Source organism: Erinaceus europaeus, chromosome 13 (genome assembly GCF_950295315.1).
Source record: "Erinaceus europaeus chromosome 13, mEriEur2.1, whole genome shotgun sequence".
NCBI classification, from domain to species: domain Eukaryota; kingdom Metazoa; phylum Chordata; class Mammalia; order Eulipotyphla; family Erinaceidae; genus Erinaceus; species Erinaceus europaeus.
This window is the reverse complement of record NC_080174.1, coordinates 97,063,834-97,352,191: the sequence shown is the minus strand read 5'-3', so window position 1 is coordinate 97,352,191 and position 288,358 is coordinate 97,063,834. Positions and strand designations below refer to the sequence as shown.

At 41.6% G+C, this 288,358-nt stretch overlaps 5 protein-coding genes and 3 long non-coding RNA genes across 9 annotated transcripts in view; 1 reads left to right on the top strand and 7 right to left on the bottom strand.

The window, feature by feature from the left end:
- Window positions 1-60,568: 60,568 nt before the first annotated feature.
- LOC132542434 (FXYD domain-containing ion transport regulator 4-like) lies at window positions 60,569-60,957 on the bottom strand. The gene has a single exon (XM_060205052.1). The coding sequence runs from the start codon at window positions 60,955-60,957 to the stop codon at window positions 60,709-60,711; it is 249 nt and encodes an 82-aa protein (XP_060061035.1). The 3' UTR covers window positions 60,569-60,708.
- A 47-nt stretch (window positions 60,958-61,004) lies between these two features.
- On the bottom strand, window positions 61,005-70,102 carry LOC132542427 (zinc finger protein 709-like). The gene is made up of 4 exons (XM_060205036.1): window positions 69,805-70,102; window positions 65,199-65,325; window positions 63,823-63,880; window positions 61,005-62,118 (listed from the first exon to the last, which is right to left on the bottom strand). The coding sequence occupies exons 1-4, from the start codon at window positions 69,817-69,819 to the stop codon at window positions 61,005-61,007; spliced, it is 1,314 nt and encodes a 437-aa protein (XP_060061019.1). The 5' UTR covers window positions 69,820-70,102.
- Window positions 70,103-97,287: 27,185 nt separating this feature from the next.
- Window positions 97,288-209,534, bottom strand: LOC132542436 (zinc finger protein 709-like). The gene is made up of 5 exons (XM_060205053.1): window positions 209,049-209,534; window positions 152,769-152,895; window positions 151,809-151,866; window positions 148,840-150,027; window positions 97,288-99,234 (listed from the first exon to the last, which is right to left on the bottom strand). Exons 1-5 carry the CDS (start codon window positions 209,061-209,063, stop codon window positions 97,968-97,970), a joined length of 2,655 nt encoding a protein of 884 aa, XP_060061036.1. The 5' UTR covers window positions 209,064-209,534; the 3' UTR covers window positions 97,288-97,967.
- LOC132542445 (uncharacterized) lies at window positions 101,374-120,261 on the bottom strand. Its single transcript, XR_009553456.1, has 3 exons — window positions 120,182-120,261; window positions 106,974-107,148; window positions 101,374-101,431 (listed from the first exon to the last, which is right to left on the bottom strand). It is a non-coding gene; the product is annotated as an uncharacterized LOC132542445 (long non-coding RNA).
- Window positions 166,930-244,096, top strand: LOC132542439 (uncharacterized). 2 transcript variants are annotated; one of them, XR_009553449.1, is made up of 3 exons: window positions 166,930-168,615; window positions 243,183-243,230; window positions 243,851-244,096. It is a non-coding gene; the product is annotated as an uncharacterized LOC132542439 (long non-coding RNA). The 2 variants fall into 2 exon arrangements; XR_009553450.1 differs by having other exon boundaries at window positions 243,150-243,230.
- On the bottom strand, window positions 195,328-198,361 carry LOC103122936 (zinc finger protein 709-like). Its single transcript, XM_060205003.1, has one exon. It carries the CDS (start codon window positions 198,120-198,122, stop codon window positions 196,347-196,349), a length of 1,776 nt encoding a protein of 591 aa, XP_060060986.1. The 5' UTR covers window positions 198,123-198,361; the 3' UTR covers window positions 195,328-196,346.
- Window positions 244,097-266,117: 22,021 nt separating the features above from the next.
- Window positions 266,118-280,574, bottom strand: LOC107523094 (zinc finger protein 709-like). The gene is made up of 4 exons (XM_060205021.1): window positions 280,533-280,574; window positions 271,610-271,736; window positions 270,640-270,697; window positions 266,118-268,961 (listed from the first exon to the last, which is right to left on the bottom strand). The coding sequence occupies exons 1-4, from the start codon at window positions 280,545-280,547 to the stop codon at window positions 267,593-267,595; spliced, it is 1,569 nt and encodes a 522-aa protein (XP_060061004.1). The 5' UTR covers window positions 280,548-280,574; the 3' UTR covers window positions 266,118-267,592.
- A 3,670-nt stretch (window positions 280,575-284,244) lies between these two features.
- The window catches only part of LOC132542444 (uncharacterized), a 21,603-nt gene continuing 17,489 nt past the window's right edge, over window positions 284,245-288,358 (bottom strand). The window contains exons 3-4 of the long non-coding RNA XR_009553455.1: window positions 287,974-288,212; window positions 284,245-284,499 (exon numbers count right to left, since the gene is read on the bottom strand). This is a non-coding gene — a long non-coding RNA (uncharacterized LOC132542444). The remainder of the gene's footprint in view (window positions 284,500-287,973; window positions 288,213-288,358) is intronic.

Below are 288,358 nucleotides of genomic sequence, written 5' to 3'. Positions count from 1 at the left end.
GTAGTGAGAAACCTTATGAATGTAAACAATGTAGTAAAACATTCAGTTGTTCCAGTAATCTTCGCTCACATGAAAGAACTCACAGTGGAGAGAAACCCTATGAATGTAAACAATGTTGTAAAAAAATTCAGTTCTTGCAGTAGTCTTTGGAAACATGAAAGAACTCACATGGTGACAAACCCTATGAATGTAAACAAAGTAGTAAAACATTCAGTTTTTCCAGTAAACTTAAGAAACATGAAAGAATTCACAGTAGAGAGAAACCCTATGAGTGTAAACAATGTACTAAAACATTCAGTTGTTCTAGTAGTCTTAAGCTACATGAAAGAACTCACAGTGGAGAGAAACCCTATGAATGTAAACAATGCTGTAAAACATTCAGTAGGTTCAGTAGTCTTAAGCTACATGAAAGAACTCACAGTGGAGAGAAACCCTATGAATGTAAACTATGTAGTAAAATTCAGTTGTTCCAGTAGTCTTCACTCACATGAAAGAACTCACAGTGGAGAGAAGCCCTATGTATGTAAACAATGTACTAAAACATTCAGTTGTTCTAGTAGTTTTAAGCTACATGAAAGAACTCACAGTGGAGAGAAACCCTATGAATGTAAACAATATAATAAAACATTCAGTTGTTCCAGTAGTCTTCACATACATGAAAGAACTCACAGTGGAGAGAAACCCTATAAATGTAAACAATGTAAAACATTCCGTTTTTCCAGTAGTCTTCGGAGACATGAAAGAAGTCACAGTGGAGAGAAACCCTATGAATGTACACAATGTAGTAAAACAGTCAGTTGTACCAGTAGTCTTCGCTCACATGAAAGAACTCACCATGGAGAGAAACCCTATGAATGTAAACAATGTTGTAAAACATTCAGTATTTCCAGTAGTCTTTGAACACGTGAATGAACTGACGGAGAGAAACCCTATAAATGTAAACAATGTAGTAAAACATTAATTTGTTCTAGTAGTCTTCCCTTACATGAAAGAATATACACAGAAGGGAAACCCTTTGAATGTAAACAATGTAGTAAAACATTTCAACAATCCTGTATTCTATGATAACATGAACAAACTCAGTGGAGAGAACCCATATAAATGTAAAGTAAAACATATAGGCAATCGAAAACTCTGCGGACACATAAAAGAATTCACAGTAGAGAGTAACCCTATGAATGTAACCTATGTAGTAAGACATTCAGGCAATCTGGAAATCTTCGGACACATGAAAGAATTCACAGCAGAATCACAGCCTCAAACCTGCTCTCAGCACCCTATCCTCAGCCTGTACCCTCCCGGCTGTGATGACATAGATTTAATCATTGGACAGCTGCTACTGCTGGCAAGTCTTCCCGTCCTGGAAGCCAGTGATGCCATTGATGAGAGCAGTCCCTTCTACTATGGGAGACCCTGCAGCTGGTAGGAGCCTTCTGCTTGGTCGGCATAGCCTTCGCCCTGAGCAGCAAATGTAAATGCAAAACTAAAAAGAAACAGAGCCAAATACCTGAGAGCATTGTCCTGTTCATTGTGCCAAGGTCTGTCAGGACCTGCTGAGGCAGGAAGCATCCCCTTTAGGGTCTGTGTCCCAGGCAAAGGTTATTCTCTCTAGAAGTTCCAGGATCCCTCTTGATGGAAGACAGGATGAGCTTTCTTTGTGAATAAAAACCCTTCTAAAAAATTCACAATGGAGAGAATCCCTATGAATATAAACTGTAGTAAAACATTCAGTTGTTTCAGTCATCTTCAGACACATGAAACAACTCACAGTGCAGAGAAACCTTATGAATGTAAACAATGAAAGCATTCTTGGGATGTAGTTCTCCTCAGTTACATGATAGAACTTACAGTGGAGAGAAAGAAACCTCATGAATGTAAACAATGTAGTCAAACATTTAATCAGTTTTCTTTGGATACATGAATAATCTCACAGTAGAGAGAAACCTAATGAAAATAAACAGTGAAAAACTGGGAACTTAGATGTCAACAATGCTTAGATGTATTCAAATCGATAACAGTTTTTGCACATATAAAATGACTGGCATTAGAAAAACAATTATCAGTGTAGACCTTGAGGAGTGATTTTACAGACCTAGAAAAGAACTTGTCCTAGAGTGACGAGTGAATGTAAAACAGTGGAGTAATAGTGGATGCTACAATATGTGTATATAAATATTTTAAAAATTAAAAAATTGAAATTGACAAATGTCTGTTCACACTGGCCTGGTCCTTCTCAGCATTTGGAATCAGCTGAGGTGCTGAGCCAGGCCTGAACACCTGTCTGGACTCTGAGGTTGTATGTCTGCCTTGGGCCACCTGCTTCCCAGATTGACCCTGCTTGTGCTTTTCAGTCTTTCACTTTTGAAATAGAGAAAATAAGATGCTGGTGCCCTCCCCAACCTCTGTGTGTTAAAGGCCATCTTCATTTGTGTCAGGCAAACCTAAGCCACTTGAATGACCATGAAAAGGCTGTTTTAAAATTTATATATTATTTAATACAGACAGAAAAATTGAGAGGGAAGGGGACCATAGAGAGAGAGAGACACCTGCAGCACTACTTTACCACCTGAAGGTTTCGCCCTGCAGGAGGGAACCAGGGACTTGAACCGAGCTAGCTCCTTTTGCAGTGTAGTATGTGCATTGGACCAGGTGTGCCATCACACAGCCCCTGAAAGGATGTTTTTTTTAACCAGAGCTCTGTTCAGCTCTGGCTTGTGATGCGGTGGATGGAGCCTGGGACTTTGGAGCCTCAGCCATGAGAATCTGTTTGCATACCCATTATGCTATCTACCCTCCACGAAAAGGCTGTTTTTATGGAGAATGTGGTCATGTAAAATCTGAGCAGATATGACTTGTTATGAACTCTGATTCCACTTGCCCTGGTTTGGGAAGCAGGTGTGTGTACAGGAGATTCTAAGAGAAAATCCTGATGGGGAAAAGCATTCAGGCTGCTGTGGTGAGGCATTATCCAGGGATATTGTGTGTTTTCTCACCTATAAGAGATTGCATTAAAACAGTTGTTGAAGTCAAGCTAGAAAGATAACAGGGTTTAGGAAGATATAGTGATTTGTGAACTAGATTTTCATTCTTGAGACCCTGAAGTCCCAGGTTAAATTCCCAGCACAACCATATGCTAGAGCTGAGCAGACCACCAGTGACAAAAAAAGAAGGAAAGACAGAGTAAAAGTAGGACCAAGAAGCTCCAGTTCCTCATTTTTTCCCATAGGAATTTGAGAAAGCAATCATATTTAAGGCAAAATAGCTTTACAGATATTGTGTAAAGCAGAAGTTCACAAGAGTCCATTAATACCCATTTTCAGAAAAATAGTCTGAAGTGAGTACCTCCCAACACTTCATCTGCACTATTCCACCCTTTAGGTCCATAATTGTTCAACAATTTGTTTGGCTTTGTATGATAAGTCTCTTCAGCCACCAGGTTCCAGATGCCAGCACGATGCCGACCAGGCTTCCCTGGACTAAAGACCCCACCAGTGTGTCCTGGAGCTCTGCTTCCCCAGAGACCCACCCTACTAGAGATATAGAGAGGCAGACTGGGAGTATGGATCAACCAGTTAATGCCCATATTCAGTGGGGAAGCAATTACAAAAGCCAGACCTTCCACCTCTGCAACCCTCAATGACCCTGGGACCATACTCCAAGAGAGGTATAGAATGGGAAAGCTATCAGGGGAGAGTATGGGATGTGGAGATCAGGTGGTGGGTATTGTGTGGAGTTGTACCCCTCCTAGCATATGGTTTTGTCAATGTCTTCTTTCTTAAAAAATAAATACAAATTTATTAAAAATTGGTAAAAAGGGCTGGGCAGTGGCACAACTGGCTGGGGGCACATGCTACAATTCTCAAATCCGAGTTCAAGACCCTGGTCTTCACCTGCAGGAGGAAAGCTTTGCAAGTGCTGAAGTAGGAATGCTGGAGTCTGTCTTTTTCCCTGTCTATCTCCACCTTCCTCTTGATTTCTGGCTGTCTCTATCCAATAAATAAATAAATAAGATAAATTGGTGAAAACAACAAGGGCAACAAAAGGGAAAATTTTTTTTAATTGGTGAAATCTAAATACTTTCATATAAATACATTATGCTAAAACTAATATCTTTACAGGTATTTTGTATGTATGAATTGAACTATTTTTAATAGCAAGGTTTAGGTATGTGTTGAAATTTTTATTGAAAATATTGATATTTTCTACATGGACTACCTCTAAGTATCATAAAAGTACAGATATGCATACATTGAAGATATTCTTATTGTTTCCAAGTGTAGTGTTTTATAAATACTAAGCATCTTTGCCCCCTTTTTAAAATTTCAATTTACTTGTTACATGTGAGAAAGATTTTCCTATGAAGTGGATACAAGACAGAAAGTGTAAAATATCATTATGGTATTTTTGTTGCCAGTGACCCAAAAGAAAAGATTAGTCACAGATCACATACATCTTATTTGAGTCACTTGTACAACTATTCTACAACCTATTCATAAAGTATTTTTGATGAGCTTATTTAAAAATTAATCTATGCTGAAGGGAGGAAAGGACTCCCCAGAGACTCACCAAGTGCAACTCTGAGTCTCCATTGCTACTACCCTCAGAATCTGGAGCAGCAACAGGGAGGGACACCAGGGGACAGAGATCTAACCAGGAAACTCAGGAGAAGACCTATACCTCCGTGGCATAGCTGAGGGGCTGTGAAAGTCTCTTTGCATAACCACTGGATTATCTCTGCCACACCCTGCTTTATCTTTTGGTCAGGAGTCAGTGATTAAGCTAAGAAGCCTATTGACAGTTTAAAAGCCCTCAGGCTCCCATAGCCTACAGGGAAGGAAAAAAAAAGAGGCTTTTACAACACTGAGCTCCAACTCAGGGATTGAAAAAACTGTTAACTTCCACCACGGTAAACCCTTTAATTAACTTACTCAGTCACAAGTCAATCCAGGCAATAGTGATCAATACTTTGAAAAGTACTGATAAAGGGAACTCATAACATAATATATAAAATGGTTAAAACAACAAGAAAAAATATTGGAGACTCGAACCAGGACAAGAGTCCAGCTAAAAGTCCTCCAGAGGGTGAAGCACAAAACAACGAGTTCAACATCCAAACATTAGCTAAGGAAAAAATAACAGGAGTGAGTAAAGAATTTGAAAAAATTGTAATAAGAAATGCAGGAACAACAAATGAGAATATGGAAGAAAATTCTAATTATCTCATGGTTATTAAAGAGCTGAAAGCTGAAATCACTGAGCTAAGAAGGCAACTAGCTGAACAAGCTAAAACAGTATCAGAGCAGGGCAATAAAATAGATGAACTCCAGAAAGCAGTAGAGGGCAGAGAGAATAGAATCTATGAGGCTGAAGACAGAATTAGCAAGATTGAGGATGAATTAGAGACAACTAAAAAAGAAGTAAGAGATCTCAAAAAGAGATTAAGAGATGCTGAAAACAACAACAGAGTCCTATGGGATGACTTCAAAAGAAACAATATACGCATTATTGGCTTACCAGAGGAAGAAAGAGAAGGAGAGGAAGAAATCAATAGATGCAGAGAAAGCCTTTGACAAAATACAACATCCCTTTATGATCAAAACACTACAAAAAAATGGGAATAGATGGAAAATTCCTCAAGATAGTGGAGTCTATATATAGCAAACCTACAGCCAACATCATACTCAATGGTGAAAAACTGGAAGCATTTCCCCTCAGATCAGGTACTAGACAGGGCTCCCCACTATCACCATTACTATTCAACATAGTGTTGGAAGTTCTTGCCATAGCAATCAGGCAGGAGCAAGGAATTAAAGGCATACAGATTGGAAGAGAAGAAGTCAAACTCTCCTTATTTGAAGATGACATGATAGTATACATGGAAAAACCTAAGGAATCCAGCAAGAAGCTTTTGGAAATCATCAGGCAATACAGTAATGTGTCAGGCTATAAAATTAACATTCAAAAGTCAGTGGCATTCCTCTATGCAAACACTAAGTTAGAAGAAATTGAAATCCAGAAATCAGTTCCTTTTTCTATAGCAACAAAACAATAAAATATCTAGGAGTAAACCTAGCCAAAAAGTGAAAGACTTGTATACTGAAAATTATGAATCACTACTCAAAGAAATTGAAAAAGACACAAAGAAGTGGAAAGATATCCCATGTTCATGGGTTGGAAGAATTAACATCATCAAAATGAATATATTACCCAGAGCCATCTACAAATTTAATGCTATCCCCATCAAGATCCCAAGCACATTTTTTAGGAGAATAGAAAAAAATGCTACAAATGTTTATCTGGAACCAGAAAAGACCTAGAATTGCCAAAACAATCTTGATAAAAAAGAACAGAACCGGAGGCATCACACTCCCAGATCTCAAACTGTATTATAGGGCCATTGTCATCAAAACTGCTTGGTACTGGAACATGAATAGACACACTGACCAGTGGAATAGAATTGAGAGCCCATAAATGAGGCCCCACACCTATGGACATCTAATCTTTGACAAAGGGGCCCAGACTATTACATGGGGAAAGCAGAGTCTCTTCAACAAATGGTGTTGGAAACAATGGGTTGAAACATGCAGAAGAATGAAACTGAATCACTGTATTTCAACAAATACAAAAGTAAATTCCTAGTGGATCAAGGACTTGGATGTTAGACCAGAAACTATCAAATACTTAGAGGAAAATATTGGCAGAACTTTTTTCTGCATAAATTTTAAAGACATTTTCAATGAAATGAATCCAATTACAAGGAAGACTAAGGCAAGTATAAACCTATGGGACTACATCAAATTAAAAAGCTTCTTCACAGCAAAAGAAACCACTACCAACACCAACAGACCCCTCACAGAATGGGAGAAGATCTTTACATGCCATACATCAGATAAGAGTTTAATAACCAACATATATAAAGAGCTTACCAGACTCAACAACAAGACAACAAATAACCCCATCCAAAAATGGGGGGAGGACTTGGACAGAATATTCACCACAGAAGAGATCCAAAAGGCTGAGAAACACATGAAAAAATGCTCCAAGTCTCTCATTGTCAGAGAAATGCAAATCAAGACAACAATGAGATATCACTTCACTCCTGTGAGAATGTCACACATCAGAAAAGGTAACAGCAGCAAATGCTGGAGAGGGTGTGGGGTCAAAGGAACCCTCCTGCACTGCTGGTGGGAATGTCAATTGGTCCAACCTCTGTGGAGAACAGTCTGGAGAACTCTCAGAAGGCTAGAAATGGACCTACCCTATGACCCTGCAATTCCCTTCCTGGGGATATATCCTAAGGAACCCAACACATCCATCCAAAAAGATCTGTGTACACATATGTTCTTGGCAGCACAATTTGTAATAGCCAAAACCTGGAAGCAACCCAGGTGTCCAACAACAGATGAGTGGCTGAGCAAGTTGTGGTATATATACACAATGGAATACTACTCAGCTGTAAAAAATGGTGACTTCACTGTTTTCAGCCGATCTTGGATGGACCTTGAAAAAATCATGTTGAGTGAAATAAGTCAGAAACAGAAGGATGAATATGGGATGATCTCACTCTCAGGCCGAAGTTGAAAAACAAGATTAGAAAAGAAAACACAAGTCGAACCTGAAATGGAATTGGAGTATTACACCAAAGTAAAAGACTCTGGGGTGGGTGGGTGGGTGGGGAGAATACAGGTCCATGAAAAATGATGAATGAAATAGTGGGGGTTGTATTGCTAAATGGGAATCTGGGGAATGTTATGCATGTAAAAAAAAAAAAAAGTAGAAACGCAAAGCAGAAATTGAGTTTGGAGTATGGCACCAAAGTAAGAAAGCAGAAGTATACTAGAGTTTGCAGTGAGTACCTCCCTAATACTTCCTCTCCACTTTTCCAAGCTTTGGGTCCATGATTGCTCAACAATTTGTTTGGCTTTGTATGTTAACTCTCTTTTTAGTCACCAGGTTCCAGGTGTCATCAGGATGCCGGCCAGACTTCCCTGGATTGAAGACACCACCAATGTGTCCTGGAGCTCAGCTTCCCCAGAGACCCATCCTACTAGGGAAAGAGAGAGGCAGACTGGGAGTATGGACCGACCAGTCAACGCCCATGTTCAGCGAGGAAGCAATTACAGAAGCCAGACCTTCTACCTTCTGCAACCCTCAATGACCCTGGGTCCATGCTCCCAGAGGGATAGAGAATGGGAAAGCTATCGGGGGAGGGGGTGGGATATGGAGATTGGGCGGTGGGAATTGTGTGGAGTTGTACCCCTCCTAAAATAAAAAAATAAATAAAAAAAATAAAAAAATTTATTTATTTATAAAAAAAATAAAAAATAAAAAATAAATAAACTGGCAGGAGCGGTGAGCATAATGGCAGTTGACAGAGACAATAGAAGTGGAAAATTATAGTCAAAGAGCACAATGTTTCTTTGTGTTAGATGGATAAGTGCTGGAGTCCAACAGATGAGTTTAGTTAATAAAAATTGCATACTTGAGGGAGTCGGGCAGTAGCACAGCGGTTAAGCGCAGGTGGCGCAAAGCACAAGGACCAGAGTAAGGATCCTGGTTCAAGCCCCCAGCTCCCCACCTGCAGGGGAGTCGCTTCACAATCGGTGAAGCAGGTCAGCAGGTGTCTATCTTTCTCTCCCCCTCCTCTCTCTATTTCTCTCTGTCCTATCCAACAACGACGACACCAATAACAACAATAAAAAAAAAAAATGCTCCAAGTCTCTGATTGTCAGAGAAATGCAACTCAAGACAACAGTGAGATATCACTTCACTCCTGTGAGAATGTCATACATCAGAAAAGGTAACAGCAGCAAATTCTGGAAAGGGTGTGAGGTCAAAGGAACCCTCCTGCACTGCTGGTGGGAATGTAACAGTCTGTGGAGAACAGTCTGGAGAACTCTCAGAAGGCTAGAAATGGACCTACTCTATGACCCTGCAATTCCCCTCCTGGGGATATATCCTAAGGAACCCAACACATCCATCCAAAAAGATCTGTGTACACATATGTTCTTTTTTTTTAAAATTTTTTATTTAAGAAAGGATTAGTGAACAAAAGCATAAGTAGGAGGGGTACAACTCCACACAATTCCCAACACCCAATCCCCATAACCCACCCCCTCCCATGGTAGCTTTCCCATTCTCTATCCCTCTGGGAGCATGGACCCAGGGTCGTTGAGGGTTGCAGAAGGTAGAAGGTCTGGCTTCTGTAATTGCTTCCCCGCTGAACATGGGCGTTGACTGGTCGGTCCATACCCCCAGTCTGCCTCTCTCTTTCCCTAGTAGGGTGTGTCTCTGGGGAAGCTGAGCTCCAGGACACATTGGTGGGGTCTTCAATCCAGGGAAGCCTGGCCAGCATCCTGGTGGCATCTGGAACCTGGTGATTGAAAAGAGAGTTAACATATGAAGCCAAACAATTTGTTGAGCAATCATGGATCCCAAGCTTGGAATAGTGGAGAGGAAGTGTTAGGGAGGTACTCACTGCAAACTCTAGTGTAATCCTGCTTTCAGGTATATATTTTGCAGTAGTTTATGGATACATGTGCACATAAGCTCTCTCTCACAGAAACTGGTGTATATCTAGGTTATGGGACTTTGTTAGAAAGTGAACTACCTGAGATGAAATTAGAGTGTACTATTAAAGGAAAGGTCTCACCCGAGTAATGAAGAAGAAGGGTTGTCATTCCACACGTGAAGTCTCTGGATACAGTCTGAGGTGAAGCATGTTGAGGTGGCAATCGTTGCTTTGGTTAGGTTGTGATCGGCGGATGCAATATTATTTGGTTTGGATTGGGAGATACATACGGGAAAGTGGGCCCTATCCAAGGGTTCCAGGACTGGGGGAAGTAGGGGCTCTATAGTGAAGATGTGAGGTTCCTGCTGTCTTAGGGTTCAAAAAGACAATCAATAGTTAATATTATCATCACATTATTTGTTAATTGGGTTAACTTTGAAAAGTCCCTTTGTTATGGTTTGCTGGACAGTACCCAGTATCTTGTATATAGCTGTGCTATTGGAAGCTTCTAATCTACTTGGTCTAGGCTTTTGAGAGAGTCTGCATATCAAATACATAGCCTATATATTAAAAAGATTCAGTTTGTCTTTTGAGAAACTTTGAGACATACAATTGATTTCTGTTGGTATGCATGAGACCCTTTCTGTTTCATTTGGTTTAAATCCCCCCTGCTTAACACTATTCTATTTACATAACCACTTCATTCTATTTATATAACCGCTGTTAACAAGCACCTCCCTCCAGGGCATTGGTTCAATCCCCACTGTTTCATGATATGTTTTTGCTCCACCCCCCTCCTTGTCACACCCTGATCCTCTCCTTGTCACACTCTGATTGTCACCAGTCACTTTTCTCTCCACCCTCTCTATGTCATACCCTGTTTCCACCCTACTTGGCAAGTATATATAAAGACAGCATTGTGAGTTTTAGAGTACTTTACCTTGAGTTTAGCTTAGCTCGTCTTAGATTGTGCTGCGTCCTGCATGAATAAAGAGATACTGCCTACAGCTCAACTGTGAGTCCCTGGTCGTCTGTTACCTGCCCCTGAAGCCAGCCCAGCGAAAACAACCTAACCCGTCGAAAACGACATATGGCGCAACAACGTGGGACCAGACCTGCGCAACTCCCAGATAAGTGAAGACTTTGCCTACCTATGCACTATGGTCTTCTCTTTTACTTACGAAGAGGTTTGCCAAAGCCTCTACTGTTTCATCATGAGACCGTTACTCTGTCTCTGGAACATTTTGCTCTGGGCCAAACTCTGTTTCCCTGACCGGGAACTTTGGTTTCTTATGACCGGGATCATAGAGCTTGGGAGATGCATGGAGATTTCTCCTTGGACTTTCTGGATTCCCTCTCCCATGTTTCCTGAGGAAAAGGACTACATTTTGCTCCGGGCCACAATTTGGTTCTTTATGACCGTAATCATAGACCTTGGGATATGCATGGGGATTTCCACTGGGACTTTCTGGACTTCTTCTCGAATGTTTCCCATGGAGAAGGACTACTCTAATTTGAAGAACATTCTCGAGTACCCTGGCAGTTCCCAAGTATGGAGACATGTGGTTAGTTCTACTCTCCTGATTAGATTCTTTCTTCAATGGGAAGACGCTTTTAAAAGTGGGTGCCTGAAGCAATCCAGCAGGAACAGTCAGAAACACCCTAAATGGAATTTCGAGGACCTTTTTGGACTAGGTCGCCCTCCGGGGATTCTTAATCCTACATGGTGAGATCTTGATAATCTGGTTCAAGTTGCGTTTCATAAGAGAATGATTTGAATGACTGAATTTTTGTTTGACATTGACTTAAAAAAAAAAATGCTGGACGCAGCCATGATTTCTAGAGACATCCAGAAACAATTCAAAAATTGTTTTTTCCCTCCTATGATTTCTCTTTTACGTCTTGACATGAATCTGAAACGTTTAATCCTGAAAACTGTATGAGTTATGGGTGGGGCAGATAGTGCAATGATTATGTTAATTATTCTCATGCCTAAGGCTTTTAACCGTGGTTCTTCTGTTACCTTTCCACATTTTATTGAGTTTAAACTGTTTTAACAACCTTGAAATGATACTAGAAAGGACTTCCAATTATAATGGAGTTATCAATTATAGTAAACTTCTAATCTGCTACAAGTTTTGTTTGACAAGTAAGTGAATTTCAGCTGTCAAGTCTTCACATGAAAAAGCATCTACTCAAATGGAAATCCCGGAAATCCATTTGGACCCCTGTTCTCTGACATCGCCCCCGGAAACCAATGATGTGACCTGGCACGACCTGAAGAAACAAATTCACAGACTCGAAAGCTCACTCTCTACAGAAAAGAAGAATTCTGGTGGCCGACATTCCCCATCGAGACAGACGTGCAGCGTTTCATCCTCCGGCATTTTCTTCTGTGGTCAGCTACTTTGGACTGACACCTCCATCGGACTTACTGGTACACACTGCTGTGTTTCTCAAAGACTAACTTCAGCCAATTGCCTTGAAACTTTATAGACCATGTCCCCTCGCCTGCAGGTTCTGTCCCAGAGGCAGAAAGCTCCCCCTCCTTATTAGGTTATGCCCACAGAGGCACGAAGCGCCCCAAGAGGCAAGAGATGCCCACAGAGGCAGGCAAACGCCCTTTGAGGCAAGAGATGCCCCCAGAGGCATGAAGCATTCCCAGAGGCAAGAAATGCCCTTTGAGGCAAAAGATGCCCCCAGAGGCATGAAGCATTCCCAGAGGCAAGAAATGCCCTTTCGCCTGCTAGGCCTTGCCCTTTGAGGCAAGAAAAGCTCCACTTGGCATCACACTGGTTATTGCTGCTCGCCTATTTTGTTTTCCATGTTATATGCCAGTTCTTTTGAAAACGCCTGTACGATATACGTTTCTGTTCACCCCATAATGGCCATTAGTTAAAAAGAAAGGGGGAATTGTTGGTATGCATGAGACCCTTTCTGTTTCATTTGGTTTAAATCCCCCCTGCTTAACACTATTCTATTTACATAACCACTTCATTCTATTTATATAACCGCTGTTAACAAGCACCTCCCTCCAGGGCATTGGTTCAATCCCCACTGTTTCATGATATGTTTTTGCTCCACCTCCCCTCCTTGTCACACCCTGATCCTCTCCTTGTCACACTCTGATTGTCACCAGTCACTTTTCTCTCCACCCTCTCTATGTCACACCCTGTTTCCACCCTACTTGGCAAGTATATATAAAGACAGCATTGTGAGTTTTAGAGTACTTTACCTTGAGTTTAGCTTAGCTCATCTTAGATTGTGCTGCGTCCTGCATGAATAAAGAGATACTGCCTACAGCTCAACTATGAGTCCCTGGTCGTCTGTTACCTGCCCCTGAAGCCAGCCCAGCGAAAACAACCTAACCCGTCGAAAACGACAGATTTCCCCCTCTCATATTAATTAACTACTGATTTATATGTCTACATTTTGCTAGGAGTGTACATAAACACCATTCCCACCACCAAAGGACTGTGACCCATCCCTCCCGCCCACTCCCACCCCCCACTGACCCAGGAAGCTACATGTCTACCCCTCACCACTGGGTTTTTACTTTGGTGCCCTACTTACAATTTGATCAGGTCCTGCTTTTAGTTTCCCTTTCAGATCTTCTTAGTCAGCTTCTGTTGATGAGTGGGATCATCCCATACTCATCTTTATCTTTCTGACTTAGTTCACTTAACATAATTCCTTCTAGCTCTGTCCAAGATGGGTCAGAGAAGGTGGGTTCATTGTTCTTGATAGCTGCATAGTACACATATGTTCTTGGCAGCACAATTTGTAATAGCCAAAACCTGGAAGCAACCCAGGTGTCCAACAACAGATGAGTGGCTGAGCAAGTTATGGTCTATATGCACAATGGAATACTACTCAGCTGTAAAAAATGGTGACTTCACCGTTTTCAGCCGATCTTGGATGGACCTTGAAAAAATCATGTTGAGTGAAATAAGTCAGAAACAGAAGGATGAATATGGGATGATCTCACTCTCAGGCCGAAGTTGAAAACAAGATCAGAAAAGAAAACACAAGTAGAACCTGAAATGGAATTGGCATATCACACCAAAGTAAAAGACTCTGGGGTGGGTGGGTGGGTGGGGAGAATACAGGTCCATGAAAGATGATGAATGACATAGTGGGGGTTGTATTGTTAAATGGGAATCTGGGGAATGTTATGCATGTACAAACTATTGTATTTACTGTTGAATGTAAAACATTAATTCCCCAATAAAGAAATAATTTTAAAAATAAATTATTTTAATAATAATAATAAATAAAAATTAATCTATTTGTTGTAGTGATGATAAATTTCATTTTCTTAATAAGTTGCATTAAAAGGTGTGCTATGCAATTATTCAATGAGAGCACAGAATATAGAACCCATGAGTCTACTTATACAGGGAAACCATGCAGTCACCAGATATCAGTAAATTACAGAGACAAAATTTTTGAAAACAGCTTTTTAGGTGGTACATCATGCTTCATTGTAAATGTATCTATTTTATCTTTTCTAAAATTACAAAATATAAAAAGCATTAGAAGTTATACACATAGATTACTTTTTGATCCATCATGACTCATGGTCAAACCTTGCTCACTTAACAGTGTCTCCATTTTTAAATTGCTGAACAAAAAGTGATTTGACTTCTGGTTCAAAAATTAAGGTGATTATAGTTAGCTACTGAAACAAAGTTTGTGAAACTTTCACAGATCACATCTCTGTAGAGTTCCTTCTCTGAAGGATTCAATAGTGCCCACTCCTCTTGAGTGAATATCACAGCTACAGCTTCATAGGTCACTGAGCCCTAAAATATGTGCAATGTGTTCATGTGAGAAAATGCGAGTGACAAAAGATTAGCCATTCAGTCTCTACTTTAGGAAGCCTGTGAATGATTCTCTCATCTGCAAACATGTCTTTGGTGACTTGAGAATCAAATACCTCTGAATCACTGTCTACAAGTTGGTACATTGGTTAGAATACTGGATATTCTTTCATGAGGCCCTGAGTACAATCCCTGGCATCTCATGTGACAGTGAGATATACCTATTCTCACTATCACCCTTCTGTAGTTTTGTAATTAGCAAATGATAAAATCTTAGAGCTGTGTGGGAGTACAACTGATAGGATGCTCACATTGCCATATAAAAGAACTTAGATTTTTGGTCCAGGAGGTGGCCTCTATGGATTATTGGTGACCTGTATGGCCACCAGGCCTCAGAGTCACCAGGTAGAGACACATTTGTCCCATACAGTAACAGCTCTCTCTTTTTCTCTCTTTCCATATCTATATATGGATAAAGGCCTGGTGTGTCCATGGGCTGGATAAAGGAGGTGATGATGCATCCTGGCTTCAAATTGGTTGAATTGTGGGAAGAGGAATGACTAGACCTCTACTTACATGATTATTTTTAATTATGTCTTCTGGGCTAGGTGGTGGGACACCTGGTTAAGTGCTCACATTACAATGCTCTGCATTATAAAAGAAACTTCTGCACTGCAAAAGATACCACTACCCAAACCAAGAGACCCCTCACAGAATGGCTGAAGATATTTACATGCCATACATCAGACAATACATAAAGAGCTTGCCAAACTCAACAACGAGAGACACCTACAAACCTGCATCAACACTTGTGAAACTTTACTCCTGCAGGTAGGTACCAGGGGCTGGAACTTGGAATCTACCCTCTGAGCAGAATAGATATTTCTGTTTCTCTCTCTTAGAAAAAGTTGTCCTGAAGCAGTAAAGTCCCACAGTAAGGAGAAAATGAAAGAAGAGTCTAAGTCTCAGCCACTAAGGTTAAGGCTTGAAGGAGCGTGTCATAGCACACCAAACCAGTGGGGAGGAGGTAAGACAGTGTGATTGTCACTGTACCTCCCAAGGAAAGGACTGGAAAAATCAGGTGGGCACATGTGAGAGCTTTAGAAGAGCAAATGTGGATGGGAGACAAGATAGCATAATGGTTATGCAAAGAGAGACTCATGCCTGAAGCTCCAAAGTCCCAGGTTCAATCCCCTACACTACAATAAGCCAGAGCTGTGCTGTGCTCTGGTGTTTCTATCTGTGTCTGTCTCTCTCTGCATCTGTCTCAAAAAATAAAGAAGAGCAAATGTTTGTGTCACCAGGAACTGTCATCATTCATCCTAATAACACCACTTGTTTTTGGACTACCTGCCTCAATGAGTCACTAGTCTGTGTGAACTGAGAAGCTGGGAATGAAGAGAGTTGAGGGGGAGCCGGTAAACCACTGGAATGTGAAATGGTATAAAATAACCAATTTGCCGTCAGCTGGTGGCACACCTGCTTGAGGGCACATGTTAAAATGCACAAGGACCCAGGTTCAATTTCCTGGTCCCCACCTGCAGGAGAAAAATTCTGTGAGTGGTGAAACCTGGCTGCTCTGTCTCTCTCCCTCTCTTCCTTCCCCTTCCCTCTCAATTTCTGGCTGTCTCTATCCAATAAATAAATAGAGATCTATATAATTTTTTATTACAAACAAAGTGACCAATCTGAGATTATAAAGATTGTACTTGCTTGAAGCAAAATGAAGGTGATGCTTCCTGCAGCCCCTGGGAGCTCACCAGGAAGCTTCGAAGGTTAAGTTCTCCAGACCTCAGGAGGGGTCTAAGCTCTAAGGGAGATTCTGGCGCTTTGGAGAGGGCTCAAACTTTGCATGTGGGAGTTCATGCCTTCTCTCACCTCCACTCTCCTATTTCTGTACCACCTAGAGATCTGGTCGGGTCTGTGGCCTGGGAAAGGAACATACGCTTTCCTGTAAATGCACTGTGGTATTTTGTCAGTGATTTTGGTGAACTGAGGATGGAAAAAAAAATGACCCAGTGCTGGGAAATTGTGCAGATGCATTCACATCTGCCATGTTTTCCCCTCACGCTACTAGTTCCCGTGAGAGTTGGGACATTCTGGGAGTGCCTGTTCCACCATGTTATGCCCTCAGGACATTGTGTATATCCCCACGATATTTGGAGTGCTATGGTTACTCCTCCCCCTTCCCATTCTCGTGAAAGCTACTCCTATAAAAGCCCTTCATTTTCCGCACCTCGCTCTCTTGCCAGCGCTCCACTCCGGTGTTCAGACACAGGAAAGGTTACTACATGAGGTGGCCGTTTTTGCTACCTCCACATGGCCCAACCTGCTTCTCTAGCACCCAACTCTGAGGTGCCAGTGCAAATAAAGAATTGTGTTTCCTCTTTTCTCTGGACCTCTCCTCTCTTTCTTCTCCGCGGCCCGCGCTCAACAACATCTGGCGCTCAACATGTCCCACACTCAGGCCCAGCCTGAGGTCCAGAAAAGCTGCCCAGACACAGGTAAATGGCATAAACCCGCCTCTGTGGCCCTGCGTTTCCCTCCACCATGGGATTTTTTCTGTTTTATGAGGTGTCCCAGACATTCTATCCTTCTCTCCTGGGACAGGCTTTCCATCTCAGAGACGCTTTAATTTTCACTACACCATGGGTTCTCATGGCTATATTTACTATTTTCAGGATATGTACAAGGCCTCCTGCCAAAAGGTTAAGTGACCTTGAGGCTGAGATACGGGAGTTAAAGGATATTTGCTTAAGACTTACACACCCTAAGCAATCTGCAATCAGCCCCAAAACTGCTGCCTCCAGAGACACGAGTTCAGTTTCTCCTGCGGCAGCTTCCGCTTCCACGACCCCTCCCCCCACTGCCCCTTGAAACACGTGACTGCTTTCTTCTGCAGCGGCTTCTGCTTCCACGATCCCTCCCCCTACTGCCCCCGCAGACACGTGTTCGGCCGCTCCTTTGACCCCTCCCCCAGCTGTCCCCACAGACACAGGTTCGGTTTCTCTTGCTGCGGCTTCCACTTCTTTGACTCTTCCCCCTACTAATACCTCATCATTAAGAGACCCTGTGGCTTCCTCTCCTTCGACTCCTCTCCCTGCTGACACCTCATCATTAAGAGACCTTGTGGCTGAGATACGAGAGTTAAAGGATATTTTTTCAGCATTTAAGGACCTTAAACCATTTGCAATCCACCCCAAGAGCTCCATCCCTGTAGATACATGTTCAGTTTCCCCTGCCACTACAGCAGTTTCCACAGCACCTTCCACTTCCGTAGATCTCTCCCCAGTGTCATCGAACCAAATCCACACCTTCCCGGTAAACGTGGCCTCTTCTAAACAAAGCCCTCAGCCATGGCAGCCATACTCCTAAAAAGTTCGGAGCGCTCAGGCAAGTGGTCAGGGAGGACAGAATGCACGCTCCATGGACTAAGTCCATTTTAAGGAGTTTTTACCACCATCTTAACACACCCCAGGATTGGAAGGACCTGGCTCGTGCTGCACTCCCAGACCCCCTCTACCTACAGTGAAAGGCATGCTTCCACGATGAGTGCTCTAGGAAGTCGCAGGAAAATAGTAACAAACAGGTAGAATGGGATTCTGATGCTTTGTTTGGAGAAGGAACTTATGAATCTGGAGCTCAGCAGGCAGAAGCCAGGTTTCCAGCCGGTTATTTTGAACAGGTACGCATCTGTGCAACACAAGCATGGGAAAGGGTGACCCCACCCAATGTAGATTCATCAGTTCCCATTAACTCTCTTCGCCAAGGCACTGATGAATCATTAGCGAGCTTCATCTCAAGGGTGAAGACAAGCTTAGAGAGAAAGGTTTATAATCCTGACATCTGCTCACTACTCCTGCACTCTATTGTCTGGAAAGGCATGATACCACAATTTCGTCAGGCATGCCTTAATCTTAAACACCTACACCCAGATAATTGGATTTTAGCGACACAGGAACTTACATCAGGCAATTATGGGGCATCTGCTACAACACAGGTTTATGCAGTTACCCCACGTAATCAAAACGGGGCCTGCTTTTAGTGCGGTCGCCAAGGAATTTGCGTAACCAATGTCCTGATAAGCTGCGACCACGCCTCCAGTCAGGGAAACCCCGCCTCCAGTTAGAGCGACCACGCCTCCAGTCAGAGCAACCCCGCTTTCAGTCAGGGAGCCAGAGGCCACATACTGTTTGTCCAAGATGTCGTAAGGGGTTTCATTGGAAGAGAGATTGTTGGTCCCAATTTCATATAGATGGTTCACCCCTGAATGGTACAAATTCGGGGCCTGAGATTTTTGTGGACCCCTCCTGTTTTAGAACGGGGTCACCCTTCTATGGCAGTAAAGATTGGCAATATTCCTTTTAAATTTTTGATTGACACGGGGGCAGCAAAGACGATTTTAAGGCAAGGAGAGGTTCCCCAAGATTGGGAACTCATCCCTGGACCCAGTATACATGGAGTAGGAGGGGTGACCCAATCCTTTCTCACACGAGATTCGCTCATGTGGGAAGACTCGGAAGGTTCTACCGGACACTTCCACCCTTTGGTAGCTGATATTAGCACCAACCTACTGGGCAGGGATATTCTGCAATGTCTTGATGTTAGGATATCCACAGATGCCTCTGCAGAGCGTAACACTTGTTCCTGCGAGACCAGGTCTAATCAGCACCCCCAATACTAAATGCCACTGTTTGTAGCCAAACACCCCACTTAAGCTGGCTTTCTAATGAGCCTGTTTGTGTGGAACAGTGGCCTTTACATAGGGACAAACTAGAAATATTAAAAGAGCTCGTCTGAGATCAGTTGTCCTTGGGACACATTTGTCATTCTCAAAGCCCATGGAATACTCCTGTCTTTGTTATTAAAAAGCGCAAGGGAAAATGGCACCTCCTTCAAGATCTCCATGCGGTAAATAAAACCATGCAGGTCTAGGGCTCCCCCCAAAGGGATTTGCCTCTTGCTTCTGCAATTCCCACAGGAATTCCAGTCATAGCTATTGATATACAAGATTGTTTTTTCTCTGTTCCCTTGCATCCGCAAGATTGTAAACGTTTTGCCTTCTCTGTTCCTTCTATTAATAACGCCAGCCCTGCTGACAGATTTGAATGGGCGGTGCTGCCCCAGGGTATGGCCAATAGTCCTACAATTTGTCAGGAGGCTGTTAAATCTGCCCTTGTCCCATATATCAATAAGGGCCTTAATGTTTTTCATTATACAGATGATATTTTAATATGGGGAAAATCAGATATAGATCTCTATGCCTTATGTGATTTTCTCATTCCTGCATTAAAGAAAAGTGGCCTTAATGTAGCTCCTGAGAAGATACAGCTAATCCCTCCAATATCTTTCTTAGGTTTAGAGATTTCTTTAACGCAAATTCGTCCCTTAAAAGCTAATGTACACTAGAGTTTGCAGTGAGTACCTCCCTAATACTTCCTCTCCACTTTTCCAAGCTTTGGGTCCATGATTGCTCAACAATTTGTTTGGCTTTGTATGTTAACTCTCTTTTCAGTCACCAGGTTCCAGGTGTCATCAGGATGCCGGCCAGACTTCCCTGGATTGAAGACCCCACCAATATGTCCTGGAGCTCAGCTTCCCCAGAGACCCACCCTACTAGGGAAAGAGAGAGGCAGACTGGGAGTATGGACCGACCAGTCAACGCCCATGTTCAGCGGGGAAGCAATTACAGAAGCCAGACCTTCTACCTTCTGCAACCCACAATGACCCTGGGTCCATGCTCCCAGAGGGATAGAGAATGGGAAAGCTATCGGGGGAGGGGGTGGGATATGGAGATTGGGCGGTGGGAATTGTGTGGAGTTGTACCCCTCCTACCCTATGGTTTTGTTAATTAATCCTTTCTTAAATAAAAAAATTAAAAAAAAACAATAAAACAACAAGGGCAACAAAAGGGAATGAATAAATAAATATTAAAAATAATTCACAAAAAAAAAACGTGTATCTCCATATGTTATCCAGGGTTTTATGCAAAAAAAAAAAAAAAAAGCTAATGTCACCTTTCCTTCTAACCTTACTCTTGCTTCTTTACAAAGTTTTCTAGGAAATTTAAATTGGCTTAGGCAGTATCTCTATCTGCCTACAAGCTGCCTCCAACCACTGTTTGACCTGTTAAAAGGAAACAAACAGCCCTCCTCAAAACGTAAGTTAACTCCCGAGGCCTCCTCGGCACTGGAAAGGGTTAACCAGGCCCTCTAGGACATGCAGCTTGTTTGATTCTCTCCCTCATCTCCAGTAAACCTTCTAATCTTCAACTCCACTCCCACAGTAGTAGGGGCATTGTGGCAAAACCATGGGGTTCTTCAGTGGCTTCACACGCCAGCAGGAGGAACTCCAAGACTCCTCACTGAGATAGACACGTTAGCATTCATGGTTCGCCAAGGCAGACATAGGTCTGTGCAGGTCTTAAGGAAAGAACTGGATTTAATTATTCTGCTCTTTTCTCTCACAGATACAGAGTGGCTCATACGCCATCATTCCCGCTTTGCCATAAGCTTCATGGGGTTTCCAGGACAAATAGATAACCATTTTTCTTCCAATAAATTGATAGCTTCTTTACCTCTTTTGCCTCTAGTAGCACCTAAACTTTTCTCTCGGGATCCCATCCCTTCTGCTCCTACAGTCTTTACTGATGGTGGAAAAAAGGGAGCTGCTGCCCTTATATATTACCCAGACAAACAATCTCCTAAACCTCTCTTTACTGATCTTCCTGAGAATTCCCCTCAGTACAAAGAACTTTATGCTGTTTTCCTTGCATTAAAAGCTGTACCAGAATCCTTCAACCTTTTTTCTGACAGTGTGTATACTGTTAACTTACTTCCATGGCTTGCTCATTCCTATGTGAAAATTGATGACAACCCACTTTCCCCTCTTTTGATTCAAATCGCCCTATGCTCTCTTCTCGAACCCAACCACTATATATTCAGCACCTTCGTTCCCACAGCCCTCTTCCTGGTGCCCTGTCCAAAGGGAATGCTGCAGCTGACCGCCTTGCCTCCACAGGAGCTCTTCTAGTCTCTGTCTCTGATCCTGCTGACTTTCATTCCCTAACCCATGTTAATCTTAAAGGCCTTCGAGCTCGATTTCCTGATGTTCCATTACCACAATTAAAACATATCCTAGCTACATGCTCTTCCTGTGCAAGTCTCATAAAAACACCTGCTGGGAGTCGGGCTGTAGCGCAGCGGGTTAAGCGCAGGTGGCGCAAAGCACAAGGACCGGCATAAGGATCCCGGTTCGAACCCGGCTCCCCACCTGCAGGGGAGTCGCTTCACAGGCGGTGAAGCAGGTCTGCAGGTGTCTATCTTTCTCTCCCCCTGTCTTCCCCTCCTCTCTCCGTTTCTCTCTGTCCTATCCAACAACAACGACAACAGCAATAATAACTACAACAATAAAACAACAAGGGCAACAAAAGGGAATAAATAAATAAAATAAAATATTAAAAAAAAAAAAAAAACACCTGCTATTCAGACTCTTGGTGTTAAGCCCCGAGGCTTAAAAGCTAATGCTATTTGGCAAATTGATGTCACCCACATACCAAACTTTGGCAAACAAAAATATGTGTTTGTCTCAATTGATACCTTTTCTAAATTTATGTAGGCAACAGCTCAGACAGGAGAAAGCTCTAAAAAGCTTAAAAGCCATATGCTCTCCTGTTTTGCTGTGATGGGCTTACCTCTTCAAGTGAAAAGTGACCGTGGACCAGCGTTTACCAGCAAACAATTTAAAGATTTTTGTTCCCTCTCATACCACAGGCATTCCCTATAATCCACAGGGACAAGGCATTGTCGAGAGGCCCCATCAAACCCTTAAGGCTCAATTAAATAAAGATAAAAGGAGGAATGTACCCTCCCAATATCCAGCTAGCCTTAACTATGTTAAATCTCTTTAATATTTGCAATAACTTGGACTTACCTCCTATTACTCTTCACTCCAAACACCATCTACTCTCCCATATATTAAGGTCAAATGGAAAGACCCACTTGATAAAATTTGGAAAGGGCCTGACCCTCTATTGACCATGGGAAGAGGTTTTACATGCATTTTTCCACATAATTACTCTAAACCTGTCTGGGTTCCTGCTCGCCATGTCCGACAATACCCTCATGATGGCACTGTTATCCCTGAAGAACTAGAAATAATACAAGAGGACTAGATGCAGGATACATCCCAGGATCCATAATATGGCATGGCAGAACCTACAAAAGTTGGCTCACAGAGCCCTCTCTCCTACACCTTCTCTGAATGTCTTATGTTATGACTGGCCAGTTGTGTTTTGTGAGTGTGTTGAATGACCAAAAATTTTTGTATGACCCATCTGCTCAGAGTACTCTAAATGTTAAAACCATTGTCACTAACATGCGTTAACTCTCTAAGTAACTTGAGTCTGTTTATAGTCCAAAGTCAATTATAGTAAACCTCTAACTTGTTACAAGTTTTATTGTTTTTCACAAGTAAGTAATTACAACTATCAAGCCTTCATATGAGGAATCATCTGTTCATATGGTAAGGTATTAAACTGTAAGAAGTTCTTCCATATCCAACCTATGTGAATTAACAACATTCATATATTCTTGTACACTTAACTGGTGTATCTTGTCTTGCCACCATAATCCATGCCTTTGTCAGCCAACAATTTAAAGATGTTTCCCTTTATAACATCACCCATGCCACAGACATCCTTTACTACCCCCAAAGACAAATAGCTGTTCCCCTGGACATCACATCCACTGACTGCTTCCCTTAGACTTAAGATATATTCTTTTTTTCAACATTTTAACTTATTTATTAATGAGAAAGAGAGGAGGAAAGAGAAAGAACCAGATATCTTTCTGGTACATGTGCTGCCAGGGATCAAACTTGGGACCTCACGCTTGAGAGTCTAATGCCTTATCCACTGCGACACCTCCCAGACCACGGTTCTATAATTCTTAACAAGCTCATGGCCTTTTGCGGTAACAGATTGATTCCATAAAGATGCAACCTATACAAACTCACTATCATAAGCTGGACATGGCAGAATATTGAGTTGCTGTGGAGGATTTTCCCCCCTCCATCAGAACGTCCACCATGTAGAGGGCTGGCTAGCCAATGACGGGTAAGAGGAAACTAGTATTATCCAGTCAACCTAAGACAGGGCACCTGGTACTACTGGGCAAAAATGACCAGGTGTTCAAATGACGGGTAAGACGGAAGGCTGATCCCCAACCTAAGACAGGGGGAGACAAAACAAAGTCCGCCAAACATCAAAACATGATATAAGACAGGGGGACATGTGGGGAACCACATGTGCCCTCAAGGTTGCTATTGGCATGGCCATAGAGTTTATATTAAAAGATAGTTCCTGGGAATTGGGCGGTGGCACAGCACGTTTAGCGCAGGTGGCGCTAAGTGCAAGAACTGGCTTGAGGATCCCAGTTTGAGCCCCCGGCTCGTCACCTGCAGGGGAATCACTTCACAGGCAGTGAAGTAGGTCTACAGGTGTCTTTCTCTCCCCCTGTTTTCCCCTCCTCTCTCCATTTCTCTCTGTTCTATCCATCGACCACAATATCAGTAATAACAACAATATAATTACAACAATAAAACAACTAGGGCAAGAAAAGGCAAGATACAAAAAAAAGGGATAAGATAGTTCCCGCTTCCCTACACTTTAGAGTCTTTGTTAAAAGATAAGTTCTTTTTCCCCATGAATCACCCAGGACCTTACAGATAACAGCTGACTACCATGACAAATAATATAAAATATAATCATAAATGAATAGGAAAGATACATCCCCCAATACTCAGTTGGTCAAGACACCAAACCTCTTTTTCTATAAAGCATTCAAATCAGATGCCCTGCTAACCACGAGAAGCAGATTGTTTGTGTTTCTTCCACAGGAATCCCAGAAAAAAACATCTGGACCCCTGCACACCCTGACATCACCCACTAGATGGCACGACTACAGTGGCACCCCCCCGAAACCCTAGATGTCACCTGACGCGATCTGAAGAACCTGATTCACAGACTCCAAGGACAGAACCTTTTTACTGCCTGTCTGCCTTTCCTGCTTTTGCTTTGACCTGTCACGTTTTGGCAGTTCCAGCTCACTTTCTACAGAAAAGCAGAATTCCAGAGGCGGACCTTCCTCATGCAGCATTTCATCCCCTGCCATTTCTCCCCCTAGTCGCCTACTTTGGACTGAGACTTTTATCGGACTTGCTGGTATACCCTTTGGACACTTTAGACAATTTTACAGCAGCTTTCTTCCCTTCATGTTGCTGGTTTTTCATAGACTGACCCTGAGTAGTTCAAGACTTTATACACTGTTGCCCTGGGTATTAGATAAAAGGAAAGGGGGAGACGCTGGGAAATTGTGCAGATGCATTCACATCTGCCATGTTTTCCCCTCAGGCTACTAGTTCCCATGAGAGTTGGGACATTCTGGGAGTGCCTGTTCCGCATGTTATGCCCTCAGGGCATTGTCTACCCCACGATATTTGGAGTGCTTTGGTTACTCCTCCCTCCTCCCATTCTCACGAGAGTTATCATCCCATCCTGGAGTACTATGGTTACTACTCCCCCTTCCCATTCTTGTGAAAGCTACTCCTATAAAAGCCCTTCATTTTCCGCACCTCTCTCTCTTGCCAGCGCTCCACTCCGGTGTTCAGACGCAGGAAAGGTTACTACATGAGGTGGCCGTTTTCGCTACCTCCACGTGGCCCAACCTGCTTCTCTAGCACCCAACTCTGAGGTACCAGCGCAAATAAAGATTTGTGTTTCCTCTTCGCTCCGGAACCCTCCACTCTCTCTTCTCCACGGCCCGCGCTCAACAACAACCCAGGTGTTCATAGACGGACAAGCTAGAAATTTAGGTGAATTTATTAAAGAATCAGACACTATATTCAAGACTAGAAGGAACCTGAACCTAGGAACTGCCCTCAGTAGAAACTGGGGTCTTTGGGAGTAGAGGAAGTAGCCAGGAGTCTATTTCAGGTTTCTAGAGGTCCATGACTTTAGTAGTTTTTGCTTGATCCCAATAGCAAATATGAAGGTGAATTAAAAATATTGTCTGGGAAGATGGTGTCAGATCTGAGAATAGGAATAGAAAACTAGATTAGGGCAGACAGTAGCTTCCAAATATGAGGAAAATATATAAATACCATTAACTGGAAACCCTATTGATCTGACCCATGTCTATTCATATTTAGCACAGGAGCCTGTGTGACCTCTGTTTCCTAATTTCATCTGCTCTACTTCTACCTTTGGGTTCCTGTTTATTAATCATTTTTGTCCTGCTTTATATCTTATCACCTTTAGAACCAAGTTACAGATGCTACCATGAGGCCATCCTGACTTCCCTGGGCAGGTAACCTTACCAAATGTGTCCCAGAACCTCACTTTCCCAGATCCATGCCCCACCACGGAAAGACAGAAAGAGGTTAGGGGTGTGGATCCACCTGTTAACACCCATGTCCAGTGGAGAAGCAATTGCATAAGCGAGAACACCCCACCTTCTGCACCCATAAAGATCTTTGGTCCATACTCCCAAAGGGATAAAAAAAATAGGTAAGCAGGAGTCAGGGTGCCAGCACAATGGGTTAAGTGCACGTGGCGCAAAGTGCAATGACAGGCAAAAGGATCCCAGTTTGAGCTCCCGGCTCCCCCCTTGCCGGGGAATTGCTTCATAGGCAGTGAAGCAGGTCTGCAGGTGTCTATCTTTCTCTCCCTCTTTCTGTCTTCCCCTCCTCTCTCCATCTCTATCTGTCCTATCCAACAATGACATCAATAACAACAACAAAAACTACAACAGCAATAAAAAGACAACAAGGGCAACAAAAGGAAAAAATAAATAAGCAAATAAATAAATATAAATAGGAAAGATTCCCATGGAGGGGATGCGACAGGGAACTCTAGTGGTGGGAACTGTCTGGAATTGTACCCCTATGATTTTACAATCTTTTTCATCATTATTTAATTACTAGAAACAAACAACAGTCCTCATAATGTTCTGAGAGATAACTGCTCAAGTCCTGGGTCCCAGTGGAGAGATTTTATACACTGTATGTGGGAGGGGAATCTACAGTGAATATTTTAAACAGTCTACAAAGTGAAGTAAGACAAACATAACATGCCACCTAACTAGCTGTTATCTATAATTGAGGAAACCCAACATCTCTCTTCTCTCTCATCCTTTTTTCCTTTCCCCTTCTTTTTTCTTTCTTTCCTTTTCTTCCTCCCCCTCTTTATCTTTCTATCATTTCTTCCTTCCCTCCCATCCCTATATTTCTCCCTTCCTTTCTTTTTCCCCCTCCTTTCTTTGATCCCTCACTCCCTTCCTTCCTTCCTTGCCACCAGGGTCATTTCTGAGGCTTGGTACCTATATGATTAATCCCCACTCCTGGTAGCCATTTTTTCATTTTCCTTTTTTATTTTTTATTATTTTTCTGAGACCCCTCTGCCATGGGCGATCTTTATCTACCCTGCCAGCTATTAAGGTCAAATTGAAAGACCCGCTCTATAAAATTTGGAAAGGGCCTGACCCCCTATTGACCATGAGAGGGGTTTTGCCTGTGTGTTTCCACAGAATTACTCAAAACCTGTCTGGCTTCCTGTCCACCAATACATGCATGATGGCACTGCTATCCCTGAGGAACAACACTGCAAAAGGACTGATTGCAGGACGCACCTCAGGACCCATAATACGACATGACGGAATCTGAAAAGTCTGGTTCACAGAGCCCTCTCCCCCCTTCTCTGAATATCTTATGCTATGACTGCCCAGTTGTGTTTTGTGAGTGAGTTGAATAACTAAAAAAATTTTTTTTGAGTGACTTAAATGGCCAAAAATTTTTGTATGACCCATTTTGCTCAGAGTACTCTGAAACTTAAATGAATTTATATAAAAATGCTGGATGCAATGCTCACAGAGGGATAGAGAATGGGAAAGCTATCTGGGGAGTGGGTGGGATATGGAGATTGGGTGGTGGGAATTGTGTGGAGTTGTACCCCTCCTACCCTATGGATTTGTTAATTAATCCTTTCTTAAATAAAAAAAAATTGCTTGACACAGACATGGTTTCTGGAGCTGTCCAGAAATAGTCCAAAAAATTGTTTTTTCCTCTTTTGATTTTTTAGCTACTTAAACCAATTATAATAATTGAGTTATCAATTATAGTTAACTTGTAACTCATTAAAAGTTTTTTTGTCTTCACAAGTAATTGACTACAACTTTGTCAAAGCCTTCACATGAAGCATCTGCTCATATGGTAAGATATTAAACTATATAAGAAGTTCCCCCATATACAACTTATGTAAATTAACAACATTCACATATTTTTCTACACTTAACTGGTGTATCCCATTTTGCCACTATAGGCCTGCCTTTGTCAGCCAACAATTTAAAGACTTTTTCCATTTATAACATCACCCATACCACAGACATCCCTTACAACCCCCAAAGACAAACGGTTGTTGAAAAGGCCCACCAAATGCCTAGTCCCAATTAAGTAAAGAAAACGGGGGATACATGCCCCCAACATTCCTCCCATTTTTTTTTAAGCAGAGCACTGCTCAGCTCTGGCTTATGGTGGTGTAGGATTGCTCCTGGGACTTCAGAGCCTCAGGCATGAGTCTCTTTGCATAACCATTGTGCTATCTACTCCCACCCTTCTGTACAACTTTCTATGAATTTTTACAAGCTGCATTGAAAACAGGCAGAAAGAATTAGAAATATTTCTAAGACATTTTACTCTTGTTTAATACTAGTAGTAAATGTGGGAGGTCTGCACAGCTTTGGAAACTGTCGTGAGCATAGACTAAAAAATGACCCTGATATTTATGAATTGAGTAGGGTAAAGAATCTGCCAATGGAGACCTAGGCTGTTATTTTATGTGCTGTAGTACTCATTTATGGACACCAGATGGCGCTTTAACACCACGTTGCACTCTAGTATCACACTCTTAGATTAAAATGAGTTATTGAAATGCAGTTTAAAAATCTTAATATCCTGACGTCAAATTCTTATAATTACAATTATGTATCCCAAATACCTCCTCAGTATAAGACAGGGAGGTGCGTTGGTAAGCTCATGGCAAATGATGTCCTCAGATTGAGGAAGCTGTCTGGGCAGTCCTTGTTCGGATGGGCCCTGTTTCTGGTCCTGGTCCAGATCTGTCCCGGTTATGGTCCTGGTTCTTGTCCTGATCTTGTCCTGTGCTGGTCCAGTTAGCTGGTGCGAGTCCTTTCCTGGGTCTGGTTCAGGAATTTTTTTTTCTTTTTTTTTTTTTTTATTGGGGAATTAATGTTTTACATTCAACAGTAAGTACATTGGTTTGTACATGCATAACATTCCCCAGTTCCCATATAACAATACAACCCCCACTAGGTCCTCTTGGAATCCTTCTTGGACCTGTATTTTCCCCACCCACCTACCCCAGAGTCTTTTACTTTGCTGCGATAGGCCAATTCCATTTCAGGTTCGACTTGTGTTTTCTTTTCTGATCTTGTTTTTCAACTTCGGCCTGAGAGTGAGATCATCCCATATTCATCCTTCTGTTTCTGACTTATTTCACTCAGCATGATTTTTTCAAGGTCCATCCCAGATCGGCTGAAAACAGTGAAGTCACCATTTTTTACAGCTGAGTAGTATTCTATTGTGTTTATATACCACAACTTGCTCAGCCACTTATCTGTTGTTGGACACCTGGATACCTCCAGGTTTTGGCTATTACAAATTGTGCTGCTAAGAACATATGTGTACACAGATCTTTTTGGATGGGTGTGTTGGGTTCCTTAGGATATATCCCCAGGAGTGGAATTGCAGGATCATAGGGTAGGTCCATTTCTAGCCTTCTGAGGGTTCTCCAGACTGTTCTACACAGAGGTTGGACCAATTGACATTCCCACCAGCAGTGTAAGAGAGTTCCTTTGACATATTTGTTCAGGAATCCAAGGTCTCCACCCTTGTGTTGGAGGGGTCGTGATTTCTTCATCTGATATATGTAAGGGACACTTAACTGAATGCTTGAATATTCTTGTTTGTGACATTCCATCCCCTTGGTCCCAAGGGCCTAGAAGGAGCCAGTGGTCTAGGGGGAGCTTGAGAGAAAGCTAAGCTGCCCCATATAGCAGCTCACAGTGCCTGTACTTGCCTGAGGTGCAGTGTTTTCAATTCCCTCCAATAACTCTGAGCTACCCCACAAAGAAACTCCAAGAGATACCATTTCCATTGAAGTACCTTTGCTTCCATGGGCAGGCCAGCCCATGCTTCTGCCAGTGCCTTTACCCAATCTAATATGGGCACGGTAGTTCAGAGGACTACTGGATTATTCCTCAAAATAGAGTGGCACGTTCTCAAAGCTTCAGACTGTCCATACATATTTTTCAAACAAGGAAAATTTGTTCTCTGACCATGGGAATCTTTTACAGTAAAATCCTACGGGAGTTGGCCTACTCTGTTCCCTCATAAATATATTCCAGTTTCCCCAGCTGGGTTTATAGAGTACATCAATGACTACTGTTTGACCTTCCTTAATGTAAGTGAGCTCCTTTTATTCTATATTCTTCACTTTACTGAAGGCCTCTTCTTGTGGTTTTCCCCATTCAGAATCTTCAGCTTTCTTAGTTATGTCATATAAAGGTTTAAGCGCCATGTGTAAGTATGGTATATAATTCCTCAAATACATGAATGTACCTACTATTGCTTGCTAGGCTTGAGACTTATTCTGTAGTGTTGGTAGGGCCTTAATTACAATCCCCACTATGTCATTTATCATCCTTCATGGACCTGTATTCTCCCCACCCACTGACCCCAGAGTCTTTTACTTTGGTGTGATATGCCAATTCCATTTCAGGTTCTATTTGTGTTTTCTTTTCTGATCTTCTTTTTCAACTTCTGCCTGAAAGTGAGATCATTCCCTATTCATCCTTCTGTTTCTGACTTATTTCACTCAACATGATTTTTTCTTCAAGGTCCATCCCAGATCGACTGAAAACGGTGAAGTCACCATTTTTTACAGCTGAGTAGTATTCCATTGTGTATATACACCACAACTTGCTCAGCCACTCATCTGTTGTTGGACACCTGGGTTGCTTCCAGGTTTTGGCTATTAAATTGTGCTGCTAAGAACATACGTGTACACAGATCTTTTTGGATGGATGTGTTGGGTTCCTTAGGATATATACCCAAGAAAGGAATTGCAGGATCATAGGGTAGGTCCATTTCTAGCCTTCTGAGAGTTGTCCAGACTGTTCTCCACAGAGGTTGGACTAATTGACATTCCCACCAGCAGTGCAGGAGGGTTCCTTTGACCCCACACCCTCTCCAGCATTTGCTGCTGTTACCTTTTCTGATGTATGACATTCTCACAGGAGTGAAGTGATATCTCATTGTTGTCTTGATTTGCATTTCTCTGACAATCAGAGACTTGGAGCATTTTTTCATGTGTTTCTCGGCCTTTTGGATCTCTTCTGTGGTGAATATTGTGTCCAAGTCCTCCCCCCATTTTTGGATGGGGTTATGTGTTATCTTCTTGTTGAGTCTGGCAAGCTCTTTATATATGTTGGTTATTAAACTCTTATCTGATGTATGGCATGTAAAGATCTTCTCCCAATCTGTGAGGGGTCTGTTGGTGTTGGTAGTGGTTTCTTTTGCTGTGAAGAAGCTTTTTAATTTGATGTAGTCCCATAGGTTTATACTTGCTTTAGTCTTCTTTGTAATTGGATTTGTTTCATTGAAAATGTCTTTAAAATTTATGCGGAAAAGAGTTCTGCCAATATTTTCCTCTAAGTATTTGATAGTTTGTGGTCTAACATCCAAGTCCTTGATCCACTTGGAATTAACTTTTGTATTTGGTGAAATACAGTGGTTCAGTTTCATTCTTCTGCATGTTTCAACCCATTGTTTCCAACACCATTTGTTGAAGAGACTCTGCTTTCCCCATGTAATAGTCTGGGCCCCTTTGTCAAAGATTAGATGTTCATACGTGTGGGGCCTCATTTATGGGCTCTCAATTCTATTCCACTGGTCAGTGTGTCTATTCATGTTCCAGTACCAAGCAGTTTTGATGACAGTGGCCCTCTAATACAGTTTGAAATCTGGGAGTGTGATGCCTCAGGTTCTGTTCTTTTTTATCAAGATTGTTTTGGCAATTCTAGGTCTTTTCTGGTTCCAGATAAACATTTGTAGCATTTGTTCTATTCTCCTAAAAAATGTGCTTGGGATCTTGATGGTGATAGCATTAAATTTGTAAATGGCTCTGGGTAATATATTCATTTTGATGATGTTAATTCTTCCAACCCATGAACATGGAATATCTTTCTACTTCTTTGTGTCTTTTTCAATTTCTTTGAGTAGTGACTCATAATTTTCAGTATACAAGTCTTTCCCTTCCTTGGTTAGATTTACTCCTTGACATTTTATTGTTTTTGTTGCTATAGTAAAAGGAATCGATTTCTGGATTTCAATTTCTTCTTAATGTTTGCATAGAGGAATGCCACTGACTTTTGAATGTTAATTTTATAGCTTGACACCTTACTGTATTGCCTGATGATTTCCAAAAGCTTCTTGCTGGATTCCTTAGGTTTTTTTTGTTGATGTGGTGGGTCACATTGATTGATTTACGTATATTAAACCAACCTTTCATGCCTGGGATAAACCCCACTTAGTCATGATGAACAATCTTTTTGATATACTGCTGTATCCGGTTGTCTAGAATTTTGTTCAATATTTTCGCATCTATGTTCATCAGAGATATTGGTCTGTAGTTTTCTTTTTTGGTTGTGTCCCTGTCTGCTTTTGGTATCAGGGTGATGTTGTCTTCATAGAAGCAGGCAGGGAGTATTCCAGTGTCTTCAATCTTCTGGAAGACTTTTAAAAGTAGAGGTATTAGTTCTTTGAAGGTTTTGTAGAATTCATTTGTAAAACCATCTGGTCCAGGACTTTTATTTTTGGGGATATTTTTGATAACTGTTTCAATTTCATTAGCTGTGATGGGCCTGTTCATGTTATCCACTTCCTCTTTACTTAGTTTTGGAAGTTGGTAGGTATCTCGGAAATCGTCCATTTCTTCCAGGTTCTCAAGCTTGGTGGCATATAGTTGTTCATAGAAGCCTCGCATGATATGTTGAATTTCTGCAGTGTCTGTTGTGATATCTTCTCTTTCATTTACTATCTGATTTATTTGAGTCTTCTCCCTTTTTTGTTTTGTGAGTCTGGCTAAAGGTTTGTCGATTTTGTTTACTCTTTCGAAGAACCAACATTTACTTTTGTTGACCTTTTGTATGGTTTTCCTATTCTCAATGTAATTTATTTTTGCCCTAACTTTAGTGATTTCTGACCTTCTCGTTGCTTTAGGGTTCCTTTGTTGTTGTTCTTCCAGGTCATTAAGATGTGCAATCAGGCTGTTTATTTGTGCTTTTTCTTGTTTCCTAATGTGTGCTTGTATAGCTATGAACTTCCCTCTTGGGACTACTTTAGCTGTGTCCCAAATATTTTGATAGCTTGTGTCTTCATTTTCATTGAATTCTCGAAACATTTTGATTTCTTCCTTGATTTCCTCTTTGACCCAGAAGTTGTTAAGAAGTGTACTGTTGAGCTTCCACATTTTGGCACTGTTACTAATCTTTTGTTGATTGCTAAGTGTTAGTTTAATTCCACTGTGGTCTGAGAAGATGCTTGGGGTGATTTCAATGCTCTTGAATTGGCTGATGCTGTCTTTGTGGCCTAACATATGGGCTATCCTTGAGAATGACCCATGTGGATTTGAGTAAAATGTGTATTCCAGTTTCTTGGGATGAATGACTCTGAAAATATCCAATAGTTCTAGTTTATCTATCTCTTCATTAGCTCCCTTATGTCTTTATTGATTTTCTGCCTGGATGATCTGTCAAGTTGAGAGAGTGGGGTGTTGAAGTCCCCTACTATGATTGTGTTACTGTTAATATATTGCTGTAACTCTTTCAGTAGAAGTTTGATGTATTTAGATGGCTTCTCATTGGGTGCATAGATGTTAATAATTGTTAAGTCCTCTTCACTGACTGATCCTCTGAGCATTAAGTAGTGTCCATTCCTATCTTTTTTAATCTTATCTATTTTAAAGTCTATCATGTCAGATATGAGAATAGCTGTTCCTGCCCTTTTTGGTGGGCCATTGGCTTGTATGATAGTTTTCCATCCTTTCACTTTAAGTCTGTGTTTTTCTTGTTGAGTTAGGTGGGTTTCCTGTAGACAGCATATTGTTGGATTGTGTTTTCTGATCCGTCTTCCTACTCTGTGTCTTTTAATAGGTGAATTCAGGCCATTGACATTTATTGATATCAAAGACTGAAGATATTTTAATGCCATTCTTGTAGAGTTTTAGAGTGTTTTGATATATGTCCTATTTGTGGTGGTCTGATTGTTTATAGGAGACCTTTCAGAACTTCTTTCAGGGCAGGCTTGGTGATGGTTGCTTCCTTCAACTGTTGCTTGTCTGAGAAGGTTTTGATGCCTCCATCTAGTCTGAATGACAGTCTAGCAGGATATAGTATTCTTGGCTGAAAGCCTTTCTCGTTGAGCACTCGATAGATATCTTGCCATTCTTTTCTGGCCTGTTTTGTTTGTATGGAGAAGTCTTCTGCTAATCTTATGGGTTTTCCTTTGTAAGTGACTCTGTTTTTTTCTTACAGCCTTCAGGATCCTTTCTTTATCCTTATTCCTTTCCATTCTAAGTATGACATGTCTTGGTGTCTTTAGGTCTGGGTTAATTCTGTTTGGGACCCTCTGGGCTTCTTGAATCTTTATGTCTTTGATGTTGTCTAGACTAGAGAAGTTTTCAGCTATTATGGCCTGGAAAATGCTTTCTTCCTCTCCTTCTCTTTCTTCCTCTGGTATGCCAATAATGTGTATATTGTTTGTTTTGAAGTCATCCGACAAGACTCTGTTGTTTTCAGAATCTCTTAATCTCTTTTTGAGATCTCTTCTTTTTTAGTTCTAATTCGTCCTCAATCTTGCTAATTCTGTCTTCAGCCTCAGGTGAAGAAAATTTACTAAGGAAAGTGAGGTAGAAAGTAGAGATATCTCTCTGTGTGTGTCATATGAAATTGTTAGTCATATATGATAAGTGAAATTAATGTTTATTTTCTTTTTCTTCTGCTTATTATATCCTTCCATTAGTATTTTTTATTTAATTTTTACTTTTTATCTATTTATAGATAGGAAACATTGACAAAACCATAGGATAAGAGGTGTGCAACTCCACACAGTTCCCACCACAAGAACTCTGTATCCCATCCCCTCCCCAATAGCTTTCCCATTCTCCATCCCTCTGGGAGTATGGACCCAGGGTCGTGTGGGTTGCAGAAGGTGGATGGTCTGGCTTTTGTAATTGCTTCCCCGATGAACATGGGCGTTGACTGGTTGATCCATACTCCCAGTCTGCCTCTCTCTCCCCCTAGTAAGGTGGGTCTCTGGGGAAGCGGTGCTCCAAGACTCATTGGAGGGGTGGTCTGTCCAGGGAAGCCTGGTCGGCATCATGCTGGCATCTGGAACCTGGTTGCTAAAAAGAGAGTGAACATACAGAGCCAAACAAGTTGTTGACTAATCATGAACCTAAAGGCTGGAGTAGTGCAGATGAAAAGTTGGGGGACGGTGGTGTCTCCATTTTGCATATAGTTAGTAGGCATAATTTATATATTCCAATGGGCCTGTGGCTATACTAGTTTTTTTTTTCCCTTTCCCCTGAGCCTGACATCTGATATGCAGGTGGATCCACGTTACTGTCAGGGGAGATGATGTCATGACTGGAGAAGAACAGAAAGCTGGATCAGGGAAGGAGCTCCCTAATATGGGAAAGGGGTATAAATATTGTTGACTATAGATCACATCTATCTGATGTCGTCTTGGTCCTAGATTCAGCTGAGGAGCCTATGTGACCTGAGCTCACATTCTGAGATCATGTGTAGGAACAACCATAAAGGTCACAAGTTCCTTAGTGAGAGGACACAGGTTCCAGCGTCCAGCCCCCACATGCAGGAGTGAAAGTTTAGTAGTGGTGGAGCAGGCTGCAGGTATGTCTTTCCCTACATTTTATGTTACTCTATCCTAATAATAAATGTTAAAATGGGGGTCAGGCAGTAGCTCAGCAGTTTCAACACACATGGCGGGAAGAGCAAGGATCAAGGTTCAAGTCCCGGGCTCCCCACCTGCAGGGGGTTGCTTCACAGGTAGTGAAGCTGGTATCTGTATTTCTTTCCTTTCCTTCTCTGTCCTATACAATGAGAGCAATGGCAACAACCATAATAATGACAACAAATGTGAGGGCCACTGTTACTTTAGATTGTCCTTGAAGTTCCTGCATACTATAACCCAACAAGTTATAGCTGCAGAGCAGCTGCACCTTATCCTCGAGAAACCAGTCTCAATGTTCTTACTTACAGTTCAGCAGTAGTTCTGTAATGAAGGTCATTACAACCCCAAAACCCAAAATTTGCTTAACAGACAAGACTGCTGGACTGTAGTCAAGAACTGTGGTCAAAGAACTCCTTGACAAGCAAGTCTGAACTTTAGGTGACCCCCTCAAGTCCCCCCTTCTGATGTGCATAAAACTAATCTGCCTGTCTTCGGGGCTCACATTCCACTATTGGGAAATGCATGTAGCCCAGGCTTAAACTTGCTTCAGTAAAGAGTGTTTGCTTTTACATGTGATTCTGGCCTCCACTCTGAGAATGGGGTCTGATCTCTGGGTATAAAACAAGAACAACAACAAAAAAATGGGGGGGGATTGAAAAAAGAAAAAGGAGCGATAAATGGAACACACAGGTGAGACTTTAATTAGTTGTGGTCTATCACAGCTGATCCAGGGACTCAAAGAAAGCTGGTTGGATGGTTGGAAAGCGGTGAGGACACAGTGTGGCTGGAGACTAAGTAAGGGGTGTTGACACTACCCTGGGCTCTGGAGCCACGGAATGTCTGCAGAACCATTATGCTACCTACTCTTTTTTTTCTTTTTCTATTTTTATTTATTTATTATTAGAGACAGAGAGAAATTGAGAGTAGAGGGAGAGAAACAGAGAGAGACCTGCAGCCCTACTTCACCACTAGTGAAGCTTCCCTCTGCAGGTGGGGACCAGGGACTTGAACCTGGATCCTTGCACACTGTGCTATGTGCACTTAACCAGGTGTGCCACTGCCTGCCCCCGTGCTACCTACCCTCTGCATACAACAGTTTTGTATATCAACACTCCCTTGATTAAATGATTTTTTGTTTTGTCATTCATTTACTTATTTACTCATTATTTTAAATTAGTGGTTTAATAATGATGAACAAGATTGTTGATTCCCACTACCAGAGTTCCATGTCCACCAGAGTACCCTCCACTGGAAGCTTCCATATTCTTTATCCTCTTAGAGTGTGTATTTTTAAGGTCTAATTTTTTTTTTTTAGATTTTTATATGTATTTATTCTCTTTCGTTCCCCTTGTTTTATTATTGTTGTCATCATTGTTCTATAGGATGGAGAGAGGGGTAAAGATAGACACTTCTAGGCCTGCATCACCACTTGTGAAGCACTGCCCCATAGGTGAGGAGCTGGGGGCTTGAGCCCGGATCCTTAAGCCCATCCTTGCACGTTTGGCCACCCGGAGTGTGTATTTTATTCCCACCAAGGTTATGGCTGGGGCTCAGTTCCAACACTGTGAATCCACTGCTCCTGCTGGCCATTTTTTCCATTTTTTTTTTCTCTATTTCATAATACGACAGAGAGAAATTGAGAGGGCAGAAGGAGATGGGGACCAGGTAGTGGCATACCTTATTAAGTATACACATTACAGTTTCTTGGGCAGTACGCCAGTTCCCCCCTTAATGCTTATGCTGTGGTCTCTTTACATAATCACTGTTTTACCTGAGACCTGCCCTTCTTGCAGGGCACTGGTTTCATCCCACTGGTTCACACTCTTTCTCCGCCCCCTGTCCTAGTCACACCCTGTTTTCCACCATTTAATCCCCACTGGTTTGCACTCTCTTTTTGCTTCACCCGCTCTCCTAGTCACAAGCTAGCACTTCCTTCTTGGGATGTATAAAGGAATCGTCTTTTCAGATTAAACACATTGGAATGCTATCTGACTCCAAGAGTCCCAGAGTCTCTCCTGCAATGCTAGCCAAGTTCCTGATCCCTCTCCCAAGCAGCAGCCTAGGTTTGCTCCAGTTGAGTTTTCTCCAACCCAGAGAGCACTTGCTCAGGAAGAAGCACCCTCAGGCTATCCCAGCAACAGTGTACAAGGCTCTAGGTTCAAGGCCCTGCAGGGGTAAAGCTTCATAAGGGGTAAAGCAGAGCTGCAGGTATCTCTGTCTCTCACTCTCTAGCTCCTCTACCTTCAATTTCTCCCTGTCTGTGTCCACTAATAAAGATAAAAGAGAGTAATTTTTTATTTATGTAAGAAAGAAGACATTAACAATATCATAGAATAGGGGGGTATGGTTCCACATAATTCCCATATCCTGATCTCCACATCCCACTCTCTCCCCTGATAGCCTTCCCATTCTCTATCTGTCTGGGAGTATGGATCCAGGGTTGTTGTGGGTTGAAAAAAGAGTATTTGTAAATAATGCGAGAGGAATTGAATCGGGGGGTAGTACAGCAGGATCAGCGCAGGTGGTGCAAAGTGCAAGGACAGCATTAGGATCCCAGGTTAAGCTCATGGCTCCTAACCTGCAGTGGAGGCGCTTCACTTGTGGTGAAACATGTCTGCAGGTGTCTGTCTTTCTTTCCCCCTCTCTGTCTTCTCTTCCTCTTTCCATTTCTCTCTGTCCTCTCTAATATAATGACATTACCAATAACAAAAATGGAAAATAAGGGCAACAAAAGGGAAAATAAATAATAAATAAACTTAACAAATAAATAAAAAACTAATGAGAGAGAGAGACAAAAACCTTCAGCCTTGGTTCATCACTCATGAAGTTTTCCCTCCTGCAGTTAGGGAGCAGGGGCTTTAACCTGTTTCCTTTTGCATGGTATCATGTGCACTGCACTAAAGCCCCACCACCCAGCTCCCAATGAAACCATTTTTTAATACTGGGTAAGGTTTTGCATCATCTAAACAAGACCAGAAAACAAAAAGAAAAAGAAAAGTGAAGAAAAAGAAAAGGACTGTTGGGAGTCAGGCTGTAGCGCAGTGGGTTAAGTGCAGGTGGCACAAAGCCCAAGGGCCTGTGTAAGGATAATGGTTGGAGTCCTAGGCTCCTCACCTGCAGGGGGGTTTCTTCACAAGCAGTGAAGCAGGTCTGCAGGTGTCTTATCTTTCCTCCTGTCCGTCATCCCCTCCTCTCCATTTCTCTCTTATCCAACATCGACGACATCAATAACAACAATAATAACTACAACAATCAAGAAGGCCAACAAAAAGTGAATAAATAAATAAATATAAAAAAATTCAAAAAGGAATGTTGTAGCCAGATCTGGAGTCGGTTCACTGAGTGAAATGTCTGTCTTGCAACGTGTGCAGCCAGCTTCTGGCCAGCCCTGGCCATGTCACGGGATAGAACAATTGAAGAGCCCCAGTTTCTTTAGTTGTTGGGACAGTCAGCAAAGAACTGAAGAGTGAAATACAGGAGTTTGAAGCAAAGAAGTTTTCATACAGTATTAGCAAGCAGACATACACTCTGGGGGGACTTCTGTAGTTCTCGAGTTACAAAGTATTTCACGGTTTTTAATCAATATATAGAGAGGGAAACAGTCTTCATCTCTGCTTGAGGTGGAAATGACATGCCTGATTCACAAGCTGGGTGGCAGACACCCTGTATGTGCTCAGTGCCTGTAAACAATGCTTACAGAGAAGCTCTAGTGGGCAGTATGGAGCAAAAACCACAGTGGTTATTTCTATGTTACTTCAAATTTTTTTGTTATTTTTATTTATTTATTGGATAGAGACAGCCAAAGATCGAGAGAGAAGGGGGAGATAGCGAGGGAGAGAGACAGAGTCACCTGCAGCCCTGCTTCACCACTCCTGAAGCTTTCTCCCTGCAGGTGGAGACTGGCGGCTTGAGCCCAGGTCTCTGTGCACTGTAATGGGCAAACACAGTTCTCACCACCAGAGTTCTTCGTTGGAAGAACGAATTCTTTATCCCTCTGAGAGTATGGACCAAAGATCTTTATGGAGTGCAGAAGGGGGGAAGATTTGTCTCCTGTAATTGCTTCTCCACTGGACATGGGTGTTGGCAGGTGGATCCACACCCTCAGCCTGTTTGTTTCTTTCCCAAGTGGGGCAGGGCTCTGGGGAGCTGAGACTGTGGGACACATTGGTGAGGTCGTCTGCCCAGGGAAGTTGGGATAGCATCATGGTAGCAGCACGGTGACTGAAAGGTGCTAAGATATAAAGCAGTGATGTCTGGTTCTTTTTCCTCCTATCTTCTTCATGAATAAAAAAATAAAGAAAAAATATTTTTCCTGTGGAATGGAAAATAAAATTGGACCATGGGGGGGGGGAAGGACAAATATAGACAGTTAGTTTAGGAATAATAATTAACTATATCCTCAACCTTGTGAGAACTGCTGTTGATTCCAATGGAGAGATTGAGACACAGGACTCAGGGAACAATGTGGAATTATACTCTTGTTATCTTATAATTTTATAAATGAATATTAAGTCACCAATAAAATTGAAAAATATTTAAAGATGAAAAAGAGAGGGAAGTTACTGATACATTTCTTGGGAGTGGGAGGAAGGGGGTGTGTGCAAATGAACATTTGTGGGGCTGGGTGTGGTGCACATGTTACAGTGCACAAGGACCCAAGTATGAGCCCCCTGTCCCCACCTGCAGTGGAAAAGTTTCTAAAGCAGTGAAGCAGGTCTGTAACTGTCTCTTTCTCTCTGTCTCTGTATATATATATATATATATATATATATATATATATACATATACATACACATACATATGGGGGGGGAGGGAGAGGGAGTGAGGGATAGACTGAAATAAAACCCGAAAATGTTCCAGAAGCCTTTGGGCCTGGGTTACATCCTTGGAACTCAGCTCATCGATGGGTCAATCCTGCACCTTAGTGGTGATTTCTTCAATTTGCAGGAGGCTTTTGGTTTAGCTGCTTTTTGGTCCGTTTTTATTCTTTCCTTTTTAACCTGAGCACTGTTCAGCTGTGGCTAATGTGCTTATGGTGATGTGGGGGGTTGTATCTGGACTTTGGAACCTCAGGCCTGAGAGTCGTTTTGGGTCTTCTTCAATCCTGGATGGGCCTCCTAAGCTCTCCTGGCTACTTTATTGGGCTTCTCAAGCTCTCCCCTGGCTACTACTAAACTTCCCTTTGCCCACATTCCTGACTCTACATGCACCACTTAGTGTCTCATATTTGTAACAGTTGATGCTAAAACCTATGGAGCTAAAACCCCTCTATTGCCATTCTTGACACACATTACTCTCCAAGAGTATCCCCTAGTATTGAGAAACATACTCAAAAGTTGAAATCATAGTTAAAATACTAAAAGGATAGGGCAGAGGGTATATAGCATAATGGTTATGCAGAGACTCTCATGCCAGAGGCTCCAAAAGCCCCAGGTTCCGTCCTCCCACCACAAGCCAGAGCTGGACAGTGCTCTGCTTTAAAAAAAAAGGGGGGGGGGGGGGTGAGACAGTAGTGTAGGGGGTTAAGTGCATGTGGCGCAAAGCACAAGGACCAATTTAAGCACCCCTGTTCCAACCCCCACGTGCAGCAGAGTCAATTCAATGGTGGTGTAGCAGGTCTGCAGGTGTCTGTCTTTCTCTCGTCTTCCCCTCCTCTCTCCATGTCTCTCTGTCCTATCTAACAACGACAACATCAATAACAACAATAAGTGCAACAACATTAAAAAATGGTAACAAAAGGGAAAATTAATAAGTAAATATTAAAAATATTTTTTAAAATACTGAAAGCTAAGTACTGTCAGCCATTATGGTGAATCCTTAAACAAATACAAATGGAAAAACAAATACATATAATCCAGCAATACCACTACTAGGCATAGACCCAAATGATAGAACAACACTGATTCAAAGGGATATGCATAATTCATTCAGTAGCTGCTTTAATTGTTGTAGATTTGACCATGTTGTAGATTTGACCATGTTGTAGATTTGACAAGGCACACCAAATCAAAGTCCTTTCTCAGATGAAATCACAAGCCTCAGAAAAGACAATACTATCCACAGAAGCAAAGATTAATGCAGTTCAACTAAGACCAGTTAGCCAAGCAACACCTCCACTCCAAAAACAAAAAAAGAACAAAAACAAATCAAAACCGTACAGACAAGGCAAAAATAAACAATTACAGTAATCAACTATAAAATACAAAAGAGAGAATCCACTCTAGTCTAACTTCTTTCACAGGATAATTCACAAACATGCATAAGTGATTACAGAAAAACAATAGCAAAAGGAAAAAGATCTTTCTAATCAGAAAGGAGGAATGAAAGAGAAAAGGAAAGAAAAGCAAACTCCTCCAACAATAGAAAGTACACCCAATCACCAATCAATAGAAAAAGCATATTAACTAATTTTGATCAACCTAGAGAAAAGGAAAAACAGACAAAAGTAAAACAAACAAAGGGAAAAATACAGTGGTCTGGGAGGTGGTGTAGTGGAGCAAGCATTGGATTCTCAACCATGAGGTCCTGAGTTCTATAAAGTTAATAAAAAAAATACAAGGAAGAAAACCTGCAAAAAAAAAAAATCCAGATTAATAAAACCCTAACAATCAGTTTTTAAATTAAACTATTCCAGATTGGTTACACAGTCCCCCCTCCCACTTCCTAAACAAAGCAAAAACAGACAATCACAAGAAGCAACTATCAATTACTGGGTATTACTATCATTATACTCAATAGGTATAATGGAGAAAGAAAAATAGATAAATTAACCTAAGCAAGACCAAAGGACAGCCCCCAGCAGAGACAGAGGTTGGTCAGGTATTCAGCCACTCAGATTGAGCTCCAGCCTTTGTAAAAATAAATTAATTAATTAAATAAAAAACGTTTGTTTGTGAAAAGTATCCCCCTCCTCTGGATGGCTCTAGGTATCTTGATAATGAAGTTACCATTTAAAAAAATATTTTTGTATTCCCTTATGTTTCCCATTTTGTATTTTTGTTGTAGTTATTATTGATGTGTTTGTTGAATAGGACAGAGAGAAATGGAGAGAGGATGGGAAAACAGAGAGGGAGAGAAAGACAGACACCTACAGACCTGCTTCACCGCTTGTGAAGTAGATAAATTATCTTTAGTGATCTCCTGTCTGAAGCTGATTCCTTTACTCTGGTGTGATGGTTTATCTTAGGGTACAGTTTGAAAGAGTCACACTTACAGCCAGTGGGCCAACACCATGTTTCTTTTGTCCTTTTTGCCTCGGTTTGCCAGCTTAAGGGTGGGTTATAGGACTCTTCCTAGGCTCCTTAGAGCTCTTCTACATTCTTCCTCTGCCACTGGCCTGGAAATCCTACCCTCACCTGAAATTCCCAGGATGAAAGCAGCTTCCTTACAGAGCTCATGCCAGGTGTGTCTTCAGTTGCCATCTTGGCTCCATCCACTGCACCCTCTCCCCATGTCACTGTTTTAATACAGATGTCTGAGCAGTATTTAGGTGAGGCTTGAATTAAATAAGAAAAGTAATAGACATTTTACTAGATTTTTTTAAACCTTTTTTCATTTTTTTTTTTCCCTGTTCGTTGTCCTTTTTTAAATTGTAGTTGTAGTTATTGATGTCATTGTTGTTAGATAGAATGGAGAGAGGCGTGGAAGACAGTGGGGGAGAGAAAGATAGCCACCTGCAGACCTGCTTCACTACCTGTGAAGCGGCTCCCCTGCAGGTGGGGAGCCAAGGGCTCAAACCGAATCCTTAGGCTGGTCCCTGAGCTTTGGGCCACATGTGCTTAACACGCTACTACGCTACTTCCTGACTCCCTTTTCACTAGATTATTGTGGATGCTATTGTTGAAGAAAAATTAAAAGGTTGAAAGAGATGTCAGTAGAATTTGTGGGCTTTGTAGTGGTCTTAATAGGCAGGATAACTCCCTAAATGTTCCCATAACCTCTACTGTTCACATTGCACAGCTAGGGTATTGTACCTTGTATTCACTACAGTATCTTCCATCTAGGGGGTCATACTGTCCAGTGAAGAGGCTGTGCTGCTAAATTTAAACAGAGTCTGAAGCTATTGCTGTGATTGATATTCCATTTTCTGGCCTGAAAGACATTCAGGCAAAGAGAAAGAGATGGCAGCTTCTTGGGTAAGTTGACTTGCCCCACATCAGATTCTGTTTATTTTTCCTCTTGAATAAGTTGTATTTTAATTGATACGTGTTTAATTTACTGTTTCTGTCTCTTTCTCTCTTTCTGCTAAGGTCCTGCTCATCTCTAGCTAACGTTGAGTCAGGGAGTAGAACCTGGAACCTGAGAGACGCAGGCAGAAACTTTGTTACCTCCCCCACCCTTGTATTTCTCTTTTCACTTACTCTTTTTTTATTATTTAACTATTTATTTATTTATAAAAGGAAACACTGACAAACCCATAGGAGTACAGAGTCACAATTCCATACAATTCCCACCAGCAGAACGCCATATTCCATCCGCTCCCCTGATAGCTTTCCTATTCTTTATCCTCTGGAACTATAGACCCAGGGTCATTATGGGGTCCAGATCATGGAAGATCTGGCTTCTGTAATTGCTTCCCCACTGAACATGGGCACTGACAGGTCAATCCATACTCCCAGCCTGTCTTAAGCTTTTCCTAGTGAGGCAGAGTTCTGGGGAAGCAGGACTCCCCTAGTTGATTTTTTTGTTATTTTTTCAATGAGAGAGATAGAGATGGATCAGAGCACTGCTCAACTCTGGCTTATGTTGATGCTGGGAATTGAAGCCTCAAATATGGAAATATTTTGCATAAACACTATGCTATATACACAGTCATTTACTCTTAAACTAATTTCCCAATTAGTATTATCACTGGGACTCAGTGTCACCATTCTTTAGTGTCATGTTACATATATACAGACATGAATAGATATAAGAAATGGGGGGTGCTGTGAAGCACGTACAATTGTGAGACTTCCCTCTACAGCTGTTGGAGGGATGATTCTTGAACCCATCTGAGTTCTCACAGGTGATCATTTCTGGTCTCCACTTGGTATTCTACCAGAAAGCACCAGTGAAATAATATTTGAATACCAAGACATAACTCGTGTTGTAAAGTGCTACTTTGTCATACCCAGATATTGAGTTTCAAGCCCTGACAACACAGATAGACACGAAAAGGGGAAATTCATGGGTATTATTGTGGAGTCTTCCCTTATTTTTGTCAAATCTTCTATCTAGAGAAAATAAATAAATAAAATCATTCCACCAAGAATAATGGAATCAGGCACAAATGAGGTTCATTAGAATACATACGTCCTAATATTCAGAGTCTTCATTTTCTGTCTCTTTTTAATTTTATTTTTTAGTTATGAAAAGGAAACACTGAAAAAAAGCCATAGGATAAGAGGGTTCAGCTCCACACAATTCCCACCACTAGAACTCCCTATCCCATCCCCTCCCCTGATAGCTTTCTCCATTCAAAAATGGGCAGAGGATAGGAACAGAATATTCACAATAGAAGATCCTAAAGGCTAATAAACACATGAAAAATTGGTCCAGGTCACTGATTGTCAAAGAAATGCAAATAAAGACAGCATTGAGATAGCACCTCACCCCCGTGAGAATGGCAAACATCAAAAAGGACAGAAGCAACAAGTGTTGGAGAGGCTGTAGGGACAGAGGAACCCTTCTGCACTGCTGGTGGGAATGTAAATTGGTCCAATCACTTGGAAATCCTACTGGAGAACTCTCACAAGGCTAGATATGAACCTTACGTATGACCCAGTAATTTCTCTCGTAGGGATATATCCCAATGACACCATAACACCCAACTAAAAATATATGTATACACTTATGTTCATAGCAGCACAATTCATGAGAGCAGCCCATTTTTCATTAGGATCTGTTCCGGGGGACTTCCGGAGGTGGAGCTACGAGTAGCAGATTGCTTTCTCTCCTCTCCCTTCCTCTCCTCTCCTCTCCCGGATCAACTAGGAATACCAAAGGAGACCACCCGGGACCAAAACAAGACAGGACTACAATGACCACAGGAACCCAGTAAATCACTGGTGAGTACAAACACGTGTGGCTGGTGACAGAGAGGAGAGAGGAGCCTAAGGAGAGATTAAGTGACTGCTAACAGTTCGGCAGTTTATCAGTTGAGACACCATCTCCAGTCTGCTCCACCAACAAGGGGACAGCTGAAAGGAGGAGAGGACTCCCCAGAGACTCACCAAGTGCAACTCTGAGTCTCCATTGCTACTACCCTCAGAATCTGGAGCATCGACAGGGAGGGACACCACGGGACAGAGATCTAACCAGGAAACTCAGAAGAAGACCTATACCTCGGTGGCATAGCTGAGGGGCTGTGAAAGTCTCTTTGCATAACCACTGGATTATCTCTGCCACACCCTGCTTTATCTCTTGGTCAGGAGTCAGTGATTAAGCTAAGAAGCCTATTGATAGTTTAAAAGCCCTCAGGCTCCCATAGCCTACAGGGAAGAAAAAAAAGGCATTTAAACCACTGAGCTCCAACTCAGGGATTGAAACAATTGTTAACTTCCACCACTGTAAACCCTTTAATTAACTTACTTAGACACAAGTCAATCCAGGTAATAGTGATCAATAATTTGAAAAGTACTGATAAAGGGAACTCATAATATAATATATAAAATGGTTATACAAGAAAAAATATTGGAGACTCGAATCAGGACCAAGTGGAGACCAGAAATGATCACCTGTGAGAACTCAGATGGATTCAAGAATCATCTCTCCAACAGCTGTAGAGGGAACTCATAACATAATATATAAAATATATATAAAATGGTTAAAACAACAAGAAGAAATATTGGAGACTCGAACCAGGACAAGAGTCCAGCTAAAAGTCCTCCAGAGGGTGAAGCACGTACAATTGTAAGACTTCCCTCTACAGCTGTTGGAGAGATGATTCTTGAATCCATCTGAGTTCTCACAGGTGATCATTTCTGGTCTCCACTTGGTATTCTACCAGAAAGCACCAGTGAAATAATTTTTGAATACCAAGACATAACTCATGTTGTAAAGTGCTACTTTGTCATACCCAGATATTGAGTTTCAAGCCCTGACAACACAGATAGACACGAAAAGGGGAAATTCATGGGTATTACTGTGGAGTCTTCCCTTATTTTTGTCAAATCTTCTATCTAGAGAAAATAAATAAATAAAATCATTCCACCAAGAATAATGGAATCAGGCACAAATGAGGTTCATTAGAATACATACGTCCTAATATTCAGAGTCTTCATTTTCTGTCTCTTTTTAATTTTATTTTTTAGTTATGAAAAGGAAACACTGAAAAAAAAAAAACCATAGGGTAAGAGGGGTTCAGCTCCACACAATTTCCACCACTAGAACTCCCTATCCCATCCCCTCCCCAGATAGCTTTCCCCATCCAGAAATGGGCAGAGGATAGGAACAGAATATTCACAATAGAAGATCCTAAAGGCTAATAAACACATGAAAAATTGGTCCAGGTCACTGATTGTCAAAGAAATGCAAATAAAGACAGCATTGAGATAGTACCTCACCCCCGTGAGAATGGCAAACATCAAAAAGGACAGCAGCAACAAATGCTGGAGAGGCTGTGGGGACAGAGGAACCCTTCTGCACTGCTGGTGGGAATGTAAATTGGTCCAGCCTCTGTGGAGATCTGTCTGGAGAACTCTCACAAGGCTAGACATGAACCTTATGTATGACCCAGTAATTCCTCTCATTGGAAAATTGGAGTTTTAAGAGTAAATGGATGCGGAGATAGCATAGTAGTTATGCAAAATACTCCCATATTTGAGGATTTTAATTCCCAGCACCAAGACAAGACAGAGCTGAGCAGTACTCTGTTCTGTCTCTCTCATTGAAATAAATAATAAAAACAAACTAAGAGAGTCCTGCTTCCCCAGAACTATGCCCCACTAGGAAAAGCGTGAGACAGGCTGGGAGTATGGATTGACCTGTCAGTGCCCATGTTCAGTGGGGAAGCAATTACAGAAGCCAGACCTTCCACGATCTGGACCCCATAATGACCCTGGGTCTATAGTTCCAGAGGATAAAGAATAGGAAAGCTATCAGGGGAGGGGATGGGATATGGCATTCTGGTAGTGGGAATTGTATGGAATTGTGACTCTCTTCTCCTATGGTTTTGTCAGTGTTCCCATTTTAAAAATGAATAATTAAATAATAAAAAAAGAGTAAGTGAAAAGAGAAATACAAGGGTGGGGGAGGTAACATAAAGTTTCTGCCTGCGGCTCTCAGGTTCCAGGTTCTACTTCCTGACCCAACGTTAGCCAGAGATGAGCAGGACCTTGGCAGAAAGAGAAAGAGACAGAAACAGTAAATTAAACATGTATCAATTAAAATACAACTTATTCTAGAGGAAAAAGATACAGAAACTGATGTGGGGCAAGTCAACTTACCCAAGAATTTGTCATCTCTTCCACTTTCCCTGAATGTCTTTCAGGCCAGAAAATGGAAGATCAATCACAGCAATAGCTTGAGACTCTTGTTTAAGTCTAGCAGCACAAACTCTTCACTGGACAGTATGGGACCTAGACGGAAGATACTGTAGTGAATAAAAGGTACAGTACCTTAGCTGTGCAATGTGAACAGAAGAGGTTATGGGAACATTTAGGGAGTTATCCTGCCTATTAAGACCACTACAAAGCCCACAAATTCTACTGACATCTCTTTCAACCTTTTAATTTTTCTTCAACAAAAGCATTCACAATCTAGTAAAACGAGTTAGGAAGTAGTGTAGTAGCGTATATGGTCCAAAGCTCAGGAACCAGCCTAAGGATCCGGTTTGAGCCCCTGGCTCCCCACCTGCAGGGGAGTCGCTTCACAGGTGGTGAAGCAGGTCTGCAGGTGTCTTTCTCTCTCCCTCTTGGTCTTCCCCTCCTCTCTCCATTTCTCTCTGTCCTATCCAACAGTGACATCAACAACAACAACAACAAGAACTACAACAGCAATGAAAAACAACAAGGGCAACAAAAAGGGAAAATAAATAATTTTTAATTAAGAAAATAATAAAATAAAATAAAATTTTTAATGAAAAATATATCTTGTAAATAGTATTGCAAAGAGAGCTGAGCAGGTCTGCTATCACCATACAGAAATGACCTTAAAGACAAAATATGCAATGGATGGGGGGGATTACATAAGGGTTGTGCAAAGGACATGAATGCCCAAGATTCTAAGGTCCCAGGTGCAATTCCCAGCACCATAATAAATCAGAGCTGACCAGAAACTATCAGATACTTAGAGGAAAATATTGGCAGAACTCTTTCCCACATAAATTTTAAAAATATCTTCAATGAAATGAAACCAATTACAAAGAAGACTAAGGCAAGCATAAAACTATGGGACTGCATCAAATTAAAAGGCTTCTGCACAGAAAAAGCAACCACCACCCAAACAAAGAAACCCCTCACAGAATGGAAGATCTTTTCATGCCATACATCAGACAAGAGTCTAATAACCAAAGTATATAAAAAAAATAGATAATAATAATAATAATAATAATAATAATAATAAACACAGGTTCAAGCCCCTGGTCTGCATCTGCAGAGGGAAAGCTTTGCAAGTGGTGAAGCAGGGCTACAGGTGTCTGTCTTTCTCCCTCTCTACCATCCCTTTCCTTTCAATTTATGGCTATCTCTATCCAATAAACGAAGATAATAAAATTAAGTTTTTAAAAAAGGAGAGAGAATATGGTGGGGAGAGAATCAGAGCATCATTCTGACACACCTGATGTCAGGTGTCAAACTCAGGAGCTCATGCTTGAGAGTTTAACACCTATTCACTGAGTCACCTGTCAGGCCAACATGTATTTACTTGCTTAGTCATCATTCATGCCTCCAGGATGATTTTTTAAAAACAAATTAATTTATTTATTAATGAGAAAGATAGGAGGAAAGAGAAAGAACCAGACATCACTCTGGTACACGTGCTGCTGGGGATTGTACTTGGGACCTCATATTGAGAATCCAATGCTTTATCCACTGCGCCACTTCCCAGACCACCGGATGATTTTATTTTTAAATTGTCTTTATTTATTTATTGGCTAGACACAGTCAGAAATAGAGAGAAGGGGGAGATGGAGGAGAGAGAGAGAGAAGAATAAGAGAAGAGATTACAGCACCAAAATTTCCTTCAGTGAGGTCAAGACCAGGCTCAAACCTGGGTTGTTCACATGGTAAAGCAGCACACCATCCAATGAGCTGTTTTGTCAGACCACTATTAACTTAATTTTATTTATTTATTATTTTATTATAACAGGATTAACACTGTGGCTTAGTGCCTGCACAACAAATCTACTGTTCCCAGTGACCCTTTTCCTTCCTTTTTCTCTTAACCTTTCTCTTTCTTTTAATAAAGACTGAAAGAAATTAAAAGAGATGGGGACAGAGAAAGAGAGAGACACCTACAGCACTGCTTTACTTCTTGTTATACAGGGTGTCTGCCACCCAGCTTGTGAATCAGGCATGTCATTTCCACCTCAAGCAGAGATGCAGACTGTTTCCCTCTATATATATTGATTAAAAACCGTGAAATACTTTGTAACTCGAGAGCCACTCTACAGAAATCCCCCAGACTGTATTTCTGCTTGCTAATACTGTATGAAAACTTCTTTGCTTCAAACTCCTGTGTTTCACTCTTCAGTTCTTTGCTGATTGTCCCAAGAACCAAAGAAACTGGGGCTCTTCAAATGTTCTACCCTGTTACAGGGCCAGGGCTGGCCAGAAGCTGGCTACACACGGAGCAAGGCAGACATTTCACTCAGTGAACCAACTCCAGATCTGGCTACAACATTCCTTTTTGAATTTTTTAATATTTATTTATTTATTCACTTTTTGTTAGCCTTTTTGATTGTTGTAGTTATTATTGTTATTGATGTCCTCGATGTTGGATAGGACAGAGAGAAATGGAGAGGAGGGGAAGACAGACCGGAGGAAAGATAAGACACCTGCAGAACTGCTTCACTGCTTGTGAAGCAACCCCCCTGTAGGTTTGGATCTTGGGGGGATGGGATGCAGAGTTCTGGTGGTGGGAACTTTGTGGAGTAGCACACCTCTTATCCTATGGTTTTGTCAATGTTTCCTTTTTATAAATAGATAAAAAGTAAAATTTAGAATTAAAAATACTCCTGGAAGGATATAATATTATAAGTAGAAGAAAAAGAAAATAAACGTTAATTTCACTTATATGACTAACAATTTCATATGACACACACAGAGATATCTCTACTTTACTTTCTACCTCACTTTCCTTATTAAATTCTCTTCACCTATATAAAACTCAAAAATATAAAGAAAATGAACAGTGGGTTAATGAATTTATAATGAAGCCACAGTGGTAAAAGAAAAAGATGGGATGGTCTGGGAGGTGGCACAGTGGCTAAGGAACTGGACTCTTAAACATGAGGTCATAAGATCAGTCCCCAGCAGCACATGTACCAGAGTGATGGCTGGTTCTTTCCTATCTTCTCAGAAATAAATAATTTTTTAAAAAGGGATTAAAAAAAGAACAAATAATGAAGATTATGTCAGTTTGTTAGAAATGAAACACGTCGGGGAGACGGGCTGTAGCTCAGCGGGTTAAGCACAGGTGGCGCAAAGCACAAGGTCGGCATAAGGATCCCGGTTCAAGCCCCGGCTCCTCCGCTTCTCTCTATAATAGGAAGTAAAATATTATTATCTGCAGGGGAATCACTTCACAGACGGTGAAACAGGTCTGCAGGTGTCTGTCTCTCCCCCTGTCTTACCCTCCTCTATCCATTTCTCTCTGTCCTATCTAACAATGACGACATCACAAACAGTAATAATAACTACAACAATAAAAAAACAAGGGCAACAAAAAAGGAAAAACAAATATGTAAAAAAAGTTAAAAAAAATTTTTCGCATCTATGTTCATCAGAGATATTGGTCTGTAGTTTTCTTTTTTGGTTGTGTCCCCACCACATCAACAAAAGCAAGACCCAAAATCACATGGTCATATCAACAGAGGCAGAGAAAGCCTTTGACAAAATACAACATCCCTTTATGATCAAAACACTACAAAAAATGGGAATAGATGGAAAATTCCTGAAGATAGTGGAGTCTATATATAGCAAACCTACAGCCAACATCATACTCAATGGTGAAAAACTGGAAGCATTTCCACTCAGATCAGGTACTAGACAAGGCTATCACCATTACTATCAACATATCACCATTACTATTCAACATAGTGTTGGAAGTTCTTGCCATAGCAATCAGGCAAGAGCAGGGAATTCAAGGGATACAGATTGGCAGAGAAGAAGTCAAACTCTCCCTATTTGCAGATGACAGGATAGTATACACAGAAAAACCTAAGGAATCCAGCAAGAAGCTTTTGGAAATCATCAGGCAATACAGTAAGGTGTCAGGCTATAAAATTAACATTCAAAAGTCAGTGGCATTCCTCTATGCAAACACTAAGTTAGAAGAAAATGAAATCCAGAAATCAGTTCCTTTTTCTATAGCAACAAAAATAAAATATCTAGGAGTAAACCTAGCCAAAGAAGTGAAAGACTTGTATACTGAAAATTATGAGTCACTACTCAAAGAAATTGAAAAAGACACAAAGAAGTAGAAAGATATTCCATGTTCATGGGTTGGAAGAATTAACATCATCAAAATGAATATATTACCCAGAGCCATCTACAAATTTAATGCTATCCCCATCAAGATCCCAAGCACATTTTTTAGGAGAATAGAAAAAATGCTACAAATGTTTATCTGGAACCAGAAAAGACCTAGAATTGCCAAAACAATCTTGATAAAAAAGAACAGAACCGGAGGCATCACACTCCCAGATCTCAAACTGTATTATAGGGCCATTGTCATCAAAACTGCTTGGTACTGGAACATGAATAGACACACTGACCAGTGGAATAGAATTGAGAGCCCATAAATGAGGCCCCACACGTATGGACATCTAATCTTTGACAAAGGGGCCCAGACTATTACATGGGGAAAGCAGAGTCTCTTCAACAAATGGTGTTGGAAACAATGGGTTGAAACATGCAGAAGAATGAAACTGAACCACTGTATTTCACCAAATACAAAAGTTAATTCCAAGTGGATCAAGGACTTGGATGTTAGACCACAAACTATCAAATACTTAGAGGAAAATATTGGCAGAACTCTTTTCCGCATAAATTTTAAAGACATTTTCAATGAAACAAATCCAATTACAAAGAAGACTAAAGCAAGTATAAACCTATGGGACTACATCAAATTAAAAAGCTTCTTCACAGCAAAAGAAACCACTACCAACACCAACAGACCCCTCACAGAATGGGAGAAGATCTTTACATGCCATACATCAGATAAGAGTTTAATAACCAACATATATAAAGAGCTTGCCAGACTCAACAACAAGACAACAAATAACCCCATCCAAAAATGGGGGGAGGACTTGGACAGAATATTCACCATAGAAGAGATCCAAAAGGCCGAGAAACACATGAAAAAATGCTCCAAGTCTCTGATTGTCAGAGAAATGCAAATCAAGACAACAATGAGATATCACTTCACTCCTGTGAGAATGTCATACATCAGAAAAGGTAACAGCAGCAAATGCTGGAGAGGGTGTGGGGTCAAAGGAACCCTCCTGCACTGCTGGTGGGAATGTCAATTGGTCCAACCTCTGTGGAGAACAGTCTGGACAACTCTCAGAAGGCTAGAAATGGACCTACCCTATGATCCTGCAATTCCTCTCCTGGGGATATATTCTAAGGAACTCAACACATCCATCCAAAAAGATCTGTGTACACATATGTTCTTGGCAGCACAATTTGTAATAGCCAAAACCTGGAAGCAACCCAGGTGTCCAACAACAGATGAGTGGCTAAGCAAGTTGTGGTATATATATACAGTGGAATACTACTCAGCTGTAAAAAATGGTGACTTCACCATTTTCAGCCGATCTTGGATGGACCTTGAAAAAATCATGTTGAGTGAAATAAGTCAGAAACAGAAGGATGAATATGGGATGATCTCACTCTCAGGCCGAAGTTGAAAAACAAGATCAGAAAAGAAAACACAAGTAGAACCTGAAATGGAATTGGCGTATCACACCAAAGTAAGACTCTGGGGTGGGTGGGTGGGGAGAATACAGATCCATGAAGGATGATAAATGACATAATGGGGGTTGTATTGTTAAATGGGAAACTGAGGAATGTTATGCATGTATAAACTATTGTATTTACTGTTGAATGTAAAACATTAATTCCTCAATAAAGAATTTAAAAAAAAGTTAAAAAAGACAATTTAGAGAAAATATGTACTTTTAACTAGACAGATACAATTTATGCAAGAAAAAATTAAGATTTACATATTATAGCATCCATTGTGATTCCAATGTTTTATATTCACTGGACTCTGCAGCACAAGTTACTTACTAGGTCTGCTATGTCATTCTACAATATGTATACTGATAAGAATTGTTTATCTTTTTTCGTTTTTTTTTTTTTTAAGATTTTATTTATATATGAATGAGAAAGATAGAAGGAGATAGAGAAAGAGCCAGACATCACTGTGGTACATGTGCTGCTGGGAATTGAAATCAGGACCTCATGCTTAGAGTCCAGTTCCTTAGCCACTGCGCCACCTCCCGGAGCACTTTTTTTAAAAATATTTTTTATGAAGGTATGTCTTTATAAAAATTCTTTGATTGGGGGGCGGGCGGTAGCAGTGGGTTAAATGCACATGGTGCAAAGCACAAGGAACAGCTTAAGATCCAGGTTCGAGTCCTGGCTCCCCACCTGCAGGGGAGTCACTTCATAGGCGGTATCTTTCTCTCTCCCTGTCTTTCCCCTCTCTCTCCATTTCTCACTGACCTATCTTAACAATGATGACAACAACAACAACAGTAAAAAACAACAAGGGCAACAAAAGGGAAAGAAATATTTTTAAAAAATCAAAAAAGACCTTAAAAATTAAATAACAGGGGGTCGGGCAGTGGCGCAGTGGGTTAAGCGCATGTGGCACAAAGCGCAGGGACGGGTGTAAGGATCCCGGTTCGAGCCCCCGGCTCCCCACCTGCAGGGGAGTCGCTTCACAGGCGGTGAAGCAGGTCTGCAGGTGTCTATCTTTCTCTCCCCTTGTCTGTCTTCCCCTCCTCTCTCCATTTCTCTCTGTCCTATCCAACAACGAATTGTGTCAACAAGGGCAATGATAATAACCACAACAAAGCTACAACAAGGGCAACAAAAAGGGGGGAAAAATGGCCTCCAGGAGCGGTGGATTCATGGTGCAGGCACCGAGCCCAGCAATAACCCTGGAGGAGGAGAAAAAAAAATTAAATAATAATTAAAAAAGACTAAGTGAGAAGAGAAATACAAGGGAGGGTAAGATAACAAAGTTTCTGCCTGAGGGTCTCAGGTTCGAGCTTGTATTCTATGACCATAAGCCAGGCATATAAACCAGGGATGAGCAGTACTCTGGCAGGAAGGCAGAGAAAAAGATAGAGATACAGAAATATAATGGACAAAGCAGAAACAGTAAATTAAATATGTATAAATTAAAATACAACTTACTCAAGAGGAAAAAGAAACAGAATCTGATGTGGGGTAAGTGACTTCCCCAAGAAACTGCCATCTCTTCTGCTTTCCCTGAATGTCTTTCAAGCCAGAAAATGAAAGATCAATCACAGCAATAGCTTGAGACTCTGTTTAAACCTAGCAGCACAGCCTCTTCACTGGACAGTATGGCCCCTAGATGGAAGATACTGTAGTGAATACAAGGTACAATACCCTAGCTGTGCAATGGAAACAGAAGAGGTTCTGGAAACATGTAGTGAGTTATCCTGCCTATTAGGACCATGACAAAGCCCACAAATTCTACTGACATCTCTTTCAACCTCTTAATTTTTCTTCAGCAAATCATCCACAAAAATTGAGTAAAACTGGAGTCGGGCAGTAGTACAGCATGTTAAGCTCACATGGCGCAAAGCTCAGAGACCAGTCTAAGGAGAGATTAAGGCACCCATAGTATATTTAGTAGTTAAGTCATGAGAAGCAATTTAGAGTTAGATTTGCATGTTGTAATGCACCAGAAAACATTTCAAATATAGGAGAAATATGTAAGATATTCCCTAAGTTTTTATGTATGAAGAGAATTGCTAAAGCAATTCCATGTAGCCTAACCACTATAAATATACTTGATAGTAAATGAACACGCACAGAACCTAGCTTCACCAATCAGTACCCAGTTAAGGAATGGGAGAAATTAGTAAAACAATTCAGATCATGCTAAAGGAAGGAATTATAGAACCTACTCAGAGCTTTAACTATAACAGCCCAATATGGCCAGTTCGGAAGCCCAATGGTAAATGGAGGATGACAGTGGACTACAGAAGAGTTTGTGAAAGAACAGGAAAGATGCCAGGACAATTACCAGATGTAGAAGATATATTTCTAAGAATTAGGAAGGCTTCACCTAAATGGCTAGCCACCATAGACTTAACTGACATGTTCTTTGCCATACCTTTAGCACCAGAATCTAGAGAAATTACAACTTTCTCATGGCAGGGAAAGCAATATCAGTTTACTCGAGTCCCACAAGGGTACAGAAATAGTCCTATCATAGCACATAATGCCCTCAGATGGAGCTTAGAGGCATTACAGAGGCTACAAAAGGGATGTGAAAGTTTTTCTTATGTAGATCATCTTTTAATTATAGGGCAGAATAAGGACACTGTGACACAGGCTCTTGATGTCTTTGTTAAACAACTGAGACATCAGGGATGAACTATCAATCAGGATAAAGTCCAAGGCCCTGCTGAAAGTGTAAAGTTCTTTTTTTCTTTTCCTGTTTGGTGCCCTTGTTATTCTTTATTGCTATAGTTATTATTGTTGTTAGATAAGACAGAGACAAATGTAGACAGGAGGGGAAGGCAGAGAGGAGGGGAGAAACACAGACACCTACAGACCTGCTTCACTGCTTGTGATGCAATTACCCTGTGGGTGGGGAGCCAGAGGCTCAAACCCGGATATTTACGCTGGTCCTTACACTTTGCTCCATGTGCACTACCCACTGTACCATTGACCGACTCCCAAAAGTGTAAACTTCTTAGGAGTTCATTGGTCAACCATGGGTATCTAAAATTCCTGGGGCTACAAAAGACATAATTAAGGCTCTACCAACACCACAGTATAAGGCTCAAACCCAGCAAGCTATCGTAGGTACATTCATGTATTGGAAGAACCATATACCATACTTACAAATGGCACTTAAATCTTTATATGACATAACTAAGAAAGCTGAAGATTCTGAATGGGGAAAACCACAAGAGGCCTTTGGTATAGTGAAGTGGATTATAGAATATAAGGAACTCACTTACATTAAGGAAGGTCGAACAGTAGTCATTGATGTACTCTATAAACCCAGCTGAGGAAACTGTGATATATTTGTTAAAGAACAGAGCAGGCTAACTCCCGTAGGATTTAATGTAAAAGATTCCCATGGTCAGAGAACAAATTCTCCTTTTTTGAAAAATATGTATGGACAGTCTGAAGCTTTGAGAACCTGCCACTCTATTTTGAGGAATAATCCGGTAGTCCTCGAACTATTGTGCCCATATTAGATTGGGTAAAGGCACTGGCAGAGGCATGGGCTGGCCTACCCATAGAAGCAAAGGTACTTCAATGGAAATGGGATCTCTCGAATTTCTTCGTGGGGGACGCCTGCTAGCAAAGGGGATGGTACCAATGGTGTCGGAGCAATTGTTACAAGCTCTGGGGGACGGGTATATTCCACCCCCCGACACCTCCCCTTCACAGAAACAGGTACCCATTGGACAGTGGGGACCAGGGAAATACTCCCCCTCTCTGGTTAATGCCTGGTTCACTAATGGTTCCTCTACCACCCAAAATAACATAGTAAGATGGAAAGCCGAGGCATTTCGGCCATCACATAACATGATTGTTTGATCAAGGCACGTCCCACTCTGCACAGCATGCAGAAGTTACAGCAGCTCTTTTAGCTGCCAGACATTCCGTAAAGAAGAGAAAGGATTTACATTTGTTCTCTGACTCACAGTGTGTAGTAAATGGGATAGCCTTATGGTCAAGAAAATGGGGACATACAGATTGGAAAATCAATGGAAAGGCTATTTGGAGTAAGGAAGCATGGAAGGAGCTACACCAGATGGGGAGACAGATCAAAATTCAGGTATATCATGTAGATGCTCATAAGAAAGATGAGTCTTTACAGACTAAATAATAAGGTTGATAAATTAGCAGCTCTTATAGGAAAAATTTAAAATAATTAAAAGAGTCCTGCTTCCCCAGAGCTCTGCCCCACTACAAAAAGAGGTAGACAGGTTGGGAGTATGGCCTGGCCTGTTAATGCCTATGTTCACTGGGGAAGCCAGACCTTCCACCTTTTGGACCCCATAATGACCCTGGGTCCATACTCCCAGAGGGATAAAGAATATAGGAAAGCTATCAGGGGAGGGGATGGGATATGGCATTCTGGTAGTGGAAACTGTAGGGAATTGTACCCTTCATATCCTATGGTCTGGTCAGCATTCCCATTTATTTTTTTAAAGATTTTGTTTATTTTATTAATGAGAAAGTTAGGAGGAGAGATAGAAAGAGCCAGACATCACTCTGATACATGTGCTGCCAGGGGTTGAACCCTGGACCTCATGCTTGAGAGTATAGAGCCTTAACCACTGTGCCACATCCTGGACCACAGCATTATCATTTTATAAATAAAAATTAAATAATAAAGAAATGTGAAAATAAATACAAGGGTGGGGAGATAATGTAAAGTTTCTGCCTAAGCTCTCAGGTTCCAGGTTCTATTCCCTGACCCAACATTAGCCATAGATGAGCAGTGCCCTAGCAGAGAGACAGAAACAGTAAATTAAACATGTATCAATTAAAATACAAACCCAGTGTCCTTTTGTCTCCCTTTTTTTCTCAGACACTCTCTGCCCCAGTGTCCTGAATCTCTTTGCAATATGCACATTGATCTTTAAGGAGCTTCTTTTCTCCCTCCCCGAATGGACCTCTGCTCTTTTCAAATCCTCAGGGAGGATGGGCCTCTCGGCCTTTCCATTGAGGGCATGCTGCGGTAGCTGTCAACAATACCTTAGTGATGTTGTGAGTCTGTTGCTTGCTAGCTGCTGTCATTGTTCGTAATTGGTGTTCTTTAGGGGTCTCTTGGTTGTTAAAGACTTTCTCCACTACAGCCAGTAGTTCCAGTAAGGACTTATCTGCTAATCTATTTATTTTTTGGAGTTTTTTTCCAGATATCAGGGGCAGCCTGGTTTACAAAGGGCATAATTACTGCTGACTTATTCTCTGAAGCTTCTGGATCTAGGGGAGTGAACATTCGATATGCCTCCATAATTCTTCTAAGAAGGCAGCTGGGGTTTCTGTCTTTTCCCGTTGCACACTACTAACCTTGGCCAAATTGGTGGGTCAGCGTACAGCCACCCAGAGACCTCCCATTAGAGTCTGGAGATAGACTTGAGCTTCTCTTTACCTTCAGGTGAGTTAAAATACCATGTGATTCTTATCAGAGGTTAACTGGCATCTATTAGGGTTGATTTACGGTGGGGTTCTCATCTAACCTGGGCATGAGTTTTCGGGCTTCCGAGATGATCCTTTCTCTTTCTTCCATGGTAAAAAGAATACCATGATAGGGCACCAAAGTAAAAACCCAGTGGTGAGGGGTAGACATGTAGCTTCCTGGGCCAGTGGGGGGTGGGAATGGGCGGGAGGGATGGGTCACGGTCCTTTGGTGATGGGAATGGTGTTTATGTACACTCCTAGCAAAATGTAGACATATAAATCAGTAGTTAATTAATATGAGAGGGGGAAATCAATTGTATGTCTCAAAGGTTCTCAAAAGACAAACTGAATCTTTTTAATAGATAGGCAACGTATTTGATATGCGGACTCTCTCAAAAGCCTAGACCAAGTAGATTAGAAGCTTCCAATAGCACAGCTATATACAAGATACTGGGTATTGTACAGCAAACCATAACAAAGGGACTTTTCAAAGTTAACCCAATTAACAAATAATGTGATGATAATATTAACTATTGATTGTCTTTTTGAAGCCTAAGACAGCAGGAACCTCACATCTTCACTATAGAGCCCCTACTTCCCCCAGTCCTGGCACCCATGGATAGGGCTCACTTTCCCGTATGCTTCTCCCAATCCATACCAAATAATATTGCATCCGTCGATCACAACCTAACCAAAGCAACGATTGCCATCTCAACATGCTTCACCTCAGAGTGTATCCAGAGACTTCACGTGTGGAATGACAACCCTTCAGCTTCATTACTCGGGTGAGACCTTTCCTTTTATAGTACACTCTAATTTCATCTCAGGTAGTTCACTTTCTAACAAAGTCCCATAACCTAGACATACACCAGTTTCTGTGAGAGAGAGCGTATGCGCACACGTATCCATAAACTACTGCAAAATATATACCTGAAAGCAGGATTACACTAGAGTTTGCAGTGAGTACCTCCCCAACACTTCCTCTCCACTATTCCAATCTTGGGATCCATGTTTGCTCAACAAATTGTTTGGCTTTGTATGTTAACTCTCTTTTCAATCACCAGGTTCCAGATGCCACCAGGATGCTGGCTAGGCTTCCCTGGATTGAAGACCCCACCAATGTGTCCTGGAGCTCAGCTTCCCCAGAGACACACCTTACTAGGGAAAGAGAGAGGCAGACTGGGAGTATGGACCGACCAGTCAACGCCCATGTTCAGCGGGGAAGCAATTACAGAAGCCAGACCCTCTACCTTCTGCAACCCTCAACGACCCTGGGTCCATGCTCCCAGAGGGCTAGAGAATGGGAAGGCTATCATGGGAGAGGGTGGGCTATGGGGATTGGGTGGTGGGAATTGTGTGGAGTTGTACCCCTCCTACCTTATGCTTTTGTTCACTAATCCTTTCTTAAATTAAAAATTTAAATAAAAAAAAAAAAAAAAAGAATACCATGAATGTTTTCATTGTTTACATTCATAAGGTTTCACTGCACTGTGAGTTCTTTCATGTGTCTGAAGATGACTGGAACATTTGAATGTTTTACTACATAGTTACATTCATAGTGTTTCTTTTCTCTTTTTTTTAGAAGGGAGAAGGGTTTTTAACAAAGAAAGCTCGTCCTGTTTTCCATCAAGAGGGACCCTGGGGATCCCAGAGAGAACAGCCTTTGCCCGGGGCACAGACCTCGAAGGGGAAGCTTCCTGGCTCATCAGGTCCTCACAGACCCTGGCACAATGAACGGGACAGCACTCTCAGGTACCGGGCTCTGCTCCTTTTTAGTTTTGCATTTACATTCGTTGCTCAGGACGAAGGCTATGCCAACCAAGCAGAGGACTCCTGCCAGCTGCAGGGTCTCCCAGTAATAGTAGAAGGGACTGCTCTCATCAATGGCCTCACTGGCTTCCAGGGCAGGAAGACTTGCCATCAGCAGCAGCAGGTGTCCACTTATTAATCCCATGTGATCACGGCAGCAGCAGCAGGTGTCCACTTATTAATCCCATGTGATCACGGCCGGGAGGGTACAGGCTGAGGATAAGGTGCTGGGAACAGGTTTGAGGCTGTGATTCCGCTGTGAATTCTTTCATGTGTCCGAAGAGTTCTGGATTGCCTGAATGTCTTACTACATAGGTTACATTCATAGGGTTTCTCTCCACTGTGAATTCTTTCATGTGTCCGAAGACTACTGGAACAACTGAATGTTTTACTACACTGTTTACATTTATAGGGTTTCTCTCCATTGTGAGTTCGTTCATGTTGCCATAGATGACCGGATTGTCGAAATGTTTTACTACATTGTTTACATTCATAGGGTTTCTCTCCAGTGTGAATTCTTTCATGTGAGCGAAGACTACTGGAACAAACGAATGTTTTACTACATTGTTTACATTCATAGGGTTTCTCTCCCGTGTGAATTCTTTCATGTGAGCGAAGACTACTGGAACAAATGAATGTTTTACTACATTGTTTACATACATAGGGTTTCTCTCCAGTGTGAATTCTTTCATGTTTCTTAAGACTACTGGATTTCCGGAATGTTTTACTACATAGTTTACATTCATAGGGTTTCTCTCCACTGTGAATTCGTTCATGTATCTGAAGATCACTGGGTTGCCTGAATGTTTTACCACATAGTTTACATTCATAGGGTTTCTCTCCACTGTGAGTTCTTTCATGTTTCTTAAGACTACTGGAACAACTGAATGTTTTACTACACTCTTTACATTCATACGGTTTCTCTCCACTGTGAGTTCTTTCATGTGTCCGAAGACTACTGGAACAACTTAATGTTTTACAACATTGTTTACATTCATAGGGTTTCTCTCCAGTGTGAGTTCTTTCATGTTTCTTAAGATTACTGGAACAACTGAATGTTTTACTACATTGTTTACATTCATAGGGTTTCTCTCCACTGTGAGTTCTTTCATGTGCTCGAAGATGACTGGAACGACTGAATGTTTTATTACACTGTTCACATTCATAGGGTTTCTCTCCACTGTGAATTCTTTCATGTTTTTCAAGATGAATAGAGTAAGTGAGTAATTTGTTGTGTATTTCACATACTTGAGATTTTCTACCACTCTGACTTTTTTTGCCCTCAGAGACTTTCACTGCTGTATTACTGTAAAATAATGAACAATTAATTAATGACATTTCAATAAATATAACTGATTCTATTATCAGGATGGAGAACATAATTTTACATAATAAACCAGAAAATCAGACATTAACAATAGATTTCACTAGAACGTATACTGAAAAAAAAAATCACAAATATTCAAAATTAGAAAAAGATCTCCAGGGAGCTTGGGCGGTAGCACAGTGGGTTTAGCACATGCAGTGCAAAGAGCAAGAACCGGTTAGGATCCCAGTTCAAGCACCCGGCTCTGCACCTAAAAGGGAGACACTTCACAGGTAGTGAAACAGGTCTGAAGGTGTCTGTCTTCCTCCCTATCTCCCCCTTCTCTCTCAATTTCTCTATCCAATAACAAATTTTTTTTTTAATCTCGAATTAAAAGTAAAGTTAAAAAATTGGTTAAAAGGGGCTGGGCTTGAGAGTCAGTAGGTAGCACAGCAGTCTAATAACACATGGTGTGAAGTGTAAAGAGAGGTTGAAAGATTCCAGTTTGAACCCCTGGTTTCCCTCCTGCAGGGGAGTCACTTCACAGGTGGTAACGCAGGTGTTTGTTTAGGTGTCTATCTTTCTCTCCCCTTCTCTCCAATTTTCTCACCTGTCCAAAATCAATGACAGCAACAACAATAAAACAATGGCAACAAAAGGGAATAAATAAATATTTTAAAAAATACTACAAAAGGGAGGGATGGGCAGTGGTGCACCTGACTGAGCACATATGCTACAATGAGCAAGGACCTGGTTTGAGCCCCCTGGTCCCCACCTGCAGGGGGAAAAGCTTTGCAAGTGCTGAAGAAGGACTGCAGGTCCTCTTTCTCCCTCTCTATCTCTTCCTTCCTTTAGATTTCTGGCTGTCTCTATCCAATAAATAAATAAGATAGAAACTGGTAAAAACTACATACTTTCATTTAAGTATATTATGCCACAACTAATGATATCTTTACAGGTATTTTGTATGTATTAATTGAACCACTATTTGTTAACAGCCAGTTTGGGCATTGTGTTGAAATTTTTCACTGAAAATATTGATCTTTTCTAGAAGGACTACATCTACGTATCATAAACATATAGATATTCATACATTATAGATAGTCTTGTTTCCAAGTGTATTATTTTATAAATACTAAGCATCTTTGCCCCCTTTTTAAGAATCCATTTCCTTGTTATATGTGAGAAAGATTTTCCTATAACGTGGGGAATAGACAGATAATGTAGAACATCATTATGGTCCTTTTGTTGCCAGTGACTCAGATGGGAACTTCAGTCATGTAAATCACATATATCATATTTGAGTCACTTGTCCAACTATTCTATATCCTAGTCATGAAGTATATTTGATAAGATTATATAAAAATTAATCTTTTTGTGGCAGTGATTATAAATTTTGTTTTTATTATAAATATCAATTTTTAAATAAATTATATTAAAAGAGCTGCTATGCAATTATTAAGTCAGTAGAGAGCACACAATTAAGAACGCATAAGTAGGGAGTCAAGTGGTAGCGTAGCAGATTAAGCGTAGGTTCCAGAAAGAACAAGGACAAGTCTTAAAGATCTGGGTTTGAGCCCCCGGCCTACTACGGGGAAACTATACAGGCACCAGATCTAGGTAAATTACACAGAGAAAAAATATTTGAAAACACAATAGCTTTCTGGGTGGTACATCACATTTTATTGTAAGTTTAACTCTCACCTTTGTTGATTCCTGTGCAAGTAATGCTGCTCTTTGGTGGAAAGTTCTTGTATTTTTCCTAAAATTACAAAATATATAAAGGATTAGAACTTATACAAGCTCAACAATTTGTTTGGCTTCGTATGTTAACTCTCTTTTCAATCACCAGGTTCCAGATGCCATCAGGATGCTGGCCAGGCTTCCCTGGATTGAAGACCCCACCAATGTGTCCTGGAGCTCAGCTTCCCTAACATCCTACTAGGGGAAGAGAGAGTCAGACTGGGAGTATGGACCAACCGGTCAACGGCCATGTTCAGCGGGGAAGCAATTACAGAAGCCAGACCTTCTACCTTCTGCAACCCTCAATGACCCTGGGTCCATGCTCCCAGAGGGATAGAGAATGGGAAAGCTATCAGGGGAGGGGGTGGGATATGGAGATTGGGTGGTGGGAATTGTGTGGAGTTGTACCCCTCCTACCCTATGGTTTTGTTAATTAATCCTTTCTTAAATAAAAAAAAAGAAAAAAAAAGAACTTATACAAGCAGTGGTCTGGAAGGTGGAACAGTGGGTAAGGCACTAAACTCTCAATCACAAGGTCCCAAGTTCAATCCCCGGCAGCACATGTACCAGGATTATGGCTGATTGTTTTTCTCCTCCTATCTTTTGCATGAATAAATAATTAAAAAGAAAGAAATTATACAAATAGATGGAATTTATTTTTATTCATTTTTACCATATCACTGCTCAGCTCTGGTTTGTGATGTTGCAGGGGATTGAACCTGACTTAACAGAGTCTCAGGCCTGAGAGTCTGTATAACCATGGTGCTATACCCTCACCCTGAAAACTTTTTAAAGAATTTAATTTTGAGCGAGTCGTGTGGTAAAATAGCCAGAAAAGCACACATGGCGTAAAGCGCAAGGACTGGCCTCAGCATCCTGGTTTGAGATCCTGGCTTCCCACCTGCAGGGTAGTCGCTTCACAAGCAGTGAAATGGTCTGCAGGTGTCTATCATTGTCTACCCCACTCTGTCTTCCCATTCTCTCTCAATTTCTTTCTGTCTTATCCAACAGTAACAACATCAATAACAATAATAAAACAAGGGCAACAAAAGGGAATACATAAAAAAATAATTATTTCTTAATTCATGTGGAAGGTAGTCTGAGAAAGAATCAGACATCAGTCTAGTACGTGTGTAGTCAAAGACCAACCTGAAGACCTCATGGTCAAGAATCCAATATTTTAACCACTGCTCCATCTGCCGGATCACAAGACTGAATTGGTGATCCATTATGAGTCACAATCAAACTCTGCTCACATAACACTGTCTCCCTTTATACATTTGGTGAACAAAAAGTGATTTGCCTTCTAGTTGAAAAATTAAGGCAATTAGAGTTACCTATGGAAAGAAAGTTCCTCAAGTTTTCACACATCACATCTCTGTAGAGTTTCTTCTCTGAAGGATTCAATAGTGCCCACTCCTCTTGAGTGAATATCACAGCTACATCTTCATAGGTCACTGAACCCTAAAATATGTGCAATGTGATCATGTGAGAAAATGTGAGCGGCAGCAGGTTAGCATATTAACTACTCTTTCTCATAAATAAATAAAATCTTTAAAAAAAAAAGAAATGAAACATCTCTAGCCACACATAGCAATTTATAAAATCAACATCATTATGGAAGCATGGAAATTATACTATTTAGAGTCATCATACGACATTAGGCATCTCTGCAGTGTCAGTGTCCAATAAAGGGTTAAAAATGCAAGAATGTTATACAAATAAAATAAGTATTACCAGATGCATGGCAGTGGTGCACCTGGTTAAGTGTACAATTCACAATGACACGACCTAGGTTTGAGACCTGCTTCCCTCCTGAATAGGGCCACGTCATGAGCAGTGAGACAGGCCTGCAAAAAAAATGGAAAGAAAAAAGGGCTTTCGGCAGCAGTGGATTCAAACTTCTCACAATGAGCTCAAGAAATAATCCTGGTGGCAGAAAAAAGAATAGGAGGACAAGACAAATTGTTCCACAGTAAGCTACATCCTCCTCAATTTCTCTATCATAGGAAGTAAAATATAATTTATAAATACAAAAAGATTCTATGAGGAGGAGGGAGCTATTGTGGAAAGTCTGGCAGTGAAAGGTCTTATGTTCCTTAAGTTGCACTTGGATGTTACAACAGTAACCAAAAAAACCTATAGAAGTCATCCTCAGTACAGTACATAATATCTGATTTGGAAATGTCTTCAGAAACCTGAGCTCAACATTAAAGATAAATAAATAAATGGAGAAATGAACCACTGAGAATACACAAAAATGAATATATTTGGCATAATGACAAGACCTATCACCAAGATAAAGAGATGAAGTAAAAAAAAAAATAAGGAAACATATTTACATACTCACAATCCCTGAGTGTCAGATACCTGTATGTTCTAACAATAAAGTTTCATTTTTTAAAAAAAGAGTAATTCTGATTTATTACCCTTTTGTAGAGCCACTGAATTTTATAATATCTTAGACAGAGGTTGTGAAAAGCACACATGGAAACTAAGCAGAATTGTATTAGGTCTGTGATATCCCAGGAGAGACATCTTCTCAGTAGGAATACTGGATTAATGTCATTACTTTTATCTGCAAAAATTAAGACATTTTCAACGGTTCTATGCCACTAATCAACATAAGAATTATTGACCCTAGGAGTCAGGCAGTAGCACATGGGTTAAGCGCACGTGGCGCAAAGTGCAAGGACCGCAGTAAAAATCCCGGTTTGAGCCCCCGGCTCCCCAACTGCAGGGGAGTCGCTTCACAAGCGGTGAAGCAGTTCTATAGGTGTCTACCTTTTTCTACCCATCTCTTCCACTCCTCTCTCCATTTCTGTCTGTCTTATCCAACAACTACATCAACAACAATAACTACAACAATAAAAACAAGAGGAAACAAAAAGGAAATACAGACTAAAATAATAAAACAGAATTGTTTATCCCATATGAATTTGGGATAGAGTCGAGTTGTAGTCAGTGGGTTAAAACACATGTGGTGCAGAGCTCAAGGACTGGAGTAATGATGCCAGTTTGAGCCCTCGGCTCCCCACCTGCAGGTGAATCACCTCACAGGTCTGCAGGTGTCAGTCTCTCTCTCCCGTCTTCCCCTCCTCTCTCCATTTCTCTGTCCTATCCAACTATAAAAACATCAACATCAATTAACAACAATAAAAAGTACAACAATAAAACAACAAGGGCAACAAAAGGGAATAAATATTAAAAATAAATTCTTTAAAAAGAATGTGGGTAGAGAGAAAAAGAAGGTGGGAGTCAGGCAGTAGCGCAGCAGGTAAAGCACATGTGGTGAAAAGCACAAGGATCGGAATAAGGATCCCAGTTCGAGCCTCTGGCTCCTCACCTGCAGGAAAGTCGCTTCACAAATAGTGAAGTAGGTCTGCAGGTGTCTCTCTCTCCCTCTGTCTTGCCCTCGTCTCTCCATTTCTCTCTGTCCTATCTAACAATGATGACATCTATAAGAACAACAATAATAAAAATTTAAAAAAGGCCAGGGGGTCAAGTCGTGGCACACTTCATTAAGTGTTTACTTTATAGTGTTCATAGAACCAGTTATAGGCCCTTGGCCCCACCTACAGCAGGAAAGCTTCATGAAATGTGAAGCAGGGCTGCAGGTTTCTATCTATGTCTCTCCCTTTCTATCTCACCTCCCCATCCATTTCTTTTGGTCTCAATCCTTTATTAAATAAACAAATATTGTTTTAAAAATCTACTTTAAAAAAGAGAAAAATTCCTTTTAGTTCCATCCAAGATGAGCTCACTGTTCTTAATAGCTGTGTAGTATTCAATTGTGTATATATACCAGCTTTCTCAGACACTCATCTGTTGTTGGGCACCTGGGTTGCTTCCAGGTTTTCGCTGTTACAAATTGTGCTGCTATGAACATAGGTGTACACGTATCTTTTTAGTAGGGTCTTATGGTGTCCTTGGGATATATCCCTAGTAGAGGAATTACTGGGTCATACATAAGGTTCATGTCTAGCCTTATGAGAGTTCTCCAGACAGATCTCCACAGAGGCTGGACCAATTTACATTCCCACCAGCAATGCAGAAGGGTTCCTCTGTCCCCACAGCCACTCCAGCACTTGTTGCTGCTGTCCTTTTTGATATTTGCCATTCTCATGGGGGTGAGATGCTATCTCAAAGTTATCTTTATTTGCATTTCTTTGACAAATCAATGACCTGGACCAATTATTCATGTGCTTGTTAGGCTTTTGGATTTCTTCTGTTGTGAATATTCTGTTCCTATCCTCTGCCCATTTTTGGATGGGGAAAGCTATCTGGGGAGGGGATGGGATAGGGAGTTCTAGTGGTGGGAATTGTGTGGAGCTGAACCCTCTTATCCTATAGCTTTTTTTCAGTGTTTCCTTTTCATAACTAAAAAATAAAATTTGAAAGAGACATAAAATGAAGACTCTGAATATTAGGAAGTATGTATTCTAGTGAACCTCATTTGTGCCTGATTCCACTATTTTTGGTGGAACGATTTTATTTATTTTCTCTAGATAGATTAGACAAAAAAAAGGGAAGACTCCACAGTAATACCTATGAAGTGCCCCTTTTCATGTCTGTGTTGTCAGGGCTTGAAACTCAATATCTGGGTATGACAAAGTAGCACTTTACAACACGAGTTATGTCTTGGTATTCAAAAATTATTTCACAGGTGCTTTCTGGTGGCATACCAAGTGGAGACCACAAATGATCACCTGAGAGAATTCAGATGGGTTCAAGAATCATCTCTCCAACAGCTGTAGAGCGAACACTCACAACTGTACGTGCTTCACAGCCCCCCCATTTCTTATATCTATTCATGTCTGTATATATGTAACATGACACTAAAGAATGGTGACACTGAGTCTCAGTGATAATACTAATTGGAAAATTGGAGTTTTAAGAGTAAATGGCTGCGGAGATAGTAGAGTGGTTATGCAAAATACTTTCATATTTGACGCTTTCAATCCCCAGCATAAGATAAGCCAGAGTTGAGCAGTACTTTGATCTGTCTCTATCTCTCTCATTGAAATAAATAACAAAAAAATAAACTAAGAAAGTCCTGCTTTGTTGTTGTGGTGGTCTGGTGTAGGGCTGCAATGCGGAGAAGAGAGTGGACGTCCAGAGCAAAGGGGTACACAAATCTTTATTATAGGATTGGGGGGGTTTGGTTCAGACCACGTGGAGCCAGCCGGCAATGGCTGTCCCCACTACCTGACCACGGGGGGAGAGCAGAGAGCGAGATCTCAGAGAGAGGGAGAGCTGAGAGCCCAGAGGGGGGGGGGGGGTGAGGGGGCTTTTTATTGGGCAACAACCAGGGGTGACGTGTAGGGCCAGGATTGGTTGAAGGGGGCACTACTAGGATTTCGCGGGGCGTAGTAAAACCTGGGGGCGGAGACCGCATCAGAATAACTCCTCAGCAACACTGCTTTCCCAGAACTCTGCCCCACTAGGAAAAGTGTGAGACAGGCAAGGAGTACAGATTGACCTGTTGTGCCCATGTTCACTGGTGAAGCAATTACAGAAGGCAGACCTTCCACCTTCTGGACCCCATAATGACCCTGGTTCCATAGTTCTAGAGGATAAAGAATAGGAAAGCTATCAGGGGAGGGGATGGGATATGGCATTCTGCTGGTGGGAACTGTATGGAATTGTGACTCTATTCTCCTATGGGTTTGTCAGTGTTTCCATTTATAAATAAAAATTAAATATTAAAAAAAGAGTAAGTGAAAAGAGAAATACAAGGGTGGGGGAGGAAACAAAGTTTCTGCCTGCGGCTCTCAGGTTCCAGGTTCTACTTCCTGACCCAACATTAGCCAGAGATGAGCAGTACCTTGGCAGACAGAGAGAGAAAGAGACAGAAATAGTAAATTAAACATGTATCAATTAAAATACAACTTATTCAAGAGGAAAAAGATACAGAATCTGATGTGGGGCAAGTCAACTTACCCAAGAAGCTGCCATCTCTTCCTCTTTCCCTGAATGTCTTTCAGGCCAGAAAATGGAAGCTCAATCACAGCAATAGCTTCAGACTCTGTTTAAATCTAGCAGCACAGCCTCTTCACTGGACAGTATGGGCCCTAGATAGAAGATACTGTAGTGAATACAAGGTACAATACCCTGGCTGTGTAATGTGAACAGAAGTGGTTATGGGAACATTTAGGGAGTTATCCTGCCTATTAAGACCCCTACAAAGCCCACAAATTCTACTGACATCTCTTTCAACCTTTTAATTTTTCTTCAACAAAACCATTCACAATAATCTAGTAAAACGGGAGTCAGGAAGTAGCGTAGTAGTAGTGTTAAGCGCATGTGGCCCACAGCTCAGGGACCAGCCTAAGTGTTGTTTTTGACGGTTTAGGTTGTTTTCGCCGGGCTGGCTTCACGGGCAGGTAACAGACGACCAGGGACTCATGGTTGAGCTGTAGGCAGTATCTCTTTATTCATGCAGGACGCAGCACAATCTAAGACGAGTTAAGCTAAACTCAAGTACTCTAAAACTCACAATGCTGTCTTTATATATACTTGCCAAGTAGGGTGGAAACAGGATGTGACATAGAGAGGGTGGAGAGAAAAGTGACTGGCGAAAATCAGAGTGTGACAAGGAGGGGGTGGAGCAGGCGAGAATCCTATCACTGAACCACCAATGCCCTGGAGGGAGTGCTTTATGTAAATGTAAAAGTGATTTATGTAAATAGACCAAAGCTTTGAATGGGATTAAATCTATCCCTATATAGGCATATGGTTAAGCAGAAACCAGGGGGAGCTGACATACTATCCAACACCTAAGGATCTGGTTTGAGCCCTTGGCTCCTCACCTGCAGTGGAGTCGCTTCACAGGTCGTGAGGCAGGTCTCCAGGTGGCTATCTTTCTCTCCTCCACTGTCTTCCACTCTATCTAACAACAACAATGACATCAATAACTACAACTATAATTTAAAAAAGGACAACAAACAGGGAAAAGAAATAAAATAACAAAATGTTTAAAAAATCTAGTAAAATGTCTGTTAATTTTCTTACTTAATTCAAGCCTCACTTAAATATTGCTCAGAGATCTGTATTAAAACAGTAACATGGGGAGGGAGTGTAGTGGATGTAGCCAAGATGGCAGCTTGAAGACACACCTGGCATGAGCTCTGCAAGGAGGCTGCTTTAAACCTGGGAATTTCAAGTGAGGGTAGGATTTCCAGGCCAGTGGCAGAGGAAGAATGTAGAATAGCTCTAAGGAGCCTAAGAAGAGTCCTATAACCCACCCTTAGGCTGGCAAACCGAGGCTGAAAAGGACAAAGGAAACATGGGGTTGGCCCACTGACTCTAAGTCTGACTCTTTCATACTGTACCCTAACAACAACCCTCACACCACAGGAGTAAGAGAACCAGCTACAGACAGATCACTCAAAGTAATTTATCTACTTCACAAGTGGTGAAGCTGGTCTGTAGGTGTCTGTCTTTCTCTCCCCGTTTTCCCATTCTCTCTCCATTTCTCTCTGTCCTATTCAACAAACACATCAATAATAACTACAACAAAAAAAACAACATGGGCAACATAAGGGAATAAAAAAAATATTTTTTTAAATGGTAGCTTCATTATCAAGAAACCTAGAGGCATCCAGAGGATGGGGGTTCTTTTCCCAAGCAAATGTTTTTTTTTTTTTTTTTTTTAACAAAGGCTGGAGCTCAATCTGAGTGACTGAATACCTGACCAATTTCTGTCTCTGTTGGGGGTTGTGAGATTAATGTCCTTTGGTCCTGCTTAGGTTAATTCATCTATTTTTCCTTCTCCATTATACCTATTGAGTATAATGATAGTAATATTGAGTAATTGATAGTTGCTTCTTGTGATTGTGTACTTTTGCTTTGTTTAGGAAGTGGGGGGGTTGTGTAGCCAATGTGGAATAGTTTAATCTAAAAACTGATTGTTAGGGTTTTATTAATCGGGATTTTTTTTTTTTTTTTGCAGGTTTTCTTCCATGTATTTTTTTTTGTTAACTTTATAGAACTCAGGACCTCATGGTTGAGAATCCAATGCTTGCTCCACTGCACCACCTCCCAGACCACTGTTTTTCCCTTTGTTGTTTTACTTTTGTCTGTTTTTCCTTTTCTCTAGGTTGACCAAAATTAGTTATTTTGCTTTTTCTATTGATTGGTGATTGGGTGTACTTTCTATTGTGGGAAGAGTTTGCTTTTCTTTCCTTTTCTCTTTCATTCTTCCTTTCTGATTGGAAAAATCTTTTTCCTTTTGCTGCTGTTTTTTCTGTAATCACTTATGCATGTTTTTGAATTATCTTGTGAAAGAAGTTAGACTCAGAGTGGATTCTCTCTTTTCTTTTTTTCCACTATCTCTAGAATTTATAGTTGATTACTGTAATTGTTTATTTTTGCCTTGTCTGTATGGTTTGGATTTATTTTTGTTCTTGTTTTGTTTTTGGAGTGGAGGTGTTGTTTGGCTAACTGGTCTTAGTTGAACTGCATTAATCTTTGCTTCTGTGGATAGTATTGTCTTTTCTGAGGCTTGTGATTTCATCTGAGAAAGGACTTTGATTTGGTGTGCCTTGTACTCACAAAACACAACAACTGAATGACAACAGACAAGACAGAAAAATATAAACCCCACCACGTTAAAAACATGGTCAAATCTACAACAATTAAAGCAGCTACTGAATGAATTATGCATATCCCTTTGAATCAGTGTTGTTCTATCACTTGGGTCTATGCCTAGTAGTGGTATTGCTGGATTATATGTATTTGTTCTTCCATTTGTATTTGTTTAAGGATTCACTATAATGGCTGACAGTACTTATCTTTATTTTAAAAAATATTTTTAATATTTATTAATTTTCCCTTTTGTTGCCATTTTTTAACGTTGTAGTTATTGTCGTTATTGATGTCATCGTTGTTAGATAGGACAGAGAAACATGGAGAGAGGAGGGGAAGATGAAGGGGAGAGAAAGACAGACACCTGCAGACCTGCTACACCACCAGTGAATTGACTGCTGCATGTGGGGAGCTGGGAGCTGGAACAGGGGTGCTTAAGCTGGTCCTTGTGCTTTGCGCCACATGCATTTAACCCCCTTCAGTACTGTCTGACTCCCCCCCCTTTTTTTTTAAAGCAGAGCACTGTCCAGCTAGGGCTTGTGGTGGGAGGATTGAACCTGCGGCTTTGAAGCCTCCAGCATGAGTGTCTCTGCATAACCATTATGTTATCTACCCTCTGCCCTATCCTTTTAGTATTTTAAGTATGATTTCAACTTTTGAATTTGCTTCTTAATACTGGGGAAGACTCTTGGAGAGAAATGTGTGACAAGAATGGCAATAGAGGGGTTAGCTCCATAGATTTTAGTACCAAGTGTTACAAATATGAGAGACAACGTGGTGCACGTAGAGTCAGGAATGTAGACAAAGGAAAATTTAGTAGTAGCCAGGGGAGAGCTTGAGAAAGCCAGATAAAGTAGCCAGGAGAGCTTAGGAGGCCCATCCAGGATTGAAGAAGACCCAAAATGACTCTCATGCCTGAGGGTCCAAAGTCCAGGTTCAATCCCCCACATCACCATAAGCACAACCATTAGCCACAGCTGAACAGTGCTCAGGTTAAAAAGGAAAGAATAAAAATGGGGGGGGGGGGGGGCCGGGTGGTGGCGCAGTGGGTTAAGCGCATGTGGCGCAAAGCGCAGGGACGGGCGTAAGGATCCCGGTTTGAGCCCCCGACTCCCCACCTGCAGGGGAGTCGCTTCACGGGCGGTGAAGCAGGTCTGCAGGTGTCTATCTTTCTCTCCCCCTCTGTCTTCCCCTCCTCTCTCCATTTCTCTCTGTCCTATCCAACAACGAAGCTACAACAAGGGCAACAAACGGGGGAAAAAAAATGGCCTCCAGGAGCGGTGGATTCATGGTGCAGGCACCGAGCCCAGCAATAACCCTGGAGGAGGAAAAAAAAAAAAAAACGGACCAAAAAGAAGCAAAACCAAAAGCCTCCTGCAAATTTATGAAATCACCACTAAGGTCCAGGATTGACCCATCGATGAGCTGAGTTCCAATCATGTAACCCAGGCTCAAAGGCTTCTGGAACATTTTTGGGTTTTATTTTAGTCTCTCCCTCACTTCCTCTCCCTTTTCCTCTCTCTTCATATATACATATATATATTTCCAGAGACAGAAACAGTGAGACAGTTACAGATCTGCTTCACTGCTTGCAAAACTTTTCCACTGCAGTTGGGCACAGGGGGCTCTAACTTGGGTCCTTGTGCACCACACTCAGCCCCACAAATGTTCTTTTGCACACATCCCCTTTCTCACACTCCCAAGATATGTATCAGTAACTTCCCTTTTTCCTCTTGAAATATTTTTCAATTTTATTAGTGATTTAATATTTATAAAACTATAAGATAACAAGAGTATAATTCCACATTGTTCCCTGAGTCCTGTGTCTCAATCTCTCCACTGGAATCAACAGCAGTTCTCATAAGGTTGAGGATATGGTTAATTATTATTCCTAAACTAACTCTCTATATTTGTCCTCCCCCCCCCCCCAGGCTCCAATCTTCTTTTCCATTCCACAGGAAAAAATATTTTTCTTTATTTTTTTTATTCATGAAGAAGATAGGAGAAGAAAGAACCAGACATCACTCTGGTACATGTGCTCCTGGGGATTGAACTCAGGATCTCACACTTGAGAGTCCAATGCTTTATAAAAAGTAAAAATTAAAATAAAAAATATTCCTGGAAGGATATAATAAGCAGAAAAGAAAATAAGCATTAATTTCAATTATCATATGACTTAACAATTTCATATGACACACAGAGATATCTCTACTTTACTTATTACCTCACTTTCCATATTAAATTCTCTTCATCTACATAAAACTCAAAAAAATAAAGAAAGAAAATGGCCAGTGGGTTAATGAATTTATAATGAAGCCACAGTGGTAAAAAAAAAGATAGGGTGGTCTAGGAGGTGGCACAGTAGCTAAGGAACTGGACTCTCAAATATGAGGTCATGAGATCAGTCCCCAAAAGCATATGTACCACAGTGATGACTGTTTCATTCCTATCTACTCAGAAATAAAGAATTTTTAAAAAAGGGATTAAAAAACAGAAAGGGGGTCGGGTGGTGGCGCAGTGGGTTAAGCACATGTGGCGCAAAGCGCAAGGACTGGCGTGAGGATCCCAGTTCGAGCCCCCGGCTCCCCACCTGCAGGGGAGTCGATTCACAGGCGGTGAAGCAGGTCTGCAGGTGTCTATCTTTCTCTCCCCCACTCTGTCTTCCCCTCCTCTCTCCATTTCTCTCTGTCCTATCCAACAACGAATAGCGTCAACAAGGGCAATAATAATAACCACAACGAGGCGGCAACAAAAGGGGGAAAAAATGGCCTCCAGGAGCGGTGGATTCATGGTGCAGGCACCGAGCCCAGCAATAACCCTGGAGGAGAAAAAAAAAAGAACAAATAATGAAGATTATGTCCATTTGTTAGAAATGAAACATGTCTAGCCACACATAACTCTTTATAAAATTAAAATCATTATGGGGAGTTGGGCGGTAGCACAGCAGGTTAAGTGCATGTGGCACAAAGCACTTGGATTGGAGTGAGGATCCCTGTTCAAGCCCACAGCTCCTCACCTCTTCCCCTCCTCTCTCCATTTCTCTCTGTCCTACCCAAAAATGACTGCCGGGCTAGCCTGAGGGTGTTTCTTCCCTGGCACGTGCTCTCTGGGTTGGAGAGAACTCTGCTGGAGCCAACCTAGGCTGCTGCCTACTCAGCAATGCGTGAAAGGAACCAGGAACTCTTGTGGCTGAGCAGGAACCCAATGCCATGCTGCCTTTATTCATCTGCATTTATTTATTTACTCTCCAGGAAGGAAGTGGTAGGTGTAAAAGGAAGAACGTAGCATAAGGGGGCAGAGTGGGAAAAGAGCTCAAACCAGTGGGGATTACAAGGTGGAAAACAGGATGTGACTAGGAGAGGGGGCAGAGCAAAAAGAGAGTGTGAACCGGTGGGATTAAACAGTGCCCTGCAGGCAGGGTGGGTCTCAGGTAAAACTGATTATGTAAATAGACCACAACAGTTAAGCAATGGAGCAGGGGGTGCTGGTGTACTGCCCAACAAATGACAACAATAATGACTACAATAATAAAAAACAAGGGAAACAAAAGGGAATAATTTTTTAAAAAAATTAACATCATTATGGAAACATGGAAATTATACTATTTAGAGTGATCATACCACATTAGGCTTCTCTGTAGTGTCATAATCCAAAAAAAAAAAAAAAACAGTTAAAAATGCAAGAATGTTATACAAATTAAGTATTATCAAGTGAAGGGCAGTGGTGCACCTGGTTAAGTGTACACATCTCCATGACACAGGACCTAGGTTTGAGCTCTGCTCTCCTGAGAGTAGGGAACACTTCATGAGCAGTGAACAGGCCTGCAGGTGTCTCTCTACCTCTGTCCACTCTCCATGTCTTTCTGTCTTATCAAATAGAATGGAAAAAGTATGGCTTTCTGGAGCAGTGGATTCAAATTCTGACACTGAGCTCAAAAAATAACCGTGGTGGCAGAAAAAAGAAGAGGAGGATGAAAAGAAAAAACTGTTATTCAGTAATGTACACCCTCCTCCGCTTCTCTCTCTAATAGGAAGTAAAATATTATTAATTGCAGGGGAGTCACTTCACAGGCAGTGAAGCAGGTCTGCAGGTGTCTTTCTCTCCCCCTCTGTCTTCCCCTTCTTTCTCCATTTATCTCTGACCTACCTTAACAATGATGACAACAATAGCAACAACAACAATAAAGAACAACAAGGGCAAGAAAAGGGAAAATAAGTACTTTTAAAAAAATCAAGAGACCTAAAAAAATTAAATAATAATAATAAAAAGACTAAGTGAGAAGAGAAATACAAGGGAGGGTAAGATAACAAAGTTTCTGCCTGAGGCTCTCAGGTTCGAGGTTGTAGTTTATGACCATAAGACAGGCATATAAGCCAGGGATGAGCAGTACTCTGGCAGGAAGGCAGAGAAAAAAACAGAGATACAGAAATATAATGGACAAAGCAGAAACAGTAAATTAAATATGTATAAATTAAAATACAACTTATTCAAGAGGAAAAAGAAACAGAGTCTGATGTGGGGTAAGTGACTTCCCCAAGAAACTGCCATCTCTTCTGCTTTCCCTGAATGTCTTTCAGGCCTGAAAATGAAAGATCAATCACAGCAATAGCTTGAGACTCTGTTTAAACCTAGCAGTACAGCCTCTTCACTGGACAGTATGGGCCCTCGATGGAAGATACTGTAGTGAATACAAGGTACAATACCCTAGCTGTGCAATGGAAACAGAAGAGGTTCTGGAAACATGTAGTGAGTTATCCTGCCTATTAGGACCATGACAAAGCCCACAAATTTTACTGACATCTCTTTCAACCTCTTAATTTTTCTTCAGCAAAAGCATCCACAAAAATTGAGTAAAACTGGAGTCGGGCAGTAGTACAGCATGTTAAGCTCACATGGCGCAAAGCTCAGAGACCAGTCTAAGGAGAGATTAAGGGACCCATAGTATATTTAGTAGTTAAGTCGTGAGAAGCAATTTAGAGTTAGATTTGCATGTTGTAATGCACCAGAAAATATTTCAAGTATAGGAGAAATATGTGACATATTTGTTAGATGTAGTAGTTTTAAAGTTTTAAGTATAGTTGCTTTTCTGCTTATAGTGTGAGACTGAAAATTCCTGTACCCCCTACATAGGGCAAAAGTCACCACCCCTATGCTAGGGCAAGTCGCCAGTTTTATCTTAAAGGAAATAGCTAGCCTAGCCACAAGCCCAAGTTAGCTCAAGGCTGATGAAACTCAACCGCCTGAGGCCAGATGGTCTTAGTCGATAACCAAAAGTGTGGTAACTCTAGTTTGCATAAATGCTTGAAATTAGACAAGTTCTATAGGTTGCTTAGAGTGTTGCAATGTTTGAAATGATTGGATCCCGCATTTTCTATAGAGTACCATTGGATATGTTATAGAAGCCTTGTTTTGGATAACCCCCCCCCCGGAGTGTGCTCTGAAATCCTATAAATTGTGTGGTTTGAGCCTTGTTCAGGGTCGAGCTGGTGGACTGCTGTCAGTCACCACTTGGCCCAGATTCAAATTCATAAATAAACATCTTTTGCTTCCTTACAGTAGATGGTGGTTTGATTTAGCTCGCTAACAATATTCCCTCCCTAAGTTTTTATGTATGAAGAGAATTGCTAAAGCAATTCCATGTGGCCTAACCACTATAAATATACTTGATATTAAGTGACCACCCACAGAACCTAGCTTCACCAATCACTACCAGTTAAGGAAGGAATGAAAGATATAATTCAGATCATGCTAAAGGAAGGAATTATAGAACCTACTCAGAGCTTTAACTATAACAGCCCAATATGGCCAGTTCGGAAGCCCAATGGTAAATGGAGGATGACAGTGGACTACAGAAGAGTTTGTGAAAGAACAGGAAAGATGCCAGGACAATTACCAGATGTAGAAGATATATTTCTAAGAATTAGGAAGGCTTCACCTAAATGGCTAGCCACCATAGACTTAACTGACATGTTCTTTGCCATACCTTTAGCACCAGAATCTAGAAAAGATTACAACTTTCTCATGGCAGGGAAAGCAATATCAGTTTACTCGAGTCCGACAAGGGTACAGAAATAGTCCTATCATAGCACATAATGCCCTCAGATGGAGCTTAGAGGCATTACAGAGGCTACAAAAGGGATGTGAAAGTTTTTCTTATGTAGATCATCTTTTAATTATAGGGCAGAATAAGAACACTGTGACACAGGTTCTTGATGTCTTTGTTAAACAACTGAGACATCAGGGATGAACTATCAATCAGGATAAAGTCCAAGGCCCTGCTGAAAGTGTAAAGTTCTTCTATCTTTCTTTTTTATTTTCTCTTTTGTTGCCCTTGTTGTTCTTTATCGCTATAGTTATTATTATTGTTACATAAGACAGAGAGAAATGCAGAGAGGAGGGGAAGGCAGAGAGGGGAGAAACACAGATACCTACAGACCTGCTTCACTGCTTGTGATGCAATTACCCTGCAGGTGGGGAGCTAGAGGCTCGAACCCGGATACTTACGCCGGTCCTTGCACTTCGCACCATGCGTGCTACCCACTGTGCCACCGACCGACTCCCAAAAGTGTAAACTTCTTAGGAGTACATGGGTCAACCTTGGGTACCTAAAATTTCTGAAGCTACAAAAGACATAATTAAGGCCCTACCAACACCACAGAATAAGTCTCAAACCCAGCAAGTACATTCATGTATTGGAGGAACCATATACCATACTTACAAATGGCACTTAAACCTTTATATGACATAACTAAGAAAGCTGAAGATTCTGAATGGGGAAAACCACAAGAAGATGCCTTCGGTATAGTGAAGAAGTGGATTATAGAATATAAGGAGCTCACTTACATTAAGGAAGGTCGAACAGTAGTCATTGATGTACTCTATAAACCCAGCTGGGAAAACGGGAATATATTTTTGAGGGAACAGAGCAGGCTAACTCCCATAGGATTTTACTGTAAAAGATTCCCATGGTCAGAGAACAAATTCTCCTTGTTTGAAAAATATGTATGGACAGTCTGAAGCTTTGAGAATGTGCCACTCTATTTTGAGGAATAATCCGGTAGTCCTCTGAACTACTGTGCCCATATTAGATTGGGTAAAGGCACTGGCAGAGGCATGGGCTAGCCTACACATGGAAGCAAAGGTACTTCAATGGAAATGGTATCTCTCGGAATTTCTTCGTGGGGTACGCTTGCTAGCAAAGGGGATGGTACCAATGCTGTTGGAGCAATTGTTACAACAAGCTGTGGGGACAGTTATATTCTACCCCAACACCTCCCCTTCACAGAAACAGGTACCCATTGGACAATGGGGACCAGGGAAATACTCCCCCTCTCTGGTTAATACCTGGTTCCTCTACCACCCAAAATAACATGGTAAGATGAAAAGCTGACATGACAGCAACCTGGGCAGCAGGATTGTGAGCCTGTTACACAGATAAAGGATCATATACTCAGTATTCCTGTTTTTATTACATGTTAATTAGGCAACCAGAGGGCACATTCACATTCCTGGAAGGAGACTGGTTCTCTATATACCCCACAGCAGACAAGGCCTATCAGCCCAAAACCTTAGAATCATATGCAGCCCGTATGATCTAAAAACCTCTTATCGAGGAATGTATTCACCAATACATAGCTCAGAGTTACTGGAGGGAATTTAAAACACTGCACCTCAAGCAAGTGTAAGCTCCCCCTATACCACTGGACCTTTTGGGCCTTCTAGGCCTTTGGGAGAAAGGGGATGGAATGTCACAAACAAGAATTTCAAGCATTCAGTTAAGTGTCCCTTACATATACCAGATGAAGAAAACACGACCCCTTCAACACAAGGGCAGAGACAAGATCAAAAAAGAAAACACAAGTAGAATCTGAAATGGAATTGGCCTATCGCACCAAAGTAAAAGACTCTGGCATGGGTGGGTGGGTAAAATACAGGTCCAAGAAGGATTCAGAGGACCTAGTGGGGGTTGTATTGTGATATGGGAAACTGGGGAATGTTATGCATGTACAAACCATTGTACTTACTGTTGAATGTAAAACATTAATTCCCCAATTAAAAAAAAAAAAAATTCCCGAACCAGATCCAAGAAAGGACTCGCACCAGTTAACTGGACCAGCACAGGACAAGATCAGGACAATAACCAGGACCAGAAACAGAACAGATCTGGACCGGGACCAGAACGAGGGCCCATCAGAACAAGGACTCTGCCCACACCAGCTTCCTCAACCTGAGGACATCATTTGTCATGACCTTACCAACAAACCTCCCTGTCTTATACTGAGGAGGTATTTGGGATACATAATTATAAGAATTTGATGTCAGGATATTAAGATTTTTAAATTGCGTTTCAATAACTTATTTTTTTATATTTTATTTTATTTATTTATTCCCTTTTGTTGCCCTTGTTCTATTGTTGTAGTTGTTGTATAGGACAGAGAAATGGAGAGAGGAGGGGAAGACAGAGAGGAGGAGAGAAAGAGAGACACCTGCAGACCTGCTTCACCGCCTGTGAAGCGACTCCCCGGCAGGTGGGGAGCCGGGGTTCAAACCGGGATCCTTATGCCGGTCCTTGTGCTTTGCGCCACCTGCGCTTAACCCGCTGCACTACAGCCCGACTCCCTCAACTTATTTTAATGTAAGAGTGTGACGTTAGCTTGTAACGTGGTGTTAATGCGCCATCTGGTGGAAATAAACGAGTACTACAGCACATATAAAATAGCCTAGGTCTCCATTGTCAGATTCTTTACCCTACTCAATTCATTAATATCAGGGTCATTTTTTAGTGTATGCTCACTAAAGTTTCCAAAGCTGTGCATACCTCCCACATTTAGTACTAGTATTAAGCAAGAGTAAAATGTCTTAGAAATATCTCTAATTCTTTCTGCCTGTTTTCAATGCAGCTTGTAAAAATTCATAGAAAGTTGCACAGAAGGGTGGGAGAAGAGACTCTCATGCCTGAGGCTCTGAAGTCCCAGGTGCAATCCCTACACCACCATAAGCCAGAGCTGAGCAGTGCTCTGCTTAAAAAAAAAGGGGAGGTTCCTGGGGATATATCCTAAGGAACCCAACACATCCATCCAAAAATATTTGTGTACCTACACATGGCCCAACCAGTGTCTCTCCGCATCCAACTCTGAGGGGCCAGCGCAAATAAAGATTTGTGTTCCCTCTTCGCTCCGGACCTCCTCTCTCCTCCCCGCAGCTTAGAATGACATCCATTGTGAGTTATTTCATATTGACAAAGATGACTGGCTTTAGTTGAAAAACAAGATCAGAAAAGAAAACAGAAGTAGAACCTGAAATGGAATCGGCATATCGCGCCAAAGTAAAAGACTCTGGGGTGGGTGGGTGGGAGAATACAGGTCTATGAAGGATTATAAATAACATAGTGGGGGTTGTATTGTTAAATGGGAAACTAGGGAATGTTATGCATGTACAAACTATTGTATTTACTGTTGAAAGTAAAACATTAATTCCCCAATAAAGAAATAAATTTTTAAAAAGGGGGGGGGGGAAATTCAGGGGGTAAAGCCGCACCGCAGCACGTGAGGCGGCCGCGGAGTCGCTGCACAGGATCCAGCAGGCCAGTCCCGCCAGGACGCAGACACGCAGCTGGCGGCCACCTGCAGCCGCACAACCGCGCAGGCGCCGCGCGCACTCGGGAACCGTTGCCCCGCGCCTGCGCAGACGCGCCGGTCCGCCCGCGGCCAAGTCCAGGGGCCGCTGCGCTCAGCGCCGCTCCCCGCCGCGGGTTCGCGCCCCCCGATAGCCCGCCGGAGCCCGGCCGGAGCCTGCCCAGGACACCCTGCTCCCGCCCCAGCGGCTCACGCCGCGCCCCCGCGGGCCCCGCAGCTCCGCGGGCCCCAAAGCGGGGCGAGGGGAAGCGGGAACCAGACCAGCAGGGAGGCGGCGCCGAATGGCTGGAGGCGAGGCTGGCGCACATCCCCGACACACGCAGAGCCCCCGGGCTTTAAGGCCAGTCACGGTGAGGCTTCGCCCGGCTCTCGCCGCCACCCAACACCCACCAGCTGCCACTGACCTGACCGCAGTGCAACCGACTTGCAGCTACAACAACGCGAACCTGCCACCCAGCCGCGCGTGTGCAGGACCACGCTGGCGCCGCTTGGCCTGATGGGAGCTGTAGTCCGCCTCTTCGCCGTCAGCCCTGGGAGAAGAGCCGTGAGAACTACAAGTCCCAGCAGCCCGTGCGGCTGGCCTAAGCTGACGCTCCCGGAAACAGAGATGTTTTTGCCCTGGAGCCCAGTGCTGCCTCTCTAGCCTGGTGGTTCAGGGTCCGCTTCTTGTGGATTTTAAGGAGCCTGAAGCTCTAGATAATGAATGAGTGAGCTGCTCTGACCCGATGGTGATTTAATGAGAGAAATCTAAGCTGTTTGCTGTTTTTATTGATTTCTATTTATTTGGACCAGGAAAGAGAATTGAGAGTAGGGGCCGGGTGATGGTGCACCTGGCTGAGCGGACGTTACAGGCATGAGACTGAAATTATCTTCACTCATTTATTGAACAGAGACAGGCAGAAATCAAGAGGGGAGGGGACCTACGGAGCGAAAGAGGCAGAGACACCTGCAGCCCTGCTTCTCCACTTGCAAAGCTTTCTTCCTGCAGGTGGGGCCTGGGAGCTCCAACCTGGGTCCTTGCGCTGTGACTTGTGTGCTCAGCTAGGTGCACTACCACACAGCACCGCTTTTTTTTTTTTCTTACCAGAGCACTGATCATCTCTAAGCTGGTGCGAAGGATTAAACCTGGGATTTGGAGACTAAGTCACTGGAGTTTCTTTCCATAAATAACCATTATGGTCTCTTCCCTGCCCGTTGTATTTATTTATACATTTCTTTCTTTTTTCATTTAAGAAAGGAGACATTAACAAAATCATGGGATGAGGGATACAACTCCACACAATTCCCGCCAGCCATTCTCCATATCCCATCCCCTCCCCAATAGCTATCCCATTCTCTATCCCTCTGGGAGTATGGACCCAGGGTGGTTGTGGTTTGCAGAAGGTGGGAGGTCTGGCTTCAGTAATTGCTTCCCCGCTGAACATGGGCGTTGACAGGTGGATCCATACTCCCAGTCTCTCATATGAGGAGGGCTCCATAAGTCCTGGCCTGCTGCCGCGGGTTCCTGTGGGACTGGGGGAGGTTGAGGTTGGTAGGGAGGAGAGTACTCTAGGAGGTCTTCTTCTATTTCTGTACTCTTGTGGGACTCAAGTAAACTGATATTGCTTCCCCTGCCATGAGAAAGTTGTAATCTCTCTAGAGTTTGGTGCTAAAGGTATGGCAAAGAGCATGTCAGTTAAGTCTATTGTGGCTAGCCATTTAGGTGAAGCCTTCCTAATTCTTAGAAATATAACTTCTACATGTGGTGATTGTCCTGGCATCTTTCCTGTTCTTTCACGAATTCTTCTATAGTCCACTGTCATCCTCCATTTACCATTGGGCTTCTGAACTGGCCATATTGGGCTGTTATAGTTAAAGCTCTGAGTAGGTTCTGTAACTCCTTCCTTTAGCATGATCTGAATTGTTTCACTAATCTCTTCCATTCCTCCCTTAATTGGGTACTGATTTCTGAAGCTAGGTTCTGTGCATGGTAACTTAATATCAAGTATATTTACAGTGGCTAGGCCACATGGAATTGCTTTAGCAATTCTCTTCATACATAAAAACTCCAGGAATATCTTATGTATTTCTCCTATACCTAAAATATTTTCTGGTGCATTACAACATGCAAATCTAACTCTAAATTGCTTCTCATAACTCTTAACTACTGAATATACTGTGGGTGCCTTAATCTCTCCTTAGGCTGGTCTATGAGCTTTGTGCCATGTGTGCTTAACATGCTGCACTACCGCCCAACTCCTGTTATAGTAGATTTTTGTGAATGCTTTTGTTGAAGAAAAATTAAAATGTTGGAAAGAGATGTCAGTCAAGTTTGTGGGCTATGTCATGGTCCTAATAGGCAGGATAAAACATTAAATGTTCCCATAACCTCTTCTGTTTACATTGCACAGCTAGTATATTGTATCTTGTATTCACTACTGTGTCTTCCATCTAGGGGCCATATTGAAAAGTGAAGAGGCTGTGCTGCTATATTTAAACAGAGTCTCAAGCTATTGCTGTGATTGATCTTACATTTTCTGGCCTGAAAGGCATTCAGGGAATGAAGAAGAGATGGCAGTTTCTTGGGTAAGTGACTTGACCCACATCAGAGTCTTTCTTTTTCCTCTTGAAAAAATTTTCCTTTAATTGATACATGTTTAATTTACTTTTTCTGTTTTGCACATCATATTTCTGTATCTCTGTTTCTTTCTCTCTTTTTCTGCCAGGGCACTGCTCATCCCTGACTTATGGTCAGTGGTTAGAACCTAGAACCTGAGAGCCTCTGGCAGACACTTTATGTTATCTTCCCCTCCCTTGTATTGCTCTTTTCACTTACTCTTTTTTCTTTTATTATTTAATTTTATTAAGTCTCTTTAGATTTTTATTTTTTTATTTTTATTTATTTTTAAGTGAGTTTTTTAAATATTTATTTTATTTATTTATTCCTTTTTGTTGCCCATGTTGTTTTATTGTTCGAGTTATTATTGTTGTTGTCGTTGTTGGATAGGACAGAGAGAAATGGAGAGAGGAGGGGAAGACAGAGAGGAGGAGAGAAAGAGAGACACCTGCAGACCTGCTTCACCGCCTGTGAAGCAACTCCCCTGCAGGTGGGGAGCCGGGGTTCGAACCGGGATCCTTATGCCGGTCCTTGTGCTTTGCGCCACCTGCGCTTAACCCGCTGCACTACAGCCCGACTCCCTCTTTAGATTTTTAAAAATATTCATTTTCCCTTTTATTGCCCTTGTTTTTTATTGTTGTTGTAGTTATTGTTGTTGTTGTCATTGTTAGATAGGTCAGAGAGAAGTGGAGAGAGGAAGGGAAGACAGAGAAGGGGGGAGAAAGTCAGTCACCTGCAGACCTGCTTCACTGCATGTGAAGCAACTCCCCTGCAGGTGGGGAGCCAGGGGCTTGAACCAGGAAAAAAACAAAAGCTGATGTCACCACTATGTCAGGGCATATAGCGTCACCACACATATTCTCTCTAAATTTCTCTTTGTATACTTTGTATTTAAAATACTTTTATTTTATTTGGTAAGCCAGAGAGAAATTGACTGGGAGGTGGTAGTAAAGGAAAGAGAACCACCTTCAGCACTGCCTCCCAGTCTGAAAGCTTGTGTCCTGCATGTGAAAACTGGGGGCTTTACCCATGTCCTAGCTCATGGTATCTAATTTTGATTATCAATTTGCTGCAGATGCTGCAGATATCTTGCACCCTCTACCCCTTTCTCTGTTGATTTTTCTCTATGCGACTAAAGCAAATAAAGACTGTTAAAATTTTGCTCCAAACTGATAAATTATTTGATAGGCTAAAAATCATCAAATGTTTAGATAAAAACATATGCAGAACTCTCCTCCATATAAGTTTGTCAACATGTTCACCACTACAAACTTAGTTGCAAGGAAACCAAAAGCAAAAATAAATGAATACAGTTACATCAAATTGAAAAGGTTATATGCAGCAAAGGGAGGCTACCATAACAGATACTTCCTACAGACTCTGAGCAAAAGTTTTGTCCTATATCAGAGAGTATTGATAATCAAAATACATAAAGAATTCATCAATTAAAAAATTAAACGGGGTCGGGTGGTAGTGCAGTGGGCCAGTGAGATGGCTGGTGTATAGATCCCAGTTCAAGCCCCCGGCTCCCCACCTGCAGGGGAGTCGCTTCACAGGTGGTGAAGCAGGTCTGCAAGTGTCTATCTTTCTCTACCCGTCTGTCTTACCCTCCTCTCACCATTTCTTTCTGTCATATCCAACCACGAACGGCATCAACAATAACAATAATAACCACAATCAGGCTACAACAACAAGGGCAACAAAAAGGGGACAAATGGCCTTCAGGAGCTGTCAATTCATGGTGCGGTCATTGAGTGAGACCCAGGAATAACCCTGGAGGCAAAAAAAAATTAATCCATTGGGCAAGGGTATATAGCATAATGGTTATGCTTAGAAACTCATGCCTGAGGCTCTAAAGTCCCAGTTTCAAACCCCCAAACCACCAGAAGCCAGAGCTGGGTATTGCTATGGTGTTTCTCTATCTCTGCATCTCTCAAAAATAAAATCTCCAAAATATTTTTTTAGATGCTAAACTATTCTTTCAAAAATAGGAGCAATACATGGCCAGAATATTCTCAAGAAATCCAAAACCGATCCACTATCCCACCTCTGCTGGGATAGCCTGAGGGTGCTTCTTCCTGAACAAGTGCTCTCTGGGTTGGAGAGAACTCAACTGGAGCCGATATAGGCTGCTGCGTGGGAGAGGGATCAGGAACTTGTGCCGCACTAACTTCGCAGGAGATACACTCTGGAACTCTCGGAGCCAGAAAGCAATTTCCAAGTGTGTTTAATCATAAGAGCAGCTGTATTTATACTCTCCAAGAAGGATGGAAACAGGATGTGACATAGAGAGGATGGAGCGAAAAGGGAGTGGTGGAAAATCAGGGTGTGACAAGGAGAGGGGCCAGAGCAGGCAAGAATTCTACCACTGAACCACCAATGCCCTGGAGGGAGGGTGGTGCTTTATGTAATTGTAAAAGTGATTTATGTAAATAGACAGCAGCTTTGAGTGGCATCAAAGCAATCCCATACAGGCATACCAGTGCTTAGTTAAGCAGAAGCCAGGGAGAGCTGGCATACTACCCAACACACCTCCTGTGCCCTGAATTTATAAATTTTTGTATAAAGGAAACACTAGGGGGTTGGGCGGTAGCACTTTAGGCCCAACAATGGGCATAAAGTTCCGGGTTTGAGCCCCTGGCTTTTCACCAGGGGAGTCGCTTCAGGGGTGGTGAAGTAGGTCTGCAGGTGTCTATCATTATCTCACCCTTTCTGTCTTCCCCTATGCTCTCTATTTCTCTCTGTCCTATCCAACAACAATGACATCAACAGGAATAAAACAAGGGCAACAAAAAGAAATAAATTTTTTTTAAAAAAAAGGAGGGAGTTGGGTGGTAGCACTGTAGTTAAGCACAGGTGACACAAAGCACAAGGGCCAGAGTAATGATCCTGATTCGAGCCCCCGGCTTCCCACCTGCAGGTGGTGTAGCAGGTCTGCAGGTCTCTATCTCTCTCTCCTCTCTATTTTCCCCTATCACCATTTCTCTCTGTCCTATCCAACAACAACGACATCAATAATAACTACAACAATAAAACAAGGGCAACAAAAAGGAAACTTTTTAAAAAAGTAAACACTAGGGGGTCGGGCAGTGGTGCAGTGGGTTAAGCTCATGTGGCACAAAGCACAAGGGCAACAAAAGGGAATAAATAAATAATTATTTTAAAAAAGGATATTCTTCTCTTCCATCTCTGTTGGGTTGCGTCACAGGGGAGAGAGAAGAGACCAGGAACTTGACAGAGTGGGAACACAAATCTTTATTCACACAGGTGCTCTAGAGTTGGGTGTAAGCACAAAGGTTTAGGCCACATGGAGCAAGCCAAATGGCTGCTTCCCACTGTGCCCACCAGCCCTTCTCCAGGTCTTCTCAGGTCGGGATGTGGAAGAGAAAAGGGGACGAAAGTGGAACAGCAGTGGGATTTATAGGGTTTACAGACACAAGTGGCAAGTCGGGAACAGGATTGGCTAGGAAAGGGGGTTGAGAGAGGCAAAAGACATGCTGGGTAGGTGGAAGCATCCTTAGCAACTGTTGCAATGGTTTTAACAGTATTAGCAATACCCTGAGGGGATAACGTGGTGGGGCTCTTTCAGGCAAAACAATGATTATGTAAGCAGAGCAAGGGTGTTGGCTTTAAGGTCCAACATCACCCCCTTTCTTTTTATCTAATGGCCATAGTATCAGGAATTCGGGGTGCTTTGTGAGCAGGGAGTCTGATAGGACAGACGAGGCACACCTTTGGGGTGACTACTATCACTTTTTGCTCAACCTCTCAGTAGAGAGACTAACAGGATTGGCACACTCCTCAGGTTCAAGCCCTGCCAAGCTTAACCACATCCTCACAATTTCTGGACATCTCCTTTCCAATGGCTATATTTAAATTGGGTCAATGTCTGTAAAAGACTCCATCTCTGACAAGTAAGTAACAGTGTAGGGGTGAACAGAAACCTGTTAAGCAGAAACCTAAATGATATTGTGCAGGGATTTTTAAAAGAACTGGAATAAGACAAGGAGAAATAAATAAGAGTAGCAAGGGACAACGTGAGACTGAAGAGAGGCCTAGTAGGTAGAGAGGGGCTGCCAGATGGGCAGAAAGTGGGCACTGCCTGTTAGGTGGAGGAGTGGGGGCCTGATAGGCTGAGGGGCGAGAGGGATAATCTGGCATTGCAGACTCTCAGGACTTCTACAGTCAGTCCTTGACAATTTCAGCAGTGTAAAGGGAGTGTCCAAAGGTGTACCAGCAAGTGTGATAGAAGTGTCAGTCCAATGCCAACGACCATGGAAAGAAATGCTGCACGTCTATCTCAATGGGGGAGGACAGCCACTGGAACTTTGTATCTCTGCAGACAATGAGCTGGAACGGCCAAAACATGACAGGTGAAGCAGAAGCAGGAAGGGCAGACAGTGATGGGCAAGAGAAAGGCCGTAAGAAAGTTCTGTCCTTGGACTCTCTGAATCAGATTCTTCAAATTGTGTCAAGTCACATCATGGGTTTCAGGGGGCACCACTGTAGTTGTGCCATCTAGTGAGCAATGTCAGAGTGTTCAGGGGTCGTATTCTGGGTCCTGAGGTGTGTCCTACAGCCAGTCTTCTTGCAGTGTTTCTTCTTCCTCAGGGATAGCAGTGCCATCATGCAGGTATTGGTGGACAGGAAGGCAGACAGGTTTTGAGTAATTCTGTGTAAACACGCATGCAAAACCCCTCCCCATAGTGAATAGGGGGTCAGGCCCTTTCCAAATTTTATCAAGTGGGTCGTTCCATTTGACCTTAATCACTAGCAGGGTAAAGATTGCCCATGGTGGAGGGGTCTCAGAAAATAAAAAATAAAAAAGGAAAATGAAAAAATGGCTACCAGGTGTGGGGATTAATCATGTAGGCACCAAGCCTCAAAAATGACCCTGGTGGCAAGCAAGGAAGGAAGGGAGTGAGGAAGGAAAGGAAGGAGGGGAGAAAAGAAAGAAAAGGGAGATATATAGGGAGGGGAGGGGAGAGAAGGAAGAAATGACAGGAGGAGGAAGAAAAGAAGAAAGAAAAAAGGAAGGGGGAAGGAAGAAAGGATGAGAGAGGCAGATGTTAGGGTTCCTCAATGTGTAGATAACAGCTAGATAGGTGGCATGTTATGTTTGTCTTACTTCACTTTGTACATTGTTTAAAATATTCACTGTAGCTTCCCCTCCCACATAAAGTGTATAAAATCTCTCCACCGGGACCCAGGCCTCAAGCAGTTCTAAGAACATTCTGAGGACTATTGTTTGTGTCTAGTAATTAAATAATGATGAAAAAGATTGTAAAATCATAGGGGTACAATTCCAGACAGTTCCCACCACCAGAGTTCCCTGTCCCATCCCCTCCATTGGAAGATTTCCTATTTGTATTTACTTATTTTTTCCCTTTTGTTGCCCTTGTTGTCTTTTTATTGCCATTGTAGTTATTGTTGTTGTTATTGATGTCATCACTGTTGGATAGGACAGAGAGAAATGGAGAGAGGAGGGGAAGACAGAGAGAGGGAGAGTAAGATAGACACCTGCAGACCTGCTTCACTGCCTATGAAGCAATTCCCTGGCAGGTGGAGAGCTGGGGGCTCAAACGGGGATCCTTTTGCCTGTCATTGCACTTTGTGCCACGTGCACTGGCACCCTGACTCTCGCTTTCCTATTTTTTTTTTTTATCCCTCTGGGAGTATGGACCAAAGATCTTTATGGGTGCAGAAGGTGAGTGTTCTCACTTATGCAATTGCTTCTCCACTGGACATGGGTGTTAACAGGTGGATCCATACCCCTAGCCTCTTTGTCTTTCCATAGTGGGGCAGGGATGTGGGAAAGTGAGGTTCTGGGACACATTTGGTGAGGTCACCTGCCCAGGGAAGTCAGGATGGTCTCATGGTAGCATCTGTAAATTGGTGCTAAAGGTAATAAGATATAAAGCAGGACAAAATGATTAATAAACAGGAACCCAAAGGTAGGAGTAGAGCAGATGAAATTAGGACACAGACGTCACAAAGGCTTCTGTGATAAATATGAATAAACATGGGTCAGATCAATGGGGTTTCCAGTTAATGGTATTTATATATTATCCTCATATTTGGAAGCTACAGTCTGCCCTAATCTAGCTTTCTATTCCTATTCTCAGCTCTGATACCATTTTCCTAGACAATATATATTTTTAAATATTTACTTATTTATTTTCCCTTTGTTTTTGCCCATGTTTTTTTTGTTGTTGTTGTTGTTGTAGTCATTATTGTTGTTATTGATGCCTTCGTTGTTGGATAGGACAGAGAGAAATGGAGAGAGGAGGGGGATACAGGGAGAAAGATAGACACCTGCAGACCTGCTTCACCGCTTGTGAAGCGACTCCCCTGCAGGTGGGGAGCCGGGGACTTGAACCGAGACCCTTATGCTGGTCCTTGTGCTTTGCGCCACCTGCGCTTAACCGCTGAGCTTCCGCCTGACTCCCCCCAGACAATATTTTTAATTCACCTTCATATTAGCTATTGGGATCAAGCAAAAACTATTAAAGTCATGGACCTCTAGGAACCTGAAATAGACTCCTAGCTTCTTCCCTCCCCACCAAAGACCCCAGTTTCATCTGAGGGCAGTTCCTGGGTTCAAGTTCCTTATAGGCTTGAATGTTGTGTTTGATTCTTTAATAAATTCATCTAAATTCCTAGCTTGTGAACACCTGGGTCATAGCTTGTCTATGATCACCTGGGTCATTTTTTTTCCCATTCTCAGTTCACTAAAATCACTGACAAAATACAACAGTGCATTTACAGAAAAGCATATGTGCCTTTCCCAGGCCACAGACCCGACCAGATCTCCAGGTGGTACAGAAGAGTGGAGGTGAGAGGAGGCACGGCCTCCCACATGTAAAATTTGAGTCCTCTCCAAAGCGCCGGAATCTCCCTTAGGGCTTAGACCCCTCCTGAGGTCCGGGGGCCTTAACCTTAGAAGCTTCCTGGTGAGCTCCCAGGGGCTGCAGGCAGCATCACCTTCATTTAGCTTCAAACAAGTACAATCTTTATAATCTCAGATTGGTCACTTTGTTTGTCATTAAATATATGTATTTATTGGATAGAGACAGCCAGAAATTGAGGGGGAAGGTAGAGAGGGAAAGAGACAGAGAGACACCTGCAGTAAGGTTTCACCACTCACAGCACTTTTCCCCTGCAGGTGGGGACCAGGAAATTGAACCTGCCCCTTTTGCATTTTAACATGTGCCCTCAACCAGGTGCACCACCAGCCGACTGACCGCAATTCATCACTTTATACCATTTCACATTCCAGTGGTTTCACGGCTCCCCCTCAACTCTCTTCCTTCCCAACTTCTCAGTTCATACAGACTAGTGACTCATTGAGGCACCATGCCAGGTAGTCCAAAAATAAATGGTGTTATTAGGATGAATGATGACAGTTCCTGGTGACACCAACATTTGCTCTTCTTTATTTATTTTTTAGACAGATGCAGAGAAAGAGAGACACAGAGAGAAACAGCAGAGCACTGCACAGCTCTGGCTTATTGTGGTGTAGGGGACTGAACCTGGGACTTTGGAGACTCAGGCATGAGAGTCTTTTTGCATAACCATTATGCTATCAAACCCCCCAACATTTGCTCTTCTAAAGCTCTCAGATATGCCCATCTGATTTTTTTAGTCCTTTCCTTGGAAGGTACAGTGACAATCACACTGCACACTGTCTTTCCTCCTCCCCACTGGTGTGTGTGCTATGACATGCTCCTACAAGCCTTCACCTTAGGGGCTGAGATTTACAGACTATTCTTTCATTTTCTCCTTGCTGTGGGACTTTACTGCTTCAGGACAACTTTTTCTAAGAGAGAGATAGAGAAATATCTATTCTGCTCAGAGGGTAGATTCTAAGTTCCAGCCCCTGGTCCCTACCAGCAGGAGTAAAACTTCACAAGTGGTGAAGCAGGTCTGTAGGTGTCTCTCATTGTTGAGTTTGGCAAGCTCTTTATGTATTTTGATTATTAAACTCTTGTCTGATGTATGGCATGTAAATATCTTCAGCCATTCTGTGAGGGGTCTCTTGGTTTGGGTAGTGGTTTCTTTTGCAGTGCAGAAGTTTCTTTTACAATGCAGAGCATTGTAATGTGAGCACTTAACCAGGTGTTCCACCACCTAGCCCCAAAGATAATTTTTAAAAAATCAAATAAATAGAGGTCTATTCATTCCTCTTCCCACAACTCAACCAATCTGAAACCAGGATCCATCATCATCTCCTTTATCCAGCCCATGGACACACCAGGCCTTTATCCATATATAGATATGGAAAGAGAGAATGAGAGAGAGCTGTTACTGTATGGGACAAATGTGTCTCTACATGGTGACTCTGAGGTCTGGCAGCCATACAGGTCACAATAATCCATGTAGGCCACCTCCTGGGTCAGGAACCTAAGTCCTTTTATATGGCAATGTGAGCACCCTATAAGTTGTACACCCACACAGCCCTAAGGTTTTATCATTTGCTAATTACAAAACTACAGAGGGGTGATAGTGAGAATAGGTGTATCTCACTGTCACATAAAATGCCAGGAATTGTACTCAGGGCCTCTTGAATGAATATCCAGTATTCTAATCAATGTACCAACTTCTAGACAATGATTAAGAGGTATTTGATGCTCAAGTCACCAAAGGCATGTTTGCAGATAAGACAATCATTCACAGGCTTCATAAAATAGAGACTGAATGAATAATTCACTGTTGCTCATATTTTCTCATAAGAAAACATTGCACATATTTTAGGGCTCAGTGACCTATGAAGATATAGCTGTCATATTCACTCAAGAGGAATGGCCACTATTGAATCCATCAGAGAAGAAACTCTACAGAGATGTGATGTGTGAAAACTTCACAAACTTTGATTCAGTAGCTGACTATAATTGTCTTAATTTTTGAACCAGAAGACAAATCACTTTTTGTTCACCAATGTAAATAAAAATGGAGACACTGTTAAGCGAGCAAGGTTTGTTCATGAGTTATGATGCATCAAAAAATAATCTATTTGTATAATTTCTAATGCTTTTATATTTTGTAATGTTAGAAAAGATAAGAGATACATTTACAATGAAGCATAATGTACCACCTAAAAAGCTGTTTTCAAGAACTCTGTCTCTGTGTAATTTACTGATATCTGGTGCCTGCATGGTTTCCCTGTATAAGTAGACTCATGGGTTCTTAATTCCGTGCTCTCACTGAATTGCATAGCACAACTTTTAATGCAATTTATTAAGAAAACAAAATTTATCATCAGTACAGCAAATAGATTAATTTTTAAATAAGCTCATCAAAAATACTTCATGAATAGGTTATAGAATATTTGGACATGTGACTCAAATAAGATGTATGTGATCTATGACTAAAATTTTCATTTGGGTCACTGGCAACAAAAATACCATAATGATGTTTTACACTACCTGTCTTTTATCCACTTCATATGAAAATCTTTCTCACATGTAACAAGTAAATTGAAATTTTAAAAAGGGTACAAAGATGCTTAGTATTTATAAAATAGTACACTTGGAAACCATAAGAATATCTTCAATATATGCATATCTGTACTTTTATGATACTTAGAGGTAGTCCATGTAGAAAATATCAATATTCTCAGTAAAAAATTTCAACACAAACCTAAACCTTGCTATTAACAAATAGTAGTTCAATTCATACATACAAAATACCTGTAAAGTTATTAGTTTTAGCATAATGTATTTATATAAAAGTATTTAGATTTCACCAATTATTTAAAAAATATATTTTCCCTTTTGTTGCCCTTGATTTCACCAATCTTTATCTTATTTATTCATTTATTGGATAGAGACAGCCAGAAATCAAAAGGAAGGGGGAGATAGGGAAAAGGACAGAGACTCTAGCATTCCTACTTCACCACTTGCAAAGCTTTCCTCCAGCAGGTGGGGACCAGGGTCTCGAACCTGGGTCCTTGAGAATTGTAGCATGTGCCCTCTGCCAGTTGTGCCACTGCCCAGCCCTTTTTACCAATTTTTAATAAATTTGTATTTATTTTTAAGAAAGAATATTGACAAAACTGTAGGCTAGGAGGGGTACAATTCCACACAATACCCACCACCTGATCTCCACAGCCCACCCTCTGCCCTGATAGCTTTCCCATCCTCTATCTCTCTGGGAGTTTGGTCCCAGGGTCATTGTGGGTTGCAGAAGGTGGAAGGTCTGGCTTTTGTAATTGCTTCCCCACTGAATATGGGCGTTAACTGTTCGATCCATACTCCCATTCTGCCTCTCTCTATCCCTAGTAGGGTGGGTCTCTGGGGAAGCAGAGCTCCAGGACACACTTGTGGGGTCTTTAGTCCAGGGAAGCCTGGTTGGCATCATGCTGGCATCTGGAAGCTGGTGGCTGAAGAGAGTTAACATACAAAGCCAAACAAATTGAACAATTATGGACCTAAAGGATGGAATAGTGCAGATGAAGTGTTGGGAGGTACTCACTGCAGACTATTTTAATGACAATGGGTATTAATGGACTCTTGTGAACTTGTGCTTTACACAATATCTTTAAAGCTATTTTGCCTTAACTATGATTGCTTTCTCAAATTCTTATGGAAAAAAGTGAGGAACTGGAGCTTCTTGGTCCTACTTTTACTCTGTCTTTCCTTCTTTTTTTGTCACTGGTGGTCTGCTCAGCTCTAGCTTATGGTCGTGCTGGGAATTTAACCTGGGACTTCAGGGTCTCAAGAATGAAAATCTAGTTCACAAATCACTATATCTTCCTAAAACCTACTGTTATCTAACATAACTTCAACTACACCTGTTTTAATACAATCTCTTCTAGGTGAGAGAACACACTATATCCCTAGATAATGCCTTACCACAGCAGCCTGAATGCTTTGCCCATCTGGATTTTCTCTTAGAATCTCCTTTAAACACACCTGCTTCCCAAACCAGGGCAAGTGGAATCAGAGTTCATAATGACAAGTCATATCTGCTCAGATTTTACATGACCACATTCTCCATAAAAACAGCCTTTTTGTGGAGGGTAGATAGCATAATGGGTATGTAAACAGATTCTCATGCCTAAGGCTGCAAAGTCCCAGGTTCCATCTCCCACACCACCATAAGCCACAGCTGAACAGTGCTTGGTAAAAAAAAAAAATCCTTTCAGGGGCTGGGTGGTGGCACACCTGGTCGAATACACATACTACAAGGCAGGAGGAACTCGGTTCAAGTCCCTGGTTCCCATCTGCAGGGCGAAACCTTCGGGTGAAGCAGTGCTGCAGGTGTCTCTCCCTCTCTAAGGTCCCCTTCCCTTTCAATTTTTGTTTTAAATAAATAAAGTGTATATTTTTAAAACAGCCTTTTCATCATGATCCAAGTGGCTCAGTTTTGCCTGACACCAATGACGATACTCAGTTCCAAGCTAGTTCATTCACGAGGTACTTCATGATAGTTTTTAACACACAGGGGGTGAGGAGGGCACCATGATCTTATTTTCTCCTTTTCAAAAGTGAAAGACTGAAAAACACAAGCAGGGTCACGCTGGGAAGCAGGTGGCCCAAGGCAGACATACAACCCCGGAGTTCAGACTGGTGTTCAGGCCTGGCTCAGCACCTCAGCAGATTCCACTTCCTGAGAAGAACCAGGCCAGTGTGAGCAGACACTTGTCAATTTCAAAGTTTTTAATATTTATTATTTATTTTTTAATATTTATATATTCCCTTTTTACTATTGTCATCATTTTTGTTGTTATTTATGTCACTGATGGATAGGACAGAGACAAATGGAGAGAGGGGAAGACAGAGGAGAGAAAGATGACACCTGGAAACCTGCTTCACTGACTGAAGTGACTCCCCTGCAGGTGGGGAGCTGGGGGCTCAAACCAGGATCCGTATGCCAGTCTTTGTACTTTGCACCATATACACATATTGTAGCATCCACTATTATTCCACTGTTTTACATTCACTGGTCACTCCAGGACAAGTTCCTTTCTAGGTCTGTAAAGTCATTCTACAATGTCTACACAATAAGAATTGTTTTTCTAATGCCAGTCAATTGACATGTGCAAAAACTGTTATAAATTTGAATACATCTAAGCATTGTTAACATCTAAGTTCCCAGGACCAAGTGGATTTTTTCATATATTGGAATTTATGATAAAGAATCAAAGTACTTACTCATATTCCATATATTTATACAATATTCAGAAGTATAGGTTCACATGGCCCTGATTCCCTACAATTATTTAAACATAGTTACTTATATATAAACACAAGATGGGGAGATGGACAGTCAATAAAAACATCTTTCTTGCCCATGTAGTGCAGAGGCTCACACCTGAGAGCTCTTATATTGAACCACAAGCCTCTGCATAGTGTCTCAGGTTTCATCTCTCTCTCTGATCTTCAGTAGAGTTTATGCTCAAAAGATTAATTTCCATTGTGAATATTTTCATGTGATTGAAAATTAGTGGAACATCTGAAAGCTTTATGACTTTCTTGGGGTTTGGTTTCACTGTGAATTCTTTCATGTCCATAGAGAGGACCAAAATAACAGAATGTTTTCAACACTGCTTACATTTATCAAATTTCTCTCCACTCTGAATTATTTCATGTTGACAAAAATGACTGGCTTGAATCGATGTTCTACTTTATTTTCACTAGGTTTCTCTCCACTGTGAGATCTTTCATGTATCCAAAGAAAACTGGCTTAAATGTTTGACTACATTGTTTACATTCATGAGGTTTCTTTCTCTCGTGAGTTCTATCATGTAACTACATCCCATGAATACTTTACTTCATAGTTTACATTTATAAGTTTCTCTGCACTATGAGTTCTTTTATGTGTCTGAAGATGACTGGAACAACTGAATGTTTTACTACATAGTTTACATTTATGGGGTTTCTCTCCACTGTGAATTTTTTTTTTTAGTAGGGAGAAGTGTTTTTATTCACAAACAAGGCTCTTCCTGTCTTCCATCAAGAGGGACCCTGGGGCTCCCAGAGAGTACAGCCTTTGCCTGGGGCACAAACACAAAGGGGAATCTTTCTGGCTCAGCAGGTCCTCACAGACCCTGGCACAATGAATGGGACTGCGCTCTCCGGTACCAGGGTTCTGCTCCTTTTCAGTTTTGCATTTACATTTGTTGCTCAGAGTGAAAGCTATGCCGACCAAGCAGAGGACTCCTGCCAGCTACAGTCTCCCGGTCATAGTAGAAGGGACTGCTCTCATCAATGGCCTCACTGGCTTCCAGGGCAGGAAGACTTGCCAGCAGCAGCAGAAGGCGTCCAGTCATTAATTCCATGTCATCATGGCCGGGAGGGTACAGGCTGATAGGGTGCTGGGAGCAGGTTTGAGGCTATGATTCCACTGTGAATTCTTTCATGTGTCCGAAGCGTTCCGGATTGCCTGAATGTCTTACTACATAGGTTACATTCATAGGGTTTCTCTCCACTGTGAATTCTTTCATGTGTCCGAAGAGTTTTGGATTGTCTGAATGTTTTACTACACTGTTTACATTTATAGGGTTTCTCTCCACTGTGAGTTCGTTCATGTTGCCGTAGAATACAGGATTGTCGAAATGTTTTACTACATTCTTTACATTCATAGGGTTTCTCTCCAGTGTGAATTCTTTCATGTGAGCGAAGACTACTGGAAAAACTGAATGTTTTACTACATTGTTTACATTCATAGGGTTTCTCTCCACTGTGAGTTCTTTCATGTTTCTTAAGTATACTGGAACAACTGAATGTTTTACCACACTTTTTACATTCATAGGGTTTCTCTCCACTGTGAATTCTTTCATGTGCCCGAAGATGACTGGAACAAATGAATGTTTTACTACATTGTGTACATTCATAGGGTTTCTCTCCACTGTGAGTTCTTTCATGTGTCCGAAGACTACTGGAACAACTCAATGTTTTACTACATTGTTTACATTCATAGGGTTTCTCTCCAGTGTGAATTCTTTTATGTTTCTTAAGACTACTGGAACAACTGAATGTTTTACTACATTGTTTGCATTCATAGGGTTTCTCTCCACTATGTGTTCTTTCATGTTTCTTAAGACTACCGGAACAACTGAAAGTTTTATTACATTGTTTACATTTATAGGGTTTCTCTCCACTGTGAATTCTTTCATGTCTCTGAAGACTACTGGAACAACTCAAAGTTTTACTACATTGTTTACATTCATAGGGTTTCTTTCCACTGTGAGTTCTTTCATGTTTCTTAAGATTACTGGAACAACTGAATGTTTTACTACATTGTTTGCATTCATAGGGTTTCTCTCCACTGTGAGTTCTTTCATGTTTCTTAAGACTACTGGAACAACTTAATGTTTTACTACATTGTTTACATTCATAGGGTTTGTCTCCACTGTGAGTTCTTTCATGTACCTTAAGACTACTGGATTGCCTGAAAGTTTTACTACGTTTTTTACATTCATAGGGTTTCTCTCCACTGTGAGTTCGTTCATATATATTAACATGAGAAGCTTGAGTGAATGTTTTACTACATTGTTTACATTCATAGGGTTTCTCTCCACTGTGAATTCCTTCATGTTTTTGAAGATGAATAGAATAAGTGAGTAATTTGTTGTGTACTTCACAGTCTTGAGATTTTCTACCATTCTGACATTTTTTGCCCTCAGAGACTTCCACTGCTGTATTACTGTAAAATAATGAACAATTAATTAATGACATTTCAATGAATACAAAGATTATATTATCGGGATGCAGAACATTATTTTACATAATAAAAGAGAAAAATCAGACATGAACAATAGAATTCACTAGAATGTATACTGAAAAAAAAATCACAAATTTTCAAAATTAGAAAAAGATCTCCATGAAGTTGGGTGGTAGCACAGTGGGTTTAGCACGTGCAGTGCAAAGAGCAAGAACTGGTTAGGATCCCAGTTCAAGCCCACGGCTCTCCGCCTGTAGGGGAGTCACTTCACAAGTAGTGAAGCAGGTCTGATGGTGTCTCTCTTCCTCGCTATGTCCCCCTTCTCTCTCAATTTCGCTCTCTATCCAATAACAATTTTATTTTAAATCTCGTATTAAAAGGAAAGTTCAAAAATTGGTTAAAAGGGGCTTGGGAATCAGGAGGTAGCACAGCAGTCTAAACACACATGGTATGAAGTGTAAAGACAGTTTGAACCCCTGGTTCCCACCTGCAGGGGACTCACTTCACAGGTGGTAAAGCAGGTGTTTAGGTGTCTATCTTTCTCTCCCCTTCTCTCCAATTTTCTCTCCTGTCCAAAATCAATGACAGCAACGACAGTAAAATAAGGGCAACAAAAGGGAATCAATAAATATTTTAAAAAATACCACAAAAGGGAGGGATGGGCAGTAGTGCACCTGACTAAGCACACATGCTACAATGAGCAAGGACCTGGTTTGAGCCCCTGGTCCCCACCTGCAGAGGGAAACCTTTGCAAGTGCTGAAGGACTGCAGGTCCTCTTTCTCTCTCCCTCTCTATCTCTCCATTCCTTTAGATTTCCACTGTCGGTATACAATAAATAAATAAGATAAAAACTGGTAAAAACTGGGAGTCGGGCGGTGGCGCAGTGGGTTAAGCGCACGTGGCGCAAAGCGCAGGGACCAGTAAGGATCCCGGTTCGAGCCCCCGGCTCCCCACCTGCAGGGGAGTCGCTTCACGGGCGGTGAAGCAGGTCTGCAGGTGTCTGTCTCTCTCTCTCCCTCTCTCTCTGTCTTCCCCTCCTCTTTCCATTTCTCTCTGTCCTATCCAACAACAAAGCAATGTCAACAATGGCAATAATAACCGCAACGAGGCTGCAACAACTAGGGCAACAAAAAGGGGAAAAAATGGCCTCCAGGAGCGGTGGATTCATGGTGCAGGCACTGAGCCCAGCAATAACCCTGGAGGAAAAAAAAAAAAGAAAAAAAAAACTGGTAAAAACTACATACTTTCATTTAAGTATATTATGCCACAACTAATGATATCTCTACAGGTATTTTCTATATATTAATTGAACCAGTATTTGGTAACAGCCAGTTTTGGCATTTTGTTGAAATTTTTCACTGAAAATATTGGTCTTTTCTAGAAGGACTACATCTACATATCATAAACATATAGATAATCATACATTATAGATACTCTTATTGTTTCCAAGTGTACTATTTTATAAATACTAAGCATGTTTGCCCCCTTTTTAAGACTTCCATTTCCTTGTTACATGTGAGAAAGATTTTCCTATAACGTGGGGAATAGACAGGTAATGTAGAACATCATGGTCCTTTTGTTGCCAGTGACTCAGATAAGAACTTCAGTCATGTACGTCACATACATTGTATGTGAGTCACTTGTCCCACTATTCTATAACTAGTCATGAAGTATCTTTGATGAGATTATATAAAAATTAATCTGTGGCAGTCATTATAAATTTTGTTTTTATTATAAATACAATTTTCTTAATAAATTGTATTAAAAGAGCTCCTATGCAATTATTAAGTCAGTAGAGAACACACAATAACGCATAAGTAGGGAGTCAAGTGGTAGCGTAGCAGGTTAAGCGTAGGTTCCAGAAAGAACAAGGACAAGTCTTAAGGATCTGGGTTTGAACCCACGGCCTAAACGGGGAAACTATGCAGGCACCAGATCTGGGTAAATTACACAGAGACAAAATATTTAAAAACACAATAGCTTTCTGGGTGTATATCACATTTTATTGTAAGTTTACCTCTCACCTTTGATAATTCCTGTGCAAGTTATGCTGCTCTTTGGTGGAAGGTTCTTGTATTTTTTCTAAAATTACAAAATATATAAAGGATTAGAACTTATACAAACAGTGGTCTCGGAGGTGGCACAGTGGGGAAGGCACTAAACTCTCAATCATGAGTTCCCGAGTTCAATCCACAGCAGCACATGTACCAGAGTTATGGCTGATTGTTTTTCTCCTATCTTTTGCATCAATAAATAAATAATTTAAAAATAAATTATACAAATAGACTGAATTTATTTTTATTTATTTTTACCAGAGCACTGCTCAGCTCTGGTTTATGATGTTGCAGGGAATTGAACCTGGGACTTGACAGTCTCAGGACTGAGAGCCTGTATAACCATGGTGCTACCTACCCCCACCCTGAAAAATTATTAAAGAATTTATTTTGGGGGGAGTCGTGTGGTAACATAGCCAGTTAAGCAGACATGGTGCAGAGTGCAAGGACCGGCCTCAGCATGCTGGATTGAGATCCCGGCTTCCCACCTGCAGGGAAGTCGCTTCACAATCAATGAAATGGTCTGCAGGTGTCTATCTTTGTCTACCCAGCTCTGTCTTCCCATTCTCTCTCAATTTCTTTCTGTCTTATCCAACAATAACAACAATAAAACAAGGGCAACGAAAGGGAATAAATAATTATTTCTTAATTCATGAGAAAGGTGGTCTGAGAGAAAGAATCAAACTTCAATCTAGTACGTGTGTAGCCTAAGACCAACCTCAAGACCTCATGGTCGAGAATCCAATATTTTATCCACTGCGCCATCTGCCGGACCACAAGACTGAATTGGTGATCCTTTATGAATCACAATCAAACTCTGCTCACATAACACTGTCTCCATTTCTACATTGGTGAACAAAAAGTGACTTGCCTTCTAGTTGAAAAATTAAGGCGATTAGAGTTACCTATGGAAAGAAAGTTCCTCAAGTTTTCACACATCACATCTCTGTAGAGTTTCTTCTCTGAAAGATTCAATAGTGCCCACTCCTCTTGAGTGAATATCACCGCTACATCCTCATAGGTCACTGAACCCTAAAATATGTGCAATGTGTTCATGTGAGAAAATGTGAGCGGCAGCAGGTTAGCATATTAACTACTCAGTCTCTTTCTCATAAATAAAATCTTTAAAAAAAAAGAAACATCTCTAGCCACACATAGCTCTTTATAAAATCAACATCATTATGGAAGCATGGAAATTATACTATTTAGAGTCATCATACCACATTAGGCTTCTCTACAGTGTCAGTGTCCAATAAAGGGTTAAAAATGCAAGAGTGTTATACAAATAAAATAAGTATTATCAGGTTCAGGGCAATGGTGCACCTGGTTAAGTGTACATTTCATCATGACACAGGACCTAGGTTTGAGACCTGCTTCCCTCCTGAATGGGGCCACTTCATGAGCAGTGAGACAGGCCTGCAGGTGTCTCCTATCAAATAAAATGGAAAGAAAAAAGGGCTTTCTGCAGCAGTGGATTCAAACTTCTCACAATGAGCTCAAGAAATAATCCTGGTGGGAGAAAAAAGAATAAGACAGGAAGAATTGTTCTACAGTCATCTACATCCTCCTCAATTTCTCTATCATAGGAAGCAAAATATAATTTATAAATACAAAAAGATTCTATGAGGAGGAAGGAGCCATTGTGGAAAGTCTGGCAGTGAAAGGTCTTATGTTCCTTAAGATGCACTTGGATGTTACAACAATAACCAAAAAAGCCTATAGAAATCATTCTCAGTACAGTGTATAATATCTGATTTGGAAATGTCTTCAGAAACCTGAGCTCAACATTAAAGATAAATAAATGGAGAAATAAACCACTGAGAATACACAAAAATGAATATATTTGGTATAATGACAAGACCTATCACCAAGACAAAGAGATAATGTAAAAAAATAAGGGAACATATTAACATGCTATACATCAAAGCGCTAATGAGCAAGATATGTACTCACACAACTCAGTAGAGTAACAGAAACAACCACAGTAAATGCACAGAAAGACATTTATAATCTCTTTAACCAAGAAGATGTTTAGCCACAGTGCAATTAAAACCGCTCACAATCCCTGAGTGTCAGAATCCAGTATGTTCTAACAATAGTTTCATTTTTTAAAAAAAGAGTAATTCTAGTTTATTACACTTTTGTAGAGTCATTGAATCTTATAATATCTTAGACAGAGGTTGTGAAAAGCACACATGTAAGCTACACAGAATTGTGTAAGGTCTGTGATATCCCAGGAGAGACATCTTCTCAGTAGAAATACTGGATTAATGTCATTACTTTTATCTGCAAAAATTAAGACATTTTCAACGGTTCTATGCCACTAATCAACATAAGAATTGTTGGCCCTAGTAGTCAGGCAGTAGCACATGGGTTAAGCGCACGTGGCGTAAAGCACAAAGACCTGAGTAAAAATTCTGGCTTGAGCCCCTGGCTTCCCAACTGCAGGGGCGTCACTTCACAGGCGGTGAAGCAGGTCTACAGGTCTACCTCTCTCTCCCCAATTGACTTGCCCTCCTCCTTCCATTTCTGTCTGTCCTATCCAACAACTACATCAACAACAATAGCTACAACAATAAAAAAACAATGGGAAACAAAAAGGAAATAAATGAATACAGACTAAAATAAGAATAATAAAAAAAGAACTGTATATCCCACATGAATGTGGGATAGAATAGGGTCATAGTGCAGTGGGTTAAGCACATGTGGTGCAGAGCTCAAGGACTGGAGTAACTATGCCAGGTTGAGCCCCTGGCTCCCCAACTGCAGGGGAGTCACCTCACAGGTCCTTCAGGTATCAGTCTTTCTCTCCCCCGTCTTCCCCTCCTCTCTCCATTTCTCTGTCCTATCCAACTATAAAAACATCAACATCAATTAACAACAATCAAAAGTACAACAATAAAACAAGAAGGCCAACAAACGGGAATGAATAAATATAAAAAAACTCTTTAAAAGAATGTTGGGTAGAGAGAAAAAGAAGGTGGGAGTCAGGTGGTAGCGCAGCAGGTAAAGCGCATGTGGAGACAAGCACAAGGATCGGAATAAGGATCCCAGTTCGAGCCCCTGGCTCCTCACCTGCAGGAAAGTCGCTTCACAGGTAGTGAAGTAGGTCTGCAGGTGTCTCTCTCTCCCCCTCTGTCTTGCCCTCCTCTCTCCATTTCTCTCTGTCCTATCTAACAATGATGACATCAATAAGAACAATAATAATAATTTAAAAAAGGCCAGGGGGTCAAGTGGTGGCACACTTCATTAAGTTCACTTTATAGTGTTCATAGAACCAGTTATAGGCCCTTGGCCCCACCTACAGCAGGAAAGCTTCATGAAATGTGAAGCAGGGCTGCAGGTTTCTATCCTGTCTCTCCCTTTCTTTTTTTTTTTTCTTTTTTTTTTTTAAATTTTATTTATTTATTTTAATATTTATTTTATTTATTCCCTTTGTTGCCCTTGTTGTTTTATTGTTGTAGTTATTATTGTTGTCATTGTTGGATAGGACAGAGAGAAATGGAGAGAAGAGGGGAAGACAGAGAGGAGGAGAGAAAGACAGACACCTGCAGACCTGCTTCACCGCCTGTGAAGCGATTCCCCTGCAGGTGGGGAGCCGGGGCTCGAACCGGGATCCTTATGCCAGTCCTTGTGCTTTGCGCCACCTGTGCTTAACCCACTGTGCTACAGCCCGACTCCCGTCTCTCCCTTTCTATCTCCACTGCCCCATCCATTTCTCTTGGTCTCAATCCTTTATTAAATAAATAAATACTGTTTTAAAAATCTACTTTAAAAGAGAGAAAATTCCTTTTAGCTCCATCCAAGATGAGCTCACTGTTCTTAATAGCTGTGTAGTATTCAATTGTGTATATATATGACAGCTTTCTCAGCCACTCATCTGTTGTTGGGCACCTGGGTTGCTTCCAGGTTTTCACTATTACGAATTGTGCCGCTACGAACATAAGTGTACACATATCTTTTTAGTTAGGTTTTATGGTGTCCTTCGGATATATCCCTAGGAGAGGAATTACTGGGTCATACATAAGGTTCATATCTAGCCTTGTGAGAGAGCTCCAGACAGATCTCCAGAGATGCTGGACCAATTTACATTCCCACCAGCAGTGCAGAAGGGTTCCTCTGTCCCCACAGCCTCTCCAGCACTTGTTGCTGCTATCCTTTTTGATGTTTGCCATTCTCACGGGGGTGAGGTGCTATCTCAAAATTGTCTTTATTTGCATTTCATGACAATCAGTGACCTGGACCAATTTTTCATATGTTTGTTAGCCATATGGATTTTTTCTGTTGTGAATAGTCTGTTCCTATCCTCTGCCCATTTTTGGATAGGGAAAGCTATCAGGGGAGGGGATGGGATAGGGAGTTCTACTGGTGGGAATTGTGTGGAGCTGAATCCCTCTTATCCTATGTTTTTTTTTTTCAGTGTTTCCTTTTCATAACTAAAAAATAAAATTAAAAAGAGAGAAAAGGAAGAGTCTGAATATTAGGAAGTATTTATTCTAATGAATGTCATTTGTGCCTGATTCCATTATTCTTGGTGGAATGGTTTTATTTATTTTCTCTAGATAGAAGATTAGACAAAAAAATGGAAAGACTCCACAGTAATACCCATGAAGGTCCCCTTTTCATGTTTATCTGTGTTGTCAGGGACTGAAACTTAATATCTGGGTATGACAAAGTAGCAGTTTACAACACGAGTTACATCTTGGTATTCAAGAATTATTTCATAGGCGCTTTCTGGTGGTATACCAAGAGGAGACCAGAAATGATCACCTGTGAGAACTCAGATGGGGTCAAGAATCATCTCTCCAACAGCTGTACAGGGAAGTCTCACAATTGTATGTGCTTCACAACCCCTAGATTTCTTGTATCTATTCATGTCTGAATATATATAAGATGACATTCAAGAATGGTAAATGGTTGTGATGATAGCATAGTGATTACTCAAAATACTTCCATATTTGAAGCTTTCAATCCCCAGTATCAAGATAAGCCAGAGTTGAGCAGTACTTTGATTCTTCTCTCTCTCATTGAATTAATAATAAAAAAATAAACTAAGAGAGTTCTGCTTCCCCAGAACTCTGCCCCACTAGGAAAAGCGTGAGACAGGCATGGAGTACGGATTGACCTGTTGTGCCCATGATCACTGGTGAAGCAATTACCGAAGCCAGACTTTCCACCTTCTGGACCCCATAATGACCCTGGGTCCATAGTTCCAGAGGATAAAGATTAGGAAAGCTATCAGGGGAGGGGATGGGATATGACATTCTGATGGTGGGAATTGTATTGAGTTGTGACTTTCTTCTCCTATGGTTGTGTCAGTGTTTCCATTTTATAAATAAATAATAAAAAAGAGTAAGTGAAAATAGAAATACAAGGGTGGGGGAGGTAACATAATGTTTCTGCCTGCCACTCTCAGGTTCCAGGTTCTACTCCCTGACCCAACAATAGCCAGAGATGAGCAGTACCTTGGAAGAAAGAGACAGAAACAGTAAATTAAACATGTATCAATTAAAACAAAACTTATTCAAGAGAAAACAGATAAGAATCTGATGTGGTGCAAGTCAACTTACCCAAGAATCTGCCATCTCTTCCTCTTTCCCTGAATGTCTTTCAGGCCAGATAATGGAAGATCAATCACAGCAATAGCTTCAGACTCTGTTTAAATCTAGCAGCACAGCCTCTTCACTGGACAGTATGGGCCCTAGATGGAAGATACTGTAGTGAATACAAGGTACAATACCCTAGCTGTGCAATGGAAACAGAAGAGGTTCTGGAAACAGTGAGTTTTCCTGCCTATTAGGACCATGACAAAGCCCACAAATTCTACTGACATCTCTTTCAGCCTTTTAATTTTTCTTCAACAAAAGCATTCACAATAATCTAGTAAAACGGGAGTCAGGAAGTAGTGTAGTAGTAGTGTTAAGCGCATGTGGCCCAAAGCTCAGATACCAGCCAAAGGATTCGGTTTGAGCCCTTGGCTCCCGACCTTCAGGGGAGTCGCTTCACAGGTGGTGAAGCAGGTCTGCAGGTGGCTATCTTTCTCTCCCCCACTGTCTTCCACTCCTCTCTCCATTCTATCTAACAAAAATGACATCAATAACTTCAACTATAATTTTAAAAAGGACAACAAACAGGAAAAAGAAATAAAATGAAAAAAGGTAAAAAAAATCTAGTAAAATGTCTATTACTTTTCTTATTTAATTCAAGCCTCACCTAAATACTTCTCAGAGATCTGTATTAAAACAGTGACATGGGGAGGGGGTACAGTGGATGTAGCCAAAATGGCAGCTTGAAGATACACCTGGCATGAGCTCTGCAAGGAGGCTGCTTTCAACCTGGGAATTTCAAGTGAGGGTAGGATTTTCAGGCCAGTGGCAGAGGACTCTCTGCTCTAATCCAGCTTTCTAGCTCTATTCTCAACTCTGACACCATCGTCTCTGACTGTGTTTTTAGTCCAGTTGCATATTAGCTGTCTGGCTTTTCAGGTAAAAATTATCAAAGTCATGAGCCCCTGAGAACATACCTAAAATAGACTTCCTAGCGTCTTCCCACATGAAGACCCCTAATTTCATCTGCTCTATTTCTACATTTGGATCCAGATTATTAAACAATGTCCTGCTTTATATCTTAGCACCTTTCAGTCACCATGTTGCTATGCAGATGCTACCATGATGCTGTCCCGACTTCCCTGGGCAGACGACCTCACCAATGTGTCCCAAAGTCTCAGCTCCCCAGAGCCCTGCCCCACTCGGGAAAGACAGAAACAGGCTGGGGGTGTGCATCCACACCCAGGCCAACACCCATGTCCAGTGGAGAAGCAATTACAGGAGACAAATCTTCCACCTTCTGCACTCCATAAAGATCTTTGGTCCATACTCTCAGAGGGATAAAGAATAGGGAAGCTTCCAACGAAGAACTCTGGTGGTGGGAACTGTGTTGGCACATTACAGTGCACAAAGACCTGGGCTCAAGCCCCCAGTCCCCACCTGTAGGGAGAAAGCTTCAGGAGTGGTGAAGCATTGCTGCAGGTGACTCGCTATCTCTCTTCCTTACTTCTCTCTCGATCTCTGGCTGTCTCTATCAAATAAATAAAAATAATTAAAAAATTTTGAAGGAACGTAGAAATAACCACTGTGGTTTTTGCTCCATACCACTCACTAGAGCTTCTCTGTAAGCACTGTAATTATAGGCACTGAGCACATACAGCATGTCTGTCGCCCAGGTTGTTAATCATTTCCACCTCAAGCAGAGATGCAGACTGTTTCCCTCTCTATATACTGATTAAAAACCATGAAATACTTTGTAACTCGAGAGCCACTCTACAGAAATCCTCCAGAGTGTATGTTTGCTTGGTAATACTGTATGAAAACTTCTTTGCTTCAAAGTCCTGTGTTTCACTCTTTAGTTCTTTGCTGATTGTCCCAGGGCTGGCCAGAAGCTGGCTGCACATGGAGCAAGGCAGATATTTCACTCAGTGAACCAACTCCAGATCTGGCTTCCACATTCCTTTTTTAATTTTTTAATATTTATCACTTTTTGTTGGCCTTTTTGATTGTAACTCGAGAGCCACTCTACAGAAATCCCCCAGAGTGTATGTCTACTTGCTAATACTATATGAAAACTTCTTTGCTTCAAACTCCTGTTTCACTCTTCAGTTCTTTGCTGATTGTCCCAAGAACCAAAGAAACTGGGGCTCTTCAATTGTTCTACCCCATGGAAGGGCCATGGCTGTCCAGAAGCTGGCTGCACACAGAGTAAGGCAGACATTTCACTCAGTAAACCAACTCCAGATCTGGCTGAAACATTCCTTGTTGAATTTTTAAATATTTATTTATTTATTCACTTTTTGTTGGCCTTTTTGATTGTTGTAATTATTATTGTTGTTATTGATGATGTCGATGTTGGCTAAGACAGAGAGAAATGTAGCGGAGGGGAAGACAGACAGGAGGAAAGATAGACACCTGCAGACCTGCTTCACTGCTTGTGAAACAACCACCTGCAGGTGGGGAGCTGGAGGCTCCAAACATCATCCTTATGCATCCTTATGCAGGTCCTTGGGCTTTGTGCCACCTGCACTTAACCCACTGCGAAACAGCCCGACTCCCAACAATCCTTTTCTTCTTCATTTTTCTTTTCCTTTTTATTTTGTGGTCACGAAAGAACAGAAAAGATGCCAGGACAGTTACCAGATGTAATAGAAAATATATTTCTAAGAATTAGGAAGGCTTCACCTAAATGGCTAGCCACCATAGAGTTAACTGACATGTTCTTTGCCATAACTTTAGCACCAGAATTTAGAGAGATTACAACTTTCTCATGCCAGGGAAAGCACTATCAGTTTACTCGAGTCTCACAAGGGTACAGACATAGTCCTATCATTGCACATAATACCCTCAGATGGAGCTTAGAGGCATTATAGCTACAAAAGGGATGTGAAAGTTTTTCTTATGTAGATCATCTTTTAGTTACAGGGCAGAATAAGGACACCGTGACACAGGCTCTTGATTTCTCTGTTAAACAATCAGGATAAGGTCCAAGGCCCAGCTGAAAGTGTAAAGTTCTTCATACTTTCTTTCTTTAGATTTTATTTTCCCTTTTGTTGCCCCTGTTGTTCATCGCTATAGTTATTATTGTTGTTAGATAAGACAGAGAAATGTAGAGAGGAGGAGAAGGCAGAGAGGAGGGGAGAAACACAGACACCTACAGACCTGCTTCACTGCTTGTGATGCAATTACCCTGCAGGTGGGGAGCCAGAGGCTCGAACCCATATACTTACGCTGGTCCTTGCACTTCGCACCATGTGCACTACGCACTGTGCAACCGACCGACTCCCAGAAGTGTAAAGTTCTTAGGAGTACATTGATCAACCATGGGTACCTAAAATTCCTGAGGCTACAAAAGACATAATTAAGGCCCTACCAACACCACAGAATAAGTCTCAAACCCAGCAAGTACATTCATGTATTGGAGGAACCATATACCATACTTACAAATGGCACTTAAACCTTTATATGACATAACTAAGAAAGCTGAAGATTCTGAATGGGGAAAACCAAAAGAAGAGGCCTTCGGTATAGTGAAGAAGTGGATTATAGAATATAAGGAGCTCACTTACATTAAGGAAGGTCGAACAGTAGTCATTGATGTACTCTATAAACCCAGCTGGGGAAACTGTGATATATTTGTTAAGGAACAGAGCAGGCTAACTCCTGTAGGATTTTACTGTAAAAGAGTCCCATGGTCAGAGAACAAATTTTCCTTGTTTGATAAATATGTATGGACAGTTTGAAGCTTTGAGAACATGCCACTCTATTTTGAGGAATAATCTGGTATTCCTCTGAACTACTGTGTCCATATTAGAATGGGTAAAGGCACCGGCAGAGGCATGGGTTAGCCTACCCATGGAAGTAAAGGTACTTCAATGGAAATGGTATCTCTCGGAGTTTATTCGTGGGGTACACTTGCTAGCAAAGGGGATGGTACCAATGGTGTCGGAGCAATTGTTACAACAAGCTCCAGGGGACAGGTATATTCTACCCCGACACCTCCCCTTCACAGAAACAGGTACCCATTGGACAATGGGGACCAGGGAAATACTCCCCCTCTCTGGTTAATGCCTGGTTCACTAATGGTTCCTCTACCACCCAAAATAACATAGTAAAATGGAAAGCCGCGACGTTTCGGCCATCACATAACATGATCATGTTTGATCAAGGCACCTCCACACTGCACAGCATGCAGAAGTTACAGCAGCTCTTTTAGCTGCCAGACACTCCTTAAAGGAGAGAGAGGATTTACATTTGTTCTCTGACTCACGTTGTGTAGTGAATGGGATCGCCTTATGGTCAGGAAAATGGGAACATACAGATTGGAAAATCAATGGAAAGGCTATTTGGAGTAAGGAAGCATGGAAGGAGCTTCACCAGATTAGGAGACAGATCAAAATTCAGGTATATCATGTAGATGCTCATGGGAAAGATGAGTCTTTACAGACCAAATATAATAATGAGGTTGATAAATTAACAGCTCTTATAGGAAAAATAGATGGGATGGAGAAAACACAGGAACAAAATTAAAGTTAAAAAGAGACTCCCAGATTAGACCCATCACACTAGAAGAAGTCTGAGAAGTTCATAAGTTTTTAGGGCATCCTGGGACTCATGGAACACACAAGTGGTTTAAAGAAAGGAATGCTAAAGTCACTTGGCATATGGTAAGCTGTCAGGTCCTGTAAGAATTGTCCAAATGAACAAAGTAGATTTTCTCATAGATACCCAGGACAGACTGCAATAAAAATACATTTTAACCATACCCTACAAATAGATTTTAGAGGACCCCTAAAACAGTACAGGGACAGATACGCTTGTACAGTAGTGGATGCATGTACAGGTCTGGGATTAGCAAGAAGTGGCAATAGCCCCTCCCAAAATCTAACTATTTTTACTTTATGGAATTGGCTATCAGCATATGGTATTCCAATTGTCATACAGTTAGTTCCTTGATCTCAAGGAACCTACATTACTGAAAACATAATCCAACAACGGGCACAGAACTTAGGTATCATATGGGAATTCCATATGGCTTACAACCCAACAGCAGCAGGATATGTAGAGAGACGGAATGGGGTCATTAAAGCTAAATTAGTGAACAGTGAATATAAAAACCTTGAGGAAGCAAGAGTAAAGGCATCTTACGAGTTAACCAACAGGCCTAGACTCTAGGAACTCCCCTATTTGAAAGGCAATCAGACCAAGTACCTATTTTAGAATATGTAAACCTCCCAGACCAGCAACTAATTAGACCATACACTTGTCTCTACAGGGTCAAGAAAATGCAATCACTGAGAAAGGCTAAGATTGTGATAGAAGGTCAAGGGAACACCACTTGGATTACTAAGGACAAGGGTTACTTAAGGTTGGCCAAACTGGACCAAATAGCATAAAAGGATGTGCACAAGGTACATCCTAGTGTTAGTTGTTATTCTGTGTGTTATTTACTTAGGAGGCCCTATTGTGCAGGAGACAGCAACTATTTGTCAGAGTATTTATAGCTGCAACCAGAGCAATATCACAGGAAACAGGAGACTAGAAGTCCTGCAAGCTAATTATACCATCTGCTGAACTGAAGCACACTTTTGCAAGGAGCAAAGTCAGTGCCTGAAGGGACTGATGTGGGGATTATTGTCTCTTCTCATTCTGCTGGGAAAACTAAAGTCATCTCTAGTGGGCCAGTGAGATACCTTAAACCCCCCATGCAGACGCTACCCCTCACAACACCTGAGCTTACTACACCTAGTGTTCCATACACCACAAATATGACACTTGGTGCATTGTTAGTGACTACATTATTGGCATCATAACTAGCACTCAGACAAATGGCACTACTATCAGTGCCAACAATCCTGTCTCCAGTACAACCAGCACTCCTGCAAAACCCAAACCCACTACACCAGAACTGCAAACTATAGAGCCACTGAAGGCATGGACACCAAAGGAAGTGGACCCTGAGAGGAATCTCCCTCTCTATTGGACTGATGAGACCCTATATACTAATGTTGTTTCTAACATACAATCATTTTAGAAGAAATATCCATACTGTCTGACATACCTGTAATCCAGGATGTGATCAGTACAAGGCTAGTGTAGCCCCTTATCATCCTAATAAGATATATATGCTGGTAACTAATGACTCAGTTAATATTAACAAGTTTGAGAAAAATCCACTGAAATGTCATTTCTCAGAAGTTTGGACCAACAAGACAGATACCATGGCAATATACTCCACACACTGGAGGACACCTAACTACATACATCAGATGGCATTTAAGCTAACAGGGGATGTCTTTCAAAGAGTTTTTACTTTAGATCCTTTTGATGGCGATACATCTACGAACATGACGCTATTAAGAGCATTCTTCTCCATGGTTGTTAAAAATACTTGGGATGAGGACAACAGGATAACTTATAATGGGTCTGCAGAAGCAATGCAAGGGAAGGATTATGAATTTAGTGAATCAGTCACCACCACTGAATCTGTAGATCCATGCAGTCCCATTGGACTGCATGTAATAAAGGGGAATATGTAAAGCTTAAACTGGTTAAAAGGGGAGTTCCAGCCCTACCAATTCCATGGGGAAATTTATGCCCCAAGACTTTGAAGGACAACATATAGTATGAGGATGAGTTCTTAAGGAATTCAAGTGATAGTACTGTATGGCTGTGTGTAGCAAAATTTCCCAACCTACCATTTTTTTGACACTTAGGGTATTATAATGATGAGGTATCGCCTTACGTGAACACCTCCCTGGAGAACTGGCCCTCATGGGAACACTGGATGAAAATCATGACTCTAGGTGTACATCCTTATCTGATGCCATTAGTCTTAACAGATACTGTGCCACAACCATGGCAATCCAATGTCCCTAAGAAAACTGTGCGCCGCCCCGTCACGACCACCAGAGAGACTGACAAAGTCATCTCCTCTGGACCTGCATTCAGACTTCAAAGAAGCTGGGCAGAAGGACGGGAATGGGTCGACGCATTCTCCCCCCCGTTATTGCTACAAACAATTATACTGTCACAATTGATTAATAATGCTTTGGCAGTGCCTGGTGGGAATGGAGAGTCAAAAGCAACCCCTCTCCCTTACACAGGAGCATATTTGAAAGTTACATTATGAAAGTGGAGAAGGTGTGTCAGCATAGACGGACAAAACAAGTCATGTTATGACTTGCCCCTCATAGAAACAATACAGAGATTGAGGCCTCCCAGGTACAAGTTGACATATTGAAACAAAGAAAGATTAATAGTTAAACTGTACCAGACCTAGATGAGCAGTGGTCCATGACTAGTCAAAGATCTGTATGCCCCCATAGAAGATTAATGGTAGAGATAGCCCTCAGCAAAAGTCTAAAACAATTCTGGGTATGACCTCCCCTGGGAACAGAACGATACAAAGTATTGTACCCATTCTTTACAGTTATGGGGGAATAACATGTAGCCTGCCAAAGCCACAAGACTATTGTTACTTCTTTATGAGCTGGTTGCTTAGACAACCTGAATGTAACCTGAAAAAAGTATAAAAGCTAATGCAGTTTCACTATTAAAACGAGTCCAGATTCACCCTCCAATAGAGTGTGGTGTCTATCTGTTCTCCCTCACCGACTCCTGACCCACCTGGGAGGTTGCCTTCAAGACCCCTGACCCTCCTGCTGCTTATCCACTGAGTGGTCCGCGGCAAAACTGATTTGTATTGTTCACCACAGGGAGCTACCCACATTTGTTATGTTGTACCAGAGTACCATAAAGGCAAGAGAGAGAAACCTTTATGGCTCTTAAAATTGTGGGCCACATAATTGTAAGAGAAAGGCAATTAATTATTATAATCATACTAGAGATATGAATAGCACCACAGGATCTCTATTAAGTAACTTTAAGAAAACTAACAAATTAGCACACCAACATAACACCTCCAGCACACTACACCTATACTATATATCTGATAACCTCTGGCCTATGATAGGTAAACCTAGCCCATTAGTTTTTGAACACCCAATATATTATATTAATGTAACATCACCTAGGATGCCAACACAATCAATTCATAAATATAAGGAATTTCTGGTAGGACCTGTACAAGATAGCAAAAGTACAGCATACAATTTGATATGTTCCTTTATATCATCTTCAGGTTAATAACACCCATACCTTTACCAGAAGGTGTATACCCTCCTATATGATTGATGGTTGTGATTTTGGAATTAATGCTGACAGGTTAGAATTCCCAATACTGTGGGATATTAATGCCACAGAAGGGATCATAGAATTCAAGGAAAGACATCTCACTCTCCCGGATAACTCCATCCATATAAGGTAAGCATTTACTTTCACAAGATGGAAAAGTATACAATATGGGAAACTGGTGTTATCCATTTCTAAATTCACACTAGCAGGATGTGATCTAGATCATAGCTCAGTCAGACCTAGATATCACATTAAGGAGGCAGACAATAAACCACTACAGTGGTGGAAATCATGGAACCTTACCATGAAATGAGTCTATGAGATACACCATACAGGACTACCATATTATTTTTATTATATGCTACCTCTCATTAAGACGGATTTTAGACACCACATGTCACATGTAATACCTCTTAAAGAGGCAGAGTTTGAACCTAAATACGGCATATGTCTGACTGGACAGCACAGAAACCCTAACAGAATATGATCAATTTATTCACTCAACCATGGGATGTAGGGTACTATATACCAATGAATTTCCAGACTTGTAACTTAACCCAGAGAGCATGCATAGTGGATAGAGGAACTCTGACCCATAAGAAAGGAAATGACACAGAATAGATCTATTTCAAGACTGCTCATTAGAGGATGGTTAATTCCATCAAAGGGAAACCCAAAGACAACCAGAGCCCCATGGCAGTACCCAACCTGAAATTACCTGTAACTATGATACTAACACCACGTGTCAGGCCAATACAGATTTCCTTTCCTCTTACAGCCTTAACTCCTCCTGGGAAGTATGGCAAAAATATTCCTAGGAGTAGCTGACAATACACCTCCCTGCAATGGACTGGAAGGAAACCTTTACTGTTCCTAGCAGCAGAAGCATTTATGGCTGGAACAATAGTTGGAGGCATATTGAAAGGTGGCATTGCAGCCACCCTAATGCAGCACCTTAGAGCAGACAGCTAATTTGGAGACTGAATAAGGACTCAGAGGTATCCTTGCATTATCTAAAGCATTGGACCTATGCATATAATTAGCAATACCATGCAGACTGAGATGAAGGCAGTGGAGGACAGTTACCAAGAACATTGTCATTGACAGTGGAGAATCACAATCTAGTAATGTGTCAGATGTACACTTCTACACTCCAGGAGCTAGAAAGAGAACTAAATACTTTCTTCACCACTGAAATTGGGAGAAGGACTAGAGAATGTCAAACTAGACTGAACCCCGAGGGTGAATCTTGGTGTGAAGATGGAATATGTAAACTGCGTTTGCTGAAAATATTCCTGGATAATACTTATGTAGCCTATCACACCCAGGTTGTTCCACAACTTTGGAGTATTGAGAGGGTTATACCTGTGGACCATTTCTTGTGGACAGATCTCAATACTACTAACACATCATTGTATATACCTGTGGAGGAGTGCCTACAATTAAGACCAAACTTATTTATACATATAGGCCTCCCCGAGGTAAAATTGGCAACCACAAATTTAGTAAAGGCACTAGTGCCAAAAATGCTTAAGGATTGAGTGATTACACCTTTTTAATAAGTGCAGATGTACCCACTCAACTAGTGTGCACTTATCTGAATAATACCTCTTTGTAAGAAGCAAGCATTATTTATAATTTGACAAAGGAGTGTTATATACCGACCAATTGTTCAGAAGCTACACTGCATAACAGCACCCTGGTCACCACTGTGCACTATGAAGAGAAGCATTATTTTGATACCACCAAACTCTTTGACTTAAAATTAGAATGGAAAAATTACAACCATTTTATTAAAATTGCTAATGAAATATGGGATATTGCCACAAGGAAAGAGAAAGTTAAAAAGTATACACAAGAAAATAGAGATGGTTAAGCATAGTGGGTTAAGTGCAAGTGGTGCAAAGCACAATGACTGGAGAAAGGATCCTGGCTTGAGCTCCCAGCTCCCCACCTGCAGGGGAGTCACTTCACAAGTGGTGACACAGATCTGCAGGTGTCTCTCTGTCTCTCCTCTGTCTTCCCCTCCTCTCTCCATTTTTCTCTGTCCTATCTAACGACGACGACATCAATAACAACAACAATAACTACAACAATATCGACACGAGCAACAAAAGGGAAAATACATAAATATTTTTTAAAAGTTTTTTAAATAGAGAAACAGGGACAGCTCCTCAAGGCAAAGATCTATGATGCACATGAAATTGTGGGTGTATTACAATCCAACACCTTTGTACACAGGTCCACTAGTACAGCTATTAAGAGATGCTCATTTGGGGATATTCTGGCCCGAGCTGTGCAACTTGATTTTGTGTATATACATATCTGTGAAAGAGATGTTTTGGATCACCTGTGTAATTGTTATTCTAGCACTGACAGTCAGGAGTTTACATTCCAGTGTACCACTGTTGCTGTGACCTTGTCTATCAGGTCTCGAAGACACGGCAGGAACGAAAATCCCTGGGACTCCAGGTGGAAGTGTGACCTGGGTATATGGAGTCATCAATTTTGGTTTTTCTCTAATTGTTACAAAATGCATTTTGAAGGCTTACTATTTTGTTTCATATATGCAATGTCCAATGTAGACTCTGTAGAAACATTTTTCCTATGGAAATTCATTGCAAATTTTGTACATATAAATACAATATTATGTCTTGGAAACCTTACTCAAAGCCAGGGCCAGAAGATGAAGACCTGTTGGTCATTCTAGCACACCATCTGACAGGGCATGATCCATTAAATCCTAAGAAATGTGTACACAGGGACCCTCTACTACAGACAGCAACCTGGGCAGCAGAATTGTGAGCCTGTTACACAGATAAAGGATCATATACACAGTTTTCCTGTTTTTATTACATGTTAATTAGGCAAACAGAGGGCACATTCACATTCCTGGAAGGAGACTGGTTCCTAGACTAGAATAATATTAATGTATAAGAAGTGTGAACTTAGAATACTAAAGAGTGTATTGAAACAATAATATGTAATTGAAATAATATGTACATGACATAATAAGCGTGTACTTAAGACATATATAAGAAGTGTGAGAATATTAATTGTGAAAGTATTCCTTTGAGTGTGAAATAGTTAAATAGATTGGAAATATTAGGATAAGTTGTTTAAGTTTAGAGTGAGTTAAAGTGAATACTCAAGTGTGAGAATATTATTTTGAGTTTGAAATGTTAAAATGCTTATTGAGTGATGAAACATTGTTAAAATTAAAGTGCTAAAATGCTCTTGAGTTTTAAGTGACAAAGGAAAGTGAGATAAAACTTAGAACCTCAGCCCCGAAGTCCTGCAGGCCTGCATAAATAAGTCCTATGCAGGATAAACGCCCTGAAAATGCCCCTGCACGGGCATAAGATAAAGTTCCTTGCAGAGCAAGCCTTATGCAGCCCCCTTAGTTCTTTGAAATGCCCCTGCAGGCCGGCATAAGATAAAGTCTTGTGCAGGGCAAGCTCAATGCAGCCCCTGAATTCTCTGACATGACCCTTACACCAGCATAAGATAAAGTCCTATGCAGGGCAAGCCCTACATCTGTATCACCTGATGAAGTTAGACATATATGTCAGGAAGACCCCAATTCTCAATGGCTGAAAATGACCTAATTTACACCCCAGCCTAGCTCAGGGACAAAAGCCCTGGACATCTGGACATGGATGGCAACTTTTGAACTGCCTGCCACTCTAAGTTCAGAAGCCCCAATCCGCCATATCCCATGACAACACACCAACGTTTAAGGAGGTGTCTGCAGATTCCCTGACCAGACCCAGGAAAGGACTCAGACCAGCACAGGACAAGATCAGGACAAGAACCAAGACCAGAACCTGAACAGATCTGGACCAAGACCAGAACCAGGGCCAATCCGAACAAGGACTCTGCCTGGACCAGCTTCCTCAATCTGAGGACATTATTTGTCATGACCTTACCTGCGCACCTCCCTGTCTTATACTGAGGAGGTATCTGGGATACATAATTGTAATTATAAGAATTTGACGTCAGGATATTAAGATTTTTAAATTGCATTTCAATAACTTATTTTAATGTAAGAGTGTGATACTAGAGTGCAACGTGTTATTAAAGCGCCATCTGGTGTCAATAAACGAGTACTACAGCACATATAAAATAACAGCCTAGGTCTCCATTGGCAGATTCTTTACCCTACTCAATTCATTAATATCAGGGTCATTTTTTAGTCTATACTCACGACAGTTTCCAAAGCTGTGCACACCTCCCACATTTACTACTAGTATTAAACAAGAGTAAAATGTCTTGGAAATATTTCTAATTCTTTCTGCCTGTTTACAATGCAGCTTGTAAAAATTCATAGAAAGTTACACAGAAGGGTGGGAGTAGAGCACAATGGTTATGCAAAGACACTCTCATGCCTGAGGCTCTGAAGTCCCAGGTGCAATCCCTACACCACCATAAGCCAGAGCTGAGCAGTGCTCTGCTTAAAAAACAAAAGGGGGGGGGGGAGTCAAACAGTAGTGCAGAGGGTTAAGCCGCACTGCAGAACGTGAGGCGGCCGCAGAGTCACTACACAAAACCCTACAGCAGGACCAGCTCCAGCAGGCCAGTCCCGCCCTGCCGCAGACACGCAGCTGGAGGCCACCTGCAGCCGCACAACCGCGCAGGCGCCGCGCGCACTCGGGAACCGCAGCCCCGCGCCTGCGCAGACGCGCCGGTCCGCCCGCGGACAAGGCCAGAGGCCGCCGCGCTCAACGCCGTTCCCCGCCGCGGGTCAGCGCCCCTAGTCGCCCGCCGGAGCCCTGCCGGAGCCTGGCCGGGACACCCTGCGCCCGCCCCAGCGGCTCACGCCGCGCCCCCGCGGGCCCCGCAACTCGTCGCAGCTCCGCGGGCCCCAAAGCGGGGCGAGGGGAAGCGGGACCCAGACCAGCAGGGAGGCGGCGCAGAATGGCCAGAGGCGAGGCTGGCGCACCTCCCCGACACACGCAGACCGGGCTTTAAGGTCGGTCACGCCGAGGCCTCGCCCGGCTCCCGCCGCCACCGGACACCCACCAGCTGCGACTGACCTGACGCCACGGTGCAACCGACTCTGCACGGACGGACTCGCAGCTACAGCAACTCGAACCCGCCACCCAGCCGCGTGTGTGCAGGACCCCGCTGCCGCCGCTTGGCCTGGTGGGAGTTGTAGTCCGCCTCCTCGCCGTCAGCCGCGGGAGAAGAGCCGTACGAACTACAAGTCCCAGCAGCCCGTGCGGCTGGCCTAAGCTGACGCTCCTGGAAACAGAGATGTTTCTGCCCTGTATCCCAGTGCTGCCTCTCTAGCCTGGTGGTTCAGTGTCCGCTTCTTGTGGATTTTAAGGAGTTGGAAGCTCTAGATAATGAATTAGTGAGCAGCTTTGGCCCCGAGGGTGACTTAGTGAGAACAATCTAAGCTGTTTGCTATTTTATTGATTTGATTTGTATTTATTTTGGACAAAGAAAGAGAATTGAGAGTAGGGGCAGGGTGATGGTGCCCCTGGCTAAGCCCACGTTACAGGCATGAGACTGAAATTATCTTCACTTATTTATTGAACAGAGACAGCCAGAAATCAAGAGGGGAGGGGACATACAGAGCGAAAGAGGCAGAGACACCTGCAGCCCTGCTTCTCCACTTGCAAAGCTTTCTCCCTGCAGGTGGGGCCCGGGAGCTCAAACCTGGGTCCTTGCGCTGTGACGTGTGCGCTCAGCTAGGTGCACCACCACACAGCCCCGCTTTTTTTTTTTTCTTACCAGAGCACTGATCATCTCTAAGCTGGTGCAAAAGATTAAACCTGAGATTTGGAGACTAAGTCACTAGAGTTTCTTTGCCTAAATAACCATTATGGTCTCTTCCTTGTTCCATTGTATTTATTTATACATTTATTTATTTATTTATTTATTTATGAAAGGAGACATTAACAAAAGTCATAGGATGGGGGGGTACAACTCCACACACTTCCCGACACCCGATCTCCATATCCCGTCCCGTCCCCAATAGCTTTCCAATTCTCTATCCCTCTGGGAGTATGGAACACATGGTCGTTGTGGGTTGCAGAAGGTGGAAGGTCTGACTTCAGTAATTGCTTCCCCGCTGAACATGGGCGTTGACAGGTGGATCCATACTCCCAGTCTGCCTTTCTCTTTCCCTAGTAGGGTGGGTCTCTGGGGAAGCAGAGCTCCTGGACACATTGGTGGTGTTGTCTGTCCAGGGAAGCCTGGCCGACATCCTGATGGCATCTGGAACCTGGTGGCTGAAAAGAAAGTTAACATACAAAGCCAAACAAACTGTTGAAGAATCATGGACCCAAAGGATAGAATAGTGGAGAAGAAGTGTTGGGGGGGTACTCACTGCAAACTCTAGTGTACTACTGCTTTCAAGTATATATTTGCCCTAGTTTATGGATACATGTGAACATATGCGCTATCTCAGGGGACCTGGTCTATATCTAGGTTTTGGGACTTTGTTAGGAAGTGAACCACCTGGGGTGGAATTAGAGAATACTATGAAAGGAAAGGTCTCACCTGTGTAATGAAGCTGAAGGGTTGTCGTTCCACACCTGAAGTCTCTGGACACAGTCTGAGCTGAAGCATGTTGAGGTGGCACTCGTGTTGATTATGTTGCGATTGGTGGATGCAATATTATTTGATAGGAATTTGGAGAAGCATGTGGGAAAGTGGGCCTTACCCTAGGGTCCCAGGACTGGGGGAAGTTTAGGCTCTATAGTGGAAATGTGAGGTTCCTGCTGTCTTAGGGTTCAAGAAGACAATGGATACTTACTGTTATCACATTATTTGGTAATTGGGTTAACTTTGAAAAGTCCCTTTGTTAGACATACAATCAATTTTCTCCCTCTCATATTAATTAAATACTGATTTATATTACTACAATTTCATAGGAGTGTACATAAACACCATTCCTACCAGCAAAAAAATGTGTCCCATCCTACCACTCCCCCCTCCCCCCACCGGCCCAGGAAGCCTCATGTCCACCCTCCCCCTCACTACAGGGTTTTTACTTTGTTTCCCAATATTTATAAATTTCTTTGACCAACTAGAACACTGTTCAACTTTGGCTTCTGGTGGTACAGGGGATTGAATCTGGCACTTTGGAACCTCAGGCAGGAGAGTCTCTTAGAGTAACCATTATGCTGTCTCCCCCCCCACACACACACACACTAATGGCTGTCTAGTTAAATGCAAGGCTGGTACATGGAAATAACACATTTGTTAGAGAAAAAAGTTTTAACCCTGAGACCTCATGGTTTTAGGGCCAATTATTGACACAATTAAAAATGAAAGCCAATAAGTGCCCAGCCCTGTGGCCTGGATGAGAAGATGCCACTTGTCCTTGGGGAGCTGACTATCCTGGAATGCAGCAGAGGATAGTCTGCACCTGCAGAAAAGAGCCTTGTCCAGTTGCTGCAGAGTGAGGGGAACGCCAATCAGGCCAAGTGTAACCATTTTCACACAGGGAAGCACTGGAAGAGAGGGTTCAGGGAAGGGGGCAGCAGAATACACAAGACCACTGAGCTCCTGGGAAGACTGTATACAGAACCACAGGAAAGTCTGTGCAGACTAATGGACCCCTTAAACAGAAACAGAAAACTTTCTCTGCCCAAAGTTAACGCAAAAGACTGTTAAAGCAAAGAGCACTGCTCCTGTGTCAGACGACACCTATCCAGAATTAGAGAAGTTCTTTCCCTTTAATCCTCCAGATTTTGAGAGCTTCTCATCTGCTTGAAGAACATCAGATTGCATACCTGTCCTTGAGTGGTGTGCCCCTCATGATTCTTGAGCAGGACAAGGAAGTTGATAGGTTGCTGAACCTGGGTCTCCCTTCCCCCGTGAAGATGTTCACCCCACTGTGGGAATCTGATAGGTTCCAGTGTCCTTCAGTCATTCTGTCAACCCTGGATGTTGAATTGCCACCTATTTGCTATGACTGAACTATTTAAACCTGACACTTTGTGGTTTGTGTGTGTCTAACTTTGTATTAATAAAGCAGTTCTTTAACAGAATGAAGAAAAAGAGAGTCAGGCTGGGAATATGGATCGACCTGTCAATGCCCACGTTGAAACAGGCCTGCAGGTGTCAAATAAAATGGAAAGAATAAATGGATTTCTGCATCAGTGGATTCAAACTTCTCATAATGAGCTCAAGAAATAACCCTGGTGGCAAACAAAAGAAGAGGACAAGAAGAACTGTTCTCCAGTAATCTACATCCTCCTCAATTTCTCTCTATCATAGGAAGTAAAATATAATTTATAAATACAAAAAGATACTATGAGGAGGAGGAAGCCATTGTGGAAAGTCTGGCAGTGAAAGGTCTTATGTTCCTTAAGATGCACTTGTATGTCACAACAGTAACCATCAAACTATCCTCAGTACAGTACATAATAAAATTGCTCACAACCCCTGACTGTCAGATACCTGTATGATAAGACAATGTTTCATTTTTTTTAAAAAAGAGTAATTCTGGTTTATTACCCTTTTGTAGAGTTACTGAATCTTATATCTTAGAGGTTGTGAAAAGCACACATGGAAACTAACCAGAATTGTCTTAGGTCTGTGATATCCCAGGAGAGACATGATTCTCAGTAGGAATACTGGATTAATGTCATTACTTTTATCTGCAAAAATTAAGACATTTTCAATGGTTCTATGCCACTAATCAACATAAGAATTGTTGATCCCAGGAGTCGGACAGTAGCACATGGGTTAAATGCACGTGGTGCAAAGTGCAAGGACCAGCATCAGGATCCCCATTTGAGCACCCAGCTCCCCACTTGCAGGGGAGTCACTTCACAGGCGGTGAAGCAGGTCTACAAGTGTCTATCTTTTTTCCCCCATCTGTGTCTTCCCCTCCTCTCTCCATTTCTCTCTGTACTACCCAAAACTATGTCAACATCAACAATAACTACCAATACAATAAAAACAAGGAAAACAAAATGAAATAAGCAAACAAATACTAAAAGAATAATTAACAAAGAATTGTTGATCCCACATAGAATGCTGGGTAGAGAGAGTTGGTTTTTAGCTCAGCAGTTTAAGTGCACGTGGTGCAGAGCTCAAGGATTGGAGTAAGGATGCCAGTTCAAGCCCTCGGCTCTACACCTGCAGGGGAGTCGCTTGACAGGTGGTCAAGCAGGTCTGCAGGTGTCTGTCTTTCTCTCCCCCTCTGTCTTCCTCTCGTCTCTCCATTTCTTTTTTTTTAAATTTATTTCTTTATTGGGGAATCCTCTCTCCATTTATGTCTGTCCTATCCAACAACAAAAAGTCAACATCAATTAAGAACAACAATAATAAGTACAACAATAAAACAACGGCAAAAAAAGGATAAATAAATATTTTTTAAAACCTCTTTAAAAGAATGCTGGGTAGAAAGAAAAAAGAAGGCTAGGGAGTCAAGTGGTGGCACACATCTTTAAGTGTTCCGTTAGTAGTGTTCAAAGAAGCAGTTTAAGCTCCATGACCCCACCTAGAGGAGGCAATCTTCATGTAATGTGAAGCAGGGCTGCAGGTTTCTCTCTGTCTCTCCCTATCTCCCCTGACCCATTCATTTCATTCTGTCTCAATCCTTTATTAAATAAATAAATATTATTTTAAATATCTACTTAAAAAAAAGAAAATTCCTTTTAGCTCCATCCAAGATGGGTCAGAGAAGGTGGGCTCACCGTTCTTAATAGTTGTGCAGTATCAATTGTGTATATATACCACAGCTTTCTCAGCCACTCATCTGTTGTTGGGCCCCTGGGTTGCTTCCATGTTTTTGCTATTATGAATTGTGCTGCTATAAACATAGGGGTACACATACCCTTTTAGTTGGGTCTTATGTTGTCCTTGGGGTATATCTCCAAGAGAGGAATTACTGAGTCTATGTCTAGCCTTGTGAGAGTTCTCCAGACTGCTCTTCAGAGAGGCTGGACCAATTTACATTCCCATCAGCAGTGCAGAAGGGTTCCTCTGCTCCCACAGCCACTCCAGCATTTGTTGCTGCTATCCTTTTTGACGTTTGCCATTCTCACAAGGGTGAGGTGCTATCTCAAAGTTGTCTTTATTTGCATTTCTTTGACAATCAGTGACCTGGAGCAATTTTTATGTGTTTGTTAGTGTTTTGGATTTCTTCTGTTGTGAATATTCTGTTCCTATCCTCTGCCCATTTTTGAATGGGGAAAGCTATCAGAGGAGGGTATGGAAATGGATTTCTAGTGGTGGGAATTGTGTGGAGTTTAACTCCTCTTATCCTATGGTTTTTTTTTTCAGTGTTTCCTTTTCATAACTAAAAAATAAAATTAAAAAGAAACAGAAAATGAAGACTCTGAATATTAGGAAGTATGTATTCTAATGAACCTCATTTGTGCATGATTCCTTATTCCTGGTGGAACAATTTTAATTATTTATTTTCTCTAGAGAGAAGATTAGACCAAACAAAAATGGAAAGATTCCAGAGTAACACCCATAAAGTTCTATATGTGTTGTCAGGGCTTGAAACTCAGTATCTGGGTATGACAAAGTTGCACTTTACAAAACAAGTTATGTCTTGGTATTCAAAGATTATTTCACAGGATCTTTCTGGTGGCATACCAAGTGGAAACCACAAATGATCACCTGTGTGAACTCAGATGGGTTCAAGAATCATCTTTCCAACAGCTGTAGAGGGAAGTCTCACAATTATATGTGCTTCACCACCACCACCACCACCACCCCCACTTCTTGTATCTGTTTATATCTGTAGCTATATATCTATATAACTTGTCATTCGAGAATGGTGACACTGAGTCCCAGTGATAATACTAATAGGAAAATTAGTTTTAAGAGTAAGTGGCTGTGGAGATAGCATAGTGATTATGCAAAATACTTCCATACTTGAGGCTTTCAATCCCCAGCATCAAGATAAGCCAGAATTGAGCAGTACTCTCATCAGTCTCTATCTCTCATTGAAATCAATTATAAAAAAATTAATGGGAGTCAGGCGGTAGCAGAGCAGGTTAAGCACAGGTGGCGTGAAGCTCAAGGACCAGCTTAAGGAACCCGTTCGAGCCCCAGGCTCCCCACCTGTAGGGAAGTCGCTTCATAGATGGTGAAGCAGATCTGCAGGTATATATATTCCCTCCCCCATCTTCCCCGCCTCTCTCCATTTCTCTCTGTCCTATCCAACAATGATGACAACAATAACTATAACAAGAAAACAAGGGCAAAAAGGGGAATAAATAAATAAATATAAAACATTTAAAAAATTAACTAAGAGAGTCCTGCTTCCCCAGAGCTCTGTCCCACTAGCAATAGAGTGAGACAGGCTGGGAGTATGGATTGACCTGTCAATATCCATGTTCAGTGGGAAAGTAATTACAGAAGCCAGACCTTCCACCTTCTGGACCCCATAATGACCCTGGGTCCATACTCCCAGAGGATATAGAATATAGGAAAGCTATCAGGGGAGGGGATGGGATATGGCATTCTGGTGGTGGGAACTGTATGGAATTTTAACCCTCTTCTCCTATGGCTTTGTCAGTGTTTCCATTTTATAAATAAAAATTAAATAATAAAAAAAGAGTAAGTGAAAAGAGAAATACAAGAGTGGGGTAGATAACATCAAGTTTCTACCTGAGGCTCTCAGGTTCCAGGTTCTATTCCCTGACCCAACATTAGCCAGGGATGAGCAGTGCCCTGACAGAAAGAGAGAGAAAGAGACAGATATAAGGAAAGAAATATGGGCAAAACATAAACAGTAAATTAAATATGTATTAATTAAAATACAACTTATTCAAGAGGAATAAGAAACAGAATTTGATTTGGGACAAGTCAACTTACCCAAGAAACTGCCATCACTTCCTCTTTCCCTGAATGTGTTTCAGGCCAGAAAATGAAAGATAAATCACAGAAATAGCTTGAGAGTCTGTTTAAATCTAGCAGCACAGCCTCATCATTGGACAGTATGGCCCCTAGAAGGAAGATACTGTAGTGAATACAAGGTACAATACGCTAGCTGTGCAATGTAAGCGGAAGAGGTTATGGAATCATGTAGTGAGTTATCCTGCCTATTAGGACCATGACAAAGCCCACAAATTCTACTGACATCTCTTTCCAACATTTTAATTTTTATTCAACAAAAGCATTCAAAATATCCTATGAAAACAGGAGTCATTAAGCACATGTGGCAAGAAGCTCAGGGACCAGCCTAAGGATCCAGGTTTGAGCCCTTGCCTCCCCACCTGCAGGGGAGTCTCTGCACAGGTGATGAAGCAGGTCTGCAGGTGTCTATCTTTCTCTTCCCCACAGGCTTCCCCTCCTCTCTCCATTTCTCTCTTTTCTATCTAACAATGATGACATCAATAACTACAATTTAAAAAACAAGGGGAACAAAAAAGGAAAATAAAATACATTTAAAATAGGTTAAAAAAAATCTAGTAGAACATCTATTATTTTTCTTATTTAATTCAAGCCTCACCTAAGTACTGCTCAGAGATCTGTATTAAAACAGTAACATGGGGTGGGGAGGGTGTGGATGGAGCCAAGATGGCAGCTTGAAGACAAACCTGGAGTAATTTCTCCTAGGAGGCTGCTTTAAACCTGGGAATTTCAAATGAGGGTAGGATTTCCAGGCCAGTGGCAGAGGAAGAATGTAGGAGAGCTCTAAGGAGCCAAGGAAGTGTCCTGAGGATAGAAAACTGAGGCTGGAAAGGAGAAAGGAAACATGGGGTTGGTGCATGGGCTGTAAGTCTGACTCTTTCCCACTTCACCCCAAGACCAACCAGAGGAGTAAGGGAACGAGCTACAGAAAAGAGATCACTAAAGATAACTTCTTTATCTACTTCTACCTATATATTATAACAATAAATTTTCATTTAAAAAAAGAGTAATTTGGGTTTAATACCCATTTCTAGATTTACTGAATTTTATAATATCTTAGACAAAGCTTAGAAAAAGCACACATGGAAACTAAGCAGAATTTTGTTAGGTCTCTGATATCCTGGGACAGACATCTTTCTCAGTACGAATACTGGATCAATGCCATTTTTTTATCTTCAAAAACTAAAACATTTTCAACAGTTCTATGCTACTAATCAACATAAGAATTGTTCATCCCCTATAAAATGCTGGGAGAAGAAGGCTAGGTAGGGGGTCAAGTGGTGGCACACTTGGTTAAGTGTTCACTTTATAGTGTTCAAAGAACCAGTTCAAGCCTCTTGTCCACACCTACAGAAGGAAAGCTTCATGAATTGTGAAGCAGGGCTGCAGGTTTCTCTTTGTCTCTCCCTTTCTATCTCCCCTGGCCCATCCACTTCTGTCTCAATCCTTTATTACATAAACAAAAATTTATCAAATCTTTAAAAAAGAAAGAAAATTCATTCAAGCTCCATCCAAGATGAGTCAAGAAGGTGGGTTCGCTTTTCTTAATAGCTGCATGGTACTCCATTGTGCATATATACCACAGCTTTCTCAGCCACTCATCTGTTGTTGGGCTCCTGGGTTGCTCCCAGGTTTTCATAATCAGGAATTGTGCTGCTATGAACAAATTGTGCTGCTATGCACATAGGTGCACACATATCTTTTTAGTTGGGTCTTATGGTGTCCCTAGGGTATATCTCCAAGAGAGGAATTACTGGGTCATATGGAAGGTCCATGTCTAGCCTTGTGAGACTTCTCCAGACTGCTCTCCAGAGAGGCTGGACCAATTTACATTCCCACCAGCAGTGCAGAAGGGTTCCTCTGTCCCCACAGCCTCTCCAACATTTGTTGCTTCTGTCCTTTTTGATGTTTGCCATTCTCACAGGGGTGAGGTGCTATCTCAAAGTTGTCTTTCTTTGACAATCAGTGACCTGGAGCAATTTTTAATGTGCTTGTTAGTCTTTTGGATTTCTTCTGTTTTGAATATTCTTTTTTTTTTAATTTATTTATTTATTGGGGAATTAATATTTTACAATCAACAGTAAATACAATAGTTTGTACATGCATAACATTCCCCAGTTTCCCTTGCACACTGTAATTGTGCGCTCAATCAGGTGTGCCACCACCCAGCCCCTATCACTTTCTATTTCTTTGAATACTGACTCAGTTTCCAGTGTACAGGTCTTTCACTTCTTTGGTCAGGTTTATTCCTAGGTAATTATTAATATTGCTGCAACAGGGAATGGGAGTGAATTCTGGATATCCTCTTCTTTGGGTTGATAGAGATGGAGAGAGACAGAGAGACACCTGAAGCTCTGCTTTGCCACTTGTGAAGCTCTCCCCTTCCAGGTGGGGACCGGAGGGCTTGAACCTGGATCCTTGCACATTGTTACATTTGTACTCAAACAGGTGCGCCACCACCCGGCTCATTTTTATGTTTTTCCATGCAATCATATCAACTACAACAGTGAGAGCTTGACTTCTTCCCTTCCAATCTGTGTTCCTTTGATTCCTTTCTCTCACCTGATTGCTATGGTGAGAACTTCTGATACCACTCATCTCTATCAGAAACAACAAAATAGACTCCTTTGTGGGCCCCCATAGGACCTTGCCCTCTACTTGGTTCATCAATGGTAGAGAATGTTCCATCCTCCAAAGGGAGGCTGGACAACATACTCTATCTACCACCTGAGGAAGATGGGTCCTGATATTAGGCTAGCTTGGTACCTTTCTACTCATGACCACAGAATGTGAGCTAAGGATCTACAGGGATGTAGAAGTCACATAGGCTCCTAAGCTGAATACGGGCCACAGATCATGTCAAGTTGATGGGGTTTACAGTCAACAATACTTATACACCTTTCCCAAATTTGGGAGTGACTCTCTGTCCTTTCTCCAGCCATGACATCATCTACCTAGAGAATAACTTGGATCCAGCTGCATATCAGATTTCAGGTTCAGGGGGAAAAAAGTATAGCCACAGACTATAAAATATGAAATATAACTAAAATAAACAACTTCAACAATCTGTTCTATAGCATTAATTCCACAGAACCACAACCCATTAGGGAAAGAGAGAGGCAGGGTGGGAGTATGGATTGACCTGTCAACACCCATGTTCAGTGGGGATTCCAGAAGGCAAACTTTCCACCTTCTGCATCTCACAATGACCTTGCATGGTAATTGTGTGGAGTTCTATCCCTTTTTGTAAATAAAATAAAATTTTAAATTAAAAAAAGAGAGAAAAGTGAAGCCTCTCAACATTAGGAAGTATGTATTCTATTGAAGCTTATTTGTGCATGATTCCACTATTCTGGATGGAACAATGTTATTTATTTATTTTCTCTAGTGAGAAGACTAGACAAAAAAAAAAAAAAAAGGAAAGACACCAGAGTAACATCCAGGAAGTTTCCCTCTCCATGTCTATCTGTGTTTTCAGGGCTTGAAACTCAATATCCCAGTATGACAAAGTTTCACTTTACAACATGAGTTATGTCTTGGTATTCAAAATTTATTTCACAGGCACTTTCTGGGGGCATACCAAGTAGAGACCACAAATGATCACCTGAGAGATCCCAGATGGGTTCAAGACCCATCTCTCCAACAGCTGTAGAGGGAAGTTTCACAATTATATGTGCTTCACCACCCATTTCTTTTCTCTATTTATATCTGTATCTATATATAATGTGACATTCAAGAGTGATGACACTGAGTCCCAGTGATAATACTAAATGGAATGTTAATAGTTTTAAGAGTAAGTGGCTGGGGAGATAGCATAGTGGTTATGCAAAATACTTCCATACTTGAGGTTTTCAACCCAAAGCATCAACATAAACCAGAGCTGAGCTCTATGCTGGTCTCTCTCATTAAAATAATTTAAAAAATTAAAATAAGAGAGTCCTGCTTCCCGGGATCTCTGCCCCACTACAAAAAGAGGTAGACAGACTGTGAGTATGGCCATGTTCACTGGGAAAGCCAGACCTTCCACCTTTTGGACCCCATAATGACCCTGGGTCCATACTCTCAGAGGGATAAAGAATATAGGAAAACTATCAGGGGAGGGGATGGGATATGCCATTCCGGTGGTGGAAACTATGGAATTGTACCCTTGATATCCTATAGTCTGGTCAGCATTTCCATTTTTTTTAAAGATTTTGTTTATTTTATTAATGAGAAAGTTAGGAGGAGAGATAGAAAGAGCCAGACATCACTCTGGTACATGTGCTGCCAGGGGTTGAACCCAGGACCTCATGCTTGAGAGTCTAGTTCCTTAACCACTGTGCAACCTTCCAGACCACAGCATTATTATTTTATAAATAAAAATTAAATAATAAAGAAATGTGAAAATAAATACAAGGGTGGGGGAGATAATGTAAAGTTTCTGCCTAAGCTCTCAGGTTCCAGGTTCTATTCCCTGACCCAACATTAGCCAGAGATGAGCAGTGCCCTGGCAGAAAGAGAGAGACAGAAACAGTAAATTAAACTTGTATCAATTAAAATACAAACCCAGTGTCCTTTTGTCTCCCTTTTTTTCTCAGACACTCTCTTCCCCAGTGACCTATCTCTTTGCAATATGCACATTGATCTTTAAGGAGCTTCTTTTGTCCCTCCCCAAATGGACCTCTGCTTTTCTGAAATCCTCAGGGAGGATGGGCCTCTCAGCCTTTCCAATGACAGCATGCTGCGGTAGCTGTCAACAATACCTTAGTGAAGCTGTGAGTCTGTTGCTTGCTAGCTGCTGTCATTGTTCATAATGGGTGTTCTTTAGGGGTGTCTCGGTTGTTAAAGACTTTCTCCACTGCTGCCAGTAGTTCCTGTAAAGATTTATCTGATAATCTATTTTTTGGAGTTTTTTTTTTCCAGATATCAAGGGCCGCCTGGTTTACAAAGGACATAATTATTGCTGAGTTATTCTCTGAAGCTTCTGGATCTAGGGGAGTGAACATTCGATATGCTTCCATAATTCTTTCTAAGAAGGCAACTGGGGTTTCTGTCATTTCCTGTTGAACACTACTAACCTTGGCCAAATTGGTGGGTCGGCGTGCAGCCACCCAGAGACCTCCCATTAGAGTCTGGCAATAGACTTGGAGCTTCTCCTTACCTTCAGGTGAGTTAAAATACCAGGTGATTCTTATCAGAGGGAAACTGGCATCTATCAGGGCTGATTCACTGTGGGGTTCTCATCTACCCTGGGCATGAGTCTTCAGCCTTCTGAGATGATCCTTTCTCTTTCTTCCATGGTAAAAAGAATCTATAAAAGCTTCTGGCAGTCATCCCAGGTTGGCTGATGGGTAAACACAACAGAATCTAACAGGTCAATGAGTGCTGCTGGTTTTTCTGAAAACTTAGGGTTCTGCATTTTCCAATTATAAAGGTCACTAGTGAAAAATGGCCAATACTGCATCAATTGTTTGCCATTCTCCTTCAGGGGTTCTAGGGCTCAGAGGGGCAGGGCCAATGAATCAGGGGGTTCACTGGGCTGTACAGGCTCTCATATGAGGAGGGCTCCATAAGTCCTGGCCTGCTGCTGGGGGTTCCTGTGGGACTGGGAGAGGTTGAGGTTGGTAGGGAGGAGAGTACTCTAGGAGGTCTTCTATTTCTGTACTCTTGTGGGACTCAAGTAAACTGATATTGCTTCCCCTGCCATGAGAAAGTTGTAATCTCTCTAGAGTCTGGTGCTAAAGGTATGGCAAAGAACATGTCAGTTAAGTCTATGGTGGCTAGCCATTTAAGTGAAGCCTTCCTAATTCTTAGAAATATATCTTCTACATCTGGTAACTGTCCTGGCATCTTTCCTGTTCTTTCACGAACTCTTCTATAGTCCACTGTCACCCTCCATTTACCATTGGGCTTCTGAACTGGCCATATTGGGCTGTTATAGTTAAAGCTCTGAGTAGGTTCTGTAACTCCTTCCTTTAGCATGATCTGAATTGTTTCACTAATCTCTTCCATTCCTCCCTTAATTGGGTACTGATTGGTGAAGCTACGTTCTGTGCGTGGTAACTTAATATCAAGTATATTTACAGTGCCCAGGTCACATGGAATTTCTTTAGCAATTCTCTTCATACATAAAAACTCCAGGAATATCTTATGCATTTCTCTTATACCTAAAATATTTTCTGGTGCATTACAACATGCAAATCTAACTTAAAATTGCTTCTCATAACTCTTAACTACTAAATATACTGTGGGTGCCTTAATCTCTCCTTAGGCTGGTCTATGAGCTTTGTGCCATGTGTGCTTAGCATGCTGCACTACCGCCCAACTCCTGTTATAGTAGATTTTTGTGAATGCTTTTGTTGAAGAAAAATTAAAATGTTGGAAAGAGATGTCAGTCGAGTTTGTGGGCTATGTCATGGTCCTAATAGGCAGGATAACACACTAAATGTTCCCATAACCTCTTCTGTTTACATTGCACATTTAGTATATTGTATCTTTATTCACTACTGTGTCTTCTATCTAGGGGCCATACTGTCCAGTGAAAAGGCTGTGCTGCTAGATTTAAACAGAGTCTCAAGCTATTGCTGTAACTGATCTTCCATTTTCTGGCCTGAAAGACATTCAGGGAATGAAGAAGAGATGGCAGTTTCTTGGGTAAGTGACTTACCCCACATCAGAGTCTTTCTTTTTCCTCTTGAATAATTTGTCCTTTAATTGATACATGTTTAATTTACTTTTTCTGTTTTACCCATCATATTTCTATATCTCTGTTTCTTTCTCTCTTTTTCTACCAGGGCACTGCTCATCCCTGGCTTATGGTCAGTGATTAGAACCTAGAACCTGAGAGCCTGTGGCAGACACTTTATGTTATCTTCCCCTCCCTTGTATTGCTCTTTTCACTTACTCTTTTCTTCTTTTATTATTTAATTTTATTAAGTCTCTTTAGATTTTTTAAAAAATATGTATTTTTCCTCTTATTGCCCTTGTTTTTTTATTATTGTTGTAGTTATTATTTTTGTTGTTGTCATTGTTAGATAGGTCAAAGAGAAGTGGAGAGGAGGAGAAGATAGAGAAAGGGAGAGAAAGACAGTCACCTGCAGACCTGCTTCACCACATGTGAAGCGACTCCCCTGCAGGTGGGGAGCCAAGGGCTTGAACCAGGATCCTTATGCCTGTCCTTGCTCTTTGCACCATGTGCACTTAATCCACTGTGCTACCACCCAATGCCCTATTATTTCATTATTATTTATATAATGGAAGCACAAAACCATAGGATAAGAGGGGAACAACTCCCCACACTTCCCCCCACCAGATCTCCATATTCCATGCCCTACCCTTATGTCATTCTTTGTGCTTGCACCACGTGCACTTAACCCACTGTGCTACCACCCAATTCCCTTTATCCCCTCCCCTGATAGCTCTCCTATTTTTTATCCCTCTGGGAGTATGAACCGAGTATCATTTGTGGGGTCTAGAAGGTGGAAGGTCTGGCTTGTTTAATTGCTTCCACAATGAACATGGGTGTTGACAGCTCAATCCATACTCCCAGCCTGTCTCAAAATTTACCTAGTGTGGCTGAGATTTGGGAAAGTAGGACTCATTTATTTTACATTTTTTAAATTTATTTTATTTTATTTTTACTTTTTAAAACTTGATTTAAAATTTTTTAATCGTCTTTATCTATTTATTTGGATAGAGACAGCTAGAAATGGAGAGTGAAGGGTGGGATAGAGAGAAAGAGACACAGAAAGACACCTGCAGCACTGCTTCACCACTCATGAAGCTTTTGCCCTGCAGATGGGGACTGGGGACTCAAACCTGGGTTCTTGAGCACTGTACCATGTGCACTCAACCAGGTGCGTCATGACCCAACACCTTTAAATTTATTTATTTATTTTTCAACATTTATTTACTTATTCCCTTTTGTTGCCCTTGTTGTTTCTTTAAATTTATTTTAATGAAGGAATCAGAGGAAGAGAGACTGACCAGAGTACTGCTCAACTCTGGCTTATAGTGATGCTGGGGAATGAAAGCCTCAAGTATGGAACTATTGTGCATGAGCACTAAGCTCTCTGCCCAGCCACTTACTCTTCAAACTCTTACTTCCCAATTAGTATTTTCACTTGGACTCTATATCAACATTCTTGAATGTCATGTTATATATAGATACATAGATAAATAGATATGAGAAATGAGGGCAGGGTGAAGCACATTAAATTGTGAGACTTCCCTCTACAGCTGTTGGATGGGTCTTGAACCCATCTGGGATCTCTCAGGTGATCATTTGTGGTCTCTACTTGGTATGCCCCCAGAAAGCACCTGTGAAATAATTTTTGATTACCAAAACATAACTCGTGTTTTAAAGTGCAACTTTGTCATACCCGGATATTGAGTTTCAAGCCCTGACAACACAGATATGAAAGGGAGGGGAAACTTCGTTAGTCTTCCTCTGATGTCTTTTTTCTCTCTAATCTTCTAAGAAAGACAAGACATCTGCAGACCTTCTTCACCACTTGTGAAGCAACTCTCCTACAGGTGGGGAGCCAGAGGGGGGGATCAGACCCAGTTCCTTACGCTGGTCCTTTTGATTTGCGCCACCTCCACTTAACCCACTGCGCTACCGCCCAAATCCCATGAGCTATTTTTAATTGCCCTGTGACTAAACATCTTCTTGGTTAAAGAGACGATATATTTCTTTCTGCACATTTACTGTGGTTATTTATGTTACCCTACTGAGTTGTGTGAGAACATATATTGCTGATTAGCCCTTTGACATAAAGCATGTAAATATGTTTTCTTAATTTTTTTACTGCATTGCTTTTGTTGCCCTTGTTTTATTGTTGTTGTTGTTGTTGCTGTCATTGATTTCGGACAGGAGAGAAAAGTGGAGAGAAGGGGAGAGAAAGATAGACACCTAAACACCTGCTTTACCACCTATGAAGTGACTCCCCTGCAAGTGGGAAACCAGGGGCTCAAACTGGAATCCTTCAACCTGTCCTTACACTTCGTGCCCTGTGTGCTTAACCTGCTGTGCTACTTCCTGACTCCCAAACCCAGCCCCTTTTACCAACTTTTAAACTTTACTTTTAATTTGAGATTTAAAGAAAAAAAATTATTTGTTATTGGATAGAGACAGAGAGAAATAGAAATAAAAGGGGAAGATAGGGAGGAAGAGAGACACCTTCAGGAGCAGGAGAGAATTCTACCACAGAACCACCAATGCCCTGGAGGAAGGGTGGTGCTTAGTGATTTATGTAAATAGACTACAGCTTTGAGTGGGATCAAACCAATGCCATACAGGCATGCCAGTGCTTAGTTAAGCAGGATTAGAGACAGAAGCCGGGGGAGCTGGCATACTACCCAACAGAGAGAAACCCTAAGAATGAAAACAGTGTAGTAAAACATTCAGTGATTCCAGTAGTCTTTGGGAACATGAAAGAATTCACAGTGGAGAGAAGCCTTATGACTATAAAATATGTAGTAAAACAGTCTGGCAATCCAGTCATCTTCGGACACATGAAAGAACTCACAGTGGAGAGAGACCCCATAAATGTAAACAATGTAGTAAAACATTCAGTAGTCTTCAGACACATGAAAGAATTCACAGTGCAGAGAAACCTTATGAATGTAAATAATAAAGTAAAGCATTCATGGGACCTAGTTATCTTCAATTAAATGAGAGAACTCACAGTGGAGAGAAAGAAACCTCATGAATGTAAACAATGTAGTCAAACATTCATTTAAGTCAGTGTTCTTTGCAGACATGAAAGATCTCACAGTGGTGAGAAACCCAGTGAATGTAAATAGGAAAACATTGATTCAAGCCAGTCATCTTTGTCAAAATGAAATGACTCACAATGGAGAGAAATTTGATCAATGCAAGCAGTGTTGAAAACATTCTGTTATTCTGGTCCTCACTATGGATATGAAAGAATTCACAGTGAAACCAAACCCCAAGAAAGTCATAAAGCTTTCATATGTTCCACTAATTTTCAAGCACATGAAAATATTCACAATGGAAAATAATCTTTTGAGTATAAACTCTACTAAAGATTAGAGAGAGGGATGCAACCTGAGACATGATGCAGAGAATTGTGCTTCAATATAATAGCTCTCAGGTGTAAGCTTCTGCACTACATGGGCTAGAGATATGTTCTGTTTTTATTGTCTCTCTATCTTTCCATCTTGTGTTAATATATAAGTAAATATATCTAAATAATTGTAGGGAATCACAGGGCCATGTGAACCCATACCTCTGAATATTCTATAAATATACGGAATATGAGTAAGTACTTTGATTCTTTATCATAAATTCTAATATATGAAAAAAATCTACTTGGTACTGAGAACTTCCTGATGTCAACAATGCTTAGATGTATTCAAATCAATAACACATTTTTGCACATATAAAATCCCTGGCATTATAAAAACAATTCTTATTGTGTAGACACTGCAGAATGACTTTACAGACCTAGTAAGGTACTTGTACTGGTGAGACCAGTGAATGTAAAACAGTGGAATAATAATGGATGCTACAGTATGTGAATCTTTATTTTCTTTTTACATAAATGTAACTGTCTAGTTCAAAAGTATGTATTTGTTGTAAATTAAATTAAAAAGAGGTATGGGGGTTGGGCCTGCTTGTGGTGCATATAGAAGAATTCACACTGGGAGCTGGGAACTGGTTTAATCAGTACACGGTTTATTAGGGTGAAACAGGTAAAAGGCAAAATAAGCAATTATCATCAAGGGTTAAGTGCACTCTAGGTCTATAAAGTCTGAATATGGTTATCAAAGTTTAGTCCCATTAGATAAACAATTATAAGCTCTGGTAAAGGTTGTTCATGGCTGTAGAGGGGTCTAAAAGTTTACCAGTTAGAAGAGTCACACGTGCTCAGTTCCCAGGAGAAGTAGACATGGCAGATGGATGCCTGGGGCACCTCTGCTGAGAGGCGTCTAACCAGGAGAAAAAGCCGCAGCCAAAGAAACCCTAGAGTTCTGGCTGCTGTCCTTTTAATTCTATTCAGCCTACCCACAATGCTTTGCACACCAGCAGTCTGGATTCACCCTGCGCCTGCGAAAAGCTGACGTCACCACTGTGTCAGGGCATATAGCGTCACCACACATATTCTAAAATTCTCTTTGTATACTTTGTATTTAAAATACTTTTATTTTATTTGGTAAGCCAGAGAGAAATTGACTGGGAGGTGGTAGAAAGGGAAAGAGAGCCACCTTCAGCACTGCCTCCCAATCTGAAAGCTGGTGCCCTGCATGTTGAAATTGGGGGCTTTTACCCAAGTCCTAGTTCATGGTATCTAATTTTGATTATCAAGTTTCAAGTTGTGAAACAGTGCTGCAGATATCTTGTGCTCTCTACCCCTTTCTCTGTTGATTTTTCTCTGTGCTACTAAAACAAAGACTGTTAAAATTTTGCTCCAAACTGATAAATGATTTGATAGGCTAAAAATCATCAAATGTTTAGACAAACACATATGCATAACTCTCCTCCATATAAGTTTGTCAACATGTTCACCACTACAAACTTAGTTGCAAGGAAACCAAAAGCAAAAATAAATGAATACAGTTACATAAAATTGAAAAGGTTATATGCAGCAAAGGGAGGCTACCATAACAGATACTTCCTACAGATTCTGAGCAAAAGTTTTGTTCTGAGCAAGTCTTATCAATCAGAGAGTATTGATAAGCAAAATACATAAAGAATTCATCAATTAAAAAATTAAATGGTGTTGGGTGGTAGTGCAGTGGGCGAGTGAGACGGCCATTGTACACATCCTGGTTCAAGCCCCCGGCTCCCCACCTGCATGGAAGTCGCTCCACAGGTGGTGAAGCAGGTCTGCAAGTGTCTATCTTTCTCTACCCATCTGTCTTACCCTCCTCTCCCCATTTCTCTCTGTCATATCCAACAACAAACAGTATCAACAATAACAATAATAACCACAACGAGGCTACAACAGCAAGGGCAACAAAAGGGGGAAAATGGCCTCCAGGAGTGGTGGATTCATGGTGCAGGCACCGAGCCCAGCAATAACCCTGGATGGGAAAAAAAAAGAAAAAGGAAACACTGACAAAACCATAGTATAAGATAATTCCACACAACTCCTACCACCAGAACTACGTGTCTCATCCCATCCTCTGATAACTTTCCTATTTTTTATCCCTCTGGAAGTATAGACTCATGGCCATTATGGGGTGCTGAAAGTTTAAGGTGTGGCTTCTGGAATTACTTTCCTGCTGTACGTGGGCATTGACAGGTCGATCCATACTCGCAGCCTGTCTCTCTTTTTTTTTTCTTTCTGTTAAAGAACTGCTTTATTAATACAAAGCTACACACACACAAACCACAAAGTGTCAAGTGAAAAGGTCAGTCATAGCAAATAGGGGGCAATTCGACATCCAGGGCTGACAGAATGCTTGAAGGAGACTAGAACATATCACATTCCCACAGTGGGGTGGGCATCTTCACAGGGGAAGGGGTACCCAGTTTCAGCAGTGCTGGGAAATTATGCAGACGCAATCACAGTGGCCATGTTGTCTCCTCAGGGCATTGTCAATTCCCCGTGATAGTTAGAGTCCCTTATTTAGTCCTCCCACTTCCTGTTCTCACAAGAGCTATTATCCTGGAGTACTTTGTTTACTCCTCCTCCTCCTTCCCGGTCCCATGAGAGCTATTATCCTATCCTGGAGTACTTTGTTTACTCTTCCCCCTTCCCATTATCCTATCCCCCAGTGCCTTGTTTCCTAGCCATTCACGTCCCGACTTTGTCCCATAAAAACCCTTCTTCCGCCCCTCTCTTGCCCACTTTTCACATCTGTGATTAGACAATCAGTGATTAGACTCAGGGAAGGGTGCTGCAGGAGGCGGCCATTCTTGCTAGCTCCATGTGGCCTGAACCACTGTGCTCTCACACAACTCTGTGGTGTCTGTGCAAATAAATATTTGTGTTCCCTCTTCGCTCTGGATCTCTATCTCTCCTCTTTGGCACAGCCTGACACAGCAACTTCTCAAGTTCCTTGTCCTCCTCATGAATTATGAGGGGCACACCACTCAAGGGCAGGTATGCAATCTGATATTCTTCAAGCAGGTGAAAAGCTGTCAAAATCTAGAGGATTAAAGGAAAAGAACTTCTCTGTTTCTGGATAGGTATCGTCTGACACAGGAGTCATGCTTTTTGCTTTAACAGTCTTTTTTTTAATATTTATTTTATTTATTTATTCCCTTTTGTTGCCCTTGTTGTTTTATTGTTGTAGTTATTATTGTTGTTGTCGTTGTTGGATAGGACAGAGAGAAATGGAGAGAGGAGGGGAAGACAGAGAGGAGGAGAGAAAGACACCTTCAGACCTGCTTCACCGCCTGTGAAGCGACTCCCCTGCAGGTGGGGAGCCAGGGTTCGAACCGGGAACCTTATGCCAGTCCTTGTGCTTTGCGCCACCTGCGCTTAACCCGCTGCGCTACAGCCCGACTCCCTGCTTTAACAGTCTTTTCCATTAACTTTAGGCAGAGAAAGTTTTCTGTCTCTGTATAAGGGGTCCATTAGTCTGCACAGACTTTCCTGAGGTTCTGTTTACAGTCTGCCCATGAGCTCAGTGGTCTTGTGTATTCTGCTGCCCCCTTCCCTTATCCCTTCCCTTCCAGTCCAGTCCTCCACTTTTTTACAAGAGTCAGAGTTGGTCAAACTGGCATTTCCCTCACTCTGCATTAACTGGACAAGGCTCTTCTGCTGATGCATTTCACAGACTGTCCTTCTCTGCTGCATTGCAGGATAGGCAGCTCCCCGAGGATAAGCAGCATCTTCTCTTCCAGGCCCCAGGGCTGAGCTCCATCTAGCAGTTCCTGGCATGTCTGCAGCAGCAGGCTGCACCCTTAAGCTGTCCGGGCTGGCTTAGCCATGACCCTCTCACAGTCTCTTCCACACAGCTCTGCTAGCCTAGGCCCCTGACCTGGGAGGAAGGCCTGGAAACTTTGGTGCTCTCCTCACACCCTCCAAAGGTTTGTTAGTCATGATGGCAGGGGCCATAGGATGAGTTCTCAGCCTTCGGTTCCACATGTTCAGCTCCCTAGAGAAGCAGTATGAGGGTCAGGGAGGAGAGCTTGCAGAAGCAGCTAGTGCAGCTGAGTATGCAGGAACAGAGAGTGTGTTTCCAGCAGACATGCACTAAGTCACTTCCCACACACCACACCCTTGTTGGTTTATGTGAGTCTTACTATACTCCCAGCCAGACCTCAGCCATATGGGGATTAGGTCCCAAAATCCAGTATCCACACCTTGAGCTGTTCCCACCTCTTTGACATTTGGAGCTTTGGGTGTGCAGTAGACAGCCCAGCAATATGCCATCAGAATCTGGGAGAAATTCAGGTCCAATACCTACTTCCACACAAGGATAGTTGAAGCCCAGAAAGGGCATGTGACTTCTTCAAATTATCTTAAATTGATCCACACGCCAGGATATTTTATTTGTTTATTTAATTTTTAAAATATTTAACATTATTTACTTTTCCTTTAATGCCCTTGTAGTTTTTTTATTGTTGTTGTAGTTATTATTGTTATTATTGTGGTCATTGTTAGATAGGACAGAAAGAACTGGAGAGAGGAGGGGAAGACATTGAGGGGGAGAAAAATACACACACATGCAGACCTGATTCACTGTCTGTGAAGAAACTCCCCTGCAGGTTGGGATCAGGGGCTTAAACAGGGATTTTTATACTGTTCCTTGTGCTTTGCACCACGTGTGCTTAACCTGCTGTGCTTCTGCCTGACAGCCACAGGATTATTTGTTTATATATAAGTATCTTTATTTATTGCATAGAGGCAGCCAGAAAGGATGGGAAAAAGAGAGAGGAAAAAAAGAGAGAGAGACACCTGAAGCACTGCTTCACTCTACCTTAAGCTTTATTCCTTCATGTGGGCACTGGGGACTCAAACCCTGGTACTTGTACACTACAATGTTTGCGTTCAACCTGTTTTAGCACCCCCCAGCCCCCAAACACTTCAGGTGGATGGGTCCCTCCATAAGACCAACCTTGAATCTCTAGGATACAGTCAGTGTGTGTGTGTGGGGGGGGGGGGGTGCAGCACTGTAGAAGCTGAAGGGGATCAGTGTCCCTATTACCTAGAGAGGAGTCTCCTGAGCTCAAGGAGGAAGGACACACAGACCTCTCCACCTCTGACTAATGAATCTTTGGAGGAACTTGAGGATGGGAGCTCTTCTGGTGAGTGGCTGTGGAATGAGAGGGGATACCAGGCAGATGACCAGGACAGGATCTGGGCAGGAACTTGGCTCTGTCCTTGCATAGGACTGAAACCCCTCTTCCCTGGAGAGGCCTCAACCATCTGCTGAGGATCCCACATCTGGTCAAGAAGGACATTCCTGGGGGAGTTGGGCAGCACAGCAGGTTAAAGCATGTGGCACAAAGTGCAAGGTCCATCGTAAGGATCCCAGTTTGAGCACCCAGATCCACACCCACAGGGGAGTCTCTTCTCAGGTGGTGAGAAGGTTTGCAGGTGTCTTTCTCTTTCCTCTCTGACTATCCTCCTCTCTCCATTTCTCTATGTCCTATTCAGCAACAATGACATCAATAACATCAACAATAATAACTACAACAATAAAACAACAAGGGCAACAAAAGGGAATAAATAAATAATTATTTTCAAAAAGGATATACCTCTCTTCCATCTCTGTTGGGTTGTGTCGCTGGCGAGAGAGAAGAGACCAGGAACTCGCGGCAGAGCAGGAACACAAATCTTTATTCACACAGGTGCCCCAGAGTTGGGCTTGAGCACAGAGGTTTAAGCCACATGGAGCTAGCAAAATGGCCGCCTCCCACTATGCCCACCAGCCCTTCTCCAGGACTTCTCGAGTTGGGATGTGGAAAAGAAAAGCGGACGAAACTGGAACAGCAGCAGGAATTATAGGGTTTATAGACACAAGTGGCAAGTCGGGAATGGGATTGGCTAGGAAAGGGGGTGGAGAGAGGCAAAAGGCATGCTGGGTAGGTGGAAGCATCCTTAGCAACTGTTGCGATGGTTTTAACTGAATTAGAAATACCCTGAGGGGGGAGTCGGGCTGTAGCGCAGCGAGTTAAGCGCAGGTGGTGCAAAGCACAAGGACCAAGGACCGGCATAAGGATCCCCGTTAGAACCCCGGCTCCCCACCTGCAGGGGAGTCGCTTCACAGGCGGTGAAGCAGGTCTGAAGGTGTCTATCTTTCTCTCCTCCTCTCTGTCTTCCCCTCCTCTCTCCATTTCTCTCTGTCCTATCCAACAACGATGACAACAACAATAATAACTACAACAATAAAACAACAAGGGCAACAAAAAGGAATAAATAAAACATTTAAAAAATTAAAAAAAAAGAAAGAAATACCCTGAAGGGATAACGTGGTGGGGATCTTTCAGGCAAAACAATGATTATGTAAGCAGAGCAGGGGTGCTGGCTTTAAGGCCCAACATCACCCCCTTTCTTTTTATCTAATGGCCATAGTATTGGGAATTTGGGGTGCTTTGTGAGCAGGATAGGACGAGGCACACCTTTGGGGTGACTACTATCTCTTCTTGCTCAACCTCTCAGTAGAGAGACTAACAGGATTGGCACACTCCTCAGGTTCAAGCTCTGCCAAGCTCAACCACATCCTCACAATTTCTGGACATCACCCTCTTTTCAATGGCTATATTTAAATGGGTCAATGTCTGTAAAAGACTCCCTCTCTGACAGAGACTTTGTAGACTGTTTAAAATATTCACTGTAGTTTCCCCTCACACATACAGGGTATAAAATCTCTCCACCAGGACCCAGGAGTCTAGCAGTTCTCTCTCAGAACATTCTGAGAACTGTTGCTTATTTGTTTCTAGTAATTAAATAATGATGAAAAAGATTATAAAATCATAGGGGTACAATTCCAGACAGTTCCCACCACCAGAGTTCCCTATCCCATCCCCTCCATTGGAAACTTTCCTATTTGTATTTATTTGCTTATTTATTTTTCTCTTTTGTTGCCCTTGTTGTCTTATTATTGCCATTGTAGTTATTGTTGTTGTTATAGATGTCAGCATTGTTGGATAATGGAGAGAGGAGGGGAAGACAGAGAGAGGGAAAGATAGACACCTGCAGACCTGCTTCACTGCCTATGAAGCAATTCCCCAGCACGTGGGGAGCTGGGGGCTCGAACAGGGATCCTTTTGCCTGTCATTGCACTTTGTGGCATGTGCACTTAACCTGCTGCGCTGGGATCCTGACTCCTGCTTTCCTATTTTTTTTATCTCTCTGGGAGTATGGACCAAAGATCTTTATGGGTGCAGAAGGTGAGTGTTCTCGCTTATACAATTGCTTCTCCACTGGACATAGGTGTTAACAGGTGGATCCACACCCCTAGCCTCTTTGTCTTTCCATAGTGCGGCAGGGATCTGGGAAAGTGAGGTTCTGGGACACATTTGGTGAGGTCACCTGCCCAGGGAAGTCAGATGGCCTCATGGTAGCATCTGTAACTTGGTGCTAAGGTGATAAGATATAAAGCAGGACAAAAAAGATTACTAAACAGGAACCCAAAGGTAGGAGTAGAGCAGATGAAATTAGGATACAGAGGTCACACAGGCTCCTGTGCTAAATATAAATAGGCATAGGACAGATCAATGGGGTTTCCATTTAATGGTGTTTATATATTTTCCTCATATTTGGAAGCTACTGTCTGCCCTAATCCAGCTTTCTATTCCTATTCTCAGCTCTGACACCATCTTCCCAGACAATATTTTTAATTCACCTTCATATTATTGGGATCAAGCAAAAACTTCATAGCTATTGGGATCAAGCAAAAACTACTAAAGTCATGGACCTCTAGGAACCTGAAATAGACTCCTAGCTTCTTCCCCCACCAAAGACCCCAGTTTCATCTGAGGGCAGTTCCTGGGTTCAAGTTCCTTCTAGGCTTGAATGTTGTGTCTGATACTTTAATAAATTCACCTAAATTTCTAGCTTGTCTATGAACATCTGGGTCATTTTATTTTTCCATCCTCAGTTCACCAAAATCACTGACAAAATACCACAGTGCATTTACAGAAAAGCGTTATGTGCCTTTCCCAGGCCAGAGACCCAACCAGATCTCCAGGTGGTATAGAAAGAGAGTGGAGATGAGAGGAGGCATGGCCTCGGCCTTCCACATGCAAAGTTTGAGCCTTCTCCAAAACGCCGGAATCTCCCTTAGGGCTTAGACCCCTCCTGAGGTCCAGGGGCCTTAACCTTAGAAGCTTCCTGGTGAGCTCCCAGGGGCTGCAGGCAGCATCACCTTCATTTCCCTTCAAGCAAGTACAATCTTTCTGATCTCAGATTGGTCACTTTGTAATTTAAAAATATATATCTATTTATTTATTGGATAGAGACAGCCAGAAATTGAGAGGGAAGGGGAAGGTAGAGAGGGAGAGAGACAGAAAGACACCTGCAGCAAGGTTTCACCACTCACAGCACATTTCCCCTGCAGGTGGGGACCAGCAAATTGAACCTGTGTCCTTGTGCATTTTAACATGTGCCCTCAACCAGGTACACCACCAGCCGACTGACCGCAAATTGGTCACATTATACCATTTCACACTCCAGAGGTTTCACGGCTCCCCCTCTCTTCCTTCCCAACTTCTCAGTTCACACAGACTAGTGACTCATTGAGGCACCATGCCAGGTAGTCCAAAAACAAATGGTGTTATTAGGATGAATGATGACAGTTCCTGGTGACACCAACATTTGCTATTCTTTATTTATTTTTGAGATAGATGCAGAGACAGACACAAAGAGAAACACCAGAGCACAGTGCGCACAGCTCTGGCTTATTGTGGTGTAGGGGATTGAACCTGGGACTTTGGAGCCTCAGGCATGAGAGTCTCTTTGCATAACCATTATGCTATCTACCCCCCCCCAACATTTGCTCTTCTAAAGCTCTCAGATGTGCCCACCTGATTTTTTCCCAGTCCTTTTCTTAGGAGGTACAGTGACAATCACACTGTTTTTCCTCCTCCCCACTGGCATGTGTACTATGACATGCTCCTTCAAGCCTTCACCTTAGGGGCTGAGACTTACAGACGCTTCTTTCATTTTCTCCTTGCTGTGGGACTTTACTGCTTCAGGACTTTTTCTAAGAGAGAGAAAACAGAAATATCTATTCTGCTCAGAGGGTAGATTCCAAGTTCCAGCCCCTGGTCCCTACCTGCAGGAGTAAAGCTTCACAAGTAGTGAAGCAGGTCTGTAGATCTCTCATTGTTGAATTTGTCAAGCTCTTTATGTATTTTGATTATTATACTCTTATGTATGGCATATAAATATCTTCAGCCATTCTGTGAGGGGTCTCTTGGCTTGGGTAGTGGTTTCTTTTGCAGTGCAGAAGTTTCTTTTTTTAATATTTATTTTATTTATTCCCCTTGTTGCCCTTGTTTTTTTTATTGTTGTAATTATTATTGTTGTTGTCATTGTTGGATAGGACAGAGAGAAATGAAGAGAGGAGGGGAAGACAGAGAGGAGGAGAGAAAGATAGACACCTGCAGACCTGCTTCACCGCCTGTGAAGCGACTCCTCTGCAGGTGGGGAGCCAGGGTTCGAACCGGGATCCTTATGCCAGTCCTTGTGCTTTGCGCAACCTGCGCTTAACCCGCTGCGCTACAGCCCGACTCCCCAGAAGTTTCTTTTACAATGCAGAGCATTGTAATGTGAGCACTTAACCAGGTGTCCCACCACCTAGTCCCGAAGATAATTTTTAAAAAATCAAATAAATAGAGGTCTAGTCATTCCTCTTCCCACAACTCAACCAATCTGAAGCCAGGATCCATCATCATCTCCTTTATCCAGCCCATGGACACACCAGGCCTTTATCCATATATAGATATGGAAAGAGAGAATAAGAGAGAGCTATTACTGTATGGGACAAATGTGTCTCTACCTGGTGACTCTGAGGTCTGGCAGCCATACAGGTCACAATAATCCATGTAGGCCACCTCCTGGGTCAGGAACCTAAGTCCTTTTATTTGGCAATGTGAGCACCCTATAAGTTGTACACCCACACAGCCCTAAGGTTTTATCATTTACTAATTACAAAACTACAGAGGGGTGATAGTGAGAATAGGTATATCTCACTGTCACATAAGATGCCAGGGATTGTACTCAAGGCCTCGTGAAAGAATATCCAGTATTCGAATCAATGTACCAACTTCTAGACAATGATTAAGAGGTATTTGATGCTCAAGTCACCAAAGACATGTTTGCCGGTGAGACAATCATTCACAGGCTTCATAAAATAGAGACTGAATGGATAATTCGCTGTTGCTCACATTTTCTCACAAGAAAACATTGCACATATTTTAGGGCTCAGTGACCTATGAAGATATAGCTGTCATATTCACTCAAGAGGAATGGCCACTATTGAATCCATCAGAGAAGAAACTCTACAGAGATGTGATGTGTGAAAACTTCACAAACTTTGTTTCAGTAGCTAACTATAATTGCCTTAATTTTTGAACCAGAAGACAAATCACTTTTTGTTCACCAATGTAAATAAAAATGGAGACACTGTTAAGCGAGCAAGGTTTGATCATGAGTTATGATGCATCAAAAATAATCTATTTGCATAATTTCTAATGCTTTTATATTTTGTAATGTTAGAAAAGAGATACATTTACAATGAAGCATGATGTACTACCTAAAAAGCTGTTTTCAGGAATTCTGTCTCTGTGTAATTTACTGATATCTGGTGCCTGCATGGTTTCCCTGTATAAGTAGACTCATGGGTTCTTAATTCTGTGCTCTCACTGAATTGCATAGCACACCTTTTAATGCAATTTATTAAGAAAACAAAATTTATCATCAGTACAAAAAATAGATTAATTTTTTAAATAAGCTCATCAAAAATACTTCATGAATAGGTTATAGAATAGTTGGACGAGTGACTCAAATAAGATGTATGTGATCTATGACTAAACTTTTCATTTGGGTCACTGGCAACAAAAATACCATAATGATGTTTTACACTATCTGTCTTTTACCCACTTCATAGAGAAATCTTTCTCACATGTAATAAGTAAATTGCAATTTTAAAAACGAGGCAAAGATGCTAAGTATTTATAAAATAGTATACTTGGAAACAGTATCTTCAATGTATGCATATCTGTATTTTTATATGTAGAGGTAGTCCATGTAGAAAATATCAATATTTTCAGTAAAAAATTTCAACACAAACCTAAACCTTGCTATTAACAAGAGAACTAGACCCCATGAATGCTTTACTTCATTGTTTACATTCATAAGGTTTCTCTGCACTGTGAGTTCTTTCATGTGTCTGAAGATGACTAGAACAACTGAATGTTTTACTACATAGTTTACATTCATAGGGTTTCTCTCCACTGTGAATTCTTTTTTTTTTAGGGAGAAATGTTTTTATTCACAAACAAGGCTCGTCCTGTCTTCCATCAAGAGGGACCCTGGAGACCCCAGAGAGAACAGCCTTTGCCTGGGACACAGACCCTGAAGGCGAAGCTTCCTGGCTCAGCAGGTCCTGATAGACCCTGGCACAATGAACAAGACTGCGCTCTCAGGTACCGGGCTCTGCTCCTTTTTAGTTTTGCATTTACATTTGTTGCTCAGGACGAAGGCTATACCGACCAAGGAGAGGACTCCTGCCAGCTGCAGGGTCTCCCAGTCATAGTAGAAGGGACTGCTCTCATCAATGGCCTCACTGGCTTCCAGGGCAGGAAGACTTGCCTACAGCAGCAGAAGGCGTCCAATCATTAATTCCATGTCATAGCAGATGGGAGGGTACAGGCTGAGGATAGGGTGCTGGAAACAGGTTTGAGGCTGTGATTCTGCTGTGAATTTTTTCATGTGTCCGAAGAGTTCTGGACTGCCTGAATGTCTTACTACATAGGTTACATTCATAGGGTTTCTCTCCACTGTGAATTCTTTCATGTGAGCGAAGACTACTGGAACAACTGAATGTTTTATGACACTGTTTACATTTATAGGGTTTCTCTCCACTGTGAGTTCGTTCATGTTGCCGTAGATTACAGGATTGTCGAAATGTTTTACTACATTGTTTACATTCATAGGGTTTCTCTCCAGTGTGAATTCTTTCATGTGAGCGAAGACTACTGGAACAAATGAATGTTTTACTACATTCTTTACATTCATAGGGTTTCTCTCCAGTGTGAATTCTTTCATGTTTCTTAAGACTACTGGATTCCCGGAATGTTTTAGTACATAGTTTACATTCATAGGGTTTCTCTCCACTGTGAATTCGTTCATGTATCTGAAGATCACTGGGTTGCCTGAATGTTTTACCACATAGTTTACATTCATAGGGTTTCTCTCCACTGTGAGTTCTTTCATGTTTCTTAAGACTACTGGAACAACTGAATGTTTTACTACACTGTTTACATTCATAGGGTTTTTCTCCACTGTGAGTTCTGTCATGTTTCTTAAGACTACTGGAACAACTGAATGATTTAGTACATTGTTTACATTCATAGGGTTTCTCTCCACTGTGAGTTCTCTCATGTGTCCGAAGACTACTGGAACAACTCATTGTTTTACAACATTGTTTACATTCATAGGGTTTCTCTCCACTGTGAGTTCTTTCATGTCTCCGAAGACTACTGGAACAACTGAATATTTTACTACATTGTTTACATTCATAGGGTTTCTCTCCAGTATGATTTCTTTCATGTGCCCGAAGATGACTGGAACAACTGAATGTTTTACTACACTGTTTACATCCATAGGGTTTCTTTCCACTGTGAATTCTTTCATGTACCTTAAGACTACTGGACTGCCTGAATGTTTTACTACATTGTTTACATTCATAGTTTTTCTCTCCACGGTGAGTTCGTTCATATATATGAAGATGACCAGCTTCACTGAATGCTTTACTACACTGTTTACATTCATATGGTTTCTCTCCACTGTGAATTCTTTCATGTTTTTGAAGATAAATAGAATAAGTGAATAATTTGTTGTATACTTCACATTCTTGAGATTTTCTTCCATTCTGAATTTTTTTGCCTTCAGAGACTTTCACTGCTGTATTACTGTAAAATAATGAACAATTAATTAATGACATTTCAATGAATATAGCTGATTCTATTATCAGGATGTAGAACATAATTTTACATAATAAACCAGAAAATCAGACATTAACAATAGATTTCACTAGAATGTACACTGAAAAAAAAAATCACAAATATTCAAAATTAGAAAAAGATCTCCAGGGATTTGGGCAATAGCACAGTGCGTTTAGCATGTGCTGTGCAAAAAGCAAGAACCGGTTAGGATCCCAGTTCAAGCCCCCGGCTCTCCTGCAGGGGAGTCACTTCGCAAGTAGTGAAGCAGGTCTGATGTTGTCTCTCTTCCTATCTCCCCCTTCTCTCAATTTCGCTCTCTATCCAATAACAATTTTTTTTAAATCTCGTATTAAAAGTAAACTTAAAAAATTGGTTAAAAGGGGCTGGGCTTGGCAGTCAGGAGGTAGCACAGCAGTCTAAACACAAATGATGTGAAGTGTAAAGAGAGGTTGAAGGATTCCAGTTTGAGCCCCTGGCTTCCCATCTACAGGGAGGCACTTCACAGGTGGTAAAGCAGGTATTTAGGTGTCTATCTTTCCCCTTCTCTCCAATTTTCTCTCCTGTCCAAAATCAATGACAACAACAACAAAAATAAAACAAGGGCAACAAAATGGAATAAATAAATATTTTTAAAAATACTACAAAAGGGAGGGATGGGCAGTGGTACACATGACTGAGCACACATGCTACAATGAGCAAGGACCTGGTTTGAGCCCCTGGTCCCCACCTGCAGGGGGAAAGCTTTGCAAGTGCTGAAGAAGGACTGCAGGTCCTCTTTCTCTCTCCCTATCTCTCCTTTACTTTAGATTTCTGGCTGTCTCTATCCAATAAATAAATAAGATAAACACTGGTAAAAACTACATACTTTCATTTAAGTATATTATGCCACAACTAATGATATCTTTACAGGTATTTTCTATATATTAATTGAACCAGTATTTGTTAACAGCCAGTTTTGGCATTTTGTTGAAATTTTTCACTGAAAATATTGATCTTTTCTAGAAGGGCTACATCTACGTATCATAAACATATAGATATTCATACATTATAGATACTCTTATTGTTTCCAAGTGTACTATTTTATAAATACTAAGCATGTTTGCCCCCCTTTTTTTTTTTTTTTAACCAGAGCACTGTTCAGCTCTGGCTTATGGTGGTGTGGGGGATTGAACCTGGGAGTTGACAGAGTTTTCCCCCTTTTTAAGACTTCCATTTCCTTGTTACATGTGAGAAAGATGTTCCTATAACATGGGGAATAGACACATAATGTAGAACACCATTATCGTCCTTTTGTTGCCAGTGACTCAGATAAGAACTTTAATCATCTATGTCACATATATCATATTGGAGTCACTTGTCCAACTATTCTATAACCTAGTCATGAATTATCTTTGATGAGATTATATAAAAATTAATCTATTTGTGGCAGTGATTATAAATTTTGTTTTTATTATAAATATCATTTTTAATAAATTGTATTCAAAGAGCTCCTATGCAATTATTAAGTCAGTAGAGAACACACAATTAAGAATGCATAAGTAGGGAGTTGAGTGGTAGCATTAGCAGGTTAAGCGTAGGTTCCAGAAAGAACAAGGACAAGTCTTAAGGATCTGGGTTCAAGCACCCGGCCTAATACGGGGAAACTATGCAGGCACCAGATCTAGGTAAATTACACAGAGACAAAATAATTGAAAACACAATAGCTTTCTGGGTGGTACATCACATTTTATTGTAAATTTAACTCTCACCTTTGTTGACTCCTGTGCAAGTTATGCTGTTCTTTGGTGGAAAGTTCTTGTATTTTCTCTAAAAATTACAAAATATATAAAACATTAGAACTTATACAAACAGTGGTCTGGGAGGTGGCACAGTGGGTAAGGCACTAAACTCTCAATCATGAGGTCCCGAGTTCAATCCCCAGCAGCACATGTACCAGAGTTATGGCTGATTGTTTTTTTCCTCCTATCTTTTGCATGAATAAATAAATACATAAAAAGAAAGAAATTATACAAATAGATTGAATTTGTTTTTACTCATTTATTTTTACCAGAGTACTGCTCAGCTCTGGTTTATGATGTTGCAGGGGATTGAACCTGGGACTTGACAGAGTCTCAGGCCTGAGAGTCTGTATAACCATGGTGCTACCTACCCCCACCCTGAAAGCTTTTTAAAGAATTTATTTTTGGGGGAGTCATGTGGTTGCATAGCCAGTTAAGCACACATGGCACAAAGCGCAAGGACCGGCCTCAGCATCCTGGTTTGAGATCCTGGCTTCCCACCTGCAGGGTAGTTGCTTCACAAGCGGTGAAATGGTCTGCAGGTGTCTATCTTTGTCTACCACACTCTGCCTTCCCATTCTCTCTCAATTTATTTCTGTTTTATCCGACAATAACAACATCAATAACAATAATAAAACAAGGGAAACAATAGGGAATAAATAATTATTTCTTAATTCATGAGAAAGGTAGTCTGAGAGAAAGAATCAGACATCAATCTAATACATGTGTAGCCAAAGACCAACCTCAAGACCTCATGGTCGAGAATCCAATATTTTATCCATTGCACTATCTACCGGACCACAAGACTGAATTTGTGATCCATTATGAGTCACAGTCAAACTCTGCTCACATAACACTGTCTCCATTTCTACATTGGTGAACAAAAAGTGACTTGCCTTCTAGTTGAAAAATTAAGGCGATTAGAGTTACCTATGGAAAGAAAGTTCCTCAAGTTTTCACACATCACATCTCTGTAGAGTTTCTTCTCTGAAGGATTCAATAGTGCCCACTCCTCTTGAGTGAATATCACGGCTACATCTTCAAAGGTCACTGAGCCCTAAAATATGTGCAATGTGTTCATGTGAGAAAATGTGAGCGGCAGCAGGTTAGCATATTAACTACTCAGTCTCTTCTTCATAAATAAAATCTTAAAAAAAAATGAAAACATCTCTAGCCACACATAGCTCTTTGTAAAATCAACATCATTATGGAAGCATGGAAATATACTATTTAGAGTCATCATAACACATTAGGCATCTCTGCAGTGTCAGTGTCCAATAAAGGGTTAAAAATGCAAGAATGTTATACAAATAAAATAAGTATTATCAGGTTCAGGGCAATGGTGCCCCTGGTTAAGTGTACATTTCACCATGACACAGGACCTAGGTTTGAGGCCTGCTTCCCTCCTGAATGGGGCCACTTCATGAGCAGTGAGACAGGCCTTCAGGTGTCTCCTATCAAATAAAATGGAAAGAAAAACGGGCTTTCTGCAGCAGTGGATTCAAACTTTGAACAATGAGCTCAAGAAATAACCCTGGTGGCAGAAAAAAGAATAGGAGGACAAGAATTGTTCTACATAGGGCACCAAAGTAAAAACCCTGTGGTGAGGGATAGACATGCATCTTCCTGGGCCAGTGGGGGGTGGGAGTGGTTGGAGGGATGGGTCACAGTCTTTTGGTGGTGGGAATGGTGTTTATGTACACTCCTAGCAAAATGTAGACATATAAATCAGTAGTTAATTAATATGAGAGGGGGAAAATCAGTTGTATGTCTCAAAGTTTCTCAAAACACAAACTGAATCTTTTTAATATATAGGCTGTGTATTTGATATGCGGACTCTCTCAAAAGCCTAGACTAAGTAGATTAGAAGCATCCAATAGCACGGCTATATACAAGATACTGGATACTGTACAGCAAACCCTAACAAAAGGACTTTTCAAAGTTAACCCAATTACCAAATAATGTGATGATAATATTAACTATTGATTGTCTTTTTGAACCCTAAGACAGCAGGAACCTCACATCTCCACTATAGAGCCCCTACTTCCCCCAGTCCTGGAACCCTTGGACAGGGCCCACTTTCCCGTATGTGTCTCCCAATCCTAACCAAATAATATTGCATCCACCGATCACAACCTAACCAACGCAACGATTGCCACCTCAACATGCTTCACCTCAGACTGTGTCCAGAGACTTCACATGTGGAATGACAACCCTTCGGCTTCATTACTCGGGTGAGACCTTTCCTTTCATAGTACACTCTAATTTCATCTCAGGTAGTTCACTTTCTAACAAAGTCCCATAACCTAGATATACACCAGTTTCTGTGAGAGAGAGCTTATGTTCACACGTATCCATAAACTACTGCAAAATATATACCTGAAAGCAGAAGTACATTAGAGTTTGCAGTGAGTACCTCCCTAACACTTCCTCTCCACTATTCCAAGCTTGGGATCCATGATTGCTCAACAAATTGTTTGGCTTCGTATGTTAACTCTCTTCTCAATCACCAGGTTCCAGATGCCACCAGGATGCTGGCCAGGCTTCCCTGGATTGAAGACCCCACCAATGTGTCCTGGAGCTCTGCTTCCCCAGAGACACACCCTACTAGGGAAAGAGAGAGGCAGACTGGAAGTATGGACCGACCAATCAACGCCCATGTTCAGCGGGGAAGCAATTACAGAAGCCAGACCTTCTACCTTCTGCAACCCTCAATGACCCTGGGTCCATGCTCCCAGAGGGCTAGAGAAAGCTATCATGGGAGGGGGTGGGTTATGGAGATTGGGTGGTGGGAATTGTGTGGAGTTGTACCCCTCCTACCTTATGTTTTTGTTCATTAATCCTTTCTTAAATAAAAAATTTAAAAAAAAAATAAACAAACATTAAAAAATAAAATAAAATAAAATATAAAAAAAAGAATTGTTCTACAGTAAGCTACATCCTTCTCAATTTCTCTATCAGAGGAAGTAAAATATAATTTATAAATACAAAAAGAATCTATGAGGAGGGAGCCATTGTGGAAAGTCTGGTAGTGAAAGGTCTTATGTTCCTTAAGATGCATTTGGATGTTACAACAATAACCAAAAAAACCTATAGAAGTCATCCTCATTACAGTACATAATATCTGATTTGGAAATGTCTTCAGAAACCTGAGATCAACATTAAAGATAAATAAATGGAGAAATGAACCACTGAGAATACACAAAAATGAATATACTTGGCATAATGACAAGACCAAAGACAATATCACCAAGACAAAAAGATGAAGTAAAAAAAAAAAAGGAAACATATTTACATGCTATACATCAAAGTGCTAATGAGCAATATATGTACTCATACAACTCATTAGAGTAACAAACAACCACAGTAAATGCACAGAAAGAGATTTATAATCACTTTAACCAAGATGTTTAGTCATAGTGCAATTAAAAATGTGGGATAGAGTCAATTTGTAGTCAGTGGGTTAAAACACATGTGGTGCAGAGCTCATGGACTGGAGTAATGATGCCAGTTTGAGCCCTCAGCTCCCCACCTGTAGGCGAATCACCTCACAGGTCTGCAGGTGTCAGTCTTTCCTGTCTTCCCCTCCTCTCTCCATTTCTCTGTCCTATCCAACTATAAAAACATCAACATCAATTAACAACAATAAAAAGTACAACAATAAAACAACTCTCTTTAATATTTACAATAATTCGGACCTATCTCCTATTATTCTTCACTGGCAAACACCATCTACGCTCCCATCTATTATGGTCAAATGGAAAGAGCCACTCGATAAAATTTGCAAAGGGCCTGACCCCCTATTGACCATGGGAAGGGGTTTCGCATGTGTTTTCCCTCAAAATTACTATAAACCTGTTTGGGTTCCTGCCCGCCATGTCCAACAATACCCGAAGGATGGTGCTGTTATCCCAAAAGAACAAGAAATACTACAAGAGGACTAGATGCAGGATACATCCCAGGACCCATAATACGACATGGCAGAACCTACAAAATCTGGCTCACAGAGACCTCTCTCCTACCCTTTCCCTGAATGTGTTATGTTATAACTGGCCAGTTGTGTTTTGTGAGTGAGTGTGTTGAATGACCAAAAATTTTTTTGCATGACCCATCTGCTCAGAGTACTCTAAAAGGTAATTGACTTTATATAAAAATGCTGGATGCAGCCAAAGTTTCTGGAGATGTCCAGAAACATTCCAAAATTTTTGTTTTTCTCCCTCTTTTGATTTTTATATATAGTTTTGGTATATATGTAAGTGTTTATTCTTAAACTGTGTGACTGACAGATATAAATTTGTTTTTAAAATGATATGTTTTTATAACAAATGTTTTTTTTTCCTCCAGTGTGTTATAACTAAATGTTTATGGGTATGTCTCAAGTTTGGTAACACTAACTTAACGGTCAAAAGTATAACCTTACAGCTACATTATTACCAGGCAAGGTAAAAATTAATTTGCTAAGGTAACTATTTAAGGCAAAAGTCTAAATGTTTAACGTGACAATACATTCCCAAAACTAAAATATAAATTCTTTATACAGGACACTTTTTTAGGGCCCCCAAAAGTGCCCTGTAAATTATCTTGTGGAAATTAATCCACAACAGATCTGGCATCAATATGGCACTGTAAATGTTAAAATCATTGTCACAAAAATGCGTTAACTCTCTAAGTAATTTGAGTCTGTTTATAGTCCAAAGTAAAAACAGTTAAAATTCAAAATACATATTTTAACTAAAATTGGTCTCAAGATCCTGTGTAGAGACTGCTACAGGTCACATTAGATGACCTTTAAATAAATCATAAAGATATTTAAACCAATTATAATCATCGAGGTATCAAGTATAGTAAACCTCTAACTTGTTACAAGTTCAAATTAACCACGAGAAGCAGATTGTTTGTGTTTCTTTCACAGGAATCCTGGGAAAAACCATCTGAACCCCTGCACAGCCTGACGTCACCCACTAGACGGCACGACTACAGTGGCATACCCCCCCGAAACCCTAGATGTCACTTAACGCGATCTAAAGAACCTGATACACAGACTCCAAGGACAGAACTTTCTTAATGCCTGCTTGCCGTTTCTGCTTCTGATTTGCCTGTCACGTGTTGGCGGTTCCAGCTAGCTATCTACAGAAAAGCAGAATTCCAGCAGCTGACCTTCCTCATGCAGCGTTTCATCCCCTGCCATTTCTTCCCCTAGCCATCTACTTTAGACTGAGACTTGTATTGGACTTGCTGGCATACCCTATAAACACTTTACACAATTTTAAAGCAGCTTATTTCCCTTCACACTGCTGGTTTTTCATATACTGATCCTGAGTAGTTCAAAGACTTTACAGACTGTTGCCTTGAGGACTATACAATGCCAAATAGCCTCTCTGTTTGGTGGGTCATGCCCTCCCACATCCCCCTCATTATGTACCCTTATCCCTCCCCCCCAAACAGGGAACGTTCCTTTACACACCAATCTTTCCCTTGACATCACACTGGCTTTTACTACTCCCCTACTTGTCCCTTCCTGTTTTGTTATATCATTTACGTTTATGCCCAAAAGGATTCTGCTCACCCCTACACCACTATTCCTCTGTCATAGTCTTCTACAGATTTTGAACCATCTTATGCTATGACTAGATAGAAAGATAGAAAAAGATGTAGAGATATTGTGAGAAGATGGTTGAGCAGGCTGCGCTTAAACCTATAAGATGAGTCCCTCCAGGTAAGTCTCTCTCTCTCTAAAGAGGGGTTGAGCACAGGGGGACACATAAATCTCACAAGGTTGGAAGACATTTAAGCCTTCCCTCCTCCACAGAAAGTACATCTTCCCACCTGAGCACGGCATTTCTTAAAAACATTTAAGCCTGCTCCATTCCATATTTCTTTTCTGTGTCCATTCAGATATAAAGGGAAAGGAGATGATGTTGAGGAATTATTCTGATGCAGTCTCTGCCCCCAAGTTTTACCACACCCCGTGAAATCCTAGCAGTGCCCCCTTCAACCAATCCTGCCCCCACACGTCACCCCTGGTTGTTGCCCAATAAAAGCTCTCTCACTTCCCCCACCCCCGCCCTCTCTCTGGGCTCTCTCTCTCTCACTCTTGCCTGGTGATGAGGTAGTGGGAACGGACATTGTCGGCTGACTCCACGTGGCCTGAGCCACCCCCCCATCCAATAATAAAGATTTGTGTACCCCACTTGCTCTGGACCTTCTCTCTCTACTCCACGGTGCAGCCCGACACCTGGCCCCAACCGACACTCCTGTGTTTCACTCTTCAGTTCTTTGCTGATTGTCCCAAGAACCAAAGAAACTGGGGCTCTTCAATTGTTCTACCCTAGAACAGGGCCAGGGCTGGCCAGAAGATGGCTGCACACGGAGCAAGGCAGACATTTCACTCAGTGAACCAACTACAGATCTGGCTACAAAATTCCTTAATGTTTATTTATTTATTCACTTTTTGTTGGCCTTTTTGATTGTTGTAGTTATTATTGTTGTTATTGATGTCATCAATGTTGGCTAGGACAGAGAGAAATGGAGAGGAGGGGAAGACGGACAGGAGGAAAGATAGACACCTGCAAACCTGCTTCACTGCTTGCACTACAGCCCAACTCCCAACAATCCTTTTCTATTTCTTCATTTTTCTTTTTCTTTGTTATTTTTGGTCTTATTTAGATGATGCAAAACCTTACCCTGTATTAAAAAATGTTTTCGGGAGCCGGGCTGTAGCGCAGCGGGTTAAGCGCAGGTGGCGCAAAGCACAAGGACCGGCATAAGGATCCCGGTTCGAGCTCTGGCTCCCCACCTGCAGGGGAGTCGCTTCAAAGGCAAAGCAGGTCTGCAGGTGTCTATCTTTCTCTCCTCCTCTCTGTCTTCCCCTCCTCTCTCCATTTCTCTCTGTCCTATCCAACAATGACAACAACAATAATAACTACAATAATAAAAAACAACAAGGGCAACAAAGGGAATAAATAAATAAAAATAAATATAAAAAAATGTTTTCATTGGAGGCTGGGCAGTGGGGCTTTAGTGCAGTGCACATGCTACCATGTAAAAGGAACCAGGTTCAAGCCCCTGCTCCCCAACTGCAGGAGGGAAAACTTCATGAGTTATGAACCAAGGCTGAAGGTTTTTGTCTCTCTCTCATTAGTTTTTTATTTGTTAAGTTTTTATTATTTATTTTCCCTTTGTTGCCCTTATTTTCCATTTTTGTTATAAGTATTATTATTATTGTTACTGATGTCATTATTGTTAGAGAGGACAGAGAAATGGAGAGAGGAAGAGAAGACAGAGAGGGGGAGAGAAAGACAGACATCTGCAGACATGTTTCACCACAAGTGAAGCGCCTCCACTGCAGGTGAGGAGCCAGGAGCTCAACCTGGGATCCTAATGCCGTCCTTGCACTTTGCACCACCTGCGCTGATCCTGCTGTACTACCACTCGATTTGATTCCCTCTCTCATTGTTTAATAATACTCTTTTTTATCTTTATTAGTGGACACAGACAGGGAGAAACTGAAGGTAGAGGAGCTAGAGAGGGAGAGAGATAGAGACACCTGCAGCCCTGCTTTACCCCTCATGAAGCTTTACCCCTGCAGGGGCTTGAACCTAGATCCCTGTACACTGTTGCTGGGATAGCCTGAGGGTGCTTCTTCCCGAGCAAGTGCTCTCTGGGTTGGAGAGAACTCGACTGGAGCCAACCTAAGCTGCTGCGTGGGAGAGGGATCAGGAACTTGGCTAGCATCGCAGGAGAGAGACTCTGGGACTCTCGGAGCCAGAAGGCATTCCAATGTGTTTAATCAGAAAAGAAGATTCTTTTATACATCCCAAGAATGAAGTGGTAGGTTGTGACTAGGACAGTGGGCAGAGCAAAAAGAGAGTGCGAACCAGTGGGGATTAAATGGTGGAAAACAGCCTGTGACTAGGACAGGGGGCGGAGCAAAATGAGAGTGTGAACCAGTGGGATTAAACCAGTGCTCTGCAGGCAGGGCAGGTCTTAGGTAAAACAGTGACTATGTAAATAGACCACAGCATTAAGCAATGGAGCAGGGGGGAGCTGGCACACTGCCCAACACACTGTAATGTGTATACTTAATTAGGCATGCCACTACCTTGTCCCCCTCTCTTCTTCTGCCCTCTCAATTTTTCTCTGTCCTATCAAATGAAATAGAAAAAAAAGGAAAAAATGTCCAGCAGGAGCAGTGGATTCACAGTGCTGGAACTAAGCCACAGCCATGACTTTGGTTGCAATAAAATACACACTCCTGGTGGCCCAAACCACAAGGACTGGCTTAAGGATCTGGGCACAAGCTCCAAGCTCCTCACCTATGGGGCAGTGCTTCACAAGCAGTGAAGTAGGTCTGGAAGTGTCTATCTTTCTCTCCCCCTCTCTCCATCCTATAGAACAACGATGACAACAATAATAAAACAAGGGGAATGAAAGAGAATAGTTAAATACATATAAAATTTAAAAAAAAAAAAAACAGACCTTAAAAATACTCCCAGAGGGATAAAGTATATGGAAGCCTCCAGTGGAGGGTACTCTGGTGGACATGGAACTCTGGTGGTGGGAATCAACAATCTTGTTCATCATTATTAAACCACTAATTTAAAATAATGAGTAAATAAGTAAATGAATGACCAAACAATCATTTAATCAAGGGAGTGTTGATATACAAAACTGTCATATGCAGAGGGTAGGTAGCACGGGGCCAGGCAGTGGCAAACCTAGTTAAGTGCACATACCACAATGTGCAAGGACCCAGGTTCAAGTCCCTGGTCCCCACCTACAGGGGGAAGTTTCACTAGTGGTGATGTAGGTCTGCAGGTCTCTCTCTGTTTCTCTCCCTCTACTCTCAATTTCTGTCTCTAATAATGAATAAATAAAATTAGAAAAAAAAAAAAAAGGTTAGGTAGCATAACGGTTCTGCAGAGTTTCTGTGGCTAGGGAGCCCAGGTTAGTGTCAGCACCCCTTAGTCTCCAGCCACACTGTGTCCTCACCGCTTTCCGACCCTCCTACCTGCCCCCTTTGAGTCCCTGGATCAGCTGTGATAGACCACAGCTAATTAAAGTCTTACCTGTGTGATCCATTTATCGCTCCTTTTTCTTTTTTCAATCCCCCACCCATTTTGTTGTTGTTGTTCTTGTGTTATACCCAGAGATCAGATCCCATTCGCACAGAGTGGAGGCCAGAATCACATGTAAAAGCAAACACTCTTTATTGAAGCAAGCTTAAGCCTGGGCTACATGCATTTCCCAATAGTGGCATGTGAGGCCTGAAGAGAGGCAGATTAGTTGTATGCACATCAAGAGGGGGGGTTTTAGGGGGGGCCACCTAAAGTTCAGACTTGCTTGTCAAGGAGTTCTTTGACTACAGTCCAGCAGTTTTGTCTGTTAAGCAAATTTTGGGTTTTGGTGTTGTAATGACCTTCATTTACAGAACTACTGCTGGACTGTAAGTAAGCACATCGAGACTGGTTTTTCAAGGATAAGGTGCAGCTGCTCTGCAGCTGTAACTTGTTGGGTTATAGTATGGAGAAACTTCAAGGACAATATAAAGTAACAGTGGCCCTCACATTTGTTGTCATTATTATGGTTGTTGTCATTGCTCTCCTTGTATAGGACAGAGAGAAATGGAGAGGAAAGGAAAGAAAGACAGACACCAGCTTCACTACCTGTGAAGCAACCCCCTGCAGGTGGGGAGCCCAGGACTCGTACCTTGATCCTTGCTCTTCCCACCACGTGCGCTGAAACTGCTGCACTACTGCCCGACCCCCTTTTTAACATTTATTATTATGATAGAGTAACATAAAATGGAGGGAAAGACATACCTGCAGCCTACGCCACCACTACTAAACTTTCACTCCTGCATGTGGGGGCTGGACGCTGGAACCTGTGTCCTCTCACTAGGTAACTTGTGACCTTTATGGTTGTTCCTATGCATGACCACAGAATGTGAGCTCAGATCTACAGGGATGCAGAGGTCACATAGGCTCCTAAGCTGAATCTGGGCCCCAGATGACATCAAATCGATGGGGTTTACAGTCAACAATATGTATACCCCTTTCCCATATTAGGGAGCTACTTTCTTCCCTGATCCAGCTTTCTGTTCTTTTCCAGTCATGACATCATCTTTCCAGACAGTAACTTGGATCAACCTGCATATCAGATGTCAGGCTCAGGGGAAAGGAAAAAAAAAAAAACTAATATAGCCACAAGCCCTTTGGAATATATAAATTATGCCTACTAACTATATGCAAAATGGAGACAACTCATCATCTGCACTACTCCAGCCTTTAGGTTCATGATTAGTCAACAACTTGTTTGGCTCTGTATGTTAACCCTCTTTTCAGCAACCAGGATCCAGATGCCAGCATGATGCCAACCAGGCTTCCCTGGACAGACCACCCCTCCAATGAGTCCTGGAGCGCCACTTCCCTAGAGACCCAGCCAACTAGAGGAAGAGAGAGGCAGACTGGGAGTATGGATCGACCAGTCAACGCCCATGTTCATCGGGGAAGCAATTACAGAAGCCAGACCTTCCACCTTCTGCAACCCACTATGACCCTGGGTCCATACTCCCAGAGGGACAGAGAATAGGAAAGCTATTGGGGAGGGGATGGGATACAGAGTTCTGGTGGTGAGAACTGTGTGGAGCTGCACACCTCTTATCCTATGGTTTTGTCAATGTTTCCTTTTTATAAATAGATAAAAAGTAAAAATTAGAATTAAAAATATTCCTGGAAGGATTTAATATAATAAGCAGAAGAAAAAGAAAATAAACGTTAATTTCACTTATCATATATGACTAACAATTTCATATGATACACACACAGAGATATCTCTACTTTACTTTCTACCTCACTTTCCTTATTAAATTCTCTTCACCTATATAAAACTCAAAAATATAAAGAAAGAAAATGGCCAGTGGGTTAATGAATTTATAATGAAGCCACAGTGGTAAAAGAAAAAGATGGGGTGGTCTGGGAGGTGGCACAGTGGCTAAGGAACTGGACTCTCAAACATGAGGTCATGAGATCAGTCCCCAAAAGCACATGTAGCAGAGTGATGGCTGCTTCTATCTCTCCTCCTATCTTCTCAGAAATAAATAATTTTTTAAAAAGATTAAAAAAAGAACAGATAATGAAGATTATGTCATTTTATTAGAAATGAAACATGTCTAGCCACACATAGCTCTTTGTAAAATTAACATCATTATGGGGAGTTGGGCGGTAGCACAGCGGGTTAAGTGCATGTGGCACAAAGCACTTCTTCTTCTAGGTTTGCCGCACAAAGCACTAGGATTGGCATAAGGATCCCGTTCAAGCTCCGGGCTCCTCACCTCTTCCCTTCCTCTACCATTTCTCTGTCCTATCCAACGACTGCCGGGCTAGCCTGAGGGTGTTTCTTCCTGGGCACGTGCTCTCTGGGTTGGAGAGAACTCTGCCAGAGCCAACCTAGGCTGCTGCCTACTCAGCAGTGTGGGAGAGGAACCAGGAACTCTCATGGCTGAGCAGGAACCCAATGCCATGCTGCCTTTATTCACATGCATTTATACTCTCCAGGAAGGAAGTGTTAGGGTGTAAAAGGAAGAACATAGGATTAGGGGGCAGAGTGGAAAAAGAGCTCGAACCAGTGGGGATTACATGGTGGAAAACAGGATGTGACTATGAAAAGGGGGCAGAGCAAAAAGAGAGTGTGAACCAGTGGGATTAAACAGTGCCCTGCAGGCAGAGGGGGTCTCAGGTAAAAGTGATTATGTAAATAGACCACAACAGTTAAGCAATGGAGCAGGGGGAGCTGAAGTACTGCCCAACAAATGACAACAACAATAAAGACTACAACAATAAAAAACAACAAGGGCAACAAAAGGGAATAAATAAATTTTTTTTTAAATTAACATCATTATGGAAGCATGGAAATTATACTATTTAGAGTGATCATACCACATTAAGCTTCTCTGTAGTGTCATTGTCAATAAAAAAAAACAGTTAAAAATGCAAGAATGTTATACAAATTAAGTATTATCAAGTGAAGGGCAGTGGTGCACCTGGTTAAGTGTACACATCTCCATGACACAGGACCTTGCAAGAATGTTATACAAATTAAGTATTATCAAGTGAAGGGCAGTGGTGCACCTGGTTAAGTGTACACATCTCTATGACACAGGACCTAGGTTTGAGCCCTGCTTCTCTCCTGAGAGGGGAACACTTCATGAGCAGTGAACAGGCCTGCAGGTGTCTCTCTATCTCTGTCCACTCTCCATTTCTTTCTGTCCTACCAAATAGAATGGAAAGAAAGTATGGCTTTCTGGAGCCATGGATTGAAATTCTGACACTGAGCTCAAGAAATAACCCTGGTGGCAGAAAAAAGAAGATGAGGATGAAAAGGAAAACTGTTATTCAGTAATGTACACCCTCCTCTGCTTCTCTCTATAATAGGAAGAAAATATTATTTATCTGCAGGGGAGTCACTTCACAGGCCGTGAAGCAGGTCTGCAGGTGTCTGTCTCTCCCCATGTCTTACCCTCCTCTATCCATTTCTCTCTGTCCTATCTAACAACAATGACATCACTAACAGTAATAATAACTACAACAATAAAAAAACAAGGGCAACAAAAAAGGGAAAGTAAATATGTAAACAAAGTTTACAAAAAGACAATTTAGAGAGAATATGTACTTTTAACTAGACAGATACAATTTATGCAAGAAAAAAATTAAGATTCACATATTGTAGCATCGTGATTCCACTGTTTTACATTCACTGGGCTCTCCAGTACAAGTTACTTAGTAGGTCTGCAATGTCATTCTACCATATCTATACTGATAAGAATTGTTTATCTTTTTTTGTTTTTTTTTTTTTAAGATTTTATTTATTTATTAATGAGAAAGGTATGAGGAGAGAGATAAAGAGCCAGACATCACTCTGGTACATGTGCTGCCGGGGATTGAACTCAGGACCTCATGCTTGAGAGTCCAGTTCCTTAGCTACTGCGCCACCTCCCCAACCACTTTTTTTTTTAATGAAGGTTTGTCTTTATAAAAGACTTTTGATAGGGGGCTGGGCGGTAGCGCAGTGGGTTAAACGCATGTGGTTCAAAGCACAAGGACCAGCTTAAGATCCAGGTTCGAGTCCCGGCTCCCCACCTGCAGGGGAGTCACTTCACTGGCAGTGAAGCAGGTCTGCAGGTGTCTGTCTTTCTCTCCCCCTCTGCATTCTCTGTCGCATCAACAATGACATCAGTAACAACAACAATAACTACAACAATTTCCAGCTGTCTCTATTCAATTAAATAAAGACAATTAAAAACATTTAGAAATCAAGTTAAAAAACTAATAAATTTTAAAAATGTAAAATAAACGAATCCTGCTTCCTCAAAGCTCTGCCCCACTAGAGAAAGATAGAGACTTGTTGGGAGTATGGACTGACCAGTCAACGTCCATGTTCAGTGGGGAAGCAATTACAAACGCATGACCTTCCACCTTCTGAACCCCATAAATGACACTGGGTCGATAGTCCGAGAGGGGTAAAGAATAAGAGAGCTATCAGTATAGAGGATGGAATATGGAGTTCTGGCAGTGGGAAGTGTGTGGAATAGTAGCCCTCTTATCCTATAGTTTTGTGTTTCCATTACATAAATAATAAATAATAGGGAGTCGGGTGGTAGCACAGCAGGTTAAGCACACATGGCGCCAAGCACAAGTATGTACGTACATTAGAGCCCCCGGCTCCCCAACTGCAGGGGAGTTGCTTCCTTGGCTGTGAAGCAGGTCTGCAGGTGTTTCTCTCCCCCTCTCTGTATTCCCCTTCTCTATTTCTCTCTGACCTATCTAACAATGATGACAACAACAATAAAAAAACAACAAGAGCAACAAAAGGGAAAATAAATATTTTCAAAAAATCAAGAGACTTTTAAAAAATTAAATAATAAAAGAAAAAAAAGACTTAAGTGAAAAGAGAAATACAGGGAGGATACGATAACAAAGTTTCTGCCCGAGGCTCTCAGGTTCGAGGTTGTATTCTATGACCATAAGCCAGGCATATAAGCCAGGGATGAGTAGTACCCTGGCAGAAAGTGAAAGAAAAAGACAGAGATACATAAAAATGATGGGCAAAAGAGAAACAGTAAATTAAATATGTGTAAATTAAAATACAACTTATTCAAGAGGAAAAAGAAACAGAAATCTGATGTGGGGCAAGTGACTTACCCAAGAAACTGCCATCTCTTCCTCTTTCCCTGAATGTCTTTCAGGCCAGAAAATGGAAGATCAATCATACCAGTAGCTTGAGAGTCTGTTTAAACCTAGCAGCACAGCCTCTTCACTGGACAGTATGGCCCCTAGATGGAAGATACTGTAGTGAATACAAGGTACAATACCCTAGCTGTGCAATGGAAACAGAAGAGGTTCTGGAAACATGTAGTGAGTTTTCCTGCCTATTAGGACCATGACAAAGCCCACAAATTCTACTGACATCTCTTTCAACCTCTTAATTTTTCTTCAGCAAAAGCATCCACAAAAATTGAGTAAAACTGGAGTCGGGCAGTAACAGCAAGTTAAGCTCACATGGCGCAAAGCTCACTGACCAGCTTAAGGAGAGATTAAGACACCAATAGTATATTTAGTAGTCAAGAGTCATGAGAAGCAATTTAGAGTTAGATTTGCATGTTGTAATGCACAAGAGGAAAATGTCTTAGAAATATTTCTAATTCTTTCTGCCTGTTTTAAATGCAGCTTGTAAAAATTCATAGAAAGTTGCACAGAAGGGTGGGAGTAGATAGCACAGTGGTTATGCAAAGCGACTCTAATGCCTGAGGCTCTGGAGTCCCAGGTGCAATCCCTACACCACCATAAGCCAGAGCTGAGCAGTGCTCTGCTTAAAAAAAAGGGGGGGGTGAGTCGGACAGTAGTGCAGGGGGTTAAGCCGCACCGCAACACGAGAGGCGGCCGCGGAGTCGCTGCACAGGATCCTGCAGCGGGACCAGCTCCAGCAGGCCAGTCCCGCCCGGCCGCAGACACGCAGCTGGCGGCCACCTGCAGCCGCACAACCGCGCAGGCGCCGCGAGCACTCGGGAACCGCAGCCCCGCGCCTGCGCAGACGCGCTGGTCCGCCCGCGGCCAAGGCCAGAGGCCGCCGCATTCAGCGCCGCTCCCCGCCGCGGGTCTGCGCCCCCGGTCGCCCGCCGGAGCCCGGCCGGAGCCTGCCCGGGACACCCTGCGCCCGCCCCAGCGGCTCACGCCGCGCCCCCGCGGGCCCCGCAACTCGTCGCAGCTCCGCGGGCCCCAAAGCGATGCGAGGGGAAGCGGGGCCCAGACCAGCAGGGAGGCGGCGCAGAATGGCCAGAGGCGAGGCTGGCGCACCTCCCCGACATACGCAGAGCCCCAGGTCTTTAAGGCCGGTCACGCCGAGGCCTCGCCCGGCTCCAGCCTACACCTGACACACACCAGTTGTGACTGACCTGATGCCTAGCAACTGACTCTGCATGGCCGACTCACAGGTACAACTCGAACCTGCCAACCAGCCGCGTGTGTGCAGGACCCCGCTGGCGCCGCTTGGCCTGACGGGAGCTGTAGTCCGCCTCCTCCCTGTCAGCCCCGGGAGAAGAGCCGTGCGAACTACAAGTCCCAGCAACCCATGCGGCTGGCCTAAGATGACACTCCCGGAAACATTGATGTCTGCCCTGGAGCCCAGTGCTGCCTCTCTAGCCTGGTGGTTCAGGGTCGGCTTCTTGTGGTTTTTAAGGAGCAGGAAGCTCTGGATAATGGATGAGTGAGCAACTCTGCCCCATGGTGATTTAATGAGAGAAATCTAAGCTGTTATTTTTATTGATTTGTATTCATTTTGGACCAGGAAAGAGAATTGAGAGTAGGGGCCAGGTGATGGTGCACCTGGCTGAGCGCACATTACAGGCATGAGACTGAAATTATCTTCACTTATTTATTGAACAGAGACAGCAAGAAATCAAGAGGGGAGGAGACATACGGAGCGAAAGAGGCACAGACACGTGCAGGCCTGCTTCTCCACTTGCAAAGCTTTCTCCCTGCAGGTGGGGCCTGGGAGCTCGAACCTGAGTCCTTGCACTGTGACGAACCTGAGTCCTTGCACTGTGACGTGTGCTCAGGTGCACCACCACACAGCCCCGCTTTTTTTTTTTTCTTACCAGAGCACTGATCATCTGTAATTAAACTGGTGCAAAGGATTAAACCTGAGATTTGGAGACTAAGTCACTAGAGTTTCTTTGCATAAATAACCATTATGGTCTCTTCCTTGTCCCATTGTATTTATTTATACATTTCTTTCTTTTTTATTATTTAAGAAAGGAGACATTAACAAAATCATAGAATTGGAGGGGTACAACTCCACACAATTCCTGCCACCCAATCTCCATATCCCACCCCCTCCCCTGATAGCTTTCCCATTCTCTATCCCTCTGGGAGCATGGACCCAGGGTCATTGTGGGTTGCAGAAGGTAGAAGGTCTGGCTTCTGTAACTGCTTCCCCGCTGAACATGGGCGTTGACAGGTGGATCCATACTCCCAGTCTGCCTCTCTCTTTCCCTAGTAGGGTGGGTCTCTGGGGAAGCAGAGCTCCAGGACACATTGGTGGTGTTGTCTGTCCAGGGAAGCCTGGCCGACATCCTGATGGCATCTGGAACCTGGTGGCTGAAAAGAAAGTTAACATACAAAGCCAAACAAATTGTTGAAGAATCATGGACCCAAAGGATGGAATAGTGGAGAGGAAGTGTTGGGGGGACTCACTGCAAACTCTAGTGTACTACTGCTTTCAAGTATATATCTGCCCTAGTTTATGGATACATGTGAACATATGCTCTATCTCAGGGGACCGGGTCTATATCTAGGTTTTGGGACTTTGTTAGGAAGTGAACCACCTGGGATGGAATTAGAGAATACTATGAAAGGAAAGGTCTTACTTGTGTAATGAAGTTGAAGGGTTGTCGTTCCACACCTGATGTCTCTGGACACAGTCTGAGCTGAAGCATGTTGAGGTGGCAGTTGTTGTGTAGATTATGTTGAGATCGGTGGATGCAATATTATTTGATAAGAATTTGGAGAAGCATGTGGGAAAGTGGGCCTTACCCTAGAGTCCCAGGACTGGGGGAAGTTTAGTTCTCAGAGACTTTCACTGCTGTATTACTGTAAAATAATGAACAATTAATTAATGACATTTCAATGAATACAATTGATTCTATTATCAGAATGCAGAACATAATTTTACTTAATAAAACACAAACTCAGACATTAACAATAAATTTCACTAAAAACGTATACTGAAAAAAAAAAACACAAATAATCAAAATTAGAAAAAGATCTCCAGAGAGTTGTGCGCTAGCACAGTGGGTTAAGCACACACAGCGCAAAAAGCAAAAACTGGTTAGGATCCCAGTTCAACCCCCAGCTCTCCACCTTCAGGGGAGTCCCTTCACAGGCAGTGAAGCAGGTCTGAAGGTGTCTCTCTTCCTCTTTATCTTCCCTTCTCTCTCAATTTCTCTCTGTATCCAATAATTTTTTTAAATCTCGAATTAAAAGTAAAGTTAAAAAATTGGTTAAAATTGTCTGGGCTGGGGAGTCAGGAGGTAGCACAGCAGGTTAAGCACACATGGTACGAAGTGTAAGGACAGGTTTCAGACTTCCAGTTTGAGCCAATGGCTTCCCAACTGCAAGGGAGTCGCTTCAATGGTGGTAAAGCAGGTCTTCAGGTGTCTATCTTTTTCTCCTCTTCTCTCCATTTTTTCTCTGTCCTATCCAAAATCAATGATAGCTATAACAACAACAATAAAACAACAAGGGCAACAAAAGAGAATAAATATTTTTAAAAATACTTTAAAAAAAGGTGGGAATGTGCTGTGGCGCAGCAGACAGAGAACACAAGCTACAATAAGTAAGGACCTGGTTTGAGCCCCCTGTCCCCCAACTGCAGGGGGAAAGCTTTGCAAGTGCTGAAGAAGGACTGCAGATGTCTCTCTTTCTCTTTCCCTTCCTTTAGATTTCTGGCTGTTGCTATCCAATAAACAAATAAGATAAAAATTGGTAAAAACTACCAGCATCAGGATCCCCGTTTGAGTCCCTGGATCCCCACTTGCAGGGGAGTCGCTTCACAGGTGGTGAAGCAGGTCTACAGATGTCTATTTTTTTCTCCCCGTCTCTGTCTTCCCCGCCTCTCTCCATTTCTCTGTACTATCCAAAAACTACATCAACAACAACAATAACTACAAGAACAATAAAAACAAGGAAAATAAAAACGAAATAAGTAAATAAATACTAAAAGAATAATTAACAAAGAATTGTTGATCCCACACAGAATGCTGGGTAGAGAGAGTTGGGTTGTAGCACAACGCTTTAAGTGCACATGGTGCAGAGCTCAAGGATTGGAGTAAGGATGCCAGTTCAAGCCCCCGGCTCCGCACCTGCAGGGGAGTCGCTTGACAGGTGGTGAAGCAGGTCTGCAGGTGTCTTGTCTTTCTCTCCCCCTCTGTCTTCCTCTCCGATATCTCCATTTCTGTCCGTCCTATCCAACAATAAGTCAACATCAATTAACAACAACAATAATAAGTACAACAATAAAACAACGGCAAAAAAAGAAAAATAAATATTTTTTTAAAACTCTTTAAAAGAATGCTGGGTAGAAAGAAAAAGAAGGCTAGGGAGTCAAGTGGTGTCACACATCTTTAAGTGTTCAGTTTGTAGTGTTCAAAGAACCAGTTCAAGCCCCTTGACCCCACCTAGAAGAGGCAATCTTCATCTAATGTGAAGCAGGGCTGCAGGTTTCTCTCTATGTCTCTCCCTATCTCCCCTACCCCATCCATTTCTCCCTGTCTCAATCCTTTATTAAATAAATAAATATTATTTTAAAATTATACTTTAAAAAAGAAAGAAAATTCCTTTTAGCTCCATCCAAGATGGGTCAGAGAAGGTGGGCTCACTGTTCTTAATAGCTGTATAGTGTCAATTGTGTATATATACCACAGCTTTCTCAGCCACTCATCTGTTGTTGGGCCCCTGGGTTGCTCCCAGGTTTACACTATTATGAATTGTACTGCTATGAACATAGGTGTACACATATCTTTTTAGTTGGGTCTTATGGTGTCCTTGGGGTATATCTCCAAGAGAGGAATTACTGGGTCCATGTCTAGCCTCGTGAGAGTTCTCCAGACTGCTCTCCAGAGAGGCTGGACCAATTTACATTCCCACCAGCAGTGCAGAAGGGTTCCTCTGTCCAGACAGCCACTCCAGCATTTGTTGCTGCTATCCTTTTTGATGTTTGCCATTCTCACAGGGGTGAGGTGCTATCTCAAAGTTGTTTTTATTTACATTTCGTTGACAATCAGTGATCTGGAGCAATTTTTCTCGTGTTTGTTAGCCTTTTGGATTTCTTCTGTTGTGAATATTCTGTTCCTATCTTCTGCCCATTTTTGGATGGGGAAAGCTATCAGGGGAGGGGATGGATATAGATTTCTAGTGGTGGGAATTGTGTGGAGTTTAATCCCTCTTATCCTATGGTTTTTTTCAGTGTTTCCTTTTCATAACTAAAAAATAAAATTAAAAAGAGACAGAAAACCAAGACTCTGAATATTAGGAAGTATGTATTCTAATGAACCTCATTTGTGCATGATTCCATTATCCTGGTGGAATGATTTTATTTATTTATTTTCTCTAGAGAGAAGATTAGACCGGACAAAAATGGAAAGACTCCAGAGTAACACCCATAAAGTTCTATATGTGTTTTTAGGGATTGAAACTCAGAATCTGGGTATGACAAAGTTGTGCTTTACAACACGAGTTATGTCTATGTAGTCAAATATTATTTCACAGGGTCTTTCTGGTGGCATACCATTGGAAACCATAAATGATCACCTGTGTGAACTCAGATGGGTTCAAGAATCAAGAATCATCTTTCCAACAGCTGTAGAGGGAAGTCTCACAATTATATGTGCTTCACCACCACCCCCACTTCTTGTATCTGTTTATTTCTGTAGCTATATATCTATATAACTTGTCATTCGAGAATGGTGACACTGAGTCCCAGTGATAATACTAATAGGAAAATTAGTTTTAAGAGTAAGTGGCTGTGGAGATAGCATAGTGGTTATGCAAAATACTTCCATACTTGAGGCTTTCAATCCCCAGCATCAAGATAAGCCAGAATTGAGCAGTACTCTGATCAGTCTCTATATCTCATTCAAATCAATAATAAAAAAATTAATGGGAATCAGGCGGTAGCACAGCAGGTTAAGCACAGGTGGCATGAAGCTCAAGGACCAGTGTAAGGAACCTGTTCAAACCCCAGGCTCCCCACCTGCAGGGAATTCGCTTCACAGATGGTGAAGCAGGTCTGCAGGTGTCTACCTTCCCTCCCCCCCCCTGTCTTCCCCACCTCTCTCCATTTCTCTCTATCCTATCCAACAATGACAACAACAATAACTACAACAAGAAAACAAGGGCAACAAAAGGGAATAAATAAATAAATATAAAACATTAAAAAAATTAACTAAGAGAGTCCTGCTTCCCCAGAGCTCTATCCCACTAGCAAAATAGTGAGACAGACAGGCTGGGAGTATGGATTGACCTATCAATGTCCATGTTCAGTGGGGAAGTAATTACAGAAGCCAGACCTTCCACCTTCTGGACTCCATAATGACCCTGGGTCCATACTCCCAGAGGATATAGAATATAGAAAAGCTATCAGGGTAGGGGAGGGAATATGGCATTCTGGTGGTGGGAACGGTATGGAATTATAACCCTCTTCTCCTATGGTTTTGTCAGTGTTTCCATTTTATAAATAAAAATTAAATAATAAAAAAAGAGTAAGTGAAAAGAGAAATACAAGAGTTCGGTAGATAACATCAAGTTTCTGTCTTGTTTCAGTCCCGGGTGGTCTCCTTTGGTATTCCTAGTTGATCCAGGAGAGGAGAGGAGAGGAATAACATCAAGTTTCTACCTGAGGCTCTCAGGTTCCAGGTTCTATTCCCTGACCCAACATTAGCCAGTGATGATCAGTGCCCTTACAGAAAGAGAGAGACAGAGATAAGAAAAGAAATATGATTGGAAAAACAGAAACAATAAATTAAACATGTATTAATTAAAATACAACTTATTCAAGAGGAATAAGAAACAGAATTTGATGTCAACTTACCCAAGAAACTGCCATCTTACCCTGAATGTGTTTATGGCCAGAAAATGAAAGATAAATCACAGAAATAACTTGAGAGACTGTTTAAATCTAGCAGCACAACCTCTTTATTGGACAGTATAACCCCTAGAAGGAAGATACTGTAGTGAATACAAGGTACAATACCCTAGCTGTGCAATGTAAACAGACGAGGTTATGGAAACATGTAGTGAGTTATCCTGCCTATTAGGACCATGACAAAGCCCACAAATTCTACTGACATCTCTTTCCAACATTTTAATTTTTATTCAACAAAAGCATTCACAATCATCTAGGAAAACAGGAGTCGTTAAGCACATGTGGCGAGAAGCTCAGGGACCAGCCTAAGGATCCAGGTTTGAGCCCTTGCCTCCCCACCTGCAGGGGAGTCTCTGCACAGGTGATGAAGCAGGTCTGCAGGTGTCTTTCTCTTCCCCACAGGCTTCCCCTTCTCTCTCCATTTCTCTCTTTTCTATCCAACAATGATGACATCAATAACTACAATTTATAAAACAAGGGGAACAAAAAAGGAAAATAAAATACATTTAAAATAGGTTTAAAAAATCTAGTAGAACATCTATTATTTTTCTTATTTAATTCAAGCCTCACCTAAGTACTGCTCAGAGATCTGTATTAAAACAGTGACATGGGGTGGGGAGGGCGTGGATGGAGCCAAGATGGCAGCTTGAAGACAAACCTGGAGTAATTTCTCCTAGGAGGCTGCTTTAAACCTGGGAATTTCAAGTGAGGGTAGGATTTCCAGGCCAGTGGCAGAGGAAGAATGTAGGAGAGCTCTAAGGAGCCAAGGAAGTGTCCTGAGGATGGAAAACTGAGGCTGGAAAGGACAAAGGAAACATGGGGTTGGTGCATGGGCTGTAAGTCTGACTCTTTCCCACTTCACCCCAAGACCAACCAGAGGAGTAAGGGAACGAGCTACAGAAAAGAGATCACTAAAGATAATTTCTTTATCTACTTCTACCTATATATTGTAACAATAAATTTTCATTTAAAAAAAAGAGTAATTTGGGTTTAATACCCATTTCTAGATTTACTGAATTTTATAATATCTTAGACAAAGCTTAGAAAAAGCACACATGGAAACTAAGCAGAATTTTGTTAGGTCTCTGATATCCTGGGACAGACATCTAACTCAGTAGGAATACTGGATCAATGCCATTTTTTTATCTTCAAAAACTAAAACATTTTCAACAGTTCTATGCTACTAATCAACATAAGAATTGTTCATCCCCTATAAAATGCTGGGAGAAGAAGGCTAGGTAGGGTGTCAAGGGTGGCACACTTGGTTAAGTGTTCACTTTATAGTGTTCAAAGAACCAGTTCAAGCCTCCTGTCCACACCTACAGAAGGAAAGCTTCATGAATTGTGAAGCAGGGCTGCAGGTTTCTCTTTGTCTCTCCCTTTCTATCTCCCCTGCCCCATCCACTTCTGTCTCAATCCTTTATTAAATAAACATTTAACAAATCTTTAAAAAAGAAAGAAAATTCGTTTGAGCTCCATCCAAGATGAGTCAAAAAGGTGGGTTAGCTTTTCTTAATAGCTGCATAGTACTCCATTGTGCATATATACCACAGCTTTCTCAGCCACTCATCTGTGGTGGGCCCTGGGTTGCTCCCAGGTTTTCATAATCAGGAATTGTGCTGCTATGAACAAATTGTGCTGCTATGCACATAAGAGCACATATATCTTTTTAGTTGGGTCTTATGGTGTCCCTGGGGTATATCTCCAAGAGAGGAATTACTGGGTCATATGGAAGGTCCATGGCTAGCCTTGTGAGACTTCTCCAGACTGCTCTCCAGAGAGGTAGGACCAATTTACATTCCCACCAGCAGTGCAGAAGGGTTCCTCTGTCCCCACAGCCTCTCCAGCATTTGTTGCTGCTGTCCTTTTTGATGTTTGCCATTCTCACAGGGGTGAGGTGCTATCTCAAAGTTGTCTTTCTTTGCATTTCGTTGACAATCAGTTGTTGGATAGTATGCCAGCTCCCCCTGGCTTCTGCTTAACCATATGCCTATATAGGGATAGATTTATTCCCATTCAAAGCTTTGGTCTATTTACATAAATCACTTTTACATTTACATAAAGCACCACACTCCCTCCAGGGCATTGGTTCAATCCCCACTGTTTCATGATATGTTTTTGCTCCACCCCCTCTCCTTGTCACACCCTGATCCTCTCCTTGTCACACTCTGATTGTCACCAGTCATTTTTCTCTCCACCCTCTCTATATCACATCCTGTTTCCACCCTACTTGGAGAGTATAAAAACAGCTGCTCTTCTGATTAAAGACACTTGGAAATTGCTTTCCGGCTCCGAGAGTTCCAGAGTGTATCTCCTGCGAAGTTTGTGTGGCACAAGTTCCTGATCCCTCTCCCACACAGCAGCCTAGATCGGCTCCAGTTGAGTTCTCTCCAACCCAGAGAGCACTAGCTCAGGAAGAAGTACCCTCAGGCTATCCCGGCATCTGGTGCCCAGAACAGGGACACTTAAGGAGCAGATTTATAAGAAGACATCCTAGATAAGTACACACCTTTTGGGTATCTGCAATATTATGTTAAGGCACTGTGATTTTTTTCTTTCTTATTGTTTTCCTGAGATCTCTCTACCATGGATAATCTTTTCCAAATTCTGCATTCTTTTTACAGTATACAATTTTTATATATCTGGGACATTTTTCTCGGGGCTGCACCTTATATCCTGTTGATCATCATAGCAGCTTTTAAGGGATATATAGGGAAACCTCTCAAAAGGCTTAAGGACCTAGAGGCTGAGGTCCAAAAGATAAAGGAAGTGATCATAGAACTTAACCAGCACCTTAAAAACAAGAAGAAGCAAAGGCCTGTCGTGATCCTGACCCACCCTAATTCCTCTGCATCTTCCCCTGAGGCCCCTATTTTGGCATCTTGCCCTGAGGCCCCTATTTTGGCAGACACATGTCTGAATTCCCCTTTGGACTCCACAGCCACTTCTTTGGCCACCCCCATTTTGGCAGACACATGTCCGGAACCTCCTGCTGCCTCCACGGCTGCTTCTTTGCCCACCCCTGTTTTGACAGACACATGTCCGAATTCTCCTGTAGCCTCCAAAACCACTTCTTCGGCCAATTGTCCAGAAGCTTCCACTTTGGTGACTCCTCCTACCGCTACACACTTATCAGAGCAAGTCCACACATTTCCGGTCAATGTTGCTCCCAATAGACAAAAACCTCAGGCCTGGTATCCATATTCCGCCACAGACCTGAAGGCACTACGCCAGCCTATCAAGGATGACGGTGTTCATGCCCCATGGACCAGGTCCATTTTATAAGGCCTGCTTCAGAACCTTAATACCCCCCAAGATTGGAGGGATGTAACTCGCGCTACGCTCCCAGGCCCCCTCTTCCTGCAATGGGAGGCATTCTTTCGCGATGAATGTTTACAACAATCGTGGAAAAATATTCAAAATCAGCCAGAGGGTAATTTTGATGCATTGTTTGGAACAGGCCAATTAGAAACAGGGATTCAACAGGCGGAAGCCAAGTTTCCACTGGGATATTTTGATCAGGTACGCCTGTGTGCATTAAAAGCATGGGAGTGATTAACACCACCCATGGGAGCAGCCTCAGCCCCCATTCTCTCCCTTCAACAAGAACCTGATGAATCCCTCGCTAAATTCATTGCCAAGGTCCAGTCGAGTTTGGAAAGGAAGATTTATAATCCTGACGCTCGTTTTCTCCTCCTGCGATCCATAGTCTGGGATGGAATGCTTCCACATTTTCGACAGGCCTGTATCTCTCTTAGAAATGAACACCCAGATACTTGGATTATAGCTACACAGGATCTCAGATCAAGCTCTTTTCAAGGACCTATGTTACAGGCCTATGCAGCTACCTTACATAAGCAAAAAGGGGCTTGCTTTCAGTGCGGTCGCCAAGGGCATTGGCGTAACCAATGTCCAGAAAATAGACCGCGACCCCGCCTCCAGTCAGGGCAACCCCACCTCCAGACAGGGCAACCCTGCCTCCAGACAGGGAATCAGAGACCACGAATGCCTTGTCCCAGATGCCAGAAAGGATTTCACTGGAGGAGAGATTGTTGGTCAAGGTTCCGTAGGAATGGCACGCCTCTGCCAAATGTAAACAGGGATTTAAACTAGGTGTGGGGCTTCCCTTAGCCCTGCCCCCAAGAGGGAAGGAAGCAGGTCGCCCGCTTGGTGCTGTGCCCTTCTTCCACAAACAGAAGCCCAGCTTGGGACCCAATCCGTCACTACACCCACCATGCCAAGTAACAATAACAGTGGGTGAGCAGAAGGAGGAACCCGCAGTATGTGGGAACTTCCAGCATAGAAATAACCGGCTGGAGCAAGAGAACAGCTCGAATTTGGAGCCTGAGATTTTATAGACCACCCCTGTTTTAGAAAGGGGTCACCCAACTATGACAGTAAAGATTGGTAATATTCCTTTTAAGTGTTTGATTGACACGGGAGCAGAGAAGACAATATTAAGACAAGCAGAGGTTCCCCAGAGTTGGGAACTCCTCCCAGGACCACGCTTACATGGTGTTGGAGGATTGACTCAGGCATTCCGCACACGAGATTCCCTTGTGTGGGAAGATCCAGAAGGGACTACCGGACGCTTTCAGCCTTTAATAGCTAATATAAGCACCCGAATGAATGTCTTATGCTATGACTGGCCAGTTGTGTTTTGTGAGTGAGTGAAAAAAAAAAAATTGAGTAAGTTGAGTGACCAAAATTTTTGTATGACCCATTGTGCTCAGAGTACTCTGAAAGTTAACTGACTTCATATAAAACGGCTGGACGCAGCCATGGTTTCTGGAGACGTCCAGAAACAGTCCAAAAATTGTTCATTCCCCCTTTTGATTTCTTTTTTAAGTCTTGATATCAATATGAAATGTTTAGTCTTAAACTGTGTGAGTAAAGATGGTTCAACTATGACAGTAGATCTAAATTCACATTTGAAATGATATATCTTATTTACAAGTTTTTCTCCTCCTGTGTGTTATAAACTATATGTTTAATATGCGTGTTTCAAGTTTGGTAAACATTAACTTAACAGTTAAATTGTAACTTCGAGGCTACATTTTTACGAGAAGAGGTAAAATCAATTCATTAAAGTAACTGAGTGTTTAAGGTAAAACTCTAAATATTCAATGTGACAATTCATCATCTCCTAAGTTAAAATACAAATCCTCTATACAGGACATTTTTGGAGAGCCCCCAAAAATGTCCTGTAAGCTATCTTGTGGAAATTAATCCACAACAAATTTGGCATCAATCTGATATTGTAAATGTACCAAAAAAAATTGTCAGTAAAATGTGTTAACTCTAGTAACCTGAGTTTGTTTAAAAACCCAATGTAAAAATAGTTAAGAATGAATATATGTGACTTAAATTCGGTATGAAAATTTTGCTATATAGAGACTGCTACATGAGGTCACATAAGATGACCTTTACACGAAATTATAAAGATACCTAAACCAATTATAATCATTGAGTTATCAATTGTAGTAAACTTCTAATTTGTTACAAAGTTTTTTCATAAGTAATCGACTACAGCAATGACAAGCCTTCGCATAAAGAAGCATCTGCTCATATAGAATCCCCAGAAATCCATCTTGGACCCCTGACCCCTGACCTCTGACATCACCCACAATTACAGCCATCCCCCGAAACCCATGATGTGACCTGACACGATCTGGAGAACCTGATTCACAGACTCCAAAGGACAAGACTTTCCTACTGCCTTTCTCTCAACCATCGGTGTCTGCTCTTCCTGCTTCTGTTTCGCCCATCATGTTTTGGCGGTTCCAGGTCACTCTCTACAGAGAAGAAAAGTTCCAGTGGCCGTCCTCCTCCATCAAGATAGACGTGTGGCATTTATTTCCTGGCCATTGACATTGGACTGATGCTTCTATAGAACTTGCTGGACACTCCCTTTATACTGCTGGACTTCTTGAAGAATGACTGTAGCAGTTCATAGAACTTTCTGCCAGCTGACTCGGGATTTTGCAATGCCAGATCACCCCTCTAGCACCTCGGCTTATCAGGCCCCCACTCCTCCATCCATCAAGCTCACTCTGTCTCTTTCTACTCTTACTTATCCCTCCCTGTCTTGTGCTAGTTCTTTTTGAAAACACTTACACGCTATCATTCTGCTTTCTTCCCAACAGGTTTCTGTTCACCCCTACACTGCTATTCCCCTGACAGAGATGAAGCCTTTTACAGACATTGACCCAGTTATATATGGCCATTAAGTAAGAGGGAGATGTTGGGGAATTGTGAGGATATGGTTGAGCTTGGAAGGGCTTGAGCCTGAGGGGTGTGTCAATCCTGTTAGTCTCTCTCTCTCTACGGAGAGGTTGAGCAAGGAGGGACAGTAGAACCCCAAAAAAAGGTGTGCCTCTTATCAGTCTCCCTGCCTCACAAAGTGCCTCACACTCCTGATACTATGGCAAATAGTTAAAAAGAAAGGGAGAGATGTTGGATAGTATGCCAGCTCCCCCTGGCTTCTGCTTAACCATATGCCTATATAGGGATAGATTTAATCCCATTCAAAGCTTTGGTCTATTTACATAAATCACTTTTACATTTACATAAAGCACCACACTCCCTCCAGGGCATTGGTTCAATCCCCACTGTTTCATGATATGTTTTTGCTCCACCCCCTCTCCTTGTCACACCCTGATCCTCTCCTTGTCACACTCTGATTGTCACCAGTCATTTTTCTCTCCACCCTCTCTATATCACATCCTGTTTCCACCCTACTTGGAGAGTATAAAAACAGCTGCTCTTCTGATTAAAGACACTTGGAAATTGCTTTCCGGCACCGAGAGTTCCAGAGTGTATCTCCTGCGAAGTTAGTGCGGCACAAGTTCCTGATCCCTCTCCCACACAGCAGCCTAGATCGGTTCCAGTTGAGTTCTCTCCAACCCAGAGAGCACTAGCTCAGGAAGAAGTACCCTCAGGCTATCCCGGCAATCAGTGACATGGAGCAATTTTTTTAAATAATTTATTTCTTTATTAGGGAATTAATGTTTTACATTCAACAGTAAATACAATAGTTTGTACATTCATAATATTCCCCAGATTCCCCTTTAACAATACAACCCCTACCTTGTCATTCATCATCTTTCATGGACCTGTATTCTCCCCACCCTAGAGTCTTTTACTTTGGTGCAATACACCAATTCCATATCAGGTTCTACTTGTGTTTTCTTTTCTAATCTTGTTTCTCAACTTCGGCCTGAGAGTGAGATCATCCCATATTCATCCTTTTGTTTCTGACTTATTTCACTCAACATGATTTTTTCAAGGTCCATCCAAGATCGGCTGAAAATGGTGAAGTCACCATTTTTTACAGCTGAGTAGTATTCCATTGTGTATATATACCACAACTTGCTCAACCAATCATCTGTTGTTGGACACCTGGGTTGCTTCCAGGTTTTGGCTATTACAAATTGTGCTGCCAAGAACATATGTGTACACAGATCTTTTTGGATGGATGTGTTATATATATATATATATATCTCCTTAGGATATATCCCCAGGAGAGGAATTGCAGGGTCATAGGGTAGGTCCACTTCTAGCCTTCTGAGAGTTCTCCAGACTGTTCTCCACAGAGGTTGGACCAATTGACATTCCCACCAGCAGTGCAGGAGGGTTCCTTTGACCCCACACCCTCTCCAGCATTTGCTGCTGTTACCTTTTCTGATGTATGACATTCTCACAGGAGTGAAGTGATATCTCATTGTTGTCTTGAGCATTTTTTTCATGTGTTTCTCAGGCTTTTGGATCTCTTCTGTGGTGAATATTCTGTCCAAGTCCTCCCCCATTTTTGGATGGGGTTATTTGTTGTCTTGGTGAGTCTGGCAAGCTCTTTATAAATGTTGGTTATTAAACTCTTATCTGATGTATGGCATGTAAAGATCTTCTCCCATTCTGTGAGGGGTCTCTTGGTGTTGGTAGTGGTTTCTTTTGCTGTGAAGAAGCTTTTTAATTTGATGTAGTCCCATAGGTTTATACTTGCCTTAGTCTTCTTTGTAATTGGATTCGTTTCATTGAAAATATCTTTAAAATTAATGCGGAAAAAAGTTCTTCCAATATTTTCCTCTAAGTATTTGATAGTTTGTGGTCTAACATCCAAGTCCTTGATCCACTTGGAATTTGCTTTAGTATTTGGTGAAATACAGTGATTCAGTTTCATTCTTCTGCATGTTTCAACCCATTGTTTCCAACACTATTTGTTGAAGAGACTCTGCTTTCCCCATGTAATAGTCTGGGCCCCTTTGTCAAAGATTAGATGTCCATAGGTGTGGGACCTCATTTCTGGGCTCTCAATTCTATTCCACTGGTCAGTGTGTCTGTTCATGTTCCAGTACCAAGCAGTTTTGATGAAAATGGCCCTATAATACAGTTTGAGATCTGGGAGTGTGATGCCTGACCTGGAGCAATTTTTCATGTGTTTGTTTAGCCTTTTGGATTTCTTCTGTTGTGAATATTCTGTTCCTGTCTTCTGCCCATTTTTGGATGTTGTCATTTGCTTTTTTGTTACTGAGTTTGCTGAGCTCTTTGTTTATTTTGGTTATTAGTCTCTTGTGTGATGTATGGCATGTGAAGCTCTTCTCCCATTCTGTGAGCAGTCTGTTTGTGTGATAGTTTCTTTGGCTGTGCAATTTTCAATTTGATGTAGTCCCACTGATTTGTTATTATCATTATCTATTTCTTTTTTATAAAAATATTTTATTTATTTTTTTATCTAGGGACAGCCAGAAATTGAGAGAAAAGGGGGGTATAGAGGAAAAGAGACAGGGAGGCACCTGCAGTTCTGCTTCCCCACTTGTGAAGCTTTCCCCCTGCTGGTGGGGACTGGGACTCAAACCTGGTTCCTTGCACACTGTAAATGTGCACTCAATCAGGTGTGCCACCACCCAGCCCCTATCACTTTCTATTTCTTTGAATACTGACTCAGTTTCCAGTGTACAGGTCTTTCACTTCTTTGGTCAGGTTTATTTCTAGGTATTTTATTAATATTGCTGCAACAGGGAATGGGAGTGAATTCTGGATATCCTCTTCTTTGGGTTGATAGAGATGGAGAGAGACAGAGAGACACCTGAAGCTCTGCTTTGCCACTTGTGAAGCTCTCCCCTTCCAGGTGGGGACCGGAGGGCTTGAACCTGGATCCTTGCACATTGTTACATTTGTACTCAAACAGGTGCGCCACCACCTGGCTCATTTTTATGTTTTTCCATGCAATCATATCAACTACAACAGTGAGAGCTTGACTTCTTCCCTTCCAATCTGTGTTCCTTTGATTCCTTTCTCTCACCTGATTGCTATGGTGAGAACTTCTGATACCACTCATCTCTATCAGAAACAACAAAATAGACTCCTTTGTGGGCCCCCATAGGACCTTGCCCTCTACTTGGTTCATCAATGGTAGAGAATGTTCCATCCTCCAAAGGGAGGCTGGACAACATACTCTATCTACCACCTGAGGAAGATGGGTCCTGATATTAGGCTAGCTTGGTACCTTTCTACTCATGACCACAGAATGTGAGCTAAGGATCTACAGGGATGTAGAAGTCACATAGGCTCCTAAGCTGAATATGGGCCACAGATCATGTCAAGTTGATGGGGTTTACAGTCAACAATACTTATACACCTTTCCCAAATTTGGGAGTGACTCTCTGTCCTTTCTCCAGCCATGACATCATCTACCTAGAGAATAACTTGGATCCAGCTGCATATCAGATTTCAGGTTCAGGGGGAAAAAAGTATAGCCACAGACTATAAAATATGAAATATAACTAAAATAAACAACTTCAACAATCTGTTCTATAGCATTAATTCCACAGAACCACAACCCATTAGGGAAAAGAGAGAGGCAGGGTGGGAGTATGGATCGACCTGTCAACACCCATGTTCAGTGGGGATTCCAGAAGGCAAACTTTCCACCTTCTGCATCTCACAATGACCTTGCATGGTAATTGTGTGGAGTTCTATCCCTTTTTGTAAATAAAATAAAATTTTAAATTAAAAAAAGAGAGAAAAGTGAAGCCTCTCAACATTAGGAAGTATGTATTCTATTGAAGCTTATTTGTGCATGATTCCACTATTCCTGGTGGAACAATGTTATTTATTTATTTTCTCTAGTGAGAAGACTAGACAAAAAAAAAAAAAAAAAAAAAAAGGAAAGACACCAGAGTAACACCCAGGAAGTTTCCCTTTCCATGTCTATCTGTGTTGTCAGGGCTTGAAACTCAATATCCCGGTATGACAAAGTTTCACTTTACAACATGAGTTATGTCTTGGTATTCAAAAATTATTTCACAGGCACTTTCTGGGACATACCAAGTAGAGACCACAAATGATCACCTGAGAGATCCCAGATGGGTTCAAGACCCATCTCTCCAACAGCTGTAGAGGGAAGTCTCACAATTATATGTGCTTCACCACCCATTTCTTTTCTCTATTTATATCTGTATCTATATATAATGTGACATTCAAGAATGATGACATTGAGTCCCAGTGATAATACTAAATGGAATGTTAATAGTTTTAAGAGTAAGTGGCTGGGGAGATAGCATATTGGTTATGCAAAATATTTCCATACTTGAGGCTTTCAACCCAAAGCATCAAGATAAGCCACAGCTGAGCACTATGCTGGTTTCTCTCATTAAAATAATTACAAAAATTAAAATAAGAGAGTCCTGCTTCCCAGGAGCTCTGCCCCACTACAAAAAGAGGTAGACAGGCTGTGAGTATGGCCATGTTCACTGGGGAAGCCAGACCTTCCACCTTTTGGACCCCGTAATGACCCTGGGTCCATACTCTCAGAGGGATAAAGAATATAGGAAAACTATCAGGGGAGAGGATGGGATATGCCATTCTTGTGGTGGAAACTGTATGGAATTGTACCCTTGATATCCTATGGTCTGGTCAGCATTCCATTTTTTTAAAAGATTTTGTTTATTTTATTAATGAGAAAGTTAGGAGAGATAGAAAGAGCCAGACATCACTCTGGTACATGTGCTGCCAGGGGTTGAACCCAGGACCTCATGCTTGAGAGTCTAGTTACTTAACCACTGTGCAACCCCTCCCAGACCACAGCATTATCATTTTATAAATAAAAATTAAATAATAAAGAAATGTGGAAATAAATACAAGGGTGGGGGAGATGATGTACAGTTTCTGCCTAAGCTCTCAGGTTCCAGGTTCTATTCCCTGACCCAACATTAGCCAGAGATGAGCAGTGCCCTGGTAGAAAGAGAGAGACAGAAACAGTAAATTAAACTTGTATCAATTAAAATACAAACCCAGTGTCCTTTTGTCTCCCTTTTTTTCTCAGACACTCTCTGCCCCAGTGTCCTGAATCTCTTTGCAATATGCACATTGATCTTTAAGGAGCTTCTTTTGTTCCTCCCCGAATGGACCTCTGCTTTTTTCAAATCCTCAGGGAGGATGGGCCTCTCGGCCTTTCCATTGAGGGTGTGCTGCAGTAGCTGTCAACAATACCTTAGTGAGGTTGTGAGTCTGTTGCTTATCAGCTGCTGTCATTGTTCCTAATGGGCGTTCTTTAGGGGTCTCTTGGTTGTTAAAGACTTTCTTCACTGCTGCCAGTAGTTCCTGTAAAGATTTATCTGATAATCTATTTTTTGGAGTTTTTTTTTTTTCCAGATATCAAGGGCAGCCTGGTTTACAAAGGACATAATTATTGCTGAGTTATTCTCTGAAGCTTCTGGATCTAGGGGAGTGAACATTCGATATGCCTCCATAATTCTTTCTAAGAAGGCAGCTGGGGTTTCTGTCTTTTCCTGTTGCACACTACTAACCTTGGCCAAATTGGTTGGTTGGTGTGCAGCCACCCAGAAACCTCCCATTAGAGTCTGGCGATAGACTTGAGCTTCTCCTTACCTTCAGGTGAGTTAAAATACCAGGTGATTCTTATCAGAGGGAAACTGGCATCTATCAGGGCTGATTTACAGTGGGGTTCTCATCTACCCTGGGCACGAGTTTTCAGGCTTCCAAGATGACCCTTTCTCTTTCTTCCGTGGTAAAATGAATCTATAAAAGCTGCTGGCAGTCGTCGCAGGTTGGCTGATAGATAAACACAACAGAATCTAACAGGTCAATGAGTGCTGCTGGTTTTTCTGAAAACTTAGGGTTCTGCATTTTCCAATTATAAAGGTCACTAGTGAAAAATGGCCAATACTGCATCAATTGTTTGCCATTCTTGTTCAGGTGTTCTAGGGCTCAGAGGGGCAGCGCCACTGAATCGGCGGGTTCACTGGGCTGTATGGGCTCTCATATGAGGAGGGCTCCATAAGTCCTGGCCTGCTGCCAGGGTTCCTGTGGGACTGGGGGAGGTAGAGGTTGGTAGGGAGGAGAGTACTCTAGGAGGTCTTCTATTTCTGTACTCTTGTGGGACTCAAATAAATTGATATTGCTTCCCCTGCCATGAGAAAGTTGTAATCTCTCTAGAGTCTGGTGCTAAAGGTATGGCAAAGAACATGCCAGTTAAGTCTATGGTGGCTAGCCATTTAGGTGAAGCCTTCCTAATTCTTAGAAATATATCTTCTGGGAGTTGGGCGGTAGTGCAGCGAGTTAAGCGCATGTGGTGCAAAGCACAAAGACTGGCATAAGGATCCCAGTTCAAGCCCCTGGCTCCCCACCTGCAGGGGAGTTGCTTCACAGGCGGTGAAGCAGGTCTGCAGGTGTCTATCTTTCTCTTCCCCTCTCTGTCTTCCCCTCCTCGCTCCATTTCTCTCTTTCCTATCCAACAACAATAATAATAACCACAACAACAATGAAAACAAGGACAAGAAAAGGGAAAATAAATAAACAAAAAAAAAGAAGAAATATATCTTCTACATCTGGTAATTGACCTGGCATCTTTCCTGTTCTTTCATGAACTCTTCTATAGTCCACTGTCATCCTCCATTTACCATTGGGATTCTGAACTGGACATATTGGGCTGTTACAGTTAAAGCTCTGAGTAGGTTCTGTAATGAAAAGAAGAGAGACTGACCAGAGTACTGCTCAACTCTGGCTTATAGTGATGCTTGGGAATAAAAGCCTCAAGTATGGAACTATTGTGCATGATCACTATGCTTTCTGCCCAGCCACTTACTCTTCAAACTCTTACTTTCCAATTAGTATTTTCACGTGGACTCTATATCAACATTCTTGAATGTCATGATATATATAGATACAGAGATAAATAGATATGAGAAATGGGGGTGGGGGTGAAGCCCATACAATTGTGAGAATTTCCTCTACAGTTGTTGGAGAGATGGGTCTTGAACCCATCTGGGATCTCTCAGGTGATCATTTGTGGTCTCTACTTGGTATGCCCCCCGAAAGCACCTGTGAAATAATTTTGATTACCAAGACATAACTCGTGTTTTAAAGTGCAACTTTGTCATACCCAGATATTGAGTTTCAAGCCCTGACAACACAGATAGACATGAAAGGGAGAACTTCACGAGTCTTCCTCTGATGTCTTTTTTTCTCTCTACTAATAAATACAAGACACCTGCAGACCACTTCTTCACCACTTATGAAGCAACTCTCCTACAGGTGGGGAGCTGGAGCGGGGATCAGACCACCTCCACCTCCACCTCCACCTAACCCACTGGAGCGGGGATCAGACCACCTCCACCGCCACCTCCACCTAACCCACTGCTCTACCGCCCAACTCCCATGAGCTATTTTTGATTGCCCTGTGACTAAACATCTTCTTGGTTAAAGAGACTATAAATTTCTTTTTGCACATTTACTGTGGTTACTTATGTTACCCTACTGAGTTGTGTGAGAACATATATTGCTGATTAGCCCTTTGACATATAACATGTAAATGTTTTCTTATTTCTTTTTACTGTATCGCTTTTGTTGCCCTTGTTTTATTGTTGTTGTTGTTTCTGTCATTGATTTTGGACAGGAGAGAAAAATGGAGAGAAGGGGAGAGAAAGACATCTAAACACCTGCTTTACCACCTATGAAATGACTCCCCTGCAGGTGGGAAACAAGGGGCTCAAAGTGGAATCCTTCAACCTGTCCTTACACTTTGTGCCCTGTGTGCTTACCCTGCTGTGCTACTTCCCAACTCCCAAGCCCAGCCCCTTTTTACCAAGTTTTAAACTTTACTTTTAATTCGAGATTTAAATAATTTTTTATTTGTTATTGGATAAAGACAGAGAGAAATAGAGAGAAAAGGGGGAGATAGGGAGGAAGAGAGACACCTTCAGACCTATTTCACTGCCTGTGAAGCGACTTCCCTCAGGTGGAGAGCTGGGGCCTTGAACTGGGATCCTAACCAGTCCTTGCGCTTTGCAATGTGAGCTTAACCCACTGCACTACGGTCTGAGTCCCTGGAGATCATTTTATAATTTTGAATATTTGTGATTTTTTTCAGTCTGCATTTTTAGTGAAATCCATTGTTAATATCTGATTTTGTGGCTTATTAAGTAAAATAATCTCCTGCATCTTGATCATAGAATCAATTACAGTTTTATGCATTAAAATCTCATTAATTGTTCATTATTTTACAGTAATACAGCAGTGAAAATCTCTGAGGGCAATAAAGTCAGAATGCTAGAAACTCTTAAGAATGTGAAGTATACAACAAATTATTCACTTATTATAGTAATCTTCAAAAACAAGAATTTACAATGGAGAGAAACCCTATGAATGTAAACTATATAAAAAACATTCAATTGTTCCAGTAGTCTTTGGGCACATAAAAGAATTCACAGTGGAGAAAAACCCTATGAATATAAAAATGTAGTAAAACATTCAGGCAATCCAGTAATCTTAAGGAACATGAAAGAACTCACAGTGGAGAGAAACCCTATAAATGTAAACAGTGTACTAAAACATTTAGTTGTTTAAGTCATCTTCAGGCAAATGAAAGAACTTACAGTGGAGAGAAACCCTATGAATGTAAACTGTGTAGTAAAACATAAAGTTCTTCCAATAGTCTTCAGACACATGAAAGAATTTACTGTGGAGAGAAACCCTATGAATGCAAATTGTGTAGTAAAACATTCAGGCAATCCAGTAATCTTCGGACACATGAAAGAACTCAGTGGAGAGAAACCCTATGAATGTAAACTGTATAGTAAAACATTTAGTTTTTCCAGTAATCTTCGGACACATGAAATATTTCACAGTGGAGAGAAACCCTATAAATGTAAACTATGTAGTAAAACATTCAGTTGTTCAAGTGCTCTTCACCTGCAGACCTGTTTCACTGCCTATGAAGCAGTTCCCCGGCAGGTGGGGAGCTGGTGGCTTGAACTTGGATTCTTTTGTCATTGCATTTTGTGCCACATGCACTTAACCCGCTGCACTGGCACCCTGACTCCCACTTTCCTATTTTTTATCCCTCTGGGAGTATGGACCAAAGATCTTTATGGGTGCAGAAGGTGGGTGTTCTCGTTTATGCAACTGCTTCTCCACTGGACATGGGTGTTAACAGGTGGCTCCACACCCCTAGCCTCTTTCTGTCTTTCCATGGTGGGGCAGAAATCTGGGAAAGTTAGGTTCTGGGACACATTTGGTGAGGTCACCTGCCCAGGGAAGTCAGATGGCCTCATGGTAGCATCTGTAACTTGGTGCTAAAGGTGATAAGATATAAAGCAGGACAAAAAAGATTACTAAACAGGAACCCGAAGGTAGGAGTAGAGCAGATGAAATTAGGACACAGACGTCACACAGGCTCCTGTGCTAAATATGAATAGACAATGGTCAGATCAATTGGGTTTCCAGTTAATGGTATTTATATATTTTCCTCATATTTGGGAGCTACTGTCTGCCCTAATCCAGCTTTCTATTCCTATTCTCAGCTCTGACACCATCTTCCCAGACAATATTTTTAACTCACCTTCATATTAGCTATTGGGATCAAGCAAAAACTACTAAAGTCATGGACCTCTAGGAACCTGAAATAGACTCCTAGCTTCTTCCCCCACTAAAGACCCCAGTTTCATCTGAGGGCAGTTCCTGGGTTCAAGTTCCTTCTAGGCTTGAATGTTGTGTCTGATATTTTAATAAATTCACCTAAATTTCTAGCTTGTCTATGAACATCTGGGTCATTTTATTTTTCCATCCTCAGTTCACCAAAATCACTGACAAAATACCACAGTGCATTTACAGAAAAGCGTATGTGCCTTTCCCAGGCCACAGACCCCACCAGATCTCCAGGTGGTATAGAAAGAGGAGAGTGGAGATGAGAGGAGGCACAGCCTCGACCTCCCACATGCAAAGTTTGAGCCCTCTCCAAAGCGCCGGAATCTCCCTTAGGGCTTAGACCCCTCCTGAGGTCCAGGGGCCTTAACCTTAGAAGCTTCCTGGTGAGCTCCCAGGGGCTGCAGGCAGCATCACCTTCATTTCCCTTCAAGCAAGTACAATCTTTCTGATCTCAGATTGGTCACTTTGTAATTTAAAAATATATATCTATTTATTTATTGGATAGAGACAGCCAGAAATTGAGAGGGAAGGGGAAGGTAGAGAGGGAGAGAGACAGAGAGACACCTGCAGCAAGGTTTCACCACTCACAGCACGTTTCCCCTGCAGGTGGGGACCAGCAAATTGAACCTGTGTCCTTGTGCATTTTAACATGTGCCCTCAACCAGGTGCACCACCAGCCGACTGACCGCAAATTGGTCACTTTATTCCATTTCACATTCCAGTGGTTTCACAGCTCCCCCTCAACTCTCTTCCTTCCCAACTTCTCAGTTCACACAGACTAGTGACTCATTGAGGCACCGTGCCAGGTAGTCCAAAAACAAATGGTGTTATTAGGATGAATGATGACAGTTCCTGGTGACACCAACATTTGCTCTTCTTTTTGAGACAGATGCAGAGACAGACACAGAGAGAAACACCAGGGCACTGCACAGCTCTAGCTTATTGTGGTGTAGGGGATTGAACCTGGGACTTTGGAGCTTCAGGCATGAGAGTCTCTTTGCATAACCATTATGCTCTCTACCCTCCCAATATTTGCTCTTCTAAAGCTCTCAGATGTGCCCACCTGATTTTTTTCCCAGTCCTTTCCTTGGGAGGTACAGTGACAATCACACTGTATTTCTTCCTCCCCACTGGCGTGTGTACTGACATGCTCCTTCAAGTCTTCACCTTAGGGGCTGAGACTTACAGACGCTTCTTTCATTCTCTCCTTGCTGTGGGACTTTACTGCTTCAGGACAACTGAGAGAGAAACTGAAATATCTATTCTGCTCAGAGGGTAGATTCCAAGTTCCAGCCCCTGGTCGCTACCTGCAGGAGTAAAGCTTCACAAGTAGTGAAGCAGGTCTATAGGTGTCTCTCGTTGTTGAGTTTGGCAAGCTCTTTATTGTTGTATGCTTTACATTGGGTTTTAGTTCTCCCCCACCAAGAGAATTAGATCAGTCCAGTTAAATTTCGCGGCCCGCTTGGCCCCGCCCCGGAGGAACCCGGCCAGAGTTCCTGAGTTCGAGAGGAAGAGAGAGAGGGCCAGAGGGTTCCCCAGTACGAGAGTTCCAGAGTTGGAGAGTTCCCGAGTTACAGAGTAAGAGGGAGTGCTTGTGCCGCCGCAGAGACAGCAGAGTTCTGTTTGGTGATTAGTTTGTCTTAGTTTGTGAATCGTTGTTCCTGAATAAAGAAATACAGCTTCCCTGCCCAGCCGTTGTCTCCGCGTCTCTGTTCACCACTGCGAAGCCAACCTGCCGGCAAGAGCCTTCCGAATTTTAACAACACTTTATGTATTTTTATTATTCAACTCTTGTCTGATGTATGGCATGTAAATATCTTCAGCCATTCTGTGAGAGGTCTCTTTGTTTGGGTAGTTTCTTTTGCAGTGCAGAAGTTTCTTTACAATGTAAAGCATTTTAATGTGAGCACTTAACCAGGTGTCCCACCAACTAGCCCCAAGACATAATAAAAAAAAATCAAATAAGTAGAGGTCTAGTCATTCCTCTTCCCACAACTCAACCAATCTGAAGCCAGGATCCATCATCACCTCCTTTATCCAGTCCATGGACACACCAGGCTTTTATCCATATATAGATATGGAAAGAGAGAATGAGAGAGGGCTGTTACTTTATGGGACAAATGTGTCTCTACCTGATGACTCTGAGGTCTGGCAGCCATACGGGTCACCAATAATCCATGGAGGCCACCTCCTGGACCAGGAACCTAAGTCCTTTTATATGGAAATGTGAGCACCCTATAAGTTGTACACCCACACAGCCCTAAGGTTTTATCATTTGCTAATTACAAAACTACAGAGGGGTGATAGTGAGAATAGGTATATCTCATTGTCACATGAGATGCCAGGAATTGTACTCAGGGCCTTGTGAAAGAATATCCAGTATTCGAATCAATGTACCAACTTCTAGACAATGATTAAGAGGTATTTGATGCTCAAGTCACCGAAGACATGTTTGCAGATAAGACAATCATTCACAGACTTCATAAAATAGAGACTGAATGGATAATTTGCTGTTGCTCACATTTTCTCACAAGAAAACATTGCACATCTTTTAGGGCTCAGTGACCTATGAAGATGTAGCTGTGATATTCACTCAAGAGGAGTGGGCACTATTGAATCCTTCAGAGAAGAAACTACAGAGATGTGATGTGTGAAAACTTCACAAACTTTGATTCAGTAGCTAACTATAATCACCTTAATTTTCTTAATATTCCCTTTTGTTGCCTTTTTTAAAAATTTATTTCTTTATTGGGGAATTAATGTTTTACATTCAACAGTAAATACAATAGTTTGTTCATGCATAACATCCCCCAGTTTCCCATTTAACAATACAACCCCCACTATGTCATTTATCATCCTCATGTACCTGTATTCTCCCCACCCACCCGAGTCTTTTACTTTGGTGCGATATGCCAATTATCTTTCAGGGTCTACTTGTGTTTTCGTTTCTGATCTTGTTTGTCATCTTCTGCCTGAGAATCGCCTTAATTTTTGAACCAGAAGACAAATCACTTTTTGTTCAATAATGTAAATAAAAATGGAGACACTGTTAAGCGAGCAAGGTTTGATCATGAGTCATGATGGATCAAAAATTAATCTATTTGTATAATTTCTAATGCTTTTATATTTTGTGATGTTAGAAAAGATAAAAGAGATACATTTACAATGAAGCATGATGTACCACCTAAAAAGTTGTTTTCAAAAATTTTGTCTCTGTGTAATTTACTGATATTTGGTACTTGCATGGGTTCCCTGTATAAGTAGACTCATGGGTTCTTAATTGTGTGCTGACTTAATAATTACATAGCACACCTTTTAATGCAATTTATTAAGAAAATGAAATTTATCATCACTACAACAAATAGATTAATTTTTAAATAAGCTCATCAAAAATACTTCATGAATAGGTTATAGAATAGTTGGACGAGTGACTCAAATAAGATGTATGTGATCTATGACTAAACTTTTCATTTGGGTCACTGGCAACAAAAATACCATAATGATGTTTTACACTATTGTCTTTTACCCACTTCATAGGAAAATCTTTCTCACATGTAACAAGTAAATTGAAATTTTAAAAAGGGGACAAAGATGCTTAGTATTTATAAAATAGTATACTTGGAAACCATAAGAATATCTTCAATGTATGCATATCTATATTTTTATACATAGAGGTAGTCCATGTAGAAAATATCAATATTTTTATTAAAAATTTCAACACAAACCTAAACCTTGCTATTAACAAATAGTAGTTCAATTCATATATACAAAATACCTGTAAAGATATCATTAGCTTTAGCATAATGTATTTATATGAAAGTATTTAGATTTCACCAATTTAAAAAAATATGTTTTTCCCTTTTGTTGCCCTTATTGTTTTCACCAATTTTTATCTTATTTATTTATTGAATAGAGACAGCCAGAAATCAAGAGGAAGGGGGAGATAGAGAGGGGAAAAGACAGAGACTCCAGCATTACTACTTCACTTGCAAAACTTACCAACTGCAGGTGGGGACCAGCATCTCAAACCCGGGTCCTTGAGAATTGTAGCATGTGCCCTCAGCCAGTTGTGCCACTGCCCAGCCATTTTTACCAATTCTTAATAAATTTGCATTTTTTAAAAGAAAGGAGACATTGACAAAACCGTAGGCTAGGAGGGATACAACTCCACACAATACCCACCACCCGATCTCCACAGCCCATCCTCTGCCCTGATAGCTTTCCCATCCTCTATTTCTCTGGGAGTATTGTCCCAGGGTCATTGTGAGTTGCAGAAGGTGGAAGGTCTGGCTTTTGTAATTGCCTCCCCACTGAATACAGGCGTTAACTGGTCGATCCATACTCCCATTCTGCCTCTCTCTATCCCTAGTTGGGTGGGTCTCTGGGGAAGCAGAGCTCCAGGACACACTGGTGGTCTTTAGTCCAGGGAAGCCTGGTTGGCATCTGGAACTTGGTGGATGAAAAGAGAGTTAACATGCAAAGCCAAACAAATTGTTGAACAATTAGGACCTAAAGGATGGAATAGTGCAGATGAAGTGTTGGGAGGTACTCACTGCAGACTATTTTTCTGAAAATGGGTACTAATGGACTCTTGTGAACTGCTTTACACAATATCTGTAAAGCTATTTTGCCTTAACTATGATTGCTTTCTCAAATTCCTATGGAAAAAATGAGGAACTGGATCTTCTTGGTCCTACTTTTACTCTGTCTTTCCTTCTTTTTTTGTCATTTGTGGTCTGTTCAGCTCTAGCATATGGTTGTGCTGGGAATTTAATCTGGGACTTCAGGGTCTCAAGAATGAAAATCTAGTTCACAAATCACTATATCTTCCTAAACCCTACTGCTATCTAATATGACTTCAACTACACCTGTTTTAATGCAATCTTTTCTAGGTGAGAGAACACACAATATTCCTGGATAATGCCTCACCACAGCAGCCTGAATACTTTGCCCCATCAGGATTTTCTCTTAGAATCTCCTGTACACACACCTGCTTCCCAAACCAGGGCAAGTGGAATCAGAGTTCATAATGACAAGTCCTGTCTGCTCAGAGAGATTTTACATGACCACATTCTCCATAAAACAGCCTTTTCGTGGAGAGTAGATAGCATAATGGGTATGCAAACAGATTCTAATGCCTGAGGCTCCAAAGTCCCAGGTTCCATCTCCCGCACCACTATAAGCCAGAGCTGAACAGTGCTCTGGTGAAAAAAAAAATCCTTTCAGTGGCTGGGTAGTGGCACACCTGGTTGAATGCACATACTACAATGCAGGAAGATCTCGGTCTAAGTCCTTGGTTCCCACCTCCAGGGAAAAACCTTCGGGTGGTGAAGCAGTGCTGCAGGTGTCTCTCCCTCTCTATTGTCCCCTTCCCTCTTAATTTTTCTGTCTGTATTAAATAAAATGTATATTTTAAAAATAACCTTTTCATGATCATCCAAGTACCTCAGTTTTGCCTGACACAAATGAAGATACTCAGTTTCAAGCTAGTTCATTCACAAGGTACTTCATGATGGTCTTTAACACACAGGGGCTGGGGAGGGCACCATGATCTTATTTTCTCTATTTCAAAAGTGAAAGACTGAAAAGCACAAGTAGGGCCAAGCTGGGAAGCAGGTGGCCCAAGGCAACATATAATTCCGGAGTCAAGACTGGTGTTCAGGTCTGGCTCAGCACCTCCGCAGATTCCATATGCTAAGAACCAGGCCAGTGTGAGCAGACATTTGTCAATTTAAATGCTTTATTTTTATTTTAATATTTATATATTTCCTTGTTCTTGCCCTTTTTACTGTTGTTGTCACTTTTGAGGTTATTGATGTCACTGATGGATAGGACAGAGACAAATGGAGAGAGGAGGGGAAGACAGAGAAAGATGACACCTGGAAACCTGCTTCACCGACTGTAAAGTGACTCCCCTCCAGGTAGGGAGCTGGGGGCTCAAACCAGTATCCATATTGCCAACCTTTGCGCTTTGCACCATATACACATATTGTAGCATCCACTATTATTCCACTGTTTTACATTCACTGGTCACTCTAGGACAAGTTCCTTTCTAGGTATGTAAAGTCATTCTATAATGTGTACACTGATAAGAATTGTTTTTCCAATGCCAGTCATTTTATATGTGCAAAAACTGCTATCGATTTGAATACATCTAAGTATTGTTGACATCTGTTCCCAGTACCAAGTGGATTTTTTCATATATTGGAATTTATGATAAAGAATCAAAATACTCATATTCCATATATTTATACAATATTCAGAGGTATGGGTTCACATGGCCCTGTGATTCCCTACTATTACTTAAACATGGTTACTTATATATTAACACAAGATGAAGAGACAATAGAAACAGAACGTCTCTCTTGCCCATGTAGTGCGGAGGCTCATACATGAGAGCTATTATATTGAACCACAAGCCTCTGCATCATGTCTCAGGTTGCATCTCTCTCTCTAATCTTTATTAGAGTTTATGCTCAAAAGATTAATTTCCATTGTGAATATTTTCATGTGATTGAAAATTAGTGGAACATCTGAAAGCTTTATGACTTTCTTGGGGTTTGGTTTCACTGTGAATTCTTTCATATCTACAAAGAGGACCAGAATAACAGAATGTTTTCAACACTGCTTACATTTATCAAATTTCTCTCCATTCTGAGTTATTTCATGTTGACAGATGACTGGCTTGCATCAATGTTCTGCTGTTTATTTTCACTAGGTTTCTCTCCACTGTGAGATCTTTCATGTCTCCAAAGAACATTGACTTAAATGAGTGTTTGACTACATTGTTTACATTCATGAGTTTTGTTTCTCTCCACTTTGAGTTCTATCATGTAACTGAAGAGAACTAGATCTCATAAATGCTTTACTTTATTGTGTACATTCATAAGGTTTCTCTGCACTGTGAGTTCATTCATGTGTCTGAAGATGACTGGAACAACTGAATGTTTTACTACAAAATTTACATTCATAGGGTTTCTCTCTCCAATGTGAATTCTTTTTTTAAGAGGGAGAAGTGTTATTTACAAACAAGGCTCGTCCTGTCATCCATCAAGAGGGACCCTGGGGATTCCAGAGAGAACAGCCTTTGCCTTGGGCACAGACCCCGAAGGGGAAGCTCAGAAGGTCCTGACAGACCCTGGCACAATGAATATGATGGTGCTCTCAGGTACCGGGCTCTGTTCCTTTTTACTTTTGCATTTACATTTGTTGCTCAGGGCGAAGGCTATGCCGACCAAGCAGAGGACTCCTGCCAGCTGTAGGGTCTCCCAGTCATAGTAGAAGGGACTGCTCTCATCAATGGCCTCACTGGCTTCCAGGGAAGGAAGACTTGCCTGCAGCAGAAGGCGTCCAGTCATTAATTCCATGTCATAGTGGCCGGGAGGGTAGAGGCTGAGGATAGGGTGCTGGAAACAGGTTTGAGGCTGTGATTCTGTGAATTCTTTCATGTGTCAGAAGGGTTCTGGATTGCCTGAATGTCTTACTACATAGGTTACATTCATAGGGTTTCTCTCCATTGTGAATTCTTTCATGTGTCCGTAGAGTTTTGGATTGCCTGAATGTTTTACTACACTGTTTACATTTATAGGGTTTTTCTCCACTGTGAGTTTGTTCATGTTGCCGTAGATTACAGGATTGTCGAAATGTTTTACTACATTGTTTACATTCATAGGGTTTCTCTCCACTGTGAATTCTTTCATGTGAGCGAAGACTACTGGAACAAATGAAAGATTTACTACATTGTTTACATTTATAGGGTTTCTCTCCAGTGTGAATTCTTTCATGTGCCCGAAGATGACTGGAACAACTGAATGTTTTACTACATAGTTTACATTCATAGGGTTTCTCTCCACTGTGAGTTCTTTCATGTGTCCGAAGACTACTGGAACAACTGAATGTTTTACTACATTGCTTACATTCATAGGGTTTCTCTCCACTGTGAGTTCTTTCATGTTTCTTAAGACTACTGGAACAACTGAATGTTTTACTACATACTTTGCATTCATAGGGTTTCTCTCCACTGTGAGTTCTTTCATGTTTCTTAAGACTACTGGAATAACTAAATGTTTTACTACATTGTTTACATTCATAGGGTTTCTCTCCACTGTGAGTTCTTTCATGTGTCCGAAGACTACTGGAACAACTCAATGTTTTACTACATTGTTTACATTCATAGGGTTTCTCTCCACTGTGAGTTCTTTCATGTTTCTTAAGAGTACTGGAACAACTGAATGTTTTACTACATAGTTTACATTCATAGGGTTTCTCTCCAGTGTGATTTCTTTCATGTGCCCGAAGATGACTGGAACAACTGAATGTTTTACTACACTGTTTACATCCATAGGGTTTCTTTCCACTGTGAGTTCGTTCATGTGCCCGAAGATGACTGGAGCAACTGAATGTTTTACTACACTGTTTACATCCATAGGGTTTCTTTCCAATGTGAGTTCGTTCATGTTCCTGAAGACTGCTGGAATGCCCAAATGTTTTACTACATTGTCTACATTCATAGGGTTTCTCTCCACTGTGAATTCTTTCATGTGTCCGAAGATTACTGGAAAATCTGAATGTTTTGTTACATAATTTACACTCATATGGTTTCTCTCCACTGTGAGTTCTTTCATGTGTCCGAAGATTACTGGAAAAACTGAATGTTTTGTTACATAGTTTACATTCATAGGGTTTCTCTCGCCTGTGAATTCTTTCATGTGTCCGAAGACTACTGGAACGACTGAATGTGTTACTACATAGTTTACATTCGTACAGTTTCTCTCCACTGTGAATTCTTTCATGTACCTTAAGACTACTGGATTGCCTGAATGTTTTACTACATTGTTTACATTCATAGGGTTTCTCTCCACGGTGAGTTCGTTCATATATATGAAGATGACCAGCTTGACTGAATGTTTTACTACACTGTTTACATTCATACGGTTTCTCTCCACTGTGAATTCTTTCATGTTTTTGAAGATGAATAGAATAAGTGAGTAATTTATTGTGTACTTCACAGTCTTGAGATTTTCTACCATTCTGACTTTTTTTGCCCTCAGAGACTTTCACTGCTGTATTACTGTAAAATAATGAACAATTAATTAATGATATTTCAATGAACACAACTGATTCTATTATCAGGATGCAGAACATAATTTTACATAATAAACCAGAAATTCAGACATTAACAATAGATTTCACTAGAACGTATACTGAAAAAAATCACAAATATTCAAAATTAGAAAAAGATCTCCAGGGATTTGGGCAGTAGCACAGTGGGTTTAGCATGTGCAGTGCAAAGAGCAAGAACCAGTTAGGATTCCAGTTCAAGCCCCCGGCTCTCCACCTATAGGGGACTCACTGCACAGGTAATGAAGCAGGTCTGAAGGTCTCTCTCTTCCTCCCTATTTTCCCCTTCTCTCTCTATAAAATAACAAATAATTTTTTTAAAATCTCGTATTAAAAGTAGAGTTAAAAAATTGGTTTAAAGGGCTGGGCTTGGGAGTCAGGAGGTAGCACAGCAGTCTAAACACACATGGTATGAAGTGTAAAGAGAGGTTGAAGGATTACAGTTTGAGCCCCTGGCTTCTCACCTGCAGGGGAGTCACCTCACAGGTGGTAAAGGTGTTTAGGTGTCTATCTTATCTCTCCCCTTCTCTCTAATTTTCTCTCCAGTTCAAAATCAATGACAGCAACAACAACAATAAAACAAGGGCAACAAAAGGGAATAAATATTTTAAAAAATACTAAAAAGGGGGGGATGGGCAGTGGTGCAACTGACTGAGCACACATGCTACAATGAGCAAGGACCTGGTTTGAGCCCCTGGTCCCCACCTGCAGGTGGAAAGCGTGCAAGTACTAAAGAAGGACTGCAGGTCCTCTTCCTCTCTATCTCTCCCTTCCTTTAGATTTCTGGCTATCCCTATCCAATAAATAAATAAGATAAAAACTGGTAAAAATTACATACTTTCTTTTTAAGTATATTATGCCACAACTAATGATATCTTTACTGGTAGTTTGTATATACTAAATGAACCACTATTTGTTAACAGCCAGTTTTGACATTGTGTTGAAATTTTTCACTGAAAATATCGATCTTTTCTAGAAGGGCTACATCTACGTATCATAAACATATAGATATTCATACATTATAGATACTCTTATTGTTTCCAAGTGTACTATTTTATAAATACTAAGCATCTTTGCCCCCTTTTTAAGACTTCCATTTCCTTGTCACACGTGAGAAAGATGTTCCTATAACATGGGGAATAGACAGATAATGTAGAACATCATTATGGTCCTTTTGTTGCCAGTGACTCAGATGGGAACTTCAGTCATCTACGTCACATATATATTTGAGTCACTTGTCCAACTATTCTATAACCTAGTCATGAAGTATCTTTGATGAGATTATATAAAAATTAATCTATTTGTGGCAGTGATTATAAACTTTTTATTATAAATATCATTTTTAATAAGTTGTATTAAAAGAGCTTCTATGCTATTATTAAGTCAGTAGAGAGCACACAATTAAGAACGCATAAGTAGGGAGTTGAGTGGTAGCATAGCAGGTTAAGCATAGGTTCCAGAAAGAACAAGGACAAGTCTTAAGGATCTGGGTTCAACCCCCAGCCTACTACGGGGAAACTATGCAGGCACCAGATCTAGGTAAATTACAGAGACAAAATATTTGAAAACACAATAGCTTTCTGGGTGGTACATCACATTTTATTGTAAATTTAACTCTCACCTTTGTTGACTCCTGTGCAAGTTATGCTGTTCTTTGGTGGAAAGTTCTTGTATTTTCTCTAAAAATTACAAAATATATAAAATATTAGAACTTATACAAACAGTGGTCTGGGAGGTGGCACAGTGGGTAAGGCACTAAACTCTCAATCATGAGGTTCCGAGTTCAATCCCCAGCAGCACATGTACCAGAGTTATGGCTGATTGTTTTTTTCCTCCTATCTTTTGCATGAATAAATAATTTAAAAATAAATTATACAAATAGACTGAATTTATTTTTATTTTTACCAGAGTACTGCTCAGCTCTGGTTTATGATGTTGCAGGGAATTGAACCTGGGACTTGACAGTCTCAGGCCTGAGAGTCTGTATAACCATGGTGCTACCTACCCCCACCCAGAAAACTTTTTAAAGAATTTATTTTTGGGGGAGTCATGTGGTTGCATAGCCAGTTAAGCACACATGGCACAAAGCGCAAGGACCGGCCTCAGCATCCTGGTTTGAGATCCTGGCTTCCCACCTGCAGGGTAGTTGCTTCACAAGCAGTGAAATGGTCTGCAGGTGTCTATCTTTGTCTACCCCACTCTGTCTTCCCATTCTCTCTCAATTTCTTTCTGTCTTATCCAACAATAAGAACATCAATAACAACAATAAAACAAGGGCAACAAAAGGGAATAAATAAATAATTATTTCTTAATTCATGAGATAGTCTGACAGAAAGAATCAGATATCAATCTAGTACATGTATAGCCAAAGACCAACCTCAAGACCTCATGGTTGAGAATCCAACATTTTATCCACTGCACTATCTACCGGACCACAAGACTGAATTTGTGATCCATTATGAGTCACAATCAAACTCTGCTCACATAACACTGGCTCCATTTCTACATTGGTGAAAAAGTGACGACTTCTAGGTGAAAAATTAAGGCGATTAGAGTTACCTAGTGAAAGAAAGTTCCTCAAGTTTTCACACATCACATCTCTGTAGAGTTTCTTCTCTGAAGGATTCAATAGTGCCCACTCCTCTTGAGTGAATATCACGGCTACATCTTCAAAGGTCAGTGAGCCCTAAAATATGTGCAACGTGTTCATGTGAGAAAATGTGAGTGGCAGCAGATTAGCATATTAACTACTCAGTCTCTTATAAATAAATTCTTAAAAAAAAAAAGAAACATCTCTAGCCACACATAGCTCTTTATAAAATCAACATCATTATGGAAGCATGGAAATTATACTATTTAGAGTCATCATACCACATTAGGCTTCTCTGCAGTGTCAGTGTCCAATAAAGGGTTAAAAATCCAAGAATGTTATACAAATAAAATAAGTATTATCAGGTTCAGGGCAATGGTGCACCTGGTTAAGTGTACATTTCACCATGACAAAGGACCTACGTTTGATGCCTGCTTCCCTCCTGAATGGGGCCACTTCATGAGCAGTGAGACAGGCCTTCAGGTGTCTCCTATCAAATAAAATGGAAAGAAAAACAGGCTTTCTGCAGCAGTGGATTCAAACTTTGAACAATGAGCTCAAGAAATAACCCTGGTGGCAGAAAAAAAGAATAGGAGGACGAGAAGAATTGTTTTACAGTAGTCTACATCCTCCTCAATTTCTCTCTATCATAGGAAGTAAAATATAATTTATAAATACAAAAAGATTCTATGAGGAGGAGGGAGCCATTGTGGAAAGTCTGGCAGTGAAAGGTCTTATGTTCTTTAAGATGCACTTGGATGTTACAACAGTAAACAAAAAAACCTATAGTCATCCTCAGTACAGTACATCTGATTTGGAAATGTCTTCAGAAACCTGAGCTCAACATTAAAGATAAATAAATGGAGAAATGAACCACTGAGAATACACAAAAATGAATATATTTGCTATAATGACAAGACAAAGAGATGAAGTAAAAAAAATAAGGAAACATATTTACATGCTATACATCAAAGTGCTAATGAGCAATATATGTACTCACACAACTCAGTAGAGTAACATAAATAACCACAGTAAATGCACAGAAAGACATGTATAATCTCTTTAACCAAGATGTTCAGTCACAGTGCAATTAAAAATCACTCACAATCCCTGAGTGTCAGATACCTGTATGTTCTAACAATGAAGTTTCATTTTTAGGGGCCAGGAGGTGGCACACCTGGTTGAACGCACACATTACAGTGTGCAAGGTCACAGGTCAAGCCCCTGGTCCCCACTTGCAGGGGGAAAGCTTCATTAGTGGTGAAGCAGGGCTGCAGGTGTCTCTCTCACTCTCTATCTCCCCTCCCCTCTCAATTTCTCTCTATCTGATAATATTTAAATAAAAATTTTTTTTTAAGTTTCATTTTTTAAAAAAAGAGTAATTCTGGTTTATTACCCTTTTGTAGTCACTGAATCTTATAATATATTAGAGGTTGTGAAAAGCACACATGGAAACTAAGCAGAATTGTGTGAGGTCTGTGGTATCCCAGGAGAGACATCTTCTCAGCAGGAATACTGGATTAATGTCATTACTTTTATCTGCAAAAATTAAGACATATTCAGTGGTTCTATGCCACTAATAAACATAAGAATTGTTGACCCTAGGAGTCAGGTTGTAGCACACGGGTTAAGCACACGTGGCAGAAAATGCAAGGACCTGAGTAAAAATCCCGGTTTGAGCCCCCGGCTCCCCAACTGCAGGGGAGTCTCTTCACAGGCTGTGAAGCAGGTCTACAGGTGTCTTTTTTCTCCCCGTCTTCCCCTCCTCTCTCCATTTCTGTGACGGATCGCTACAGCGGAAGAGCAGCAGGAAGTATCAGGGAACTCCGAGGGTGACCACCTAGTGGGTCAGGAATCGGCGCAGGGGAGAACAGAATATACCACACTCTGTTGGAGGGTGAATCTGAACTCAATTTTTATTCAGCAGGTGAGAGTTTATATATCTTTCAGTCTTACATAAACAATATCTGGAACAGAAAGTAAAGCTCATTTCTTGATTAGATGGCCTTGCGGTTTTACACAGAAATGTACTTTATGGGGTGATGCATTTCTGAGTAATAGGCTTAACAGATAGTATTTTACGTAGAGCTTTAACGTATTTCATAAGAGGACGTATTATTAAGAATTTTTCCTAAAACTTTATGTATTTGATGACCCATAACTTCACCTCATTTCCTGTTCATTTGTATCTAATCTGGGAACAGGGGCTGTTCGTCCCTGATTACATGGCATCATTACCATGTACATAATGAAAACAATAATCAGAGTTTCCAATTTAGATCTGCTCAGGATGCCAAGACCCACTCCCAGAATTCTGCTTCCTTGAAGAGAGGTTTCCTGGGTGCTGACCCTGTCAGACCCATCATTCTGGAGTTGAGTGGGGCGTGGCATTTCCTCCTTCTTCATTTAACTTATTTGATAATAATTTAATGAGATGATTTTTTGTCTGGAGTTGTTTCAGGGATCTCAACAGGAATCTGAGGATGACTAGCGAACAAAGAACAAGAATTAGTACTAGAGTAACAGTTCCAATCATAAGATAATGGATCTATCTTATAGGATTAAGTGAAATGATTTTATCTTAACCCATCGAAAGAAATCTTTAGCTGCAAAGCATGTAGATTCTTCTCTAGCCAACTCCTGCACAATGAAGGTTTACCAACCCCCAGCCAACGAGTTTACTTACTCTTACCCACACAAGTTCACTTACTTTTACCCACACATCTTCTAAATATGAGTTTTTTTTTTTAACCCATCTAAAGAAATCCTCTACTGTAAAGCATGGGGACTCCTCCCTGGCCAACTCCCGCACATATGAAAGTTTACCAAACCCCAGCCAACGAAAGTTTACTTACTCTTACCCACACAATCACTCTTACCCACAGAAGTTCACTTACTTTTTTAAAAATTTATTTATTAAAGAATTAATGTTTTACATTCAACAGTAAATACAATAGTTTGCACATGCATAACATTCCCCAGTTTCCCATTTAACAATACAACCGCCACTATGTCATTTATCATCCTTCATGGACCAGTATTCTCCCCGCCCACCCACCCTAGAGTCTTTTACTTTGGTGCAATATGCCAATTCCATTTCAGGTTCTACTTGTTTTTTTGTTTCTGATCTTGTGTTTCAACTTCTGCCTGAGAGTGAGATCATCCCATATTCATCCTTCTGTATCTGACTTATTTCACTCAACATTTTTTCAAGGTCCATCCAAGATCGGCTGAAAACGGTGAAGTCACCATTTTTACAGCTGAGTAGCATTCCATTGTGTATATAGACCACAACTTGCTCAGCCACTCATCTGTTGTTGGACACCTGGGCTGCTTCCAGGTTTTGGCTATTACAAATAGTGCTGCCAAGAACATATGTGTACACAGATCTTTTTGAATGGATGTGTTGGGTTCCTTAGGATATATCCCCAGGAGAGGATAAACTAGTACTATTGGACATTTTCAGAGTCATTCATCCCAAGAAACTGATATACACATTTTACTCAAATCCACATGGATTTGATAGACCATATATTAAGGATAGACCATATATTAAGCCACACAGACAGCATCAGCCAATTCAGGAGCATTGAAATCATCCCAAGTTCAATCACTTTTACCCACACATCTTATTTACATCAAACCTCATTTATCAGAGCCTCTAATTTTACTTTAGTTTTCTTTTTACTTTCACCTTACTGTAACATTCTTTTAGTTTTATCTACATATTATCAAGTATTATTATCTCTCTTAAAAACTTAGTACAAGGAGGAAAGGGAATAACAGAAAATTTACTCTAAGCATCATTAAATTTTTTGTATCTCAACATCATCAATTTTAAAATCTAAAAATCTTTTTGTTCATGAAGTATTTTGCTGGCTCAGCTGTTGTATCTGTCAAGTGAGCTGCTTTGTGGCAGGGGTGTGAGCCTCTTTATTTTGTAGTCTTTCTACATAGGGGAGTTATCTCAGTAACAACTATATCAGAGGTAACTATTCACTGTGAAAGCGAAAGTAACTCATGAGTAAGATCTAAAGAATCTCTTAAGTTTCAAAGTGAAAAGGTTTTAGCCAGAACATTTTTTGGTTCATTCAGACATAAAACTCTCTTAAAAACTTAACTCAAGGAGTCGGGTGGTGGTGCAGCGGGTTAAGCGCATGCGGCCCAAAGCGTAAGGACCAGTGTAAGGATCACGGTTCAAGCCCCCGGCTCGCACCTGCAGGGAAGTCACTTCACAGGTGGTGAAGCAGGTCTGCAGGTGTCTGTCTTTCTCACCCCCTCTGTCTTCCACTCCTCTCTCCATTTCTCTCTGTCCTATCCAACAACAATGACATAAATAACCACAACAATGTTAAACAAGGGCAACAAAAGGGAAAATAAATTTTAAAAAAAATCTTAACTCAATTTTACTTGATTAGAACTTCTGTTTTTATACAGTTACAGCTACATAAACATTGGTACGAAACAAAAGCAAAAGATAAGCATCGAGGTTTGTGGTTTTGCCTAGAATCACAGTGCCTGCTCTGTACTGTACATGTAGCACTATTTTTTTTAGTTAATTTGTTTTTCCCTGGACACCCCAGAGTTCGAGAGTTCGGGAGTTGAACAGTTCCAGAGTTCAAGAGTTCGAGAGTTCGAGGGTTCCTGAGTTCCAAAATAAGAGAGTGCTTGCACCGCCGCAAAGAGACAGCAGAGTTCTGTTTGGTGATTAGTTTGGTTTAGTTTATGAATCGTTCCTGAATAAAGAAATACAGCTTCCCTGCCCAGCCGTTGTCTCCACGTCTGTTACCCGCCCGTGAAGCTAGCCCGGCCAGCTAGAGCCCCCGAAATTTTAACTTGGACCTGACCTGTGCATCTCTCAGATAAGTAAAGACAATTTGGCTACCTATGCACTATGGCCTTCTCTTCTGCTTGTGAAGAGATCTCCAAAGGCCTCTGCTCTTTCTTCATGAGATTGTTTTGCTGTTTCTGGAACATTTAACTCTGGACCACTCTGTGGTTTCCACTCGCTCGGGCGAACTCAGGACAGCCAGCGGGAGGGAGGCGAGGCGTGGAGCTGCTGTTTCCACCTGGTTAAACAGCCAGCCAGCCGGCTGCGCCCAGACAACCCCGCGAACCGCGCCCGCAGCCCCGCAGCCCGCAGGAGGCCGACACCAGCACACAAGAGCCCCAAGAGACCGACGCCAGCCCGCAGGAGGCTGACGCTGGCACACAAGAGCCCAATGCCAGCACGCAGGAGCCCGATGCCAGCACGCTGGAGCCCGATGCCAGCACGCTGGAGCCCGATTCCACCACGCAGGAGCCCGATGCCAGCACGCAGGCCAGCCCACAGGAGCCGGCTCTCCACCGCGTGGCGCAGGGCACTGGACACGTGATCCCTCCACGCTGCTCGGCCACTGCGAGCAGGGCAGCAGACATGGCAGGGCCATGGGGCAGGGCTGCGGTGGCCTATCATGGCCGCCACCCCTGGGCACCTAGGCCCACGCCTTCTACAAAACTGGCCCGCCTGCCCTCTTGTTATGAATTCTGGAACGATCCCAGACCTCCCGGACCCCCGGGCTCCCTGCCAAAACTGGGCACACGAGATCTCCAGCTGCCGGTCCGGTCTGAAGACAGACAAGCTGGAGTACGCAGAGATTTGTGCAGAGATCGCAACCTGCAATTCCTAAAAGTGAAGCTGCACGGGAAGCCACCTCTGGATGGTGAACCCCCCCCCAACAACTAAGACAGTACAGATTTAAATTCGTGTTTAAAATGACATGTCTTCATAACAAAGGTTTCTCTCCTTGTGTATTAATGACCATGTTTATGTGTATATTTAAAGTTTGGTAAACAGTAACTTTAAGGCTAAATTCTTACTAGTCAAAGTTAAATGAAAAAGGTTTTCAACGTAATTCTCATAAAGATAAAATTAACTTACATTTAAAGTCTGAGGTAAAAATTAGTTAACAATATATTTTAACTAAGTTAGGCTAAACAAAAGGTTAAATAGACTTGTTGATATGTAAAACTCTCCATTACCTTCTCTATTAGAAATGGTAGATTGCACAATGGCTATGCTAATTATTCTCATGCCTGAGGTTTCCTTTCCTGACTCCATCTTGAATGGGTGTAACAAAAGGTTAAAAAGACGTTGTTGCTATGTAAAAGTCTCAAATTCCTTCTCTATTAGAAACATGCTAATAACAAGTTTTGTTTCATAGTAAGTAAATTGCAGCCAGCTGCCTTTGGGACTCTAGGCCATTCCCCGCCCCCATGCAAATACCCGTCGAGGCAAGTAGCCCCTCAGAGACAAGAAATGTTTTTTTTAAGCTGATAAAGTTTAGCCCACAGAGGCAGATATGGCCCCCTCAGGCCTTCCCTTAGCAGCACACTGGTTCTTGTTACTTGCATGCATGTTTCTCCATGTTTGTGCCAGTTTCTTTTTATAAAAATGCCTGTACGATATAGGTTTCTGTTCACCCCACACCCTTGATACTGTAGCCATTTAGTTAAAAGAAAAGGGGGAATTGTTGTATGCTTTACATTGGGTTCTAGTTCTCCCCAGCCAAGAGAATTGGATCAGTCCTGCTAATTTCGCGGGCCCGCTTGGCCCCGCCCCAAGGAACCCCAAGAGAGGGTTCCTGAGTTCCAGAGTTGAACAGTTTCAGAGTTCCTGAGTTGGAGAGAGTGCTTGCGCCGCCGCAAAGAGACAGCAGAGTTCTGTTTGGTGATTAGTTTGGTTTAGTTTATGAATCATTGTTCCTGAATAAAGAAATACAGCTTCCCTGCCCAGCCGTTGTCTCCGCGTCTCTGTTACCCGCCCATGAAGCTAGCCCGGCCAGCTAGAGCCTCCGAATTTTAACAACAATCTGGCCTATCAGTGATTTTGTTTGTCCTGCAAATTCTTTTGGCTCGGATTTTTTGAGCATGAGTCTTATGAGTGCACGCCTATTATGTTTTTGTGGGGGGTGCCATCTACTCGTCTTAGGGGATTTATCATGCATAGAGGCTGCTTCTGGAAAGTTACCAGGTTCTCAAGCTACTACAGCTAGCTCAATCATCAGCCCTTTGTGGCATCCTAGCCCATTCCTGGGAATACAGTTTCCTTGAAGTCTGTCATTCTCATGGCCATGGCAGTTGACTCGTCAAACTCCCCGGGGGGTCGAGGCACGGGGCGCCGCATCTCCCTCTTTTATTTTCAAGACTACATCTTCTAAAGCACTCAGTTTTGTATCTATTTTTCTATCTATAGTGTGCTGTACTGCCAGGCTATAGTGAGCAGCATTTATTTGATTTAGCAAAGCCAATGAGGAAACTGTAACAGAAATGACCAGAGCAGGGGAGAACAGAATACACCACACTCTGTTGGAGGGTGAATCTGAACTCAATTTTTATTCAGTAAGTGAGTTTAGTAAAGTAGCACTTTACAACATGAGTTATGTCTTGGTATTCAAAAATTATTTCACAGGCGATTTCTGGGGGCATACCAAGTGGAGACCACAAATGATCACCTGTGAGAACTCAGATGGGGTCAAGAATCATCTCTCCAACAGCTGTAGAGGGAAGTCTCACAACTGTATGTGCTTCACAACAACCCCCCATTTCTTACAGCTATTCATGTCTGTATATATATATATAACATGACAATCAAGAATGGTGACACTGAGGCCCAGAGATAATACTAATTGGAAAATTAGAGTTTTAAGAGTAAATGGTTGTGGAGATAGCATAGTGGTTATGCAAAATACTTCCATAATTGAGTCTTTCAATCCCTAGCACCAAGAAAAGCCAGAGTTGAGCAGTACTCTGATCCGTCTCTATCTCTCTCATTGAAATAAATAATAAAAAAATAAACAAAGAGAGTCCTGCTTCCGCAGAACTCTGCCCCACTAGGAAAAGCATGAGACAGGCTGGGAGTATGGATTGACCTGTCAGTGCCCATGTTCAGTGGGGAAGCAATTACAAAAGCCAGACCTTCCACAATCAGGACCCCATAATGACCCTGGGTCCATATTTTCCAGAGGATAAAGAATAGGAAAGTTATCAGGGGAGGGGATGGGATATGGCATTCTAGTGGTGGGAATTGTATGGAATTGTGACTCTCTTCTCCTATGGTTTTGTCAGTGTTTCCATTTTATAAATAAAAAATAAAGAGTAAGTGAAAAGAGAAATACAAGGGTGGGGGAGGTAACATAAAGTTTCTGCCTGTGGCTCTCAGGCTCCAGGTTCTACTACTTGACCCACATTAGCCAGAGACGAGCAGTACCTTGGCAGGAGAGAGAAAGAGACAGAAGCAGTAAATTAAACATGTATCAATTAAAATAAAACTTATTCAAGAGGAAACAGATACAGAATCTGATGTGGGGCAAGTCACTTACCCAAGAATCTGCCATCTCTTCCTCTTTCCCTGAATGTCTTCCAGGCCAGAAAATGGAAGATTAATCACAGCAATAGCTTGAGACTCTGTTTAAATCTAGCAGCAAAGCCTCTTCACTGGACAGTATGACCCCTAGATGGAAGATACTGTAGTGAATACAAGGTACAATACCCTAGCTGTGCAATGTGAACAGAAGAGGTTATGGAAACATGTAGTGAGTTATCCTGCCTATTAGGACCACTACAAAGCCCACAAATTCTACTGACATCTCTCAACCTTTTAATTTTTCTTCAACAAAAGCATTCACAATAATCTAGTAAAACGGGAGTCAGGAAGTAGCGTAGTAGCATGTAAAGCGCATGTGGCCCAAAGCTCAGGGACCAGCCTAAGGATCCGGTTTGAGCCCTTGGCTCCCCACCTGCAGGGGAGTCGCTTCACAGGTGGTGAAGCAGGTCTGCAGGTGGCTATCTTTCTCTCCCCCACTGTCTTCCACTCCTCTCTCCATTCTATCTAACAACAATGACATCAATAACTACATCTACAATTTAAAAAAGGACAGCAGGGAAAAGAAAATGAAAAAAGGTTAAAAAAATCTAGTAAAATGTCTATTACTTTTCTTATTTAATTCAAGCCTCACCTAAATACTGCTCAGAGATCCGTATTAAAACAGTTACATGGTGAGGAGGTGCAGTGGATGGTGCCAAGATGGCAGCTTGAAGACATACCTGGCATGAGCTCTACAACAAAAAAACAACATGGGCAACATAAGGGAATAAATAAAAATATTTTTTTAAATGGCAACTTCATTATCAAGATACCTAGAGCCATCCAGAGGGGGGTTCTTTTCCCAAGCAAACTTTTGGAGCTCAGTCTGAGTGGCTGAATACCTGACCAATCTCTGTCTCTGCTGGGGGCTGTGAGATTAATGTCCTCTGGTCTTGCTAAGGTTAATTTATCTATTTTCCTTTCTCCATTATACCTATTGAGTATAATGATAGTAATATTGAGTAATTGATAGTTGCTACTTGTGATTGTATGTTTTTGCTTTGTTTAGGAAGTGGGGAAGGGGTTGTGTAGCCAATCTGGAATAGTTTAATCTAAAAACTGATTGTTATGGTTTTATTAATCTGTATTTTTTTTCAGGTTTTCTTCCTTGCATTTTTTTAATTAACTTTATAGAACTCAGGACCTCATGGTTGAGAATCCAATGCTTGCTCCACTACACCACCTCCCAGACCACTGTTTTTTTCCCTTTGTTTGTTTTACTTTTGCCTGTTTTTCCTTCTCTCTAGGTTGAGCAAAATTAGTTATTTTGCTTTTTCTATTGATTGGTGATTGGGTGTACTTTCTATTGTGGGAGGAGTTTGCTTTTCTTTCCTTTTCTCTTTCATTCCTCCTTCCTGATTTGAAAAATCTTTTTCCTTTAGCTGCTGTTCTTCTGTAATCACTCATGCATGTTTGTGAATTATCCATAATGGCTGACAGTACTTATCTTTCAGTATTTTAAAAAGTATTTTTAGTATTTATTTTTTTTTAACTTTAAATATCCCTTTGTTAGGATTTGATTTATCATACACAACAACACCATAATTTATGTCCTTTGACATTATTTGTATATAGCTATGCCACCGGTTGCTTCTGTTCTCCCTGGTCTAAGCTTTTATGAGAATCAACGTATCAAACACTCAGCCTATGTATTAAAAAAGACTCAGTGTGTGATTTAAAAAGCTTGAGACATTCACTCAATTTTCCCCTCTCATATTAATTAGTGATTTATATGACTACAAATTAATAGGAGTGTACTTAAACACCATTCCCACCACCAAAAGACTGTGTCCCGTCTATTCCCAAGCCCCCCAGCCCCTGCCCCATGAAGCTGAACATCCATCCTCACCCTTTTTTACTTTGGTGCCCTACTCCAAATTCAGTCAAATCCTGGTTTGAGTTTCCCTTTCTGTTATTCTTTCTCAACTTCTGTTTATGAGTGGAATCATCCCATACTTATCTTTATCTTTCTGACTTAGCTCACTTAACATAATTCCTTCTAGCTCCATCCAAGATGGGTCAGAGAAGGTGGGTTCATTGTTCTTAATAGCTGCATAGAATTCCATTGTGTATATATACTACAGCTTTCTCAGCCACTCATCTATTGTTGGGCACCTGGATTGCTTCCAAGTTTTAGCTATTATGAATTGTGCAGCTATGAACAGAAGTTTACACATATCTTTTTGGTTAGATATTATGGAGTCCTTGGGGTATATCCCTAGGAGAGAGATTACTGGGTCATATGGAAGATCCATGTCTAGCCTTCTGAGAATTCTCCAGACTGCTCTCCACAGACGCTGGACCACTTTACACTCCCACCAGCAGTGCAGAAGGGTTCCTCTGTCCCCACAGCCTCTCCAGCATTTGTTGCTGCTGTCCTTTTTGAGGTGTGCCATTCTCACAGGGGTGAGGAGGTATCTCAATGTTGTCTTTATTTGCATCTCTCTGACAATCAGCGACCTGCAGCAGTTTTTCATGTGTTAGCGTTTTGTATCTCTTCTGTAGTGAATGTTCTGTTCATATCCTCTGCCCATTTTTGAATGGGATCATTTGCTTTTTTGTTGCTAAGTCTGCTTACCTCTTTTTATATTTTGGTTGTTAGTCTCTTGTCTGATGTATGGCTCGTGATGATCTCCGATTCTGTGAGAGGTCTCTTTGTATGATAGTATCATTGGCTGTGCAGAAGCTTTAAAATTTGATGTAGTCCCATTGGTTTGTTTCTGCTTTAGTCTTCCTTGCAATTGGGTTTGCATCATCAAATATGTCCTTGAGGTTTAGGTGGGAAAGTGTTCCACCAATGTTTTCCTCTAAGTATGTGATAGTTTGTGGTCTAATATCCAGGTCCTTGATCCATCTGGAGTTAATTTTCGTTTCTGGCGAGATAAGGTGGTTCAGTTTCATTCTTCTGCATGTTTCAACCCAGTTTTCCCAGCACCTATTATTGAAGAGAGCCTCCTTCCTCCATTTAATCCTTTGAACCCCCTTATCAAAGATTAGATGTCCATAGTTGTGGGGGTTTAGTTCTGGGTTTTCAGTTCTGTTCCACTGGTCTGTGTGCCTATTTTTGCTCCAGTACCAGGCTGTTTTGATGATGATGGCCTTATAATATAGTTTGAGATCTGGGATTGTGATGTCTCCATTTCTGTTTCTTTTCCTCAAGATTGTTTTGGCAATTCTAGGTGCTTTCTGGTTCCAGATAAATGATTGTAGTTTTTATTTTATTTCTTTATTGAGGAATTAATGTTTTACATTCAACAGTAAATACAATAGTTTGTACATGCATAACATTCCCCAGTTTCCTATTTAACAATACAATGCCCACTATGTCATTTATCATCCTTCATGGACCAGTATTCTCCCCACCCACACACCCCAGTCTTTTACTTTGGTGCGATACGGCAATTCCATTTCAGGTTCTACTTGTGTTTTTGTTTCTGATCCTGTTTTTCAACTTCTGCCTGAGAGTGAGATCATCCCATATTCATCCTTCTGTTTCTGACTTATTTCACTCAACATGATTCTTTCAAGGTCCATCCAAGATCGGCTGAAAACGGTGAAGTCACCATTTTTTACAGCTGAGTAGTATTCCATTGTGTATATAGACCACAACTAGCTCGGCCAATCATGTTGTTGGACACCTGGGTTGCTTCCAGGTTTTGGGTATTACAAATAGTGCTGCCAAGAACATATGTGTACACACATATTTTTGGATGGATGTGTTGGGTTCCTTAGGATATATCCTCAGGAGAGGAATTGCAGGGTCATAGGATAGGTCCATTTCTAGCCTTCTGAGAGTTCTCCAGACTGTTCTCCACAGAGGTTCTTCTTCTTCTAGCTTTTGCCCTTCTTCCGTAGCCAGTCAACAGCGTCAGGTTGAGCCTGCTGTAAAGTTTCGAGACCTCCTTTGAATCTGGAGAGGTGGCAATCATTGACTATGTGGGTCATAGTCTGTCTGTAGCCGCAGGGGCAGTTCGGGTCATCTCTGTCTCCCTGGCGATGGAACATAGCGGCGCACTGGCCATGGCCTGTTCAATAGCAATTGAGGAGGGCCCAATCATAACGTGCTAGGTCAAAGCCACAGAGGTTGGACCAATTGACATTCCCACCAGCAGTGCAGGAGGGTTCCTTTGACCCCACACCCTCTCCAGCATTTGCTGTTACCTTTTCTGATGTATGACACTCTCAAAGGAGTGAAGTGGTATCTCATTGTTGTCTTGATTTGCATTTCTCTGACAGAGACTTGGAGCATTTTTTCATGTTTCTCGGCCTTTTGAATCTCTTCTGTGGTGAATATTCTATCCATCTCCTCCCCCCATTTTTGGATGGGGATGGGGTTATTTGTTGTCTTGTTGTTGAGTTTGGCAAGCTCTTTATATATGTTGGTTATTAAATTCTTTTTTTTTTAATTTTTTTAATTTTATTTATTTATTAATTCTTTTTGTTGCCCTTGTGTTTTTTGTTTTGTTGTTGTTGTAGTTATTACTGATGTCATTGTTGTTGGATAGGACAGAGAGAAATGGAGAGAGGAGGGGAAGACAGAGAGGGGGAGAGAAAGACAGACACCTGCAGACCTGCTTCACCGCCTGGGAAGCGACTCCCCCTGCAGGTGGGGAGCCGGGGGCTCGAACCGGGATCCTTCTGCTGGTCCTTGTGCTTAGCGCCATCTGCGCTTAACCCACTGCACTACCGCCCGACTCCTGGTTATTAAATTTTTATCTGATGTATGGCATGTAAAGATCCTCTCCCATTCTGTGAGGGATCTCTTGGTTTGGGTAGTGGTTTCTTTTGCTGTGAAGTTTTTTAATTTGATGTAGTCCCATTGGTTTATACTTGTCTTAGTCTTCTTTGTAATTGGATTCGTTTCATTGAAGATGTATTTAAAATGTATGCGGAAAGAGTTCTGCCAATATGTTCCAAGTATTTGATAGTTTGTGGTCTAACATCCAAGTCCTTGATCCACTTGGAATTTACTTTTGTATTTGGTGAAATACAGTGATTCAGTTTCATTCTTCTGCATGTTTCAACCCATTGTTTCCAACACCATTTGTTGAAGAGACTCTGCTTTCCCCATGTAATAGTCTGGGCCCCTTTGTCAAAGATTAGATGTCCATAGGTGTGGGGCCTCATTTCTGGGCTCTCAATTCTATTCCACTGGTCAGTGTGTCTATTCATGTTCCAGTACCAAGCAGTTTTGATGACAATGGCCCTATAATACAGTTTGAGATCTGGGAGTGTGATGCCTCTGGTTCTGTTCTTTTTTCTCAAGATTGTTTTGGCAATTCTAGGTCTTTTCTGGTTCCAGATAAACATTTGTAGCATTTTTTCTATTCTCCTAAAAAATGTACTTGGAATCTTGATGGGGATAGCATTAAATCTGTAGATGGCTCTGGGTAGTATATTCATTTTGATGATGTTAATTCTTCTAACCCATGAACATGGAATATCTTTCTGCTTCTTTGTGTCTTTTTCAATTTCTTTGAGTAGTGACTCATGATTTTCAGTATACAAGTCTTTCACTTCCTTGATTAGATTTACTCCTAGATATTGTTTTTGTTGCTATAGTAAAAGGAATTGATTTCTGAATTTCAATTTCTTCTAACTTAGTGCTTGCATAGAGGAATGCCACTGACTTTTGAATGTTAATTTTATAGCCTGACACCTTATTGTATTGCCTGATGATTTCCAAAAGCTTCTTGCTGGATTCCTTAGGTTTTTCCATGTATACTATCATGTCATCTGCAAATAAGGAGAGTTTGACTTCTTCTCTTCCAATCTGTATGCCTTTAATTCCTTGCTCCTGCCTGATTGCTATGGCAAGAACTGCCAACACTATGTTGAATAGTAATGGTGATAGTGGGCAGCCCTGTCTAGTACCTGATCTGAGTGTAAATGCTTCCAGTTTTTCAGCTTTCAGCTCTCTAATAACCATGAGATAATTAGTATTTTCTTCCATATTCTCATTTGTTGTTCCTGTATTTCTGATTACAATTTTTTCAAATTCTTTACTCACTCCTGTTATTATTTCCTTAGCTAATGTTTGGATGTTGAACTCGTTATTTTGTGCTTCACCCTCTGGAGGACTTTTAGCTGGACTCTTGTCCTGGTTCAATTCTCCAATATTTTTTCTTGTTGTTTTAACCATTTTATATATTATGTTATGAGTTCCCTTTATCAGTACTTTTCAAATTATTGATCACTATTGCCTGGATTGACTTGTGTCTAAGCAAATTAATTAAAGGGTTCACAGTGGTGGAAGTTAACAGTTGTTTCAATCCCGAGTTGGAGCTCAGTGGTGTAAAAGCCTATCTTTTTTTTTCTTCCCTGTAGGCTATGGTAGCCTGAGGGCTTTTGAACTATCAATAGGCTTCTTAGCTTAATCACTGACTCCTGACCAAGAGATAAAGCAGGGTGTGGCAGAGATAATCCAGTGGTTATGCAAAGAGACTTTCACAGCCCCTCAGCTATGCCACTGAGGTATAGGTCTTCTCCTGATTTTCCTGGTTAGATCTCTGTCCCCTGGTGTCCCTCCCTGTCGATGTTCCAGATTCTGAGGGTAGTAGCAATGGAGACTCAGAGTTGCACTTGGTGAGTCTCTGGGGAGTCCTCTCCTCTCTTAAGCTGTCCCCTTGTTGGTGGAGCAGACTGGAGGTGGTGTCTCAACTGATAACCTGCTGAACTGTTAGCAGTCACTTAATCTCTCCTTAGGCTCCTCTCTCCTCTCTGTCACCAGCCACATGTGTTTGTACTCACAGGTGATTTACTGGGTTCCTGTGGTTATTCTAGTCCTGTCTTGTTTGGGTCCCGGGTGGTCTCCTTTGGTATTCCTAGTTGATCCGGGAGAGGAGAGGAGAGGAGAGAAAGCAATCTGCTGCTTGTAGCTCCACCTCCGGAAGTCGAATCCTAATATTTATTTATTAATTTTCCCTTTTGTTGCCATTTTTTAATGTTGCAGTTATTGTTGTTTTTGTTGTTAGATAGGACAGAGAGACAAGGAGAGAGGAGGGGAGAGAAAGACAGACACCTGCAGACCTGCTACACCACCAGTGAATTGACTGCTGCATGTGGGGAGCTGGGAGCTGGAACAGGGGTGCTTAAGCTGGTACTTCTGCTTTGTGCCACATGCACTTAAACCTCCTGCACTACTGTCCAACTCCCCTCCCCTTTTTTTTTAAAGCAGAGCACTGTCCAGCTCTGGTTTGTGGTGGGAGGATTGAACCTGGGGTTTTGGAGCCTCTGGCATGAGAGTCTCTTTGCATAACCATTATGCTATCTACCCTCTGGTCTATCTTTTTAGTATTTTAAGTATGATTTGAACTTCTGAGTATGCTTCTCAATACTGAGGAAGACTCTTGGAGAGAAATGTGTGACAAGAATGGCAATAGAGGGGTTAGCTCCATAGGTTTTAGCACCAAGTGTTACAAATATGAAACATTAAGTGGTGCATGTAGAGTCAGGAATGTAGACAAAGGAAAGTTTAGTAGTAGCCAGGGGAGAGCTTGAGAAGCCCAGATAAAGTAGCCAGGAGAGCTTAGCAGGCCCATCCAGGATTGAAGAAGACCCAAAACGACTCTCATGCCTGAGGTTCCAAAGTTCCAGGTTCAACCCCCAACATGACCATAAGCACAACCATTAGCCACAGCTGAACAGTATCCAGATTAAAAAGGAAATAATAAATATGGACCAAAAAGCAGCAAAATCCAAAGCCTCCTGCAAATTGATGAAATCACCACTAAGGCGCAGGCTTGACCCATCAATGAGCTGAGTTCCAAGGTTTTATTTTAGTCTCTCCCTTACTCCCTCTCCCTTTCCCCCCCCCCCCTCTCTCTCTCTCTCTCTCTATATATATATATATATATATATATATATAATTTCCAGAGAAAGAAACAGTGAGATAATTTCAGATCTGCTTCACTGCTTGCAAAACTTTTCCACTGCAGGTGGGGACAGGGGGCTCAAACTTGGGTCCTTGTGCACTGTAACATGTGTACCAAACCCAGCCCCACAAATGTTCATTTACACATCCCCCTCCTCCCACTCCTAAGATATGTATGAGTAACTTCCCTCTTTTTCCTCTTGAAATATTTTTAAATTTTATTGGTGATTTAATACTGATTTATAAAATTATAAGATAACAAGAATATAATTCCACATTGTTCCCTGAGTCCTGGTGTCTCAATCTCTCCATTGGAATCAACAGCAGTTCTCACAAGGTTGAGGATATGGGTAGTTATTATTCCTAAACTAACTTTCTATATTTGTCTTTTTTTTTTTTTTTCCCCTCATGGTCCTATCCTTTCAATTTCTCAGGAAAAAATATTTTTTCTTAGATAGGAGGAGAAAGAACCAGACATCACTCTGGTACATGTGCTCCTGGGGATTGGACTCAGGATCTCACACTTGAGAATCCAATGCTTTATCCACCATACCACCTCATGGACCACTCTTTTTTCTTTTTCTTTCCCCTCCAGAGCACTGCTTAGCTCTGGCTTATCGTTTGGCCAGGGATTGAACCTGGGACCTCTGGTGCCTCAGGCAGGAAGGTCTTTTCCATAACCATTATGCTATCTCCCAAGCCCTTCTCTTCCTCTCCAAGCCACAACTACACCTATGACTATATCCAAATACTCTCCCTTTCTTGCTTTTCTCTCTGTGGGTCCTGACGGAGTTGGACTCCAGAGCCCTCTGGTCATCTTCTATCATGGACCTCTAGGAGAATGGGCCAAAGTTCTTTTTGGGATGCAGAAGCTGGGATCAATAACTTTTCTTTTATATATTTATTCTCCTTTGTTGCCCTTGCTGTTTTATTGTTGTAGTTATTATTGATATTGTTGTTGTTGGATAGGACAGAGAGAAATGGAGAGAGGAGGAGAAGACAGAGAGGGAGAAAGACACCTGCAGACCTACTTCACCGCTAGGGAAGCATCTCCCCTGCAGGTGGGGAGTCTGGGGCTCAAACCAGGATCTTTATGCCAATCCTTCTCTTGCACCACCTGTGCTTAACTTGCTGCACTACCACTGGACTCCCTCTCTTTTTTTAAAGGTCAGGTGCTAGGATACAAAACAGTGTGGTCAAACATGTCCTGAGCAGTACAAAAGACTTAATTTCTCATCAAAAACACATGTGGGGCCAGGCTGTGGCACACCTGGTTAAGCACTCAAATTACAGTGCTCAAGGATCCAGGTTCAAGACCCTCCTCCCCACCTGCAGGGTGAATTGTGAATCTGGACTTCAGGTTTCTCTTTGTCTCTCCTCCTATCTCCTCCTCTCCCAATTTCTATATATATCAAAAACAAGTAAAAATATTTTAAAAAACAGAATGCTAATATGAGCCCTAGTCAGGTGGATGGGGTTTACAGTTAATGGTATTTATATACTTTCCCAAATTTGAGAGCTACACTCTGCTCTAATCGAGCTTTCTAGTTCTATTCTCAACTCTGACACCATCGTCCCAGACTATGCTTTTAGTCCACCTGCATGTTAGCTGTCTGGCTTTTCAGGTAAAAATTACTAAAGTCATGGGCCCCTCAAAATGTACCTAAAATAGACTTCCTAGCTTCTTCCTACATGAAGACCCCAATTTCATCTGCTCTATTTCTATTTCTGGATCCAGATTATTAAACAATGTCCTGCTTTATATCTTAGCACCTTTCAGTCACCATGTTGCTATGCAGATGCTACCATGATGCTGTCCTGACTTCCCTGGGCAGACAACCTCACCAATGTGTCCCAAAGTCTCAGCTCCCCAGAGCCCTGCCCCACTTGGGAAAGAAACAGGCTGGGGGTGTGGATCCATATGCCAATACCCATGTCCAGTGGAGAAGCAATTACAGGAGACAGATCTTCCACCTTCTGCACTCCATAAAGATCTTTGGTCCATACTCTCAGAGGGATAAAGAATAGGGAAGCTTCCAACGAAGAACTCTGGTGGTGGGAACTCTGTTGACACATTACAGTGCACAAAGACCTGGGCTCAAGCCCCCAGTTCCTAACTGCAGGGAGAAAGCTTCAGGAGTGGTGAAGCAGGGCTGGAGGTGACTCTGTCTCTCTCCCTTGCTATCTCCCCTTCTCTAGATCTCTGGCTGTCTCTATCCAATAAATAAAAATAAAAAAATTTTGAAGGAACGTAGAAACAACCACTGTGGTTTTTGCTCCATACCGCTCACTAGAGCTTCTCTGTAAGCATTGTAATTACAGGCACTGAGCACATATAGGGTGTCTGTCACCCAGCTTGTCAATCAGGCACATCATCTCCACCTCAACAGAGATGCAGACTGTTTCCCTCTCTATATACTGATTAAAAACCGTAAAATACTTTGTAACTCGAAAGCCATTCTACAGAAATCCCCCAGAGTGTATGTCTGCTTGCTAATACTGTATGAAAACTTCTTTGCTTCAAACTCCTATGTTTCACTCTTCTGTTCTTTGATGATTGTCCCAAGAACCAAAGAAACTGGGGCTCTTCAAATATTCTACCCCGTGACAGGGCCAGGGCTGGCCAAATGCTGGCTACACAAGGAGCAAGGCAGACATTTCACTCAGTGAATCAACTCCAGATCTGGCTACAACATTCCTTTTTAAATTTTTTAATATTTTATTTATTTATTCCCTTTAGTTGCCCTTGTTGTTTTATTGTTATTGATGTCAATGTTGTTAGGTAGGACAAAGAGAAATGGAGAGAAGAGGGGAAGGCAAAGGGGGAGAGAAAGATAAGACACCTGCAGACCTGCTTCACTGCTTGTGAAGTGACTCTCCTACAGGTGGGGAGCCAGGGGCCCAAACCGGAATCCTTATTCCGGTCCTTGCGCTTTGCGGCACCTGTGCTTAACCCATTGTGCTACCGCCCGACTCCCTTTAATATTTATTTATTCACTTTTTGTTGGCCTTTTTGATTGTTGTAGTTATTATTGTTGTTGTTATTGATGTCGTCAATGTTGGATAGGACAGAGAGAAATGGAGAAGAGGGGAAGATGGACAGGAGAAAGACAGACCCCTGTAAAACTGCTTCATTGCTTCTGAAGCAACCCCCCTGCAAGTGGGGAGCTGGGGGCTCCAACCATTATCCTTACGCAGGTCCGTGGGCTTTATGCCACCGGCACTTAACCCACTGCACAACAGCCCGACTCCCAACAATCCTTTTCTTCATTTTTCTTTTTTTTCGACGTTTTCTGGTCTTGTTTAGATGATGCAAAACCTTACCCTGTATTAAAAAATTTTTTCATTGGGGGCTGGGTGGTGGGGCTTTAGTGCAGTGCACATGCTACCATGTAAAAGGAACCAGGTTCAAGCCCCTGCTCCCCAACTGCAGGAGGGAAAACTTCATGAGTGATGAACCAAGGCTGAAGGTTTTAGTCTCTCTCCCCATTAGTTTTTTATTATTTATTTTCCCTTTTGTTGCTCTTATTTTCCATCTTTGTTATAGATGTTATTATTATTATAGTTACTGATGTCATTGTTAGAGAGGACAGACAGAAATGGAGAGAGGAAGAGAAGACAGAGAGGGAGAGAGAAAAACAGACAACTGTAGACATGTTTCAACACAAGTGAAGCACCTCCACTGCAGGTAAGGAGCCAGGAGCTCAACCTGGGATCCTAATGCCGTCCTTGCACTTTGCACCACCTGCGCTGATCCTGAGTACTACCACCCGATTCGATTCCCTCTCTCATTGTTTAAAAATACTCTTTTTTATCTTTATTAGTGGACACAGACAAGGAGAAACTGAAGGTAGAGGAGCTAGAGAGGGAGAGAGACAGAGACACCTGCAGAGGCTTGAACCTAGATCCTTGTAAACAGTTGCTGGGATATCCTGAGAGTGCTTCCTCCCGAGCAAGTGCTCTCTGGGTTGGAGTGAACTCGACTGGAGCCAACCTAAGCTGCTGCATGGGAAAGGGATCAGGAACTTGGCTAGCATCGCAGGAGAGAGACTCTGGGACTCTCGGAGCCAGAAGGCATTCCAATGTGTTTAATCAGAAAAGAAGATTCTTTTATACATCCCAGGAAGGAAGTGGTAGGTTGTGACTAGGACAGTGGGCGGAGCAAAAAGAGAGTGCAAACCAGAGGGGATTAAATGGTGGAAAACAGCGTGTGACTAGACAGGGGGCGGAGCAAAAAGAGAGTGCGAACCAGTGGGATTAAACCAATGCCCTGCAGGCTGTGCAGGTCTCAGGTAAAACAGTGATTATGTAAATAGAGCACAGCATTAAGCAATGGAGCAGGGGGGAGCTGGCACACTGCCCAACACACTGTAATGTGTATACTTAATTAGGCATGCCACTACCTGGTCCCCCTCTCTTCTTCTGCCCTCTCAATTTTTCTCTGTCCTATCAAATGAAATAGAAAAAAAATGGCCAGCAGGAGCAGTGAATTCACAGTGCTGGAACTAAGCCACAGCCATAACCTTGGTGGCAATAAAATACACACTCCTGGTGGCCCAAAGTGGCTCAAGCCCGCAGCTCCTCAACTATGGGGCAGTGCTTCACAAGCAGTGAAGCAGGTCTGGAAGTGTTTATGTTTCTCTCCCCCTCTCTCCATCCTATAGAATGATGACAACAATAACAAAACAAGGGGAATGTTCATCATTATTAAACCACTAATTTAAAATGAGTAAATAAGTAAATGAATGACCAAACAAAATATCATTTAATCAAGGGAGTGTTGATATACAAAACTGTCGTATGCAGAGAGTAGGTAGCACGGGGCCAGGCAGTGGCACACTTGGTTAAGTGCACATACCACAATGAGCAAGGACCCTGGTTCAAGTCCCTGGTTCCCACCTACAGCGGGAAGCTTCACTAGTGGTGAAGTTGGGCTGAAGGTCTGTTTCTCCCTCTACACTCAATTTCTCTCTCTCTAATAATAAATAAAATTAGAAGAAAAAAAAAAAAGGTTAGGTAGCATAACGGTTCTGCAGAGTTTCTGTGGCTAGGGAGCCCAGGTTAGTGTCAGCACCCCTTAGTCTCCAGCCACACTGTGTCCTCACCGCTTTCCGACCCTCCTACCTGCCCCCTTTGAGTCCCTGGATCAGCTGTGATAGACCACAGCTAATTAAAGTCTTACCTGTGTGATCCATTTATCGCTCCTTTTTCTTTTTTCAATCCCCCACCCATTTTGTTGTTGTTGTTCTTGTGTTATACCCAGAGATCAGATCCCATTCGCACAGAGTGGAGGCCAGAATCACATGTAAAAGCAAACACTCTTTATTGAAGCAAGCTTAAGCCTGGGCTACATGCATTTCCCAATAGTGGCATGTGAGGCCTGAAGAGAGGCAGATTAGTTGTATGCACATCAAGAGGGGGGGTTTTAGGGGGGGCCACCTAAAGTTCAGACTTGCTTGTCAAGGAGTTCTTTGACTACAGTCCAGCAGTTTTGTCTGTTAAGCAAATTTTGGGTTTTGGTGTTGTAATGACCTTCATTTACAGAACTACTGCTGGACTGTAAGTAAGCACATCGAGACTGGTTTTTCAAGGATAAGGTGCAGCTGCTCTGCAGCTGTAACTTGTTGGGTTATAGTATGGAGAAACTTCAAGGACAATATAAAGTAACAGTGGCCCTCACATTTGTTGTCATTATTATGGTTGTTGTCATTGCTCTCCTTGTATAGGACAGAGAGAAATGGAGAGGAAAGGAAAGAAAGACAGACACCAGCTTCACTACCTGTGAAGCAACCCCCTGCAGGTGGGGAGCCCAGGACTCGTACCTTGATCCTTGCTCTTCCCACCACGTGCGCTGAAACTGCTGCACTACTGCCCGACCCCCTTTTTAACATTTATTATTATGATAGAGTAACATAAAATGGAGGGAAAGACATACCTGCAGCCTACGCCACCACTACTAAACTTTCACTCCTGCATGTGGGGGCTGGACGCTGGAACCTGTGTCCTCTCACTAGGTAACTTGTGACCTTTATGGTTGTTCCTATGCATGACCACAGAATGTGAGCTCAGATCTACAGGGATGCAGAGGTCACATAGGCTCCTAAGCTGAATCTGGGCCCCAGATGACATCAAATCGATGGGGTTTACAGTCAACAATATGTATACCCCTTTCCCATATTAGGGAGCTACTTTCTTCCCTGATCCAGCTTTCTGTTCTTTTCCAGTCATGACATCATCTTTCCAGACAGTAACTTGGATCAACCTGCATATCAGATGTCAGGCTCAGGGGAAAGGAAAAAAAAAAAAACTAATATAGCCACAAGCCCTTTGGAATATATAAATTATGCCTACTAACTATATGCAAAATGGAGACAACTCATCATCTGCACTACTCCAGCCTTTAGGTTCATGATTAGTCAACAACTTGTTTGGCTCTGTATGTTAACTCTCTTTTCAGCAACCAGGATCCAGATGCCAGCATGATGCCAACCAGGCTTCCCTGGACAGACCACCCCTCCAATGAGTCCTGGAGCGCCACTTCCCTAGAGACCCAGCCTACTAGAGGAAGAGAGAGGCAGACTGGGAGTATGGATCGACCAGTCAACGCCCATGTTCATCGGGGAAGCAATTACAGAAGCCAGACCTTCCACCTTCTTCTTCCACCTTCTGGGAGTATGACCCTGGGTCTATACTCCCAGAGGGATAGAGAATAGGAAAGCTATTGGGGAGGGGATGGGATACAGAGTTCTGGTGGTGGGAACTGTGTGGAGCTGCACACCTCTTATCCTATGGTTTTGTCAATGTTTCCTTTTTATAGATAAAAAGTAAAAATTAGAATTAAAAATATTCCTGGAAGGTTTTAATATAATAAGCAGAAGAAAATAAATGTTAATTTCACTTATCATATATGACTAACAATTTCATATGATACACACACAGAGATATCTCTACTTTCTACCTCTCTTTCCTTATTAAATTCTCTTCACCTATATAAAACTCAAAAATATAAAGAAAGAAAATGGCCAGTGGGTTAATGAATTTATAATGAAGCCACAGTGGTAAAAGAAAAAGATGGGGTGGTCTGGGAGGTGGCACAGTGGCTAAGGAACTGGACTCTCAAACATGAGGTCATGAGATCAGTCCCCAAAAGCACATGTAGCAGAGTGATGGCTGCTTCTATCTCCTCCTATCTTCTCAGAAATAAATAATTTTTTAAAAAGAGATTTAAAAAAAAACAGATAATGAAGATTATGTCATTTTGTTAGAAATGAAACATGTCTAGCCACACATAGCTCTTTGTAAAATTAACATCATTATGGGGAGTTGGGCGGTAGCACTGCGGGTTAAGTGCATGTGGTACAAAGCACTTCTAGCGTTTGCCGCACAAAGCACTAGGATTGGCATAAGGATCCCGGTTCAAGCTCCGGGCTCCTCACCTCTTCCCTTCCTCTACCATTTCTCTGTCCTATCCAACAACGACTGCCGGGCTAGCCTGAGGGTGTTTCTTCCTGGGCACGTGCTCTCTGGGTTGGAGAGAACTCTGCCAGAGCCAACCTAGGCTGCTGCCTACTCAGCAATGTGGGAGAGGAACCAGGAACTCTCATGGCTGAGCAGGAACCCAATGCCATGCTGCCTTTATTCACATGCATTTATACTCTCCAGGAAGGAAGTGTTAGGGTGTAAAAGGAAGAACATAGGATTAGGGGGCAGAGTGGAAAAAGAGCTCGAACCAGTGGGGATTACATGGTGGAAAACAGGATGTGACTATGAAAAGGGGGCAGAGCAAAAAGAGAGTATGAACCAGTGGGATTAAACAGTGCCCTGAAGGCAGGGAGGGTCTCAGGTAAAAGTGATTATGTAAACAGACCACAACAGTTTAAGCAGTGGAGCAGGGGGAGCTGAAGTACTGCCCAACAAATGACAACAACAACAATAAAGACTACAACAATAAAAAACAAGGGCAACAAAAGGGAATACAATAAATATTTTTTTAAAATTAACATCATTATGGAAGCATGGAAATTATACTATCTAGAGTGATCATACCACATTAGGCTTCTCTGTAGTGTCACTGTCAAAAAAAAAAAACAGTTAAAAATGCAAGAATGTTATACAAATTAAGTATTATTGAGTGAAGGGCAGTGGTGCACCTGGTTAAGTGTACACTTCTCCATGACACAGGACCTAGGTTTGAGCCCTGCTTCTCTCCTGAGAGGGGAAGGAACACTTTATGAGCAGTGAACAGGCCTGCAGGTGTCTCTCTACCTCTGTCCACTCTCCATTTCTTTCTGTCCTATCAAATAGAATGGAAAGAAAGTATGGCTTTCGGGAGTTAGGCGGTAGCACAGCAGGTTAAGCGCACGTGGCACAAAGCGCAAGGTACGGCATAAAGATCCCGGTTCAAGCCCCCAGCTCTCCACCTGCAGGGGATTCACTTCACAAGTGGTGAAGCAGGTCTGCAGCTGTCTATCTTTCTCTCCCCCTCTGTCTTCCTCTCCTCTCTCCATTTCTCTCTATCCTATCCAACAATGATGACATCAGTAACAATAATAACAACTACAACAATAAAACAAGGGCAACAAAAGGGAATAAATAACTAAATAAATATATATATTTTTTAAAAAATAAAGTATGGCTTTCTGGAGCAGTGGATTCAAATTCTGTCACTGAGCTCAAGAAATAACCCTGGTGGCAGAAAAAAGAAGAGGATGAAAAGAAAGACTGTTATTCAGTAATTTACACCCTCCTCTACTTCACTCTACAATAGGAAGTAAAATATTATTTATCTGCAGAGGAGTCACTTCACAGGCGGTGAAGCAGATCTGCAGGTGTCTGTCTCTCCCCCTGTCTTACCCTCCTCTATCCATTTCTCTCTATCCTATCTAACAACGACAACATCACTAACAATAATAACTACAACAATAAAAAAACAAGGGCAACAAAAAAGGGAAAATAAATATGTAAACAAAGTTTACAAAAAGACAATTTAGAGAGAATATGTACTTTTAACTAGACAGATACATTTATGCAAGAAAAAAATTAAGATTCACATATTGTAGCATCCATTGTGATTCCATTGTTTTATATTGACTGTGCTCTCCAGCACAAGTTACTTGGTAGGTCTGCAATGTCATTCTACAATATCTATACTGATAAGAATTGTTTATCTTTTTTTAAGATTTTATTTATTTATTAATGAGAAAGGTAGGAGGAGAGAGATAAAGAGCCAGATATCACTCTGGTACATGTGCTGCCGGGGATTGAACTCAGGACCTCATGCTTGAGAGTCCAGTTCCTTAGCCACTGTGCCACCTCCCGGACCACATATTTTTTTTTTTATGAAGGTTTGTCTTTATAGAAAATTTTTGATTGGGGGCCGGGCGGTGGCGCAGCAGGTTAAATACACGTGGCACAAAGCACAAGGACCAGCTTAAGATCTAGGTTCAAGTCCTGGCTCCCCACCTGCAGGGGAGTCACTTATGGCGATGAAGCAGGTATGCAGGTGTCTTTCTCTCCCCCCCTCTTCCCCTTGACTCTCCATTTCTTTCTGACCTATCTTAACAATGATGACAGAATAACAACAACAACAATAAAAAACAACAAGGGCAACAAAAGGGAAAGTAAATATTTTTTAAAAATCAAGAGACTTAAAAAACTTAAATAATAAAAGAAAAAAAGACTAAGTGAAAAAAGAAATACAAGGGAGGGTAAGATAACAAAGTTTCTGCCTGAGACTCTCAGGTTTGAGGTTATATTCTATGACCATAAGCCAGGCATATAAGCCAGGGATGAGCAGTACCCTGGCAGAAAGTGAGAGAAAAAGACAGAGATACAGAAATATGATGGGCAAAACAGGAACAGTAAATTAAATATGCATAAGTTAAAATACAACTTATTCAAGAGGAAAAAGAAACAGAATCTGATGTGGGTCAATTGACTTACCCAAGGAACTGCCATCTTTTCTGTTTCCCCTGAATGTCTTTCAGGACAGAAAATGAAAGATCAATCACAGCAATAGCTTGAGACTCTGTTTAAACCTAGCAGCACAGCCTCTTCACTGGACAGTATGGCCCCTAGATGGAAGATACTGTAGTGAATACAAGGTACAATACCCTAGCTGTGCAATGGAAACAGAAGAGGTTCTGGAAACATGTAGTGAGTTTTCCTGCCTATTAGGACCATGACAAAGCCCACAAATTCTACTGACATCTCTTTCAACCTCTTAATTTTTCTTCAGCAAAAGCATCCACAAAAATTGAGTAAAACCGAAGTCGGGCAGTAGTACAGCATGTTAAGCTCACATGGCGTAAAGCTCAGAGACCAGCCTAAGGAGAGATTAAGACACCCATAGTATATTTAGTAGTTAAGAGTCATGAGAAGCAATTCAGAGTTAGATTTGCATGTTGTAATGCGCCAGAAAATATTTCAAGTATAGGAGAAATATGTAAGATATTCCCTAAGTTTTTATGTATGAAGAGAATTGCTAAAGCAATTCCATGTGGCCTAACCACTATAAATATACTTGATATTAAGTGACCACCTACAGAACCTAGCTTCACCAATCACTACCCAGTTAAGGAAGGAATGGAAGAGATTAGTGAAACAATTCAGATAATGCTAAAGGAAGGAATTATAGAACCTACTCAGAGTTTTAACTATAACAGCCCAATATGGCCAGTTTAGAAGCCCAATGGTAAATGGAGGATGACAGTGGACTATAGAAGAGTTCGTGAAAGAACAGGAAAGATGCCAGGACAATTACCAGATGTAGAAGATATATTTCTAAGAATTAGGAAGGCTTCACCTAAATGGCTAGCCACCATAGATTTAACTGACATGTTCTTTGCCATACCTTTAGCACCAGAATTTAGAGAGATTACAACTTTCTCATGGCAGGGAAAGCAGTATCAGTTTACTCCAGTCCCACAAGGGTACAGAAATAGTCCTATCATTGCACATAATACCCTCAGATGGAGCTTAGAGGCATTACAGAGGCTACAAAACGGATGTGAAAGTTTTTCTTATATAGATCATCCTTTAATTATAGGGCAGAATAAGGACACCGTGACACAGGTTCTTGATGTCTCTGTTAAACAACTGAGACATCAGGGATGGACTATCAATCAGGATAAGGTCCAAGGCCCTGCTGAAAGTGTAAAGTTCTTCTTTCTTTCTTTTTTATTTTCCCTTTTGTTGCCCTTGTTGTTCTTTATCGCTATAGTTATTACTGTTGTTAGATAAGACAGAAATGCTGAGAGGAGGGGATGGCAGAGAGGACGGGAGAAACAGACACCTACAGACCTGCTTCACTGCTTGTGATGCAACTCCCCTGCAGGTGGGGAGCCAGAGGCTTGAACCCGGATACTTACACTGGTCCTTGCACTTCGCACCATGTGTGCTACCCACTGTGCCACCGACCAAAAAGTGTAAAGTTCTTAGGAGCACACTGGTCAACCATGGGTACCTAAAATTCCTGAGGCTACAAAACACATAATTAAGGCCCTACCAACACCACAGAATAAGTCACAAACCCAGCAAGCTATAGTAGGTACATTCATGTATTAGAGGAACCATATACCATACTTACACATGGCACTTAAACCTTTATAATGACATAAGTAAGAAAGCTGAAGATTCTGAATGGGGAAAACCACAAGAGGCCTTTGGTATAGTGAAGAAGTGGATTATAGAATATAAGGAGCTCACTTACATTAAGGAAGGTCAAACAGTAGTCATTGACGTACTCTATAAACCCAGCTGGGGAAACTGGAATATATTTGTGAGGGAACAGAGCAGGCTAACTCCCATGGGACTTTACTGTAAAAGATTCCCATGGTCAGAAAACAAATTTTCCTTGTCTGAAAAATATGTACGGACAGTCTGAAGCTTTGAGAATGTGCCACTCTATTTTGAGGAATGATCCACCACTCTATTTTGAGGAATAATCCGGTAGTCCTCTGAATTACCATGCCCATATTAGATTGGGTAAAGGCACCGGCAGAGGCATGGGCTGGCCCACCCATGGAAGCAAAGGTACTTCACTGGAAATGGTATCTCTCGGAGTTTCTTCGTGGGGTACGCTTGCTAGCAAAGGGGATGGTGAATCAGTCACCACCACTGAATCTGTAGATTCATGCAATCCAATGAATTGGACTGCATGTAATAAAGGGGAATATGTAAAGCCTAAACTGGTTAAAAGAGGAGTTCCAACCCTACCAATTCCATGGGGAAATTTATGCTCCAAGACTTTGAAGGACAACATACAGTATGAGAATGAGTTCTTAAGAATTCAAGTGATAGTACTATATGGCTATGTGTAGCAGAATTTCCCAACCTACCATTTTTTGGACACTTAGGGTATTATAATGATGAGGTATCACCTTACATGAATACCTCCCTGGAGAACTGGCCCTCATGGGAACACTGGATGAAAATCATGACTCTAGGTCTACATCCTTATCAGATGCCATTAATCTTAACAGATATTGTGCCACAACCATGGCAATCCAATGTCCCTAAGAAAACTGATTTGTATTGTTCACCACAGGGAGCTACCCACATTTGTTATGTTGTACCAGGGTACCATAAAGGCAAGAGAGAGAAACCTTTATGGCTCTTAAATTGCAGGCCGTATAACCATAAGAGAAAGACAATTAATTATTATAATCATACTAGAGATATGAATAGCACCACAGGATCTCTATTAAGTAACTTTAAGAAAACTAACAAATTAGCACACCAACATAACACCTCCAGCACACTACACCTATACTATATATCTGATAACCTCTGGCCTATGATAGGTAAACCTAGCCCATTAGTTTTTGAACACTCAATATATTATATTAATGTAACATCACCTGGGATGCTAACACAATCAATTCATAAATATAAGGAATTTCTGGTAGAACCTGTACAAGACAGCAAAAGTACAGCATACAATTTGATATGTTCCTTTATATCGTCTTCAGGTTAATAATAACACCCATACCTTTACCAGAAGGTGTATACCCTCCTATATGATTGATGGTTGTGATTTTGGAATTAATGCTGACAGGTTTGAATTCCCAATACTGTGGGATATTAATGCCACAGAAAGGATCATAGAATTCAAGGAAAGACATCTCACTCTCCCAGATAACTCCATCCACATAAGGTAATATTTAATTTCACAGGATGGAAAAGTATACAATATGAGAAACTGGTGTTACCCATTTCTAAATTCACACTAGCAGGATGTGACCTAGATCATAGCTCAGTCAGACCTAGATATCACATTAAGGAGGCAGATAATAAACCACTACAGTGGTGGAAATCATGGAACCTTACCATGAAATGAGTCTATGAGATACACCATACAGGACTACCATATTATTTTTATTATATACTACCTCTCATTAAGACGGACTTTGGACACCACATGTCACATGTAATACCTCTTAAAGAGGCAGAGTTTGGACCTCAAATACGGCATATGTCTGACTGGACAGCACAGAAACCCAAACAGAATATGATCAATTTATTCACTCAACCACGGGATGTAGGGTACTATATACCAATGAATTTCCAGACTTGTAACTTAACCTATATAGCATGCATAGTGGATAGAGGAACTCTGACCCATAAGAAAGGAAATGACACAGAATAGATCTACTTCAACACTGCTCATTACCCTAGGGGATGGTTAATTCCATCAAAGGGAAACCCAAAGATAACCAGAGCCCTCATGGCAGTACCCAACCTGAAATTACCTGTAACTATGTAACACCACGTGTCAGGCCAATACAGATTTCCTTTCCTCTTACAGCCTTAACTCCCCCTGGGAAGTATGGCAAAAATATTCCTAGGAGTAGCTGACAATACACCTCCCTGCAACGGACTGGAAGGAAACCTTTACTATTCCTAGCAGCAGAAGCATTTATGGCTGGAACAATAGTTGTAGGCATATTGAAAGGTGGTATTGCAGCCACCCTAATGCAGCCCCTTAGAGCTGACATAGCTAATTTGGAGATTGAATAAGGACTCAGTCAGAGGTACCCATGCATTATCTAAGCATTGGATCTATGCATATAATTAGCAATACCATGCAGGCTGAGATGAAGGCAGTGGAGGACAGTTACCAAGAAGAATACAATAGGACATTGTCATTGACAGTGGAGAATCACAATCTAGTAATGTGTCAGATGTACACTTCTACACTCCAGGAGCTAAAAAGAGAACTAAATACTTTCTTCACCACTGAAATTGGGAGAAGGACTAGAGAATGTCAAACTAGACTGAACCCCGAGGGTGAATCTTGGTGTGAAGATGGAATATGTAAACTGTGTTTGCTGCAAATATTCTTGGATAATACTTATGTAGCCTATCACACCCAGGTTGTTCCACAACTTTGGAGTATTGAGACGGTTATTCCTGTGGACCATTTCTTGTGGACAGATCTCAATACTACTAACACATCATTGTATATACCTGTGGAGGAGTGCCTGCAATTAAGACCAAACATTTATACATATAGGCCTCCCCGAGGTAAAATTGGCAACCACAAATTTAGCAAAGGCACTAATGCTAAAAATGCTTAAGGATTGAGTGATTACACCTTTTTAATAAGTACAGATGTGCCCACTCAACTAGTGTGAACTTATTTGAATAAAACCTCTTTGTAAGAAGTAAGCATTATTTATAATCTGACAAAGGGGTGTTATAAACCGACCAATTGTTCAGAAGCTACACTGCATAATACCACCCTGGTCACCACTGTGCACTATGAAGAGAAGCATTATTTTGATACCACCAAACTCTTTGACTTAAAATTAAGAGTGGGAAAATTACAACCATTTTATTAAAATTGCTAATGAAATATGGGGTATTGCCACAAGGAAAGAGAAAGTTAAAAAGTATACACAAGAAAATAGAGACAGTAGCACAGCGGGTTAAGCGCAGGTGGCGCAAAGTGCAATGACCTGAGAAAGGATCCTGGTTTGAGCCCACAGCTCCCCACCTGCAGGGGAGTCACTTCACAAGTGGTGACACAGATCTGCAGGTGTCTCTCTGTCTCTCCTCCTCTGTCTTCCCCTCCTCTCTCCATTTTTCTCTGTCCTATCTAATGACGACATCAATAACAACAACAATAATAACTACAACAATATCAACACAAGCAACAAAAGGGAAAATAAATACATAAATATTTTTTTAAAGTTTTAAAAATAGAGAAACAGGGACATCTGCTGAGGGCAAAGATTCATGATGCACATGAAATTGTGGGAGTATTACAATCCAACACCTTTGTACACAGATCCACTAGTACAGCTATTAAGAGATGCTCATTTGGGGATATTCCGGCCCGAGCTGTGCAACTTGATTTTGTGTGTATACATATCTGTGATTGGTGGTATTGGGTGAAAGAGATGTTTTGGATCACCTGTGTAATTGTTATTCTAGCACTGACAGTCAGGAGTTTGCATTCCAGTGTACCACTGTTGCTGTGACCTTGTCTATCAGGTCTCGAAGACACGGCAGGAACGAAAATCCCTGGGACTCCAGGCAGAAGTGTTTCCTGGGAATACGAAGTCATCAATTTTGGTTTTTCTCTAATTGTTACAAAATGCATTTTGAAGGCTTACTGTTTTGTTTCATATATACAATGTTCAATCTAGACTCTGTAGAAGCATTTTTCCTAAGGAAATTCGTTGCAAATTTTGTACATATAAATACAATAGTATGTCAGAGAAACCTTACTCAAAGCCAGCGCCAGAAGATGAAGACCAGTTGGTCACTCTAGCACACCATCTGATAGGGCATGACCCATTAAATCCTAAGAAACATGTACACAGGGAACCTCTACTACAGACAACAACAGGGCAGCAGGATTTTGAGCCTGTTATACAGATAAAGGATCATATACACAGTATTCCTGTTTTTATTACATGTTAATTAGGCAACCAGAGGGCACATTCACATTCCTGGAAGGAGATGGTTCTCTAGATACTCCCCTACCAGACAAGGCCTATCAGCCCAAAACCTTAGAATCATATGCAGCCCATATGATCTTAAAACCTCTTATCGAAGAATGTATTCACCAATACATAGCTCAGAGTTATTGGAGGGAATTTAAAACATTGCACGTCAGGCAAGTGCAGGCACTGTGAGCTGGTATATGGGATGGCTCAGTTGTCTCTCAAGCTCCCCCTAGGCCATTGGACCTTCCGGGGCTTCTAGGCCCTTGGGACCAAGGGGATGGAATGTCACAAACAAGAATATTCAAGCATTCAGTTGTGTCCCTTACATATACCAGATGAAGAAAACACAACCCCTTCAACACAAGGGCTGAGACCTTAGATTCCTGAAAAAATATGTTGTAGGTAACTTATGTCCAAACTTAGAATAGAATAATATTAATGTACAAGGAGTGTGAACTGAGTGTTGTGACTTATGCCCAAATTTAGACTAGAATAATATTAATGTATAAGGAGTGTGAACTTAGAATACTAAAGAGTGTACTTGAAACAATAATAATGTACTTGAAATAATAATATGTACATGAAATAATAAGTGTGTACTTAAGACATATATAAGAAGTGTGAGGATATTGTGAAAGTATTCCTTTGAGTGTGAAATGGTTAAATAGACTGGAAATATTAGGATAAGTTGTTTAAGATTAGAGTGTTTGTTAGAGTTAAAGTGAATATTCAAGTGTGAGAATATTATTTTGAGTTTGAAATGTTAAAATGCTTTTTTAAGTGATGAAACATTGTTAAAATTAAAGTGCTAAAATGCTCTCAAGTTTTAAGTGACAGAGGAATGTGAAAGATAAAACTTAGAACCTCGGCCCCCAAGTCCTGCAGGCCTGCATAGATAAATCCTATGCAGCATAAACGCCCAGAAATGCCCCTGCATAAGATAAAGTTTCCTGCAGAGCAAGCCTTATGCGGCCCCCTTAGTTCTTTGAAATGCCACTGCAGGCCAGCATAAGATAAAGTCATGTGCAGGGCAAGCTCAATGCAGCCCCTGAGTTCTCAGAAATGCCCCTTACACCGGCATAATATAAAGTCCTTTGCAAGGCAGGCCCTACATCTGTATCGCCTGATAAAGTTAGACCTACATGTCAGGAAGACCCCAATTCTCAGTGGCTGGAAATGACCTAATCCACACCCCAGCCTACCTCAGGGACAAAAGCCCCAGATATTTGGACATGGATGGCAACTTTTGAAAGGCCTGCTACTCTGTAAGTTCAGAAGCCCGCATCCGGCATGGCAATCAACACACCGTGACGGTCACGGAGGTGTCTTCAGATTCACTGACCAGACCGAGGAAAGGACTCAGACCAGCTACCTGGACCAGCACAGGACAAGATCAGGACAAGAACCAGGACCAGAACCGGAACAGATCTGGACCAGGACCAGAACCAGGGCCCATCCAAACAAGGACTCTGCCTAGACCAGCTTCCTCAAGCTGAGGACATCATTTGTCATGACCTTACCAACGCACCTCCCTGTCTTATACTGAGGAGGTATTTGGAATACATAATTATGATTATAAGAATTTGACGTCAGGATATTAAGATTTTTAAATTGCATTTCAATAACTTATTTTAATGTAAGTAATGTTAAGAGTGCAACTTGTTGTTAAAGTGCCATCTGGTGTCAGTAAACGAATACTACAGCACATGTAAAATAACAGCCTAGGTCTCCATTGGCAGATTCTTTACCCTATTAAATTCATTAATATCAGGGTCATTTTTTAGTCTATGCTCACGACAGTTTCCAAAGCTGTGCACACCTCCCACATTTAGTACTAGTATTAAACAAGAGGAAAATGTCTTGGAAATATTTCTAATTCTTTCTGACTGTTTTCAATGCAGCTTGTAAAAATTCATAGAAAGTTGCACAGAGAAGGAGACCACCCAGGACCGAAACAAGACAGGACTAGAATGACCACAGGAACCCAGTAAATCACCCGTGAGTACAAACACATGTGGCTGGTGACAGAGAGGAGAGAGGAGCCTAAGGAGAGATTAAGTGACTGCTAACAGTTCAGCAGTTTATCAGTTGAGACACCACCACCAGTCTGCTCCACCAACAAGGGGACAGCTTAAGAGAGGAGAGGACTCCCCAGAGACTCACCAAGTACAACTCTGAGTCTCCATTGCTACTACCCTCAGAATCTGGAGCAGCAACAGGGAGGGACACCAGGGGACAGAGATCTAACCAGGAAAGTCAGGAGAAGACCTATACCTCAGTGGCATAGCTGAGGGGCTGTGAAAGTCTCTTTGCATAACCACTGGATTATCTCTGCCACACCCTGCTTTATCTCTTGGTCAGGAGTCAGTGATTAAGCTAAGAAGCCTATTGATAGTTCAAAACCCTCAGGCTCCCATAGCCTACAGGGAAGGGAAAAAAAGAGGCTTTTAAATCACTGAGCTCCAACTCAGGGATTCAAAAAACTTCCACCACTGTAAACCCTTTAATTAACTTACATAGACACAAGTCAATCCAGGCAATAGTGATCAATAATTTGAAAAGTACTGATAAAGGGAACTCATAACATAATATATAAAATGGTTAAAACAACAAGAAAAAATATTGGAGACTCGAACCAGGACAAGAGTCCAGCTAAAAGTCCTCCAGAGGGTGAAGCACAAAACAATGAGTTCAACAACCAAACATCAGCTAAGGAAATAATAACAGGAGTGAGTAAAGAATTTGAAAAAATTGTAATCAGAAATGCAGGAACAACAAATGAGAATATGGAAGAAAATTCTAATTATCTCATGGTTATTAGAGAGCTGAAAGCTGAAATCACTGAGCTAAGAATGCAACTAGCTGAACAAGCTAAAACAGTATCAGAGTAGGGCAACAAAATAAATGAACTCCAGAAAGCAGTAGAGGGCAGAGAGAATAGAATCTATGAGGCTGAAGACAGAATTAGCAAGATTGAGGATGAATTAGAGACAACTAAAAAAGAAGAGATCTCAAAAAGAGATTAAGAGATGCTGAAAACAACAACAGAGTCCTATGGGATGACTTCAAAAGAAACAATATACGCATTATTGACTTACCAGAGGAAGAAAGAGTAGGAGAGGAAGAAAGCATTCTCCAGGCCATAATAGCTGAAAATTTCTCTAGTCTAGACAACATCAAAGACATAAAGATTCAAGAAGACCAGATGGTCCCAAACAGAATTAACCCAGACCTAAAGACACCAAGACATGTCATACTTAGAATGGAAAGGAATAAGGATAAAGAAAGGATCCTGAAAGCTGCAAGAGAAAAACAAAGAGTCACCTACAAAGGAAAACCCATAAGATTAGCAGCAGACTTCTCCATACAAACACTACAGGCCAGAAGATAATGGCAAGATATCTATCGAGTGCTCAATGAGAAAGGCTTTCAGCCAAGAATACTATATCCTGCTAGACTGTCATTCAGACTAGACAGAAGAATCAAAACCTTCTCAGACAAGCAATAGTTGAAGGAATCAACCATCACCAAGCCTGCCCTGAAAGAAGTTCTGAAAGGTCTCCTATAAACAACCAGACCACCACAAATAGGACATATATCAAAACACTCTAAAACTATACAAGAATGGTGTTAAAATATCTTCAATCTTTGATATCAATAAATGTCAATGGCGTGAATTCACCTATTAAAAGACAATGAGTAGGAAGATGGTCAGAAAAACACAACCCAACAATATGTTGTCTTACAGGAAACTCACCTAACTCAACAAGACAAACACAGACTTAAAGTGAAAGGATGGAAAACTATCATACAAGCCAATGGCCCACAAAAAAGGGCAGGAACAGCTATTCTCATATCTGACATGATAGACTTTAAAATAGACAAAATTAAAAAAGATAGGAATGGACACTACTTAATGCTCAGAGGATCAGTCAATCAAGAGGACTTAACAATTATTAACATCTATGCACCCAATGAGAAGCCATCTAAATATATCAAACTTCTACTGAAAGAGCTACAGCAATACATTAACAGTAACACAATCATAGTAGGGGACTTCAACACCCCACCTTCTCAACGTGACAGATCATCCAGGCAGAAAATCAGTAAAGACATAAGGGAGCTAAATGAAGAGATAGATAAACTAGAACTATTGGACATTTTCAGAGTCATTCATCCCAAGAAACTGGAATACACATTTTACTCAAATCCACATGGGTCATTCTCAAGGATAGACCATATGTTAGGCCACAAAGACAGCATCAGCCAATTCAAGAGCATTGAAATCATCTCAAGCATCTTCTCAGATCACAGTGGAATTTGACACTTAACAATCAACAAAAGATTAGTAACAGTGCCAAAATGTGGAAGCTCAACAGTACACTTCTTAACAACTTCTGGGTCAAAGAGGAAATCAAGGAAGAAATCAAAATGTTTTGAGAGTTCAATGAAAATGAGGACACAAGCTATCAAACTATTTGGGACACAGCTAAAGCAGTCCTAAGAGGGAAGTTCATACCTATACAAGCACACACTAGGAAACAAGAAAAAGCACAAATAAACAGCCTGATTGCACATCTTGAAGACCTAGAAGAAGAACAACAAAGGAATCCTAAAGCAACCAGAAGGACAGAAATCACTAAAGTTAGGGCAGAAATAAATAACATAGAGAATAGGAAAACTATACAAAAGATAAATGAAAGTAAATGTTGGTTCTTCTAAAGAGTAAACAAAATCGACAAACCTTTAGCCAGACTCACAAAACAAAAAAGAGAGAAGACCCAAATAAATCGGATAGTAAATGAAAGAGGAGATATCACAACAGACACCGCAGAAATTCAACATATCATGCGAGGCTTCTATGAACAACTATATGCCACCAAGCTAGAGAACCTGGAAGAAATGGATGATTTCCTAGATACCTACCAACTTCCAAAACTAAGTCAAGAGGAAGTGGATAACATGAACAGGCCCATCACAGCTAATGAAATTGAAACAGTTATCAAAAATATCCCCAAAAATAAAAGTCCTGGACCAGATGGTTTTACAAATGAATTCTACAAAACCTTCAAAGAAGAACTAATACCTCTACTTTTAAAAGTCTTCCAGAAGACTGAAGACACTGGAATACTCCCTGCCAGCTTCTATAAAGCCAACATCACCCTGATACCAAAAGCAGACAGGGACACAACCAAAAAAGAAAACTACAGACCAATATCTCTGATGAACATAGATGCAAAAATATTGAACAAAATTCTAGCCAACCGGATACAGCAGTATATCAAAAAGATTGTTCATCATGACCAAGTGGGGTTTATCCCAGGCATGCAAGGTTGGTTTAATATACGTAAATCAATCAATGTGATCCACCACATCAACAAAAGCAAGACCAAAAACCACATGGTCATATCAATAGATGCAGAGAAAGCCTTTGACAAAATACAACATCCCTTTATGATCTAAACACTACAAAAAATGGGAATAGATGGAAAATTCCTGAAGATAGTGGAGTCTACATATAGCAAACCTACAGACAACATCATACTCAATGGTGAAAAACTGGAAGCATTTACCCTCAGATCAGGTACTAGACAGGGATGCCCACTATCACCATTACTATTCAACATAGTGTTGGAAGTTCTTGCCATAGCAATCAGGCAGGAGCAAGGAATTAAGGGATACAGATTGGAAGAGAAGAAGTCAAACTCTCCTTATTTGCAGATGACATGATAGTATACATGGAAAAACCTAAAGAATCCAGCAAGAAGCTTTTGGAAATTATCAGGCAATACAATAAGGTGTCAGGCTATAAAATTAACATTCAGAAGTCAGTGGCATTCCTCTATGCAAACACTTAGAAGAAATTGAAATCCAGAAATCAGTTCCGTTTACTATAGCAACAAAAACAATAAAATATCTAGGAATAAACCTAGCCAAAGAAGTGAAAGACTTGTATACTGAAAATTATGAGTCACTACTCAAAGAAATTGAAAAAGACACAAAGAAGTGGAAAGATATTCCATGTTCATTGGTTGGAAGAATTAACATCATCAAAATGAATATATTACCCAGAGCCAACTACAAATTTAATGCTATCCCCATCAAGATCCCAAGCACATTTTTTAGGAGAATAGAAAAAATGCCAAAAATGTTTATCTGGAACCAGAAAAGACCTAGAATTGCCAAAACAATCTTGAGAAAAAAGAACAGAACCAGAGGCATCACACTCCCAGATCTCAAACTGTATTATAGGGCCATTGTCATCAAAACTGCTTGGTACTGGAACATGAACAGACACACTGACCAGTGGAATAGAATTGAGAGCCCAGAAATGAGGCCCCACACCTATGGACATCTAATCTTTGACAAAGGGACCCAGACTATTACATGGGGAAAGCAGAGTCTCTTCAACAAATGGTGTTGGAAACAATGGGTTGAAACATGCAGAAGAATGAAACTGAATCACTTTATTTCACCAAATACTAAAGTAAATTCCAAGTAGATCAAGGACTTGGATGTTAGACCACAAACTATCAAATACTTAGAGGAAATTATTGGCAGAACTTTTTTCCGCATAAATTTTAAAGACATTTTCAATGAAACGAATCCAATTACAAAGAAGAACTAAGGCAAATATAAACCAATGGGACTACATCAAATTAAAAATTAAAAAGCTTCTTCACAACAAAAGAAACCACTCACAGAATGGGAGAAGATCTTTACATGCCGTACATCAGATAAGAGTTTAATAACCAACATATATAAAGAGCTTGCCAGACTCAACAACAAGACAACAAATAACCCCATCCAAAAATGGGGGGACATGGACAGAATATTCAACACAGACGAGATCCAAAAGGCTGAGAAACACATGAAAAAATGCTCCAAGTCTCTGATTGTCAGAGAAATGTAAATCAAGACAACAATGAAATATCACTTCACTCCTGTGAGAATGTCATACATGAGAAAAGGTAACAGCAGCAAATGCTGGAGAGGGTGTAGGGTCAAAGGAACTCTCCTGCACTGCTGGTGGGAATGTCAATTGGTCCAACCTCTGTGGAGAACAGTCTGGAGAACTCTCAGAAGGCTAGAAGTGGACCTACCCTATGACCCTGCAATTCCTTTCCTGGGGATATATCCTAAGGAGATATATATAACACATCCATCCAAAAAGATCTGTGTACACATATGTTCTTAGCAGTACAATTTGTAATAGCCAAAACCTGGAAGCAACCCAGGTGTCCAACAACAGATGAGTGGCTGAGCAAGTTGTGGTATATATACACAATGGAATACTACTCAGCTGTAAAAAATAGTGACTTCACCATTTTCAGCCGATCTTGGATGGACTTTGAAAAAATCATGTTGAGTGAAATAAGTCAGAAACAGAAGGATGAATATGGGCTTATCTCACTCTCAGGCTAAGGTGAAAAACAAGATTAGAAAACACAAGTAGAACCTGAAATGGAATTGGTGTATTGCACCAAAGTAAAAGACTCTGGGGTGGGTGGGAATAATACAGGTCCATGAAAGATGATGAATGACATAGTGGGGGTTGTATTGTTAAATGGGAATATGGGGAATGTTATGCATGTACAAACTATTGAATTTACTGTTGAATGTAAAACATTAATTCCCCAATAAATAAATTTAAAAAAAAAAAAGGAAACTTGCACAGAAGGGTGGGTAGATAGCACCTTGGTTATGCAAAGAGACTCTCATGCCTGAGGCTCTGAAGTCCCAGGTTCAATCCCTACAACACCAAAGCCAGAGCTGAGAAGTGCTCTGGTAAAAAAAAGGGGGGGTGGGGGGAGTCGGACAGGGGGTTAAGCCGCACTGCAGCACGTGAAGCGGCCGCAAAGTCGCTGCACAGGATCCTGCATCTGGACCAGCTCCAGCAGGCCAGTCCCTCCTTGCCGCAGACACGCAGCTGGCGGCCACCTGCAGCCGCACAACCGCGCAGGCGCCGCGCACACTCCGGAACCGCAGCCCCGCGCCTGCGCAGACGCGCCGGTCAGCCCGCGGCCAAGGCCAGAGGCCGCCGTGCTCAGGGACACACCCCCGCCCCGCGGGTCCGCCCCCCGGTCCCCGGCCGGACCCTGTCCGGGACACCCTGCGCCCGCCCCAGCGGCTCACGCCGCGCCCCCGCGGGCCCCGCACCTCCCCGCAGCTCCGCGGGCCCCAAAGCGGGGCGAAGGGAAGCGGGACCCAGACCAGCAGGGAGGCGGCGCAGAATGGCCAGAGGCGAGGCTGGCGCACCTCCCCGACTCACGCAGAGCCCCAGGTCTTTAAGGCCGGTCACACCGAGGCCTCGCTCTACTCCCACCGACACCCGAGGCCCAACAGCTGCGACTGACCTGAGGCCGCTATGCAACCGACTACACAGCCAATGTGCAGCAACAGCTCGAGCCTGCCGCCCATCCGCGCGTGTGCAGGACCCCGCTGGCGCCGCTTGGCCTGACGGGAGCTGTAGTCCACCTCCTCGCCATCAGTCGCGGGAGAAGAGCCGTGCGAACTATAGGTCCCAGCAGCCCGTGGGGCTGGCCTAAGCTGACCTCCCGGAAACAGATGTTTCTGCCCAGGAGCCCAGTGCTGCCTCTACCCTGGTGGTTCAGGGTCGGCTTCTTGTGAATTTTAAGGAGCCTGAAGCTCTAGATAATGAATGAGTGAGCTGCTCTGCGCCATGGTGATTTAATGAGAAATCTAAGCTGTTTCCTATTTTTATTGATTTGTATTTATTTTGGACCAAGAAAATTGAGAGTAGGGGCCAGGTGATGGTGCACCTGGCTGAGCACGCGTTACAGACATGAGACTGAAATTATCTTCACTTATTTATTGAACAGAGACAGCCAAAAATCAAGAGGGGTCCTAGCACTGTGACGTGTGGGCTCAGCTAGGTGCATCACCACACAGCCCCGCTTTTTTTTTTTTTTCTTACCAGAGCACTGATCATCTCTAATTAAGCTGGTGCAAAGAATTAAACCTGAGATTTGGAGACTAAGTCACTAGAGTTTCTTTGCATAAATAACTATTAAGGTCTCATCCCTGCCCATTGTATTTATTTATACATTACTTTCTCTTTTTTTATTTTATTTTAACAAAATCATAGGATGGGTGGGTACAACTCCATACAATTCCCGCCACCCAATCTCCATTTCCCATCCCCTCCCTAATAGCTTTCCCATTCTCTATCCCTCTGGGTGTATGGACCCATGGTCGTTGTGGGCTGCAGAAGGTGGAAGGTCTGGCTTCAGTAATTGCTTCCCCGCTGAACATGGACGTTGACCGGTGGATCCATACTCCCAGTCTGCCTCTCTCTTTCCCTAGTAGGGTGGGTCTCTGGGGAAGCAGAGCTCCAGGACACATTAGTGGTGTTGTATGTCCAGGGAAGTCTGGCCAACATCCTGATGGCATCTGGAACCTATTGGCTGAAAAGAAAATTAACATACAAAGCCAAACAAATTGTTGAAGAATCATGGACCCAAAGGATGGAATAGTGGAGCTGAAGTGTTGGGAGGTACTCACTGCAAACTCTAGTGTACTACTGCTTTCAAGTATATATTTGCCCTAGTTTATGTGTGAACATATGCTCTATCTCAGGGGACCTGGTCTATATCTAGGTTTTGGGACTTTGTTAAGAAGTGAACCATCTGGGATGGAATTAAAGAATACTATGAAAGGAAAGGTCTCACTGATGTAATGAAGCTGAAGGGTTGTCGTTCCACACCTGAAGTCTCTGGACACAGTCTGAGCTGAAGCATGTTGAGGTGGCACTTGTTGTGTTGATTATGTTGAAATCGGTGGATGCAATATTATTTGATAAGAATTTGGAGAAGCATGTGGGAAAGTGGGCCTTACCCTAGGGTCCCAGGACTGGGGGAAGTTTAGGCTCTATAGTGGAAATGTGAGGTTCCTGCTGTCTTAGGGTTCAAGAAGACAATGGATGATTAGTGTTATCATCACATTATTTGGTAATTGGGTTAGCTTTGAAAAGTCCCTTTGTTAGACATACAATCAATATTCCCCCTCTCATATTAATTAAATACTGATTTATATGACTACAATTTAACAGGAGTGTACATAAACACCATTCCTACCACCAAAAGATTGTGTCCCATTCCACCCACCCCACCCCCTGCCGGCCCAGGAAGCCACATGTCCACCCTCCCCCTCACCACAGGGTTTTTACTTTGGTGCCCAATATTTATAAATTTCTTTGTCTGACTAGAACACTGTTCAACTTTGGCTTCTGGTGGTACAGGGGATTGAACCTGGCACTTTGGAGCCTCAGGCATGAGAGTCTCTTAGAGTAACCATTATGCTATCTGTCTCCACCACCCCAGAGTAACCATTATGCTATCTGTCTCCCCCACACGCACACACACTAATGGCTGTCTAGTTAAATGCAAGGCTGGTGCATGGAAGTAACACATTTGTTAGAGAAAAAAGTTTTAACCCTGATACATCATGGTTTGAGGGGCAATTACTGACACCATTTGAAATGAAAGCCACTAAGTGCTCAGCCCAGGGGCCTGAATGAGAAGATGCCACTTATTCTTGGGGAGCTGACTATCCTGGAATGCAGAAGGACAGTCTGTGAAATGCATCCACAGAAAAGAGCCTTGTCCAGTTGCTGCAGAGTGAGAGGAATGCCAATCCAGCCAACCGTAACATTTTTCACACAGGGAAGCACTGGAAGAGAGGGTTCAGGGAAGGGGACAGCAGAATACACAAGACCACTGAGCTCCTGGGAAGACTGTATACAGAACCACAGGAAAGTCTGTGCAGACTAATGGACCCCTTAAACAGAGACAGAAAACTTTCTCTGCCCAAAGTTAACGCAAAAGACTGGTAAAGCAAAGAGCACTGCTTCTGTGTCAGATGACACCTATCCAGAATTAGAGACGTTCTTTCCCTTTAATCCTTCAGATTTTGAGAACTTTTCACCTGCTTTCAGAACATCAGATTGCATACCTGCCCTTGAGTGGTGTGCCCCTCATGATTCTTGAGCAGGACAAGGAAGTTGACAGGCTGCTGAACCTGGGTCTCCCTTCCCCCGTGAAGATGTTCACCCCACTGTGGGAATCTGATAGGTTCCAGTCTCCTTCAATCATTCTGTCAACCCTGGATGCTGAATTGCCACCTATTTGCTATGACTGAACTATTTAAACTTGACACTTTGTGGTTTTTGTGTGTCTAACTTTGTATTAATAAAGCAGTTCTTTAACATAAAGAAGAAAAAGAGAGACAGGCTGGGAATATGGATCAACTTGTCAATACCCACGTTGAGCAGGGAAGCAATTAGAGAGCCACACCTTAAACCTTCAGCTCCCCATAATGGCCATGGGTCTATACTCCCAGAGGGATAAATAGGAAAGCTATCAGGGGAGGGGATGAGACCTGTAGTTCTGGTGGTGGTAATTGTGTGGAGTCATCTAATACTATGGTTTTTGTCAGTGTCTCCTTTTTAAAAAATATTTATTCCTTTTTGTTGCCCTTGTTATATTTTACTTCCTATGACAGAGAGAAATTGAGGAGGATGTAGATTACTGGATAACAGTTCTTTTTGGCCTCCACTTTTTTTTCTGTCACCAGGGTTATTTCTCCCCCCCCCCTTTTGTTGAAGCCTTGTTGTGGTTATTATTGTTATTGTTGATGTCACTGTTTTCACTTATTTTTGCTTTCGGTTCCCGTGCAATTAAGTTTGTAGCTTCGCAGGTGGGAGACAGACGACCAGGGACTCATGGCTGAGCTGTACACAGTATCTCTTTATTCATGCAGAATGCAGCACACTCTAAGCAAGCTAAGCTAAACTAAACTAAACTTCACAATCCTGTCCTTATATATACTTGCCATTAGGGCATAAACAGGATGTGACATAGAGAGGGTGGAGCAAAAAGAGACTGGTGAAAATCAGGGTGTGACAAGGAGAGGGGGCAGAGCAGGCAATAATTCTACCACTGAACCACCAATGCCCTGGAGGGAGGGTGGTGCTTACTTAACAGTGGTTATGTAAATAGAATACAGTGTTAAGCAGGGGGGATTAAACCAAATGAAACAGAAGGGGTTTTTAGAAGCAGAATTAGAAGCATACCAACAGTGATGAACATGTTGACAAATTTCTATAGAGGAGACTTCTGCATATGTTTTTATCTAAATATTTGATGATTTTTAGCCTATCAAATCATTTATCAGTCTGGAGCAAAATTTTAAGTCTTTATTTTCTTTAGTAGGATACAGAAAAATCATCAGAGAAGGGGGTAGAGGGAGCAAGACATCTGCAGCACTTTTTCACAACTTGCAACTTGATAATCAAAATTAGATAGCATGAACTAGAACATGGGTAAAAGCCCCCAGTGTCCACATGCAGGGCACAAGCTTTCACAGGCTGGGAGGCAGTGCTGAAGGTGGCTCTCTTTCCCTTACTACCATCTCCCAGTCAACTTCTCTCTGGCTTACCAAATAAAATAAAAGTATTTTAAATAAAATGTATAAAAGTGAAATTATAGAGAATATATATTTTTGAACTAGACAGATACAATTTATGCAAAAAGAAAATAAAGATTTACATATTATAGTATCCATTGTTATTCCACTTATCAAATATTTACATATTATATATATTTTTACATATTATATGCAATACATTATATGCAATACATATTATATATATTTACATATTATATGCTATAACATTTACATATTATAGCATCCATTGTGATTCCACTTATCAAATAATATTGCAATACCAGCCAACTCCCACAGATGTATAGTGTTTATTTCTCCTTCCCTCTCCTTCCACTCCCAAGATATGTATCTGTAGCTTCACTCTCTCTTTCCTTTTTTCTCCTGAAATATTTTTCAATTTTATTATTTATTATTATTTATTATTTTTTTCAATTTTAATATTGATTTACAAAATTATAAGATAACAGTGGTATGATTTCAAATTGTTCCCTGAGTTCTGTGTCCCCATTCCCTCCACTGGAATCAACAGCAGTTCTCACAAGGTTACAGATATAGGCTAATTATTATTTCTACAACTCATTGTCTATATTAGTCCATTATTTCCCTCATGGTCTCATCTTCCATTCCACAGGAAATCCTATTTTTTCTTATTTCTTTTTTTTCTTATTTCCTTTTTAATGAGAAGAACTGGAGAACAAGACACACCAATTTTGAGATCTAAGTCCCCAGGGGCTATAGGTTCAATTCCAGTTACTTTATACCTCACTCTCACTATCAAATTCTCTTTACCTATGTAAACTTTAAATTATAAATAAGGAAGGAAATGTCCAAACCTGCTCCACCACTTTGAAGAGTGCTGCTCCCTCCCCCTCCCGTATATGTGAGAACAATGATATAGAATCTTGGTCCTTTTATATGGCAATGTGATTACCCTATTAGTTGTACTCTGACACAACCCTAAGATTTTATCATTTTATCATAGTAATTACCAAAGTATAGAGGGGAAGAGTGAGAATAGGGATATCTCTCTGTCGCATGAGATGCCAGGGATTGTACTCAGGGCCTTGTGAAAGAGATGCCAGTGTTCTATTCAATGTATCAACTTCTAGACCATGATTAAGAGGTATTTGATTCTCAAGTCACCAAAGACATGTTTACAGATGAGACAATCATTCACAGCCTTCCTAAAGTAGAGACTGAATGTCTAATCTGCTGTCACTTACATTTTCTCATATGAACACATTGCACATATTTTAGGGCTCAGTGACCTATGAAGATGTAACTGTGATATTCACTCAAGAAGAGTGGGCACTATTAAATCCTTCAGAGAAGAAACTATACAGAGATGTGATGTGTAAAAACTTGAGAAACTTTTTTTAATAGGTAACTCTGATAGCCTTAATTTTTCAACTAGAAGACAAATCACTTTTTGTTCACCCATGTATAAGTGTTATGTGAGCAGGGTTTGATTGTGACTCATAATGTATCACAGACTCAATCTTGTGGTCCAGGAGGTGGCACAGTGGATAAAGTACTGGATTCTTGACCATGAGGTCCTGAGTTTGGTCCTTGGTGGCACATGTACTAGAGTGATGTCTGGTTCTTTCTCTCTGCCTATCTTTCTCATGAATAAAGAAATAAACTTTTTTAAAAATTCCCTTTTGTTTCCCTTGTTTTATTGTTGTCATTGATGTTGTTATTGTTGGATAGGACAGAAAGAAATGGAGAGAGGAGGGGAAGACAGAGGGGGAGAGAAAGATACCTGCAGACCTGCTTCATGGCTTATGAAGCAACTCCCCTGTAGGTGGGTAGCCAGGGGTTTGAACCAGGATCCTTAATCCAGTCTTTGCATGTTGCACCATGTGCACTTAACCCTCTGTGCTACCACCTGACTTCCCAAGAATTAAATTCTTAAAAAAAAATTCAGGGTGGGCATAGATTGCACTGGTTATACAAACAGACTCTTATGCCTGAGACTCTGTCAAGTCCCAGTTTCAATCCCATGCAACATCATAAACCAAAGCTGAACAGTGTTCTGATAAAAAATTAAAATAAAAATAATTCAATATTTGTATAATTTTTTCTTTTTTTAATTATTTATTTTCATGTAAAAGATAGGAGAGAAACAACCAGCCATCACTCTGGTACATGTGCTCCTGGGGATCAAATTCAGGACCTCATTCTATAGAGTCTAGTGCCTTAGCTACTGTGCCACCTCCCAGACTACTATTTGTATAATTTCTAATACTTTATATATTTTATAATTTTAGAAAAAAATACAAGAACATTCCACCGAAGAGCAGCATAACTTGCATGGGAGTAAACAAAAGTGAGAGTTACATTTACTGTAAAATGTGATGTGCCTACCACCCGGAAAGCTGCTGTGTTTTCAAAATTTTGGTCTCTGTGTAATTTACCGAGATCTGGTGCCTGCATGGTTTCCCTGTAGTAAAATTATGTTTGTTTATTTATTTGTTTGTTTTTATTTCTTCCCTTTGTTGCCTTTTTTATTGTTGTAGTTATTGATGTTGTCATTAAATAGGATAGAGAATAAAGGAGAGAGGACGGGGAGAGAAAGACAGACACCTGCAGACCTGCTTTACTGCTTGTGAAGCGACTTCATGTGGGAACCCGGGGGCTCATTCTCAGATCCTTAAGCTTGTCTTTGTGCTTTGCAACACCTATGCTTAACCCGCTGTGCTACCACCTGACTCCCAACTTATGGGTTCATAATTGTGCCCTCTCCGCTGATCAAGAAAACAATATGTATAATAAAAACATATAAAATTTATAATCACTGCAACAAATAGATTAATTTTTAATAATCTCATCAAAGATACTTCATGACTAGGTTATAGGATAGTTGGATAAGTGATTCAAATATGATATATGTGACGTACATGACTGAAGTTCCCATCTGAGTCACTGGCAACAAAAGGACCATAATGATGTTCTACATTATCTGTCTTTTCTCCACTTTATAGGAAAATATTTCTCACCTGTAACAAGGAAATGGAAATTTTAAGAAAGGGGCAAAGTTGCTTAGTATTTATAAAATAGTATACTTGAAAACAATAAGAATATCTTGAATGTATGTAAATCTATATTTTTATGATACTTAAAGGTAGTCCTTCTAGAAAAGATCAATATTTTCAGAGAAACATTTCAAAACAAACCCAAATCTTGCTGTTAACAAATGGCAGTTCAATTAATACATACAAAATATCTGTAAAGATATTATTTGTTTTGGCATAATATAGTTATAGGAAAGTATTTAGTTTTTACCAATTTTTACTTATTTATTGGATAGAGACAGCCAGAAATCAAGAGGAAGGGGGAAGTAGAGAGGGAGAGAGACAGAAACACTCCTGCATTCCTACTTCACCATTTGCAAAGCTTTCCTCCTGCAGGTGGGGACCCAAGGTTCGATCCCGGGTCCTTGCACTTTGTACCATGTTTGCACAGCTAAACGCGCCACAGCTCAGCCCTTTTTACCAATTTTTTAACTTTACTTTTTACTTGAGATCTTTTTATAATTTAAAATATTTGTGATTTTTCTTTACTATATGTTTTTAGTCAAAGCTATGGTTAATGTCTGCTTTTATGGCTTCTTAAGTAAAATAATGTCAGGCATCTTGATAATTGAATCAATTACAGTTTATGCATAAAAGTATCATTAATTGTTTATTATTTTACAGTAATACAGCAGTGAAAATCTCTGAGGGCAAAAGCAGTCAGAATGGTAGAAAATCTCAAGAATGTGAAGTATACAACAAATTATCCACTTATTCTACTCATCTTCAAAAACATGAATTTTCAGTGGAGAGGAACACTATGAATGTAAACAGTGTAGTAAAACATTCAGTTGTTCTGGTAGTCTTCAAAAACATAAAAGAATTCATAGTGGATAGAAACCCTATGAATGTAAATTATGTAGTAAAACATTCAGTTATTCCAGTAATCTTCAGACACATGAAAGAAATCACAGTGGATTGAAACCCTATGAATGTAAACTACGTAGTAAAACATTTGGGCAATCCTGTTCTCTTTGGCAACATGAACTAACTCACAGTGGACAGAAACCCTAAGAATGTAAACACTGCAGTAAAACATTCAGGTGTTCCAGTACTCTTTGAATACATAAAAGAATTCACAGTGGAGAGAAACCCTATAAATGTAAACTATGTAGTAAAACATTTAGTCGTTCCAGTATTCTTCAGACACATGAACCAGCTCACAGAGGAGAGAAACCTTATGAATGTAAACTATAGTAAAACATTCACTTGTTCCAGCTATCTTCAGACACATGAAAGAACACACAGGAGAACCCAGGTTCAAGCCCCTGGTCCCCACCTGCATGGGGGAAAGCTTCATGAGTGTTGAAGCAGGGCTGCAGGTGTCTCTCTCCCTCTCTATCTTCCCTTATCAATTTCTCTGTCTAATAAATAAAAAAAATTTTAAAAAGAATTAGATTTAAGAAAAGAAAGAACTCACAGTGCAGAGCAACCTTATGAATGTAAACAATGAAGTAAAGGATTCATGGAATCTAGTTCTCTTCAGTTAAATGATAGAACTCACAGTGGAGAGAAAGAAAGCTCATGAATGTAATCAATGTAGTCAAACATTCATTTAAGTCCATTTCTTTGGAGACATGAAAGATCTCACAGTGGAGAGAAACCCAGTGAAAGTAAATAGCAAAACACTGATTCAAACCAGTTATCTTTGTCAACATGAAAAACCTTAGAATGGAGAGAAATTTGATAAATGCAAGCAGTGTTGAAAATATTCTGTTATTTTGGTCCTCTTTGTAGACATGAAAGAATTCACAGTGAAACCAAACCCCAAGACAGTCATAAAGCTTTCAGATGTTCCAATAATTTTCAAACACATAAACATATTTGCAATGGAAATTAATCTTTTGAGCATAAACTGTACTAAAGATTAAAGAGAGAGACGCAACCTGAGAAATAATGCAGAGGCTTGTGGTTCAATATAATAGCTCTCAGGTGTGAGCCTCTGCACTACATGGGCTAGAGATATGGTCTGTCTTATTGTCTCTCTATCTCTGCATCTCTCCATCTTGTGTTAATATATAAGTAAATATGTCTAAATAATTGTAGGAATCACAGTGCCATGTGAACCCATACCTCTGAATATCCTATAAATATAAGGAATATGAGTAAGTACCTCCATTCTTTTTAAAAAAATATTTATGTATTTATGAATGAAAAGATATGAGAGAGAGAGAAAGAACCAGACATCACTCTGGTACATGTGCTGCCGGGGATTGAACTCAGGACCTCATGCTTGAGAGTCCAATGCTTTATCCATTGCACCACCTCCTGGACCACAGTATCTCCATTCTTTATCTTAAATTCTAATATATAAATAAGTCCACTTGGTACTGAGAACTTACTGATGTCAACAATGCTTAGATGTATTCAAATTGATGACAGTTTTGCACATATAAAATCAATGGCACTAGAAAAACAATTCTTATCATGTAGACATTGTAGAATGACTTTACAGACCTAGAAAGGAACTTGTCCTGGAAAGATCAGTGAATGTAAAACAGTGGAATAATAATGGATGCTACAATCTGTGAATATTTATTTTCTTTTTGCATAAATTGTATCTGGTTGAAAAGCACATATTCTCTCTAAATTTCTCTTTGTATACTTTGTATTTAAAATACTTTTATTTTATTTGGTAAACCAGAGAGAAATTTACTGGGAGGTGGCAGTAAGGGAAAGAGAGCCACCTTCAGCACTGCCTCCCAGCCTGTGAAAGCTTGTGCCCTGCATGTGGACACTGGGGGCTTTTACCCATGTTCTAGTTCATGCTATCTAATTTTGATTATCAAGTTTCAAGTTGTGAAACAGTGCTGCAGATGACTTGTGCCCTCTACCTACTTCTCGGTGGATTTTTCTGTATCCTATTAAAGAAAATAAAGACTTAAAATTTTGCTCCAGACTTATAAATGATTTGATAGGCTAAAAATCATAAAATATTTAGATAAAAACATATGCAGAACTCTCCTCCCTATATATTTTGTCAACATGTTCATCACTACAAATTTAGTTGCAAGGAAACCAAAAGCAAAAATAAATGAATACAGTTACATCAAATTGAAAAGGTTATATGCAGCAAAGGGAGGCTACCATAACAGATACTTCCTACAGACTCTGAGAAAAAGTTTTGTCCTACATCAGAGAGTATTGATAAGCAAAATACATAAAGAATTCATCAGTTAAAAAATTAAACAGGGAGTCAGGCGGTAGCACAGCGGGTTAAGCGCAGGTGGCACTAAGCACAAGGACCAGTGTAAGGATCCCGGTTCGAGTCCCCAGCTCCCCACCTGCAGGGGAATCGCTTCACAAGCGGTGAAACAGGACTGCAGGTGTCTATCTTTCTCTCCCCTTCTTTGTCTTCCCCTCCTCTCTCCATTTCTCTCTGTCCTATCCAACAACAACGAGATCAAAAACAACTACAACAATAAAAAAACAAGGGCAACAAATGGGAATAAATAAATAAATAAATATTTTTTAAAAATTAAAAAAAATTAAACAATGCGGAACTCAGGTGGTAGCACAGTGGGTTAAGCACAGGTGGTGCAAAGCGCAAGGACCTGAGTAAGGATCCTGCTTCAAGACCCCAACTCCCCACTTTCAGGGGAGTCCCTTCACAAGTGGTGAAGCAGGTCTGCAAGTGTCTGTCTTTCTCTCTCCCTCTCTGTCTTCCCCTCCTCTCTCCTATCCAACAACAATGACAACAATAATAACTACAATAATAAAAAATGACAGGGGCAACAAAAGAGAATAAATAAAATAAATTTAAAAAATTAAACAATCCACTGGGCAGGGATAAATAGCATAATGGTTATACAAAGAACCTGTCATGCCTGAGGTTCTAAAGTCCCAGGTTCAACCCCCTGCACTACCAGAAGCCAGAGATGGGGTTTTCTATGATGTTTCTCTCTGCATCTCTCAAAAATAAAACAAACAAAATATATTTTTTTAAAAAGATAAACAATTCCTTCAAAAATAGGAGGAATATATGGCCAGAATATTCTCAAGAGATCCACAGGGACAATAGACATCTGAAAATATTCTCAAAGTCACTGTTTATCAGGGAAGGCAAATAAAACCAACAATGTGAGATTGTCATGCTTTAGAAGAGACAGAAACATCAACTGCTGAAGAAGCTACTGAGTGGTCCGGGAAGTGGTTTCATCCAAAACCCACCTACTATCTCACCTCCTGTGCCCTGAATTTGTAAATTTTTATAAAAAGGAATCTCTGACAAAAACCATCTTAGAAGATAACTCCACACAATTTCCACCACCAGAACTCCATGTCTCATCTCTCCTCTGATAGCTTTCCTATTTATCCATCTGGGGGTATGGACCCATGGCCATTTTGGGGTGCAGAAGGTTGAAGGTCTGGCTTCTGGAATGGCTTCCCTGCTGAATGTGAGCATTGACAGGTCGATCGATCCATACTTCCAGCCTCTCTCTCTTTCTAGCTCTCTTTTTCTTTCTGTTAAGAACTGCTTTTATTAATGCAAAGTTAGGCACACACACACACACACACAGACCACAAAGTGTTAAGTTTAAATAGGTCAGTCATAACAAATAGGTGGCAATTCAATATCCAGGGCTGACAGAATGTTTGAGGGAGATTGGAACATATCAGATTTCCACAGTGGGGTGGGCATCTTCACAGGAGAAGGGGGACCCAGGTTCAGCAGCCTGTCATCTTCCTTGTCCTCAAGAATCATGAGGGGCACACCACTCAAGGGCAGGTATGCAATCTGATGTTCTTCAAGCAAGTTGAAGCTCTCAAAATCTGGAGGATTAAAGGGAAAGAACTTTTCTATTTCTGGATAGGTGTTGTCTGACACAGGAGAAGTGCTCTTTGCTTTAAGTCTTTTCCATTAACTCTTGGTCAGAGAAAGTTCTGTATCTATATAAGGGGTCCATTAGTCTGCACATACTTTCCTGGGTTCTGTTTACAGTCTGCCCGTGAGCTCAGTGGTCTTGTGTATTTTGCTGCCCCCTTCCCTGAACCCTCTCTTCCAGTCCTCCCCTGTGAAAAAAAAAAGTCACAGGTGGTGAGATTGGCATTCCCCTCACTCTGCAGTAGCTGCACAAGGCTCTCTTCTGCTGATGCATTTCCCAGACTGTCCTTCTCTATTGCACTGCAGGACAGGCAACTCCCTGAGGATAAGCGGCATCTTCTCATCCAGGCTTAAGGGCTGAGTTACATCTAGCAGGTCCTGGCATGTCTTCAGGAGCATGCTTCGCCCAGAAGCTGTCTGGACTGGCTTAGCCAAGACCCTCTTGCAGTCTCTTCCATGAAGCTCTGCTAGACTAGGCTCCTGACCCAGCAGGCTGGAGAACCTTGGGGGGCTCTTGCCACCCTCCAAAGGTTGGCTAGTCATGATGGCAGGGGCCATGATTCCATAGGATGAGTTCCCAGCCTTTGGCTACATGTGTTCAGGTGCCAGGAGAAGCAGCACAGTGGTCAGGGAGGAGAGCTTGCAGGAGCAGCTAGTGCAGTTGAGTTTGCAGGAACAGAGAGTGTGTTTCCAGCAGACACACACCAAGTCACTTCCCACACACCACACGCTTGTGAGTTTGCAGGAGTCTTATTATACTCCTAGTCTGACTTCAGCCATGTAGGGATTATGTCCCAAAGTCCAGTATCCACACCTTGAGCTGTTCCCACCTCTTTGACACTTGGAGCTTTGTGTGCGCAGTAGATGGCCCAGCAATATGCCATCAGAATATGGGAGAAATTCAGGTGCACTACTTCAATACAAGGATAGTTAAAGCCCAGAAAGGCCAAGTGACTTCTTCAAGTTCTCCTAAATTAGTCCACACACACCAGGATTATTTTTAATTTATTTATTTTAATTTTTAAATATTTAACATTATTTTTTCTTTTGTTGCCCTTGTAGTTTTTATTGTTGTTGTAGTTATTATTGATATTGTCGCTGTTAGATGAGACAGAAGGAACTGGAGAGAGGAAGGGAAGACAGTGAGGGGGAAAGAAAGACAGACACCTGCAGACCTGCTTCACCACCTGTGAAGCCACTCCACTGCTGGTGGGGATCTGGGGGCTTGAACCTGGATTTTTATGCTGGTCCTTGTGCTTTGCGCCACATGTGCTTAACCTGCTGCACTTCCACCAACTACCACAGGATTATTTTTTAGATATATAATTATCTTTATTTATTGGATAGAGGCAGCCAGAATTTGAGAGGGTGGGAAAGAGAGACAGACACAACTGCAGCACTGCTTAATCACTCATGAAGCTTTCGTCCTGCATGTGGGGAACCGGGCCTCCAACCCTGATCCTTGTGCACTACAATGTTTGCATTCTACCAGGTGTGTAACCACCCAGCCCCCACATGCTTCAGGATTATCTTACCCAATGAGGTGGATGGGACCCTCCATTAGACCAACCTTGAAGCTGTAGGATACATTCAATCAGTGTGTCTGTGTGTGTCTGTGTATGGGGGTGGGCAGCAGTGCAGGAGCTGTGGGGGGGGGGTCAGCATCACTATTACATAGAGAGGAGTCTCCTGAGCTCAAGGAGGAAGGACACACAGACCTCTCCACCTCTGACTAATGAATCTTTGGAGGAACTTGAGAATGTGAGCTCTTCTAGTAAGTGGCTGTGGAAAGAGAGGGGATCCCAGTCAGATGACCAGGACAGGATCTGGGGCAGGAACTTGGCTTTGTCCTTGCACAGGACTGAAGCCCCTCTCCCCCAGAAGGACCTCAACATCTGGTGAGGAGCCCACCTCTGGTCCAGAAGGACGTTCCTCTCTTCCATCTCTCTGCCGGCTGTTGACAGCTACTTTCCCCCCCTTAATTTATTGGGAGGATTAGTTATTTACAGTCTGGTTGTATTGCACCAAAGTAAAAGACTGTACCATGGCCTGAATTCAGAACCTCATGTATTTAAGGTCCCAATTTTTACCCACTTCACTACCTCCCACACCATAATTTATTCTAATCTTAAATAATTAGGAGGCCACTCTGATTGTCACTGACTTGATGACATATAAACCTACTCTCATCTTTCATTTTTATTTTCCTTTCATATCAAAGTCCTGAGTTGAGTGAATCACCCATATATTACTTCCCTGAATGAACCTTTTTCTCTGTAACTCCTGCAGCTCAGTGTTTATAGGAGAACATTCCTTTGGATGCCAGCTTTCCTCTCTCTGGGAATGCAGACATCAGCAATCTCAGGATGTCAAAATTTAGACAACCTCCTCCCTTTCCAAGCCCACATTATTGTCAGAGGGCCGTGTTTACCTAGGGCTGCCAGTGCAGAGCAGCTCACAGCCTCTCCTCAGAGCCTGTTAGACATGGAAGTCCTGGAGAAATGCTTCTGCTGATTCTGGGGACAGACCAGCGGCTCTCCACAGTGAGCAGCCATTCACACACCTCTAGATATGTGAGCTGATGGACTCCACCCAGAAGGTGTGGAGAAGTCCCAGGGGTGGGTGGGCAGGCTCAGCATAGATTATTGGCATCGAGACATTTCTGGTGCAAGGACACAGGTTCAAGCCCCAGGTCCCTCCTGCATGGGGAAAACTTTGCAAATGGTGAAGCTGTGCTGCAGGTATCTCTCTCCTTCTCTCTCACCCTCTCTCTCTATTTCTGGCTGTCTCTATCCAATAAATAAAGCTCTTAATAATAATAAAAAGAAAAAAAAACATTTCTGCTCTTCCCCTCATCCCTTCCTGACACTTTATTCTATTTCTTTCTTTTTCTTCTTTTCATAGGAGCACTTATTGGCTTTCACTCCCAATGGTGCCAGTGATTGACCTTCAAACTGTGATGTCTCTGGCTTAAAGTTTTTTGTTTAACAAGTTTGTTGGTTCAATGCACCAGGCTCTGCATTTAACAAGACGGACAGTACTGGGGGGTGGGGGGGGTGGATAGATAGCATAATGGTTACACAAAGAGACTCTTATGCCTAAGGCTGCAAAGTGCCAGGTGCAATCCCCCCCTTTTTTTAATTGGAGCATTGCTCTGCTCTGGCTTATGGTGTAGGGATTGATCCTGGGACTTCAGAGTCTCAGGCATGAGAGTCTGTTTGCATAACCATTGTGCTATCTACTCCTACCCTTCTGTGCAAATTTCTATGAATTTTTTAATTGTTTTGTTTTTTTTTAATTGGGGGACTTTATGAATTTTTACAAGCTGCTTTGAAAACAGGCACAAAGAATTAGAAATATTTCTAAGACAGTTTACTCTCCTTTAATATTAGTACTAAATGTGGGAGGTCTGCACAGCTTTGGAAACTGTCGTGAGCATAGACCAAAAAATGACCCTGATATTAATTAATTAAACAGGGTAAAGATTCTGCCAGTGGAGACCAAGGCTGTTATTTTATAAGTGCTGCAGTACTCATTTATTGACACCAGATGGCGCTCTGATACCATGTTACACACAACTTTTAATGAGTTAGAAGTTAACTATAATTGATAACTCAATGATTATAATTGGTTTAAGTAGCTTAAAAAAATTAAGAGGAAAAAACAATTTTCTTGGACTGTTTCTGGATGTCTCCAGAAACCATGTCTGCATCCAGCATTTTTATGTAAAGTCAATTAAATTTCAGAGTACTCTGAGCAAAATGGGTCGTACAAAAATTTTGTCATTCAAGTCACTCAAAAAAATTTTTTTTAGTTATTCAACTGACTCACAAAACACAACTGGCAGTCATAGCATAAGATATTCAGAGAAGGGGGTTGGAGGGCTCTGTGACCCAAACTTTTCAGATCCCACCATGTTGTATTATGGGTCCTGGGGTGCATCTTACAGCCAGTCCTCTTGCAGTGTTTCTTGTTCCTCAGGGATTGCAGTGCCATCATGCAGGTATTGGTGGAAGGAAGCCAGATAGGTTGTGAGTAATTCTGTGGGATCATGCATGCAAAACCCCTCCCCATGGTCAATAGGGGGTCAGGCCCTTTCCAAATTTTATTGAGTGGGTCTTTCCATTTGACCTTAATAGCTATCAGGGTAGATGAAGATTGCCCATGGCACAGGGGTCTCAGAAAAATAATTAAAAAAATAAAAAAGGAAAATGAAGAAATGGCTACCAGGAGTGGGGATTAATCATGTAGGTACCAAGCCTCAGAAATTACCCTGGTGGCAAGGAAGGAGGGGAGTAAGGGAGGAAAGGAAGGAGGGGGGAAAAAGAAAGAAATGAAGGGAGAAATATAGGTAGGGGAGGAGAGAAGGAAGAAATGACAGAAAAATAAAGAGAGGGGGAGGAAGAAAAGAAGGAAGGAAAGAAAAAAGGGGGAAGGAATAAAGGATGAGAGAGACAGAGAGATGTTGGGTTTCCTCATTGTGTAGATAACAGCTAGATAGGTGGCATGTTATGTTTGTCTTACTTCACTTTGTAGACTGTTTAAAATATTCACCGTAGCTTCCCCTCCCACATAAAGTGTATAAAATCTCTCCACCAGGACCCAGGCCTCAAGCAGTTCTCTCTCAGAACATTCTGAGGACTATTGTTTGTTTCTGGTAATTAAATAATGATGAAAAAAATTGTAAAATCATAGAGGTACAATTCCAGACAGTTCCCACCACCAGAGATCCCTGTCCCATGCCCTCCATTGGAAGCTTTCCTATTTGTATTTATTTATTTGTTTGTTTATTTATTTATTCTTCCCTTTTGTTTCCCTGGTTGTTTTTTATTGCCATTGTAGTTATCATTGTTGTTATTGATGTCATCATTGTTGAATAGGACAGAGAGAAATGGAGAGAGGAGGGTAAGACTGGGAGAGGGAAAGACAGACACCTGCAGACCTGTTTCACTGCCTATGAAGCGACTCCCCTGCAGGTGGAGAGCTGGGAGCTTGAACTGGGATCCTTTTGCAGGTCATTGCACTTTGCTCCACGTGCACTTAACCTGCTGCATTAGTGCCCTGACTCCCACTTTCCTATTTTTATCCCTTAGAGAGTATGGACCAAAGATCTTTATGGGTGCAGAAGGTGTGTGTTCTCACTTCTGCAATTTCTTCTCCACTGGACATGGGTGTTAACAACTGGCTCCACACCCCTAGCCTCTTTCTGTCTTTCCGTAGTGGGGCAAGGATCTGAGTAAGTGAGGTTCTGGGACACATTTGGTGAGGTCACGTGCCCAGGGAAGTCAGGATGGTCTCACGATAACATCTGTAACTTGGTGCTAAAGATGTTAAGATATAAAGCAGGACAAAAATGATTAATAGGGAGTCGGGCTGTAGTGCAGCGGGTTAAGCGCAGGTGGAGCAAAGCACAAGGACCGGCATAAGGATCCCGGTTCGAACCCTGGCTCCCCACCTGCAGGGGAGTTGCTTCACAGGCGGTGAAGCAGGTCTGCAGGTGTCTATCTTTCTCTCCTCCTCTCTCCATTTCTCTCTGTCCTATCCAACAACGACAACAACAATAACTACAACAATAAAACAACAAGGGCAACAAAAGGGAATAAATAAAATAAATATTTTTAAAAATAATTAATAAACAGGAACCCAAAGGTAGTAGTAGAGCAGATGAAATTAGGACACAGAGGTCACACAGGCTCCTGTGCTAAATATGAATAGACATGGGTCATATCAAAGGGGTTTCCAGTTAATGGTATTTATATATTTTCCTCATATTTGGGAGCTACTGTCTGCCCTAATCCAGCTTCCTAGTCCTAGTCGCAGCTCTGACACCATCTTCCCAGACAATATTTTTAGTTCACCTGCATATTAGCTATTGGGCTCAAGCAAAAACTACTATAGTCATGGACCTCTAGGAACCTGAAATAAACTCATAGATTCTTCTCCCCCCCCCAAAGACCTCAGTTTCATCTGAGGGCAGTTCCTGAGTTCAAGTTCCTTCTAGGCTTGAATGTTGTGTCTGATTCTTCAATAAAGTCACCTAAATTCCTAGCTTGTCCATCTATGAACACCTGGGTCATAGCTTGTCTATGAACACCTGGGTCATTTAGTTTTGTTTTTTCCTTCCTCAGTTCACCAAAATCACTGACAAAATACCACAGTGCATTTACAGAAAAGACTATGTGCCTTTCCCAGTCCACAGACCCCACCAGATCTCCAGGTGGTATGGAAAGAGAAGAGTGGAGGTGAGAGGAGGCACGGTCTCCCACATGCAAAGGTTGAGCCCTCTCCAAAGCTCTGGAATCTCCCTTAGGGCTTAGACCCCTCCTGAGGTCCGAGGGCCTTAACCTTAGAAGCTTCCTGGTGAGCTCCCAGGGGCTGCTGGCAGCATCACCTTCATTTCCCTTCAAGCAAGTACAATCTTTCTGATCTCAGATTGGTCACTTTGTTTTTAATTAATATTTATTTATTTATTGGATAGAGACAGCCAGAAATTGAGAGGGAAGAGGAAGGTAGAGAGGGAGACAGAGAGATACCTAGAGCCAGGCTTCACTACTCACAGCACTTTCCCCCTGCAGGTGGGGATCAGGAAATTGAACCTGGGTCCTTATGCATTTTAACATGTGCTCTCAACCAGGTGCGCCACCAGCCAACTGCAAATTGGTCACTTTATACCATTTCACATTCCAGTGGTTTCCCAGCTCCCCCTCCACTCTCTTCCTTCCCAACTTCTCAGTTCACACAAAATAAAGTGAGTCATTGAGGCACTGTGCCAGGTAGTCCAAAAACAAATGGTGTTATTAGGATGAATGATGACAGTTCCTGTTGACACAAACATTGGCTTTTCTTTATTTTTGAGACAGATGCAGAGAGAGACAGACACAGAGAGAAACACCAGAGCACTGCACAGCTCTGGCTTATTGTGGTATGGGGGATTGAACCTGGGACTTTGGAGCCTCAGGCATGAGAGTCTCTTTGCATAACCACTATGCTATCTACCCCCCCAAACATTTGCTCTTCTAAAGCTCTCAGATGTGCCCACCTGATTTTTTCCAATCCTTTCCTTGGAAGATAGTGACAATCACACTATCTTTCTTCCACCCCACTGGCGTGTGTGCTGTGACATGCTCCTTCTAGCCTTCACCTTGGGGGCTGAGACTTACAGACTCCTTTCATTTTTCTCCTTACTGTGTGACTTACTGCTTCAGGACTTTTTCTGAGAGAGAAACAGAAACATCTATTCCGCTCAGAAGGTAGATTCCAAGTTCCAGCCACTGGTCCCTACCTGCAGGAGTAAATCTTCACAAGTGGTGAAGCAGGGGTACAGGTGTCTCTGTCTCTCATTGAGCTTGGCAAGCTCTTTATGTATTTTGATTATTAAACTCTTGTCTGATGTATGGCATGTAAATATCTTCAGCCATTCTGTGAGGAGTCTCTTGGTTTAGGTAGTGGTTTCTTTTGCAATGCAGAAGTTTATTTTACAATTCAGAGCACTGTAATGTGAGTGCTTAACCAGGTGTCCCACCACCTAGCCCCAGAAGATATAATTAAAAAAAATAATAAGTAGAGGTCTAGTCATTCCTCTTCCCATAATTCAACCAATTTGAAGCCAGGATCCATCATCACCTCCTTTTTCCAGCCCATGGACACACCAGGCCTTTATCCATATATAGATATGGAGAGAATGAGAGCTGTTACTGTATGGGACAAATGTGTCTACCTGGTGACTGAGGTCTGGCAGCCATAGGGGTCACCAATAATCCATGGAGGCCACCTCCTGGACCAGGAATCTAAGTCCTTTTATATGGCAATGTGAGCACCCTATATGTTGTACACCCACACAGCCCTAAGGTTTTATCATTTGCTAATTACAAAACTACAGAGGAAGGATAGTGAGAATAGGTATATCTCACTGTTACATGAGATGCCAGGGATTGTACTCAGGGCCTTGTGAAGGAATATCCAGTATTCTAATCAATGTACCAACTTCTAGACAATGATTAAGAGGTATTTGATGCTCAAGTCACCGAAGACATGTTTGCAGATAAGACAATCATTCACAGGCTTCATAAAATAGAGACTGAATGGGTAATTTGCTGTTGCTCACATTTTCTCACAAGAAAACATTGCACATATTTTAGGGTTCAGTGACCTATGAAGATGTAGCTGTGATACTCACTCTAGAGGAGTGGGCACTATTGAATCCTTTAGAGAAGAAACTATAGAGATGTGATGTGTGAAAAGTTCACAAACTTTGTTTCAATAGGTAACTATAATCGCCTTAATTTTTGAACCAGAAGACAAATACTTTTTGTTCAGCAATGTAAAAATGGTGACACTGTTAAGTGAGCAAGGTTTGATCGTCATGATGGATCAAAAAGTCAATCTATTTGTATAATTTCTAATACTTTTATATTTTGTAATTTTAGAAAAGATACAAGAACATTCCACCAAAGAGCAGCATAACTTGCATGGGAGTAAACAAAGGTGAGAGATACATTTACAATGAAGCATGATGTACCACCTAAAAAGCTACTGTTTTCAAAAATTTTGTCTCTGTGTAATTTACTGATATCTGGTGCCTGCATGGGTTCCCTGTATAAGTAGACTCATGGGTTCTTAATTGTGTGCTCTAACTTAATAATTCCATAGCACACCTTTTACTGCAATTTATTAAGAAAATGAAATTTATCATCACTACAACAAATAGATTACTTTTTAAACTAAACTCATCAAAAAGACTTCATGAATAGGTTATAGAATAGTGACTCAAATAAGATATATGTGATCTATAAGACTAAACTTTTCATTTGGGTCACTGGCAACAAAAATACCATAATGATGTTTTACAGGATGTCTTTTATCCACTTCACAGGAAAATCTTTCTCACATGTAACAAACTGAAATTAAAAAAAGGGGGCAAAGATGCTTAGTATTTATAAAATAGTACACTTGGAAACAATATCTTCAATGTATGCATATCAATATTTTTATTATACTTAGAGGCAGTCCGTGTAGAAAAGATACTTTCAGGGAGTCGGGCTGTAGTGCAGCGGGCTAAGTGCAGGTGGTGCAAAGCACAAGGACCGGCATAAGGATCCCGGTTCGAACCCCGGCTCCCCACCTGCAGGGGAGTCGCTTCACAGGCGGTGAAGCAGGTCTGCAGGTGTCTATCTTTCTCTCCTCCTCTGTCTTCCCCTCCCTCTCTCCATTTCTCTCTGTCCTATCCAACAATGACAACAACAATAATAACTACAACAATAAAACAACAAGGGCAAAAAAAGGGAATAAATAAAATAAATATTAAAAAAAATTTTTTTAAAAAGATACTTTCAGTAAAAAATTTCAACACAAACCTAAACCTTGCTATTAACAAATAGTTCAATTCATACATATAAAATACCTGTAAAGATACCATTAGTTTTAGCGTAATGTATTTATATGAAAGTATTTAGATTTCACCAATTTAAAAAATATTTTCCGTTTTGTTGCCCTTGCTGATTTCACCAATTTTTATCTTATTTATTCATTGGATAGAGACAGCCAGAAATCAAGAGGAAGGGGGAGATAGAGAGAGAGAAAGACAGAGACTCCAGCATTCCTAGTTCACTTGCAAAGCTTTCCTCCTGCAGGTGGGCACCAAGGTCTCAAACCTGGGTCCTTGAGCATTGTAGCATATGCCCTCAGCCAGTTGTGCCACTGTACAGCCTTTTTTTTTTTTTTTTTACCAATTTTTAATTAATTTGTATTTATTTAAGAAAGAAGACATTGACAAAACCGTGGGCTAGGAGGGATACAACTCCACACAATAACCACCACCTGATCTCCACATCCCATCCTCTCCTCTGATAGCTTTCCCATTCTCTCTCTGGGAGTATGGTCCCAGGGTCATTGTGGGTTGTAGAAGGTGGAAGATCTGGCTTTTGTAATTGCTTCCCCACTAAATATGGGCATTAACTGGTTGATCCATACTACCAGTCTGCCTCTATCCCTAGTAGGGTGGGTCTCTGGGGTAGCAGAGGTCCAGGACACACTGGTGGGGTCTTTAGTCCAGGGAAGCCTGGTCGGCATCATGCTGGCATCTGAAACCTGGTGGCTGAAAAGAGAGTTAACATGCAAAGCCAAACAAATTGTTGAACAATTATGAACCTAAAGGATGGAATAGTGCAGATGAAGTGTTGGGAGGTACTCAATGCAGACTATTTTTCTGAAAATGGGTATTAATGGACTCTTGTAAATTTCTGCTTTACACAATATCTGTAAAGCTATTTTGCCTTAACTATGATTTATCAAATTCCTATGGAAAAAGTGAGGAACTGGATCTTCTTGGTCCTACTTTTACTGTCTTTCCTTCTTTTTTTGTCATTGCTGGTCTGCTCAGCTCTAGCATATGGTGATGCTGGGAATTTAACCTGGGACTTCAGGGTCTCAAGAATGAAAATCTAGTTCACAAATCACTATCTTCCTAAACCCTACTGCTATCTAACATGACTTCAATTACACCTGTTTTAATGCAATCTCTTCTAGGTGAGAGAACACACAATAATATCCCTGGATAATGCCTCGCAGCAGCCTGAATGCTTTGCCCCATAAGGATTTTCTCTTAGAATCTCCTGTACACACACCTGCTTCCCAACAAGGGCAAATGGAATCAGAGTTCATAATGACCAGATGTCACATCTGCTCAGCGAGATTTTACATAACCACATTCTCCATTCTTCTTCTAGCATTTGCCCTTCTTCCGTAGCCAGTCAACAGTGTCAGGTTGAGCCTGATGTAAAGTTTCGAGACCTCCTTTGAATCTGAAGAGGTGGCAGTCGTTGACTATGTGGGTCATTGTCTGTAGCCGCAGGAGCAGTTCGGGTCGTCTCTGGCTCCCCAGCGATGGAACATAGCGGTGCACCAGCCATGGCCTGTTCGATAGCGATTGAGGAGGGCCCAATCATAACGTGCTAGGTCAAAGCCGGGTTGACGCTTGCAGGGGACTGTGATGAGGTGTTTGTTCTTTACCTCAGCTGACTGCCAACTCTGTTTCCAAGAGACTGGAACAGAGAAGTTCAGTGTAGGCATAGGGGACCAGATTGGGTGACGAGACGTCAAGCGTTGGACAGGGTGGGCGAAGATATCCGCATATATTGGCAGGTCCAGTCGAGCGTAGACGTGGGAAATGAACTTAGATGATGCCGCATCCCAACGAATATCTGGCGGGGCGATGTTGCTAAGAACTGGCAGCCATGGAACCGGGGTGGAATGGATGGTTCCAGAAATTATCCTCATGGAGGAATATAATTTGGAATCGACCAAGTGGACATGGGGGCTACGGAACCATACTGGGGCACAGTATTCTGCAGTGGAATAGCATAATGCCAGAGATGATGATCGTAGTGTGGAAGTGCTCGCGCCCCATGAGGAGCTGGCCAGTCTTGCAATGATGTTATTCCTTGCGCCCACCTTTGCTGCAGTTTTTATGAGATGTTTGTGAAATGACAGAGTGCGATCGAGATTAATGCCAAGATAGACTGGCTGGGCTTCATGCCGGATTCTCGTATCGCCAAGCTGCATATTAAGCTCACGCGAGGCTGAGGCATGATGTAGATGGAAAACAGATGATACCGTTTTTGCAGTGCTAGGGATTAGTCGCCATTTTTTACAGTAATCAGATATCAGAGACATGTCTTTCGTGTTTCCTCGAGGATGTCAAACTTGGATGCCTGAGTTGCACAGCAGATGTCATCAGCATAGATGAACTTCCTTGAAGAAGTTTCTGGGAGGTCATTGATGTAAATATTAAATAGCGTAGGAGCCAGAACAGAGCCCTGGGGGAGGCCACTTGAGACAAGTCTCCATCTGCTAGACTTGTCACCCAGATGCACCCGGAATCTTCTGTTTTGGAGAAGAAACGATATAGTGTTGGCCACCCATGGAGGCAGGCATCTTGAGATCTTGACTAGGAGACCATGGTGCCAGACCGTATCATAGGCTGCTGTGAGATCAACAAAGACAGCACATTCTCTATAAAAACAGCCTTTTCACGGAGGGTAGATAGCATAATGGTTATGCAGATTCTCATGCCTGAGGCTCCAAAATCCAGGTTCCATGCCCCACACTACCATAATAAAAAAAAAATCCTTTCAGGGGCTGGGTGGAGGCACACTTGGTCGAATGTACGTATTACAATGAAGGAGGCACTCTGTTCATGTCCCTGGTTCCCACCTGCAGGGCGAAACATTTGCAGGTGGTGAAGAAGTGCTGCAGGTGTCTCTCCAACTCTATGGTCCCCTGCCCTCTCAATTTTTCTCTGTATTAAATAGATAACATGTATATTATAAAAACAGCCTTTTCTGGATCTCAGGTGTTACCGTCAAGGTCCTGACACTTGAAGCAAAGCTGTCAACTCTATCTTGCTGTCTTTCTCTTGTCCATTTCCTCAGAAGACAAGAGGACCACAGCACGTCTGCCAACATCCAAGTGGCTCAGTTTGGCCTGACACAAATGAAGATACTGAGTTTCAAGCTGGTTCATTCACATGAGATCTTTCACGATGGCCTTTCACACAAAGGGCCCCGGTAGGGCACCATGATCTTATTTTCTCTATTTCAAAAGTGAAAGACTGAAAAGCACAAGCAGAGCCAAGCTAGGAAGCAGGTGGCCCAAGGCAGATATAAAACCCCAGAGTCCAGACTGGTGTTCAGGCCTGGCTCAGCACCTTCAGCAGATTCCACATGCTGAGAACCAGGCCAGTGTGAGCATTGTCAATATTTTTAATGTTTTACTTTTATTTAATATTTATATGTTCCCTTTTTCTTGCGTTTTACTCGTCTGTCATTTGTTACTGATGTCACTGATGGATAGGACACAGAGAAATGGGGAGAGGAGGGGAAGACAGAGAGGAGAGAAAGATGACACCTGGAAACCTGCTTCACCCTGCAGGTGGGGAGCTGGGGCTCAAACCAGGATCCATATGCCAGTCTTTGCGCTTTGCACCATGTGCACATATTGTACCATCCACTATTATCCCAGTTTTACATTCACTGGTCACTCCAGGACAAGTTTCTTTCTAGATCTGTAAAATCATTCTACAGTGTCTACACTGTTAAGAATTGTTTGTCTAATGCCAGTGATTTTATATGTGCAAAAACTGTTATGGATTTTAATACATCTAAGCATTGTTGACATCTAAGTTCCCAGTACCAAGTGGATTTTTTCATATATTAGAATTTATGATAAAGAATCAAAGTACTTACTCATATTCCATATATTTATACCATATACAGAGGTGAGGGTTCACATGACCCTATGATCCCTACAATTAAACATATTTACTTATATATTAACACAAGATGGAGTCAATAAAAACAGAACGTATCTCTAGCCCATGTAGTGCAAAGGCTCACACCTGAGAGTTATATTGAACCACAAGCCTCTGCATCGTGTCTCTAATCTTTAGTACAGTTTATGCTCAAAAGATTGATTTCCATTGTGAATATTTTCATGTGATTGAAAATTAGTGGAACATCTGAAAGCTTTATGACTTTCTTGGGGTTTGGTTTCACTATGAATTCTTTCATGTCTACAAAGAGGACCAGAATAACAGAATGTTTTCACACTGCTTACATTTATCAAATTTCTCTCCATTCTGAGTTATTTCATGTTGACAAAGATGACTGGCTTGAATCAATGTTCTGCTGTTTATTGTTACTGGGTTTCTCTCCACTGTGAGATCTTTCATGTCTCCAAAGAAAACTGGCTTAAATGTTTGACATTGTTTACATTCATGAGGTTTCTTTCTCTCCACTTTGAATTCTATCATGTAACTGCAGAGAACTAGATCCCATGAATGCATTACTTCATTATTTACATTCATAAGGTTTCTCTGCACTGAGTTCTTTCATGTGTCTGAAGATGACTGGAACAACTGTTTTACTATATAGTTTACATTCATAGGGTTTCTCTCCACTGTGAATTTTTTTTTTCCTTAAGAGGGAGAAGGGGTTTTATTCACAAACAAGGCTTGTCCTGTCTTTGCCTGGTGCACGGACCCAAGGGGGAAGATTCCTGGCTCAGCAGGTCCCGACAGACCCTGACACAATGAATGGGATGGCACTCAGGTACTGGGCTATATTCCTTTTTAGTTTTCATTTACATTTGTTGCTCAGGGCGAAGGTGATGCCGACCAAGCAGAGGACTCCTGCCAGCTGCAGGGTCTCCCAGTCATAGTAGAAGAGACTGCTCTCATACATGGCCTCAGTGGCTTCCAGGGCAGGAAGACTTGCCAGCAGCAGAAGGCGTCCAGCCACTCCTTCCATGTCACTGTGGCTGAGAGGGTACAGGCTGAGGATAGGGTGTTGGGAGCAGGTTTGAGGCTGCGATTCCACTGTGAATTCTTTCATGTGCCCTTAGAGTTCTGGATTGCCTGAATGTTTTACTACATAGTTTACATTCATAGGGTTTCTCTCCACTGTGAGTTCTTTCATGTGTCCGAAGAGATTTGGATTGCCTGAATGTTTTACTACATAGTCTACATTCATAAGGTTTCTCTCCAGTGTGAATACTTTCATGTGAGCGAAGACTGCTGGAACAAATGAATGTTTTACTACATTGTTTACATTTATAGGGTTTCTCTCCACTGTGAGATCGTTCATGTTGCCGTAAATAACAGGATTGTCGGAATGTTTTATTACATTGTTTACATTCATAGGGTTTCTCTCCACTGTGAATTCTTTCATGTTTCTTAAGACTACTGGAACAACTGAATGTTTTACTACATAGTTTACATTCATAGGGCTTCTCTCCACTGTGAGTTCTTTCATGTTTCTTAAGACTACTGGATTCCCGGAATGTTTTACTACATAGTTTACATTCATAGGGTTTCTCTCCACTGTGAATTCGTTCATGTGTCTGAAGATCACTGGGTTGCCTGAATGTTTTACCACATAGTTTACATTCATAGGGTTTCTCTCCACTGTGGGTTCTTTCATGTTTCTTAAGACTACTGGAACAACTGAATGTTTTACTACATAGTTTACATTCATAGGGCTTCTCTCCACTGTGAGTTCTTTCATGTTTCTTAAGACTACTGGAAAAACTGAATGTTTTACTACATTGTTTACATTCATAGGGTTTCTCTCCACTGTGAGTTCTTTCATGTGTCCGAAGACTACTGGAACAATTGAATGTTTTACTACATTGTTTACATTCATAGGGTTTCTCTCCACTGTGAGTTCTTTCATGTGTCCGAAGACTACTGGAATAACTGAATGTTTTATTACATAGTTTACATTCATAGGGTTTCTCTCCACTGTGAATTCTTTCATGTTCCCGAAGATAACTGGAACAACTGAATGTTTTACTACACTGTTTACATCCATAGGGTTTCTTTCCACTGTGAGTTCTTTCATGTGTCTGAAGACTGCTGGATTGCCTGAATGTTTTACTACATTGTTTACATTCATAGGGTTTCTCTCCACTGTGAGTTCGTTCATGTATATGAAGACGATCAGCTTGACTGAATGTTTTACTACACTGTTTACATTCATAGGGTTTCTCTCCACTGTGTATTCTTTCATGTTTTTGAAGATGAATAGAGTAAGTGAGTAATTTGTTGTATACTTCACATTCTTGAGATTTTCTACCATTCTGAATTTTTTTGCCCTCACAGATTTTCACTGCTGTATTACTGTAAAATAATGAAGAATTAATTAATGACATTTCAATGAATATAACGAATTCTATTATCAGGATGCAGGACATAATTTTACTTAATAAAAAACAGACATTAACAATAGATTTCACTAAAAACGTATACTGAAAAAAAACTCACAAATATTCAAAATTAGAAAAATGGAGTTGGTAGGTATCACAGTAGGTTAAGCACGTGCAGTGCAAAGAGCAAGAACCAGTTAGGATCCCAGTTCAAGCTCCCGGTTCTCCACCTGCAGGGGAGTTGCTTCACAGGTAGTAAAGCAGGTCTGAAGGTTTCTCTCTACCTCCCTATCTCTGCCTTCTCTCTCAATTCTCTCTTTCCAATAATTTTTTTTTTAATCTCAAATTAAAAGTTAAAAAATTGGTTAAAAGGGGCTGGGCTTGGGAGTCAGGAGGTAGCACAGGAGACTATGCACACATGGTGCGAAGTGTAAGGACAGGTTGAAGGATTCCAGTTTGAGCCCCTGGCTGCCCACCTGCAGGGGAGTTGCTTCACAGGTGATAAAGCAGGTCTTTAGGTGTCTTTCTCTCCCCTTCTCTCCATTTTTCTCTTCTGTCCAAAATCAATGACAACAAAAACAACAATAAAACAAGGGCAACAAAAGGGAATAAATAAATATTTTCTAAAATACTAAAAAAAAAAAAGGGGGTGGGTAGTGGCGCACCTGACTCAGTGCACATGCTACAATGAGCAAGGACCTGGTTCGAGCCTCCGGTCCCCACCTGCAGGGAGAAAGCTTTGCAAGTGCTGAAGGACTGCAGGTGTCTCTCTTTCTCTCTCCCTATCTCTCCCTTCCTTTAGATTTCTGGCTGTCTCTATCCAATAAACAAATAAGATAAAAACTGGTAAAAACTACATACTTCCATTTAAGTCTATTATGCCATAACTAATGATATCTTTACCAGTAATTTGTATATATTAATTGAACCACTATTTGTTAATAGCAAGTTTTGGTTTTGTGTTGAAATTTTCACTGAAAATATTGATATTTTTTAGATGGACTAAATCTACATATCATAAAAATATAGATATTCATACATTATAGATACTCTTATTGTTTCCAAGTGTACTATTTTATAAAAACTAAGCATCTTTCCCCCCTTTTTAAGACTTCCATTTCCTTGTTACATGTGAGAAAAATTTTCCTATAATGTGGAGAATGGACAGATAATTTAGAACATCATTAAGGTCCTTTTGTTGCCAGTCAGATGGGAAGTTCATTCATGTGCATCACAAACATCATATCTGAGTCATATGCCCAACTATTTTATAACCTAGTCATGAAGTATCTTTGATGAAATTATATAAAAATTAATCTATTTGTGGCAGTGATGAGAAATTTTGTTTTTATTATAAATATCATTTTCTTAATAAACTATATTAAAAGAGCTTCTATGCAATTTTATTAAGTCAGTGCGGAGCACACAATTAAGAACCCATAAATAGGGAGTCAGGTGGTAGCGTAGCGGGTTAAGCGTAGGTTCTACAAAGCAAAAGGACAAGTCTCAAGGATCTGGGTTCAAGCCCCTGGCCTAATACAGGGAAACTATGCAGGCACCAGATCTAGGTAAATTACACAGAGACAAAATATTTGAAAATACAATAGCTTTCTGCATGGCATATAACATTTTACTGTAAATTTAACTCTCACCTTTGTTGAATCCTGTGCAAGTTATGCTGCTCTTTGGTGGAAAGTTCTTGTATTTTTTCTAAAATTACAAAATATGTAAAGTATTAGAACTTATACAAACAGTGGTCTGGGAGGTGGCACAGTGGGTAAAGCACTAGACTCTCAAGCATGAGGTGCTGAGTTCGATCCCAGGCAGCACATGTACAAGAGTGATGGCTGATTTGTTTTTCTCCTCCTATCTTTCACATGAATAAATAAATAAAAAAAGAAATCATACAAATAGATTGAATTTACTTTTATTTATTTATTTATTTTTACCAGAGAACTGCTCAGCTCTGGTTTATGATGTTGCAGGGGATTGAACCTGGGACTTGACAGTCTCAGCTATGAGAGTCTGTTTGTATAACCATAGTGCTATATACCCCCACCCTGAAAACTTTTTAAAGAATTTATTTTGGGGGGAGTCCTATGGTAGCATAGCCAGTTAAGCACACGTGGCGCAAAATGGTGCAAAACGCAAGGACTGGCCTCAGCATCCCAGTTCATGAACCCGGCTTCCCACCTGCAAGGTAGTCACTTCACAAGTGGTAAAACAGGTGTGCAGGTGTCTATCTTTCTCTACCCTGCTCTGTCTTCCCCTCCTCTCTCCATTTCTTTCTGTCTTATCCAACAATAACAACATCAATAACAATAAAACAAGGGCAACAAAAGGGAATAAATAAATATTTCTTAAATCATGAGAAAGGTAGTCTGAGACAGAAAGAATTAGACATCAATCTAGTACATGTGTAGCCAAAGACCAACCTCAAGACCTCATGGTCGAGAATCCAATATTTTATCCACTGCGCCACCTCCTGGACCACAAGACTGAATTTGTGATCCATTATGAGTCACAATCAAACTCTGCTCACATAACACTGTCTCCATTTCTACACTGGTGAACAAAAAGTGACTTGTCTTTTAGTTGAAAAATTAAGGCAATTAGAGTTACCTATGGAAAGGAAGTTCCTCAAGTTTTCACACATTACATCTCTGTAGAGTTTTTTTTCTGTAGGATTCAACAGTGCCCACTCCTCTTGAGTGAATATCACGGCTACATCTTCATAGGTCACTGAGCCCTAAAACATGTGCAATGTGTTCATGTGAGAAAATGTGAGCGGCAGCAGATTAGCATATTAACCACTCAGGGGATGCAGTGGATGAAGCCAAGATGGCAGCTTGAAGACACACCTGGCATGAGCTCCACAAGGAGGCTGCTTTAAACCTGGGGATTTCAGGTGAGGGTAGGATTTCCAGGCCAGTGGCAGAGGAAGAATGTACGAGAGCTCTAAGGAGCCAAGGAAGACTCCTATAACCCACCCTTATGTTGGGGAATTATGCAGATGCAGTCTTTGCCCTCAGGTTTTGCCATTTCCCGCGATATTCTCAGGTGCTTTCCCCAACCAATCCTGTCCCGACACATCACTCCTGGTTGTTGCCCTATAAAGCCCTCCCACTTCTGCTATTATTCTCTCTCTCTCTTGCCCGGTGGTGTGGTAGTGGAGGCCAGCCATTTTGGATGGCTCCACATGGCCTGAACCACCCGTATGACCCAACAATAAAGGATTGTGTTCCCTTTCTGCTCCAAACCTCCTTATTCTGTGTCTCACCACCTCCAGACGACAACTGGCGCCCAAACATGGACTGACCCACCCAGACACATAAGTATACAGCTACTTGATCCTCTGTGGACATTGGACAGGCTTTCTATCTCAGAGATGTTTCACTTGGGGCCGCACTGTGGATTCTCTTGACCGTGACTGCAGTGCTTGGGAGATGTGCAGGGTCCTCCTCCCGTGTCTCCTTTAAGTAGCACTGACTCTGGCCTGAGAAGCAGCCCTAGTCTAGTCGACCATGAGGCTGTCGCCCAGAGACTCCTATTTTGGCAGACATGTCTTTGGCTGCCGCCACAGCTTCTGCAGTCCCTCCCTCTGCCACTTTTGCTGGAGGCAGGACGCCTTCCGGGACATATGATACAAAATGGCAGAATCTGAAAAATTAGTTCACAGAGCCCAAAAACAAAACTTCTCTACCATTTCTTTCTCTCCCCACTCTCTCTAAATATCTTAAGCCTTCTTCTGTCTAACCTCTCTGCTTTCAGTAGTCTTATACCGTGTGAGTAAAAATGGTTCAACTAAGACAGTACAGATCTAAATTCGTGTTTAAAATGATATGTCTTTGTAACAAAAGTTTTTCTCCTGTGTATTGAAGACCATGTTTATGTGTGTGTTTGAAGTTTGGTAAACATTAACTTTAAGGTTAGAAATGTAACTTTAAGGCTACATTCTTACCAGGCAAAGTTAAATGAAAAAGTTTTCAACCTAATTCTCATAAAGGTAAAATTAACTTACATTTAAAGTCTGAGGTAAAAATTAGTTAAAAATCAATGTATTTTAACTAAATTTGGTCTGAAAATCCTGCGCACACCTAGGGTGTGTCAACATCTTGTATGTGCTCAACCTGACGCTGTTGACTGGCTACGGAAGAAGGGCAAACGCTAGAAGAATGGGTGTAACAAAAGGTAAAAAAAAAAAGACATTATTGATATGTTAAACACTCAAATACCTTCTCATTTAGAGGTAGAACCAGCCCAGGCGTAGGATAGATTGCACAATGGTTATGATAATCATTCTCATGCCTGAGGCTCTAACAATGGTTCTTTGCCTTACCACATTTTATTGCGCTTAAATTGGTTAAGCAGCCTTAAAATGAGAAAGACCTTCCAAGTTTATAAAGATATTTAAACCAAGTATAATCGAGTTATCAACTGTAGTAAACTTCTAACTTGTTACAAGTTTTGTTTTTTTTCATAAGTGATTATAGCTGTCAAGCCTCCACATGAAGAAACATCTGTTCATGTTAAGGTATTAAACTATAAAAGGTTCCTCCATATACAACTTATATAAATTAACAACATTCACATATTTTCCTACACTTTACTGGTGTATCTCATCTTCCCATTATAGGCCTGCCCTTGTCAGCTAACAATTTTAAAACTTTTTCCTTTACAATATCACCCATGCTACAGACATCCCTTACTACCCCCAAAGAAAAATGATTGTTGGGAAGGCCCACCAAACACCTAGGCCCAATTAAGTAAAGAAAGAAAGAACGAAAGATACATCCCCCAATATTCAGTTGGCTAAGGCACCAAACCTCTTTTTCTATAAAAAATTCAAATCCAATGCCCTACTAACCACAGGAAGCAGATTGTCTGTTTCTTTCACAGGAATTCCCGGGAAAAACCATCTGGACCCCTGCACACTCTGACATCGCCCACTAGATGGCACCACTACAGTGGCACACCCCCAAAACCCAAGATGTCACCTAACGCGATCTGAAGAACCTGATTCACACACTCCAAGGACAGAACTTTCTTTTTTTTTTTTTTCTCCAGGGTTATTGCTGGGCTCAGTGCCTGCACCATGAATCCACCGCTCCTGGAGGCCATTTTTCCCCCTTTTTGTTGCCCTAGTTGTTGCAGCCTCATTGCAGTTATTATTGCCATTGTTGACGTTGCTTTGTTGTTGTATAGGACAGAGAGAGAAATGGAGAGAGGAGGGGAAGACAGAGAGAGAGGGGAGATAAAGATAGACATCTGCAGACCTGCTTCACCGCCTGTGAAGCGACTCCCCTGCAGGTGGGGAGCCAGAGGCTCGAACCGGGATCCTTACGCCGGTCCCTGCGCTTTGCGCCACGTGTGTTTAACCCAGTGCGCCACCGCCCGACTCCCGGACAGAACTTTCTTAATGCCTGTCTGCCCTTCCTGCTTCTGCTTTGCCTGTCACGTTTTGACAGTTGCAGCTCACCCTCTATAGAAAAGCAGAATTCCAGTGGCTGACCTTCCTCATGGAGATAGACGTGCAGTGTTTCATCCCCTGCCATTTCTTCCCCTAGCCATCTACTTTGGACTGAGACTTCTATCGGACTTGCTAGCATACCCTTTGGACACTTTACACAATTTTACAGCAGCTTCCTTCCCTTCACGCTGCTGGCTTTTCAAAGACTGACCTGAAGTAGTTCATGGACCTTACAGCCAGTTGCCTTGGGGACTGTAAAGCCCTTCACTTGGCAGGCATGTCCTCCCACCTGCAAGCACTGTTAACAGAGGCAGGAAAACCCCCCTTACTAGATACTGGCCCCAGAGGCAGGAAATGCCCTTTGAGGCATAAAATGCCCCCAGAGGCAGGAGATGCCCCCGGTGGCAGAACCCCCCCACCTCGTTAATAAGCCCTGCCTCAGAGGCAGGAGACGCCACCAAAGACAGAAAATGCCCCTTTGTGCACCAAGCCTCCCATTGGCATCACAATGGCTCTTACTGTTCCCCTACTTGTCCTTTCCTATTTTGTTATATCATTTAGGTTTAGACCCAAAAGGTTTCTGCTCACCCCTACACTACCATTCGTCTGTTATAGATGGAGTCTTTTACAGACATTGAACCATCTTTATGGGATGACTAGATAGAAAGATAGAGTAAGATGTAGAAATATTGTGAGGAGATGGTTGAGCCTGGCAGAGCTTAACCTATGAGATGAGTCACTCCAGGTAAGTCTCTCTCTAAAAAGGGGTTGAGCACAGGGGAGACATATGAATCTCACAAGGTTGGCGGCCATTTAAGCCTCCCCTCCCCCACAAAAACATCCTACATCTTCCCATGGCATTCCTTAAAAACATTTAAGCCTGCTCCACTCTATATATTTCTTCTACTGTGTCCATTAGATATAAAGGAAAAGGAGATGTTGGGGAATTATGCAGATGCAGTCTTTGCCCTCAAGTTTTGCCACTTCCTGCGATATTCTCAGGTGCTTTCCCCAACCAATCCTGTCCCGACACATCACTCCTGGTTGTTGCCCTATAAAGCCTTCCCACTTCCACTCCTACTCTCTTTCTCTCTTGCCTGGTGGTGCTTTAGCAGGGGATGCAAAGTAGAAATTTCAGTATTGTACCAAAGTAAAAACTCTGGGGGAGTGTTCAAGTAGATTATTAGCTTCATTATATTGGCATGGGGATGGGGACACAGACTTCTGGTGGCAGGAATGGTGTTCATATACACTCCCATTGACGTAAAGTCTTATAAATCACTAAACTATTGGAGGAGTAAAATGTAATGAGTGTCTTAGAATCTGTGATGCATACACCCCAGTTCTTAATAGACATTCCTTCAATCTAAACACTTAAGATTTCACATTGGTGATGATTTATAGAGAAAAAAAAAAAAGATTTCACATTGGTAACCTGAATACAGTTTCAGAGTGGGCTTAAATTCTTAATACATTGCTATTAATGATTTGCTCTTTGAAATATTAAATTGAACCCCGGCTCCCCAACTGCAGGGGCATTGCTTCGCAGGCAGCAAAACAGGTCTGCAGGTTGTCTTATCTTTCTCTCCCCCCTCTGTCTTCCCCTTCTTTTTCCATTTCTCTGTCCTACCTTACAAAGATGACATCATCAACAACAACAATAATAACTATAATAATAAAAAACAAGGGCAACAAAATGGAAAATAAATTTTAAAAAAATACTACATCACCTATAATCTTAGATCAGGGTGGCCAGAAACAACTGATCTTGTCAATATTTAAGATAGTTATTTGTATGTAGCATCAAATGACATAAATCATAGTAAGGTCTTATATGGTAAAGGAAATCCTTTTTTTTTTTAACCAGAGCACTGCTCAGCTCTGGCTTATGGTGGTGCTGGGGATTAAACCCAGGACCTTTGGTGCTTCAGGCACAAGGATCTCTTTGAGGAACCACTGTGCTGTCTCCCCAACCCTGATTCAGTAAATCCTAACCATGGGGTCACTAGATAATCCCATCATCTAGGACTCTAGTCAGGGAATCCTAAGAACCCCACATAGACATGACAGTCTCAGACCTCTAACAGATCACTACTCTCTCCACCATCACTGGCCATCTCCATCAGGAACAGCATCATGGAACCTCTTGTGGGTCTCTACAGTCCCTTGCCTTCAAAGTGGAACAACAATGGTAGGGACTGCCCCACTTTCCAAAGGGAGACTGGGTTAACATACTCTGCCACTCATGGAAAACTTGACCTGAAATGAGTGCAGCCTAGAATGTTCCTACCTATGACTATGAAATCAAGCTCACACCTACAGGAATGCAGAGGATACACAGCCTCCTGTGCTGAATATGGGCCCCAGATCAGATTAATGGGGTTTATTGTTAGTGAGGTATTTATATTAATTATTGCTAGAAAGTAGATAGCATAATGGTTATGCAAAGAGACTCTCATGCCTGAGGCTCCAAAGTCTCAGGTTCAATCCTCTGTACCACCATAAACCAGAGCTGAACAGAACAGATCTTTATTTGTGGAGATAGACTCCCCTTTGAAAGCTCAGGGTTTACCTGCCATGAATCCCAGTGTTCCCAGGTTCAATCCACACCCCCAGCTGCCCACACACAGGGGATGGGTGGTGGGGGGATGGGGTCCCAGTCATCAAGGAGAGCTGGGTAACTTATCTGCTGTGATAAGGTTTGCTGGCTCCTCTGAACTGGAGGGGCTGGAACAGCAGGTAGGACCTGTGAGATTGTCGGGAAATTGTGAAGAGCCTCACAAAGCATACTTCATTTTTCTGCCTCCAGGAACCTGGCATTCCTTAAAACATTAAACCAGCTCCCCCTGCTCCACCCTGCATTCCTGATACTATGGCCTATCTACATAATCACAGTTTTGCCTGAAATATCCCCACCCATTCCATTCCTTTGATCTATCTTCTTCCTACCCTCAAGACCCTGCCTTCAGGGTGTTATTAATCCTACTAGATAAAACCTAACACTTATCGGAATATTTTAACCAGGGGTGCATGCCCCACAGCTAACACTTCAATAGGAATTGGAATATGACCATAGCTCATTGGGGGGGGTTATTGTGGAAAAGTTAATCTGAAGAAACTGTCCAGAGACAGTTCAAAGTGTCCAAAGCTATGAAATGACTAAAGAATAAGTTTAGAGGACAGAGCACACACCTGACTTTTCTAAGAATGCAACAGTCTGCAAGATGGGTCATAGAAACGACCACATCTCTGTGACAATGTGAAGCCGCCAGAAGCTTGTTCGCTGCCTCTCTGTGCTGTCTGACTGCACAACAGTCACTAACTGCAGTGCCTGCTGAGTTCTTGGAAACTCAAATGAGGTGTCTCTCTGTCTCTCTCCCTCCCTATCTCTGCCTCCACTCTCAGTTTCCCTCTGTCTCTATCCAATAATAAACAAATAAAAATATTTTTTATTTCTTTAAACTATGGTCTATGCATCAAAACGTTGAGACATCTGATCCATATTCCCCCTCTCATATTAGTCAAATAGTGATTTGTGAGACTATTAAGTCAATAGGAGTGTATATTAACACCATTCCCACTGCCAAAGGTCTGTGTAACTCCCACCCTCCCCCGCCCCTGAACAGTGAAGCTGAATATCCACCCTCACCCTCCACCCAGAGATTTTTACTTTGGTGCCATTCTCCAGAATCAGTCAGAGTCTGCTCAGAGCTCCTTTTTCTGTTCTTCTTTCTCAACTTCTGTTTATGAGTGGGATCATCCCATACTCGTCTTTGTCTTTCTGACTTATCTCACTTCACATGATTCTCACATTCAACGTAACAGAATTTTGTTCAGTGAAATAAAAATATTTAAAAGAAAAAAGTGCTGGGCTCTCAGCATGAAGTCCTGAGTTCAGTCCCTGAAGCTGCACCTGTACTTGAAATAATAAGTGTGTACCTAGGATATATATAAGAAGTGTGAGAATATCAAGATTGAAAGTATTCCTTTGACTGTGAACTATTTAAATAGGTTAGAAATATTAGGATAGGGAGTCTGGCAGTAGCGCAGCGTGTTGTGTGCAGGTGGTGGGGATCCCAGTTTGAGGCCCTGGTTCCCCATCTGTAGTGGTTCCCCACCACAGGAGGTGAAGCAGGTCCGCAGGTGTCTTTCTCTCCCCCTCTGTCGTCCCCTCCTCTCTCCATTTCTCTCTCCTGTCCAACACCAACAACATCAATAACAATAATAACTACAACAATAAAACAAGGGCAACAAAGGTAATAAAAATTTTTTTAAATAAAAAAAGAAGTATTAAGATAAATTGTTTTAAGTTTAGAGTGTTTGTTAGAGTTAAAGTGTATATTCAAGTGTGAGAATATTATTTTGAGTTTGAAATGTTAAAATACTTGAGTGATGAAACATTGTTAAAATTAAAGTGCTAGGATACTCTTGAGTTTAAGTGATAAAGTGAAAGATAAAACTTAGAATCTTGGCCCCCAAGTCCTGCAGGCCTGCATAGATAAGTCCTATGCAGGATAAACACCCTGAAATGTCCCTGCATCGGCGTAAGATAAAGTCCCGTGCAGAGCAAGCCTTATGTGGCCCCCTTAGTTCTTTGAAATGCCCCTGCAGGACAGCATAAGATAAAGTCTTGTGCAGGGCAAGTCCTACATCTGTATCGCCTTATAAAGTTAGACCTACATGTCAGGAAGACCCCAATTCTCAGTGGCTAGAAATGACCTAATCCACAACCCAGCCTAGCTCGGGGATAAAAGCCCTGGATGTGTGGTCCGGGAGATGGCGCAGTGATAAAGCTTTGGACTCTCAAGCATGGGGTCCTGGGTTCAATCCCCGGCAGCACACGTGCCAGAGTGATGTCTGGTTCTTTCTCTCTCCTATCTTTCTCATTAATAAGTAAAATTTAAAAAAAAAGCCCTGGATGTTTCGACATGGATGGCAACTTTTGAACTGCCCGCTACTCTGTAAGTTCAGAAGCCCCCATCCAGCATATCCCATGGCAATAAACACACTGAAGTCACGGAGGTGTCTGAAGATTCCCAGACCAGACCCAGGAAAGGAATTAGCTACTTGGACCAGAACTGGACCAGATCATGACCAGGACCCGGACCAACTAGGAGGACCAGATCAGGACCAGACCCAGGACCCATCTGGACCAGCTTCTTCAACCTGAGGACATCTTTTGTCCTTACCTTACCTGTGCACCTCCCTGTCTTATACTGAGGAGGTATTTGGGATACATAATTGTAATTATAAGAATCTGACGTTAGGATATTAAGAATTTTTAAAGAATGTGTTGTTAGAGTGTAATAGTTCTTAGCAACATCGTCCCGCCAGATATTCGTCGGGATGCGGCATCATCTAAGTTCCCACGTCTACGCTCGACCGGACCTGCCAATATACGCGGATATCTTCGCCCACCCTGTCCAACGCTTGACGTCTCGTCACCCAATCTGGTCCCCTACGCCTACACTGAACTTCTCTGTTCCAGTCTCTTGGAAACAGAGTTGGCAGTCAGCTGAGGTAAAGAACAAACACCTCATCGCAGAACCCTGCAAGCGTCAACCCAGCTTTGACCTAGCATGTTATGACTGGGCCCTCCTCAATAGGTATCGAACAGGCCATGGCCGGTGCGCCGCTATGTTCCATCGCTGGGGAGCCAGAGACGACCCGAACTGCTCCTGCGGCTACAGACAGACTATGACCCACATAGTCAACGACTGCCACCTCTCCAGATTCAAAGGAGGTCTCAAAACTTTACATCAGGCTCAACCTGACACTGTTGACTGGCTACGGAAGAAGGGCAAACGCTAGAAGAAGTGTAATGTGGCATTAGATCGCCATCTACTGTCAACAGAAGAGTACAGCAGTACTTATAAAATAACATCCTTGGTCTCCATTGGCAGAATTCTTTACCCTATTTAATTCATTAATATCAGGGTCATTTTTTGGTCTATGCTCATGACAGAAAGAACTATGATGGGCAAAAAAGAAACAGTGATTAAACATGTATCAATTAAAATACAACTTATTCAAGAGGAAAAAGAAACAGAATCTGATGTGGGGCAAGTCACTTACCCAAGAAACTGCCATCTCTTCCGCTTTTCCTGAATGTCTTTCAGGCCAGTAATTGGAAGATCAATCACAGCAATAGCTTGAGACACTGTTTAAATCTAGCAGCACAGCCTCTTCACTGGACAGTATAACTGCTAGATGGAAGATACTGTAGTGAATACAAGGTACAATACCCTAGCTCTACAATGGAGACAGAAGAGGTTATGGAAACATTTAGCAAGTTATCCTGCCTAGGACATGACAAAGCCCACAAATTCTACTGACATCTTTTTCCAACTCTTTAATTTTTCTTCAACAAAACCATCCACAAAAATCTAGTAGAACAGGAGTTGAACAATAGCTCAGCATGTTAAGCACACGTGGCACAAAGCGAAAGGATCTTGATTCGAGCCCCCGGCTCCCCACCTGGAGGGGAGTCACTTCACAGGCGGTGAAACAGATCTACAGGTGTCTTTCTCTCCTCCTCTCTGTCTCCCCCTCTCCATTTCTGTTTGTCCTAGTCAACAACAACAGCAACTATAACTATAAAACAAGGGCAGCAAAAGGGAATAAAGAAGGCAGGGGTAGATAACATAATGGTTATGCAGACTCCCATGCCTGAGGATCCAAAGTATCAGGTTCATTCTCGTGCACCACCATAAACCGGAGCTGAGCAGTGCTCTGCATAAAAAAGGGAGGAATAAATAAATAAATATTAAAATAATTATTATACCGACCGAGCGTCTCCGATGCCAAGGCCTGGCCCAGACCGGCGCACGGCAGCACGCAAGGCGGCCGCAGAGTCGCTGCACAGGATCCTGCAGCGGGACCAGCTCCAGCAGGCCGGTCCCGGCCGCAGACACGCAGCTGGCGGCCACCTCAGCCCCACAACTGCGCAGGCGCGCCGGTCCGCCCTCAGGCAAGGCCAGAGGCTACCGCGCTCAGCGCCGCTCCCCGCCGCGGGTCCGCGCCCCCGGTAGCCCGCCAGAGCCCTGCCGGAGCCTGCTCGGGACACCCTGCGCCCACCCCAGCGGCTCACGCCGCGCCCCCGCGGGCCCCGCACCTCCCCGCAGCTCCGCGGGCCCCAAAGCGGGGCGAGGGGAAGCGGGACCCAGACCAGCAGGGAGGCGGCGCAGAATGGCCAGAGGCGAGACTGGCGCACCTCCCTGACATATGCAGAGCCCCAGGTCTTTAAGGCCGGGTCACGCCGAGGCCTCTGCCAGCTCCCGCCGCCACCCAACACCCACCAGCTGAGACTGACCCGACGACGCCGTGCAACCGACTCTGCACGGCTGACTCGCAGCTACAGCAAGGCGAACCTGCCGCCCAGCCAAGCGTGTGCAGGACCTGCTGGCGCCGCTTGGCCTGACGGGAGCTGTAGTCCACCTCCTCGCCGTCAGTGGGAGAAGAGCCGTGGGAACTACAAGTCCCAGCAGCCCGTGTGGCTGGCCTAAGCTGAGGCTCCCTGAAACAGAGATGTCTCTGCCCTGGAGCCCAGTGCTGCCTCTCTAGCCTGGTGGTTCAGGGTCGGCTTCTTGTGGTTTGTAAGGAGCCTGAAGCTCTAGATAATGAATGAGTGAGCTGCTCTGCCGGGATCGTGACTTAATGAGGACAATCTAAGCTGTTTGCTTTTTTTTTTTTTTATTGATTTGTATTTATTTTGGATCAAGACAGAGAAATTGAGAGTGGGGACCAGGTGATGGCGCACCTGGCTAAGCGCACATATTACAGGCACGAGACTTAAATTATCTGCGTTTATTTATTGAACATAGACGGCCAGAAATCAAGAGGGCGGGAGAGAGAGAGACACCTGCAGCCCTGCTTCACCACTTGCAAAACTTTCTCCCTGCAGGTGGGGCCCCGGTGCTCGAACCTGGGTCCTTGTGCTGTGACGTGTGCGCTCAGCTAGGGGCACCACCACCCAGCCCCGCTTTCTTTCTTTCTTTTTTCTTACCAGAGTGTGAGAAGATGGAATTCAGTTTTGGACTAGTTCATTGAAGTAGAGAAGAAGTCTTAGAAATGAGATAAGATGAAACCACACTAATGCGCTAATTGCTTCAGCTCCCCACCTGGTGGATAGGAATGTTTGCCTTGAAACTGTGTACCCTGTGACCCTGCTCTCTCAGCTCTATGTTAACTTGGCCATTTGGCTTCTGCAAACACTGCTGGCTTCCTCCCTGGAAGATAAGAATAGAATGTTCTCCTTGAAACTTTTACCCCAAAGATAAATTAGCAAGGACATGCAGACCCCCCCCCCTTCACTTTTCCCTTTAAAGGAGGGTGAATTTCAAGCCTGGTTGTCTCAGCGACAGGACCAGATTTGGTACCAGCCTGGGATCACTCAGGTGAGGTTTGTCTTTGTCTTTTGTCCTTTGGTGTTGTCTCTTTATAAGTATGTGGACTGACCTTATTTTCACTCTTTCAAACTTAAGAATAAATTCCTTATACTTCACTTATATACTGGAGTCATGTCAGTTTGTGTGGGTTCAAGTTAATTGGCCTCAGTTTGTCTTACTTTGTAATGGGTACAGTCAGAAACAACAAGAGCACTGCTCAGCTCTAATGATGCTAGAGCAAAGGATTAAACCTGAAATCTGGAGATCACTATAGATTCCTTGCATAAATAACCATTATGGTCTCTTTGTATTTATTTATATATTTTTTGTTTGTTTACTAGAACACTCCTCAATTTTGGCTTATGGTGGAACAGGGGATTGAACCTGGCACTTTAGAGCCTCAGGCACGAGAATCTCTTTGCATAACCATTATGCTATTATATCTCCCCTCCACCCCCACTAATTGCTGTCTTGTTAAATGCAGAGCCTGGTGCATTGAACCAACAAACTTGTTAAACTTGTTATTTCCAAGGTGAGGAAAACTCACGGCATAGAGTTCTGATGACTGACACTAACCTCCATGCAATTCAGGTTTGCTTCACAGGGGACTCAGAGGAGGACTATAGGGTCCTCCCCCTGCAGTGCTTAGCCTTGCACCCCTTGCTGGTGCCCACACCATGCCAAGGCTGGCGTGCATAAATCTGAGTTTTATGCTGCTCCTAAAAGAGGTCTGTCACCCTCAGGTTCAGCCAAGCCTCTGTCAGCCAAATCAAGTCTGTGGTAATATATTTGTAAGGGTTTTGATGCCAAGGAGTCAATTTGTTGTTTTATAAAGCCAGTAGTCTTATTAAAAATAAAGTGCCCCAAGGTAATCATTAACAAAAGACTAATCAAGGGTCCCATAAGGGGCATCAAAAGGGAGAACATGGAGGATTTCCACCAACTGTCAGTGGCAGCAGAAAATTTTTGTTTTTGTAAGTCAACACTAAGCTTGTGTAACTGTTGAACCCGGGTCTCCACTAAACTGGACTCATTAACATAAAAGCAGCACTCTTCTTTCAAAAACAAACAGGTGTCACCCTTTTCCGCAGTCAGGAGATCCAAAGCTCACCGGTTTTGTAAGGTAACTTTTGCTAGGGATGTAATCTGTCTCTGTAGTGACTCAAGACTATTTGTGGTGGAGTCTATAACCTGTTGTAATTTGTCAGAAAATTCATGGGAGGAATATATAGAGTGTCCTAGCGCACCACCAACAAGTCTAAGGGAAGCAGTCAGTGGATGTGATATCCAGGGGAAGAAACACAGCATGTCTGGTCCTCTGGTGGTCGTCAGTGCCAACTGATGAAATTTTTCTTCTTCATAGAGAGTCAGCTATTGAAGAAGCAAAACTAGGAGGCAAGGACCAGGCAGAGAAGAATTGACATGAAAATATAGGGTGGTGTTGCACCAAAACACAGAGGAGGTGCATACACATTAGGTGAGGTTCCTTGAACATGAGGAATATTGGGAGAAAAGTGAGCAGCTCAATAAACATGTAAGGATGAAGTCAGCAGTGGTAGGTCAGCAGAAAGAGAAGACTTGGATAGGCTGGTGAGGTTAGCTGGAGTATATACTGGCATGGAGTCTTTTGTGGTAAGGACTTGCCAACAGGGACTCTGTGGATTTTGCAAGAGCAATAATGTCATCCACCATAATAAAAGGAAAACAAACATGGACATCCAGTGTTGAAAAAGAGAAAATAAGAATATGTCTCTATGACTGGGAGAGTGGGTGGTTTTGTCAATGAGATACAATAAATGGACAATTCGAATTTTTGTAAATATTAAGAAGGTTTAGTATAGTTATTTCATTGACACTTTAGCCAACTGAATATTGGGGGGTGCATTACCCTTATTTTTTTATTTATTGAGCTTTTAATATTCTAAAGGAAACAAAAATACATGGATTGGATGTCTATTGAAGCAAAACAGGAGAGCATATGGCTCATAAGGTTTTTGAGCTTTTTCTTGTTTGAGCTGTAGCCCACATAAATTTGGAAAAAATGCCAACTGAGAAAAAAAATGTTTTTGTTTACTAAACATGGGCAGGGGAATTACATCAATCTGCCAGAGAGCATTGGCTTTTATCAATGGAGATTAATCTTATAAGTCTGAATAGCAGGATCTTAATTAAACAATGCAGGATCCAGTAAAGTGCTCTCACTATGGCAGGTCAAGCGTTAAAATTTTAAGGCTTGTAAAGAAATGAGAAAAATTTTAGGATATGAGTGACTTTAGAAGTCATCATACACCTATAAATAAAAAAAGAAAAATGTTTAGCTTTAAATCTTACCATATGAGCAGTCAGTTCTTCATGTGCAGATAGATGTAGCTATAATTACTTAGGGAGAGAACTTGTACCAAGTTAATTGATGATCTAATGGTTAGAATTGGCTTGAGTTCCTTCATATGATTTTAGAAGGCTCTTTATTAAAATATACCAGTATGTTATAGAAAGTCAATACATAATGTGTTGACATGATAAAATGTTTACCTTTTTTAGCATTATTTTAAACTGATTAGACAGTTTAAGCACACTATTATAACTTAGTTTACTAAGATATATACTCATCACAAAGCTATCATGAGTAAGCGTAGATATAAAACTCTTAATAGATTTTGTTCCTTAGAACTCTAATATGGCAACTTAAAAGGTTAAAATAAAACCTCATAGCTTAAATGTTCTAAATAATAATTTTGTTAAATCAGGATTTGCCAAAACAAATCTATCAGACCAGAAGCACCATGTATTACCTTAATTTATCAAGAATAAACCTCTGACAGTGTCTTAAAACAAGCCAGATAATTTTTTACTCTCTAAAAGAACTAATTAAGGTTTGACATGTAGAATCTGTACTTTCAAAAGCCAATTATTTGATAATTTTTGTAGTCTTTCTAAATAGGGGAGTTATCTCAGTAACAACTTTATCAGAATGAGTAAGTCACTGTAAAAGCAAAAGTAACTAACTCATGAGTAAGATAAAAAAAATCTCTTACCAAGTTTCAAAATAAAAGTTTTAACCGGAACATTTTTGTCTATATCAGACATAAAACTCTCGTAACTTTTTACCTAGTCTCTCTTATGTTTTAATATCTAAAGTTCTTTATCAGGGAAACCAGGGGCATACTTTTTGAATAAAATGTAAAAAGGTTAGCTAAAACATCTATAGAGCTCCACATTAGGCCACCCTATATTTATTTGATAAGTTTTATTTGGAAAAAAAATTTTTTTACATATCTTATTTAAATTAAACCTCATTTATCAGAGCAAAAGCCTCTGGCATGTAAATCATTAACATAACCATTGTGTTATCTTTCACCAACCTAGGCCAGTTTTACTTTTTTAGTTGAGAAGGTATTTTAAAACTTTTACCTATCACAGTCAAGATCTAGACATATCTTCAGTGTGTGATACCTAATTTTAAGAAGCTCTGTTTGAATTTTAAAGAACATAAATTTAAAAGTTATCTTTTTAAGCTTCTGTAGCAATTCCCATAACCAGGGTCTCTAAACCAAATTCAGTTTGACTAAATTTTTTTTTAAACTTTAACAAACTCTAATTATTTAGTTAACACACATTAGTGACAATGCTTCTCAAAATATCTCTAGTGTCAGACAAATGCCAAATTTGCTGTGGACCAATATCCACAAAACAGTTCACAGGACATTTTGGGGGCCCTCCAAAATGTGCTGGAACTTTTTCAGTTAAATACATAGATAATTGGCATATCAATTTGGAGATGAAGAATTGTCACATTAAATACTTAAGACTTTTACTTTAAATCTTTAGTTGTCTTAGCAAATGAATTTTTACCTTTATGTTATCACATAAGAACTGTGTTGGAAACTTTTTTTTTCTGAGTCACTTAAACAATTTTAAGTAAAATGTTAAACTTTGTTAGGATATTTGCTTATCACAAAGCTATCACACCCTTAGGGCAGCTATGAACAAGGGTGAGTACAAAACTTAATTGATCTTTCACTTTGATTTGGATAGGTAACTTAAAGGCTAAGATAAACCTTATAGCTGAAATGTTCAAAATAAATTTTTACTGTTAACATTTCTTTTAGATGACCATTTTGCACTAAATAATTTTGTTGAATTACATCTGCCAAATGAACATTTTTTATCAGGCCAGGAATACCACATTTATCCTTTGTTTCCTGGCAAGGCCACTGCTCTACCCAGACTGGGTTATTAGAAAGGCAGCCTAAACACAGAATTTGTTACAAACAGTGGCAGTTGGTATTGGGGTGCTGGTAAGATTTAGAATTCTCACAAGAGTGAGAGAGACTGTAGAGGCATTTTACCATGCCTAGAGATCTCAGAAAATCTTTTAACTAATGAATTGATGCTGATATTAGCTATCAGAAGGACGAAATTGTCTTATATTTTAGTCCGGTAAAGGTGTGCCAACTCTATGAGTCAGGATCTTTAAAACCACATTTAGCTTAACTAAATCTTATATAAAACTTAAAACAAACTTTAGTTACTTAGGGGTTAACACACATTAATGAAAACAAGGTTAGCACACAGACTTAAAAGAGACATTCTTAAAAAAAAAAAGAGACATTCTTGGTTTAAAGAAATATTTCCCTTTGAAAAGCCGCTTTGGTTTTTGGATTCCTAACTCCACTCCTAATTCCTAATTCCTGGGGGCAGGAGGGGCATTTGTGGCTAGGGAATGATTGACTGAAGTCTTTTCCAATCTGTGGAGCTCTGTGCCGTGATTGGCTGCATGGACGGAACAGGCGGGCTTAGTTTACCACGCTCGCGGAGAAAAATCTTTGGAAGTTCTTTTTCTGGGCTAAGGTACATTTTAGAGTTTTAAAGAAACAAATCATTAAACTTCTATCAAAATTGTCTGCTGGTTCTCTGATTAATAGTTTTTAAGTTAGAGAGAATGTCTTGTTTGATTGATTTCATTCTTTCTTTAAAGAATAGCTTGTTAGCCAGATAAGATCTCACTCAGAACTGGTTTAACACTTTCTGAGAGTTCTGGTGAGTGTCTTAAGGGACTCTTTGAGGCCCCTAAGAAACAAATCATGTTTACTCAATGCTTGTCCCATAATTGTGTCACTCTTTCTTACCTTAAAACGGATCAGTCTCACAGATGGGCGATTCTGTGGCGATCACAATGTGGACCTTCACTCACTTCTGGGTTGAAGCGGTGATCGTATGTAGACCTTCACTCACTTCTTGTCTGAAGCGGCTGTCACAGTGCTTCGTGGTCGACCATTGGGGAGCGACGTTCTCTCGGACTCCAGACCCAAAAATGTCCCACGTTGGGCGCCAGGTGCCCTGGTCTGCAGGGTCTATCAACAGAGACCTAGGGTAGGGGGCGAGAGAATGAAGGAGACAAGAGACACAAAGAACGAGAGCAAGACAGGAGGTCTGATCAAGCTCTAAAAATTTTATTTTGCAGCCGCAATATAAGCACAAACAATGAGGAAGTTCTGCTAAGGCAGTGGGGGA

Bases quoted from the DNA above. Each gene is read 5' to 3' on its own strand.
- LOC132542436 (XM_060205053.1), bottom strand. The intron at 150,028-151,808 runs GTGAGAGTTAAA...ATTATTTTACAG, and splicing joins TTGCACAGGAGTCAACAAAG to TAATACAGCAGTGAAAGTCT. The intron at 99,235-148,839 runs AACTCTTCGGAC...CACTTATTCTAT, and splicing joins AAGACATTCAGGCAGTCCAG to TCATCTTCAAAAACATGAAG.
- LOC103122936 (XM_060205003.1), bottom strand. From the start codon at position 198,122: ATGTTCTGCATCCTGATAATAGAATCAGTTGTGTTCATTGAAATATCA.
- LOC132542427 (XM_060205036.1), bottom strand. The intron at 63,881-65,198 runs GTAACTCTAATT...TTGTAATTTTAG, and splicing joins GAGGAACTTTCTTTCCATAG to GAAAAATACAAGAACTTTCC. The intron at 62,119-63,822 runs GTGAGAGTTAAA...ATTATTTTACAG, and splicing joins TTGCACAGGAATCAACAAAG to TAATACAGCAGTGAAAGTCT.
- LOC132542434 (XM_060205052.1), bottom strand. From the start codon at position 60,957: ATGGGATTAATAAGTGGACACCTGCTGCTGCTGATGGCAAGTCTTCCT.
- LOC107523094 (XM_060205021.1), bottom strand. The intron at 270,698-271,609 runs GTAACTCTAATT...TTGTAATTTTAG, and splicing joins GAGGAACTTCCTTTCCATAG to AAAAAATACAAGAACTTTCC. The intron at 268,962-270,639 runs GTGAGAGTTAAA...ATTATTTTACAG, and splicing joins TTGCACAGGATTCAACAAAG to TAATACAGCAGTGAAAATCT.